Source organism: Oncorhynchus clarkii, chromosome 1 (genome assembly GCF_045791955.1).
Source record: "Oncorhynchus clarkii lewisi isolate Uvic-CL-2024 chromosome 1, UVic_Ocla_1.0, whole genome shotgun sequence".
NCBI classification, from domain to species: Eukaryota; Metazoa; Chordata; class Actinopteri; order Salmoniformes; family Salmonidae; genus Oncorhynchus; species Oncorhynchus clarkii.
The window spans coordinates 24398760-24655691 of NC_092147.1; the positions used below are offsets into that span (position 1 = coordinate 24398760).

Here is a 256932-nt window from a genome sequence, read left to right on the forward strand (position 1 = left end):
AAACGTGCCTTAGGCATGCTGCAAGGAGGTATGAGGACTGCAGATGTGGTCAGGGCAATAAATTGCAATGTCCGTACTGTGAGACGCCTAAGACAGCGCTACAGGGAGACAGGACGGACAGCTGATTGTCCTCGCAGCGGCAGACCATGTGTAACAACACCTGCATAGGATCAGTACATCCGAACATCACACCTGTGGGACAGGTACAGGATGGCAACAACAACTGCCCGAGTTACACCAGGAATGCACAATTCCTCAATCAGTGCTCTAACTGTCCGCAATAGGCTGAGAGAGGCTGGACTGAGGGCTTGTAGGCCTGCTGTAAGGCAGGTCCTCACCAGACATCACCGGCAACAACGTTGCCTATGGGCACAAACCCACCGGACCAGACAGGACTGGCAAAAAGTGCTCTTCACTGACGAGCAACGATTTTGTCTCACCAGGGGCGGCAGGGTAGCCTAGTGGTTAGAGCGTTGGACTACTGAAAGGTTGCAAGATCGAATCCCTGAGCTGACAAGGTATAAATCTGCTGTTCTGTCCCTGAACACATCAGTTAACCCACTGTTCCAAGGTTGTCATTGAAAATAACAATTAGTTCTCAACTGACTTGCCTAGTAAGATTAAAAAATTTACAAATTTAAAAGTTTGATGGTCGGATTCACGTTTATCGTCAAGTTAATTAGCATTACACCATACCCTGTACTCTGGAGCGGGATCGATTTGGAGGTGGAGGGTCCGTCATGGTCTAGGGCGGTGTGTCACAGCATCATCGGACTGAGCTTGTTGTCATTGCAGGCAACGCTGTGCATTACAGGGAAGACATCCTCCTCCCTCATGTGGTACCCTTCCTGCAGGCTCATCCTTACATGACCCTCCAGCATGACAATGCCACCAGCCATATTGCTCATTATGTGTGCCATGGCCAGTGAAGAGCCCGGATCTCAATCCCATTGAGCACGTCTGGGATCGGAGGGCTAGAGCCATTCCCCCCAGAAATGTCCGGGAACTTGCAGGTGCCTTGGTGGAAGAGTGGGGTAACATCTCACAGCAAGAACGGGCATGAGTAGTACTTAATGAGGCTGGTGCCCCCATCAGATACTGACTGTTACTTTTGATTTTGACCCCCCTTTGTTTAGGGACACATTATTCAACTTCTGTTAGTCACATGTCTGAGGAACTTGTTCAGTTTATGTCTCAGTTGTTGAATCTTATGTTCATACAAATCTTTACACATGTTAAGTTTGCTGAAAATAAACGCAGTTGACAGTGAGAGGATGTTTCTTTTTTTGCTGAGTTTATTCAGCAGATATTATTGTGGGTGTAGCAAAATGCTTGTTTTCCTAGCTCCAACAGTGCAGTAGCATCTAACAATTCACAACAATACACACACATCTAAAAGTAAAATAATGTAATTAAGAAACAATGCCACACTGAGCAATGTCGGTGTGGCATTGACTAAAATACAGTAGAACAGAATACAACATACAACATGAGATGAGGAAAGCAGTATGTAAACACTATTAAAGTGACAAGTGTTCCATTATTAAAGTGGCCAGTGATTCCAAGTCTATGTATATAGGGCAGCAGCCTCTATGGTGCAGGGTTGCGTAACTGGCTGGAAGTCGACTAGTGATGGCTATTTATCACTCTAATTGCCTTGAGATAAAAGCTGTTTTTCAGTCTCTCGGTTCCAGCTTTGATGCATCTGTACTGACCTCGTCTTCTGAATGATAGTGGGGTGAACAGGCCGCGGTGCAGGTGGTTGATGTCCTTGATGATCTTTTTGGCCTTCCTGTGGCATCAGGTACTGTATGTGTCCTGGAGGGCAGGTAGTTTGCCCCCAGTGATGCGTTGGGCCCTCTGGAGAGTCCTGCGGTTGCGGGCGGTGCAGTTGTCGTACCAGGTGGTGATATAGCCCGACAGGATGCTCTTAATTGTAAAAGTTTGAGAGGGCTTTAGGGGCAAAGCCAAATTTATTCAGTCTACTGAGGTTGAAGAGGCACTGTTGGCCTTCTTCACCACACTATCTGTGTGGGTGGACCATTTCAGATCGTCGGTGATATGTATGCCGAGGAGTTTGAAGCTTTCCACCTTCTCCACTGCGGTCCTGTCGATGTAGATAGGCGCATGCTCCCTTTGCTGTTTCCTGAAGTCCATGATCAGCTCCTTTGTTTTGTTGAGGTTATTTTCCTGGCACCACTCTCCCAAGGCCCTCACCTTGGGTAATCGGGCCTACTACTGTTGTGTCATCTGCAACTTGATGATTGAATTGGAGGCGTGCATGGCCACGCAGTCATGGGTGAACAGGGAGTACAGGAGGGGATGAGTATGCACCCATGTGGGACCCCTGGGTTGAGGATCATTGAAGTGGGGGTGTTGTTTCCTATTTTCACCACCTGGGGGTGGCCCATCAGGAAGTCCAGGACCCAGTTGCACACGGCGGGGTTCAGACCCAGGGCCTCAGAAAGTCTGTGATTGTCTGTAGACCCTGCCATATCCGTTGAATTGTGACTCTGTACTGACATTTTGCCTGTTTGATTGCCTTACGGATGGAATAACTACACTGTTTGTATTCTGCCGTATTCCCAGTCACCTTGCCATGGTTAAATGCGGTGGTTCGCGCTTTCAGTTCTGTGCGAATGCTGTCATCTATTCACAGTTTCTAGTTTGGGTAGGTTTTAATAGAAACATTGGGTACAACATTGCCTATACAATTCCTGATGAACTCAGTCACCGTATCCGTGTATTCGTGGATGTTATTCTCAGAGCTACCCGGAACATATCCCAGTCCGAATGATCAAAACAATCTTGTTGCATGCATTCCAATTGGTCAGACCAGCGTTGAATAGACCTTAGCACTGGTACTTCCTGTTTGAGTTTCTGCCTATAGGACAGAAGGAGAAATATGGAATCGTGATCAGATTTGCCAAAGAGGGCGGGGAGGGCCTTGCAGGCATTTTGAAATGTTGAGTGGCAGTGGTCCAATGTTTTTCCAGAGTGAGTACTACAGTCATTGTGGTGGTAGAACTTTGGTAGCTTTTTCCTCAAATTTGCTTTGTTAAAATCCCCAGCTACAATAAATGTCGCCTCGGGATATGTGGTTTTCAGTTTGCATAAAGTCCAGTGTAGTTTTTTGAGGGCCGTCGTGGTATAGGCTTGATGGTTAATATACACGGCTGTGACTATAACCGAAGAGAATTCACTTGGGAGGCAATACGATCAGCATTTGATTGAGGTATTCTAGGTTAGGTGAACAAAAGGACTTGAGTTTCTGTATGTTATCACAATCACACCATGAGTAGTTAATCATGAAACATACACCCTCGCCTTTCTTCTTCCCGGAGAGTTCTTTATTCCTGTCTAGGCGATGTACTAAGAAACCAGCTGACTGTATGGACGACGATAGTATATCCCGAGAGAGCCATGTTTTCGTGAAACAGAGTATGTTACAATCCATGATGTCTCTCTGGAAGGAGATCCTCGCCCTGAGCTCGTCTATTTTATTTATTATAGTACTCCGAATACCTCTTCTCCACCTGCTGTGTTTTGGAGCAGTCACTGGAATAAGTTTAAATTGCCCTGGGGGTACAAACAAAGGATCCAATTCGGAGAACTCGTATTCATGGTTGTAATGCTGGTAAGTTACCGCCGCTCTGATATATAAAAGTTAATTCCATCTGTATGTAAAAACACCCAAAAATTATTGGCTAATATTGTGAGAAATGACACACATAAAAATTAAATACTGCAAAGTTGCTTAGGAGCTAGAAGCAGAGCTTCTATATCTGTCAGCGCCACCTTACATGCAATTTAGGGCCTGTAGTACCGACCTTGGTAATAGTGTTGTTAAGAAGGCAGAGCAGTGGTTTATTATTGACAGACTTCTCCCCATCTTAGCTACTGTTGTATCAATATGTTTTGACTATGATTGTTTACAATCCAGGGTTACTCCAAGCAGTTTAGTCACCTCAATTAGCTTAATTTACACATCATTTATTACAAAATGTAGTTTAGGTTTAAGGTATGGTGAATAATTTACATAGACAGACTGGATTTACTCAAATCCAGTGGCCTGTCATTAGTAAAGATTGAAAAAAGTAAGGGGCCTAGACAGCTGCCCTGAACGTGAACCAAGTTTGTCTCGTGCTGCATTGAGTGTTAAATGAGGAAGGGCAGCAGAGAATGAGTAGCAGTTTGCTCCCTGCTTGGCCTGGCTGTATCATGGCAACACCATATGAATACTAATCAGCTTCACCAAAATACACAGTCTGCCAAGCTATTATTGACATGTCCAAAACGTGAACTTGAACTAATCATTTGGGCGTTTTTGTTGTTGTTTTGGGTACCTGTTTGTGATTGTTTTGTTTACTGTGTGTACATTTGTGTTGCTTGGGGTGATTATTAGGACCCATAATGATTGCTACCTTTCCTTAGCCAGAGGCCAAATTAAATCAGACACTGCTCACCAATTGAATTCCTACCCCCATTATCGATTTTAATTTGGGGTGCAACAAATTCCTCTTAACAGGTGAACATGTGCAGGGTATTAGATTGGCTTGTTCCATAATTATTACATTGGAATCTAATCTAATATTCTATTCAGAATATATTTTCTCTCTGCTAAATTGATCGAAACATTTTTAATTTCTTTCTCTACCCAACCATAATACTGCTGTTCACAATGAGGGAGCTGAGAGAGGAAACCAATAGGCATCTGTAGACCACCACACAACAGAAGACCACACAAACATAGCGACATGAGGCCCCTGACTGGAGCTACCTGGGGAAAGGAGTCAGTCAGTGAGCCAGGGCCTTGCAGCAGAGTCATGACCTCAAGAGCTATAGAATGAGCCTCAGACAGAGTGACAAAACTAAACATAGGCTTTTACTACTGAAGGTAAACTGCCTAAACAATAGTTGACAATTGCTTGAGAATTGACAATTGCTGTCTGTGCTGACCCTGGTTTTGTTACCTGAGATTCTCCAAGTTCAAGAATTCCTTTGCCTTGAGTTTTCTGATAGAATACCTGTGGGTAGAAGGAGTGCAGGTTTTTAACTGAGGTTATTCAGAGCAGGGATGATGGCGCACAGGGCACAATACTTTTGCTTGGTCCTTTGCCCAGGACTTAAGCTTATCCCAGAGAATCAAATCAGTTATCCATCTCCACCTTGCTCCGATAGACCAGCGGAATATAAAATGCTTCTGCTCATGAAAACTCACCACAGGCCATTGGTGCTGTAGAGTTTTAGCCTACTTTTTTAGGACTATATCCAAGTTTTAGGATTACCTCAGAATTGCAACCAGCTCCCTGCATTTGACCATTTTAGTATTTACTTAGTACTCAGGAGGACTCGATCAAAAATACGATGCTGCTTTGAACAAAAATGAAGTGGATAATGACTCAGAACACATCTCTAAAAGGGAGCATAATGATTGCTAATTTGTGCTTTGGTAAATGTCCGACCCCCTCTTGGTTCTTACTTGACGGCTTCAAGATGTCCACTGTCATCCCCGTGCCCAAGAAAGGGAAAGTAACTGAACTGAATGACTACCGACCCGTAGCACTGACTTCCGTCATCACGGATTGCTTCGAGAAGCTAGTCAAAGACCACATCACCTCCTCCCTCCCCGACACACTTGACCTTCTCCAATTCACCTACCGCCCTGACAGATTCATGGACGATGCAATCGCCTTTGCACTGCACACTGTCTTCACCCACCTGGACAAAAGGAATGCATATGTGAGGAAACTGTTTATCTACTACAGCTTGGCCTTCAATACCATAGTGCCCTCTAAGCTCACCACAAAGTTCACGACCCTAGGACTGAACTCTTCTCTATGCATCTGGGTCCTGGACTTCCTGACGGGCTGGCCCCAGGTGGTGAAGTAGGCAACATTACCTCCTCACACTGATCCTCAACAGGACGGCCCCACAAGAATGCATCATCAGTCCCCTCTTGCACTCTTTGTATACCCACCACTGCATTGCCTCACAAAGTTCCAACACCATCATCAAGTTTGCTGACGACACGACAGTAGTAGGCCTGATTTCCAACAACGACGAGAAGGCCTACAGAGGGGAGGTAGGTACACTGACTGCGAGGTGCCAGGTAAACAACCTCTCTCTCAACGTCAGCACAACAAAGGAGTTGATTGTGGACTTCAGGAAGAATCAGGTTGGGCTCCATCCTTATCAGCGGGGCCATCATGGAGAAGATTTTACAAAAAACATAAAGTTCCTTGGTGTACACATCTCCGATGAGCTGAAATGGTCAAACCACATGGACACCTTGGTGAAGAAAGCACGGCAGCAACCCTTCAATCTCAGGAGGCTACAGAAATGTGGCCTGTCCCTAAGGGCCCTCACATGATTACCATCAAAAGCATACTGTCGAGCTGTATCACGGCCTAGTACGGCAATTCCACTGCTGCTGACCGTAAGGCTGTACAGAAGGGTGGTACGTTCTGCCGAACATACTATTTGGTGCACACAGCCCGCCCTCCAGGATACATACAACACCAGGTGTAGCAGCAAGGCCAAGAAGATAATCAAGGACCTCATCCACCCAAACCACAGCCTGTTCTCCCCATTTCCATCACTCAGACGAAGGCAGTATAGGAGTATAATGGCAAAAACTGTCAGACTGGCCAATAGTTTATACCTCCAGACCATCAAGCTGGCTGCTGAATAGTCACTAGAAAACAACCTTCTCCCCACCTCCGCTACTCCCCCTATGAACATTTACCCTGCCCCCAAATCCCCCACTGGACATTTATCATTGTTACAGTTGTATGTGTATAATATTATTATATTTTGTATTATTGTCTCATTTCTCTTTTTTTGACCTGCTCTTTTGGACCTCGGAGCGCAAGTATTCACTGTACCCTGCGATTACATCTGCGACCCTGTGCATGTGACCAATAGCACCCCCACCCCAAAACTACATCCCGTGGCTATGCTTGGCTCCTCTATGTGAATGTGATTAGTTGTCCCTCCCAGTTTTGGAGTGACTGCCTGAGCAGTGGGAGGGTATGTGAGGTTTGGGGAGACTGTATGAGCAGTGGGAGGGGAGGTTAACAGATTAGAATGGGTAATGGGGATGTGGATGGTGAGGTGCCAGCGCTAAGTTTCCTCTGTATTGACCTTAATCAGGGGCAGGTCAGTCTGCCTATGGATTCTCCTTTAATCAGGGGCAGGTCAGTCTGCCTATGGATTCTCCTTTAATCAGGGGGCTGTGTCGAGCCGGGCGACGTGGGCCTCCCTCTTTCTTCTCCTCCTCTCCCTCCCTCCTCTCCTCCCCCTGCTCTGATTCCCTCCCCAGCTCCAGCCAAAATGATAATTATTTCCTATCCCAGAACACAGAGCAGAGAATGGGAGGAGCGAGGAGCTGCACATGGAATAATAAGGGATCTGAGTCAAGGGGAGAAGAAAAGAGAAGAAAAGTGGAGGAACACACATGAAACACAGCAGACTCTCCCCCTACAGTGGGTTTCCATGTTTCTCTGGCCCCACAGTGGGTCTTGTACGCTATGCTACTGTAGCTAGTGAGTCACCATGCGCAGCTCTGATCTCCTATTATACCCACGGCAACACACAGAACTATTAGCACCAAAAACATCCGTATCATCAACAATAGGTAAAATGAAAACTTGTATTTAAACAAATATTCATAAAGCAGACACTAAACTAAATATACAGTAGAGATAGGAAACACTTGATCTTGAACAGGATACACTTGGAGTCACTTAGAAATGTCTCTTTTTTTTAAAGAAAAGCACAACTGTCCTGTCGTGTCCCTTGTATATATCGTTTTACTTTTTCGTCGCATATCCTTTAAAATATTTTGCTAAACCTCAACATCTAAATACTCTCTTGCAACCCGCCTCACCCAATGTGGCGTGGATCTGCTTTTTTTCCTAAAGTATTTATATTTACTTCGGAATCCCTCAACTGAAGCTAGCCAGCTAACTACCAGCTATCAGTCAGCAAACCATTGCCAGCGGTCATCAGCTAACCTTCAGCTCGGAAAGCTCTCGTCAGTTCGAACAACGTGATTCTAACCAGAGCATAACAGACCTGTTATTTTTATCCCCGGATTCCTACCGCAAACTGAACATTTTCATCTGGATCTTCACAACTAGCTAACCGCAATCACGAATGACTACTCCTGGCTAGCGTTTCAATCCCAGAGCAAGCACCAATTAGCTTGAAGCTAGCCCGGCCAGGGCTCCTGTGCTACCACCGAAGTATACTCCTGGGCTACCACCGAAGTATACTCCTGGGCTACACTATCCGGACCCCTTCTACAGCCGGTACGGGGCATGGAACCCCGCAGATCCCCTACGACTGGAATACAGACATAATCTGCCCGAGGACTCCCAACAGGCCCCTCAGGCGCGACGCCCGCTGAAGGCCCATTATGCTAACCAGCTAGGACTGCTAGCTACCTAGAGCTACTTTGAACCCTACTAATTCCACGACTGGTCTATCGACGTCACCGCATGAAGAGGCAAAAGCAGACTTATCCCTATCGCGACGTCCCCCAAAGGCTAACTTTCTTGCCCCTGCTATCTGCTTGCTTGCTAACCCGGTCGGCTAACTGCTAGCTTGCCTGCCCGGTCTGCTAACTGCTAGCCCCTGCTAACTGCTTGCTAACCCGGCCTGCTAACTGCTAGCTTGCCCCGGTCTACTAACTGCTAGCTGCCGGACCCGGCCTGCTAACTGCTAGCTTACCTGCCCGGTCTGTAACTGCTAGCCCATGCTAACTACTTACTTGCTAACCCGGCCTGCTAACTGCTAGCTTGCCCCGGTCTACTAGCTGCTAGCTTGCTTAGCCCCAGCCTACTAACTGTTAGCTTGTTAGCATCGGCCTGCTAACTGTCTGAATCACCGTGTCCCCAGCCAGCCCAACCACTTACTGGACCCATATGTTCACTTGGCTACGCATGCCTCTCTATAATATCAATATGCCTTGTCAATTACTGTCCTGGTTAGTGATTACTGTCTTATTTCACTGTAGAGCCTCTAGCCCTGCTCAATATGCCTTAACCAACCATGTTGTTCCACCTCCTACATATGCAATGACATCACCTGTTTAAACATCTCTAGAGACTATATCTCTCTCTTTATTACTCAATGCCTAGGTTTACCTCCAATGTACTCACATCCTACCTTACCTTTGTCTGTACACTATGCCTTGAATCTATGCTATCGTGCCCAGAAACCTGCTCCTTTTACTCTCTGTTCTGAACGTGCTAGATGGCCAGTTCGTATAGTCTTTAGCCGTACCCTTATCCTACTTCTCCTCTGTTCCTCTGGTGATGTGGAGGTTAATCCAGGTCCTGCAGTGCCTAGCTCCACTCCCACCCCACAGGTGCTCTCATTTGTTGACTTCTGTAAACGTAAAAGCCTTGGTTTCATGCATGTTAACATTAGAAGCCTACTCCCTAAGTTTGTTTTACTCACTGCTTTAGCACATACTGCCAACCCAGATGTCTTAGCTGTGTCTGAATCCTGGCTTAGGAAAACCACCAAAAACCTTGAAATTTCCATTCCTAACTATAACGTTTTCTGCCAAGATAGAACTGCCAAAGGCGGCGGTGTTACAATCTACTGCAAAGATAGTAATACAGAACTCTGCAGGCTATCTAAGTCTGTACCCAAACAATTTGAGCTTCTACTTCTAAAAATTCACCTTTCCAGAAACAAGTCTCTCACTGTTGCCGCTTGTTATAGAGCTCCCTCTGCCCCCAGCTGTGCCCTCGATACCATATGTGAATTGATTGCCCCCCATCTATCTTCTGAGCTCGTGCTACTAGGTTACCTAAACTGGGACATGCTTAACACCCCGGCCATCCTACAAACTAAGCTTGATGCCCTCAATCTCACACAAATTATCAATGAACCTACCAGGTACAACCCCAAATCAGTAAACACGGGCACCCTCATAGATGTCATCCTAACTAATTCACCCTCCAAATACACCTCTGCTGTTTTCAATCAAGATCTCAGCGATCACTGCCTCATTACCTGCATCCGTAATGGGTCTGCGACCAAACGACCACCCCTCATCACTGTAAAACGCTCCCTGAAACATTTCTGCGAGCAGGCCTTTCTAATTGACCTGGTATCCTGGAATGACATTGACCTCATCATGTCAGTAGATGATTCCCTATTCTTTAAAAGTGCCTTCCTCACCATCTTAAATAAGCATGCCCCCCTGAAAAAATGTAGAACTAGGAATATACAGTGCCTTGCGAAAGTATTCGGCCCCCTTGAACTTTGAGACCTTTTGCCACATTTCAGGCTTCAAACATAAATATATAAAACTGTATTTTTTTGTGAAGAATCAACAACAAGTGGGACACAATCATGAAGTGGAACGACATTTATTGGATATTTCAAACTTTTTTAACAAATCAAAAACTGAAAAATTGGGCGTGCAAAATTATTCAGCCCCTTTACTTTCAGTGCAGCAAACTCTCTCCAGAAGTTCAGTGAGGATCTCTGAATGATCCAATGTTGACCTAAATGACTAATGATGATAAATACAATCCACCTGTGTGTAATCAAGTCTCCGTATAAATGCGCCTGCACTGTGATAGTCTCAGAGGTCCGTCAAAAGCGCAGAGAGCATCATGAAGAACAAGGAACACACCAGGCAGGTCCGAGATACTGTTGTGAAGAAGTTTAAAGCCGGATTTGGATACAAAAGATTTCCCAAGCTTTAAACATCCCAAGGAGCACTGTGCAAGCGATAATATTGAAATGGAAGGAGTATAAGACCACTGCAATTCTACCAAGACCTGGCCGTCCCTCTAAACTTTCAGCTCATACAAGGAGAAGACTGATCAGAGATGCAGCCAAGAGGCCCATGATCACTCTGGATGAACTGCAGAGATCTACAGCTGAGGTGGGAGACTCTGTCCATAGGACAACAATCAGTCGTATATTGCACAAATCTGGCCTTTATGGAAGAGTGGCAAGAAGAAAGCCATTTCTTAAAGATATCCATAAAAAGTGTTGTTTAAAGTTTGCCACAAGCCACCTGGGAGACACACCAAACATGTGGAAGAAGGTGCTCTGGTCAGATGAAACCAAAATTTAACTTTTTGGCAACAATGCAAGACGTTATGTTTGGCGTAAAAGCAACACAGCTCATCACCCTGAACACACCATCCCCACTGTCAAACATGGTGGTGGCAGCATCATGGTTTGGGCCTGCTTTTCTTCAGCAGGGACAGGGAAGATGGTTAAAATTGATGGGGAGATGGATGGAGCCAAATACAGGACCATTCTGAAAGAAAACCTGATGGAGTCTGCAAAAGACCTGAGACTGGGACGGAGATTTGTCTTCCAACAAGACAATGATCCAAAACATAAAGCAAAATCTACCTTGGAATGGTTCAAAAATAAACATATCCAGGTGTTAGAATGGCCAAGTCAAAGTCCAGACCTGAATCCAATCGAGAATCTGTGGAAAGAACTGAAAACTGCTGTTCACAAATGCTCTCCATCCAACCTCACTGAGCTCGAGCTGTTTTGCAAGGAGGAATGGGAAAAAATTTCAGTCTCTCGATGTGCAAAACTGATAGAGACATACCCCAAGCGACTTACAGCTGTAATCGCAGCAAAAGGTGGCGCTACAAAGTATTAACTTAAGGGGGCTGAATAATTTTGCACGCCCAATTTTTCAGTTTTTGATTTGTTAAAACAGTTTGAAATATCCAATAAATGTCGTTCCACTTCATGATTGTGTCCCACTTGTTGTTGATTCTTCACAAAAACATACAGTTTTATATCTTTATTTTTGAAGCCTGAAATGTGGCAAAAGGTCGCAAAGTTCAAGGGGGTCGAAAACTTTCGCAAGGCACTGTATATCTATCCTACCCTGTCTTTCTAAGATCTTCGAAAACCAAGTTAACAAACAGATTACTGACCATTTCGAATCCCACCATACCTTCTCCGCTATGCAATCAGGTTTTATACCAGAGCTGCGAGAAAGGTTCTATATATTATTGAAACGATATTGCGATTGTTTGTGAGAATGCCAACAGGTGTGGTTCCCGAACAAGGAGAGGAGCCGACTTCGGCGGAAGTCGTGACACTGACATACACTGTCAATTGTGGAACCTTATATAGACAGGTGTGTGCCATTCCCAATCATGTCCAAACAATTGAATTTACCACAAGTGGACTCCAATCAAGTTGTAGAAACATCTCAAGGATGATCAATGGATGATCAATGGAACCAAGATGCACCTGGGCTCAATTTCGAGTCTGAATAGTTACGTAAATAAGGTATTTCTGTTCTATTTTTTTTTTACACATTTGCTAACATTTCTAAAAACCTGTTTTTGCTTTGTCACTATGGGGTATTGTGTGTATTGTGTGTGTTTATTAAGTCCATCTTAGAACAAGGTTGTCACGTAACAAAATGGGGGAAAAGGGAAGGGGTCTGAGTACTTTCAGAATGCACTGGATGTACTGTTTCCTCCGCATGAGTAAGTGTAACAGTATTGCTTCAGTCCCTCTCCTTGCCCGACCTGGGCTCGAACCAGGGTCCCTCTGAACACATCGACGTTGCTTGTGAGTTAGTGGCTTTGTTCCAGGGCATCAGTGGGCTACGCACATACCAGTTGGTGCACTAGTTCTGATCCAGTGCATTATGTTAACCACTGTTGCTTGTACAGCTACCAAGTACACACTAGCTAGCTAGCACACACTTGCTAGCTAGCTTGTACACCAGCCACTACACACAAGATAGCTAGTACACACTTGCTACCGAGCTAGTACACACTAGCTACTAGTACCTAGCATCTAATTCTAAATGTAATTTCACCACCCATGCGGTTGGTGGCGGTACTGCACCATCTTCTCTGGCACCATTAAACCAGTCTGAGCTCATATCTCTCACAGCATCTGTGTTCTGAAAAGGTATCTGCTTGAGCCAGACCCTACAGAGTACCACAGTATGAGTCATAATTACCATAAAACCCTAGTGGTCATACAGGGAAATTGTTCCAATGGTTATTCCACCATTCATTTTTCCCTTAGGGGATTTTCGAAACACTTAAAATAAGGGCTGTGTTTCGTGAAGGCTTACCCTTTAGTGAATTTCTGATAACTGTGTATCTCTCTAGGACATGGTGACTTTTATCAATATTTTGCCTGTATTTACCCCCTTAAATGAAATGCTAATTTGCTGCTAATGTGGTTATCATAAAGAACTACAAATGTCATGATGATCTGGACGAGACTTCCGAATCCAGGCAAAGGTAAGGATTTCTGGTTGAAGCATCTAATGTTAGCTAAATGTAGTAATGAGTAAATTGGCAAAAGTGTATTTAAATTGACGATTCTGGGAACTGTCTTGTGCAAGTTTTAAATTGACACAATACCTGTTAGCAAAAGTGTCTGCTAGAGATGATGTGCAGAAGCTTGCGGGGATTTGTAGTTTTGCACGATATCTACAATGATGCTAATTAGCATTTTTGAATTCAAAAGTAAATAGAGTCGAATATATTGATAAGTCACCTTGTCCGAAAGATTGACATTGTTATCAAAACGTCACACCAGGGTAAGTCTACACGAAACACAGTCCTTATTTGAAGTGTTTCTAAAATCCCCTATTGGAAAAATGAATGGTGGAAAAATTATTGAAACCATTACCTTGTTTGACCGCTAGGTTTTATGGGTATTATGACACCTCCACTGTGAGGCTCTATAGAAACAACTACTTCAAGGTCTCAGAGCAAGTGACATCACCGATTAAAGCGTTACTAGCATGCACCAACAAGCTAGCCATTTCACACTGGTTACATAAGCAGGCATCGCCGATGTAATCCAGGACTTTCTAATACAGTACTGTACAGGCACTTACATAATAGAACAACAAGTCAGTGGTGATTTTTGTGTTATTCAGACAATGATTAGATCCAGTTTAATATTTCCAAGGACCTGTTTCACATTGGTTACTGTATAAATGCCCTTTTGTTATATACATTATGATTGTGTGTAATTACACATAGCACACAATCACTTAGTTAATAGAAGGGGACAATTGTCTTTTCTTTTTTAAGTGTATTCTTTTGACCCCAGGCATTTATAGCCACAGAGGAAATTATTTTCAAAGCGGAGCCCAGGCCAATGTGAATAGATGAGGCATGACTGAAATTCAGTACACAGGGACTCAGAGGGGAGGCTTGGAAGCCAGCCACACGTGCCTCTCTCTCTCTCTCTCTCTCTCTCTCTCTCTCTCTCTCTCTCTCTCTCTCTCTCTCTCTCTCTCTCTCTCTCTCTCTCTCTCTCTCTCTCTCTCTCTCTCTCTCTCTCTCTCTCTCTCTCTCTCTCTCTCTCTCTTGTTAGTAATTTCTATCTTGTCTCATCACTACAACTCCCTTTGTCTCGGGAGAAGCGCCCTGCCCAACTGGCCGCGACTGGGAGACCCATGGGGCGGCGCACAATTGGCCATGCGTCGTCCAGGTTAGGGGAGGGTTTGGCCGGCAGGGATGTCTTTGTCCCATCAAGTACTAGCGACTCCTGTGGCGAGCCGGGCGCAGTGAACGCTTCCACGGTTGCCAGGTTTACAGTTTTCTCTGACACATTGCTGCTGCTGGCTTCCGGGTTAAATGGGCATTGTGTCAAGAAGCAGTTCGGCTTGGTTGGGTTGTGTTTCGGAGGTGACACGGCTCTCGGCCTTCGCCTTTCCCGAGTCCGTACGGGAGTTGCAGCAATGAGACAAGACTGTAAAAAATTGAATACAACAAATTTGGGGAGAAAAAGGGATAAAAAAAATAAAATAATAAATACAAAAAAAAATACAATTGTTATTAAGATGTGCTGATATATGGAGAGTGACATTCCACATGCTTGACCCCAAAAACTGAATGTATTGCATCCCAAAGAAAAAACAATGATGAGCCTGCCTGGACACAAAAAAGCTCTCAAAACATGAAAACATGTTTTTAGAACTTTTGCAAATTGATTAAAAAATTAACCTGTTATGGATGATGCGAATTTTCGTAGCTTTTTGTAAAAAATCACGCAACATTTCAAAGTCCTGCTACTCATGCCAGGAATATAGTATATGCATATGATAAGTATGTGTGTATAGAAAACACTCTGAAGTCTCTAAAACTGGTTAAATCGGGTCTGTGGCTATAACAGAACGTGTTTAGGAGTAAAAATCCCTGGTAAAACTGTTTACCAAAAACACAAAAAAAAATTAGTCCGCCATTCAATGTATTGTTTAAGGCGACCTAAAATAAATCCCTTGTAAACGCCTACAGCTTCCACACAATGTCGCCATTGCTGTCAATTTCTGACTCATTTATCCTTGGTTACAACACGAATAGACCCCTCCTTTCTTGAGGCGCACCACAGTATGTTGTGAAACTGAAAAAATGGACGATGATTTCCAGACTTGCTGCTATCGAATAGAGATCGCCCCGTGATCAATTTGATACATCATTAACGTTTATTAATACCTAAAGTTGGTTTAGAAAAGTCGTTTGAAGTGATTTGTAAAAGTTTATAGGCGACTTTTGTAATTTTAAAAAGTGACGTTGCGTCTTGTAAATGGGCTTTTTGCAGCATCAGACTGGCCTTCAGCAAATGACATTTTGGGTATACAATGACGGATTTAATCGGGAAAAAGACCCAATTGTGATGTTTATGGGACATATAGAAGTGCCAACAAAGAAGCTCGTCCAAGGTAATGAATGTTTTATATTTTATTTCTGCGTTTTGGGTAGCGCCGGCTACCGCAAAATCTGTTGTGTCGTGCTGGTATTTTGGGGGGGTGCATGCTATCAGATAATAGCTTCTCATGCTTTCGCCGAAAAGCATTTTACAAATCTGACTTGGTGGCTAGATTCACAACGAGTGTAGCTTTAATTCAGTACCTTGCATGTGTATTTTTATAAAAGTTTGAGATTTATTGAGTACTATACTCGAGTACTATAGGTGGCGCTCTGAAATTTCCGCTGAGCTGTCCCTGTGCAGGGACCACCTCCGTAATATATGGAGAGTGACATTCCACATGCTTGACCCCAAAAACTGAAAGTATTGCATCCCAAAGAAAAAACAATGATGAGCCTGCCTGGACACAAAAAAGCTCTCAAAACATGAAAACATGTTTTTAGAACTTTTGCAAATTGATTAAAAAATTACATACAGAAAAATGTAATTTACAGTTGAGGTCGGACATTTACATACACCTTAGCCAACTACAATTAAACTCAATTCTTCACAATTCCTGACATTTAATCTTAGTAGCTTCCCACAATAAGTTGGGTGAATTTTGGCCCATTCCTCCTGACAGAGTCAGGTTTGTAGGCCACTTTGTCTCGCACACACTTTTTCAGGTCTGCCCAAATAATTTCTATAGGATTGAGGTCAGGGCTTTGTGATGGCCACTCCAATACCTTGACTTTGTTGTCCTTAAGCCAACTTTGAAAGTATGCTTCGGGTCATTGTACATTTGGAAGACCAATTTGCGACCAAGATTTAACTTCCTAACGGATGTCTTGAGATGTTGCTGCTTCAATAAATCCACATAATTTTCCTCCATCATGATGGCATCTATTTTGTGAAGTGCACCAGTCCCTCCTGCAGCAAAGCACCCTCACAACATGATGCTGCCACCCCCATGCTTCACGGTTAGCATGGTGTTCTTCGGCTTGCAATCCTCCCCCTTTTTCCTCCAAACATAACGATGGTCATTATGGCCAAACAGTTCTATATTTGTTTCATCAGACCAGAGGACATTTCTCCAAAAAGTACAATCTTTGTCCCCATGTGCAGCTGTTTTTTTTTATGGCAGTTTTGTAGTAGTGGCTTCTTCCTTGCTGAGCAGCCTTTCAGGTTACGTCGATATAGGACTCATTTTACTGGGGATATAGATATTTTTGTACCTGCTTCCTCCAGCATCTTCACAAGGTCCTATGCTGTTGTTGGATTCATTTGTACTTTTGCACCAAAGTATGTTCATCTCTAGGAGATAGAACACATCTCCTTACTGGGCAGTATGATGGCTGCGTGGTCCCATGGTGTTTATACTTGCGTACTATTGTTTGTACAGATGAACGTGGTACCTTCAGGCGTTTGGAAATTGCTCCCAAGGATGAACCAGATTTGTGGAGGTCTACAATTTTTTCTGAGGTCTTGGCTGATTTCTTTCGATTTTACCATGATGTCAAGCAAAGAGGCACTGAGTTTGAAGGTAGGCCTTGAATTATATCCACAGGTACACCTCCAATTGACTCAAATTATGTCAATTAGCCTATCAGAAGCTTCTAATGTCATAACATCATTTTCTGGAATTTTCCTAGCTGTTTAAAGGCACACACATCTTAGTGTATGTAAGCTTCTGACCCACTGGAATTGTGATACAGTGATTTATAAATGAAATAATATATCTGTAAACAATTGTTTGAAAAATTACTTGTGTCATGCACAAAGTAGATGTCCTAACCGACTTGCCAAAACTATAGTTTGTTAACAAGAAATTTGTGGAGTGGTTGAAAAATGAGTTTTACCACCTAAGTGTACAGTGCCTTGCGAAAGTATTCGGCCCCCTTGAACTTTGCCACCTTTTGCCACATTTCAGGCTTCAAACATAAAGATATAAAACTGTATTTTTTTGTGAAGAATCAACAACAAGTGGGACACAATCATGAAGTGGAACGACATTTATTGGATATTTCAAACTTTTTTAACAAATAAAAAACTGAAAAATTGGGCGTGCAAAATTATTCAGCCCCTTTACTTTCAGTGCAGCAAACTCTCTCCAGAAGTTCAGTGAGGATCTCTGAATGATCCAATGTTGACCTAAATGACTAATGATGATAAATACAATCCAGCTGTGTGTAATCAAGTCTCCGTATAAATGCACCTGCACTGTGATAGTCTCAGAGGTCCGTTAAAAGCGCAGAGAGCATCATGAAGAACAAGGAACACACCAGGCAGGTCTGAGATACTGTTGTGAAGAAGTTTAAAGCCGGATTTGGATACAAAAAGATTTCCCAAGCTTTAAACATCCCAAGGAGCACTGTGCAAGCGATAATATTGAAATGGAAGGAGTATCAGACCACTGCAAATCTACCGAGACCTGGCCGTCCCTCTAAAATTTCAGCTCATACAAGGAGAAGACTGATCAGAGATGCAGCCAAGAGGCCCATGATCACTCTGGATGAACTGCAGAGATCTACAGCTGAGGTGGGAGACTCTGTCCATAGGACAACAATCAGTCGTATATTGCACAAATCTGGTCTTTATGGAAGAGTGGCAAGAAGAAAGCCATTTCTTAAAGATATCCATAAAAAGTGTTGTTTAAAGTTTGCCACAAGCCACCTGGGAGACACACCAAACATGTGGAAGAAGGTGCTCTGGTCAGATGAAACAACAAAATTGAACTTTTTGGCAACAATGCAAAACGTTATGTTTGGCGTAAAAGCAACACAGCTGAACACACCATCCCCACTGTCAAACATGGTGGTGGCAGCATCATGGTTTGGGCCTGCTTTTCTTCAGCAGGGACAGGGAAGATGATTAAAATTGATGGGAAGATGGATGGAGCCAAATACAGGACCATTCTGGAAGAAAACCTGATGGAGTCTGCAAAAGACCTGAGACTGGGACGGAGATTTGTCTTCCAACAAGACAATGATCCAAAACATGAAGCTAAATCTACAATGGAATGGTTCAAAAATAAACATATCCAGGTGTTAGAATGGCCAAGTCAAAGTCCAGACCTGAATCCAATCGAGAATCTGTGGAAAGAACTGAAAACTGCTGTTCACAAATGCTCTCCATCCAACCTCACTGAGATCGAGCTGTTTTGCAAGGAGGAATGGGAAAAAAATTCAGTCTCTCGATGTGCAAAACTGATAGAGACATACCCCAAGCGACTTACAACTGTAATCGCAGCAAAAGGTGGCGCTACAAAGTATTAACTTAAGGGGGCTGAATAATTTTGCACGCCCAATTTTTCAGTTTTTGATTTGTTAAAAAAGTTTGAAATATCCAATAAATGTCGTTCCACTTCATGATTGTGTCCCACTTGTTGTTGATTCTTCACAAAAAAATACAGTTTTATATCTTTATGTTTGAAGCCTGAAATGTGGCAAAAGGTCGCAAAGTTCAAGGGGGCCGTATACTTTCGCAAGGCACTGTATGTAAACTTCTGACTTGTATGTCACTCCCTTTGGTTCCTTCCTGAGTTGTTATTGTTTCTGTTCCATGTCATGTCTATGCATTGTTCGTGTTTCTTATTTTCTATTATGCTGTGTTTATTTATTACAACACTCACTCCCTGAACTTGCTTTCTGACTCTCAGCGCACATCGTTACAGGTGTTGGCAGAATGTTATCTTTTGCAATGACATTTGCGGTGTCTGACCAAACAGATCGTTTGAATGCAATGTTTTATTTTCACTTTTTCCTGAACCTAAATATGCTGCACTGCCCGTGAATTCTGAAACATTGTCTACTTGGGAAAAAAAAGAGAACTGGAGTATTTTTAAATGTTTTAATTTCACCTTTATTTAACCAGGTAGGCCATTTGAGAACAAGTTCTCATTTACAACTGCAACCTGGCCAAGATAAAGCAAAGCAGTGCGACAAAAACAACAACCCATAGTTTCACAGACAAATGTACAGTTAATAACACAAAAGAAAAGAAAAATAGAAAAATCTATGTACTGTGTTCAAATGTAGAAGAGTAGGGAGGTATAAGGCAATAAATAGGCCCTAGAGGCGAAAATAATTACAATTTAGCATTAATACTGGAGTGATAGATGTGCAGATGATGATGTGCAAGTAGAGATACTGGGGTGCAAAAGAGCAAGAGGGTAAGTAATAATATGGGGATGAGCTGGTCGGTTGTACTATTTACAGATTGGCTGTGTACAGGTACAGTGATTGGTAAGCTGCTCTAACATCTGATGTTTAAAGCTAGAAAGGGAGATATAAGCTTCAGAGATTTTTGCAATTTGTTCCAGTCATTGGCAACAGAGAACTGGAAGGAAAGGCGGCCAAAGGAAGTGTTGGTTTTGGGGATGACCATTGCATTATACCTGCTGGAGCTCGTGCTGCGGGTGGGTGTTGCTATGGTGACCAGTGAGCTGAGATAAGGCGGGGTCAACTACAAATGGACAACTACAAATACCTAGGTGTCTGGTTAGCCTGTAAACTCTCCTTCCAGATTCACATTAAGCATCTCCAGTCCAAAATCTAGAATCGGCTCCCTATTTCGCAACAAAGCCTCCTTCACTCATGCTGCCAAACATACCCTCATAAAACGGACTATCCTACCGATGCTTGACTTCAGCGATGTCATTTACAAAATAGCCCCCAACATTCTACTCAGCAAACTGGATGTAGTCTATCACAGTGCCATCCGTTTTTGAAATGTTTGCAAATGTAAAAACACCCGGAAATATCACATTTACATAATGTGAATTCAGACTATTTACTCAGTATTTTTTTGAAGCACCTTTGGCAGCGATTACAGCCTCAAGTCTTCTTGGGTATGACACTAAACGCTTGGCACACTTGTATTTACGGAGTTTCTCCTATTCTTCTCTGCAGATCCTCTCAAGCTCTGTCAGGTTGGATGGGGAGCGTTGCTGCACAGCTATTTTCAGGTCTCTCCAGAGATGTTTGATTAGGTTCACGTCCGGGCTCTGGCTGAGACACTCAATGACATTCACAGACTTGTCCCGAAAGCCACTCCTGTGTTGTCTTGGCTATGTGCTTAGGGTTTTTGTCCTGATGGAAGATGAACCTTCGATGCAGTCTGAGGTCCTGAGCGCTCTGGAGCAGGTTTTCATCGAGGATCTCTCTGTACTTATTCCATCCACCTTTCCCTCGATCCTGAATAGTCGCCCAGTCCCTGCCACTGAAAAACATCCCCACAGCATGATGTTGCCACCACCATGCTTCACAGTAGGGATTGTGCCAAGTTTCCTCCAGACGTGACGCTTGACATTCAGGCAAAAGAGTCAGACTAGAGAATCTTGGTGCTCTCCACTTTCTGGAAAACCGAGTTTTGAAATCAGTGGAATGCCCAGTGGAAGCAGAGTATGATACCTAAGGCGATGGAGTAAATTCTGGTGTTTGATTGCAAATAATGCGGAGGGAGTTGGAAAGAGAACACACAGAAGAAAGATGTTGTGTAAAACACCTATCTCTGGATTACATCTTCAACCTAAGGGCAATCATGGCATCCATGACAGAGAAGGAGAAGCTTTCATCCATGTATACGGGTGAGAGAGTCTAGCTAGCTACATTTTCAGAAATTATACGTTTCTAATTTTGTCAGAAAGTAATTTTCATTGCAAGTTATAGTGTGACGTTAGATAGCTAGCTAACATTAGTTGGATGGCTCACTAGCTAATGTTACGTGGAGGATCTGTGTAGTAATATTATTAATATCTCAGATACATTTGCATCACTAGTTATAGCCTAATGTTAGCTAGCTAGCTAAAATTTTACCTAGCTAATTGGTTAGCTTTAGCTACCAGCAGATTCATGCAGGGTAGTAACGTTATGGGTTGGGATTTTGGTTTATTGTTTAGCTAGCTAGCTACATTTCTAAAACAAAAGACTCCACTATGCAAGTAACCATTTCACTGTACCGTTTACACCTTCTGTATCCTGTGCACGTGACAAATAAACTTAGATTTTATTTCATATAGTGTGTTTTTACCAGAGAAGGTCAAATTAAGAACAATATGACCTGCACCAAAGGCAAATTAGGATATAACGTTAGGCCAACGAGACAGTGTCCAAGTTCTAAAATTCTCTTTTAATTTGTGACACTCACAAACATAAAGTATTTTTTGTAATTATCTCGCCATTAACTTGTGAATAATGATCTTGTTGTGAGTTTATTTTCCTGTAATAACAAATACAAATTAGCTCAAGTTAAGACGTTGTCAGCTATACGAATGGTCATTATTTGAACTGGCTAGCCAGCTAACTTAACATTATCTAGCTAGCTAACAAGCTAGAAACAAACCAAAACATTGTTTAGAAAGTTGCTTTTAGTTGCGTGTTTTGCTATTTTGACATATACTAAATACATGTTTAAACAGATATGCTTATTGGTGTTAAAATATACCAGTTCTGCTATTTTAGACCACCAGGCTGCTGATGTCATGCAACCTGTCGTTTTTGTGTTTATACTTTTTCATAATGACAATGACAAGTTTGATGTCGGACGACAATAGAATGTTTATGATGTCACTGCGACAACTGTCTACAGACATTTCGATAGACTAGTATAAACCAGCCTTTAATCTTGAAATCTTTGGTTGTTTAGTACGCTACCGTGCTCACCCTGCATAGCACATGGTCTCACATGTGAATCCTTAATGAAATGGGTGGGGCTAAGGCTTAAGAGGATGTGAACAATGCTGAATGGGTGTAGACAAAGAAGAGCTCTCTACTATCAAAACATTCAAGGGACATTTTCTCAAAAGTGTGGTAACAAGTTTATAATCTTTCAAAGCACAATTACTTTCCCATTGTTCCTCAACAGTACTGTATGATATACAATTTTCTAGCTCTAAATCTCTACTTTTATCAAATGTAAAAAGACAATATTTCAAATTTTGCTACATAAAACCGAAACAAGCCGGTCGGTCACATATACAGTACATCAGTCAATCAACACAGACATTCCTAAGTTAACTAAATCTGTCCCGTGTTTATATCACCTGACCTACTTAACGCATGTACATGTACACATACATGACCTTTATGTCATCAACATTTTGACATAAGCATGCCCCTACTTAGTACTCACAATGCTGAGCAGGCGGCATGTGAAACAATGAGAGGAGAAGAAAAGAAAGGGGGAAAGGAGAAGAGAGAGATGGGAGTGCATTAATGAGATATTTAATTTCACCAGCTCTTTTCCGGTAGGTTTTTAATCCATTCATTCATATTCACAGAAATAACCAAATAAAACCAATTTGCCTTTTTTAGATCCAAATATACAGAATAAACAAAACCGAGGGGAACAAATAGGCCCGGAGAGAATGAGTTGACTGTCTCATTTGTAACCCTGTGACAGAGTTTAAGCTTAAAGCTTCTCAGTCTGAGAAACAATCAAAGGAGGGATACTTACGAACAGAACGTTTCCTCCAATAAACATCACGTTGCTCCATTTAATTCAATGCTAATTCTGAATCTTAGTTCTCTCTATAACCCTATAGGGTTAAATGGGAGTAGGGAGTTGAAAACCATCACAGATGGGAGACAGGACACATGAATGAATTTCAGTTAATAGAAAGCTTATTTAGCAGACAGTTCACCATCTTCTAACTGCCAATTTAATCCCTGCACATCCCTCATGACTTCCCCTATATTAGTATTTCCAGCTTTTCTTTCTCTAAGAAATGAAATCTGCTATCATAGTACAAATCAAAAATTTTGCTTTTCAAGCAACTACAAATGATACATGCATAGGAAACTGATCCATAATAATTGGATAATCAAATGATTTCCGCACACTGAATCAGATCCGCCTGCAGTGTAAATGTGACGCTTGCACTTTGTGACCTCAGTACAGACATGGAGACTCTGTGAAGCCATTACAAGGCCAATACCAGTCCTTCCTCTGGTCCCCTGAACACGCACCTAGGATCACTTTAATTTCACTCTTTCCTGGCATCAGGTTCCCTCCTATAGGACAGAAACAAACAAGAGCAATCCTTTTTCCAGTAAGTACCAGTAACGCAGAGAACAGAATACCTGCACTTAATCAACACTGTCTACATAAACCACAGTAACGTCAGAGGACCGTCATAGTCCTGCTGTACACCAACAGGGCTGCCTGTGAATCTTTTATGACTTCTCCTAAACAGAATGTGAAGACCAGGCCTAAAAGGCAAATACAGTGCCATCAGAAATTATTGACACTCGACGACGAAAATTCTTCAAACTCTGTCAAATTGGTTGCTGATCATTGCTAGGCAACCATTTTAAGGTCTTTTCAATTAGATTTAAGTCAAAACTGTAACTCAGAGACCAAGGAACATTCACTATCTTCTTGGTAAGAAACTCCAGTGCAGTGGCGCGTACTCATGGATGCTAGGCTTCCCCAAAAAATGTATGAAAAAAAGGCAGAATGTATCGCACCGGAGAAAGCATCCGTGTGAAACGGCACCTCTCTGTCTCAGTATGTGTAGCATATCTATCTGATGCTGTCTGATCAAAAAGAGTATGACATTTATTGCCGACGTAACATTAAATGCAATGGAAGCCAGCGAGTATTTGGCCTCCCTTGACATTTTTTTAAATAAAGTAACAGCCAATCAGCGTGGCGCTAAACTGAGTGTGAAACTGTGAATGGTCCTGGCACACAAAAAAAGTGTAAAGGGAAGCCAGTTTGGATTTGGCTTTACTCCAATCATATTACATCAAAAGCAGAATGTATTTTACAGAAAATACTTTAATTGTTGCATCTCGTGTCATTATCCTCCGGTACCTAGCTAGCTAACTAAAATAGTCCCTTTCCTAAATTAGCCATGGATGGAGATAGTGATTTGGACTGGTTTTATGTCATTCTCGGTACTGTCCAATGATTCTAATGGTGATTCTGATGCAACCATAAATGAATACATTGTGCCCCTGACCTGAGAGGATGGAAGTTCAATATGTAGCTAGATGTACACTGAACTGAAAAAATATTTACACAACATGCAACAATTTCAAAGATTTTACTAAGATACAGTTCATATAAGGAAATAAGGAAGTTTTAAAAAATAATTTAGGCCCTAATCTATGGATTTCACATGACTGGGAATGCAGATATGTTGGTCACAGATACCTTGAAAAAAGGTAGGGGCGTGGATCACAAACCCAGTCAGTATCTGGTGTGACCACCATTTGCCTCATGCAGCATGCAGCTCCTTCAAATCAGATAAAATGTTATTTGTCACATGCGCCGAATACAACAGGTAGACCTTACCGTGAAATGCTTACTTAAGAGCCCTTAACCAACAATGCAGTTCAAGAAATAGAGTTAAGAAAATAGTAAAAGTTCAAATTTAAAATAACAATAATGAGGATATATTCACGGGGGTTATGTGCGGGGGTACAGGTTAGTCGAGGTATTTTGTACATGTAGGTAGAGGTAAAGTGACTATGCATAGATAATAAACAGCAAGTAGCAGCAGTGCAAAAACCAAGGGGGGGAATCAATGTAAATAATCCTAGTGGCCATTTGATTAATTGTTTGGAATTAATGGCTTGGGGTAGAAACTGTTAAGGAGCCGTTTGGACCTAGACTTGGCACACCGGTAACGCTTGCAATGTGGTAGCAGAGAGAACAGTCTATGACCTGGGTGACTGGAGTCTTTGACCATTTTTTGGGCCTTCCTCTGACACCGCCCAGTAAATAGGTCCTGGATGGCAGGAAGTTTGGCCCCAGTGATGTACTGCGCCGTACGCACTACCCTCTGTAGCGCCTTACGGTCGGATGCCGAGTAGTTGCCATACCAGGAGGTGATGCAACCGGTCAGGATGCTCTCGATGGTGAAGCTGTATAATGGGCAGGTGGGACGGTAGCGTCCCAGGACATGTACTCAGTGCATGCACGGACCAACTGGCAAGTGTTTTCACTGACATTTTCAACCTCTCCCTGACCGAGTCTGTAATACCTACATGTTTCAAGCAGACCACCATAGTCCCTGTGCCCAAAAAAGCGAAGGTATCCTGCCTAAATGACTATCGCCCAGTAGCACTCACCAGGTCCTTGGTGTCTACATCACCAACAAACTACCATGGTCCAAACACACCAAGTCAGTCGTGAAGAGGGCTTGACAACACCTTATCCCCCTCAGGAGACCGAAAAGATTAGGCATTAGTCCCCAGATCCACAAAAAGTTATAACTATTTCAGGATTGGTGGGTCCTCTACAGGACGGTTGAGCTAAAGTAGGCTAATGCAACTAGCATGAGGTTGTAAGTAACAAGAACATTTCCCAGGACATTGACATATCTGATAATGGCAGAAAGGTTAATAAAATAACTTTTCATGTTCAAAACTGTGCACTCTCCTCAAACAATAGCATGGCATTATTTCACTGTAATAGCTACTGTAAATTGCACTGTGCAGTTAGATTAACAAGAATTTAAGTAAAGATTCCTATTTGACTCAGCCATGCCTCATTGCCCATACAACATTTCCTCATCTCCCACCCCTTCTAATGTGACTAGCCCCGATGCGCCTCCCTCTTTCCCCCTTTCCCACTACAGTTTCTCCCTGCAGGCAGTCACAGAGTCTGAGGAGCTAAATGAGCTCCTTAAAGTTGACCCCCAAAAAACATCTGGGTGAGATCCTGTCTTCTTTAATTTTGCAGCCACTAGCATCTGGAGGAGGTTCCCTTTGCTTGGAAGGCAGCCACGGAGTGTCCTTTATTTAAAAGAGGGAGATCAAGCTGATCCTAACTGTTATAGGTCCATTTTTATTTTGCCCTGTTTATCAAAAGTGTTTGAAAAACTTGTCAATAATCAACTGACTGTCTTTCTTGATGTCTATACAAGTACTTGGAAGTATGGCTAGCGACTGGAATGAGTGGCAAAAACACTCAAACTGGACATCTTTATCTCCATCTCTTCATTCAAAGACTCAATCATGGATATTCTTACTGACGGTTGTGGCTGTTTCATGTGATGTATTGCTGTCTCTACCTTCTTGCCTTTGTGCTGTTGATTGTCCCAATAATGTTTGTACCATGTTTTGTGCTGCTACCATGTTGCGCTGCTGCCATGTTGTGCTGCTAAGATGTTGTTGTCATGTGGTGTTGCTGTATTGCTATGATGTTGTCTTAGGTCTTTCTTTATGTAGTGTTGTGGTGTCTCTCTTGCCGTGATGTATGTTTTGTCCTATATTACATTTTTTAAATCTCAGCGCCCATCCTCGCAGGAGGCCTTTTGCCTTTTGGAAGGCCATCATTGTAAATAAGAATTTGTTCTTAACTGACTTGCCTAGTTAAATAAAGGTACAAAAAATACAAGTAGGATTCAATCTTAGTCCTGTATTGATGCTTCGCTTGTTTGATGGTTCATCTGAGGGTATAGCGGGATTTCTTATAAGCGTCCAGATTAGTGTCCCATTCCTTGAAAGCAGCAGGTCTAGCCTTTAGCACTGTGCGGATGTTGCCTGTAATCCATGGCTTCTGGTTGCGATATGTACGTACGGTCACTGTGGGGATGAAGTCTTCAATGCACTTATTGATAAAGCTGGTGACTGAGGTGCTATACTCCTCAATGCCATTGGATGAATCCTGGAACATATTCAAGTCTGTGCTAGCAAAACAGTCCTGTAGCGTAGCATCCGTGTCATCTGACCACTTCCGTATTGAGCGAGTCACTGGTACTTCCTGCTTGTATTTAGGAATCAGGAGGATAGAATTATGGTCAGATTTGCCAAATGGAGGGAGAGGGAGAGCTTTGTATACATCTCTGTGTGTGGAGTAAAGGTGGTTTAGAGGTATATTTCTCCTCTGATTGCACATGTGACATGCAGGTAGAAATGAAGTTTGCCTGCATTAAAGTCCCTGGCCACTAGGGGCACCACTTCTGGATGAGCATTTTCTTGTCTTCTTGTGGCCTTATACAGCTCGTTGAGTGTGGTAATAGTGCCTGCATTAGTTTGGTGGTAAATAGACAGCAACGAAAAATATAGATGAAAACTATCTTGGTACATAGTGTGGTCTACAGTTTATCATAAGGTACTCTACCTCAGGTGAGCAGTACCTCGAGACTTCCATAATATTAGACATCGCGCACCAGCTGTTATTGACAAATAGACACACACCCCCACCCCTCGTCTTACCAGACGCAGCTGTTCTGTCCTGCCGATGCAAGAAAAACCCAGCCAATTGTATATTATCCGTGTCGTCGTTCAGCCACGGCTCGGTGAAACATAAGATATTACAGCTTTTAATGTCACATTAGTACGATAGTCTCGAACGGAAGATCATCCAGTTTATTTTCCAGTCTTTGCATGTTGGCCAATAGAACAGATGGTAGAGGCGGGTTACCCACTCGCCGACTAATTCTAACAAGGCACCCCGCCCCCTGTATTTTGGTCATAAGAGATGGTAGCAGCAACATTATGTACAAAATAAGTTATAAACAATGCAAAAAAACACACAAAATTGTACAGTTGGTTTGGAGCCCGTAAAACGGTAGCCATCCCCTCCAGCGCCATTAGCCAGTTCACATAGGGTTGATCGGGCTGTTGATCAGGCGAATGTGGCCTGTGGAATATTGCCCCACTCTTCTTCAATGGCTGTTTGAAATTGCTGGATATTGGCGGGACCTGGAACACGCTGTCATACACGTCGAGCTAGAAAATCACAAACATGCTCAATGGGTGAAACGTCTCGTGAGTATGCAGGCCATGGAAGAACTGGGACATTTTCAGCATCTGGGAATTGTGTACAGATCCTTGCGACATGTGGTTGTGCCTTATCATGCAGAAACAAGAGGTGATGGAGGCAGATGAATGGCATGACAATGGGCCCTCAGGATCTTGTCAATGTATCTGTGTGCATTCAAATTGTCATTGATATAATGCAATTGTGTTAGGTGTCCATAGCTTATGCCTGCCCATACCATAACCTCACCACCACCATGCGGTGCCCAGTACAGTGCCCAACTGCCCAGTACAGTTGAAACCTTGATTAATCCGTGAAGAGCACACTTCTTCAGCAGGCCAGTGGTCATCGACAGTGAGCATTTTCCCATTGAAGTCGGTTATGATTCCAAACTGCAGTCAAGTCAAAACCCTTGTGAGGACGACAAGCACGCAGATGAGCTTGAACTGGTGCGGTTACACGCGGTTGTGAGGCCGGTTGGACGTACTGCCAAATTCTCTAACATGATGCTGGAGGTGGTTTATGGTAGAGAAATTAACACTCAATTCTCCCACACACACACAAATCAGTACCATTGACAGCCACATCATATCTATATTACATTGATTGGACTAAATTGTTTTTGGTATCTTTTAGTTGTCACTATTAAACTAAGCATAGGTGATTTGATCATGTTGAAATGTTAAAGTTGAAATGATGCTGGAATAGTTGAGGCAGTTCCTGCTTTCTTTTCGATTTGCAGTACCTCCGTGGTTCTAAAGCAATAGTTGTTTATTAGTCCGAAAATGTTGGAAACATAACTTGCTACATGAAAACTGTTTTGTGGGCTTCACCGGACACATGTTACTCTTTGGTTTTGTGATGAAACAAAGGTGAATTTATTCTGCCACTGTGTCTTCTTATTGTCTCGGGCTTAGGCCTATATATCATAGTGACAAGGCATATAAATAAACCGGTCATAAAACAAACAGTGCAGTTATCACAACACATAGGTTGTAATGTAATTTTTTTTCCTGGCTTGGCTTCCCCAGTGAATGTATCTGCTGCTCCATTGTATATTTGGAAAGGAAAGGGAAAGGGGCCTTGTGTTTTAGGTTATTGTCCTGCTGAAAGGTGAATTCATCTCCCAGTGTCTGGTGGAAAGGAGATTGAACCAGGTTTTCCTCTAAGATTTTGCTTGCGCTTAGCTCCATTCTGTTTATTTTTTATACTGAAAATCTCCCAGTCCTTAACAATTACAAGCCTACCCATAACATGATGCAGCCAACGCTATGCTAGAAAATGTGGACAGTGGTACTCAGTAATGTGTTGTATCTGATTTGCCCCTAACATAACACTTTGTATTCAGGACAAAAAGTGAATTGCCTTTCCACATTTTCTGCAGTATTACTTTAGTGACTTGTTGCAAACAGGATGCATGTTTTGAAATATTTGTGTTCCTTACAGGCTTACTTCTTTTGACTCTGTCAATTAGGTTAGTATTGTGGAATAACTACAATGTTGTTGATCCATCCTCAGTTTTCTCCTATCACAGCCATTAAACTCTGTAACTGTTTTAAAGTCATCATTGGCCTCTGAGGGAAATCCCTGAGCAGTTTCTTTCCTCTCTGGCAACTGAGTTAGGAAGGATGCCTGTGTCTTTGTAGTGCCTGGGAGTATTGATACACCATCCAAAGTGTAATTTATAACGTCACCATGTGTAAAGGGATATTCAATGTCTGCTTTTTTATTTTTTACCCATCTACCAATAGGTGCCCTTCTTTGCGAGGCATTGGAAAACCTCATTGGTCTTTGTGTTTGAATCTGTGTTTGAAATTCACTGCTCGACAGAGGGACCTCTAAGGTTACAGAGATGAGGTAGTCATTCAAAAATCATGTTGAGCACTCTTATTTCAGTCCATGAAAGTTATAATGTGACTTGCTAAGCACATTTTTACTCCTGAACTTATTTAGGCTTTCCATAACAAAGGGGTTGAAAACTTACTGACTCAAGACATTTCAGTTTTTCATGTTTAATTAATTAATTTTTTAAATCTAAAAACATAATTCAACGATGACATTATAGGGTATTGTGTGTAGGCCAATGACACAGAAATTCAATTGAATATATTTTTTTAATTCAGGCTGTAAAACAACAAAATGTGGAAAAAGTCAAGGGGTGTGAATACTTTCAGAAGGCACTGTAGGCCCAAAAAACGTAACCATCTACAAAATACATATATACAGTGCCTTGCGAAAGTATTCGGCCCCCTTGAACTTTGCGACCTTTTGCCACATTTCAGGCTTCAAACATAAAGATATAAAACTGTATTTTTTTGTGAAGAATCAACAACAAGTGGGACACAATCATGAAGTGGAACGACATTTATTGGATATTTCAAACTTTTTTAACAAATCAAAAACTGAAAAATTGGGCGTGCAAAATTATTCTGATTGTGTCCCACTTGTTGTTGTTGATTCTTCACAAAAAAAATACAGTTTTATATCTTTATGTTTGAAGCCTGAAATGTGGCAAAAGGTCGCAAAGTTCAAGGGGGCCGAATACTTTCGCAAGGCACTGTAGATGGACTTCTGTCACATTAAAACAACAAATAAAGTTTCCTCTAAAACTGAAGAGAGTTGCACCATTGGAGCAGCATTTATTCCCTCTTTCCTGTGTGTATCAGAGTGGTTAATAATTTACACTGGGGATGAAAGGTCCATAAAGGGTGAGTAATACTGGAGACAATATGTCTCTTTTTAGCAAAACCCAGGTGAGAGGAAGAAAATCTCCTCCCACCTTCTGTCTAGTGTGTGTGTGTGTGTGTGTGTTGTGTGTGTGTTGCAGTCATTCTAGCCTATCAAAAGAGGAGAAAAGTCACACTGTGGATGAGATAGTGGAAAAAGAGAGTCTGACCATTTAAAGAGAGAGTACTGCATAGATGGACATCAGGCATGTCTGATATCGTAGCTAGCGGGAGGTTAGTTGGGGTAGGCAGGGATGGGGAGGGGTGTAAAATCCCTGGGCTAAAGCCCCTGTCTGGCCCGCTGTGATCCGCAGGTGTTAGGGAGCAGGTGGCCACCGAGATGACAGGCGACCTGCTCCCTAAAGCAGGGCAGGGCCCTTCAGCGGCATCCTGCAAACAGAGGAGAATAAAACCCTACCCTACAATAGCAGACTATTTTATCCTACACGCCAGCTGTGCCTGTCAGTCCTACAGTGTTGTGGTTAGGATTCAATCTAAAATTGATGCATTGCAGTCCTACTGTATAGTTTGGGTTTAGGGTGAAGTGAGGTGAGGTGCTTTGTGACTACAGTCACCCCAAACATGATTAGTAAAATAATGCAGTGGTGGTAGAGGGACAACCTAGACATCCCTCCTCTCCTCACTGATTGGCTGTTATTGTGACTTTGAGCCACAGTGCGAAGACACTGGATGATTAAGTCTCTGGATGGAGAGAGTGTGTTCAGATGACAAAATTAGTGTCAGGGAAGACTTCTGAAACATTATCTTTTCTAAAGGAGAACAATTTTTTACATCAAAACACTATTTATATAAAACATAATTATTTATTGCGATAATGAAATGTTTTGAGGCTATTTTATTTTCTTTCACTTTGAAAAAGAGGAGTTGCGTAGATCTATAGGAAAATGTGAAGAAGTGTGAAGACTTTCACTAGCGACCCTATGTAGAGCATGCAATTGTAATCCCGCCCCCATGAAGGACATTTCCATATCATTTTTTATATAAATAATCCAATTATCAATATAAAAAATTTAGAATTGTTGTTATCGATAAATACTTTTTTTGAAATGTGAAAATATCTAGAATTTTTATTTCACTTTGGAAAAGAGGAGTAAGTTGTGTAGATCTACTGGAAAAAAATAAAATGTAATTCCTTTTTAGATTACATTTTAAGGCAGCAAAATGTGAAGACTGCAAGGGGTGTGTAGACTTTCACTAGCGACTGTATGTAGGAGCATGTAATCCCGCCCCCATGAAGGTATATTCATATATTTTTTTTATATAAAAAATTACATTTTTAAAATAAAAATACAATTATTGATGTAAAAAAAAATATACATATATAAATATATAAATATAATATAAATATGTTAAAATGGCTATTCATACATAGTCACAATATACTGTACACAAAGTCCAACACTGAACTGTCACAGACTTTTCATACTGTCACAGATGACACACTCAAATAGGATTTGATTGGAAGCCTGTCAGTAGTATTCAATTAATATTCTATTTCACTATACCATTAACTTGATTAAGTAAGTTAAGAGCACAGAAATTAAATTGCCTATCCATTGTTACTAACAAACATGCTTCCAATGCATTTAACTACAAAGGGCCTGCTCTAAAGAACCAAATCATATTAACTACATCTTAGTATGTTTCCTCTTGGGAGCAGAAACATCAGAGGGAAGAGTGAAGGGGGAACCGCCTTTTCAATACAAATGACACACAGTATGCCATAATTATTGACACGTCATTGTTACATAGGTTAAAGCAAGGCAGTGTGTGTGTGTGTGTGTGTGTGTGTGTGTGTGTGTGTGTGTGTGTGTGTGTGTGTGTGTGTGTGTGTGTGTGTTAGATAGGTAGCATGTGCAATGATTCTCCATTAGTGAGAGGTGCATAAGGTGGTAAAAAGATCACATTGGCATTGGGCACGTGGAGAGTTCAGGAGTTTTCCCAGCAACTCCTTGACACCGTCCCATCCCAGTTTATCAGGGCAGGGGAAGAGAGGACATCTCAAGAGCATCACCAACATTTGTGCATCACATCCTGGCACTGGCAGAAACCTACTGAGCAAACCCAAAATACACAGCGGTAAATTATCAGACAAAAATTCACAGCCAACCCTTCTGTTCCTTTCACAGTAAGAGTGTTCGGATCCTATTGACTGTGACAGCCATGACTCTCAGGAATTTCCCTGCTTCCCGTTTCTGTGAAATACTCACAGCCTGGTGATGGTTATGATCTATATCAGTCACATTGATATATACATCACCACCACGCTCAAATTCCTAAACGGCTCTTTTTTTATTACAGGGGGAGAATGGTGCTGCAGAGGGCAGCCTGTGCTGCATCATAAACTTATAAAGTGCATGAATGGGAGTTATAATTACCTGAGAGTAGAAATAGCTCCTGTACCAGATTAATAGTCCGCACATCACAATGGAGTCACAGTTGTATGTTTAACCGCCCGATTAGAGGTTGTTTAATTTGAATTTGAATTGATGAAAAATAATTGGAATCGGTGGGAGAGAAATTGGAATTGATTAAAATGTTACACAAAAATTTAAACACAATGGAATGGAGTCTACTGGGAATCACTGAAATTGACCTCAATCTAATTCAGGGCTAATTGCTTAGGGGATGCATTTATGAGGCGGTGACATGGCGTGTGAAGGACAAAAGCCTTGGTGGTCTCTCCTCTTCAGGGAAAAGCTCTACTGAGCAGATGAAGGAGTGGAACACCGTGTGAGGGTTTCAGCAAGAGCAACTTCCCTGTCTGCTAAGATTGCTGCTCTACTTTGTCTTTGCAGGGAGAAACAGCTGGTGTGCGTGGATCAACGCGTGACCTTTCATACCAATGAGGAAAAAAGAGCAGCGAAAGCTAAAGTAATAAGGAGGAAAATGCATGGCTTCCACCTCCCCTTGAATCCTGGAAACATATGGGAAACAAACCCAACGTTCCAGTCAGGTGAGCAGCTGCAGTCCAGTGACAGGGCAGATATTTCACCCTCTCTCTCCCAGCCTCTCGCATGGCCCTTCTCATTACACTAACATATTGAGTCATTTAGCCCGCGCCCAGAGAGAGGGGCACTTAGGAAGGTTTAAATGTATGACTCCTGTGCCTTTCTACCTCCCCACATCCACTGTGTCTGCCCACGTCATTCATTACCCAGGGCCAGGCAGTAATGTGTTATTAAAGGGTGGTTGGCCTGGTAAATAAATGGTAGATGGTGGGATCTTCAGGTTATTACAGAGTTGTTAACATGCCTGGAGGAGTGAACTTGAAATGGGGAACGGCGATGGAGAAGACAGCCTTGTTCGTCACATAACTTTTTTGATTTGGGTTGATGGCCTGGAGAAAGTCGCCTGCAGAATGTGTTGAATGACAAAATTCTTCTACATTATCCTGATGACTCAAACTAAATTGTTCCACTGCTCTGTTGTTCGCTACATACTTTAGTCTGAGACTGCCATCATTGAAGTAGTTTGTTATGATGAGGTGCACGAGGGTCATTGTACGAAACAAAGTAATCTCTAACCAATCAGAGTATCAAAGCCAATGACACATTGTCAAATCGCCACTTTACCAACATGTGTTCTGGCTCTGGCCCAACTCATCAGTTTCTGTACCAATCAGACGTCCCCGAATGTGTTTACATTCGGTGAAGGTTCGGGTAGGTACTCAAATCCAGACTTATTCTAGAGAGGAAACTAATGTTGTGGGCGTTGCGCAGCGTTTTGCCTGAGCAAGGAGTCTGGGTAGCCAGGCAACTACTACATTTCACTTCCCATATCTAGTAGAGGTCGACCGATTAATCGGAATGTCCAATTAATTAGGGCCGATTTCAAGTTTTCATAACAATCGGAAATCTGTAATTTTGGATGCCGATTTTTTTATACACCTTTATTTAATCTTTATTTAACTAGGCAAATCAGTTAACCTCTTGACGCACACATCCCGTTAGCGGGATCATTTTCGTCAACATCCGCTGAATTGCAGAGCGCCAAATTCAAATTAAATTACTAAGACTATTTAATTTTCATGAAATCACAAGTGCAACATAGCAAAACACAGTTCAGCTTGTTGTTAATCCACCTGGCGTGTCAGATTTCGAAAAAGCTTTTTTTGCGAAAGCATACCAAGCATTTATGTAAGGACATCTCTCTCAGCAGATAAAACATTACAAACAGCTAGCAGCAAAGTAGATTGGTCACGAAAGTCAGAAAAGCAATAAAATGAATCGCTTACCTTTGATGATCTTCGGATGTTTGCACTCACGAGACTCCCAGTTACAGAATAAATGTTCCATTTGTTCCATAAAGATTATTTTTATATCCAAAATACCTCCATTTGGTTGGCGCGTTATGTTCAGAAATCCACAGGCTCGAGCGGTCACGACTGGGCAGACGAAAATTCCAAATAGTATCCGTAAAGTTCGTAGAAACAAATGTCAAATGTTTTTTATAATCAATCCTCAGGTTGTTTTTACAATATATAATCAATAATATTTCAACCGCACTATAGCTTCTTCAATAAGAGAGAGAGAGAAAATGTATGCTCCACTCTGTTGGCGCATGCAAAACGCTGCTGGCACCCAGCCTTCCACTGACGCGATGTGATCTTTCTCGCTCATTTTTCAGAATAAAAGCCTGAAACTATGTCTAAAGACTGTTCACACCATGTGGAAGCCATAGGAAAATGAATCTGGTTGATATCCCTTTAAATGGAGGGAAGGCATCCAATGGAACAGAGAGCTTTCAGGAAAAACAGCACTTCCTGGTTGGATCTTACTCAGGTTTTCGCCTGTAATATCAGTTATGTTAAACTCACAGACAATATTTTGGTAGTTTTGGAAACTTTAGAGTGTTTTCTATCCTAATCTGACAATTAAATACATATTCTAGATTCTGGGCCTGAGAAATAGGTAGTTTCATTTGGGTACGTTTTACATCTTAAGATCAAAATACTGCCCCCTACACTCAACAAGTTAAGAACACATTCTTATTTTCAATGACGGCCTAGGAACGGTGGGTTAACTGCCTTGTTCAGGGGTAGAAAGACAGATTTTTATCTTGTCAGCTCAGAGATTCAATCTTGCAACATTACGGTTAACTATGGAATCCAAGATGGTGTAGCAGTCAGACGTCTTTGTCCTGTCATGTCCCTTGTATATACCGTTTTACATCTTTTTCGTCGCATATCCTTTAAAATATTTTGCTAAACCTCAACATCTAAATACTCTCCTGCAACCCGCCTCACCCAATGTGGCGTGGATCTGCTTTTTTTTCCTAAAGTATTTATATTTACTTTGGATCTGGAATCCCTCAACTGAACCTAGCCAGCTAACTACCAGCTATCAGTCAGCAAACCCTTGCCAGCGGTCACCGGCTAACCTTCAGCTCGGAAAGCTCTCATCAGTTCGAACAACGTGACTCTAACCAGAGCATAATGGACCTGTTATTTTTATCCCCGGATTCCTACCGCAAACGGAACATTTTCATCTGGATCTTCACAACTAGCTAACTTCAATCCGGGATGACTACTTCTGGCTAGCGTTTCCATCCCAGAGCCAGTACCAATTAGCTTGAAGAGGCAAAAACAGACTTACCCCCATCGCGACGTCCCCCAAAGGCAAACTTTCTAGCCCCTGCTAACTGCTAGCTTGCCTGACCGGTCTGCTAACTGCTAGCCTATGCTAACTGCTTGCTTGCTAACCCGGTCTGCTAACTGCTAGCCCCTGAAAACTACTTGCTAACCCGGCTTGCTAACTGCTAGTTTGCCCCGGTGTACTAACTGCTAGCTGCCGGCCCCGGCCTGCTAACTGCTAGCTTACCTGCCCGGTCTGTAACTGCTAGCCCATGCTAACTGCTTGCTTGCTAACCCGGCCTGCTAACTGCTAGCTTTCCCCGGTCTACTAGCTGCTAGCTTGTTTAGCCCCGGCCTACTATCTGTTAGCTTGTTAGCATTGGCCTGCTAACTGTCTGAATCACCGTGTCCCCAGCCAGCCCAACCACTCACTGGACCCATATGTTCACTTGGCTACGCATGCCTCTCTCTAATTTCAATATGCCTTGTCCATTACTGTCCTGGTTAGTGATTACTGTCTTATTTCACTGTAGAGCTTCTAGCCCTGCTCAATATGCCTTAACCAACCATGCTGTTCCACCTCCTACATATGCGGTGACATCACCTGGTTTAAACATCTCTAGAGACTATATCTCTCTCGTCATTACTCAATGCCTAGGTTTACCTCTAATGTACTCATTTCCTACCTTACCTTTGTCTGTACACTATGCCTTGAATCTATGCTATCGTGCCCAGAAACCTGCTCCTTTTACTCTCTGTTCTGAACGTGCTAGATGGCCAGTTCGTATAGTCTTTAGCCGTACCCTTATCATACTTCTCCTCTGTTCCTCTGGTGATGTGGAGGTTAATCCAGGTCCTACAGTGCCTAGCTCCACTCCCACCCCCCAGGTGCTCTCATTTGTTGACTTCTGTAAATGTAAAAGCTTGGTTTCATGCATGTTAACAATAGAAGCCTACTCCCTAAGTTTGTTTTATTCACTGCTTTAGCACACTCTACCAACCCAGATGTCTTAGCCGTGTCTGAATCCTGGCTTAGGAAAACCACCAAAAACCCTGAAATCTCCATTGCTAACTATAACGTTTTCCACCAAGATAGAACTGCAGAGTTCTGTATTACTATCTAAGTCTGTACCTAAACAATTTGAGCTTCCGTCCATGTATACCCAAAATGTCAATTTATAAAGCAGGTTTGATCCTGAAAAAAAAACAGCTTGCCAAAACACAACGTCACTACAAAACATTTCAAAAGTTGCCTATAAACTTTGCCAAAATATTTCAAACTACTTTTGTAATACAACTTTAGGTATTTTTAAACTTTAATAATCGATCAAATTGTAGACGGGGAAATCTGTATTCAATAGAGCAAGTAAACAAAACATGCACCATTTTCCCTCTTGCGTAACTCTCAACAGTGTAACGTTGTTCCAGGAAGTGCCTCTTCTTCGTTGCACCAATGATTAACTTCAACCCAATTCCAAAGACTGGTGACATCCTGTGGAAGTCGTAGGAACTGTAAAATGGTCGCTATCAAATTTCCCTTGGCAAAGACAACTGAGGGAACAGTCAGAGGCAAAAAAAATAAAAAATTCTGAAGTTTTTCCTCTGGGTTTTGCCTGCTACATAAGTTCTGTTATTGTCACAGACATGATTGAACCAGTTTTAGAAACTTCAGAGTGTTTTCTATCCACACATACTAATCATATGCATATAATATATTCCTGGCATGAGTAGCAGGAAGTTGAAATTTTGCACGCTATTTATCCAAAAGTGGAAATGCTGCCCCCTATCCTTAAAAGGTTATTAACCTACAAACTAAGCTTGATGCCCTCAATCTCACACAAATTATCAATGAACCTACCAGGTACAACCCCAAATCAGTAAACACGGGCACCCTCATAGATGTCATCCTAAGTAATTCGCCCTCCAAATACACCTCTGCTGTTTTCAATCAAGATCTCAGCGATCACTGCCTCATTGCCTGCATCCGTAATGGGTCTGCGACCAAACGACCACCCCTCATCACTGTCAAACACTCCCTGAAACACTTCTGCGAGCAGGCCTTTCTAATCGACCTGGCCAGGGTATCCTGGAATGACATTGACCTCATCCCGTCAGTAGATGATGCCTGGCTATTCTTTAAAAGTGCCTTCCTCACCATCTTAAATAAGCATGCCCCTCTCAAAAAATGTAGAACTAGGAATAGATATAGCTCTTGGTTCACTCCAGACCTGTCTGCCATTGACCAGCACAAAAACACCCTGTGGCGTTCTGCATTAGCATCGAATAGCCCCCGTGATATGCAACTTTTCAGGGAAGTTAGGAACATATATACACAGGCAGTTAGAAAAGCTAAGGCAAGTTTTTTCAAACAGAAATGTGCATCCTGTAGTACTAACTCAAAAAAGTTCTGGGACACTGTAAAGTCCATGGAGAATAAGAGCACCTCCTCCCAGCTGCCCACTGCTCTGAGGCTAGGAAACACTGTCACCACCGATAAATTCCACATAGCTACCCTTACCACGGTCAACTGCCCGGCACCCTCCACAGCAACCCGCCAAAGCTCCCACCATTTCTCCTTTACCCAAAACCAGATAGCTGATGTTCTGAAAGAGCTGCAAAATCTGGACCCATTCAAATCAGCCGGGCTAGACAATCTGGACCCTCTCTTTCTAAAATTATCTGCTGAATTTGTTGCAACCCCTATTGCTAGCCTGTTCAACCTCTCTTTCGTATCGTCTGAGATTCTAAAAGATTGGAATGCTGCCGCGGTCATCCCCCTCTTCAAACGGGGTGACACTCTGGACCCAAACTGCTACAGAAATATATCTATCCTACCCTGTCTTTCTAAGGTCTTCGAAAGCCAAGTTAACAAACAGATTACTGACCATTTCGAATCCCACCATACCTTCTCCGCTATGCAATCTGGTTTCAAAGCTGGTCATGGGTGCTCCTCAGCCACGCTCAAGGTTCTAAATGACATCATAACCGCCATCGATAAGAGACATCACTGTGCAGCCGTATTCATCGACCTGGCCAAGGCTTTCGACTCTGTCAATCACAACATTCTTATTGGCAGACTCGACAGCCTTGGTTTCTCAAATGATTGCCTCGCCTGGTTTACCAACTACTTCTCTGATAGAGTTCATATTGCACTTTTTTGTTTTTGCACTATTTAAACCAAATTGAACATGTTTCATTATTTATTTGAGGCTAAATTGATTTGATTGATGTATTATATTAAGTTAAAATAAGTGTTTGTTCAGTATTGTTGTAATTGTCATTATTACAAATATATTTAAAAAATCGTCCGGTTCATTTTTTTGTCCTCCAATAATCGGTATCGGTATTGAAAAATCATAATCGGTCGACCTCTAATATCTAGTGTTGAGGCAATCTCTAAGTCCTTGATTTCCTTTCAGAGTAGAAAGAGCAGTATCTTAGCCCCAAGCCCCATCTCTCCAATCAAAAAACACATCCACCCGTCACTAAGTCTTGTTGTTGCTTAGCTGTTTACTTCCATCTTGCTTACTGACTCGGACACAACAGCAATGTCCTCTTGAAATATGACACATCTAGCCTTTTCCTGTGATAAATACACACTGCACTCTGGGAGTCTACGTTTCCTGTGGGACATCACCTGTAACAGCCAGTTTATACAAACATAAATCTCTACACAGAATATTATTTTTCCACTCCAAACTTAATCTCAGATTGGAAAAATAGTAGTGACTGGGTGGCCAGAAATAATCTGGTCCTGAACATCTCTAAAACTAAAAGCATTGTATTTGGGACAAATCATTCCTTAAGATCTAGACCTCAGCTGAATCTGGTAATGAATGTTGTGGCTGTTGAACAAGTTGAGGAGACTAAAGTACTTGGCGTTACCTTAGAATGTAAACTGTCATGGTCAAAACGATTAGATTCAATGGTTGTAAAGATGGGGAGGCGGTCTGACCAGAATAAATAGATGCTCAGATTTTTTGACACCACACTCCAAAAAGTTCTGCAGGCTCTACTTTTGTCTATTCTTGATATTGTCCAGTCGTGTGGTCCAGTGCAGCAAGGAAAGACCTAGTTAAACTGCAGCTGGCCCAGAACAGAGCGGCACGTTTTGCTCTTAATGTCATCAGAGGGCTGATATAAATACTATGCATGCCAGTCTCCCTTGGCTAAGAGTTGAGGAGAGACTGACTTAATCACTTCTTCTTTTTACGAGAAACATTCATGTGTTGAAAATTCCAAATTGTTTGCATAATCAACATGCACACAGCTCTGACACACACACACTTATCCCACCAGACATGCCACCACGGGTGTTTTCACAGTCCCCAAATCCAGAACAAATTCAAGAAAGCATGCAGTATTATATAGAGCCCTTATGGCATGGAACTCATTTCCATCTCATATTGCTCAAATAAACAGCAAACCTGGTTTCAAAAAACAGATAAAGCAACACCTCCCGGCACAACGCCTCTCCCGTTTGACCTAAATAGTTGGTGTGTATGCACTCATATGTAGTCTACGTGTGCCTTTTAAAAATGTCTGTAGTTCTGTCCTTGAGCTGTTCTTGTCTAATGATGTTCTGTATTATGCCATTCTGTATTATGTTTCATGTTTTTTGTGGACCCTAGGAAGAGTAGCTGCTGCTTTTGCAACAGCTGATGGGGATCCTAATAAAATACCCCCCAAAAAGCTAAGGACAACAGTTTCATAAATCTTGCCACAGAAAACCAATTTGAGATGGGAGGGTTGCTCAGTCAGTTTGACTCCCAAAATACTGTGAAGTAGGTGAAATTACCAACCATAATGCCTTTAGGTTTCTTACTATTCCATTATATTTTTAGGTGAGCTCAGCTGTTTTCTTGGCCTAGGCTATATTTTGGTCAGAGTTACAGTATGTGCTTTAAGGTGAACAGCAACGTGCTCTGCCAAGCTCTCAGTCACAGGGCTGCCTGTTGAGGCCACAGTCAGAGCCAGATGAGGTCATACATCATGGGGAAGGGCTGTGTGGCTGCCTGGACTCGGCCTGTCCTGCTCCCAGCACGGGAACACCACTTCCTCATCTCTAAAACTAAGAGCATTGTATTTGGTACAAATCATTCCCTAAGTTATAGACTTCAGCTGAATCTGGTAATGAATGCTGTGGCTGTTGAACAACTTGAGGAGACTAAATTACTTGGTGTTACATTAGATTGTAAACTGTCATGGCCAAAACATATACTGTAGATTCAATGGTTGTAAAGATGGGGAGAGATCTTTCCGTAATAAAGAGATGCTCTGCTTTTTTGACATCACACTCCAAAAAGAAAGTCCTGCAGGATCTAGTTTGTCTAATCTTGATAATTGTTCAGTCGTTTAGTTGAGTGCTGCAAGGAAAGGCCTAGTTTAGATGCAGCTGGCCCAGAACAGAGAGCACGTGTCTTGCTCTTCATTGTAATCCGAGGGCTAATATAAATACTATGCATGCCAGTCTCTCTTGGTTAAAAGTTGAGGAGAGACTGACCGCATCACTTATTTTTATAAGAAACTGTAATGTGTTGAAAATCCCAAATTGTTTGCATAGTCAACGTACACACAGCTCTGACACACACACATCAAACATGCCACTAGGGGTTTTTTCACAATCCCCAAATCCAGAACAAATTCAATAATGCCTACAGTATTATATAGAGACATTATTGCATATTGCTCAAATGAGCAGCATACCTGGTTTAAAAAACAGATAAAGCAACACCCCCTATTTGACCTTCATAGTTTGTGTGTATGTATTGATATGTAGGCTACATGTGCCTTTTTAAAATGGATATAGTTCTGTTCTTGTCTATTAATGTTCTGTTTCATGTTTTATGTGGACCCCAGGAAGAGTAACTGCTGCTTTTGCAAAGCTAATGGGGATCCTAATAAAATATAAAATACCCCTATCCCACCCTGCACCCCTCGGCCCAGAGTCAAGGATGATTACCCAGAATTGACAATGTGACACAACATCACTAATGGCTGGGCCTGTCTAGAAGTGCGGAACATGTAGAATATTAGAGAGGAGAGACATATCTCATCTATAATCTAAAGACCCTCCCTCCCTCAGGTTTTAATATTTCATGTTCTACCAATCTCCTCCTGGACATACCGTCCCCCTGGACCTCCTCTACATAGACCTATAGGGAGCTATGGTAATACATTACCCAGGAGTGGAGAAGAAGCTTCTTAATGAATATTCATCTCCCAGTTCATCTGCACCATGACAGGGAGAAGGGGCTTGGAATATAGGATTTGAACAGTGTTTCCCAGGAAGGTATTCCTACTCTCATCACACCGACACAAATAAATACTTGGCCGTCGCCTCACTCTGTACACACATCACCTTACAGAAATCTGACAAATGACCAGGTGTTGCTATGAATGTTTTATAAGAATGAATGTTTGGGTAAATACAAGCATTTCCTAGATACAAACTTAAATTGTATTTCCTACAACAGACTTGATAGAATTTGACCACTTGGACAGTAACTGATCTTACAACAAAACACATTTATATATTATTACCTATGTAGTTTTAGCTTTGGCATAGCTCACAATTTTGAAAGTACATATTTTGATGTTAAAACTTAAAACAGTGTTTATCCATGCAGATATCTCATCTCTAAAACATTCTTTACAACCAAACTGTAATTACAGCACCGTTTGGTAAAAGTCTTGAGATGCGTCTTTTTTGGGAACATTTTGACAGTAGCTGACATCCACACGAAGCACATAGTTTATCTATGTGGACATATCCCAAACATATATCTAAAAACAATGAATATACTTTCAGTATGTTTGAAGTTTAAAGGCAAAAACATTTACTCTATAAAGAGTTGGTAATAAAGACTTGGTTGATAGATTGTCATTGGAAGGGTTATCCTAATTTCCTGGGGAATTCAAGGCTGGCTAGCCAGACCCAGTATATTAAACATAGGGAGGAACACATTAACACACAGACAATCTGAGTTTATGGGAAAACATCACAAGAAAGCAACTGATAGGATACAGACGCAATAAGAAAACAACACAAGAAGCCTTCTTGTACCAACTGACTATAATATGGCAATATAAGAATGACGATAAATAATGTCATTGTTTTTGCCAAGTATACTTATAAACAATAAAACCATGTGAACATACAGGTCATAAAAATGCAGAGTCAAATAATTTGGGGATTGGGGGTAGGTTTTGGTCGTGTTCCCCTGCTTAGATATTGCATGCATCAACCAGTGTTTTCATGCCATGTCATTGACTGTGTCATCGACTGACAGATTGTTATAATTATATGATGTGGTTAGCTGATACATATAATACCTTTCCAGGCGTTGTAAGATCTGGCGGCGTCAGCAACACCTTGGCAGAGGAACACACCCATTCGTTAGATTTGAGTATGGTCCTTTCAGCTACTAACTTAACACCTCTTGAAATGAATGGAATTCAAGCCAAGCTTACATTTATTTTTTTTATCTGGAGGATGGCATTGCACACTTTTTACAAGCAATCTACAGGTAACTGCCAAAATAATGGAAACACTTGAGTAAATGAAGGATACAGAGTATATTGAAAGCAGGTGCCTAAACACAGGTTTGGGTCATGTATAGAAATGCTGGGCAGGACATTATTTTGGCTACCATGGCTATTCTCCCTTAGGATGACAATGTGCACAAGTGGTCACTGAATGGTTTGATGAGCATGAAAACGATGTAAGCCATATGCCATGGACATCTTAGTCCCCAGATCTCAACCCAATTTAACACTTATGGAAGATTCTGGAGCAGTGCCTGAGACAGCATTTTCCACCACCATCAAAACACCAAATTACGGAATTTCTCGAGGAAGAATGGTGTCGCATCCCTCGAATAGAGTTCAAGACACTTGTCGAATCTATGCCAAGGTGCATTGAAGCTGTTCTGGCTCGTGGTGGCCCAACGCCCTATTAAGACACTTTTTTGAGGTGTTTCCTTTATTTTGGCAGTTACCTGTATCTGGCCTGGTTTTCAGCTTCACACTGCCAGGCAGAGGCAGGAAGGGCTGTCAGCTACGGATGGGAAACCTAACGGCGCGGGGGTCTTTCTGCATGCTGTGCAAACATTAGCCACGCAAATGATTGTCACAGTCTCAGCCCTGGGAGGCCACAGCCACTTATATACTGGCCATGCATAAAGGTCAGATCTGAGGAAGACAGGCAGGCCGGCACAGACGTTCATTCAGCTGATCATCCATCTCTCTCTTTTTTCATTCTAGCAGGGTCTCTATGACGTTAAACCATTTGGGAGGACTGTGATGGTCATGACTGGCGTCAAATGAGAGAAAACTAAATGTCCCTCTGATGACAATAAAGCTGTTCCCAACCAAAAGAAACAGCTCAGTCATCTCAGATAGCTCTCAGTAAAACTAAACAGCATGAAATTGACGACCGACACTGATGTGACCACAGACTAAATGACCCGGGAAGTCTCCATTATTTTCTCTCTAAATGACCAGACCCAGAACACCATAACAATTTATTCTACAATGTTCCCTCACAACTGACCATTGAAACGTATTCAGTATGGCAGGAGTACTCGTTAGCAAAGCTTAAAGGAAAAATCCAAGACTAACAGAATGTTTTAATGGATCCGTATATAATTGTGCTGTATGTGGGTGATAAGACGGAATGGAGAATTGTTGATTTAGATAGCTGTGTTACCAAGTATCCAATTTTGCAATACAGTTCATTCTCCTTTCCCTCTGAGTCAAAGACAGTTCTTCCTGGTGAGTAGAAACCTCCCGTCTGTGATGGTAAGACAAAGCATATATAAACTGTCCAGAAATAGCTGTTTTAGAGAGATGAATGTGGCCCATGCTTCCTGTAGATATACTGTAATGTGTACATTCTGTGGCGTTGCCCTGCTCCTAAGTGTCACGAATGCCCATGGCGACACACACGGACAAACACATACACATGTCTATATTTAATCTTAAAAACACAATGAAGGAGTCACCCACACACACAAAATGTCCCCACTTGTCCACATTTTTTCTTTGTTTTACTATCCTTGTTAGGACTTCTGGTCCCCACAAGGATAGTAAAAGCAAAAACACATATACACGCACACAAACACACAATGCCTGGCTGCTCTGCTACCGTTCAGTAACTACCACAAAAAATGACCCATGAAAACAAATAAATAGCCTCAAATAGAAGAACATACACTCTCTGGTATCCTCTATCTAATTAAAAAAATAGACATGGTAAGGCACAAGTTTTGATTAAGAGCATGGGTGTATGAGAAGGTTATGAGGGCTCAGCCCAGTTTGACTCCGATGTCCTGTCCATAGTAAAGCACCTGCAGCAGGATGGCTACGTCGATAAGGATCTGGACTGCCCCACACACACAGAACTGAAACGGGCTGTCGTTCATCACAAAGTATGCCGTCTTGAAGATGTCTCCAGCAGTCCACAGCAGCACCATCTTCACACTAATAAAAGAGAGATAAGGAGCGAGAAAGAGGTAAATCCATATGAATTCAATCACTTTTTGACAGCATCCTTTTGATTTAAAAACCCTGTATTCAAGAGCATGTTGTGTCTCAACCGATGGCGGGCACAACACACAAACTTCCGATTATATAAAATAGGGTTTAAGCTACAACATATGCAAATATTTAAAACATTTGATCATTGACGTTTAAGGTTAAAAACTTTATTTTTTCAATACAAAAGATAGTTAAACAACCCTGTTTGTAAGCTTTTTAATTAGATCAATGACAACCGTTCATCTTTTCCAGTGATGAAGACGGATGTCTCATGGTATGGTGAGTATGCAAAATAGGTCAACTTTGAGCACCTTCATCTCTTGTTTTGGCATTCAGGTCCAGAAAGTCACTCTCTGAGCCCTTCTACAATGGGCAAATATGTATGGAAGGTTTCATTCAAACCTATAAAGGGGTGCTGTCAAAAAGTGATTGAATTCAAATGGATTTACCCAAAGAGGAAATATGTAGCAAGGTCTGCAAAAGAGACATTTTATTTTCCAAGATCCACATTTGGGAAAACCAGATCTGTTGTATACCTGTACAGACAGGCACAGCAACAAGCTGATACCAGGACTCAACAGTATCACTGTTTCATAAGTACAGGCTGAAATCAGTATACAACAAAGTCTGAGAGTAGGAAAAGAGAACAGAAGATAAACAATCAATAACCAGAGTAAATCGGCCAGCATAACAATGATTGATCAGGCAGAGCGCTGCCTAGACATCTGCAGTGCAGGTTAATACCCTCAAGAGGAGCACAGTAGCCATCTCCATATGAGTTTAGAGCTCAGCCAGTAGTCTAACTTCCCTAAAGTTAGAGCAAAACTTTTTAAATAACGTTTTGAGTGAGAATGATTACCATCGTAACAGAGAATGTGACAGGGTTGAACTGAAGACAGACTGCTGAACAGCTTTCCCCCCTCCACCTTCTCCTCCTCTCTCTCTCTCTCTCCCTTTCCTCAGGCCATTTCTATCCCACCGGTATTCATGCAAAAGTTTGTTTATTAATTTCATTTGAGCCGGGCAGAGTAGAGAAGAGCAGAGCAGGAGAGGCCTGGGAATGTGTGAGGGACTATCAGTCAACTGTCAGTTCTGAGGAAAACACAGAGAACAACTCCAGCACGTCATTAAGGTCAGAGTGGCCAATGAGTCGATCACAGGACAGAACAACTCTAATGAACACAGGGAATGGCTGCCACGCTATCCTTGAGGTCTCCTTGAGCTCTCCCTACCCATGTCAACTCATCTCTCTTCATATCTCTCGAATTATCCATTATCACTGAACAATACTACGTTGGCAATTGGTACAGCCCGGTGACATGATACAAACACATTATTATGACTGGGGTACAGTAAGGACAAGGTGAGGCTGCAGCTTCTACTGGCCAATCACTGGGTTGTTATAGAGCTGTATAGGGTGAGAACATGTGTATGTTCACATGAGGTGTGTATGGGGTGAAATAAGGATGAGTGCATGTGTATGTGTACACATCTATAGCATACACATATGATGTGAGTTTTTATACAGACCAGGAAGAAAACTTTCACTGTGTAATAAGGTGTACAGTAGGTCAGCACACGTCAGTCTTCACTTTGGAGGTATGAGTGTGAGGAGAAACTCATATCTTGCTACATTAATGGACAAAGGATGACTCGAATGTCCTCCATAACCAATTCAAGTCACATTTTACTGACATACAGTATATGTGAATAAGCTACAGTCCATTCTTAGAAAAAAGGGTTCCAAAATGCGACTGCCCCCATTTTGGTTCCAGGTAAAACCTTTTTGTTTCCAGGTAGAACCCTTTGTGGAAAGGATTCTACATGGAACCCAAAACAATTATACTTGGAACTAACCCTTCAAAGGGTTCTCCTATGGGGACAGCCAAAAAAAACTTTTAGGTTCCAGATATAACCTTTTTTTAAAAAAAGAATGTACATCTGCTTTTGAACAAAGAAGGAATGGGAGCTATGCTCAATGATGGACATGATCTCTCTCTCTGAGCTGCTATTCCACAGGGAAATCCATTCCTTTTGACTGACCCAAACATTCCTGTTTGAAGCCATTTTCAGAATGTGTCCTCCACCGCACAAGAGAGAGCTCTCCAGCAGAACCCCTCCCACTAATCCCAAGCACTTTAATGTTTGCTTTTTACCATTTCCCCCTCTTTTTTTCTCCTGCCTGCCCCAAGTCCTCTGCTAATTTCATTGCTCCAGAGACTGCAAACATCATTAACGAGGATGAGTCATTAATGAGGTAATTAACAGGGGCAGGTCATCTGTACAAGAGCAGCCCCAACAGCAGCGCATCAGAATGGAGACAAAATGGCACTTTAAAGGTCGTTAATCTCATGCACAAAACACACCTCCATTTAAACTCATGCTGTCACACACTAGCACACTATTCAACTTCTGGGCTGCGTTCAGTGACGTTTTTAAATTCTGGAACATTTAATTAAAAAAAGGGAGGGGTTGGGTTGTGAGTTGGGGAATGCTGTCAGCATGGCCACTGCCCTTTAAATAAGTCACTCATTGCTTCAAGCCTCACCTATCCACAACCACCAAATGGGAGTAAACATACCTCAAAGTCTGTTCAAGAATGTAAAAGAAAGTTTGGGGGAAACTTGTCATTCAGTACAAAAAATTCCACAACATAGCAAACATTCAAGCGAACTGAACGCACTTCTGGTCTCCATCCCTCTCGCTCATGACTCTACCTTTCTCCCCCCTCTCTCTCACATGCACACACACACACTATTACACATGTAATTTGTTCGGTGAATCAACAGGAGATTAAGGAAATACTGAGTAAACAATTGAGCAGGGTCTTGGGTGGTCTTTGTAGGGAGGAGAAGTAATTATGGCATTGATTAGAAAAACTGACACGCTGTTTCTCGACCTGGGCCCCCCACTAACGCTGTCCAACGTGAGTCCTGACAATTCCCCTATTGATCCCATCTAACCTGACATCTTCATCTACCCTAAGTCGCAGAGCATAGCAGAGGGAACAGAGAGTGGAGGAAGGACGAACAGAGAGAAAATGTGTGTGAGAGTGAGATTATCTCTTATTAGATACCTCTTCTTTATCATCTCAAAAATATGTATTCATCTCATGCAAACACACAATTTACAAACACAGAGCATCAGCAAATCACCCTATACGCCACTTCACCAGCGGCAGAGGGAACAGGAGGATATACTGTAGTGGTGCAGATGCTGGGGAGGATAGTTGCAGAATAAAAAGTGACAGAGAGCCAGTTGGAGGGAGCGTGTGAATGAGGTGAGGATGGGTGTACTGATAGGTATCTGGCTCCGGCAGTGATTGTGCTCTGTATTGAGCGAGAGCTGTCAGGCCTCCATTTAGCTTTTCTTACAGAGGCTTGGAACACAGATGGAGCATCTGAAAGGTTGCTGACTGCAGCGGCACTAAGAGTGCAGAAAGTGATATTTACAGTGAACTCCTCCTGAACTTTCTCAGAACCATCAGAGGAGTTACACCACCTGAACATTAATCCCCTCAGCTCCCCCCCTTCATCACTACTCTCCTCCTTTGTTCTCTTCTTCTCTCCCGCACTGCATCAGGGCTCATCTGTTCCCTCCTTTCTGAGCTAATTACTGTACTGACAGGGGAAGAGGAGAGGTAAAGCAGATGAGAGAGGATGAGAGGTGGAGGAGAAGAGTGGAAGAAAGGAAAGGAAGGACAGGAGGGAAAGGGAAGAACAGGAGAGGAGAGGAGAGGAAAGGAAATGGGAAAGGATGAGACATCAACACTCCTCACCTAAGGGACCCCATGTGGAGGATTCTGGGTGGGATACTATTAAGGCATCTGCATACTAGTTTCGGTTTGCTCCTAGCAGAACTCGGCTAGGCGAAGCGAACTTCAGTGCCTCGCATAATCAAGAATTCTGTCATTAATGTTGACTTCTTAGTCTAAGATGTTTATATGCAGTATTTCTCAAGTGAAAAAATGTGCATGAAAACAAGTCGTCTGCCATTGAATGACGACAAACACTTCATTAAAGAATCCATGCTGTTGACAAATCACAGACGAAGGGGCATAGACTTCGGCTACTGAACTTTAGGCAGTGGGCCATAGCGAGTTATCTGATTTAGTTTAATTGATGTTTGCTTTTTTTTTTTTTTTTTTTCACGTTTTTTTAACCAGGTATGCCAGTTGAGATCAAGTTCTCATTTACAACTGCGACCTGGACAAGATAAAGCAAAGCAGTGCTACACAAACAACAACACAGAGTTACACAAGGAATAAACAAACATACAGCCAATAATACAAAATAATAGAAAATAATAGAAAAAGTCTATATACAGGGTGTGTGTAGGATAAGGGAGGTAAGGCACTAAATAGGCCTTAGTGGCAAAATAATTACAATATAGCAATTAAACACTGGAATGATAGATGCAGAAGATGAGTGCGCACGTATAGATACTGGGGTGCAGGTGCAGTGATCTGTGAGCTGCTCTGACAGCTGGTGCCTAAAGTTAATGAGGGAGATATGAGTCTCCAGCTTCAGTGATTGTTGCAGTTCATTCCAGTCATTGGCAGCAGAGAACTGGAAGGAAAGGCAGCCAAAGGAGGAATTGGCTTTGGGGGTGACCAGTGAAATATACCTGCTGGAGCGCGTGCTACGGGTGGGTGCTGCTATGGTGACCAGTGAGCTGAGATAAGGCGGGGCTTTACCAAGCAGAGACTTATAGATGACCTGGAGCCAGTGGGTTTGGCGATGAATATGAAGCAAGGGCCAGCCAACGAGAGCATACAGGTCGCAGTGGTGGGTAGTATATGTGATAGACTGCATCCAATTTGCTGAGTAGAGTGTTGGGGGCTATTTTGTAAATTACATCCCCGAAGTCAAGGATCGGTGGGAAAGTCAGTTTTACGAGGGTATGTTTGGCAGCATGAGTGAAGGATGCTTTGTTGTGAAATAGGAAGCCAATTCTCGATTTAGTTTTGGATTGGAGATGCTTAATGTGAGTCTGGAAGGAGAGTTTACAGTCTAACCAGACACCTAGGTATTTGTAGTTGTCCACATATTCTAAGTCAGAATCGTCCAGAGTAGTGATGCTGGACAGGTGGGCAGGTGTGGGCAGTGATCGGTTGAAGAGCATGCGCTTAGTTTTACTTGCATTTAAGAGCAGTTGGAGGCCATGGAAGGAGAGTTGTATGGCATTAAAGCTTGTCTGGAGCTTAGTTAACACAGTGTCCAAAGAAGGGCCAGAAGTATACAGAATGGTGTCGTCTGCGTAGAGGTGGATCAGAGAATCACCAGCAGCAAAAGCGACATCATTGATGTATACAGAGAAGAGAGTCGGCCCGAGAATTGAACCCTGTGGCACCCCCATAGAGACTGCCAGAGGTCCGGACAACAGGCCTTCCAATTTGACACACTGAACTCTATCTGAGAAGTAGTTGGTGAACCAGGCGAGGCAGTGATTTGAGTAACCAAGGCTGTTGAGTCTGCCGATAAGAATGTGGTGATTGACAGAGTCGAAAGCCTTGGCCAGGTTGATGAATATAGCAGCACAGTATTGTCTCTTATCTGTAGCAGTTTGGGTCTAGAGTGTCTCCCCCTTTGAAGACAGGATGACCGCGGCAGCTTTCCACTCTTTGGGGATCTCAAACGATTCGAAAGAGGCTAGAAATAGGGGTTGCAACAATTTTAGTACGAGAGGGTCCAGATTGTCTCGCCCGGTTGATTTGTAGGGGTCCAGATTTTGCAGCTCTTTCAGAACATCAGCGGTCTGGATTTGCGTGAAGAAGAAATGGGGGAGGCTTGGGCAAGTTGCTGTGGGGGGTGCAGGGCTGTTGACCAGGGTAGGGGTAGCCAGGTGGAAAGCATGGCCAGCTGTAGAAAAATGCTTATTGAAATTCTCAATGAGGCAGTGATCGCTGAGATCCTGGTTGAAGACAGCAGAGGTGTATTTGGAGGGCAGGTTGGTTAGAATGATATCTATGAGGGTGCCCGTGCTTACGGATTTAGGGTTGTACCTGGTAGGTTCATTGATCATTTGTGTGAGACTGAGGGCATCAAGCTTATATTGTAGGATGGCCGGGGTGATAAGCATGTCCCAGTTTAGGTCACCTAACAGCACAAGCTCTGAAGATAGATGGGGGCAATCAATTCACATATGGTGTCCAGGGCACAGCTGGGGGCAGAAGGTGGTCTATAGCAAGCAGCAACGGTGAGAGACTTGTTTCTGGATATAGCTATAACATTTTCCGACAAGATAGAATTGCCAAGGGGGGTGGAGTTGCAATCTACTGCAGACATAGCCTGCAGAGTTCTGTCTTACTATCCAGGTCTGTGCTCAAACAATTTGAGCTTCTACTTTTAAATATCTACTTATCCAGAAACAAGTCTCACTGCTGCCGCTTGCTATTGGGATGGATATTTCAGGGTTTTTGGTGTTCTTCCTAAGCCAGGATTCAGCCAGGATTTAGATTCAGTTGGCAGAGTGTGCTAAAGCAGTGAATAAAACAAACACTTTTAAGTTTGTTGGTAATGTCAACTATTGCTTTTTGGTTTGAACTGTTATGGACAGGCAAACACGGCTGAGTACTAAACTGTAAACCGATCAAAACTCATGTACAATCCATGTTACTATTTCTGTTGATCACGTCACGTTATCCATACCTAAGGTAGTAGATAGCTGGTGACAGCTTGACAGAGAGATCTCAGTCCGACAAGTATTTTTTATTTAGTAATAGAAAGCTGATACCATAAATGAAAGCTGTAAAATTACTCCCAACTTAGAACGCAGCAACCTTAGTAATGTACATGTTTGCTTACTAGCTTGCTAGTTAGTTAGCTAGTTTAAACATGTAGATCTGTTGCTAGCTAGCAGGAGAAGATAGCTTTATCACTAGCTAGCATGTCATTCCAGGACAAAAAAACATTTTAGCTATCAGTTTATTCCAAGTAATAATTTAAGACTACAAAATTCTATAGGACAAGTAGTGTAAATCTAATACAGTCATCAAGGCAGGGCCCACTAATTTCATTCATACTGACAAATAAGATATGCCACATTATCCCTGTCAATAGATGGAATAGGATGATTGCAGAGCACCTTGCCTCAGACTGTCAGGATGTTCATTTTCCAGCTCACAAACTACATTCCTTTGTTGTGATGATTTCTTTCATTCATTCTTGTCACTTTTGTCTCACATGATCTATTCAGGTCTCCTGTGTGCTGCACACATAGATCAACCTAATGCTATTCACCAAGCATGGTCTGATTTACTCACCTGAGAGGAGAAACATCCTACTGCACTTTGAACTAGCCCTGCCATCACTATTTAGACATTGGGAACACATATGCATTTTTTTTGTGGATTTTGTCTTACATAGTCTAGTGCATTTTAGAATTGATGAACCACTTACAATCGTCCCGGTATCCAAACATTCCTACCAAGACGGCAGCTGAACCCGTGTGTCTCATGCACTTTTGTTTGCAAGTGTCTAGGTTACTCCCATGGCGTGCTGCACTGGTTGGCCCTCACCTTTCAGTCTGTTGCCTCTGCTACTGACTACCAAGGCCTGCTCACCCCTGACTGGTACATGTACCGCTGCCAATTGCCTCCTTCATCCCGAGCTTCGTACAACACATTTACACACACACCATGGTCTCTGATGCAAATGTTATCTTGTTAAAAAAATATATTCATTAGGATCCCCATTAGCCAATGCTAATGGTAACAGCTAGTCTTACTGGCGTTCAACACATAACGAAAAATACTTTACAGACAAAAGACAACAATTGATATATATTTAAAAACAATAACATGGAGTGAGTGTGTGTGTGTATGTGTGTGTGTGTGCACCCATCAGTTACACATACATGTCAGTACATACACACATGAGGAAGAGGCATTGTGCAGTGAGGTGCTGCTTTATTTTTTTTTTCACCACTTGTGCTATATAAGATGGAAGGGAATTCCATGCACTCATGGCTCTGGATAATACTGTACATTTCTTTGAATAGCAGGATGGGCTGTTAGCTGAACAATAGACTATTCAACCCTAGCCGAGCTAGGTGTGAACCCCGCCTCCTTCCCCAACTTGCAACAAATCTTTCCACATCTACCTACACATGGTTAATTTTCAGATTTTTAAAAATGTATCTCTATATATATATATTTATATTGGTCATGGCTCCCGAGTGGCGCAGCGGTCTAAGGCACTGCATCTTGGTGCAAGAGGCAGTCCCTGGTTCGAATTCAGGCTGTATCACACCCGATTGTGATTGGGAGTGCCATGAAGTGCTTTGAGGGGCTGGTCATGGCTCAAATCAACGCCATTATCCCGGAAACCCTGGGCCTGCTCCGGTTTGCCTCCCTCCCCAGTGGATCCACAGATGATGCAATCTCTATTGCACTCCGCACTGCCTTTTCCCACCTGGACAAAAGGAACACCTACATGAGAATGCTATTCATTGACTACACCTCAGCGTTCAGCACCATAGTGCCCTCAAAGCTCATCACTAAGCTAAGGACCCTGGAACTAAACACCTCCCTCTGCAACTGGATCCTAGACTTCCTGATGGCTGCCCCCAGGTGGTAAGTGTAGGTAACAACACATTTGCCATGCTGATCCTCAACACGGGGGCCCCTCGGGGGTGCGTGCTCAGTCCCCTCCTGTACTCCCTGTTCAACCATGACTGCATGGCCAGCCACAACTCCAACACCATCATTAAGTTTGCAGACGACACAAGAGTGGTAGGCCTGATCACCGACAACGATGAGACAGCCTATAGGGAGGAGGTCAGAGACCTGGCCATGTGGTGCCAGGAAAACAACCTCTCCCTCAACGTGATCAAAACAAAGGAGAGGACCGAGCACTCCCCCATTCTCATCGACGGGGCTGTGGTGGAGCAGGTTGAGAGCTTCAAGTTCGTTCATGTCCACATCACCAACAAACTATCATGGTCCAAACATGCCAAGACAGCCGTGAAGAGGGCATGACAAAGCCTATTCCCCCTCAGGAGACTGAAAAGATTTGGCATGGGTCCTCAGATCTTCCAAACGTTCTACACCTGCACCATCGAGAGCATCCTGACCAGTTGCTTCACTGCCTGGTATGGAAACTGCTCGGCCTCCGACAGCAAGGCACTACAAAGGGTGGAGCATATGGCCCAGTACATCACAGAGGCCAAGCTTCCTGCCATCCAGGACCTCTATAGCAGGCAGTGTCAGTTGTCAAAAATGTCAAAAATTGTCAAAAATTGTCAAAGACTCCAGCCACCATAGTCACAGACTGTTCTCTCTGCTAGCGCACAGCAAGCTGTACTGGAGCGCCAAATCTATGTCCAAAAGGCTCCTACCCCCAAGCCACAAGACTCCTGAACAGCTAATCAAATGGCTACCCAGACTATTTGCATTGTCCCCACCCCCTCTTTTACGCTGCTGCTACTCTCTGTTTATTATCTATGCACAGTCACTTTTCCTTCATGTAAATATTACCTCAATTACCTCGACTAACCTGTGCCCCTGTACATTGACTCTGTACCAGTACACCTTGTATATAGCCTCGTTACTGTTATGTTACTGCTGCTCTTTAATTATTTCTTATTGATCTATTATTTACCTAACACCTATTTTCTTAAAACTGCATTGTTCGTTAAGAGCCTTTAAGTAAGCATTTCACTGTAAGGTCTACATCTGTTGTATTCGGCACGTGACAAATAACATGTGATTTTATTTTATTTGTAAGGGGTGGTACAATTCCTAAATTACCTCCACGTAATCACCGTGAAAAGATTCAGGGTTTTTTACATTATGTTTTTAACATTGCCCGGAATAGAGTTGAATTCATCCCTGATGTTGAATTTGCCTTTTCTCACTTCCAGAAAGCACTCCAGGATATATGCAACAAGCAGTCCCTTTCAAACAATACAGAATTAAGGGCAGAGACAACCCTTGGTTCTCAGATGAACTAGATAAAATCATGAGGAAACGGAACGATGTGTAGGCTAAAACAAGAAGGTCTAATTTGGCTGATGATTGGATGGCTTTTAAATGCCTTCGGAATCAGGGTGTGGCTATGTCCCGAAACCCGAAAGCAGACCACTACCTCAAATACACATCTGATAATCTGAGGTTTAGAGCGCAAAAAAACATGTACAGCTTCCTAAACAATTGCTGGTAGACTCACAGGTGGTAACTGAGAAAACCTCTATTCTGAACCCTTTTAATAAGCATTTTCTTGATGCAGGCTAATTATTTGATGGGGCTCATTTTGACCTTTAACCCTATGTGAAATCAAATCAAATGTTATTTGCCACATGCAAATTTTATTTCTCACAGGTATAGATAGACCTTACTGTGAAATGCTTACTACGAGCCCTTAACCAACAATGCAGAGTTATAAAATAGTAAGGAAAATGTGCTAAATAACCTAAAGGAAAAATAATAACATATTAAAATCACAATAACAAAGCTATATACAAGCGTTTCCAGCACCGAGTCAATGTGCAGGAGTACAGGTTAGCCGAGATAATGGAGGTATTATGTACATGTAGGTAGGGGTAAAGTGACTTGTATAGTGTCACACCCTGATCTGATTCACCTGTCTATGTGATTGTCTCCACCCCCCTCCAGGTGTCGCCCATCTTCCCCATTATCCCCTGTGTATTTATACCTGGTTTCTCTGTTTGTCTGTTGCCAGTTTGTTTTGTTTTGTCAAGCCTACCAGCGGTTTCTCCTCTGTTCCTGTCTCTCAATTGTTCCTGTTTTCTAGTTTTCCCAGTGTTGACCTTTTCTGCCTGCCCTAACCCTGCCTGTTGTCCTGTACCTTTGCCCCACCTATCTGGATTATTGAACACCGCCTGCTCTTGACCGGTCTTTTGCCTGTTGGATTAATAAACTGTTGTAACTTTGACGTTGTCTGCATCTGGGTCTTACCTTAAACGTGATAAATAACGACGAGACGGCCTACAGGGAGGATGTGAGGGCCCTCGGAGTGTGGTGTCAGGAAAATAACCTCGCACTCAACGTCAACAAAACTAAGGAGATGATTGTGGACTTCAGGAAACAGCATAGGGAACACCCCCATATCCACATCGATGGAACAGTAGTGGAGAGGGTAGGAAGTTTTAAGTTCCTCGGCGTACACATCACAGACAAACTGAATTGGTCCACCCACACAGACAGCATCGTCTCTTCAACCTCAGGAGGCTGAAGAAATTTGGCTTGTCACCAAAAGCACTCACAAACTTCTACAGATGCACAATCGAGAGCATCCTGTCGGGCTGTATCACCGCCTGGTACGGCAACTGCTTCGCCCACAACCGTAAGGCTCTCCAGAGGGTAGTGAGGTCTGCACAACGCAAACTACCTGCCCTCCAGGACACCTACACCACCCGATGTCACAGGAAGGCCATAAAGATCATCAAGGACAACAACCACCCGAGCCACTGCCTGTTCACCCCGCTATCATCCAGAAGGCGAGGTCAGTACAGGTGCATCAAAGCTGGGACCGAGAGACTGAAAAACAGCTTCTATCTCAAGGCCATCAGACTGTTAAACAACCACCACTAACATTGAGTGGCTGCTGCCAACACACTGACTCAACTCCAGCCACTTTAATAATGGGAATTGATGGGAAATTATGTAAAATATATCACTAGCCACTTTAAACAATGCTACCTAATATAATGTTTACATACCCTACATTATTCATCTCATATGTATATACTGTACTCTATATCATCTACTGCATCTTTATGTAATACATGTATCACTAGCCACTTTAACTATGCCACTTTGTTTACATACTCATCTCATATGTATATACTGCACTCAATACCATCTACTGTATCTTGCCTATGCCGCTCTGTACCATCACTCATTCATATATCTTTATGTACATATTCTTTATCCCCTTACACTTGTGGTGTAGTAGTAGTAGTTTTGGAATTGTTAGCTAGATTACTTGTTGATTATTACTGCATTGTCGGAACTAGAAGCACAAGCATTTCGCTACACTCGCATTAACATCTGCTAACCATGTGTATGTTTACAAATAAAATTTGATTTGATTTGATAATAAACACAGAGTAGCAGCACTGTGTGTGTGTGTGTGTGTTGGAGTATCAGTGTACTGTGTGAGGGTGTAGTTAGAGTCCACAGAGTGTAATCCGATACCCCAGTCCACTCCTTCTCACCATTCTCTGTCTCAGAGGTGTGCAGAGCCCTGTAAGCAATTGATTTAAACATCCTGATGGTCTAGACCCCAGCCTATTACAATTAGCTGCTCCTCCTTTAACATGCATTTTTAACCACACCCTAAAATGTAATAAAATCCCCAAGTTGTGAAAATCAACATTTGTCCTACCTCTTTTGAAAGGAGGTGAGCTCCCTCTACTAAAAAACTATTGGTGAAAATTGTCAAAAGTAGGAGTTGGAGTTCCTAGTCAATAAGCAGCCTACCTCCAGGCCTACTTCTATTAAAACAGTATTTTGAGTGGTATGCAGTCAGGTTTCAGGTCAAGCCACAGCACTGTTACAGCAACATTGAAGGTTTTGGATGATATTCACTGTGCTCTGGATCAGAAGTTGCATTGCGTATCTCTGTTCATACAGTTGAAATCGGAAGATTACATACACTTAAGTTGGAGTCATTATTTTCAACCACTCCACACATTTCTTGTTAACAAACTATAGCTTTGGCAAGTCGGTTAGGACATCTACTGTGTGCATGACACAAGTATTTTTTCCAACAATTGTTTACAGACATATTATTTCATTTATAATTCACTGCATCACAATTCCAGTGGGTCAGAAGTTTACATACACTGAGTTGACTGTGCCTTTAAACAGCTTGGAAAATTCCCGAAAATTATGTCATGGCTTTAGAAGCTTCTGATAAATTATGTCAATTAGCCTGAGTCAATTGGAGGTGTACCTGTGGATGTATTTCAAGGCCTACATTCAAACATTCACAAGTTTGGTTCATCCTTGGGAGCAATTTCCGAATGCCTGAAGGTACCACGTTCATCTGTACAAACAATAGTACGCAAGTATAAACACCATGGGACCACACTGCCGTCATACCGCTCAAGAAGGAGACACATTCTGTCTCCTAGAGATGAACGTACTTTGGTGCGAAAAGTGCAAATCAATCCCAGAACAGCAGCAAAGGACCTTGTGAAGATGCTTGAGGAAACAGGTACAAAAGTATCTATATCCACAGTAAAATGAGTGCTATGTCAACATAACTTGAAAGGCTGCTCAGAAAGGAAGAAGCCACTGCTCCAAAACTGCCATAAAAAAGACAGACTACAGTTTGCAACTGCACATGGGGACAAAGATCGTACTGGAGAAATGCCCTCTGGTCTGATGAAACAAAAATAGAACTGTTTGGCCATAATGACCATCGTTATGTTTGGAGGAAAAAAGAGGGAGGCTTGCAAGCTGAAGAACATCATCCCAACTGTGAAGCACGGGGGTGGCAGCATCATGTTGTGGGGGTGCTTTGCTGCTGGAGGGACTGGTGCACTTCACAAAATAGATGGCATCATGAGCCGGGAAATTATGTGGATATATTGAAGCTTGGTCGCAAATGGGTCTTCCAAATGGACAATGGCCCAATCATTCTTCCAAAGTTGTGGCCAAATAGCTTAAGGACAACAAAGGCAAGGTATTGGAGCAGCTATCACAAAGCCCTGACCTCAGTCCTATAGAAAATGTGTGGGCGAACTGAAAAAGCATGTGCGTGCAAGTAGGCCTACAAACCTGACTCAGTTACACCAGCTCTGTCAGGAGGAATGGGCCAAAATTCACCCAACTTATTGTGGGAAGCTTGTGGAAGGTTACCCAAAATATTTTACCCAAGTTAAACAATTTAAAGGCAATGCTACTAATTGAGTGTATGTAAACTTCTGACCACTGGGAATGTGATGAAAGAAATAAAAGCTGAAATAAATAATTATTTATATTATTATTCTGACATTTCACATCCTTAAAATAAAGTGGTGATTCTAACTTACCTAAAACAGGGAATTTTTACTAGGATTAAATGTCAGAAATGGTGAAAAACTGAGTTTAAATGTATTTGGCTTAGGTGTATATAAACTTCCGACTTCAACTGTAGATTTCTCAAAGGCATTTGACACTGTGGACCATACTGTATTGATGCAGAGACTGACATGTTTTGGGATTACTGGGTATGCTCTAGAGTGGTTTGTGAACTACCTGTCAAATAGTGTGTTAACGCAGATGATTGCACTGTAAGTCTGACATCATAGAGATGCACTCAGGTGTGCCTCAAGGATCCATTTGAGTTCCACTGCTGTTTATTATCTATGTCACCAACATTGAGAGACATATTGAGACAGCTAATGTCCATTTTTATGTGGATGACACTTTTCTAATCAAGTGGCAACAGTATGACCTTGGCTTTTGAATAATCTTAACCAGCATTTAACAACATTCAACAGAATCTGTACGATTTGAAGCTTGTTCGGAATTCCTCTAACACAAAATACATTGCATTTTAAAATAATAAGCACTCTGAAAACCATGTCATTGCTACTTTTGTAGGAAATTCCATAAAGCAAGTCAAAACATACAAATATCTGGGAGTTTGGGTGGATGAGAAGCTGAGCTTCACGAATCATGTTGACAACTTGGTAAAGAAGATTATGTTGAGAATAGGTTTTTATTACCGGCATAAGGCTTGTTTTTATTTGGAGACCATAAAAGAGCTGGTACGGTGTACATTCCTGTCTGTCTTGGACTACAGTAATTTAATTTATAGGCTTATACCAACCAAATGTGTCTGACACACCACTGTGATCTCTATAGTGCTGTTGGCAGGTCTTTGTTGACTACATAGGCTTAAACATAGGTATACTATCACCCCTTGACTTTTTCCACATTTTATTACGTTACAGCCTTATACGAAAATGGATATTAAAACATTTTATCAGCAATCTACACACAATACCCCATAATGACAAATTGAAAAAACAAAAATAACTATAAGTATTCAGACCCTTTGCTATGAGATTCGCAATTGAGCTCAGGTGCATCCTGCTTTCATTGATCATCCTTGAGATACTTCTACAACTTGATTGGAGTCCACCTGTGATAAATTCAATTGATTTGGCACACAGCTGTCTATATAAGGTCCCACAGTTGACAGTGCATGTGAGAGCAAAAACCAAGCTGTGAGGTTTAAGAAATTGTCCAACAGGATTGTGTTGAGGCAGAGATCTGGGGAAGTGTACCAAAACATTTCTGCATATTTGAAGGTCCCCAAGAACACAGTGGCCTCCATCATTCTTAAATGGAAGAAGTTTGGAACCTCCTAGAGCTGGACGCACGGCCAAACTGAGCAATTGGGGGAGAAGGAGCTTGGTCAGGGAAGTTACCAAGAACCCGATGGTCACTCTGACAGACCTCCAGAGTTCCTCTGTGGAGATGGAAGAGACTTCCAAAAGGACAACCATCTCTGCAGCACTCCACCAATCAGGCCTTTATGGCAGAGTGGCCAGACGGAAGCCATTTCTCAGTAAAAGTCACATGACAGCCAAAAAGGCACCTAAAGACTCTCAGACCATGAGAAACAAGATTCTCTGGTCTGATGAAACCAAGATTGAACTCTTTGGCCTGAATGCCAAGTGTCATGTCTGGAGGAAACCTGCCGCCATCCCTACGGTGAAGCATGGTGGTGGCAGCATCATGCTGTGGGGATTTTCTTCAGGGACTGGGAGACTAGTCAGGATTGAGGCAAAGATGAACTGAGCAAAGTACAGAGAGATCCTTGATGAAAACTTGCTCCAGAGCATTCTGGACCTCAGACTGGGGCGAAGGTTACGCCCCTAACCACACAGCCAAGACAACGCAGGAGTGGCTTTGGGACTGCTCTTTGAATAAGTCACACCCTGATCTGTTTCACCTGTCCTTGATTTTGTCTCCAACCCCCTCCAGGTGTCGCTTGTTTTCCCCAGTGTATTTATCCCTGTGTTTCCTGTCTCTCTGTGCCAGCTCGTCTTCTATGTCCAAGCCTACTAGCGTTTTTTTTTCCCGTTTTCCTGCTTTGCCTTTTCTCCTTTTTCTAGTCCTCCCGGTTTTGACCCTTACCTGTTCTGGACTCTGTACCCGCCTTCCTGACCATTCTGCCTGCCCTGACCTTGAGCCTGCCTGCCACTCTGTACCTCCTGGACTCTGATCTGTTAATGACCTTTTGCCTGTCCACGACCATTCTCTTGCCTACTCCTTTTGAAATTACTAAACATCTTAAACTCTAACCATCTGCCTCCCGTGTCTGCATTTGGGTCTCGCCTAGTGTCATGATAAAATATCCTTGACTGGCCCAGCCAGAACCCGGACTTGAACCCGATCGAACATCTCCGGAGAGACCTGAAAATAGCTGTGCAGCAACTCTCCCCATCTAACCTAAGGATCTGCAGAGAAGAATGGGAGAAACTCCCTAAATACAGGTGTGCCAAGCTTGTAGTGTCAATCCCAAAACGACTCAGTGCTGTAATCGCTGCCAAAGACCATTCAACAAAGTACTGAGTAAAGGGTCTGAATACTTATGTACATTTAATATTTCCATTTTATTTCTTTAATAAATTAGCAAAAAATTCTAAAAACCTGTTTTTGCTTTGTCATTATGGGCTATTGGGTGTAGATTGATGAGGGGGGAAAAATATGTAATCCATTTTAGAACAAGGCTGTAATGTTACAAAATGTGGAAAAAGTCAAGAGGTCTGAATACTTTCTGAAGGCACTATATAAGGCTATATTTGGAAAACTGCCACTTTATCTTTGTTTTTTTTTTATAAGGTAATTAAATAAATACCAGTTACGGTCTTACTCCTACTTAATTTTAATTGTTCCTAAAATTAGAACGGATCAGGGCAAAAAGTGTTTCAATTACTCAGCTCCGTGGTCTTGGAATTCTCTCCCAACCAGCCTGAAACTCCAGGATCTTGTTTCCTTGAAGGAGCTTAAACATTTGGTTGACTCACATGTTACTGAGTAATGTGATTGTCATTAGGTACATATGATAGATAAAATAAAAAAAACGAAGACACTAGCATGTTTCTGTAATTGAAATGTGTGTCTACGTCAAAACATATTTTTGATGGTATGTCTATGTCTAAGTTGTTACAGTATGTCTAATATTTGGCTCAAACATTGTTCCACCCTGCTGCTATCTTGATTGGACTAGGTCTCTCTTGAAAAATAGATTTGATCTAAATGAGACTAACCTGGATAAATAAAGTTTAAATGAAAATAAATAAACAGATACACGCGCTTGTTTGAACATCTTTATTCATTGTCTCTCACTTTTGTCTCCCATGATCTATTCACCAAGTCCTGCAGTTTGAACTAGCTCTGACGCATTTGCCTGTTGTTTTTTGTTTGTGGGTTTTGTCTTACACAGTCTAGTGCATTTTAGAGTTGAAGACCACCAACTACAGATACACGCACTTGTTTGAGCATCTCGAAGACTAAATTCAATGTACAATCAGTTTGACAGGTGACAAACAGATTACTTGACTATTGTAACATGCAGTGGTGAGAATTATATTGTCCCCATCAGGAGCCCAGGCTATTCCATACATGGTAGAGTTCTTGCCTCTAGACCACACAAGCTTTGGATTGTATTCTGCTTAAGCAAATGTCTCTCTCTACATTGGTCAGCTACATTGATGACCAGGGTGGGATCATTCTGATATGCCTATGGGGCCTGTGCACACAAATGCTTCTAGAGAGAAGGAGGGATACTGAAGCATACGCATATTTCTGGACTGCAACGTTGTAAGATTGTGCCCTCCACGGCACTTGACATACATTGATTGGTAGATTACACTATATTTAGACACTTCAAAACTGCCTGAGACACCTTTGCTATTTGTCTCTGTGCTCAATAAGTCAGTCACAGTCAGTCAAAGTTAGTATGTATTAGCAAGATTTTGGCACAGTCAACTTTTAGAAAGTTAGTATGAAAGTTAATAATTTAGACCACCAAAATATACTCACATTCACTGAACATTTAGTATTTGTAAGTCAAATTGAAAGTCAAATATGTAACGATTCTCATTGGTGGAAGGAGAGGAGGACCAAAATGCAGCGTGGTAAGTGTTCGGCATATTTTAATTGAAAAAACTGAAGACTACACAAAACAACAACAAAGAGAAAACAAAACAGTTCTGCCAGGTGAACAGACACTAAACAGAAATTAAACACCCACCACCAAAATGGGGAAAACGGGCTACCTAAGTATGATTCTCAATCAGAGACAACGAATGACACCTGCCTCTGATTGAGAACCATACTAGGCCAAACACATAGAAATATAACATAGAAAAAAGAACATAGACTACCCACCCCAACTCACGCCCTGACCAACCTAACACAAAGACATAAAAAAGGAACTAAGGCCAGAACGTGACAAAATATCCATTCCCAACAGATTTTCGATTTAAGTGATAATGCTTGAGAAGCTGGTGTTTGGAGGATATATTGGCACGGGTGTTGTTAGGCCCGAGACGAAGTTGAGTTACCAACAGATTCAAATAATGATTGACATATTTTAATTAAAAACATCATACTATTTCATCCTTCCACAAGATATAGTTACAACACAAATCTAGGGTTGCTACCCAAGCCGGCTTGTCGTTCATTCTATTGGTTCGGTTGCTAGAGATGTAACCCAGTCGTTCAGTCTTTTTGTTCTGTATCTATGGACACGACCCAGTCGTTCGCTCTAAATGTTCCATTGCCATACTGGCTGGCAACGTTCTTATCCCTTGCCTGCTTGCTAGCTAGCCAACTACGGCTAACTTACAGTCAAGCCAAAAAGTGCAGCTAGAATAACAGTAAAGTAGCTGCCTTTGCATTTGTTTAAGCTGTTTTCTAGTTACAATTATTTGGATACATCCATAACAATGAGGTAACGAGGCGCGATTCCGCCTGGCATAGAAAATGTGCCCTCTTGTCAGGACAATGTTGTGATAGAGAATCTAGCCAACACACAGCTAATACTATCACTTCAAACTGATGCTGGAAAGACTGAAAACTAGCTGGACTTCATATAGTTTTACCTTCTTTCAATTGACATTTCTTTGTACACAGTGCATTCGGAAAGTATTCAGACTTCTTGACTTTTTCCACATTTTGTTAAGGTACAGTCTTATTCTAAAATGTATTAAATATTTTTTTGCAATGAGACTCGCAATTGCGCTCAGGTGCATCCTGTTTCCATTGATCATCCTTGAGATGTTTCTACAACTTGATTGGAGTCCCAAGCCGGCTCATTAATTCAATTGATTGGACATGATATGGAAAGGAACACACCTGTCTATATAAGGTCCCACGGTAGACAGTGCATGTCAGAGCAAAAACTAAGCCATGAGGTTAAAGAAATTGTCCGTTGAGCTCTGAGACAAGATTGTGTCGAGGCAGAGATCTGGGGAAGTGTACCAAAACATTTCTGCAGCATTGAAGGTCTCGAAAAACACAGTGGCCTCCATCATTCTTAAATGGAAGAAGTTTGGAACCACCAAGACTCTTCCTAGAGCTGGCTGCCTGGCCAAACTGAGCAATCGGGGGAGAAAGGCCTTGGTCAGGGAGGTTACCAAAACCCGATGGTCACTCTGACAGTCCTCCAGAGTTCCTCTGTGGAGTTGGGGGAACCTTCCAGAAGGACAACCATCTCTGCAGCACTCCACCAACCAGGCCTTTATGGTAGAGTACACAGACGGAAGTCACTCCATAAAAATGATGCCATATCTTATCACAGCACTTGTAAGTTTGCCAGTGTTGAAATATACTTTTTTTCTGAGAAAATGTGCAAGAATTGAAGGTGCCAACCAATTTTACAGTAATCATAAGAATATACCAAAAACAGCTCCTCTCTCGATGTAGATCGATCAACTTCACTGTTTTCGGTGTTGGCCCACCACCTACCTCAAGAAAACATTTGGTGTGCTCGAACAGCTGAAAAAAACCCTGCCGAGCGCTGCCAAACACCAAAACGAACAAAAACATCACAAAATGTCATCATAATATGTGTGCGAACTGTTTCAACTGGGACGCATAAGATAAGCTTTAGAGTAGCTCTGTCCTACCCACTGAGGTCACATTGAGATGCTTACCTCATTCCCCTGCTCTCCCTCTCTCTCTCCTTCACCCTCTCTCTGTGCCCCTCTGACGGAGTGTGCTGCTCATGAAGACATGACTGACATACAGCAGTCTAATGTGGGCAGAGATATACAGTGCTGCCTCAGGGAGGTCAACCCAGTGAGACTCAGTCTGGACACTCATAACACTCCCACTCACACTGGTCACTCATAGGCAAAGGTCACTGGCAGTGCAGACAGTGGTTTACGTGTCACGTGTCCCTGACTCCATGCTCGTCTGCTCCCACTCACCTTGTCTAGCCCCACTGTAATCTGTGCTGTGGTAGATAATAGACAGCAAACAGTAGGCTGCTGCTTTAATGCTGTCTGTAGTGTTACCATTGATAATTCAGACACTTAAAAAGAAATATGAAATTCAATAACTAACACAACTGCTGCTTCTGTGGACACAAAGACTCCCCCTGAGTGAGTCTAGAATGTTTCTGTTAATTGGGTCATATTAATAATGCTAGCTAACTTACTACAGTGCTGTTTCTCGGAGTAAGACTTGGCTCAGCACTAGATTCTGGTGTGAAAACCCAGAGAGAGAGGCCTTCAGTTGAGACAGTGTTTACATCTCTACTTGGTGGGGTGATTTCACAATGGGACCGTACACATCCACACCGTTTTCCCAGTGGGGTGATAGGGGAGAAATAAAAAGGCTGCTCATAAACCAAAGGATGAAATATGTATAGCTATTGATCGTAAAGAAGCAAACACTTTATCTGGCAAACTGCCAGAGAAAGATGGATCTGCTTTCCCAAACAAAGGAGAGGGGAGAGTTTGCCTACAGACATTTCACATCGTTTACAAGAAAGTAAATAAGTCCTCATTCAAGTGAGACAGCCAAAAAGGGACCTTCAACTGTGCAAAGGTTAATCCATAAAAAGCCCAGATTTATATAAAACTGCAGTCATTTTTCTTCCCAGGCCAGACTAGGCGAAACACTTGCATATGCATGTAGGCTTTGACGCTTTCTAATTCCCAGCTTTAATGTAACTTCTGTTTTCAAAGGACCACGTGAGAACCATGGGTCAAACTGGAAGACGAGGACGAGGAGAATGAATACTGATACAGGAGATGTACAGATTACAGGTAACACGAGCGGAATAAAAAGTGTTCAAGTTGTTTCACATTAAACATATAACCATGAAAATAGAATTACCTTAATGATTAAATTCACAATGTAAAAAGCGAACAGCAGGGTTGTTCTTGAATTGCGGTGGCATTTGGGCATGGCATTATAGTTATATGATAATGGCATTATTTTTAAATGAAATGTATTTGGGTACATCTTCACCAATGGAGGCTCCTCAGAGGAGGAAGGAGAGGACAATCCTCCTCAGTGAAATTTCATAAAAATGGTGAAACATTCAAAAAGTTATCCTTTTTTGATAAAACTACATTTATTCACGCCATCAAATAATTGGTTAAAATACACTGTTGGTCTACAATGAAGGCAATGAAGGTCTACAGTAACTTCAACAGTACTGTCTGGGATAGCACCAAGGTTTAGCCGGAAGACAGCTAGCTTCCGTCCTCCTCTGGCTACATTGACCTCAATACAAAACCTAGGAGGCTGGTAGGCCTCACCCCCATCCATAGACATACATGATAATTATGACCACATCCGGAGGAAGTCCTCCAACCAATCATTGCTTTTGCAGTATGAACTGACATGTTGTCCCTCCAATCATTGATATAGGATCAGAGAATGAACCTAGTGTGTTGTATTGCCTCAGAGCATTATGGGTGTTCTGTGTGGTTGGATAGAGATTAAGAGTGAAGAGTAATAGTTGAGCATTTTTGGTACATTATTCAATTCAAATTAGTTTTTTTATTACAGGAGATGGAGGAGGTATATTATATTATAAATTGTTTTCTTGGGTTTAGAATTTTATTTTTGTGTCCAGTTAGTGCAATGTATTTACATTTGCCTTGCTAACTTCAGTAGCTAGCTAGCTAGCTAGCTAGCTACCAGCGCGAGTGTGCAGTTTTCTCCACCCAAATGGTAGAATGGCCAATGCTACAGAAAATGTTGTGGACTTTTTCTTGAAGAACCCCTTTCATTCTCTGGGTTACACGGAAAAGGTGCAAATTAAAAGCGAGGGTCGACCTCTGCTTGAGATCAGTTTCATGAAGAAGGATGAAAAGGTGAGGGCATTCAATACCAACTGGTATCAAATGTATAGCCTATCGTTAAGCTGCCTGTAATTGCACATTACGATGCTTTACATGCTGAACATCTTTTCTGCGATGTTGAAAGCAATTCCGAATGATTTGATAGCTTCCATCGCATCATCCATTAAAAGTTAGATTAGAGAGGTTGATGTAGCACATTTTTTAGCGTGCACTCAAGTAGGCTTTGCACTTTCCTCCTGTATTTATTTAGCAAAGATGATAACACATAATCACTCCGGACAGACACAAGCAAAAACTCATGAAATAAATGTTGCAGCAGCCTAGGCTACACCTAGACATTAAACCTCTGACATGCTGTATGGGGTGAAAACGAGACTATTTTTTCTGTCTGATCAACTGTAGGCTACTAATAAGAGCAGCTGCATACAGCCTACGCGCCCTGTCCATCTGGTCAGGGTAAACTATTTGGTTGTGTACAGTAATGTAAAGGCTCAATATAGTTCCATTAGACTTAGATAAACTTAAATAAGTGTAATTTAATTCCCGTTTTAATTTTGGTAGATGTTATTTACAATAATATTTAAGGGTGCCATTAATTATGAAACCTTGATTTTGGTGAAATGTATTTTGTATTAAATAATTGCATGATTTTGGTTGGTTCCATTGAAACATTAATAAACTACAATATTTCTCACATGTTGGTATTTTGAGTTGATCTCTATAATTATGTTGTTTGTGCATTGCCAGTCAGGGGTGCCACTAAATTAGTCTCCCATCCTCCTAAATGTTTCAAGTCACCAGCCTCCACTGATATTCACATTCTAAATCAACTAATATGTCAGCTTAATGACTTTAAATCATTTTTACCATTATGATAACTGTGGCAGACCAGAGGGTTTGATCAAGATGTTACACAGATCAGACACAAGTGTGATACCTCAGTTTCAAGGGTGTTTATTTAAAACAGTTTTTATGCGAGTAAAAACAAATGCAGACAGCGGTGATGGAAACAGGAAGTTTTGGTACAATTTTATAAATTCCGGCTGATAATTTGTTTGTTAAACACGGTGGGATCTTTTTGTGTCTGTAAAATTAATTATGTGAGAAATGGTAGTGGAAACACCTTTCATGAGCAAATATTGATATAATAACCATCATATGAAAGGAAACTTGGAGTCACGCGATGATATTGTATGTGGTTGTCCCACTACAACTCAGGAAACCATGCAGTTCAATAGGCTGCAAATTAAATATGTTATGAACTTCACAGGGTCATGAAAGTGCACAGTGATTAGCTTGATGATTTTTCAAATAAATATTGAGGTGACATGATGATAGATGCTTGTTTGACAAATACAAATATTCTCCCTCTTATCCATAAAAATCTCATCATGTAGACTATTCTACCCGCACTCTATCTGCGAGCTGTTGGCTAGAGCGCATGTGCCAAGACCATTGCTATTTAATGTAACCGTTTTTGTGACAAAACTATAGGTATAGTTGAAAATGCGATGGAAACATATTGAAGTTTAGATATTTACTTAAGAGGAAAAGTACATTGTGTGCACTACGTCATCATGCACCGATTTTATTCCCGCAAAAAGTCAGTTTGGTGGAAACACACCACTGGTGTGTATATTTTCTTCATGCAGATTTTTAGAATATTCACATGAAAATCTGTCGCCAATTGGATGAAAACTTAACTATGGACATACAACTGAGGGACAGACATTATACTATACAAAATAGGTATTTCAAAAGCCTTCTTTGTTTTTTTGATTTATACAATATATTATATACTTTTGTTCACTTTCTAGCTTTCAAAATAATAGATCTTAAACAAAGCATTAATATACTTTTTCAGTATAAAGGACTTGCATTATGTTTTATCTTTAATAAAAAGTTCAATATTAACAAAAACATGTAACTATTTTTCATTTTAAAGTGTTTTTCATGAAAATGCCACTATTCAAGAACGACCCACCAAGCAAAAAGTTTTTAAACGTGCATGGACAAACTGTGACAACATACAGGTGGAGATTGTAGCCATTTCGATACTTCACAAGCGGCTGTCAGTCAGGGAAATGGCTGGAGAAGACTCTCTTAACACTATGAGCAGGTTCTCTGCTAACCTGATCAGCTCTCCCCTGCTTTTTCATTCTCCCTCTCCCTCTCCTCCTCTCCTGTGCTGGCCTGGAGGGGATATGAATAATTTTGGCTGGTTCCCCGGTACAGGAGCTGAGCAACGGCAGGCAGGGCCTCTAATTCAATCATGAAGCTTGGTTTGATCAATGGATCTTCAGCAGCTGCAGCACCAGCCTCTCAGCCGCTCTCTCCTGCTAACTCACATTCTAGTATTCTCCCCTGGTTAACTCCCTCAAAACTCCCATCACCAGTTGGAAGCTGACCATGACACTTTGCAAGCAGTTCTCCAACAGGTGCAAATACACTAATTCACCTGGAACTGAAAACTCACAGAGGCAGGAGCAAGAATGTTCAAATTGCACACTCCAGTAAGACCTACACAATATAAAGACAACTTAGTTTGACCAGAACACTCACATCTTTAAATAAATTCAATGACCTTGCTAAGCTTCACTTTTATTTCATGAACAATAATTGAAAGGAAAGTAGAGGTGTGTGTATGTTAGAGAAAAATAAATGACCGCACACACATGCACGCGTGCAGTTTCTTCCTGTCATTATTCACTCAGTTTAAGGCAGTTGCTCTGGGCTAGGATTTTTCCCAGTAAACACCTGTTAGTAGATGAGAGTTTCATGATGTGTGTGTGATTCCTCTTTCAGGTCATACAGAGGGGATGAGAGGACTGGGAGCACCTATGGGACAGACAGGGTGGATTCACAGGTCACAGCTGGCGCGCACACACACACACACACACACACACAATGATAAAACAAAACAACCTAATAAGAAATCTATCTCTGGTGGTAGCCAGTCTCGTGTCTCGATGAGGTAGATTCCCCAGGTCCTCTACGGTGAGTAATCTCCACACGGCCACACAGCACTTGGTTATTTTTAAAAATCAGGAAACTTTTCTTTCTGTCTGGGCCTCCCTTGGGTAATCAGCTATGGTACGGGCTGGGTGTCTCTAGCGATGGCCCATGGAGAAGCAACCTCCCCAGGTGGCCCCATGGGAGGGAGGTGTCTACGTGTCCCTACTTGTTTCAAAGACAGATTTGTTTTCTCAGCTCCGCTGCACAGCAGGAACCAGCCACTAACTATCTAATTGACTTAACTCTATGGATCCCACGATATCACAGGCCCGTATTTAGTGATTCTTATATTAATAAATGTATGAAAAACTCACCAATTGCGCTGAAAATCTGTGATCTGATAGTCCCATCTATTCTCAACACTGCACTATACTACACTGCCCTTCATTCCTAACCCGTTTGGCTTGTTTACGGAAGGAGAGCACAGATTCTTGCTCCCGCCATGGAGGGTTGACCACTGACAAACGCGTGCGGTAGTCATCCCAGTGTCACTTCGGGAATAAACCAATAGCGTTTCTATCATTGTTTGATGGATTGACCAATTTCGTTGAAAGGTGAGCTGATAGTCCAGTCTTTCGTGACATAAACTTGTTTTTCGCCAGTGGCTTTCCTATTATTCATTCGCCGTTCCTCTTCAGAAGTCGGCGCCGGCGTCTCATCATTGAATAATGGACTGAGTATCTGCTGCAGGACAGAAGTATATTTATTGTGAAAACATGGCTCCAAAAAAAGCAAGAAAAGGCCTATGACAGATGAACAAGCGACTGCCAAGTTGTTTTCCTATGATTTCTCTTATGAGGATATAGGGTCAGGAGTGGAAAGTTCATTGTCAGGAGACAACCACCATTTTGTTTTGGAAGAGATCCTGTGGAAGACCTAAGCTGTGTTCGAATACCCATACTAGCATACTGTATACTATATACTTAATGAGTATATACTACATACTATTAGTTAATTTTAGTATAATGTAAACTAATGGTATTGTTTCAGTTGAGCGTACTAGAGCTTCGCCAGTCTACCGGATATTGATGCTGTTGCTATGCAACCTCTTGCTAGCTTGTTAGCATAACAAATTACTAGCTAAACATTTTACGATTTTGGGTGTGTTCGAAAATTCTAGAGTGTGCTCTGAGTGTGCTCTGGGCGTTTGTAAATCCAGCTCATTGTCGGATTGTTCGTTCTTAAATTCAGGAGCATTTAGAGCGCACACTGGACACTCTGGGCTCTGGCCGAGGAGTAGCCTGTAGGGTTGATCCGAGCGTTCAACGGCAGTCAAGAACCCAAGCTAACTGGCTAACGTTGGCTAGCTACTTCCAGACACAAATGAGAGAACACCTCACTGAACATTTTACTCTCCCTAGCAGAGCTGGTTAGGCTGTGTACATGTTATCCAGAGCTTTGGTGACTGACTAACGCTTTTTCTGCGCTTTTTTCATCAGTTATTCTGCACGAGAGTGCTCTGAAATCGGAGTAGATAGCCAGAATTAACAATGTCCATTGAAACACACAACGACAATACCACTTAGCTAAGAATGATGTGAATAATCAAGTCAATAAACTTTAGGTAGTTAGTTAGAAAGCAGATAGTTAATATACTGCCTGGCAAGTTCGATGTATTGGTAGCCAACTAATGTTAGGTAACTAGCTAAAATACCGGTACATCCTGCTGTAATGCTATGCGGTTCGTAAGGATAGTGCAGCTAGCAAATTGTCAGCCAACATAACGTGTAAAGTAACTTATTTGAAAAGTTATTACTTTATTACATTGCTCAACATTTTCTTAACATGAATTTGTGTCCGCTCTCGTCGGACTTTGGCTGCATATTTTCTGCCATTTTCTTCCAATCTGAAAAGTTGTGAAGCCACGCCCATTTTCTGAAGAATTAGATTATGAGCCCTAAATGCATGGAAAGAGTGTCCACTGCATGTATACTCCATATTTTGGCTAATTTACTACAACATCCAGGAACTTTGGAATACTAACTATATCCATATCATGACCAACAAGCCTAATTGTAAGGACTGACGCCGGAGATGAGAAGCAGGTACGGGGAGTCAACATTTAATAAGGAACAGACATGAAACAAGATATGAACAGCATCAGTACACGGGCAAAACAACGACATTCGACAATCAATGCAGCAGCGGGGAACAGAGATTGGGAACTGACAAATATAGGGTAGGTAATAAACATAACTGCCACACACAGCCTACGTCGTTGTCACCATATTAGCTAACGTCATAGTCAATATAGCTACTATAACCAATTTGTTAATAAACCCGCTACAATCACGCAGTATAGTGTACAGCAAGCAGTTTAGCAGTTACACCGGCAGGCCCCAGTGGCAATAAATTAATACAACTGAAAGCTTACCTTGACTTGGAAGAGTTCCAGTGTTGGATTGCCTTAGCAAGCAAACTAGCATATACTAAAAAAAACATAAATGCAAATTTCAACGATTTTACTGAGTTAAGGTTCATATAAGGAAATCAGTCAGTTTAAATATATCTAGGGATTTCACATGACTGAGTAAGGGTGCAGCCATGTGTGGGCCTGGGAGGGCATAGGCCCATCCACTTGGGAGCCAGGCCCACCCACTGGGGAACAAGGGCCAGCCAATCAGAATTAGTTTTACCCCACAAAAGGGCTTTATTACAGACAGCAATACTCCTCAGTTTCATCAGCTGTCTGATGGCTGGTATCAGATGCTCCTGCAGGGGAAGAAGCTGGATGTGGAGGTCCTGGGCAGGTGTGGTTACACGTGGTCTGCGGTTGTGAGGCTGGTTGGACGTACTGACAAATTCTCTAAAATGACGTTATGGCGGCTTATGGTAGAGAAAATAACATGAAATTCTCTGGCAACAGCTCTAGTGGACATTCCTGCAGTCAGCATTCCAATTGCACTGTGGCATTGTGTTGTGTGACAAAACTGCAATTTTAGAGTGGCCCTTTGTTGTCCCCCAGCATAAGATGCACCTGTGTAATGATCATGCTGTTTAATCAGCTTCTTGATATGCCGCACCTGCCAGGAGAAAGGTTCACTAACAGGGATGTAAACAAATTTGTGCACAACATTTGAGAGAAATAAGCTTCTTGAGTGAATGGAAAAATTCAGGGATATTTTATTTCAGCTCATTAAACACGGGACCGACACTTTACATGTTGCGTATATATTTCTATTCAGTATAAATAGCATTCCTTTGAGCCGGGTGTTTGAGTAGGCTAAATTAGCTAGCTGCATTAGCTAAGTGAAAGTTTAAAAAAAATACAATGAAATATAACTAGCTCTCTCTCTCTCTGCTGCTGCTCCATAATTTTTAAAGAAATGAATTTGTTCAAAACTGTTCAATTATTTTCTTTCTCTGATTCAACTACTCACCACATTTTATGCACGGCGATGATATTTGGCTGTAGCTTATGCTTTCGGTATTAGATTTATTTTCTGAACATTTGATAGGATGGGCAACATGTTAGTTCATGCTGCAAGAGCTCTGACAGGTTGGAGGATGTCCTCCAGAAGTTGTCATAATTACTGTCTATTTATGGGGGTGAGAACCATGAGCCTCCTCGGTTTTGTATTGAAGTTAATGTACACCAGAGGAGGGTGGAAAATAACTGTCCTCCAGCTACACCATGTTGCTTCCCCATTGAATGCTGCTGAGGCTACTGTAGACCTTCCTTGCAAAACAGTTTTTAAATCAGTTACTTAGTGACATGAATATATTTAGTATAGTTTTATCTAAAAAAATACAACCTTTTTATGTTTCACTATTTTTATGAAATTCACTGAGTAGATTGGTCCTCCCCTTCGTCCTCTGAGGAGCCTCCACTGCTGTATACTGCACCACATTACATGAGCTACAGTACCAATCAAAAGTTTGGACACACCGACACATTCAAGGGTTTTTCTTAATTTTTTTACTATTTTCTACATTGTAGGATAATAGTAAAGACATTAAAACTATGAAATAACACTTATGGAATGATGTAGCAACCAGAAAAGTGCTAAACAAACCAAATACACTGCTCAAAAAAATAAAGGGAACACTTAAACAAGACAATGTAACTCCAAGTCAATCACACTTCTGTGAAATCAAACGGTCCACTTAGAAAGCAACACTAATTGACAATACATTTCACATGCTGTTGTGCAAATGGAATAGACAACAGGTGGGAATTGTAGGCAATTAGCAAGACACCCCCAATAAAGGAGTAGTTCTGCAGGTGATAACCACAGACAACTTCTCAGTTCCTATGCTTCCTGCCTGATGTTTTGGTCACTTTTGAATGCTGGCTGTTCTTCCACTCTAGTGGTAGCATGAGACGGAGTCTACAACCCACACAAGTGGCTCAGGTAGTGCAGCTCATCCAGGATGGCACATCAATGCGAGCTGTGGCAAGAAGGTTTGCTGTGTCTGTCAGCGTAGTGTCCAGAGCATGGAGGCGCTACCAGGAGACAGGCCAGTACATCAGGAGACGTGGAGGAGGCCGTAGGAGGGCAACAACCCAGCAGCAGGACCACTACCTCCGCCTTTGTGCAAGCAGGAGCAGGAGGAGCACTGCCAGAGCCCTGCAAAATGACCTCTAGCAGGCCTCAAATGTGCATGTGTCTGCTCAAACGGTCAGAAACAGACTCCATGAGGGTGGTATGAGGGCCCGACGTCCACAGGTGGGGGTTGTGCTTACAGCCCAACACCGTGCAGGACGTTTGGCATTTGCCAGAGAACACCAAGATTGGCAAATTCGCCACTGGCGACCTGTGCTCTTCACAGATGAAAGCAGGTTCACACTGAGCACATGTGACAGACGTGACAGTCTGGAGACGCTGTGGAGAACGTTCTGCTAACTGCAACATCCTCCAGCATGACCGGTTTGGCGGTGGGTCAGTCATGGTGTGGGGTGGCATTTCTTTGGGGGGCCGCACAGCCCTCCATGTGCTCGCCAGAGGTAGCCTGACTGCCATTAGGTACTGAGATGAGATCCTCAACCCCTTGTGAGACAATATGCTGGTGCGGTTGGCCCCTGGGTTCCTCCTAATGCAAGACAATGCTAGACCTCATGTGGCTGGAGTGTGTCAGCAGTTCCTGCAAGAGGAAGGCATTGATGCTATGGACTGGCCCGCCCGTTCCCCAGACCTGAATCCAATTGAGCACATCTGAGACATCATGTCTCGCTCCATTCACCAACGCCACGTTGCACCACAGACTGTCCAGGAGTTGGCGGATGCTTTAGTCCAGGTCTGGGAGGAGATCCCTCAGGAGACCATCCGCCACCTCATCAGGAGCATGCCCAGGCGTTGTAGGGAGGTCATACAGGCACATGGAGGCCACACACACTACTGAGCCTCATTTTGACTTGTTTTAAGGACATTACATTAAGTTGGATCAGCCTGTAGTGTGGTTTTCCACTTTAATTTTGAGTGTGACTCCAAATCCAGACCTCCATGGGTTGATAAATTTGATTTCCATTGATCATTTTTGTGTCATTTTGTTGTCAGCACATTCAACTATGTAAAGAAAAAAGTATTTAATAAGAATATTTCATTCATTCAGATCTAGGATGTGTTATTTTAGTGTTCCCTTTATTTTTTTGAGCAGTGTATATTTTAGATGTGACTCACCACCTGGATTCCGTCTTATGTAGCAACATTTGAATTTTTATTTTTTTTACACTGGATAAAAGTAGAGACTCAGAGCTACAAAATGGTATATCATACACTGCATTTGAGGAAACAATGGGAAAGTAATTCTGCTTTGAAAGTTGATCAACTTGTAAACTTACTTTTGAGAAAACCGTATTGGTAGTATTGTGTTGGTAGTACTATTGAAGAGCCCTTCTTTATCTACACCCATTCAGCATTGTTCACACCTGTAATGCTCTGGGTGTCGTGGGTGTGGAGTCAAATGCAGGAGACAAAGAGTTCAATGCTGCGTGTCTTTTAATCGCACCAACGCACCACACGGTGCTCACAAAAACGTTACGTTCCCAAAACACAGGGAATCAAAATGTACAATGGGAAACAATCCCGACCGGACAATAACACGTGCCTATACCACAGAGCCGAAGGTTACATATAAATAATCCCGCACAACAACCAGGCGGGCCGGCTGTCTAATAAAGACAAACTAATTAAACATCCACATGTGCTACCACTCAACATACAAGGAGGGGAAGGAAAAACAATCAGTGGCAGCTAATAGGCCGGTGACGACGACCGCCGAGCGCCACCTGCCCGGGAAAGGGAAACACCCTCGGTCGGACTCGTGACAGTACCCCCCCCCCCCTGACGCGTGGCTCCCGCAGCGCGCCGACACCGGCCTCGAGGTCGCCCCGGAGGACGAGGCGCAGGGCGATCCGGATGGAGGCGATGGAAATCCCTCAACATGGAGGGATCCAAGATGTCCCCCACCGGTACCCAGCACCTCTCCTCCGGACCGTACCCCTCCCAGTCCACGAGGTACTGCAGGCCCCTCACCCGGCGTCTTGAGTCCAGAATGGCCCGGATCGTGTACGCCGGGGACCCCTCGATGTCCAGCGGGGGGGGGAGGGACCTCCGGTACCTCACTGTCCTGCAGGGGACCAGCTACCACCGGCCTGAGGAGAGACACATGAAACGAGGGGTTAATACGATAATAGGAAGGGAGTTGTAATCGATAACACACCTCGTTTATCCTCCTCAGGACTTTAAAGGGCCCTACACACTGCGGACCCAGCTTCCGGCAGGGCAAGCGGAGAGGTAGGTTTCGGGTCGAGAGCCAGACCCTGTCCCCCGGTACAAACACGGGGGCCTCACTGCGGTGGCGGTCAGCACTCCTCTTCTGCCGTCCACTCGCTTGTCGTAGAGATTCCTGGACGGCCCTCCAGGTCTCCTTGGAGCGCTGTACCCATTCCTCCACCGCAGGAGCCTCGGTCTGGCTCGGATGCCATGGTGCCAGGACCGGCTGGTACCCCAACACACACTGAAAAGGGGACACGTTAGTAGAGGAGTGGCGTAGTGAGTTCTGAGCCATTTCAGCCCAGGGAATGTATCGTGCCCACTCCCCTGGCCGATCCTGGCAATACGACCGCAGAAACCTACCCACCTCCTGGTTCACTCTCTCCACCTGCCCATTACTCTCGGGGTGATAACCGGAGGTCAGGCTGACAGAGACCCCCAAACGTTCCATGAACGCTCTCCATACCCGGGACGTGAATTGGGGGCCCCGATCAGAAACGATGTCCTCCGGCACCCCGTAGTGCCGGAAGACATGGGTGAATAACGCCTCCGCAGTCTGTAGGGCTGTAGGGATACCGGGCAACGGGAGGAGACGGCAGGACTTAGAGAACCGATCCACAATCACCAGAACCGTGGTGTTCCCCTGAGACGGCGGGAGATCGGTTAGGAAATCTATGGACAGATGTGACCATGGCCGCTGTGGAACAGGGAGGGGTTGTAGCTTCCCTCTAGGAAGGTGCCTAGGAGCCTTACTCTGAGCGCACACTGAACAGGAGGAGACATAACCCTTAACGTCCTTAGCCAACGTAGGCCACCAATACCTCCCCTGAAGGCTCCCCACTGTCCTCGTCACCCCAGGGTGACCCGAGGAGGGTAGGACGTGAGCCCACCGAATCAGTTTGTCCCGAACACCAAGCGGCACGTACCTTCGCCCCGCTGGACACTGAGGAGGCGCGGGTTCAGCCGTAACGCCCGCTCGATGTCCGAGTCCACCTCCCATACCACTGGGGCTACCAGCTTCGAGGCGGGAAGGATGGGAGTAGGTTCGGTGGACCCATCCTCCGTGTCATAAAGGCGGGACAGTGCGTCAGCCTTCACGTTCTGGGAGCCCGGTCTATAAGACAAAGTAAATCGGAACCGGGTGAAGAACATGGCCCACCTTGCCTGACGTGGGTTAAGTCTCCTAGCTGCCCGAATATACTCCAGATTCTGGTGGTCGGTCCAGATGAGAAAGGGGTGTTTAGCCCCCTCAAGCCAGTGTCTCCACACCTTCAGAGCTCTAACCACCGCTAGCAACTCCCGGTCCCCCACATCATAGTTACGCTCCGCTGGGCTGAGCTTCCTTGAGAAGAAAGCGCAGGGGCGGAGTTTTGGTGGCGTACCGGAGCGCTGTGATAGCACGGCACCCACCCCAGCCTCGGACGCGTCCACCTCCACTATGAATGCTAGAGAGGGGTCCGGATGCGCCAACACGGGCGCATCAGTAAACAGCGCCTTCAACTTGTTGAATGCTCCGTCCGCCTCTGCTGACCACTGCAAACGCACCGGGCCCCCCTTCAGCAGTGAGGTGATGGGAGCCGCTACCTGGCCAAAACCCCGGATAAACCTCCGGTAGTAGTTGGCAAAACCCAGAAACCGCTGCACCTCCTTTACCGTGGTCGGAGTCGGCCAATTACGCATGGCCCTAATGCGGTCACCCTCCATCACTACCCCCGAGGTGGAAATGCGATATCCCAGAAAAGAGACGGCTCGTTTAGAGAACACGCATTTCTCAGCCTTGACGTATAGGTTATGCTCCAGCAGTCTACCAAGCACCTTGCGCACCAGAGACACATGCGCGGTGTGAGTGGCCGAGTAGATCAGAATGTCATCGATATAAACCACCACTCCCTGCCCGCACAGGTCCCTGAGAATCTCGTCTACAAAGGATTGGAAAACGGCTGGAGCATTCTTTAACCCATACGGCATGACGAGGTACTCATAGTGGCCTGATGTAGTACTAAATGCGGTTTTCCACTCGTCTCCCTTCCGAATACGCACCAAACTATACGCGCTCCTGAGATCCAGTTTTGTGAAGAACTGCGCTCCGTGGAACGATTCCACCGCCGTAGCGATGAGAGGTAGAGGGTAACTATACCCCACTGTGATGGCGTTTAGACCTCTATAATCGATACACAAGCCTCCCTCCTTTTTCCTCACAAAAAAGAAACTTGAGGAGACGGGTGAAATGGAGGACCGAATGTACCCCTGTCCCAGCGCCTCCGTGACATATGTCTCCATTGCCAACGTCTCCTCCTGGGACAGCGGGTACACGTGACTCTTGGGAAGCGCAGCGTCTACCTGGAGATCTATCGTACAATCCCTTCCCGGTTGATAACTTGGTAATTTAGTCGCTTTCACTTTACTGAAAGCGATTGCCAAATCGGCATACTCGGGGGGAATGCACACCGTGGAACCCTGGTCTGGACTCTCCACCGACGTGGCACCGATGGAAACTCCCAAACACCTTCCAGAACACTCCTCTGACCACCCCTGGAGAACCCCCTGTCTCCACGAAATTTTAGGATTGTGCCGGGCCAGCCAGGGAGTCCCCAGCACCACTGGAAACGCAGGCGAATCAATAATAAAGAAACTGATAAGCTCCCTATGATTCCCCTGCATCACCATGTCCAGTGGGACCGTGGTCTCCCTGACCATCCCTGACCCTAATGGCCGGCTATCTAGGGAGTGCACGGGGAAAGGAGAATCTATCGGCACCAGCGGAACCCCTAACTTAAGGGCGAGTCCGCGATCCATAAAGTTCCCAGCTGCGCCTGAATCGACTAGCGCCCTATGCTGGGAAGAGGGAAAAAAGCGAAGGAAAAAAGTTAAGACAAACATGTGGCCAACAGGGGGTCTGGGTGAGTTTGATGCTGACTCACCTGGGGTGACCGAGAAGCGTTCCGCCTGCCATCTCTACTCCCAGACGGACCCCCCCAGCACCGATCAGACGTGTGTCCTCTCCGACCACAGTTGGTGCAGGGAAGGCCTCCTCCTCCGGTACCCCTCGGCGCAGCCCCTCCCAACTCCATCGGAATGGGAGCGGAGGGGCTGGGTGGTGGAACGCACAGGACCCTCTCTGAACACCCGCGGGCAGCCAGCAGATTATCCAGTCGAATGGACATGTCAATCAGCTGATCCAGTGACAGAGTGGTGTCCCGACAAGCTAACTCCCGGCGGACGTCCTCTCGGAGACTACACCTGTAGTGGTCCATGAGGGCCCTGTCGTTCCACCCAGATCCGGCTGCCAAGGTCCGGAACTCCAGCGCGTAATCCTGGGCGCTCCTCCTCTCCTGCCTGAGGTGAAATAGTAGTTCTCCCGCCGCTCGGCCGTCTAGAGGGTGATCAAACACGGCACGAAAGCGGCGGGAAAACTCTGGGTAGTGCTCCCGCGCTGAGTCTGGACCATTCCAGACCGCGTTCGCCCATTCCAGGGCACGATCCGTGAGGCAGGAGATGAGGACACTCACCCTCTCTGCTCCTGAGGGAGTGGGTCTGATGGTGGCCAGGTATAGCTCCAGCTGGAGCAGAAACCCCTGGCAACCCGCCGCCGCTCCATCATAAGCCCTCGGTAGCGTCAGACGGAGGGTGCTGGAGTCGGGAGATGGGGAGTCCGGAACCGTGGGTGCCGAAGGTGGAGAGAGGAGCCCACTCCTCTCCCATCTGTCCATTCTCTCCATCACTTGATCCATCGCGGATCCGATCCGATGAAGGACGGTGGTGTGGTGGAGAACCCGTTCCTCCATCGATGGGAGAGGGTTGGCTGCTGCTCCTGCTGACTCCATTCAATTTGATAGGTGCAGGATTCTGTAATGCTCCGGGTGTCGTGGGTGTGGAGTCAAATGCAGGAGACAGAGAGTTCAATGCTGCGCGTCTTTTAATCGCACCAACGCACCACACGGTGCTCACAAAAACGTTACGTTCCCAAAACACAGGGAATCAAAATGTACAATGGGAAACAATCCCGACCGGACACTAACACGTGCCTATACCACAGAGCCGAAGGTTACATAGAAATAATCCCGCACAACAACCAGGCGGGCCGGCTGTCTAATAAAGACAAACTAATTAAACATCCACAGGTGCTACCACTCAACATACAAGGAGGGTAAGGAAAAACAATCAGTGGCAGCTAATAGGCCGGTGACGACGACCGCCGAGCGCCACCTGCCCGGGAAAGGGAAACACCCTCGGTCGGACTCGTGACAACACCCTCTTAAACTTGTTATGACTGCAATCCCGGTAACGGGATCGATATGAGAACTACCAGTGAAAATAGAGGGCGCCAAATTCAAACCACATAAATCTCATAATTACAATTCCTAATACATACATGTGACTTATATCATTTTAAAAGCTATTTTCGTTGTTAATCCCACCAAAGTGTCCGATTTCAAATAGGCTTTTCAGCGAAAGCACTACAAACAATTATGTTAGGTCTCCACCAAACCACAATAAGCACAGCCATTTTCCAGCGAAATACAGCATTCACAAAAAACAGAAATAAAGGTAAAATTAATCACTAACCTTGAATTATCTTCATCAAATGACACTCATAGGAATTCATGTTACACAATACATGCATGTTTTGTTTGATAAAGTTCATATTTATATAAAGAAATCTGAGTTTACATTGGCTATTTAGATTCACTAGTTCCAAAAACATCAAGTGATTTTGCATAGCCACATCGTTTCAACAGAAATACTCATCATAAATGTAGATGATAATACAAGTTATACACATGGAATTATAGATATACATCTCCTAAACTTCTTAACGCTACCCATCCCTTAAGCAGGATAATTGTCATCAGCAACCGCTGAATAGCATAGCGCCTCAGTCAAATAGTATTACTAAAAATATTCATATTCATGAAATCACAAGTGCAATATTGCAAAACACAGTTTAGCCTTTTGTTAATCCACCTGTCTCAGATTTTGAAATTATGCTTTACAGCGAAAGCAATCCAAGCGTTTGTGTAAGTTTATCGATCGCATGACAAAACATTAAGTACACTTAGCATCAGGTAGCTTGGTCACGAAAATCAGAAAAGCAATCAAATTAATCGTTTACCTTTGATGATCTTTGGATGTTTTCACTCACGAGACTCCCAGTTACACAACAAATGTTCCTTTTGTTCCATAAAGATTATTTTTATATCCAAAATACCTCCGTTTGTTTGGCGCATTATGTTCAGAAATCCACAGGAAAGAGCGGTCACGACAACGCAGACAAATTCCAAATAATATCCGTAATGTCCACAGAAAGATGTCAAATGTTTTTATAATCAATCCTCAGGTTGTTTTTAAAATATATAATCGATAATATATCAACAGCAAATGTCTTTCACAGTAGGAGAGGGAAAAACAATAGCTGTCCAAATTCTGTTGCGCAAGCAAAACTCATGTGACCACTTGACGCGATGTTATCGTTCTGGCAAATTTTTCAAAATAAAAGCCTGAAACTATGTCTGAAGACTGTTGACACCTTGAGGAAGCGATAGAAAAAGGAATCTGGTTGATATCCCTTTAAATGGAGCAATGGGAGGCTATGGAACATGGAGTTTTCAAAATATAAGCCACCTCCTGGTTTGATTTTTCTCAGGGTTTCGCCTGCAATATCAGTTATGTTATACTCACAGACAATATTTTGACAGTTTTGGAAACTTTCGAGTGTTTTCTATCCTAATCTGTCAATTATATGCATATTCTAGCATCTGGTCCTGAGAAATAGGCCGTTTACTTTGGGAATGTTATTTTTCCAAACATAAAAATAGTGCCCCCTAGCTTCAAGAGGTTAATTAATGCAACCGCTGTGTCAGATTTGTAAAAAAGTTTACGGAAAAAGCAACACATGCAATAATCTGAGACGGCGCTCAGAACAGAAGCCAAATTAGCCGCCATGTTGGAGTCAACAGAAACCAGAAAATACATGATAAATGTTTCCTTACCTTTGATGAACTTCATCAGAATGCAGTCCTAGGAATCCCAGGTCCACAATAAATGCTTGATTTGTTCGAAAATGTCCGTTATTTATGTCCAATTAGCTATTTTGGTTAGCGCGTTTGGTAAACAATTCCAGTCACAAAGCGCATCCACCAGTCACAAAGCGCATCCACTATAACGTGACGAAATGTCCAAAAGTTCTGTAACAGTCAGTAGAAACATGTTAAACGATGTACTGAATCAATCTTTAGAATGTTGTTTACATATATCTTGAATAACGTTCCAACCGGAGAATTAGAATGACTTCAAATGAACGGTGGAACGCAGGTGCTTCCCCTGTGAACGCACATAGTGAATGCATGGTCAACTCGTGGCAGTGGTGACTATTTCCTGTATCATTCGACCCCCTTCACATTAGAGTCATCAGACAAAGTTCAATTGACTGTTGACATCTAGTGGAAGGCGTAGGAAGTGAAAACACATCCATATCTCGCTGTAATTTCAATGAGAGCTTGGGTGAAGATCTGCCACCCCCAGAAAAAAAAACCAGGAAGTGGAATTTCTCAGGTTTTTGCCTGCTATATGAGTTCTGTTATACTCACAGACATAATTCAAACAGTTTTAGAAACATCAGAGTGTTTTCTATCCAATACTAATAATAATATTAATATATTAGCAACTGAGAGTGAGGAGCTGGCCGTTTACAATGGGCACCTTTTCATCCAAGCTACTCAATACTGCCCCTGCAGCCATAAAAAGTTAAGCCTTAGCATTGGTGACTGCAACTGTGCTGTCAGATTGTCCGTCCGTGAATGCAGAGTGTTTCGCATTCAGATTGCAAACTGGGCGCTTTGGCCAATAAGTAGGGTTGATCCGAAAGCTCTGACCTCACAATGACAATCAAGGACCCAAGCTAACTGGCTATTCAATGGCTGTTGAGCGTAAGAAAAATTATCAATTATTCTGCGCTCTGGCACAATAAAATGAGTGTTTTGTTAAAAAACGAAGCTAGATAAACAACGGATTAGAAACACGTAATATCTGAAAATGTAGCTAGCTAGACTATCTTACCCGTGGTCTGAAATTGGAGTAGAGAGCCAGAGCGAATTTACCAGCTAATACGTCTTATCAACAGTTGCAGTGACATTCTATTGAAATGGATACTTACAGTATGGCAGACCAATCCAAACTCATCTCTCGGCATGTCCAGCCCACTCATTATCTCAGCCAATCATGACTAGCGGAAAGGTTGCGCACTTTTTCTGTGGCTAAACCAACTAGGCTCATAATTTAACAACTTTATTCGTATTTACAGATGGCATACACATTTTATATTAAGGCACATGAAAGTTTACATTTTTTACGGTCAAATGGCTCTCCTGTGAAGTTGTGACTTGTGACATACGCCTAAATTCCTGAATTGGGCCCCATTTGAGATTCTTCAAAGTAGCCACTCTTTGCCATGATGACAGCTTTGCACACTCTTGGCATTCTCTCAACCAGCTTAACCTGGAATGTTTTTCCAACAGCCTTGAAGGAGTTCCCACATATGCTGAGAACTTGTTGGCTACTTTTCCTTCAATTTGTACTCCAACTCATCCTAAACCATTTCATAATTCCAAGATGGCATAGCAGTTCAGACGTCTTTTGTCCTCGTCTTGTCGTGTCCCGTATATATATATTTACAACTTTTTTTCACATACCTTTTTATATATATTTTTTAATTTTCCATAAACTCATCTTCAAAACACTCTCCTGCGACCCGCCTCACCAATTTATATTTATAAAAAAGTATTATTTACCTCAAATCTGTAATCCTCCAAGAAGCTAGCCAGAAACTATCCAGAAGCTAGCCAGGAGCTAGCCAGAAGCTAGCCAGAAGCTAATCAGAAGCTAGTTAGCTTCTTTACTGGCTAATCGTTAGTATTCAGCTAACCACGGTTTGTGGTCATCAGCTATCCTTTAGCTCGAAAATCTATCGGCAGTTTTATACGGCGCAGCGCGGCTCGGAATGGAACATACCGGACCAATTTTTCTCTCCATGTCCCTGGATTTCAACCGCTAACTCTGGACATTCATACCTGGATCTCACAGCTAGCTAGCTGCTATCCGTGTGACTATCGGCTTTCGTCGATTCCGGAGCAAACATCAATTATTCCAGAGCTAGCCAGCTGAAGAGTTCCATCAATCACTCCTGGGCTACAATCACCTATCCGGACCCGTTTTACTGCCTACGCGGAGCCCCACCGGGCCTTCGCAACTGGACTGCCGACGTTATCTACCCGAAGGAGTTATTCGGCTGGCTCCTCCGTCGCGACATTACCTGAACGCCCGTCTGCAGCCCGCTAACCGTTAGCTCTCTTATCGGCTGCTATCTGAATAGACAATCGAACAATTGATTTATTTATTTTAATTATTATTTATTTTTATTTTATTTTTTCTTCTTCTTGGGCCTCTATAACTATATCTATTGTTTTTTTTTGTTGTTGTGTGATTTGGATGAATCCCCTTTACCACACGGAACCCCACTAATCTACTGACGGAACGCAAGAGGTGGCTAATAACAGACCTCCATCCTATGCTAGCTCTCTACCGATGGCCTGGCTAGCTGTCTAAATCGCCGTGACCCCCAACCTCTCTACTCACTGGACCCTTTTGATCACTCGACTAAGCATGCCTCTCCTTAATGTCAATATGCCTTGTCCATTGCTGTTCTGGTTAGTGTTTATTGGCTTATTTCACTGTAGTGCCTCTAGTCCTGCTCACTATACCTTATCCAACCTATTAGTTCCACCACCCACACATGCAATGACATCTCCTGGTTTCAATTATGTTTCTAGAGACAATATCTCTCTCTTCATCACTCAATACCTAGGTTTACCTCCACTGTATTCACATCCTACCAAACCTTTGTCTGTACATTATACCTTGATGCTATTTTATCGCCCAAAGAAACCTCCTTTTACTCTCTGTTCCAGACGTTCTAGATGACCAATTCTTATTGCTTTTAGCCGTACCCTTATTTTACTCCTCCTCTGTTCCTCTGGCGATGTAGAGGTGAATCCAGGCCCTGCAGTGCCTAGCTCCACTCCTATTCCCCAGGCGCTCTCTTTTGACAACTTCTGTAACCGTAATAGCCTTGGTTTCATGCATGTTAACATTAGAAGCCTCCTCCCTAAGTTTGTTCTATTCACTGCTTTAGCACACTCTGCCAACCCGGATGTTCTAGCTGTGTCTGAATCCTGGCTTAGGAAGAGAACCAACAATTCTGAAATTTTAATCCCAAACTACAACATTTTCAGACAAGATAGAACTGCCAAAGGGGGAGGTGTTGCAATCTACTGCAAATATAGCCTGCAGAGCTCTGTCCTACTATCCAGGTCTGTACCCAAACAATTTAAACTTCAACTTTTAAAAATCCACCTCTCTAAAAACAAGTCTCTCACCGTTGCCGCCTGCTATAGACCACCCTCTGCCCCCAGCTGTGCTCTGGACACCATATGTGAACTGATTGCCCCCCATCTATCTTCAGAGCTCGTGCTGCTAGGCGACCTAAACTGGAACATGCTTAACACCCCATTTTACAATCTAAACTTGATGCCCTCAATCTCACACAAATTATCAATGAACCTACCAGGTACCTCCCCAAAGCCATAAACACGGGCACCCTCATAGATATCATCCTAACCAACTTGCCCTCTAAATACACCTCTGCTGTCTTCAACCAAGATCTCAGCGATCACTGCCTCATTGCCTGCATCCGTTATGGGTCAGCGGTCAAACGACCTCCACTCATCACTGTCAAACGCTCCCTGAAACACTTCAGCGAGCAGGCCTTTCTAATCGACCTGGCTGGGGTATCCTGGAAGGATATTGATCTCATCCCGTCAGTAGAGGATGCCTGGATTTTTTTTTTTAAATGCCTTCCTAACCATCTTAAATAAACATGCCCCATTCAATAAATTTAGAACCAGGAACAGATATAGCCCTTGGTTCTCCCCAGACCTGACTGCCCTTAACCAACACAAAAACATCCTATGGTGTTCTGCATTAGCATCGAACAGCCCCCGTGATATGCAGCTGTTCAGGGAAGCTAGAAACCATTATACACAGGCAGTTAGAAAAGCTAAGGCTAGCTTTTTCAAGCAGAAATTTGCTTCCTGCAACACTAACTCAAAAAGGTTCTGGGACACTGTAAAGTCCATGGAGAATAAGAACACCTCCTCCCAGCTGCCCACTGCACTGAAGATAGGAAACACTGTCACCACTGATAAATCCACCATAATTGAGAATTTCAATAAGCATTTTTCTACGGCTTGCCATGCTTTCCACCTAGCTACTCCTATCCCGGTCAACAGCACTGCACCCCTCACAGCAACTCGCCCAAGCCTTCCCAATTTCTCCTTCTCCCAAATCCGTTCAGCTGATGTTCTGAAAGAGCTGCAAAATCTGGACCCCTACAAATCAGCCGGGCTAGACAATCTGGACCCATTCTTTCTAAAATTATCTGCAGAAATTGTTGCCACCCCTATTACTAGCCTGTTCAACCTCTCTTTCGTGTCGTCTGAGATTCCCAAAGATTGGAAAGCAGCTGCGGTCATCCCCCTCTTCAAACGGGGGGGAAACTCTTGACCCAAACTGCTACAGAGCTATATCTATCCTACCATGCCTTTCTAAGGTCTTCGAAAGCCAAGTCAACAAACAGATTACCGACCATTTCAAATCTCACCATACCTTCTCTGCTATGCAATTGGGTTTCAGAGCTGGTCATGGGTGCACCTCAGCCACGCTCAAGGTCCTAAACGATATCTTAACCGCCATCGATAAGAAACATTACTGTGCAGCCGTATTCATCGATCTGGCCAAGGCTTTCGACTCTGTCAATCACCACATCCTCATCGGCAGACTCGACAGCCTTGGTTTCTCAAATGATTGCCTCGCCTGGTTCACCAACTACTTATCTGATAGAGTTCAGTGTGTCCAATCGGAGGGTCTGCTGTCCGGACCTCTGGCAGTCTCTATGGGGGTGCCACAGGGTTCAATTCTTAGACCGACTCTCTTCTCTGTATACATCAATGAGGTCGCTCTTGCTGCTGGTGAGTCTCTGATCCACCTCTACGCAGACGACACCATTCTGTATACTTCTGGCCCTTCTTTGGACACTGTGTTAACAACCCTCCAGGCAAGCTTCAATGCCATACAACTCTCCTTCCGTGGCCTCCAATTGCTCTTAAATACAAGTAAAACTAAATGCATGCTCTTCAACCGATCGCTACCTGCACCTGCCCGCCTGTCCAACATCACTACTCTGGACGGCTCTGACTTAGATTACGTGGACAACTACAAATACTTATACTTTCTTTGGCCGCCTCTCCTTCCAGTTCTCTGCTGCCAATGACTGGAACGAACTAAAAAAATATCTGAAACTGGAAACACTTATCTCCCTCACTAGCTTTAAGCACCAACTGTCAGAGCAGCTCACAGATTACTGCACCTGTACATAGCCCACCTATAATTTAGCCCAAACAACTACCTCCTTCCCTACTGTATTGAAATGATTTATTTATTTTGCTCCTTTGCACCCCATTATTTTTATTTCTACTTTGCACATTCTTCCATTGCAAATATACCATTCCAGTGTTTCACTTGCTATATTGTATTTACTTTGCCACCATGGCCTTGTTTTGCCTTTACCTCCCTTATCTCACCTCATTTGCTCACATCGTATATAGACTTGTTTATACTGTATTATTGACTGTATGTTTGTTTTACTCCATGTGTAACTCTGTGTCGTTGTATGTGTCGAACTGCTTTGCTTTATCTTGGCCAGGTCGCAATTGTAAATGAGAACTTATTCTCAATTTGCCTACCTGGTTAAATAAAGGTGAAATAAAATAAAAAAAATACAAATTGGGTTGAGATCAGTGATTGTGGAGGCCAAGTCATCTGATGCATCACTCTCCTTTTGGGTCAAATAGCCCTTACACAGCTTGGAGGTGTGTTAGGTCATTGTCCTGTTGAAAAACAATTGATAGTCCCACTAAGCGCAAACCACATGGGATGGCGTATCGCTGCAGAATGTTGTGGTAGTGTGAATGCTGGTTAAGTGTGCCTTGAATTCTAAATAAATAACATGCACTGTCATCAGCAAAGCACCCCCACACATCACACCTCTTCCTCCATGCTTCACGGTAGGAACCACACAAGCAGAGATCATCCATTCACCTACTCTGCGTCTCACAAAGATACAGCAGTTGGAACCAAAAATCTAAAATTTGGACTCATCAGACCCAAGGACAGATTTCCACTAGTCTACTGTCCATTGCTTGTGTATCTTGGAACAAGCAAGTGTATTCTTCTTAAAGGCGTTTAGTAGTGGTTTCTTTGCAGCAATTCGACCATGAAGGCCTGATTCACGGAGTCTCCTCGGAACAGTTGATGTTGAGATGTGTCTGTTACTTGAACTCTGTAAAGCATTTATTTGGGCTACAATTTCTGAGGCTGGAACTCTATCTAACTTATCCTCTGCAGAAGAGGTAACCCCTGGTCTTCATGTCCTGTGGCGGTCCCCATGAGAGACAGTTTCATCATAGCACTTGATGTTTTTTGCAACTGCACTTGAAGAAACTTTAAAAGTTCTTGACATGTTCAGGATTGACTGACCTTCATGTCTTAAAGTAATGATGGACTGTCATTTCTCTTTGCTTATTTGAGCTGTTCTTGCCATAATATGGACTTGGTCTTTTACCAAATAGGGCTATCTTCTGTATACCTCCCCGACCTTGTCACAACACAACTGATGGGCTCAAACACATTAAGAAGGAAAGAAATTACACAAATTAACTTTTAACAAGGCACACCTGTTAGTTCAAATCACATTCCAGCTGACTATCTCATGAAGCTGGTTGAGAGAATGCCAAGAGTGTGTAAAACTGTCATCAAGGAAAAGGGTGGCTACTTTGAAGAATCTCAAATATAAAACATATTTTCATTAGTTTGACACTTTTTTGGTTACTACATGATTCCATATGTGCTATTTCAAAATGTTGAGGCCTTCACAATTATTCTACAATGTAGAAAATACTAAAAATAAAGACAAACCCTGGAATGAGTAGGTGTGTCCAAACCTTTGACCGGTACTGTATATAGTATGTAATCGATTTGATTTCCAGTATGATGGCCTGGAAATGTAGAAAAAAAAGGTTGTTGAAACACTGTAGCTTCATATGTCACCATCTAGAAACTGTAAAAGGAGAGGAATTGAATGTCTATCTCTCCGTAGATGGCGCAGTGTGTGAAGCCTGAATCCCTCTCTCTCTCCATCTCTGGAGGGTCACAATCCTCATTCACTCATCACATGAATGTGTTTATGTTCCACAGGAGCTCTGTGTTGGCCTACTCTCATTCTCATTCTTATCACCAGCACACAAACACTCCACCACCAGTCCCACCACCAACACACAAACACTCCACCACCATCCCCACCACCAGCACACAAACACTCCACCACCATCCCCAGCACCAGAACACAAACACTCCTCCACCAGCCCCACCACCAGCACACAAACACTCCACCACCAGCCCCACCACCAGCACACAAACACTCCACCACCAGCCCCACCACCAGCACACAAACACTCCACCACCAGCCACACCACCAGCACACAAACACTCCATCACCAGCACACAAAACACTCCATAACCAGCCCCAGCCCCACCACCAGCACACAAACACTCCATCACCAGCACACAAAACACTCCATCATGAGCCCCACCACCAGCACACAAACACTCCATCACCAGCCCCACCACTAGCACACAAACACTCCATCACCAGCCCCACCAGCAGCACACAAACATTCCACCACTAGACAACCACCAACACACAAACACCCCACAAACACCCCACCCCAGCAGCTCACAAACACCCCACCAGCAGTTCCAGCTGAGACCAGAGAGTATCTCTCTCCACTAGTCACCATCACCAGCACACAAAACACTCCATCATGAGCCCCACCACCAGCACACAAACACTCCATCACCAGCCCCACCACTAGCACACAAACACTCCATCACCAGCCCCACCAGCAGCACACAAACATTCCACCACTAGACAACCACCAACACACAAACACCCCACCAGCAGTTCCAGCTGAGACCAGAGAGTATCTCTCTCCACTAGTCACCTGCTGCAGTGGCAGAGACCCTGTCTGACAGACTGTATACACTATGTACCACTGACCACAGGAATACATTTCAGTCTAGTCGGATTTACACAAACTAAAGACAATCATATTAATTCAATGCAACGCAGATAATGCACTGTAGGATATTATGCAAGAACATAAATAGCTTTTTTAGTACATTTAGTACACAAAAATTATATAGAGAGTCCACTTTTGTGAATATAGACGGATTATCAGGAAATGGACATCAGCACACAAACACTCCACCACCAGCACACAAACACTACACCACCAGCACACAAACACTACACCACTAGCACACAAACACTACGCCACACAAACACTACACCACCTGCCCCACCACCAGCACACAAACACTACACCACCAGCACACAAACACTCCATCACCAGCCCCACCACCAGCGCACAAACACTCCACCACCGGCACACAAACACTCCACCACCAGCTCCACCACCACCACCAGCACACAGACACTCCACCACCAGCACACAAACACTCCACCACCAGCACACAAACACTCCATCACCAACCCCACCACACAAACACTCCACCACCAGCACACAAACACTCCACCACCAGCCCCACCACCCAAACACTCCACCACCAGCACACAAACATTCCACCACCAGCACACAAACACTCCACCACCAGCACACAAACACTCCATCACCAGCTCCACCATCAGCACACAAACACTCCATCACCAGCCCCACCACCAGCACACAAACACTCCATCACCAGCCCCACCACCAGCACATAAACACTCAAACAGCACACAAAAGCTTCACCACCAGCCCCACCACCAGCACACAAACACTCCACCACCAGCACACAAACACTCCATCACCAACCCCACCACACAAACACTCCACCACCAGCACACAAACACTCCACCACCAGCCCCACCACCCAAACACTCCACCACCAGCACACAAACACTCCACCACCAGCACACAAACACTCCACCACCAGCACACAACTGCTCCACCACCAGCCCCATCACCAACACACAAACACCACCACCAGCCCCATCAACGGCACACAAACACTCCATCACCAGCCCCATCATACAACACTCCACCACCATCCCCATCACCAGCACACAAACACTCCACCACCAGCATACAAACACTCCATCATGAGCCCCACCACCAGCACACAAACACTCCATCACCAGCACACAAACACTCCATCACCAGCACACAAACACTCCACCACCAGCACACAGCCTTTTTAGTACATGGCCTTAAGCAAAGGTAAAAAATTATATAGGGAGTCCACTTTTGTGAATATAGACGGATTATCAGGATATGGTAATTCTGATAATCAGTCTATATTCACAAATGTAATATATACTGTATTTTTATTAATAAATGTCAAATATATATATTAACAAATGCAAAATATATGTTTTTACTCTAGGATACTGTAAGATTACAGCTATGAGACTATATCTGTGCGAGAGGAAAATGCTATAATCACACTACAAAATCCCAGTGGTGGGATCTGCAAAGAGGGGAAACACTTCAAACACTTGCAAAAATCAATTTCAAGAGAAACGAAAAAGAGGGTTGGCCTCAAACTTAGCAGACCAGCTTGCCATAGAAAAGCAGTGGATCCTCCTGGGGTTGGAGTGATCGTACTGTGACTGTGAGGTGCTGGGAGCTCAGTGCATTGCTGCCTGTCACTGTCTCAGGGAATGGGACAAAATAGCCTGGTCTCATAGACTAGATGTAACATAGCAAATGAAAATCTGGGACACTCAAATTAGTATGATGTTACGTTTGGTATGGTTACATAAGACATAAGGCCAGACACCACACCCCAATAGGGTAATTGTTTTCTCTTAATCATATCACAATCAACGTTTACAAGTTGAATGTGGACACAGATAATACTTTTTTGAATAATTTCCCCATGAAATCTGGTAATAAAATGTGCAAATATACGTGCCAAAAATATTTGCATATTTGCATATCACACAAATACATTTATCTGGATGGAGTCAACCTAAATGTTTTGGTTTCATTTTGTTAAAAGACTCCAGGACTGGACGTATACATAGCATATTGTGGATACATATGTTTTGTTATCTTTCTATCTGTAAAATACTAAAGAAAGGTACGTAAAATTCATTTTTTGCAAATTTTTCAGAAGAAAATGTAATCTAAAATGGAAATTTCACAACAAATCAGCAATTACCTACGTTTTAAGTCTCGAGAATACATCTAGGGATAACCATACAAAATGTGTGGAATGCAGATGCTTCTTACCATGATATTTTTTTGGGGGGGTGTAGGAAGAGTCTGACTTTTGGGAAATGGCAGTTAAAAACACTACATTTAAACTACCAAACACCAATTTAGACCCAATCACCATCTCTTCATCGTAAGTTACTACATATAGTCCAGTTTGTAAAATTCTCAATGAAATGGGCTTTTAAATTGTGTGATTCAATGTAGTGAGCTTTGAAATTATGGACGTACAGAATGTCCATTTAAAAGTTGTTAAAATTCATGAAATTTTGATGACGGTAGTATGATTAACTAACACAAATATAATTGTTTTATCTAATTAGCAACTACTTTATCTAATTAGCAACTACTAGCAACTTTTTAATTACTTTGCAACTACTTAGCATGTTAGCTAACCCTTCCCCTAACCTTAACACTTTAACCTAAGGGAGGAGGTGAGGGCACTCTGAGTATGGTGTCAGGAAAACAACCTCTCACTCATCATCAACAAAACAAAGGAGGTGATCGTAGACTTCAGGAGGAAACAGCAGAGGGAGCAACCCCCTATCCACATTGACAGGACAGCAGTGGAGAAGGTGGAAAGTTTTAAGTTCCTCTGCGTACACATCACAGACAAACTGAAATGGGCCACCCACACAGACAATATGACGAAGAAGGCATAACAGCGCGTGTTCAACCTCAGAAGGCTGAAGAAATTTGGCTTGTCGCCAAAACCCTCACAAACTTTTACAGATGCACAATTGAGAGCATCTGGATCGCCCACAACCGCAGGGCTCTCCAGAAGGTGGTGCGGTCTGCACAACACATCACTGGAGGCAAACTACCTGTCCTCCAGGACACCTACAGCACCGGTTGTCACAGGAAGGCCAAAAACATAATCAAAGACAACAACCACCCGAGCCACTGCCTGTTCACCTCCGCTACCATCCAGAAGGCGAGGTCAGTACAGGTGCAGCAAAGCAGGGACCGAGAGACTGAAAAATAGCTTCTTCTATCTCAAGGCCATCAGACCATTAAACAGCCATTACAGACTTGAAATCATTGGCCACTTTAATAAATAGATCACTAGTCACTTTAATAATGCCACTTTCATAATGTTTACATATCTTGCATTACTCATCCCATATGTATATACTGTACTGTATTTTTATACCATCTATTGCTTCTTGCCTATGCTGCTCGGTCATCACTCATCCATATATTTATATGTATATATTCTTATTCCATCCCTTTACTTAGATGTGTGTGTATTAGGTAGTTGTTGTGGAATTGTTAGGTTACTTGTTAGATATTATTGCACTGCCAAAACTAGAAGCACAAGCATTTCGCTACACTCGCAATAACATCTACTAACCATGTGTATATGACCAATACAATTTGATAACTCAATCTCAACTCTAACCTTAACCCCTAGCCTAGATAATGTTAGCCACCAAGCTGAAGTTAGCCACAACATATTGCAAATTTAGAACAAATTGTAGGAATTGAAATTTGTAACTTATCATACAAAATGGATGATGGACATCCACAAATTAATACCATACCTAATGTAACATATCATACTAATTTGAGTATTCCAGATCTTAGTTGACTATGTTACGTCTACCCCTGAGTCCAGGTTGGACAGAATGGCACAGGAAAATACTACACATGACACACTGGTATATTTATACCTCTCTCCCTCTCTGGGAGTATTTTGTGTTTCCATTGTACCATTTGTTTTTATGCTTTGGGGATGTAGCCTAACACAGTGGATTGAATGAAATATTGGAGGACAAGACACAGTCTAATAGAAAACACTCAGACAGGATAATAAGATGAAGAGAGATGGAAGTAGAAGTAGTGAGCAAGCAGATACAGTATGTCCTAAAGGAACTGTGAATCTGAGTTATTGCCAGACTTCTGTCTCGCCTCACATTCTCTAATGGAACACAGCTGATCTGTCAATCAAATCTCTCTCTCTCTCTCTCTCTCTCTCTCTCTCTGCTGCTGCTGCAGACCTACACATATTCATACAACATACTTACTCTCACAAAGAACGAGAATGTACTCGAGTACGGAACATCCCTAGTTTTATAACCAGAGACCTGTATCTCTATAGGACAACTCTGGGGCCTGTGGGGATTGATGCGGAATGCTGATCCCCTAGGGAGTTCCTCAATGATGCTATGAGGTTATCACAGCATGGGAAGGTCAAACTCCTACCCAGCGCTGCAGTTTGGGCACTGACCACCCCAGGGACATGACAACTAATGAGGAAATTATCATAATTAGTATTAGCCTGAATATAATTACTTGGATAATTGATGTAACAGCCTCTATATTAAAAGGCCTTTTTACAATATCATGACCACAGAGACATTATTGAGCTCTGACTTGACCTTGGGTCTGAGTACAGCACAGTAGTCTGAATACAATCAGCGCCATTTGTCCTCGGGACAGAATAACCACACTATGAGACAGCTCAGTACAGTAACAGAAGCAATCCTTCTTGTTCTGTCCTCAGTTCCATGCAGATACAGTTGAAGTCAGATGTTTACATACACCCTTGCCAAACATTTAAACTCAGTTTTTCACAATTCCTGACATTTAATCCTAGTAAAAAAGTCCCTGTCTTAGGTCAGTTAGGATCACCACTTTATTTTAAGAATGTGAAATGTCAAAATAACAGTAGAAATAATTATTTATTTCAGATTTTATTTCTTTCATCACATTCTCAGTGGTCAGAAGTTTACATACACTCAATTAGTACTTGGTACCATTGCCTTTAAATTGTTTAACTTTAACTGCTTAATTGCACTAGCATCGAATAGTTCCCACGATATGCAACTTTTCAGGGAAGTCAGGAACCAATACACTCAGTCAGTCAGGAAAGCAAAGGCTAGCTTTTTCACAGAAATTTGCATCATATAGCACAAACTCCAAAAAGTTCTGGGACACCGTAAAGTCCATGGAGAATAAGAGCACCTCCTCGCAGCTGCCCACTGCACTGAGGCTAGGAAACACTGTCACCACCAATAAATCCACGATAATCGAGAATTTCAATAAACATTTCTTTACAGCTGGCCATGCTTTTCTCCTGGCTACCCCAACCCCAGCCAACTGCTCCGGCACCCCCCGCAGCTACTTGCCCAAGCCTCCCCAGCATCTCCTTCACCTAAATCCAGATAGCAGATGTTCTGAAAGAGCTGCAAAACCTGGACCCATACAAATCAGCTGGGCTAGACAATCTGGACCCTCTCTTTCAAAAATTATCCGCTGCCATTGTTGCAACCCCTATTACCAGTCTGTTCAACCTCTCTTTCGTATTGTCCGAGATCCCCAAAGACTGGAAAGCTGCCGCGGTCATCCCCCTCTTCAAAGGGGGTGACACTCTAGACCCAAACTGTTACAGACCTATAACCATGCTGCCATGCCTTTCTAAAGTCTTTGAAAGTCAATAAAGTCAAAAAACAGATCACTGACCATTTCGAATCACACCATACCTTCTCCGCTGTGCTTTCCGGTGTCCGATCTGGTCACGGGTGTGTTACGCCCCTGAAAACAGGGGAGAAATAATCACGAGAGTGATATGGTATTGTTTTCTCAATGCAACTTTTTAACCTTAGATGTTTTACGATCCTCACATACTATAAACTTACTAATACATTTAATGTATAACAGGCTATGAACATTTCCTTTAACCTGTCACACTCTCCCCGACAAAATAAATGTTGTCCCAACATTACCAACATTGTCTTCTTCAACAGTCCGTATGCACTGGACCTAGAAAATCCTCTTCTGTTAGGTAGTACTTGAGCAGAGGTCAAGGGTCACAGTTCAAATATAACTAACAAGTTATATTCACAGTCCATATCTGTTGACCAGCTATATAACATAAGCAGTATTTTCTCATACTATTGATCAACAGTCCATCAATTTTAATTATCTATATGCATAGTCTGCAAATTGTCTCTTTTGACAGTCTGTGAAATCAGACAGTAGTCCATGGTCAAACATCATGTTTGCTGAAGCCCATACATGTAAGGTGGCTGAAAGTAACATTGCTGTAGTGGTGGCAGCAATTGAACCAGTCCTGGTGCAGGGTAGACAGGGAACAACTGTGGCTGTGGCTGGATACTGTAGCAGGAAAGGATACCAAGCTGATCATAGGTGATACGTCTTGGAGGGTGTCTCTCTCTTTGTGGCAGCTGGTAGGCTGGTTCCTCAGGTTCAGCAGCATCAGTTAATGAAGGAAAGGCACTTGGTGGACGATCATCAGGCAAATTTTCAGCAGGCAAGTTCATCTCCTCAGCAGGCAGGTCTTTAACTGTTGTTGTCTCCTCCAGCCGCTTTTCAACAAGAGGCTGTGCTGGTAGCGTATCAGGGACTGGCACTGCAACTGTCTGTCTCACTGTTGGGGGCCTGTGTTCCCACTCTCTCGCTGGTTCAGCATTCCTCTCCTCAGGTACTGTAGGAGATGTGGGAACCTGTAGCGGCTCATGATGAAGGTCATATTCATCCCCGCTGTCTTCATCAGAAAATAGAGGCTGTGATGCAGGCTGGTGTCTCCTCGTTTTCTGACTTTTGTCCACTTTGGTCATTTCTGGTTGTGTCTCAAAAGGTAAGTGGTCACAGGACATGAGCAGGTTTCTGTGCAGGACCCTGGAGCGTCCCCTACCCCTTTCTGGTCTCAATTCATAAATCGGCAGGTCTGAATCCATTTGTCTCACCACTGTGTGAATTGTATCCTCCCAATAGTTACGGAGTTTTCCTGGTCCTCCTCTTGGTGTCAGGTTTTTAATCAGAACTCGCTCGCCAGGCTGTAGCACTGAACTCCTAACTTTAGTGTCATAGTACTTCTTACTTCTTTCAGCGGCTTTCTGAGCATTTTCATTTGCAATGGCATATGCTTCTTCCATCCCTCGTTTCCAGTTCTCCACGTAGTCTCGCTGGTTACTGGAACCTGCCTCTGTGCACAATCCAAAGAGCATATCAACTGGAAGCCTGGGTGATCTCCCAAACAGAAGATAAAATGGTGAATAGCCAGTCACTTCGCAACGGGTGCAGTTATAGGCATAAACCAGTTTGTTCAGAGACTCCTTCCAATTTGACTTTTGTGTCTCAGTTAGTGTCTTTAACATTTGCAACAATGTTCTGTTCATGCGTTCCGCTTGACTGACCGTTTCCCATCGGGTGATAGGGTGTTGTCTTGGACCCCGCCATGCCACTGAGTTTCTTTAACTGATGGAACAACTGATTTTCAAATTCTCCCCCTTGGTCATGGTGGATGTGGGACGGGAACACAAACTTCAGGGCAAAGTCATTGAGGTTGAGATTTGCAGCAGCTTTACCTGACTTTGATGTGGTGGCGTAGGCTTGAGTGAAACGTGTAAAATGATCAACAACCACGAGGATGTACTCATATTTGCATCTGTCGAGATGAAGGAAGTCTATACATACCAGTTCAAATGGCTGTGTTGTCACAATGTTTGTCAGAGGAGCTCTTGTTTCATGGGCTGGCTTTTTCTGCTTGACACAGCTACAAGTTTTAGTCACATAGTGCTCGATGTCAGATTGCATATATGGCCAGAAGAAGCGGTCACGTACTAGTGATACAGTGCGGTCAGTACCTTGGTGTCCCATGTTATTGTGCAACTCTTCCATCACTTTACCTTTGTACTGCTCTGGTAGAACTAACTGCTTGCGGGCTGTAGTGATTCTGTACAGAATGCCATCACTGTCTACTGTCAATTTGTCCCATTCTCTGAATAGGCATTTTGTCTTTGGACTGAATTTCTTTTGCTCTTTAACTGGCGGTTTGGAACCAGACAGTTTGAAATTGAGCACAGGACGGATGACCGGATCAGATTCTTGTGCTTCTCTTATCCCATCTTTTGGGTTCGAGCTGGTTGTTGCAGTGGTTGTCTCACCTTCAGCTAATACTGACATCGATGCAGCTGAAAATGACCAAGGTACAACAGCCTCTTTCTGTAACTCAACTGCTTGTATCGCGGCGGCAATGGTGTCTGGTGGAAGCTCCTCAGAACATTCTCTCATCAGTGACTCTACATCGAGTGGCATCCTTGACAAAGCATCTGCATCACCGTTCTCTCTGCCTGGCCTGTACTTTATTGTAAAGTGGAAATCAGCCAAGTCTGCAACCCACCTGGAAGTGGTTGCGTTCAGTTTTGCAGTAGACAGAATGTAGCAGAGCGGGTTGTTATCGGTGTATACAGTGAAGGTCGGAGCATAGTACAAATAATCATGGAACTTATCAGTGATTGCCCATTTTAGAGCTAGAAATTCTAGCTTGCTCGAGTGGTAGTGATAGTTCTTCTCCGCTGCTGTTAAGGTTCGAGAGCCATAAGCAAATGACCCTAAGCTTCCCCTCTTGCTTTTGATAAAGAACTCCTCCCAAGCCTTGGTGTGACGCATCAGTGTGTACAACAAATGGCTGAGTGAAATCAGGGAAACCTAAAACTGGTGGGTGAAGCAAACACTCAATCAGCTGTTCCAGTGCCTGTTGATGCTGGTCAGTCCACAGGATTGGCTTGTTTGAGGGCACCACATGGCTTACTTTCTTTGTTTTTGTTTTCCGTGGGTGGTCAGGTATTTTCTCTGAATCTGCTTTCAGGAGGTCATACAGGCAGCTGGCACTCCTAGAAAAGTATTTGATGTACTGTCTGTAGTAAGTGAGTAAACAAAGCATCTTTCTGAGCTGGCCCACAGTCTCTGGTCTGATTTCTTTCAATGCTCTTACTGCTTCGAAATCGGCTGGGTCAATTCGGCTGCCCTCTGCAGACACTATTCTGCCCAAATAACGGACCTGGGGTTTAAAGAGATCACACTTACTTGGTTTGAGTTTAATGCCATACTCTCTGAGACGCTGCAAAACTTTTCGCACATCATTCACATGGCTGTCGAATGTTTTACTGAAAACTAGCGTGTCGTCCAGATAAGGAATGCAGATGTTATCCCGGAGCCCTTCCAAACACTCCTCCATACACCGCTGAAAAGCTGCAGGAGCGTTCATGAGGCCGAATGGCATACGTATCCACTCAGAGTCCCCACGGTGTCACAAATGCTGTCAGTGGTCTGCTTTCTTCAGAGATGAACCCCTGGTGATACGCTTTTCCCTGATCTAAGAGGGAGAACCAGGAATTACCACCTAAACTGTCCATGATGTCTTGGACACGAGGGATGGGCTGGCGGTCAGGATGTAACTTTCTGTTCAGATCTCTGTAATCTATACACAACCGGAGGGTCCCGTCCTTCTTACGAATGCACACGACAGGTGAAGAATATGAAGAGTTTGACTTCCTAACCCAGCCCTGGACTATGAGGTCATAAAGGTAACCCTTCATCTCCTGATACAGTGGCCTGGGCACTGACATGTATGTGCGCTTTACTGGTTCAGAGTCCTTTAGAGAAATAGTCATTTTCAATCGTTCAATGCAGCCAATGTCATTGTCTGACCTAGAGAAGGAGTGACACTCTTCTCTAAGCATTTGCCTAACAACCTCTCTCTGCTCTTCGGTTAGGTGAGTTAAACCTACTGGTGGATCCCACTGTTCAGTAGCAGTACATGGGGTTCGAACGCTGGTGTGATTCACTGTGGCTGGGGTGACAGTTTTTTCAAAGACTTGGGCAGGTAACACAGTCATAATGGTTTGTACTGTACCGATTATTGTGCGTCCTAGCAGGGCAATGTCGTGGTCAGTGGGGTTAGAGACATCAAGCAGGATAACTGGAAAAACACCTTTCCTGACTCTGACTAGTGTGTCAAAGAACTCAAGGTCGTCTGGCCACTGCGGGTTCAAGTCTGGCTGGAAAAGCATTGTCATGTCATCTTTGAAAGGCTGGGAAGCTACACGGCACTCAATCTGAATGCTACTGTGTTTTGGTACAGCAACCTTCTCTTTCTTGGTTTTCACTGCATATTCATCTGTCTGTTCTGCGCTAACAGCCTGTATAAAAGCTCTCACCTTGTTTCTTTTGAGGCTTGGGAAAGCTGTTTTTACTGTACTGTATCGTTTAGTCTTTTCGGTCATTGTCAGGATGTGCTCGATAACATTGAAACTGAGATAGGTGACAGCCTTTCATTACCAGCACCGGGATGATCAGTTCCTTTGTTTGGTCAGTTTCAGAGGCTAGCCGAAAAGTTGTTTCAATCCATCCCAGGTACGGCATTTCAGTGCCATTTGCTGCCGTCAACCTTAGATCATCAGGTGAGTCCAGGATTTCTGAAACATCTCTCAGCCTTGCGTTTTTGAGGATTCCTCTTTCCATCGTTCATCAATGACCGATACCTGAGATCCTGTGTCCCATAGAGCTTGGAGGTGGTGGCGATTCAGGTGACACTCAATAAGGCACTGTCTGCCGACTAGCGAGGTGACCTTACGGGGGTGGCAACCTTGAGCTAGGGATGGTATGGAGTGGGCATTTTCCTCTGTGCAGGAAAACCTTTCACTGGTAGAGTCAATTTTCAGGTGAGTGCATTTTTCCTTATGTTTAGTCCAATGTTGGTTTTGACATACTTTGGAACAGTACAGTGTCTCTTTACATGATGAACATTGTTTCAGGTTCTCAAATGAATCTTCTCTGGCACAATTTGCACATTTCTGGGACTTTTTGGTAGCTACGGTTAACACTCGTCCCTCAGCGGTAACCCGTTTCCGTTTAAAGGGGCCTCCCTTGATGGTCTGGCTCCCCGGATTTTACATCCAGCTTGAAAATGTTCTCCACTCCCACATCGGAAGCAGTGTGTGCAGCGTGCATCTGTTCTGGCCTGCGGGCAGACAAAACACCTCCTTGGAGCTTGAGCAGAGTGGTTGGTATACCGGTTAGGTGTATATTGATGCTGCGCAGGGTCAGGTGCTTGGGACCGACTGTAGTTGCTGTAATACTGTTGCTGGGAAACAGGTGGCTGGGGGTCCCTATCTGGCCTCCTAACTGGGGGTGGGGCATAGGCACAAGGCGGTGACTGAAACATAGGCTGCTGTAATGTCTCCTTAATCTGAGCAATCTCTGCACTGAGACCTTGTAGAGAAGCTACACCTGTTTTAAGTTCAGCTAACTCTGTTAACAGTTCTGCGGGTATCTTAGCTTTGGCTTCCTTCACAGGACACTTTGCAGATGGCGCATCTTCTAACTGAACTACACTTACAGTTGTAGCAGGCTGTGGGGCATTAAACCGCTTTTTGTTTCGTCTTTCTATCTCATTAGCACAAGCAATGTTAAGCTTCTCTAACAAAACCTCATCTGATGTTTCGCTCTCTAGCAGGAGAGGCTGCATGTCTATCCTGATACTGTCACTCTGGAGACCCGTAAGGACTGTGTGTAAACACATGCTCTGGACTAGAGCAGGCTCATACTTAAGCCCTGATTCTGACTCCTGGGATGCAAACAGTACTTTTTGCCTCAAATCTAAAACGCGCATCAGGAAGCTTTGAGGGGTCTCCTTGCTATGCTGTGCTTCTGAAGCTAGCTGTTTGTAAAGCTCTGTTGCACTCTTCTCTTGGAAGTGGGAACGCAGGATACATCTAAGTGTGGGATGTTGGGGTTTACCTTCCAAGTAGCTGCGTAGCTGTGAGCCTGGAGAAATAGCCCTGACTACTGCGTCTACTATTTCTACCTCAGAATAGCCTCTGTTAAGTCCATTTTCGATCTGATGGGCAAGGCTGGAAAAAATCAGTTTTTCTTTCTGGCCCGGTTCACCTATCTGACCAGAAATTTTAAACTCTTTGCGCCAGTATGAGCTGGGCTGTGCATTTGGTGAGAGCGGCACGCTCCCCTGAAGATTGGCATGGGGTTGGGGCTGACGCAGAGATCTGATCACTGGCTTTGGCTGCAGTAATCTGCTCAGTTCCCACCCCTTGTTGTGGGGTTACAGTTCTCAGTTCCTCTATTCTGTGATGTGTTCCGGCTGGTTCAATATCATGGTCAGTTTGCCCTGTTTTGTTATCTATGCCACTGATCATCTCTGTCATTTCGTCTTTAAGTAGCAACAATTCCGACATGCCACCATCTTCTAACTCTGCAACTTCCTCTCTTTCAAGGAACATCATAATGTGAGTCATTAATGATTTGTTTTGAACATCTCTTCTCTGTTCGCCTGATATGTCAAGGAAATCACATATCTCTAGTAATTTGTCTTTAGTCAGGGTGTGCAATTCTCCTACTACCTCTTCCTGTAGTTCTTCCAAGGCGCTTGTCATGTTGACAGAACAGGAGGAACTTTTACTGTGCAGGAGATGACTCTGAATTAGATGGTCCTTACTGTCTCTGATGGTCGATCAATGGCCTCAGTTGACACGTACTTAACCACTAACTTCCAGCTTCCCTCGAACAGCAACACTTTCCTCACTGCAGCCTGCCTGAGTTGTTATGTGGAGATTTAGCTGGCTCGGAATTCAGCGACCAGGATGTGGAAACTGGACATCTGAGCAGCAATCTCAGCGGAGCCTCCAAAAATGTTACGCCCCTGAAAACAGGGGAGAAATAATCACGAGAGTGATATGGTATTGTTTTCTCAATGCAACTTTTTAACCTTAGATGTTTTACGATCCTCACATACTATAAACTTACTAATACTTTTTAATGTATAACAGGCTATGAATATTTCCTTTAACCTGTCACAGGTGCACCTCAGCCACGCTCAAGGTGCTAAACGATATCATAACCGCCATCGATAAAAGACAGAACTGTGCAGCCGTCTTCATCAACCTGGCCAAGGCCTTCAACTCTGTCAATCACCGTATTCTTATCGGCAGACTGAACAGTCTTGGTTTCTCAAATGACTGCCTCGCCTGGTTCACCAACTAGTTCTCAGTCAGAGTTCAGTGTGTCAAATTGGAGGGCCTGTTGTCCGGACCTCAGGCAGTCTCTATCGGGGTACCACAGGGTTCAATGATGTCGCTTTTGCTGCTGGTGATTCCCCGATCCACCTCTACGCAGAAGATACCATTCTGTATACACCTGGCCCTTCATTGGACACTGTGTTAACAAACCTCCAAACGAGCTTCAATGCCATACAACACTTCTTCCGTGGCCACCAACTGCTCTTAAATGCTAGTAAAACTAAATGCATGCTTTTCAACCGTTCGCTGCCCGCACCAGCCTGCCCGACTAGCATCACTACTCTGGAGAGTTCCGACTTAGAATATGTGGAACAACTACAAATACCTAGGTGTCTGGCTAGACTGTAAACTCTCCTTCCAGACTCATATTAGACATCTCCAATCAGAAATTAAATCGAGAATCGGCATCCTATTTCGCAACAAGGCCTCCTTCACTCATGCCGCCAAACATACCCTGTTACCAAAGCCCCATACACCACCCACCACTGCGACCTGTATGCTCTCGTCGGCAGGCCCTCGCTACATATTCGTTGCCAGACCCACTGGCTCCAGGTCATCTATAAGTCCATGCTAGGTAAAGCTCCACCTTATCTCAGCTCACTGGTCAAGATAACAAAATCCACCCGTAGCACGCGCTCCAGCAGGTATATCTCACTGGTCATCCCCAAAGCCAACACCTCATTTGGCTGCCTTTCCTTCCAGTTGTCCGCTGCCAATGACTGTAATGAATTGCAAAAATCGCTGAAGCAGGAGACTTACATTTCCCTCATTAACTTTAAACATCAGCTATCTGAGCAGCTGTACATAGCTCATCTGTAAATAGCTCATCCAATCTACCTACCTCAACCACATATTGTTTTTTTTATTTACTTTTCTGGTCTTTTGCACACCAGTATTTCTACTTGCACATCATCTGCACATCTATCACTCCAGTGTTAATTTATTAAATTGTAATTACTTCGCTACTATGGCCTATTTATTGCCTTACCTTCTCGTGCCATTTGCACACACTGTATATACTTTATTTTGTCTATTGTGTTATTGACTGTATGCTTGTTATTCCATGTGTAACTCTGTGTGTTGTTTAAAGGTGAAATAAAAAAACTAAAAAAAAAAACTTGGGTAAAACGTTTCGGGTAGCCTTCCACAAGAAGAGCAATCAACAACAAAAACATTTTCCGCCATGACAGTTTTTACACATTCACATCTGAAGGTAAAATTATGACTTACATTCTGATATCTTGCTCTTATTTCTCTTCTCTTTTTACGGGGCATTCGACGTAATTACACACAATCGTTTATCTAGTCATGGTTAGTTTCAATGCATTCCTCTGGATGTTTGCAACACAGCTAAACGTCATAGTTTTTTTGCGGGGAGTATTGACCGAAGTGAACTGATTTAAAGACAACGAGCAATGACTTCTTTGCGCACCAATAATTTTAGCGAAGCTTCGTTGATTGACTGTATTTCTGCCCAATGACCACTGATCTTCTTGAAATCTAGCTGGGTAGATAGCCAATGAGCTGAGGTAAACGCCAGTATGTAATGGTTTTGGGTTGGACCACCATTCCTTGTTTGTAAATGCACGCATAAGGAACTCCATTCTCGCCTTGACTATCAGAGCAGTTGCAGTGACGCTTGTTACGCACCGCAGTATTTTGGAAAGATGTATTTTCGACGATTTCATTGAAGACTTCATGGCGAATAAATCAGGAAAAGCGAAGTCCAAGTCTAAGTATACAGATTTGCACCACATTATAGAAGAGATTGATCGGGAAAGTGAGACAGATTTTTTGTTTGAGGAATCTTTGAGTGTTATGATTCAAACAGGAGCTGAGGAGCTGTTTCTGCAAGGACAGGACGTACAGGACGGACGTTCTGGACGGGTAAGTGATAATGCCATTTTTATGAAATATAAATATATATATATATATTTTGCAATGAAATGTGTGATGAAATGTGTGGTTTGTTTGGGTGTTTGTGTGTGTGCGTTTGTTGGTTTGTTTGGGTGTGTATGTATATATATATATATATATATATATATATATATATATATATATATACATACATACATACAGTGCCTTGCGAAAGTATTCGGCCCCCTTGAACTTTGCGACCTTTTGCCACATTTCAGGCTTCAAACATAAAGATATAAAACTGTATTTTTTTGTGAAGAATCAACAACAAGTGGGACACAATCATGAAGTGGAACGACATTTATTGGATATTTCAACCTTTTTTAACAAATCAAAAACTGAACAATTGGGCGTGCAAAATTATTCAGCCCCTTTACTTTCAGTGCAGCAAACTCTCTCCAGAAGTTCAGTGAGGATCTCTGAATGATCCAATGTTGACCTAAATGACTAATGATGATAAATACAATCCACCTGTGTGTAATCAAGTCTCCGTATAAATGCACCTGCACTGTGATAGTCTCAGAGGTCCGTTAAAAGCGCAGAGAGCATCATGAAGAACAAGGAACACACCAGGCAGGTCCGAGATACTGTTGTGAAGAAGTTTAAAGCCGGATTTGGATACAAAAAGATTTCCCAAGCTTTAAACATCCCAAGGAGCACTGTGCAAGCGATAATATTGAAATGGAAGGAGTATCAGACCACTGCAAATCTACCAAGACTTGGCCGTCCCTCTAAACTTTCAGCTCATACAAGGAGAAGACTGATCAGAGATGCAGCCAAGAGGCCCATGATCACTCTGGATGAACTGCAGAGATCTACAGCTGAGGTGGGAGACTCTGTCCATAGGACAACAATCAGTCGTATATTGCACAAATCTGGCCTTTATGGAAGAGTGGCAAGAAGAAAGCCATTTCTTAAAGATATCCATAAAAAGTGTCGTTTAAAGTTTGCCACAAGCCACCTGGGAGACACACCAAACATGTGGAAGAAGGTGTTCTGGTCAGATGAAACCAAAATTGAACTTTTTGGCAACAATGCAAGAAGTTATGTTTGGCGTAAAAGCAACACAGCTCATCACCCTGAACACACACCATCCCCACTGTCAAACATGATGGTGGCAGCATCATGGTTTGGGCCTGCTTTTCTTCAGCAGGGACAGGGAAGATGGTTAAAATTGATGGGAAGATGGATGGAGCCAAATACAGGACCATTCTGGAAGAAAACCTGATGGAGTCTGCAAAAGACCTGAGACTGGGACGGAGATTTGTCTTCCAACAAGACAATGATCCAAAACATAAAGCAAAATCTACAATGGAATGGTTCAAAAATAAACATATCCAGGTGTTAGAATGGCCAAGTCAAAGTCCAGACCTGAATCCAATCGAGAATCTGTGGAAAGAACTGAAAAGTGCTGTTCACAAATGCTCTCCATCCAACCTCACTGAGCTCGAGCTGTTTTGCAAGGAGGAATGGGAAAAAATTTCAGTCTCTCGATGTGCAAAACTGATAGAGACATACCCCAAGCGACTTACAGCTGTAATCGCAGCAAAAGGTGGCGCTACAAAGTATTAACTTAAGGGGGCTGAATAATTTTGCACGCCCAATTGTTCAGTTTTTGATTTGTTAAAAAAGTTTGAAATATCCAATAAATGTCGTTCCACTTCATGATTGTGTCCCACTTGTTGTTGATTCTTCACAAAAAAATACAGTTTTATATCTTTATGTTTGAAGCCTGAAATGTGGCAAAAGGTCGCAAAGTTCAAGGGGGCCGAATACTTTCGCAAGGCACTGTATATATATATATATATATTCCATGTCAGACATATATATTTTCCATTTTTTTATTCAAATGGGATGGAGTAGAACAGCAAACACACACATGGCCACTGCGCCTGCTACTCCTCTCCATTTCCATATGAAATAGCCATTGGGTGCTGTTCGGGGGAGGGCAGGCCCACAACAATGGCCGGAGTTGAATGGAACAGCACTTCACCTTAGTGACTGTTCCCTCTGTTCTATACAATACATATCTGTTTATTTTATGTGATGATAAAAGGCTCACAAATACAAATATTTTTTTAATGTTTTCTTTCACAGTGATAGCGACTGACTGGGAGCCCCCGGTGCCAAGCTGCCCACTCTACCTCTGCCCCCCTCTACTCCTGCCTCCAGTGGTGTTCATATGCCACAGTTAATTACTGCAGGCATGACTGTGCCTCAGGGCCAAAAGGGCAGAGCATGGAGGCGTCGTTGTGTTCTGTGTCGCATGACCTGCACCACTTGTTCAGTTTGCCTCTGCTTTACATCACAAAGAGACTGCTATGGGACATGGCACAGGCAGCAAAATATTGTGTAGAGGACTTCCAAAGGGTCTACTGGTTTTTTAAATATTTATTTTCTAATATATTTTTTAACATTTTTCTATATTTTTTTTGTGTGTTAGAATTGCTTTTTGATATGTTGTATGTAGTTATTTGCACTGTTGTATATAGTTATAGGTCATTTCACCAATTCGGCCACTTGGGTACATTTGGGCAACTTGTGTGGGACACCTGGGTGACTTCATGCTAAATGTCATGTGGCTCACCCATTCCTGAAGTTATCAGTCTGAAACTTTGCACACCTACTGTTGCCCTCTTGTGTTAACCATCAACATTATATCCAGCATCCTATCTGACTGTGTGGCTATTCTAGTACATGTGAAAGATGATGCTACAACAATAAAAAACTATTTTCTTCCACCAGATCTACTGTGTTATATTCTCCTACATTCAATTAACATTTCCACAAACTTCAGAATGTTTCCATTCAAATGATACGAAGAATATGCATATCCTTGCCTCTGGGGCTGAGCTACAGGCAGTTAGATTAGGGTACGTCTTCAGGCGGAAATTGAGAACAAGGGATGCAGCCATAAGAGGTTATAAGTGTCTGGGTTAGTTTCCCGCTCCTTGAAAGCGGAATCTCTAGCCTTTAGCTCGGTGCGGATGTTGCCTGTAATCCATGGCTTCTGGTTGGGGTATGTAAGTACGGTCACTGTGGGGACGACGTCGTCGATGCACTTATTGATGAAGCTGGTGACTGAGGTGGTATACTCCTTAATGCCATTGGATGAATCCCGGAACATATTACAGTATGTGCTAGCAAAACAGTCCTGTAGCATAGTGCCCGTGTCATCTGACCACTTCTGTATTATCTGTAGTATTTTACCAGACGTAGCTGCTCTGTCCTGCCGAAAAACGGAGAAGCCAGCCAGCTCTATATTATCCATGTCGTCGTTCAGCTAAGTCTCGGTGAAACGTAAGATATTACAGTTTGTAGGACTGTCTTAATCGAAGATCATCCAGTTTGTTTTCCAATAATTGCACATTGGCCAATAATGCGGAGGGCAGTGGTGGTCTACTCACTCGGCGAGGAATTCTCACAATGCACCCAGACCTCCGCCCCCTGTATTTCCGTATTTTATTCACGCGAATGGCGGGGATTTGGGCATTGTCTTCACAAAGCAGTGTATCCTTCGCGTCGGACTCATTAATCAAAAAATCTTTGTCCAGTTCGAGATGAGTATTTGCTGTTCTGATGTTCAGAAGCTCTTTTTGGTCATAAGAGATGGTAGCAGCAACTGTAGCAGCAATATTATGTACAACATTTGATACAAAAAATTCTAAAAAAAAACCAACTACATTTCAGAGCTGGTTAGGAGCCTGTAAAAAGGCAGCCATTCCCTCCGACAACCATCCCCTCAGCATTTCTGAGAGAGCAGTGTGGGTGTGTGTACCACATTGGGTTTAGTGAGTGTGTGAGTGTGAGCATGTACACTACCGTTCAAAAGTTTGGGGTCACTTAGAAATGTCCTTGTTTTTGAAAGAAAAGCACATTTTTTGTCCATTAAAATAACATCAAATTGATCAGAAATACAGTGTAGACATTGTTAATGTTGTAAATGACTATTGTAGCTGGAAATTGCAGATTTTTTATGGAATATCTACATAGGCGTACAGAGGCCCATTATCAGCAACCATCACTCCTGTGTTCCAATCGCACGTTGTGTTAGCTAATCCAAGTGTATCATTTTAAAAGGCTAACTGATCATTAGAAAAAACTTTAGCAATTAAGTCAGCACAGCTGAAAACTGTAAAAAAGCAAAAAAACTGGCCTTCTTTAGACCAGTTGAGTATCTGAAGCATCAGCATTTGTGGGTTCGATTACAGGCTCAAAATGGACAGAAACAAAGAACTTTCTTCTGAAACTCGTCAGTCTATTCTTGTTTTGAGAAATTGAGGCTATTCCATGCGAGAAATTGCCAAGAAACTGAAGATCTCGTACAACGCTGTGTACTAACTACTCCCTTCACAGAACAGCGCAAACTGGCTCTAATTAGAATATAAAGAGGAGTGGGAGGCCCTGGTGCACAACTGAGCAAGAGGAAAAGTACATTAGAATGTCTAGTTTGAGAAACAGATGCCTCACAAGTCCTCAAATGGCAGCTTCATTAAATAGTACCTGCAAAACACCAGTGTCAAGGTCAACAGTGAAGATGTGACTCCGGGATGCTGGCCGTGTACATGTATTTGCATCCTCAGCACCATGCATCCCACTGGATCTGGCATGTGAGCTACGTAAGAACCTCACAAAGAAATAAGCTACAAGATCAAGTTGGCAGGTACACACGAAACGAGGCCCATTGTCACGCCCTGACCTTAGAGAGACATTTTATTTATTTATTTGGTTAGGTCAGGGTGTGATTTGGTGTGGGAATTCTATGTTGTCTTTTTCTTTGTTTTTGGTCGAGTATGGTTCTCAATCAGAGGCAGCTGTCTATCGTTTTCTCCGATTGGGGATCATACTTAGGCAGCCCTTTTTCCCACTATCTGTTGTGGAATCTTGTCTTTTTGTGTTGCATGTGTTTGCACTACTAGCTTTACGTTCGTTGAGTTGTTTATTGTTTTTTGGTGGAACATTTAAAATTAAAGGAAAATGTACGCCTACCACGCTGCACCTTGGGCTCATTCCAACAACGGACGTGAGAGAAGATCCCACCACAACTAGACCATGCAGCGTGCTCGGGAGGAGATGGCATCCTGGTCTATAGAGGAGGTTGAGGAGAGAATAGCCTGGACTTGGGAGGAAGTATTGGAGAGGTATAAGAGCCTGCCATGGAGGCAGGCAGAAGCAGCGAAGGAGGGAGAGCAACGAAGTCGGGGAGGTAGGCCACAGAAACACCAAGACATTTTTTTGGAGGGGCACATGGAGCAGTCGGCAGTGCCGAGGAGTGAACCAAAGCCAGTCTGGGAGAAGGAGGAGGATTTGGAGGGGAGAGAAATGGGAGAGTTGTTGAGTTGGTGGAGGATACACAGATTTGGTATAAAGGAACGTGTTGTCAGTTTAGTGCCACCTGAGTCAGCTCCCCGTACTCATCCTGAGAAGTGTGTTAAAGTTCCGGAACTATTGATGCCGGCTATACACACCAGGTCTCCAGTGCATCTTCACAGCCCAGTGCGTCCTGTGCCAACTCCTCGCACTCTCCCTCAAGTGCGCTTTCCCAGTCAGGTGTGTCTTGTTCCTGCTCCTCTCACTCAAGTGCGTGTCCCCAGTAAGGTCCGTCCTGTTCCTCCTCCCCACACTCGTCCTGAGGTGAGTGTCATCAGCCCGGTGCCACCTGTACCGGTCCCACGCATCAGGCCTCCAGTGCGCATCCACAGTCCAGTACGTCCTGTGCCTCCTCCCCGCACTCGTCCTGAGGTGCGTGTCATCAGCCCGGTGCAACCTGTACTGGCACCACGCCCTGACCTTAGAGAGCCGTTTTATTTCTCTATTTGGTTAGGCCAGGGTGTGATTTGGGGTGGGCATTCTATATGGTATATTTATTTGTTTTTGGCTGATTATGGTTCCCAATCAGAGGCAGCTGTCTATCGTTGTCTCTGATTGGGGATCATACTTAGGCAGCCCTTTTCCCCACTCTCTGTTGTGGGATCTTGTCTTTTTGTGTTGCATGTGTTTGCACTACTAGCTTTACGTTCGTTGAGTTGTTTATTGTTTTTTGGTGGAACATTTTAAATTAAAGGAAAAGGTATGCCTACCACGCTGCACCTTGGTCTCATTCCAACAACGAACACATGAAAACTGTGCAGTGCAACCAATTTGTTTGTGGACCCGAAGCATAAAGAGAAGACGCGATTGATTAATGTGTAAAGGCACGGAAATAATAGCACAATACAGTGTTTGATAAAATCAACAAATCACTGTTTATTTTTATTTTATCAGCATTAATTTTTCCACAAATTTCTTTATGCAATTAATTGTTTAGAATTGTTCATGACTGGTGCTTTTGTTTAGGAATACAGCAAATCATTTCACCTGCACACCCGGCTGGTTATATTATTATTCTCATATTTTTTGTTTCTAATTTGTTAAAAGAAGCTGTAACTGGACTTTATTAATTACTATAACTCTATTACTAATCAAATCTACAAATAAAGTTGATCAAATGGATTACACTGTAATGTTTTTATTGTAAGGGAAATGAAAATAGGCTACAGGCCTACGTTTTTTCTAGGACTTTGTAGTATTATACAAAACATATCCTTGACTCTATCTATCTCTGTTGTTATTTTTGTTTGTTTGCGCGCCTTGCAGGTTGAGAGAGATATGAGAGACTGTGGTGAAGGCACTAGTGAAGTTCTTCTCTACGTTTGGACTCCCTAAAGTAATCCAAACTGATCAGGTAACCAACTTTAAGTCAAAACTGTTCTCAAATGTGTTAAAGACGCTGTGTATTTTCCATCAGGTCTCTCATATGCTAAAGGGGAAGCCCAGCAACTTTCTCTAGCTGGTACTTATATTCTAAAAGGCCAGACGGTTCTAGTTTTAATGCATTCAATATATTATTATTCCAGTCTTTTACCGTTCTGATTGTTGGAGTAGACACGTTGTTTGCAGAGCACACAACCTATGCTACACTTGTGAGAAACAACTTTTGGTTCATTTCATTCCATTTAAGCGCTTTGTCAATTTCGTCACTGTCTTTTGTTTGGAGCCCTCCTGTCAATGTTGAGTAAGGATGCGCAACTGATTACACATAGAAGTAGGCCTATAGGCTACCAGACCTGCGCAGAAATGTATGTATATATGTGTCCATTATTTGGATATGATCGTATTTCTGATTGGCTTAATGCACCACGACTAATGAGCTGTGGAGCTTCTCAAAGTAATGTTTTCTTCACCTCATACAGCAAGAAAATGAAGTCTGTTTCTACATCCATTAAGAATAACAATAGCTCCTCAATGTATTAGAAAAATCTTTCCAGCTCTCTCCCTTTCGATATCCACTCAGCGTGAAAGGAAAAAATGTCATACTCTGACCCAGTGGAAACATCATAAAATAGGCCTACCCAAATACTTCTTATCCCTTGAGCAAATAGTCTACAGCGGTGTCTGTCCCGAGCTCATTGGCGCAGGAAACTGAGGGCCCAGAATATTTTATACAATGTTGGAGCTTCTGTAAAGACCCAAGTTAATAGTTGATACAATGTTTCAAGTGTGTTGCAGACAGGCCAATGTGTCAGGATATTTTCTACCTGCAGATTGCAATGTTTTCATTTGTTGGCTTTATAGGCAATTTTTACATAGTTGGCAATGGCAATAGAAGTAACTTTTTAGGTTTGTACCATTTAGATTTGGATAGAATTTTGATTAACCACATGACAATGATTTTGAGATACGAAGACATTATTATAAATGAAATAAAACTGTTCCACAAAAATGGGCATTTGAAAACCCTATCTGGCACGCAGATTGGTAGAATTTGTAAGATAAATCGGCACTCATCGTGCAGCCTATTACCGGCAACTTCATGAGAGTAACTGCAAAATTTTCGAAAGCCAGTAGGCGTGGGAGGAGGATGGTCGGGACAGGTTAGGTTTTCTTTTCTTCTGGTTATCTTGATCTCTGGCTCCCTCTTGAGTAATTTGTGTCTTATTTCATCAACCATTGCGCTTAAAGCATCAGACAAGCTCAATGCATATTTGATTGATTGATTGATTTTTATTATAACACATAGGGTGTGTCTATATATGGAAAAATGCCAGTTTAAAAATTTCGACCAATCGATTGGTTGAAAGAACAGATTACTTTCAGTCGGCCAACGGACAGCCCTAAATCATATACAATATACAATGTACAATGTCTTAGAGTGATGGACTGTGCCATCCCAGCGGCCTCCGCAATGATTAGTCCACTGAGAAGGCGCGAATCAGACAGGTGTCTTGTATGTCATAAAAAAAATCTAAATAAATTTGCGACCGCTCAAGAAAAAAAACTCTGTCGACCAACAGCCTATTGACATACAGTATACACCACACAGGGTTCATGGAGTGTGTTACAGCCAGGCCACTCACTCACCTCATGCCGCGGGTGGAGTGGGTGTGGAAGTTCTGCAGCAGCTGTGGCACCCCCATGATGGCATCGAACAGCATAGCCAGGGAGCCTAGGCCCTCCACAAACAGCACAGAGTCCAGCAGGAGCAGGGGGAGGAAGGCACACAGCACCATGAAGGCAAAGCAGAACAGCAGGTAGTCCTCAAACGCATTCCAGCTCCAGAAGTAGCACAGGTCCAGATCTGAGAGGGGGGAGGGAGGGAGAGAGGAGGGAGAGAGAATGAGAAAGAGAAGGAGAGAGATGGGGAGGAAAGGTGAGGGGGTGGGGGTGGAGGAAGGAAAGACAGGAGAGAAAGAGGGAGATAGATGAGAGGGAAAGATGTGGAGAGAGATTCCTTCATTAGAAAATGCAGACATTCATTGAACACAGCACATAAATCAATAGAGTGCAGGTAAGTAAATTAAACATTGGAGAGACTTTTTTAAAAAGCTTTTCACATTTACATAATATCTGGCTCTGGATCCTGCAAGCGTCATTACTGAGCCCATTCCACCACATAGCGCCAATACAGAGCTACAGTACATAGAGCTATTCTAATAACTCAGTCAACCAGATTTAAAAAAAATAATAATAATTAGATTAAAAGTACAGAGTGAAGTAAAATTTAGCCCCAGAGACTAAGCCTACACTCTGACCAATGAGAAAGAGAGATGCAATGTGGCAGCTAAAATAAAATGTGGTCAGACAGAGCTCCTCTCTCACTAACAAATATTAATTATTCAGATATTTTAAGACTATTTCAACTTCCATCCATTATTTTCTATATTTGCACTGGCAGCCCAATAGGGTAGGCCTACTGTATATAGTAGCAGAACTCAGGAGAGGAGACAAACCGTTCACAGAGAGGCATGTAAATATACAGTTCCAGATCTGCTTCACTGGCTTTTATTGCCATTGTTCATCGCATTAGAGTCTAATGGATATGGATATAAAAACCTAAAAGGAGAGAGGAGGAAGGCAGAGTGACATCAAAGCTCAGAGAAATCAGAAATAGAAAGGGAAATACCCAGTCAGTTGTACAACTGAATGCATTCAACTGAAATGTGTCTTCCGCATTTAATGCATTTAACCCAACCCTGAGTACTAAAGAGAGCCCTGGGGGTCACAAGCTGAGATAAGGGTCTAGCTGAGTGTGATACCTAAAATCCAGACACAACCATGCATATTGAGCGCCAGAGGTTCTCAGTTTGGTAGTGGTAGGTATAGGACCAGTCAGCTCCTCACAAGACAGTAATCCCACATGATGAATGGCCTCGTATTCCTTTGAAATTACCAGAGAGGGGGAATTGAACGAGCAGACATCAGCTGAATGGAATTTATAGCTAAATAAGAGCCCATTTGTAAGTGAACCGACTGGACTGTGATGTTCCATGTAGGAAGTGGCCGTGTTCCGCGTATTGTCAATAGGTTCTGCATTCTGAGATTCTGCAAAGAACACTTGGCAACACCTGTCAGGGGAACCGTGATGAAGATGGTACACCCCCGTCAGGAACACAGCACCTTTACACACCACCGCTGGGCTCACGGAATTGTGGGAGAGGCAGAGTAAGACGTCTCATAGCGAGAAGAATGCATGATTAATGTCCTTATCATGGGACACCTCCTACAGATCCAATACAGAGATAGAACAGGAGATAGGATCTGAGGGGGACAGGACACAGGCACGAGCGTTGAAACACGCCCGCACACACACACACAGAGTCGCGTCCGTCCTTGTAGTGAGGGCCGGTGCGGTGCCCAGGCTGTCTCAGCACATGAATAATGTTTGTAGAGTCAGACGCTGACACTGATAGCTTCTGAACAGGGCCTGGCAGAGAGGCCTTATTCAAAGAATCCTCTGAGGACTTAATTTTTCACCTGTGAATAAAATCAGATTGATTTTACCCCCCCACCTCCCACAACCCCTTATTCTAGTGTGCTGGCAGCTGCAGGGGCAATCTCTGCCATTTGTCAGGAACATGAAAGCTCTTCTCTCCTTTAAATAAGGCAGGCAACGCTGCTGAGAGCAGCAGTACTACTGGCACTCCTAAAGCTTGACCTGTTTTCCAAACTGTGGACTGTTTTGTCCAAATACAGTATATTGTAGTTCCCTCTATCTATTCACCCCTCCTTCTCTCCATCCACTCACCCTCTCCTTTTAATAAAGCCTGGTAGTTTTATTTGCACAATCATAAAAACACCTACCTCAAATTGTTAAGTAAAACATAATGAAGAAACATAACCAATGGATCTGCATCACATCCAAAATAAACAAATCAGTAAATCTACCCCTCTCTCATCTCTGCCCCTCTCTCCCTCCCTTGTCATCCTTCTCTTTCACTCTCGCTGTCATCCAGGCTGCTGCACCATCTGAGGCAGGCTGGCCTTACCAGTGAGATCCCTTTCAGTGTTGTGCTTACCTTAGCCAGTCTGGAGAGCAGAGCAGTAAAGATGTGCAGGTCAGCTGTTTGTTCACCCACACCCACCCGCAATTGGTAGCAACCCATCCCCAACCACCTGGGGATGGGTAACTAGGATGGTGCCGTAGAAGAAGGGTGACGTTTTACATGTCCCCAACCAATTTTGGTTTTTTCTAACGTATTTTTTTATTTATTTTGAACATATTGTTGCTGCTACCGTCTCATATGACCAAAAATAACTACTGGACATCAGGACTGCGATTACTCACCACGGACTGATAGAATCCTTTTTTTTCTTTAACAAGTCTGACAACCCCGACGTGAACGATATACTGCTCTCCCGGAAACAGGCTCAGATACCCATGATTTGCGTGAAGAGAAGGCGAAGAAAAAGGGGCCAAAGGACAGGCTGCCTTCTGAGAATTCGTAGGCGATCGAATAAACCCCCACTTCCTTCCATTCTGCTAGCAAACGTGCAATCTTTGGAAAATAAAATAGATGACCTACGCGGAAGATTAAACTACCAACGGGACATTCAAAACTGTAATATCTTATGCTTCATGGAGTCCTGGCTGAACGATGACACTATTAACATACAGCTGGCTGGTTATACGCTGTACCGGCAGGATAGAACAGCGGCGTATGGTAAGACAAGGGGCGGCAGACTATGTATTTTTGTAAATAACAGCTGGTGCACGATATCTAAGGAAGTCTCGAGCTATTGCTCACCTGAGGTAGAGTATCTCATGATCAGGTAGACCACACTATCTACCTAGAGTTTTCATCTGTATTTTACGTAGCTGTTTACATACCACCACAGACTGAGGCTGGCACTAAGATCGCATTGAATGAGCTGTATTCCGCTATAAGCAAACAAGAAAACGCTCACCCAGAGGTGGCTCTCCGAGTAGCCGGGGACTTTAATGCAGGGAAAATTAAATCCGTTTTACCAAATTTCTATCAGTATGTTTAATGTGCAACCAGAGGGAAAAAACTCAGGACCACCTTTACTCCACACACAGAGATGCATACAAAGCTCACCCTCCATTTAGCAAATCTGACAATAATTCTATCCACTGGATTCCTGCTTACAAGCAAGATGGCATTGAGGAGTACACCACATCAGTCATTGGCTTCATCAATAAGTGCATTGATGACTTCGTCCCCAAAGTGAATGCATGTACACACCCCAACCAGAAGCCATGGATTACAGGCAACATCTGCACTGAGCTAATGGCTAGAGCTTCCGCTTTCAAGGAGCGTGACTCTAACCCGGAAGCTGACAAGAAATCCCGCTATGCCCTGCGACGAACCATCAAACAGGCAAAGCATCAATACAGGACAAAGATCAAATGGTACTACACCGGCTCTGACGCTCATTGGATATGGCAGGGCTTGCAAACCATTACACACTACAAAGGGAAGCACAGCCGAGAGCTGCCCAGTGACACGAGCCTACCAGACGAGCTAAACTCGCTTCGAGGCAAATAAAACTGAAACATGCATGAGAGCACCAGCTGTACCAGAAGACTGTGTGATCACGCTCTCCGCAGCTGATGTGAGCAAGACCTTTAAACAGGTCAACAGGTCAAGGCCGCAGGGCCAGAAGGATTACCAGGACAGGTACTGCGAGCATGCGCTGACCAACTGGCAAGTGTCTTCACTGACCTCTTCAACCTCTCCCTGTCTGAGTCTGTAATACCAACATGTTTCAAGCAGACGAACATAGTGTTCTTGAGCACAGGGACTAAGGTAACCTGCCTAAATGACTACCGACCTGTAGCACTCACGTCTGTAGCCATGAAGTTCTTTGAAAGGCTGGCCATGGCTCACATCAACACCATTATCCAAGAAACCCTAGACCCACTCCAATTTGCATACCGCCCCAACAGATCCACAGATGATGCAATCTCTATTGCACCACACCGCCCTTTCCCACCTGGACAAAAGGAACACCTACGTGAGAATGCTATTCATTGACTACAACTCAGCATTAAACACCATAGTGCCCTCAAAGCTCATCAATAAGCTGGGACTAAACACCTCCCTCTGCAACTGGATCCCGAACTTCCTGACGGGCCGTCCCCCAGGCGGTAAGGGTAGGTACAACACATCCGCCACACTGATCCTCAACACGGGGGCCCCTCAGGGCTGCATGCTCAGTCACCTCCTGTACTCCCTGTTCACTCATGACTGCACGGCCAGGCAAGACTCCAACACCATCATTAAGTTTGCGGATGACACAAGAGTGGTAGGCCTGATCACCGACAACAACTAGACAGCCTATAGGGAGGAGGTCAGAGACCTGGCCATGTGGTGCCACGACAACAACAAAGGAGATGATTGTGGACTACAGGAAAAAGAGCACGCCCCCATTTTCATAGACAGGGCTGCAGTGGAGCAGGTTGAGAGCTTCAAGTTCCTTGGTGTCCACATCACCAACAAACTAACATGGTCCAAGCACACCAAAACAGGAGACTCCCTCAGGAGACTGAAAAGATTTGGCATGGGTCCTCAGATCCTCAAAAGGTTCTACAGCTGCACCAGTGGTTGCATCACTGCCTGGTATGGCAACTGCTCGGCCTCCGACCGCAAGGCACTACAGAGGATAGAGCTTCCTGCCATCCAGAACCTCTATACCAGGAGGTGCAAGGCACTACAGAGGGTAGTGCGAACGGCCCAGTACATCACCGGAGCAAAGCTTCCTGCCACCCAGGGCCTCTATACCAGGCGGTGTCAGAGGAAGGCCTTAAAAATTGTCAAAGACTCCAGCCACCCTAGTCATAGGCTGTTCTCTCTGCTACCGCATGGCAAGCGGTACCGAAGTGCCAAGTCTAGGTCCAAGACGCTTCTAAACAGCTTCTACCCCCAAGCCATAAGACTCCTGAACACCTACCCAGACTATTTGCATTGCACCCCCCCTCTTTTACACCGCTTCTACTCTCTGTTGTTATCATCTATGCATAGTCACCTTAATAACTCTACCTACATGTACATATTACCTCAACTAACCGGTTTCCCTGCACATTGACTCTGTACAGGCACCCCTCTGTATATGGTCTCGCTATTGTTATTTTACTGCTGCTCTTTAATTACTTGTTACTTTTACTTCTTATTCTTATCCATATATATATTTTTACTGCATTTTTGGTTAGGGACTCGTAAGTAAACATTTCACTGTAAGATTTTAAGCATGTAAGATAATTTCACTGTGGGATCTACACCTGTTGTATTCGGCAATTGTGACTAATAACATGTTATTTTATTTGATAAAGACAGCACCTTTACAGACAGTCCTCCACTCCTGTTCCCAAGTCAAAATGTACATTTGGGGGATATAATTTTACTGCAAGAACTACTTAATTCTGTAGAAGTTAATATTATGTAAGGCTATGTGAGAGGTTATAGACCTACAGTCAGTGTTCTCACTTCAGTTACTATTCCATTTAACCCATCCGAACAGTACAGTTCCCTTCACATGCCATATTTGAAGTCTTGTGACTGTAGAATTTGTTCAGTGCCTCACAGTCATCACACATAACATATCTCCCAAACATTAGGCTACTGTTCTGGCCCTCCCTTCTCTTTATTTTAAACTTTAAACCCACTCCGACATTGTCCTTTTTGCCTCAGTGAATCGATGTTAAATTTTTCTGCCTAAGTTCCCAAAAGCATTTGGTAATTGCCGTGAATTTGGCACGCTTACAGCTAAAGCTTAGGCTTACACACTAACGTCAGATAACAATAATGAAAGAAAAACCTCAATGTAGCCTATAGATCTTTATTGCACAAGAATGATACATTTACCTATTTTAAAAAATCTTGATTTAACATGACCGCCACCCACCCAGCCTTCATCCACACAATATTGTACTACCTAAAACCCACGTGCCCGCCCGCCATGCGGATATAACTGCGGGGACTGTAGGTTATGAGTAATCCCGCGCATCACTACAGAGCAGACTTGTTGACGAGCTGCACTTCAAAAGACCCACACAAGAGGCACCACATCAAGGAGGAGGAGTGGGGTGGTGAGGTGCACTTATTTTTTCCCCCAGCTCTTCAGATCAAACATTTTAATTACTAAAATAGCACTCAATGGAAATTCTTCACACATCCATGTGACAGTGTTGGTAGCCCAGGGCCGGTAGGTCTACAGCTCAACCACATCTAGAATGCCAGAGGGTTTACATTCTGCTAGTCATCTGTAAGACATTCAGCTCAGCAGCACTAACAGCTGCTAGTGTTAGCAATAGAGGTCTTCACGGGTCCGTTCCGAAATGGGCCTTGGGATTTTCCATCCGGACCCGATATACATAAATACATTTTTTTAACATAGCGACCCGTTCCAAATTGACCCGAGGACAACTAGACCCATTGTCCCTTCACCTGCAGGGTCACCATGGCCAAACCAGCCATCCTGTCTCTGTCTGTCAGCTGAGCCAATAACTCTGGGACAGGTCAACCATGGGCACAGAGATGCAGCCCTTTCAGCTAACAGTACACCCATGAGTATTGATAGTTCAAAGGGAACATATAACACAAGCTAGGTTGAATCCAGAATAATAAACCATTAAATCAGACCTGCCTGACAAACTAATAGAAAAACAGGAAGTTGGCTAGGCCTACATACGTTCAGTGTGGTCTGCACATATTTTACTCAACATCACTCAGACTGACTGGTGAGGGGACTCCTACAGTAACTCACCACTAGCAGTCCTAACAACATGGCACCTATGCCCAGGTGGCATGGCCCATGGGTAGAGAGCTGGCTGTGTGAGAGGGCATCTGGCAGGGCAGGAGGAGGTTTGTGGGTTGTGTACACGTTTTAATGAAGGCAGCAGACACAGAGGGCCTGGTTTCTGTACTCCCTCAGTCAGCAGTGGGTCTCATTTGAATAATGCAAGAGCTTCAGAAAAAGTGTGCTGATTGGCCTCTCATTAAGAAACACTGGACCACTGTCCTTTCTCATATTGCACAAGTAGGCATGTAAGTGCACATACTCACATGGAGAGAAAACATACAAGTGTGCACATGCACACACATAAGCATGGACACATGTTAAACCTTCAAGCTTCACCTCTCTGTCATGTCACAGTTTACATAGGAACACAGCAGAGCAAAAGTGTCATTAAAATCTTGCCCCAGGTCAAGAAGTAGGATTTGTAATTTATCAAGTCAAATTTAAATGAACTTGATAATGGGTTTCGATTACAGCTGTATTACAGCATATGAGACTGACTGGGTACCAGACAGACTGACCTGGACATGACTGCTGATCAGGGAGCAATAATGTGGGTCTGAAAGTGGATCCATTCAAACTCTACACCAGAAAGAAAATGTACTGTACCCCTCAATATTTTGAACAAGGACAAAGACTGTGCCGATATTGCTATGTCATTAAGTTCATATTCAATGAGGCAGCTCTAAGTTCACAAATTAAATTGAAATAGAAAGTATATTTTAAGTCATTTAGCCATTCAGGCATGTCCATATTTGCATTTAGCTATATATAGTAGATGACTGCAGTAATATTCTATTGTTTTGCGGCTCTGCTGCAGTGTTCTTATAGGTTGACCTTTCATCAACCCCTACCTCTGTGTTTAATGAATATGCATTCAAATAAATGATAAGAGGACTGATTTGCATATACTGTACATACCATTATAATATTCCGATGCATAGTAGTATCACACTAGTTTATCCTGGAAGATTATTTCAAAGGCAGCACAAACCAAGGCAATCACATCCCTGAATGCTCACTAAAGCAGGTCATGTTGAGTAAGCCTTTTCATGGTACTTTCCATAATAATCTAAGACAGGGTTCCCCAACTAGCAGAATAATTTTATTTGTCATTGTTGGACATAAGACTGCAAAAACACCAAGGAAATCAGCTCCAAGTTATTGTAATTTTACAAATCTGTTACCAAGTATTCCCATGCATAATAAGAGAGACAGGTGATTGTATATACAAATGTAAGCAAGGAGCTGACAAGGTAAAAATCTGTCGTTCTGCCCCTGAACAAGGCAGTTAACCCACTGTTCCTAGGCCGTCATTGAAAATAAGAATTTGTTCTTAACTGACTTGCCTAGTAAAATAAAAGGTCAAATAAATAAATAAATAAATAAAATCCCTGATCGAAGAGAACAAACTAAATTTTGCAGTCAGGCAGAAGACTTGAGTTTAAGATGAGCGAGGGTATCTCAAACTTTAGCATGACATCAAGTCTGCCATTGATTTAACTTAGATTAATCTCTTATACAATGGTTTAAAGTTATGTATATTAACCCCAGGTGTAAAATAGTAAATAATAATTACTTCTCAGAAAGTATTGAGCTATTAAGAGGAGTTAAACATGGCTGTCCGTTGTCTCCATATCTATGTATTATGGCCATCTCGAAATGCTAGCTATTAAAATCAGATCCAACAAGAACATCAAAGGGTTAGAAATGCAGGGATGTCAATGTAAGCCGATTACTCAAGTGTTTTCTGAAATCTGCAATCCAGATCCCTTCACAGTCTCATTGAAGATCTTGATCACTTTTCTATCCTCTCTGGACTAAAACCCAATTATGTCAAGTATATCATATTACTTATTGGAAAAAACACAATGTTTAAACTACCTTGTAGTTCACCAATAAAATGGGCGGATGGTGAAGTAGAAAATATAAATTAACTTATCACAACCAATTTCAATTGAAAGTTTGCAAAAATAGATAAGATTCTGCAACAATAGAGAGGTAAGTACTTGTCTATAAATGGAAAAATCACATTGATTAACTCTTTGGTCCTATCACAGTCTACTTACTTCCTAATAGTGATGCCTACTCCAGACAACTCATTTTTTAAATCACATGAGCAAAATATATTTTACTTTATTTGGAACGCAAAAACAGACTAAGACAAAATTAAAAGTGCATGTTATATAATGAATATGGTTTAATGCTTTAAATATTAAACCAGTAGATTACTAAATTGATTACTAAGAAAGGCTCATCCTTTGTTAAAAAAATGGCCTTTTCCCTTTATACAGATTACAATTTAGAATTTCTGACTAATGGAAAATTCTACTTTGTTTAAAGTATGGCCCTTTCTTCAACAAGCCATACAAAGCTGGTTAAAAATAAAATGTTATCCTCCAGAAAAGATAGAACAAATATTACAACAAATAATATAGTTAATCTCAAATATATTGATTTATAAAAAAAAAAGAGTGGTATTATACAGTACCAGTCAAAGGTTTGGAAACACCTACTAATTCAAGAGTTTTTCTTTATTTGGACTATTCTCTACATTGTAGAATAATAGTGAAGACATCAAAACTATGAAAGAACACATTTGGAATCATGTAGTTATCAAAAAAGTGTTAACAAATCAAAATATATTTTATATTTGAGATTATTCAAAGTAGCCACCCTTTGCCTTGATGACAGCTTTGCACACTCTTGACATTCTCTCAACCAGCTTCATTATGTAGTCACCTGGAATGCATTTCAATTAACAGGTGTGCCTTGTTAAAAGCAAATTTGTTGAATTTCTTTCCTTAATGCATTTGAGCCAGTCAGTTGTGTTGTGACAAGGTAGGGGTGGTATACAGAAGATAGCCCTATTTGGTAAAATACCAAGTCCATATTATGGAAAGAACAGCTAAAATAATTGTATTTAAAAAATAAAAATAAACTTTATTTAACTAGGCAAGTCAGTTAAGAAAAAAATATTATTTATAATGACAGCCTACCCCGGCCAAACCATAACCCGGACAACTCTGGGCCAATTGTGCACCGCCCTATGGGACTTCCAATCACGGCCGGTTGTGATACAGCCTGGAATCTAACCAGGGTCTGTAGTGATTCATATAGCACTGAGATGCAGTGCCTTAGACTGCTGCGTCACTCGGGAGCACCGAGTGGGGACAAAGAGAAATGACAGTCCATCATTACTTTAAGACATGAAGGTCAGTCAATCTGGAAAATGTCAAGATCTTTGTAAGTTTCTTCAAGTGCAGTCTCAAAAACCATCAAGGGCTATGATTAAATTGGCTCTCATGAGGACTGCCACAGGAAAGGAAGAAGTTACCTCTGCTGCAGAGGATATGTTTATTAGAGTTAACTGCACTTCAGATTGCAGCCCAAATAAATGCTTCACAGAGTTCAAGTAACAGACACATCTCAACATCAACTGTTCAGAGACTGTGTGAATTGCTGCAAAGAAACCACTACTAAAGGACACCAATAAGAAGAACAGACTTGCTTGGACCAAGAAACACAAGCAATGGACATTAGACCGGTGGAGTCCAAATTGGGAGATTTTTGTCTTGGACCGCCATGTCTTTGTGAGATGCAGAGTAGGTGAATGGAAGATCTCAGAATGTGTGATTCCCACCGTGAAGCATGTAGGAGGAGGTGTGATGGTGCGGGGGTGCTTTTCTGGTGACACTGTCAGTGATTTATTTCGAATTCAAGGCACACTTAAACTGCATGGCTACCACAGCATTCTGCAGCGATACGCCATTCCATCTGGTTTGCGCTTAGTGGGACTATAATTTGTTTTTCAACAGGACAATGACCTAACACACATCCAGGCTGTGTAAGGGCTATTTGACCAAGATGGAGAGTGATGGAGTAATGCATTAGATGAACTGGCCTCCACAATCACCCAACCTCAACCCAATTAATATGGTTTGGGATGAGTTGGACTGCAGAATGATGAAAAAGCAGCCAACAAGTACTCAGCATATGTGGGAACTCCTTCAAGACTGTTGGAAAAGCATTCCAGGTGAAGCTGGTTGAGAGAATGCAAAGAGTGTGCAAAACTGTCATCAAAGCAAAGGGTGGCTACTTTGAAGAATCTCAAATATTAAATATATTTAGATTTGTTTAACACGTTTTGGTTACACCATTATTACATATGTGTTATTTCATGGTTTTGATGTCTTCACTATTATTGTATAATGTAGAATAGTCCAAATAAAGAAAGACCCTTGAATGAGTAGGTGTGTCCAAACTTTTGACTGGTACTGTATGTATTAATTATATTATGAATAGAGAATGTAGTTATGTCACATATGTAGCTATTGAAAACATATGGGAATGTCTGCTCAATTCAATGTTACAACCAACTGATTTCAGCATTACCGCAGAAAATGCAGGAGGCAAGTGGAAGAGGAGGAAGGGAGGCAACTTGTTTGTTGCCATATATTAAAGATACAAATTGTCTGAAAAGGATTGGCATAAATAGAAAATTATACCAGTTTAATTTGAGGACAAAAATGTGGACAGCTGCACCATACAGGTTGCTAAATAAATTGAAAGAGATTTTCTAGATTTTCTTCATACAGTGCCTTTCGAAAGTATTCAGACCCTTTGACTTTTTCCACATTTTGTTACGTTACAGCCTTATTCTAAAATGAATTAAAGAAAACGATTTCCTCAGCAATCTACACACAATACCCCATAATGACAAAGTGAAAACAGGCTTTAATCAATTTTAGCTCATAAAAAATAAAAATAATAAAAATAATACCTTATTTATGTAAGTATTCAGACCCTATGCTATGAGACTCAAAATTGAGCTCAGGTGCATCCCGTTTCCATTGATCATCCTTGAGATGTTTCTGGGGAAGGATGCCAAAACATTTCTGCAGCATTGAAGGTTCCCTAGAACACGGGGGCCTCAATCATTATTAAATGGAAGAAGTCTGGAACCACCAAGACTCTTCCTAGAGCTGGCTGCACGGTCAAACTGAGCAATCCAGGGAGAAGGGCTTTGGTCAGGTAGGGGACCAAGAACCCGAAGGTCACTCTGAGAAAGCTCTAGAGTTCCTGTGTGGAGATGTGAGAACCTTCCAGAAGGACAACCATATCTGCAGCACTCCACCAATTAGGCCTTTATGGTAGAGTGGCCAGATGGAAGCCACTCCTCAGTAAAAGGCACATGATAGCCCGCATGGAGTTTGCCAAACATCACCTAAAGGACTCTCAGACCATGAGAAACAAGATTCTCTGGTCTGATGAAACCAAGATTGAACTCTTTGGCCTGAATGCCAAGCGTCACGTCTGGAGGTAACCTGGCACCATCCCTACCGTGAAGCATGGTGGTGGCAGCATCATGTTGTGGGGATGTTTTTCAGTGGCAGGGACTGGGACACTATTCAGGATAGAGGGAAAGATGAACTGAGCAAAGTACAGAGACATCCTTGATGAAAACCTGCTCCAGAGCACTCAGGACCTCAGACTGGGGTGAAGGTTCACCTTCCAACAGGACAACAACCCTAAGCACACAGCCAAGACAACGCAGGAGTGGCTTCGGGACAAGTCTCTGAATGTCCTTGAGTGGACCTGCCATATCCCAGACCTGAACCTGATCGATTATCTCTGGAGAGACCAAAGAATCCCAAGAAGACTCAAGGCTCTAATCGCTGCCAAAGGTGCTTCAACAAAGTACTAAGTAAAGGGTCTGAATACTTATGTAAATGTGATACTTCAGTTAGATTGATGAGGGGGAAAAAAAATATTTAATCAATTTTAGAATTAGGCTGTAACGTAACAAAATATGGAAAAGGTCAAGGGGTCTGAATACTTTCCGAATGCACTGTATATCTAAAAAACTTGATTGTTGACATGCAAAATATTGTGAGACTATATCAACAATAGACTAATGAAACAATACCGAAAGATAGTTTTGCCGTGGAATATTCCTTTAATATTAGGTAGAATCGGGACAAGACAAGGACAGAGCCAATAAAGGGCTGCGTTTTATCTCTAGTTCTCTGAGCTAAATGCAAGTCACACAGCAGGATTAAGACTGCAGGACAGGATAATGATAGTGTGTGAAAGAGAGAGAAAGAGAGAGACACAGGGAGATTGAATAAATAAAACAAAGCAGCTCTGATAAAAGTTACATAAGAACCAACCATGCAAGCCAGAGAGAGGGAGAGAGAAAGAGTGGCATGGGGTCAAGGGCAGAGTAACAGTAACACATGCACTACAGCAGGGTTTCAGCAGGGTTCCCCCCACAGCAGCATGCTGATGATGCCAGTCTCCAGGCTCTACTCTACACAATGCCAAGCGGCACACCTGACTGGGATCCATTTAGGACCAACTAACTAACTGACTAACTCATTTATGTCTCAAATATACTGCAGTAGCAATTCTAAATGGCTAGTTGATTTGGGAGAGAGGGATAGAGAGGGATAGAATGAGTGAAAAATGAAAGATTAAAGGAGAGAACAATGACAGGATAGGACAGAAATGAAGTTTAATATACATTACATTAGACAAGGAGAGGGACAACAGTATATGCCAACTACTTTGAACCTACTTCAAAGTCAGTCTAAAATGAACAATAAAATAAATAAAGAGGAAATAAAGATGCCCAGTGCATCTATCTTCCAATCAGAGATCCCGGTGTGGGACAGTGGGGGTCACAGTGGTTAGGCCTCCCTCCCAGGGCTACCATGGAGCAATGCGACAGCAAGGACAAGCTGGATGACAAAGAAGGGGAGCATTTTCTGACAATGACTTGGGAAGATCACATCACCAAGACAACTCGTTTTTTTTTTTTTTTGTCCAGTCGGATAAACACTCCAAACAGCCTACCCGACCGCTCGGAGGTGTCCGCATGGACCTAAAGCACACCGTTGCTTGTGTATCACATTCGAATGATAAAACTGGGGGACAAAAACACAATTTCAGAATGTGGGGAGGACATGTCTTTCCTGTCCCCAGTGAAAGTTGCGTCCCTGCATATTGAGGACAGTGGCATCAGTGTATTCTGGTGAATGTGGACAATATCATGGCCATGTCCTTTTTACTATTCCCCTTTGTAGCAAGAGAAATCCTAAGTAACTTCCTCAACCTTGTCAGCCTTGCTGTCTGAATCTCTCTTTAAGCCCATCGAAATGGAGCCTCCCGAGAGGCGCAGCGGTACAAGGCACTGCATCGCAGTGTGAGATGCGTCACTACAGACCCGGGTTAGATCCCAGGCTGTGTCACAACTGGCCGTGACCGTGAGTCCCATAGGGCGATGCACAACTGGCCCAGCATCGTCTGGGTTAGGGGAGGGTTTGGCCGGGGGGGCTTTACTTGGCTCCCCTGGCAACACAGGGGTCAGAGTTCAGCCAATTGATGCATTGAGAGAGAGAAAGAGAGACTGTATGCGTTGGATCATTATTGCCAATGTAGCTAATTAATAAAATCTTGTCAGAGTCAAAGGGCTGGAGGCACCAGACTACTCTGTCTAATCACACCCTTACTGGATAGCACAGCATGCAGCCACACAATCAATGAGGGGTATCAGCGCCAACGGGGAATCAGCCCCAAGGTTAGAGCAACAGCACACTTTTTAATGGAAGACTGGCTTTACACTAAACCAGAGCTGGTTTCCCTTGGTGTGACATAAACTGGTGCTGTGTTTGGAAGGCAGGGTTTGGGGCTATGAGAACAGTGTGAGACAAGGTAGAGGAGACTGGAGCCTGCCTCTGGGAGAGCCCTGGGAACAAACAGGGCCGGAAAATCTGCAGCCCATGTTTGCGTCACAACCAACTCTGGAGGCTAAGAGTACACTCAACAACAAACACACAAAAACAGTCACCAGACATTTTACATGCACACACACAAATGTGTGCACACACACCTCTTCACTGTGTCACAGCTTTTTTGTCGGACATATCACAGCTGTGCAACAGCACAGAATAACACTGCACAGGTTTTTATGTGCAATCTAATGAAATAGGGGAGATATTTTAATTTGCTTTTGATGGGTGCTGGTGTTGTCTTTAATGGGTCCATAGGGTGAGAGAAGCAGTTCATAGTGCAAGGAGCCTGACACTGTGTGTTTGTGTTTTGTGTGTGTGTGTGTGTGTGTGTGTGTGTGTATTTCTCTCTGTCCAAGATGGAGATGTGTCTATTTCCAGTTTCAGATCTGTGGAAAATGGGAGTGCGAGGAAGGGAGGAGAGGAGGAAGGGAGCAGAAGAGTGGAGAGCAGGGGAATGGAGAGGAGAGAGCAATGTGGTGCTGCAGGATAGGTCTCGGCAGGTGTCCAGGGGCTCCCTGTGTGTGATGTGTGATGAGATTACTTTAATGAGGCAGCCAGAGAGGTGAGGGTTCAGCCTGTAGACATACACTAGGATCAGAACAGACCAGGGAAGCACTAGAAAATACTTCCAAGAACCGATCAGAACCTGTGGTTTGGCAGTCTTGGCCTCTGAACACCACATTATATTCTACATTCTTTGATAGACCGTGAAGTTTGGCTGAACACTGACCCTGGGTAAACTAATGTCAGCCATGCGTTGCCTCGTTCACTGTTTCAGATGGTGGAGGAATATGCCTTTCGGGAGCCATCATCAGCAACCGTCTGTCTGCCACACCATTAACTTGTCATCCTCTCACTCACAGGATGGAGAGAGAGGGAATGACAGAGGGGGAGACAAAAGACTGGAGACAAGAGGGAAGGCAGGGGGAAATTAATGGGACAGTGGTGGAAAGACAAACATGGCTGCTAAGAGAGGATTGAGATATACTGTTGTTAACAGGGAGATGATCTCTAGCCGTGTAGCCTATCAATAGTCTGGGAGAAAGCACAACACATATAGACCCTCTGTCTGTCTGCTCTGGATTGACACTACTGTTGGAGTGATGAGAAAACTAGTGATCAATGGTGTTGGTGGAATAGGTCATCTTTTCTCATCTTACACTGATGTGACCAGGGGGAAAGATGGATAGAACCAGAGCACTTAGGTCAAAGATGAACTCATGAATATATAAATCTATCTACAAATAACCAATGGTATTCATACAGGCCCACAGTGCAGCAACTGTCAATGTGTAGTGGGGATAGGAGCCACCATAATTTGGAATTCTACTCTGCACAATGTCAATTTGACATTTTTAAGGGTGCCACAATAATGTCCATTAAAAACATCCCCGCAAATTCATACAATATAATGCAAACAAAGCAGACACAGGCACACTTTTTCCACTCTCTAACTCACAGGTCAGTCTACCGGGTATCTGCTGTATTTCTTGGAATTTTAATAATTCATATGACCCCGTGGGAGTAGCCACTGTCAGTAGTCTGACTCAACCTTTCCTAGAAAAGGACTGAGCACTCTTCTTGTTTAAGAGGGCCAACACTTAACCAGAGACAGAGCTTATGCAAACTTTCCCATGGGGATAATTCTAAAACAAGCACAAAATCAGAGACATGGACAAACACAAAACATATCAATTTAGTTAACTTCAGCAAAACTAACTTCAGCAAAACTAAGGAAAACTGAAGTGTTGGCTACTGTGTAAATTTTGCTTATGTCACCAACTGTACTCTACTCACTCATTTCCACCTGTCTAGCTTCATTTGACTTGTTAATTGGATGTCTGTTATCTAGGCTTCAATTAAAGTGTACACATCTATATGTAAATGCAGGGGAGTAATAAACTCTGTCTGTGCTGAGAGCGGTCACACCTGATTCGCCTCGCTGCAATGCTGTACGCTGCAGATAACGCTGCCTGAGCGGCAGACAGACTGGCAGTCACATCCCACATTGCAGTAGAGACCCTACACTGACTCAGCACAATGAAACCCACCCAGAAAACACACACACAGACCACTCTACTAAGGCACCTGGCATAGGTACTCTCTGTACACTGTCACATCACTAAACAAGGAAGTCTACCTCTGGGTCAACAACACATCAGTCCATTCCCTTCACTTTCAACACAGGTAGTGTATGATAAAGAGATATGAACAGACAGGGTCCAGTTATGACCAGTAGAGGGCTCTGTTGTTTCATTAGAACAACATACTATACATGAGACTCAATTATTAAACAATTATACATGACCTTCACCCACATTTGTGTGTTGCAGAAGTATTTGTAATGAGGTGTGATATGTGCTGTTGAACTACTCTAGCAGATACAAGGCACCATCATTTGTGCACATTGATTTCTCTATTCTTGAGGTTGGAAGGGAGGCTCTTATTTAATGCTACACCAGGACAGAAACACAACTTATGCACTAACAATTAAGCAAATAAAAAGCTTAGGAGGGGTGAGGTTAACATACAACACATTGTTCAAAAGAGTTGTCACTGTAGCTTAGCCAAGGCCAACACTGGCTTTAACAGCAGTATAGAGCAGTACAGTATCCAACCTCTGCTAAGCCTTACAGGAACTCTGAGCCACAAGGTCTTCACGTAAGGAACATACCTGGGGCCTCATCTACAAACGCTGTGTATGCACAAAAGATGCGCCAAATTATGAGTGCACCAGTTTTCACGGAACAGTTGGCCTTTATAAAAACTTGACATGAGAATGTGCTTATCATCCACCAAACTTTAGACCATGCGTAAGCACAGCTTCTAGACAAAATTAGAAAAAAAATCCAGAAAATCACATTGTAGGATTTTTAATGAATTTATTTGCAAATTATGGTGGAAAATAAGTATTTGGTCAATAACAAAAGTTTCTCAATACTTTGTTATATACCCTTTGTTGGCAATGACAGAGGTCAAACGTTTTCTGTAGGTCTTCACAAGGTTTTCACACACTGTTGCTGGTATTTTGTCCCATTTCTCCATGCAGATCTCCTCTAGAGCAGTGATGTTTTGGGGCTGTTGCTGGGCAACACGGACTTTCAACTCCCTCCAAAGATTTTCTATGGGGTTGAGATCTGGAGACTGGCTAGGCCACTCCAGGACCTTGAAATGCTTCTTACGAAGCCACTCCTTTGTTGCCCGGGCGGTGTGTTTGGGATCATTGACGTGCTGAAAGACCCAGCCACGTTTCATCTTCAATGCCCTTGCTGGTGGAAGGAGGTTTTCACTCAAAATCTCATGATACATGGCCCCATTCATTCTTTCCTTTACACGGATCAGTCGTCCTGGTCCCTTTGCAGAAAAACAGCCCCAAAGCATGATGTTTCCACCCCCATGCGTCACAGTAGGAATTGTGTTCTTTGGATGCAACTCAGCATTCTTTGTCCTCCAAACACGACGAGTTGAGTTTTTACCAAAAAGTTATCTTATTGGTTTCATCTGACCATATGACATTCTCCCAATCTTCTTCTAGATCATCCAAATGCTCTCTAGCAAACTTCAGACGGGCCTGGACATGTACTGGCTTAAGCAGGGAGACACGTCTGGCACTGCAGGATTTGAGTCCCTGGCGGCGTAGTGTGTTACTGATGGTAGGCTTTGTTACTTTGGTCCCAGCTCTCTGTGGAGCCCCAGATCGAGGGAGATTATCAGTGGTCTTGTATGTCTTCCATTTCCTAATAATTGCTCCCACAGTTGATTTCTTCAAACCAAGCTGCTTACCTATTGCAGATTCAGTCTTCCCAGCCTGGTGCAGGTCTACAATTTTGTTTATGGTGTCCATTGACAGCTCTTTGGTCTTGGCCATAGTGGAGTTTGGAGTGTGACTGAGGTTGTGGACAGGTGTCTTTTATACTGATAACAAGTTCAAACAGGTGCCATTAATACAGATAATGAGTGGAGGACAGAGGAGCCTCTTCAAGAAGAAGTTACAGGTCTGTGAGAGCCAGAAATCTTGCTTGTTTGTAGGTGACCAAATACTTATTTTCCACCATAATTTGCAAATAAATTCATAAAAAATCCTACAATGTGATTTTCTGGATTTGTTTCCCTCATTTTGTCTGTCATAGTTGAAGTGTACCTATGATGAAAATTACAGGCCTCTCATCTTTTTAAGTGGGAGAACTTGCACAATTGGTGGCTGACTAAATACTTTTTTTGACCCACTGTATCTATGTATTTTAATCCCTCCCCATATACTACCTACTGACCCCAGACAACCTCTACTAAAGGAAGCTAAATGTTATCCGAAAGCTGGTACTTGTCAGCATGTGTGTTTATGGTTGTGAATGTTAATTATTGTTTGTGCATGTATGTGTGGTTGTGAACGTTTATTGTTGTTTGTTCATGTGTGTGTTGTTCATGTGTGTGTGGTTGTGAATGTTTATTGTTGTTTGTGCATGTGTGTGGGCGGTTGTGAACGTTTATTGTTGTTTGTGCATGTGTGTGTGGTTGTGAACGTTTATTGCTGTGTGTGCATGTGTGTGTGGTTGTGTTGTGTAAGTATGTGGTAGGGTTAGATGGGGACAGGTGCTGCTGTGCTTGTTGTCATAGAGCAGGATGTTCCGGAGGTAAGGACAATAATGTAATGATTGGGGAGGAAGTTAGGGCTATTCTGAGTCTGGACCACCACACCCCTCCATTCCCTCTGAAATCAGACAGCTGACCTGCCCTTCAGCTGAAAGAAGTGGCCTGGAGTGACGATCTGTTGTCCTGTAGTGTCTGTGGCAGGGTGATTAAAACCTCTCTGGGATATCCTCGCCACAGCCAGTGAAATTACAGGGCGCCAAATTCAAACAACAGAAATCTCATTTTAAAGATAAACTTCTTGTTAATCCAGTCAGTGGCTGATTTCAAAAAGGCTTTATGGCAAAAGCACACCTTGCGATTATGTTAGGACAGCACCTAGTCAGAGAAAACCATACAGCCATTTTCCAAAGAAGGAGTGGTGTCACAAAAGACAGAAATAGCGTTAAAATGAATCACTACCTTGAATGATCTTCACCGGATGGCACTCCCAGGACTCCACGTTAGACACTAAATGTGTGTTTCGTTTGCTAAAGTTCATCTTTATGTCCAAAAACCTAATTTGAAATTGGTGCGTTATGTTCAGAAATGTATAGTCTCAAACAAACATCCGGTGAAAGTGCAGAGAGCCACATCAAATTACAGAAATACTCATCATAAACATCGATCTAAGATACAAGTGTTATACATACGATTATAGATAAACTCCTTAATGCAACCGCTGTGTCAGATAAAAAAAAAAAACCCACAGAAAAACATACAGCCATTTTCCAACCGAGGAGAGGTGTCACAAAACTCAGAAATAACGTTATAAATATTCCTTTACCTTTGATGATCTTCATCGGAATGCACTCCCAGGAATCCCAGTTCCACAATCAATTTTTGTTTTGTTCGATAAAGTCCATCATTTATGTCCAAATACCTCCTTTTTGTCCGCGCGTTTAGTCCAGTAATCCAAATGCGCGAGCGCTAAATCCAAACGAAAAGTCCAAAAAGTTACATTACAGTTCGTAGAAACATGTCAAACGATGTATAGAATCAATCTTTAGGATGTTTTTATCATAAATCTTCAATAATGTTTCAACTGGACAATTGCTTTGTCTTTAGAAATGAAAGGGAACGCAGCTCTCTCTCACGGCCACGCACATGATTTAGCTCATGGCATTCTGCCAGACACCTGGTTCAAACAGCTCTTCTTTGCTCCCCCTTCACAGTAGAAGCCTGAAACAAGGTTCTAAAGAATGTTGACATCTAGTGGAAGCCGTAGGAAGTGCAATATGACCCCATAGACACTGTATATTGGATAGGCAAACACTTGAAAACCTACAAACCTCAGATTTCCCACTTCCTGGTTGGATTTTTTCTCAGCTTGCCATATGAGTTCTGTTATACTCACAGACATAATTCAAACAGTTTTAGAAACTTCAGAGTGTTTTCTATCCAAATCTACTAATTGTATGCATATTCTAGCTTTTGGGCCTGAATAGCAGGCAGTTTACTCTGGGCACCTTATTCATCCAAGCTACTCAATACTGTCCCCCAGTCCCAAATAAGTTTTAAGGGCACTCAAAACAGTTCAGTTCTCTAATGGTTTGGTTGCTGAGCTCCTATGATACAGTACTGACAATCGATGTGAGTAAAGATGGACTGAGGACTCTGCAGCTCCCACCAGGGGACAACAGAATCAGTCTGGAACTCAGTGTCTCAGCAGACTACAAGACCACAGTCTCTCTCATACATATCCTATGCCCAAACAAGGATTATCTACAGTATAACACAAACTCAGACTCGTGCATGGATACACAGCACACACACACACACATACCCACAGTAACTCACCGATATCTACAGCATGAATAACTTAGCATCTATTCACTAATCAATCAACATGACAGATACATTATTAGGGCCGAGGAATTAGAGATCTAATAACACACACAACACACTCTTTGCATTAGCGTAATATTGCAAGATTTCATTTTGTTCCCAGTCAGACTAATAAAAAGCTGACCTAAGATTGGCTCTGTAAATGTAATGAAAGAGATTTAATCAACCTGTAGTTCTGTGAAAACACAATTATCCATAAACTCACTCACTCACTCACTCATAGAGCAGACCCCCTGTCACTGGCCACACACTCTCACCCTCAGAGCTGAAATAATCTCTTCTATGTGAAAGCCTAGTAACTATATCCATCCACCATTTCCCCGTTATTCTCACACACACCAATCCCCATAATTACATCCACAAGATCATCACTCAACTCAAAGGACCTCAGGCGTGAACATAGTTTACCATCTGGCCTATAAAATCTACCAATCAAAACTACAAATGACATAAGACCGATAGAGAGCGAGAGAGTGAGTAAGATAAAAAGACGGACAGAGAGAGGGAGAGGGAGCAAGATTCTAGAGTGATTATTCCTTCTCCTATGGCCCCCTCTTTTGGCAAGAGCTTAGAGTTGAAACTGAACGCCACTACATAGGCTTATGTGTACAGTAGAGGCCAAAAGTTTTGAGGATGACACAAATATTCATTTTCACAAAGTCTGCTGCCTCAGTTTGTATGATGGCAATTTGCATATACTCCAGAATGTTATGAAGAGTGATCAGATGAATTGCAATTAATTGCAAAGTCCGTCTTTGCCATGCAAATGACCTGAATCCCAAAAAATATTTCCACTGCATTTCAGCCCTGCCACAAAAGGACCAGCTGACATCATGTCAGTGATTCTCTCGTTAACACAGGTGTGAGTGTTGACGAGGAGAAGGCTGGAGATCACTCTGTCATGCTGACTGAGTTCAAATAACAGACTGGAAGCTTCAAAAGGAGGGTGGTGCTTGGAATCATTGTTCTTCCTCTGTCAACCATGGTTACCTGCAAGGAAACACGTGCCGTCATCATTGCTTTGACTATTTGCAAAAGGGCTACACAAGCAAGAGTACTGCTGCCAGTAAGATTGCACCTAAAATCAACCATTTATCAGATCATCAAGAACTTCAAGGAGTGCGGTTCAATTGTTGTGAAGAAGGATTCAGGGCGCCCAGGACAGTCCAGCAAGCACCAGGACCATCTCCTAAAGTTGATTCAGCTGCGGGATCGGGGCACCACCAGTACAGAGCTTGCTCAGGAATGGCAGCAGGCAGGTGTGAGTGCATATGCACGCACAGTGAGGTGAAGTCTATTGGAGGATGGCCTGGTGTCAAGAAGGGCAGCAAAGAAGCCAGTAAAAACATCAGGGACAGACTGATATTCTGCAAAGGGTACAGGGATTGGACTGCTGAGGACTGGGGTAAAGACATTTTCTCTGATGAATCCCCTTTCCAATTGCTTGAGGCATTCGGAAAAAAGCTTGTCCGGAGAAGACAAGGTGAGCGAGCGCTACCATCAGTCCCATGTCATGCCAACAGTAAAGCATCATGAGACCATTCATGTGTGGGGTTGCTTCTCAGCCAAGGGAGTGGGCTCACTCACAATTTTGCCTAAGAACACAGCCATGAGTAAAGACTGGTACCAACACATCCTCCGAGAGCAACTTCTCCCAACCATCCAGGAACAGTTTGGTGACGAACAATGCCTTTTCCAGCATGATGGAGCACCTTGCCATAAGGCAAAAGTGATAACTAAGTAGCTCGGGGAACAAAACATCGATATTTTGGGTCCAAGGCCAGGAAACTCCCCAGACCTTAATCCCATTGAGAGCTTGTAGTCAATCCTCAAGAGGCGGGTGGACAAACAAAAACCCACAGATTCTGACAAACTCCAAGCATTGATTATGCAGGAAAGACCTGCCATCAGTCAGGATGTGGCCCAGAAGTTAATTGACAGCATGCCAGGGCAGATTGCAGAGGTCTTGAAAAAGAAGGGTCAACACTGCAACTATTGACTCTTTGCATCAACGTCATGTAATTGTCAATAAAAGCCTTTGACACTTATGAAATGCTTGTAATTATACTTCAGTATTCCATAGTAACATCTGACAAAAATATCTAGACACTGAAGCAGCAAACTTTGTGAAAATTCTCAAAACTTTTGGCCACGACTGTACTATAATTGTGTGTTCATTTTTCAAATTTGATGAGTGGTCAAGTTAAGTACATGCATTAAATTGATTTACCTAGCAATAGAATATATTTTTCCCAGCAATAGACCAATTTGCCTGTGAGGTGTTTTTTTGGTGTTGGGACCTAATTTAGTGTTGTTTAGCACTAGCTGTAATAATAATACATACATAATACAATTCAAATAGGGCTATTTGCCTGACGTGTTTATGGTTTGGTTGGCTTACCTGTGAAGTGGCGCTGTTTGGTGCTGACGCGGTTGGTGTGCTGGATGTTGCAGCAGAGATGGAGCATAGCCAGCATGGTAATGATCATCACTACACTCTGGAGGAGCAGAGTCAGTTCAAACTGCTTCCCCATCCTGTAGGTAGACAACATTACAGTGGTTAATCAAATGACAATGTCAGCGCAGACAATGCTTCTCACTTCCTCTAACCACTGCTCTATCCGTGTTTCAAGGAAACAAAACAACCCTGCACTGGTGTATGCTCACAAGTGAATTGCTTCATTAGGTCACCATGTGAGCATACTGTACAATCATTTATAGGTTTCTTCTGTTTACTTTGAACTGTTTTCTCTACACAGCACCTGGCAGTTTCACTGGATGTGTACACTGTGCATATACCCACTGTAATCTGGCCCAAGTGAACCCTCTCTATCCTGGCCTCACCAGAAGATGCGTAGGATGTTGGCGATGAGCAGAAGCAGACAGACGCGGGTGGAGAATCCCTCAGTGATGCTGCTCCTCTGGATCTCCTGGTACTGAGGAAGGTAGGGCAGGGTCCCTCCAAACACCATTACACAGGAGGCCAGCCACGATAGCAGGGTCCACGAGCCCTCCATGTCCTCCTCCAGGATGCCCACCTCAATGTCCATCTCTAGCTAGGGCCTCGCAGATGGCAGCCTGGTCTCACAGTCACGCCCAGGACCGTGGAGTGGACAAACAGACACTTCTGATCATGACTGGAAGCATAGAAAACAAATAACGAACTCTAACTGCCGCTCCCTCTCTCATGCTTTGTTAGAGAACTCACCGTCATACTTACAAAACTAAAGATATCAACACATGCAATACTAAAACTAACTATCAGTTATCACTGTAACGCAACAACAATTCGTAAAGCATGAGTCACCTTGCCACCCACGCCCATTTTATCACACCCCTATCTGAATTAAGGATATCCAAAATAGCCCTCCAGTAATATGCCAATGCTTCAAACCTGCAAGAGACCCCAAGGTTTTCTTCTTAGTAACTTAGCTCTACCATAACCCATAAGACAGACCCTCTCACACACTTACAAAATATGGTCTCTGTCTCTCTTTACTGTAATTCAAAATTGATGCAAAAGATTCTAGAGCTTTGAGAATGCAAATCGTTTTGGAACTGTCTGTGAGCTGTTACCAGACATGCATTTAGAGTGGGCCAACTTTTAGAATTGTGAATATTGTTCCAATTCTTTCTGTTACAGAGCATTATTTAAATATTCCCCCTGCAATGTTAATGGGGGGGCTGCAACTGCTGCCATAAAATGTTGTAGTGTCATGTAAGTGCACCATAATGCTCATTCTAGACTTTATATACCCATTGTAATGTTAATGATGGCTAACAAGGCTGCCATAAAATGTTGTAGTTTCAAACAAATGCATCAGAATGCAGAAACTGCAATGGCCCAACTTTCTGAATACATTGCTCTGGCGTATTTTATTCTAGCCTATGTGAACATTACTACTATACATACCACTACACTAAAGTTCTTGCCTTTTTCCATGGAGGGTAGGAAAATTCAGGAAGGAATGCTCTTTCTCTTACTAGTCTCCACTCTACTCCGTTACATAAAATGCAACACGTGGGATTAATATTTGCAGAAGCTTTGCCAAATATTGAGTGCTTCTAAATATAGTCCATACAGAACTGCCAGTATTTACATTGGGGGAAACATTCTTATTTTTCCAGTTTTCCCTCTCTTTGGCCCGATCTCAAAAATGACTCTTTAGCGGTACAGTAAAACAGAGGCCCACTTTTCCCCCCTAGACAGCCAGGGTAAGAATATTGAAACAACAACATGTAACACTGCTCCTTCTGTAAAAAGAGCTCTTTAGGGTGTGCTGAATAAAATATGTCCTTCGTGCTTTACCAGTGAGGCACTTCAACACTGTACACACCCATAGGAGTTACTTCAGGGCATTGTTTCCTGTGTGGAAACTGGAAGGTTGGTATGCAAGACACTATGAACAGAGTGTGTGTGTGTGTGTGTGTTTTGAAGGAATTTGTGTAGTCAGCTGAAGGCTGTCAATTCAAAATTGTTTTACAAGTAAAATAACTTGACCAAGAAGTATTTTCAAAACAATGTTGCTGTGACTGCTAATATATAAAAGTGTTGGGTAAACTTAAGGCTGTTGAAATTTTCAAGCACTACAGACCACAGGCTCATATTGGAGGAATGTTCACAGTTGGCGTAGTAACACTTCATCAATAAACAGAGATACTTAATTACCTTGACATATTTTTTACTCTGCATAACTCAGCTCTAATTGTCATTCAGGATGACACAGTGTCTACCACCACGGGATTCCTCTCAATTAAACTTTTAGTAGGAGGACAGTAGGCAGTAAAGAAAGACAAAACTGGGAATGCAGAAAGAGTGGGTGACATTTCACAGGAAATAGACACTTTGGTGACATTCAAAGTCTGCAAGTGAACATACACGTGTTGTCATTTCTAGTATATAATAGTTCATTAGACTGCATAGAGCAGCATGTGAAATGTGACAGTTAAAGAACCCTGGCCTAGAGTGTCCTTTGAAAAACATTCCATCACATTAAAACTAAAGGTCACTAGAAGTTAAACGTTTTTTTTTAAAACTTTTTCAGCTGAACATTAAGCTACAGTGAATAACTTGGATATCCTATCCAATAATACCCAACAGAAAATGTTCTCTTGTTTTCTTCACAATATGCTTTTTGGCTAAAGAGTTTAGGTGGGCTGTCATTCAATATCTGTATTATACTAGGCTAACTGTATTTGGATGATGTGGGGAAAACAGAAGAAAAAAAACACTTATGTAAACAAAGCATGAAAGGGTTGGGCTACAACATGCCCCAACATAGAATAGGTTATTTTAACTATGTCTAGTTGCGTGAAAAAGTTGAACTACTCCAAAATCAAAATCGGTACTTTTTGTTGGTTGTATATAAAGTAAAGAACCCAGATTGTGTATTGAGAAGTAAAGAACTTCTCCCAGCAATGGATCCCCCCATCTAAGAATAGTATCTCAATTTAAATCCCTTTGGTAACCAAACGAGGCTACAAAGAAAACTAATGGGACTGTAGCGACTGTGTTGACTTCAAAATCAGGGGTGTGAACTACGTTTCTAATCAAGCGTTGATCGACATGGTAATGGCTCTATAGTATTGGAGATAAGTTGAAAAAAATGGACCCTCCGTTACATCGTGACGTGTCATAGCGTACAGCACGCATAAAGCAACTTTCTGTCTTACAATCTCTCTCCACCAGGTGTAGCACTTCTCTCATCGTTTAAAAACAAGAACTGGACAGTGACGGTGTAAGGGGGGATACCTAGTCATTTTTTGCGTCATCATTGCATGCGATCATCATTCTCAAAGCCGCTGTTTACTTCTAAGATCACTTTAGCACCGCCCTAAAAACCAGATTCAAATTCGACACAAAGCTTCAAATAGGTATGTAATGACACATTATATAAACTCTTTATAGTGTTTTATTTACATTTTAGAGGCGATAAGGTGATAAGTTGGACAGATCGAGTGAAAAAAAGCAATTTTCCCACACAACATCTCACCTTCTCACTATCACGCATTAGTTTCGCTTCCCCACCCGCCACTTTTAAAAAGACCCGACGGGTTCATTGCCTGCTTGAATTATGCAGAAACGGGCAGCGTTTAGGTCACTGTCTTTTTTTGCACACTTTGTACAAAATAATAAAATGCAGTACTACAGGATATTTCTTAACGTAGCTCTTTATTAGCTAGCTATAACTGGCATGTTCACGTATCGCCAACCAGGATCAAACATGACCTAACCATTTGGATGGTCTTAACCAATCATAGCACAGTATATGGCGGTAAAATGCACCCAATTACAATTCAGTATGTTTACACATATGAATATTACATCCCCCTTCTTTTAAAACAAAAGAAAAATGTTTACATATTCTAAGAGTTTCTTTTGAATACATGCTCTGTAGTTTGAACTCAAGGTAGGTAACCATTTATATTGCATACTACACCAACTGAATCAACATAGACTCTGATACTGTTACTTTTCGAACAAGGGATTCTCAGCAACTCAGCTTTCACAGTAGAAATACATCTTAACATTTCAAACAAATACAACACCAAAGCATTTCAAGTTAACTTTCAATAACAAGTTTACAGTCTGGAACTCTTTTAGGGCAGCGATCCGCCTACACCCTTTGACATTTCACAGGTCTAGGACAGCTCTGGGCTTGACCTCTCTTCCTGACCTTGTGCGATATGATGCTGAGCATGCTTCTGTGTCAGTCAATAGTTTGTGTGGTTTTGCAGGTAAGTATGGTGTATGTTGTGCTGTGTGTGGGTTTAGGTCATCATGTTCTCTTTCAGGGGAACAGTTCATCTCATCAGTGTGTTGTTCTTTTGTGTTCAGTAGGTGACGACTATTGCGGAGGTACACCGCTACTTCTGCGGTGCGGACGTGATATGAACGTTCAGTGTCAGCCTATGTCAGATTGCTCCATGCTCTCCAACTCTTTCTTCAGGCGGGCACAGAGAGCAAGAGGAATCTTTCTCGGTGGGTAGACCACAGGGGTTGCGTCTCGGTCAAGGTGAATGGTACATTCTCCTGGGAATAATCCTATTCCTGTAAAAACCACAAACTCCTCCAGTACATTGTCTGTCTCTACTGGTCCTGTCAATGATAAAACTAGCTTGATGAGGTCCATGTCTAAACATGCATTAAGACCTAGCACTGCAGGTGCTCTAGTGTCAACAACATAAAAGTCCAACATCATGTCACTTTCCTTGTATTTGCATTTGAAAGTGCATGTGCCTTTTACTGGGAGCTGTTCGCCACCATAACCAGTCTGCCTGCGTGTGGTGGGCTGTAGCTCGCATTCAGATGTCCAGCTGCAGTACTTATTCAGAGGAATAATGTTTACTTGTGCACCAGTGTCTAGTTTGAACTTTAGCTTCGTGACTTGTGTTACTATCTCAATGTCAGCAAAGGCTTGCTCCGTCTCTGATATTTGACTTTTCTGTGTCACTGAATCAATAAACAGTTAATCAGCGTTTGACTCTTTGATTGACATTTCATCTTCACTCATTGTGTGCAATGTTTTTCCACGGTAAGCTCTGCACACTTTTGCAAAGTGATTCCATTTTCCACATTTAGTACACGGTTTGCCTTTAGCTGGGCAATTTCCTTGTTCGCCATGCACTTTGTATCCACATGTTTTGGGGCGTTTTGATTCTGTTTCGCTCTGTTTTGGAGTTATGTCTCTCTCCGTTCTAAAACGCGCTCCGTGAACCAGAAGTGTGCTTTGATGTCTGCCTGACAGCGTGAACTGCTTGTTCACGTGATGCGCTCGTGCTGCAGCACGAAATGGTTTTCGTCTGAGCTAGCTCGTGAGATCTGGCTATGTCGATAGCTTTGTCCAGCGTTACCTCAGACCCAACATTCAAAAGTTTCTCTCTCACTCGCGGTGAGTGTATTCCAAATACAATACGGTCCCTGGCCATCTTATCCTTGTTTGCATAATCACAGTCTTTCACAAGCAGACGCAGCTCTGTCACAAACTGTTCAAAAGACTCGCTAGCTCAATGTACTTTCCCATGGAATTTGTACCTAGCGAAAATCGTATTGGTCTTCTGCGCAACATATGCTTCAAAACGATCGTGGTATATTTTCAGTACCTTTGATTCAGCCTTGGTAAGTGTCCATGTCTTGTAAATTTCTCTCCCATTTTCACCGATCCAGAGGAGCAGGTAGCTGCATTTTTCCTCTTCTCCTGTCCTTCAGAGGACCCGTGAACATTAGCTCCACATGCTGTTTGTACTTACGCCATGCATCGGGTAAATTTGTAGACTCCCCGTCCATTCGAGGTGAAGGAACTCCCGAAAAATCCATCTTGTAACACCTTTTACTCTGACAAAATGTCTTGTTTTGCACACTTTGTACAAAATAATCAAACGCAGTACTATAGGATATTTATTAACGTAGCTCTTTATTAGCTAGCTATAACTGGCATGTTCACCTATCGCAAACCAGGATCAAACTGACCATGACCTAACCATTTGGGTGGTCTTAACCAATCATAGCATAGTATGATATGGCGGTAAAATGCATCCAATTACAATTCAGTATGTTTAAACATATGAATAGGCAGTAATGTAATTGATAATGTTGGAAAGGGGATGAATTGTGCTTTACAATGGTATTGACATTACAGTTGATCTGGAAGTAGTACGTTTTGGGGGCGCTAAAATAAGGGCAATTGTAAGTAGGGATGGCCATGGATGTTCTCTTGGTAAGTGTGTGAATTAGACTATTTTCTTGTCCTTTTAAACATTCAAAATGTAACGAGTACTTTTGGGTGGCAGGGGAAATGTATGGAGTTGTAAGTACTTTACACCACTGTCTAGGGAGACTATGACTTCCAGGAGTGTCCAAATTAAAACTATTAGGGGGAAAAAAACTCTGATTTGTTAATAACTACACCGTAATGTGACAATAACAACGACACCATATTTGAGAAACTAATCATCATGCATGTCATGCGGTGATTCCCATATATTTTTCCCCCATAGCCAATGGTAGTTGCACTGGTCGAAGAGTAGATAGATCTCGTCTATGAATAAATTGGAGCGCGTTCTTGGGGAGTAGCCAATGGATTTGCGCGTAAATGGAAGAGGTAAATTCAAACCACCAGTGGGAACACCGCAACCGCAATATATGTACTTTTTTTTCTCACTTTCCAGGATACTGTTATTCAGGATATTCGAAGACCAGGGTAGTGTATATAGATCCCTCTGCTTCATCGCTTCTCGGCCTTTTGGCTAAGATCACGTGCATTGTCCTTGACAGTGCTTGATCAGAGAAGCGATCGCAGGCCGGAGGGCGCGAGATTGTGCTATTTACTTTGGTTTAAAATCATTATTGTATTGTTTCACTATTATTTTTGTCCTGGGTTAGGTGGTGGGTCTGGTGGTGGACTACAGGTGCACCAGCACCTGTAGGGTGAGTTTAAAGGCCCTCTGGTCCTTTTCTTTCTTATTTAATTTAAATTTCAGTTTCCCCTTGTTTGTCCTGTTTTGTACCTCTCCTCCCCCTTGTATCCTACCCTCCCCCCCTTCAATTATTTCCTACTGTTTTGAGTTTTGTGTTGCCTGCTAGCCGGAGGGGCTTTCTGGCTTGTTGGAACGCTAGCCTCCTGGCCCTTTAGGCGTGGCAGGCATTGCATTGTTGTGTGTTTGTCTGACCGTATTTTCCCATCCACCTTGTATTTGCTAGTTCACCCCCTAAATTGCCTTTTGTCTCTGTTTCTTGTCTTGTGTTGTCAACTGGGGGACCTTTGGCCTGCCGGCTTGCTGGCTGGTTGGCTTGACCTGGTCTGCTGGTGAGGCTTGCTAGCTGGTTGGCTTGGCCTGGCCTACTGGTGAGGCTTGCTAGCTGGTTGGCTTGGCCTGGCCTACTGGTGAGGCTTGCTTGCTAGCTGGTTGGCTTGGCCTGGCCTACTGGTGAGGCTTGCTAGCTGGTTGGCTTGGCCTGGCCTACTGGTGAGGCTTGCTTGCTAGCTGGTTGGCTTGGCCTGGCCTGCTGGTGAGGCCTGCTAGCTCTCTCGGCCCTCAAGTTTGGCAGGTGTTGTGTTGGTCAGTGTTCCTTTTTGTTATCCCCTTAATTCCCCTTACCTAAATTTGTTTGTTTGTTAGTTCGCCCCACCCCCCCCTCCCCCCGTTTTTGTTTGTTTTGTTCATTATTGTCCTTCCCCTTCGTGCCTTTCCCCTCTGGGGAAAATTTATTTAAAAAAATTACACACACAAAAAAAAAAAAAAATCCCTCCTTGTGTCCCTTCCCATTGTTGATAAGATTAGTTTGGTGCTGTGCTAGATAGTTTGTTGTGTGTCCCGTGGTACTGGTAGGCCCTGTTCAGCACAGTCTGGCTGAGCCTGCTAGTTCCTTGGCTGTTTTACACCCCTTCCTCTCCCTTTCCCCTTCCCTTCCCCCTCCCCTCCCCTCTCACTGGTGTTGGGCTGTAAAGGGAGTGGGCCTCCATCATGTCAGCAGCACAGGCTGGCATGAGGAGGCACCATGCAGTGCGCCTCCTTCTAAAGGAGAGGGGAGGAAAAATAATGGAGCTATCCCGATTGGATTTCTCCAGAAAATTCCTCCAGAAAGAGCTTGGCTTTCATCCCGCGCAGGTAAACTGCATCTTAGCCCTCCCCTATAGGAAGGGCTTCGATGTCAGTTTTGCCAACGCCAGCTTCCTGAGGGAGTTCTGGGGGAAACTCCAGAACGCCCTGAACACCCAGGGGTCCCTCACAGCGATGTTTGAGGTGACCAAGCTGACGGATAATAGCATTAAAACCGTTATTGTCCGTATGTACAATGAAACCGTACAGCCGGAGGACGTTGCAGTATGGCTGGGCAGGTACTGCAACGTGAAGGGTCCCCTGATCCAGGTAAAAGACCTTGATGGGATCTGGACAGGGGCCTGGAGGGTCACTGTCCAGCAAAGGGAGGACCCTGGGGGCTATGGTGGGTTGAAAGCCATCCCATCCACCATAGTCCTCGGAGAGAACAGGGGCCATGTTCACTACCAGGACCAGCCCAAGCTGTGCCGTAAGTGTGGTGAACATGGCCACCTTGCAGACGCCTGTCAGAAGGTCGTCTGCATGAAGTGCCGGGAGGTGGGCCACCGCTACGAGGAGTGCACGAACGGAAGGTCGTGCAACCTCTGTGGCGAGCGGTCCCACCTCATCCGCGACTGCCCCTCCTCCTGGGCCAACAGGGCCAAGGCTGGAAGGAGGGAGTGGGCGGCCGCGGACCGGGCTTTCGAGCGCCAGAGGGCTGGAACGGCAGTTGCCGAGGTGGTAGTGGAGGAGCCGGTGGTGGAGGAGGAGGCAGTAGTGGAGCCGGTAGTGGTGGTAGAGGAGACAGTGGTGGAGCCGGTGGTGGTGGCTGTAGTGGAGGGCGCGGAAGGTGCAGTGGTGGAAGAAGTGGGAGGAGAGGACAAAACCCTCCCCACCCCAATCCCCCTGCCCCAGACTAATGTGACCCCTGAAGGAGAAAGGGCCGAGAAAGACGGCTCCGGAGAGATGTTCAGCGAAAGCTCCCCAAGTGGGTCAGACATCATAGGGTCGGTGTCGGAAAGCACCATGGAGACTGTGTCAGAAGGTACGGGAGAGGAGGGGGAGATTCTGAAGGAACACCTCCCCCTACGTAAAAGAAACGCTGAGGAGCTCTCTGACCCCGAACAGGGTGAGGAGAAAAAGGGAAAGGTGGAGTGGGAGAGCTCCCAGGGGGAGGAAGAACCCAGAACCTTCCCCTCCAACTCCCCCAATCAAGTCTCCTTTTTAAGTCCTGTTTTAACCTCCTCTCCCTTCCAAACCCCCTTACCCCGGAGGGAGAGAGAGAAAGTCCCTGAAGACTAACCCCCTTTTAACTTTTCAATGGCTTTTCTTCTAGCACTGTTTTTACTCACCCCTTTTATGGCTTTTAAAATCACCACTATAAACGTGAGGAGCGTAAAGACAGCAACAAGAGCACAGTCGGTTTTATCCTTTTTAGAAAGGTTTAACTCTGATGTGTTTTTACTACAGGAGTGTGGTCTACCCTTTTTATCCTCTTACAGGAAATGGGAGGATAAGTGGCGGCACGGGCCCTCCATTTGGAGTGGTTCCAATTTTAACAAGAACGACGGTGTTGCCATTTTAATCAAGACCCCACAGGTGGTGGTGAAGGGGAGCACAGTGGTGGTAGGTGGGCGTGCTCTTTTAGCCAACTGTACTTTTATGGGGAGGGATTTTAACGTGCTAAACGTGTATGGTTTTAACGATAAACATGACCGGTGTGCACTTTTAGAGGACCTGCAGTCCCACATGCTAGGGAGGGATCCTCTAGTGGTGGGTGGGGATTTTAATTGCGTTTTAAGCAGAGCAGACAGGAGAGGGGCAGGAGGGGATTTTAAGGTAGACAGGTCAAGTGTTTTATTGCAAGGGCTGTGCAGGGATTTTAAACTGACTGACTGTTTTAAAACCCTGCATCCAAGAGAGGAGGGCTTCACCTGGACCAGTGGTGATGGCACCAGAGCCTCTCGCATTGATTATCTGTTTACCCGGGACTGTCCCCCAACTGATGCTAGAATAACCCCTGCTTTCTTCTCAGACCACGTAATGCTGACGTGCACCCTTTCACTATCTTCGGGTGTGACTGTGGGAAGAGGGCCCTGGAAACTGAACTGCTCCCTTCTAGAAGATGATAGAGTAGTTAGTCAGTACAGAGAGCAGTTCAGCCAGTGGCAGACGCTACAGGACTTCTTTGACACGCGAGCACAGTGGTGGGAAATGGTGAAGGGAAGGACAAGGACCTTCTTTAGAGAGATAGGAAAGGAAAAAAGCAGAGAAAAAGATAGACGCATGGTGGGACTGCAAAAGCGACTGGAAAGGTATTTTAACCTATGCCAACAGGGCCTTGATTTTAACCAAGAAATTAAAGAAGTAAAGAAGGAAATGGCACTTTTAGCAGAACAGAGAAGCAAGGGGGTTATTTTAAGAAGCAAGGAAAGGGAATTAGAAGAAGGGGAGAAGTGCACTAGGTACTTTTTTAAGAAAATAGTTAGTAAGGGTAGGATTATGACAGGATTGAGAAACAAGGACGGGGTTTTAAAAACAGATACAGAGGGAATAAAGGAAGTGGTCGAGGACTTTTATGGGGAACTGTTTGGGGTAAAAGATGTGTGCGAGGGAACAATGGGGGACCTTTTAACATACATCGACAAGACCTTACCCAATACAGACGACCTGAAAAAAGACCTGACGAGGACAGAAATCGACCAAGGACTGAAACGTTTTAAGAGGGGTAAATCACCGGGGGAGGACGGCCTCCCTTTGGAGTTTTATCTGACCTTTTGGGATGTTTTAGCCGACGAACTTCTGACTGTTTTTACTGACTTCGAACACCTCGACAGACTACCCGACAGTTTTAGAGTGGGGATCGTGACTCTTTTACACAAGAAAAACGACAGGACGGACCTGAAAAACTGGAGACCGATTACCCTTTTAAACTTTGATTGTAAACTTTTTACCAAGGTTTTAACACTCAGAATGTCTTCTGTTTTAGGGGAGGTGATCCACCCGGACCAAACCTGTGCCGTGCCCGGAAGGAAGATCACGGACAGCCTGATACTGATCCGAGATGCCATCTGTTATGCGAGAGACAGAAACATGCGGCTTGTAGTCCTAAATTTAGATTTTGAAAAAGCCTTTGATCGGGTCTCGCACCAGTACCTCTTTAAGGTACTGCAAAAAATGGGTTTCCCGGACAGGTTCTTAGCTTGGGTGGGACTGCTGTACGGGGACATCACCAGCAAAATCCTTGTAAATGGGCATCTGTCAAAAGCAGTGGGAGTACACTGCGGCGTCCGTCAGGGCTGTCCGTTATCTCCCCTTCTGTTCGTGGCCTGTATTGAACCACTGGCACAGGTCTTGAGAAGGGACCAAGGGATCAGTGGGGTGGGTATCCCGGGGAGTGGGGGGATGACCGCCAAGTGCGTCTTTTACATGGACGACGTCAACATTTTATGTACCGACCTTTTATCCGTCGACAGGACTCTGGACAGGACTGACTGGTACGGACGAGCCTCTGGGGCGAGACTGAACAGAGACAAGACAGAGGCCCAATTCTTCGGACCGTGGGCAGACCCAGACTTGACCAGACTACCTCTGACAGTTAAACCGACGGACATAAGGGTACTGGGGGTAAAGTTTGACCGGGGGGGAGGAGGGAGCGGTAACTGGAGCGGAATCCTGGGGACGGTAAGACAGAGACTGGGTTTTTGGGGACTACGACAGCTGACTTTTGAGGGCAAGGTTTTAATCATTAAAGCTGTGATTTTACCTGTGCTTTTATTAATCAGTTCTGTTTTTATCCCCCCTCGAAGGAGCATTTTAGACCTGGAGCGGACGCTCTTTTACTTCCTGTGGGGAGGCAAGTGGGAGAGGCTGAGGAGGGAGGTGGTCAAGAGGCCCAGGTCCAAGGGGGGGAAAGGCTTGCCTGACCTCTACTTGTTCCTGGGCAGCCGCTACACAGCGTTACATCTGACTCTTGCCACCTCCCCGGTCAACAACAAGACCCAGGCCCTCGCACGGTTCTGGCTGGGATCTTACCTCAGGACTCTGAGGCTGATCCCAGTCGACCTGCGAGCCCCAGTCTCTTTCCTGCTACCCCTGCACTACGTCCAGCTCCAGAAGTTTTTAAGACATTTTAAACTGGAAAAAGAAACAGTCACGGTTTTAACAAAACACCGCTCTCTTCTCTCTCTTGTGCAGGATCGGGAACCAGTGTGTCCAGTGCGCGGGCTCGCTATAGGTGAGCCCACAACGGTTTGGCGCAACGTGGCCCATCCTGCTCTCCTGAATCGGCATCGGGACCTGTCCTGGATGGTCGCCCACGAGATCCTCCCGGTCAGGGCCGTTATGCACTCACGGGGCATGGCGAGGACATCCGCGTGCCCCCGACCAGGCTGCGGCCAAGAAGAGTCGGTGAGGCACATGCTCTGGGAGTGCAGAGCCGCCAGGGACCTGTGGAAGGAAGCAGGCCCCCTGATCACCTCGTGTCTGCCAGCAGGGGAGGACCTAACACCTCAGCTCGTGCTGTATGGGGTGGGCCGAAGGCCCATTCCATCGAAGGCCTTCACCAAGCTCTGGCCCACCCTCACGTGCCTGAAGGAAGCACTGTGGTCCTCCCGTAACCTGCTGGTAGCGAAAAACGTAGAGACCACCCCCCAGGCAGTGGCCATGGTAGCCACGGAAGCCCTGGGGTGGTACGGAAGGAAGGGGGCCTCGACCCCAGGCGAAGGGTCCCCCACAACACCCTAGGTCCCGGCGGCCACGGCCTGACAGCGCTGCGGCGCCTAGGGCGATGCGCCTAGGGGAGGGATCTCCTCTGGGCCCCGAAGGACGGGACGATGATCTATTCAGAAGAGCAGGATGAGGTGAGCTTGATAAAGACTCACCCCCCTCCTGTACAAGGGACTGAAGACAGCCTTTTAACAAAGTGACTTTCTAACATTTTTTCATGTCTTAAAAATGTTTTACCTTTGTTAGATCATTAGTACACATTTTAAATGGCTTTTACAGATTTGATGTTTTTTACAAGGAAAGTACTTTTATCCATGGTTGTTTTCATTGGTTTTAACAACATGTGCTTTTTAACAAATTTAAATGTAACTTTCAAATGCTGTGTTTTATGCTTTGTTGCCGTTTTTATGTGTATCAATGATGTAAAAAATGTATGAGCTGTTTTTAAAGGAAATGTGTCAATAAAACTTTTCCACAAAAAAAAAAAAAAAATAGATCCCTCTGCCTGTCCCAGGGTTTACCAAACTCGGTGCACGTTTTGGTTTTTGCCCTAGAGCTACACAGCTGATTCAAATAATCAACTAATCAATCATCAAACAACGTTTGGGCAAAAAAACAAAAAGTGCACCCCTTGGGCTCCTGAGGCTGTCGGTGCACGCTGCATTTTTTTTTGTTTTGTTTCCAATCCTCTAGTATTCTTTGTTCTATTTTTATTTCACCGTTTTACACGTTTATTACCCTGTCTATTTACAGTTTAGCCTACTCTATCGCCCCGGGAATATGATCGCAATGACAGTTTCTGACAGGTGGTTAGTCCATGTAACGTAAACTCGCACATCGCACATCGCCTTAGTCCTTCTGCTTCTGATCTGGCAGACACACTAATTTGTAAATTGTCTGAGTGTGCCCTTGACTAGCCGTAATCGAAATCGTTTTTACATTTACTTTTATAAAATCTAATTGTTTTAGAATTTTACTCAAGTAGTATTTCACTGTTTGACTTTCACTTTTTATATTTAATGTATCTTTACTTTTACTCAAGTATGACAATTGGGTACCTTTTCCACCACTGTCCATGGGCAGATTTGTTGCCTCCCACAATGTATCAATGCTAGTCACTTTGCATAGGGTCGGGTTTACGAGACTATGAAAACCGCGGGATTAAAATAATCGAATTTCGCCAAATCGAGGCTTTGCATACCAAAAACTAAACGTTCCACATTCCGTTGGGTTCCTGCTTCAGTGTTCTCGCGATACGTGTTTTGCAAAAACAGCTGACTGACATATCTGGATTTACGTGGTAGAGCTAGGGATCCTGTATTTATTTTTGCCCAAGGTAGCTAATTTAGCTAGAGTTCATTTTACACCACTTAATAACACGCGTGTCGTGCATAGGGAAAATATGGCAGACACTGATCCAAAGTCAGTTCAGGACCTTACCAATGTGGTGAGTATATAACATTGAAGCTAGCTAAATTAGCTAGCCAGCCACGATTCACCCAGGCCTGGTGAATGGATATGTTTCGATTTACATTAGCCGATCATTTCAATAGCCTATGTAACTAGCTAGCTAAGAAATAGGATCCTACGAAATGACTGTAAAAGTAGAGTATCAAACTCTAGAACGGTAAGAAAATATCATGGCTCCAATTGCTGTAGTGCCAAAGATGTTGTTTATAACTAACCCAGATAGACCACAGTCTTTAGGCAGAACACGCAAAGAGGTGGGCAGACCCAAGCACGATTTAGCGAGATCCTATTGGCGCGTTCTAGCACATATTTGCATACGTTATTACGGAACGAATACCCTGTGAAGTGCGCGTTGGCAATAATTACATTCGCTCTTGCACTCTTACTAACACCGCAATTGTTATATTTTTTTTTTGGCGAAGGGTAAAGTCTACAAAACATAATCTACTCTATTCTTAACATATTGTAGTTGGTAACAAATCTGTATTGAGATCAAATGTTTAATTGATGATACAATTTGCAGAATTTCGGCCAAAATCCATCTCGCGCCATCTTCTCCCATTGCTGGCCACTGGGCTCCCTCTCATCACCATATTTGGTGGGGTGGAAATGCCAACCGGATGTTTCAGATGTATACATCCAGGGAAACATCTGGCTCATTGTTCTCTCTGTGGTAGTGCTGTAGCTACATCTCCCATAATTTAGGCATCACTGATTGAAAAAGGAACACCTTCTCTTTTTATCCATGATCATGCTCTGTATAGCTTGCTTATATAAATAAACAAACATGATATAAAAACGGCCAATACGTTTTGATGTGGTTTGAATCCTGCTCAATTAAAATTTACCAAATTATTCTGAATTGACCACAAACCATCTTTGCTGTATTTTTTTTTCTCTACTTTCTCCCACCCACCCATTTCTTTATTTATATCCTCCAGTTTGCCCTATTGGATTTTCATAAATTTCTTGCAAGATGGTCATTGAACACAATAGATCATATCAGCCTGTGTAATGATACACCTGTTACTGCTCTCTAAAAGGTCCAGACGCTGCTGCAACAGATGCAGGATAAGTTCCAGACCATGTCAGACCAGATCATCGGAAGAAATATCCTCAACATTGTTAGGTAACTTGGTATGGGCTTGGTATCTTGGTATCTTTCAAGTCATTATGCTTATTTTATAAATGGGGTGTCATACGGTCACACCCCCATTAGTTCATTTCCAAACATAATGGACTTTGGTCCATTTTTATGTTTATTTTACATGAGCTAATTTGTCAAAGATTTCTAGTAGCCCTTTATATTACAGTTCAGAAAGAAGCAGTAATAACATTTTTAAAGTATAATAGTGCATAGGAATACATTAGATATGTCTTACCAGTTGGAATCTTGGCTGGGGAGTGTCTGTTAGTGATCATCATTAATGTTATAATGGAGAGGTATTCCTGCCAGCACATCCCATCCGTCAGCTTAATCCACAAGTCCATTTTGGGCTAGCCCATTGTCTTCCTTAACCATGTTCACTTGATGAGATGAGCACCCGCATCGATGACCTGGAGAAGAACATTGCTGACCTCATGACCCAGGCAGGCGTGGAGGAGATCGAGGGGGTCAAGGAACCGCAAGTCAAAGAAGGACAAGGGTCATGAAGGTAATCTAACGGCACTTTACTAAATGTTTTCTATTTCTGTATGATACTCATCGGTCCCCGGTTCAAATGTTTAAGATACGAGTGAGTCGGTCTGCGGACCCCAAAAAGATCAAAATGAGGCATGCATTGGTCAGGAAATCTATTCAAATTTTACGAATCGCTGGTTCACTAAAAACATTCTCATATTACTTTCTACCCTATCTTTTGTGACAAATTATGTGTCCTCTCCTTCACTGTCAAACTAAGCATGTAACTGTGTTGACAGTCATTGATCTACAAGTAATTTTGCATGCCGAACAACCCCAGGCAATATCAGTAGCAGTGTGCGCAGCTTCACGTGTTGACCAACGAGGTAGGCCCCTTATCTTGTACATCTGTGCCTTCTGAGTAAAAACATTTTTTTTAAAGCTTGTGCAATATTTGGCTTTATTAGTTTAGTGACAACCAATGTAATTGCTAGGTTATTGTTATCAAATGTACTGTTGAAAATAGTGTTTTACCAGATTAGAAGTAAACTACCGGAGACACAACTAATCTGGCAATAGCCTACCTGCTGATTGGGGCATAGCCTACATTAGATTTTATTTTGATTGTTCAGGTTCACCATCAGCAATAGTTTTGGTAGTTTTACTTTAAGCAATCAGTGTATATGGTCAAGTTTAGATATGCAGGGTTGGTTGATTAATTTCATAACGAGGACAGCAATCACTTTTGTAAACCGCACTGCATGGTCGAAGCAAAGAAAAGAAAAATGACTAGTTAATTAGTGGGTGATGGTGATTTCAGATCAAAAATTGGGCAAAAAAGTAGCTTACTATACCATTGCTTCCCCTAATCTGAGCGCCATACAGCTTCCGTTTTGTAAGCTCTGACCCAAATGTACTATTTTGTCATTTAAACATTTAAACTCAGCAAAAAAAGACTCACTGTCAACTGTGTTTATTTTCAGCAAACTTAACATGTGTAAATATTTGTATGAACATAACAAGAGTCAATAACTGAGACATAAACTGAACAAGTTACACAGACGTGACTAACAGAAATTGAATAATGTGTCCCTGAACAAAGGGGGGGGGGGGTCAAAATCAAAAGTAACAGTCAGTATCTGGTGTGGCCACCAGCTGCATTAAGTATTGCAGTGCATCTCCTCCTCATGGACTGCACCAGACTTGCCAGTTCTTGCTGTGAGATGTTATCCCACTCTTCCACCAAGGCACCTGCAAGTTCCCGGACATTTCTGGGGGGAATGGCCCTAGCCCTCACCCTCCGATTCAACAGGTCCCAGACGTGCTCAATGGGATTAAGATCTGGGCTCTTCGTTGGCCATGGCAGAACATGCACAAAACGAGCAGTATGGCTGGTGGCATTGTCATGCTGGAGGGTCATGTCAGGATGAGCCTGCAGGAAGGGTACCACATGAGGGAGGAGGATGTCTTCCCTCTCAACGTACAGCGTTGAGATTGCCTGTAATGACAACAAGCTCAGTCCGTTGATGCTGTGACACACCGCCCCAGACCATGACGGACCCTCCGCCTCCAAATCGATCCCGCTCCAGAGTACAGGCCTCAGTGTAACGCTCATTCCTTCCACGAAAAACATGAATCCGACCATCACCTCTGGTGAGACAAAACCGGTGATGTCTGGTGAGGACCTGCCTTACAACAGGCCTACAAGCCCTCAGTCCAGCCTCTCTCAGCCTATTGCGGACAGTCTGAGCACTGATGGAGGGATTGCGCGTTCCTGGTGTAACTCTGGCAGTTGTTGTTGCCATCTGTACCTGTCCCGCAGGTGTTATGTTCGGATGTACCGATCCTGTGCAGGTGTCTTTACACATGGTCTGCCACTGCGAGGACGATCAGCTGTCCGTCATGTCTCCCTGTAGCGCTGTCTTAGGTGTCTCACAGTACGGACATTGTAATTTATTGCCCTGGCCACATTTGCAGTCCTCATGCCTCCTTGCAGCATGCCTAAGGCACGTTTACGCAGATGAGCAGGGACACTGGGCATCTTTCTATTGGTGTTTTTCAGAGACAGCCTCTTTAGTGTCCTCAGTTTTCATAACTGTGACCTTAATTGCCTACTGTCTGTAAAATGTTAGTGTCTGTTAGTGTACCGTTTCACAGGTACATGTTTATGGTTCATTGAAAAAGCATGGGAAACAGTGTTTAAAGTTTTTGGGATTTTTCCGAATTATCTTTGAAAGGCAGGGTCCTGAAAAAGGGACGTATCTTATTTTTGTGAGTCTATTTTTACTTTTATTTTTTCAATGTAGCTGATATCAATTACTTTCAACCGGCAAGAACTTTTGACCATCAGATCGGAAGTTACTTACCTCAATTCCGGCTTCGACTTTGACTCATCTGCCCTTGGCTCTTTCTTTAATTCCGACCCAATTCCTACCCAAGAGGAAATGCAGACGTTAGAGGCAAGAGAGGGGGATCCTAGTGAGATTAAAGTAAAGGGAGAACCGGCCACCTCTTCCCTCCATTCTACTGGCCAATGTGGATGAGGGAGAGGTTGTTGTTCCTGTCCCACACTGCCACGTCTACCTTTTCTACCAAAAGGACTCTCGAGATTGCAATATTTTCTGCTTTTCTGAAACATGGCTCTCGGACAAGATACCTGCCATTGCTATCCAACTTGATGGATTCTCCATTCACCCAGTGGAGTTGGGGAAATCAAGGGGGGAGGGGTTTGCCTCTTCATCAACAACAACTGGTGTGCTGACTCAAAGCCTATGGAAGTATCAACCCCATTGTTTACCAGTCTTGGAATACCTCATGGTCAAATGCCGACCCTTTTACTTCCCGAAGGAGTTTTCAGCTGTTATTGTGACTGTTGTATACATTTCACCTCAGAACAAGAAAAATAACAAGCTGGCACTTATCTTCTTGGCACACCCATCCCGTTAGTGGGATCATTTCAGCAACCGCTGAATAGCATAGCTCCACAGTCAAATAATATTACAAAAAAATATTAATATTCATGAAATCACAAGTGCAATATTGCAAAACACAGCTTAGCCTTTTGTTAATCCACCTGTCGTCTCAGATTTTGAAATTATGCTTTACAGCGAAAGCAATCCAAGCGTTTAAGTTTATCGATAGCATAGCAAAACATTATGTACACTAAGCATTAAGTAGCTAGGTCACGAAAATCAGAAAAGCAATCAAATTAATCGTTTACCTTTGATCTTTGGATGTTTTCACTCACGAGACTCCCAGTCAGACAACAAATGTTCCTTTTGTTCCATAAAGATTATTTTTATACTCAAAATACCTCCGTTATGTTCAGAAATCCCAGGAAAGAGTGGTCACGACCACGCAAACGTATATTCCAAATAATGTCCATAATGTCCACAGAAACATGTCAAACGTTTTTTATAATCAATCTTCAGGTTGTTTTTTAAATATTTATTCGATAATATATCAACCGGGTGTGTAGGTTTTTCAATAACACCGGGAGAAACATTGGCCGCTTTACTCTGTAGCGCAAAACTCACTCAGAGCCCCGACCTATCCACTTACGCAATGTGATCTTTCACGCTCATTTTTCAAAATAAAAGCCTGAAACTATGTCTAAAGACTGACACCTTAGAGAAGCCATAGAAAAGGAATCTGGTTGATATCCCTTTAAATGGAGGATAGGCATGCATAGGAACAGAGGTTTCAAAATAAGAGTCACTTCCTGATTGGATTTTCCTCAGGTTTTTGCCTGCAATATCAGTTCTGTTATACTCACAGACAATATTTTTACCGTTTTGGAAACTTTAGAAACTTTAGAGGGTTTTCTAATTATATGCATATTCTAGTTTCTGGGGCTGAGAAATAGGCAGTTTCAAATGGGTATGTTTTTTTTTAGCCAAAAACGAAAATACTGCCCCCTACATGCAAAAGGTTAAACTGTACAAGGCTATAACCAAGCAGAAAAACGTACATCCAGAGGCTGCTTTTCTGGTTGCCAGCTATTTTAATTCCATGTCATTAGGACACGTGATGCCTAACTTCCATCAACACGTCTCCCTCGCCAATATGGGTGATAAATCCTAGACCACTGTTATTCTAGTCACAAGCAAATATACAAGGCCCTACCTCTTCCTCCATTGAGCAAATCAGATCATGACTCCGTACTCCTGCTTCCTGTTTACAAGCAGAAGCTTAAACAGGAATTACCTGTGACTCGCTCTGTTGAGAAATGGTATCCATAATCAGAGTTTATGCTACAGGACTGCTTTGCTAGTGTTGATTGGAATATGTTTCGTGACTCCGCTGATAACATCGAGTTAACCACCTCAGTCATCGGCTTCATTAGGAAATGCATTGGTGACATTGTCCCCACAGTCATCAAACAAGCAAAAGGACAATATAGGAATGAAGTGGAATCATGTTACATGCCGCATGTGGCAGGAGCTACAATCCATTACGGATTACAAAGGAAGACCCGTCCGGGATCTCCCCAACAATGTGAGGGTAACCACCGACCCAGAAAATTGGGTGATCTAGCTCTCTGATGCCGATGTGAGTAAAGTCTAAATCAGGTCAAGGCCACAGGGTCCGATTAGTATTCCAGGGCGCGTTCTCACAGCATATGCAGAACAGCTGGCAGGTACACTACATGACCAAAAGTATGCTGACACCTGCTTGTCGAACATCTCATTCCAAAATCATGGGCATTAATATGGAGTCGCCCCCCCTCTTGCTGCTAGAACAGCCTCCACCCCTCTGGGGCGGCTTTCCACTAGATGCTGGAACATGTTTTGGGGACTTCCTTCCATTCAGCCATGAGCATTAGTGAGGTCAGGAACTGATGTTGGGTGATTAGGTCTGGCTTGCAGTTGGAGTTCCAATTCATCCCAAAGGTGTTGGATGGCGTTGAGGTCAGGGCTCTGTGCAGGCCAGTAAAGTTCTTCCACACCCATCTCGAGAAACCATTTATGTATGGACCTCGCTTTGTGCACTAGGGCATTGTTATGCTGAAGCAAGAAAGGGCCTTCCCCAATCTGTTGCCACAGTCAGAAACACAGATAGTCTAGAATGTCATTGGAACTAGGGGGCCTAGCCCGAACCATGAAAAACAGCCCCAGACCATTCCTCCTCCACCAAACCTAATAGTTGGCACTATGCGTTGGGGCAGGTAGCGTTAACCTGGCATTCACCAAAACTAGATTTGTCCGTCAGACTGACAAATGGTGAAGCGTGATTCATCATCATTCCGTCTTTTGGATGGGATGTTAAACGGTAGTCCTGACTCTCTGAGGTCATTAAAGATCCCATGGCACTTATCGTAAGAGTATGGGTGTTAACCCCGGTGTCCTGGCTAAATTCCCAATCTGGCCCTCAAACCATCACGGTCACCTAATAATCCCCAGTTTACAATTGGCTCATTCATCCCTCTCCTCTCCCCTGTAACTATTCCTCAGGTCGTTGCTGCAAATGAGAACGTGTTCTCAGTCAACTTACCTGGTAAAATAACGTATATATATATATATATATATATATATATATATAAAAAAATTATCACTCCAGAGAACGCATTTCCACTGCTCCAGAGTCCAATAGCAACAAGCTTTACGCCACTCCAGCTGACGCTTGACATTGCGCATGGTGATTATTAAGGTTTATTTGCGGCTGCTCGGCAATGGAAACCCATTTCATGAAGCTCCCGACTAACCGTTATTGTGCTGACGTTGCTTCCAGAGGCAGTTTGGAACTCTGTTGTGAGTGTTACAACCAAGGACAGATGAGCCACTATCACTTTATTGATCCACTATCCCTGCACATTGTAAATATGGTACTGGAACTGACCCTGTGTATATAACGTAAACTCACCCCATTCCGTACAAATGTGCGCAACCGCGACATTAAAACGAGGCTGCAAAAAAAACTAATGGGACTGTAGCGACTGTGTTGACTTAAAAATCAGGGGTGTGAACTACGTTTCTATTCAAGCGTTGATCGACATGGTAATGGCTCTATAGTATTGGAGATAAGTTGAAAAAACGGACCCTCCGTTACATTGTGACGTGTCATAGCGTACAGCACGCATAAAGCAACTTTCTGTTTTACAATCTCTCTCCACCAGGTGTAGCACTTCTCTCATTGTTTAAAAACAAGAAATGGACAGTAAGGGGGGGGATACCTAGTCATTTTTTGCATCATCACTAAGTGATCGTCACTCTCAAAGCCGCTGTCTACTTCTAAAGATCACTTTAGCACCGCACTAAAAACCTAATTCAAATTCGACACAAACCTCCAAATAAGTATGTAATGACACATTATATAAACTCTTTATAGTGTTTTATTTACATTTTTAGAGGCGATAAGGTGATAAATTGGACAGATCGAGTGAAAGAGGCGTTTTCCCACACATCTCCTCTCACTTCCCCACCCGCCATTTTTAAAAAGACCAGAAGGAGCTCATTGCCTTCTTCAATCATGCAGAACCGGGCAGCGTGGAGGTCTTGGCATGAATTCTGTTGGAAAGGGGAGAAAAAGTGCTTTACAATGGTATTGACCATACAGTTGACCTGGAAATATTACGTTTTTTGGGTGCTAAAATAAGGTCAATTGTACAGACCAAGGCGATGTACAAAAGTGAGTTAGTTTACGTTACTATGCTTACTTTATCATGTTCTTCTTATTTTTATATATTGTGTATTTTTGTTCTACCCTCTTATTGATTAATACATTGTTGGGGTTAGAACTTGCAAGAAAGGCATTTCACTGCATTTGTGGATGTGATATTATCTTGAATCTAGATGCCCCATCTCCCTTATTGCTCAGCTCAGGTGCTTACATACGGTACACCATATATATACAGTACCAGTCAAAGGTTTGGACACACCTACTCATTCCAGGGTTTCTTTATTTTTACTATTTTCTAGAATGTAGAATAATGGTGAAAACATCAACACTATGAAATAACACATGGAATCATGTAGTAACCAAAAAAGTGTTAAACAAATCAAAATATATTTTAGATTGTTCAAAGTAGCCACCCTTTGCCTTAATGACAGCATGTCACACTCTTGGCATTCTCTCAACCAGCTTCACCTGGAATGCTTTTCAAACAGTATTGAAGGAGTTCTCACATATGCTGAGCACTTGTTGGCTGCTTTTACTTCACTCTGCAGTCCAACTCATCCCAAATCATCTCAATTTGGTTAAGGTCAGGTGATTGTGAAGGCCAGGTGATCTGATGCAGCACTCCATCACTCTCCTTCTTGGTCAAATAACCCTTACACAGTCTGGAGGTATGTTGGGTCATTGTCCTGTTGAAAAACAAATAGAGCAATAGTGGCTGCCAATGACTGGAACAAATGGCAAAAATCACTGAAGCTGGAGACATATCTCCCTCTAACTTTAAGCATCAGCTGTCAGAGCAGCTTACCTATCACTGTACACAGCCAATCTGTAAATAGCACACCCAACTACCTCATCCCCATATTGTTATTTATCTTCTTGCTCTTTTACACCCCAGTATCTCTACTTGCACATCATCATCTGCACATCCTATCACTCCAGTGTTAATGCTAAATTGTAATTATTTAGCCTCTGGCATATTTATTGCCTTGCCTCCCTACTCTTCTACATTTGCACACACTGTACATTCTATTGTGTTATTGACTGTACGTTTATTTATGTGTAACTCTGTTGTCGTGTCTGGCTATGCCGGATTATGTGATATGATATGCTATTCTGTAATTAATATTACCTGATTAAGCTAATCAGGTCAATGTAATTGACTAGAAAGTTGGCGCCCCACAAAATAATGTTTATAGAGCTGTTATCTTCCGAATACACTCTTAAAGACCTGGTAATCTTTTACATCAATAGCAGTCAATATTTAATCGTCACTTTATTCAGTCTCATCTGTAAGTTGTAAATTCTTGGTTATCTTCACGAACCCTGGCTAACAAGTTGAATCAGCAATACAACATTTGGTTTAATTATTTATTTACTAAATACCTAAATAATCATAAGATTCTGTATTTACACAGAATGGATCATACATTGTTTACAAATTATGTCATAAAGAAGACCCCCCTGGTGGTGTAACCAGCTACGACAGCTGGTTACACCACCAGGGACATTGGGTTTTTATGACATAATTTGTAATCAATGTACAAGCTATTCTATGTAAATACAGTAATCTTGTGCATTTAAATAACCACCCATTTAAAAAGGAAAATGCAATAAATATTTACTCTGAGCTGCGCTTGTTAGCCAGGGTCGTAGATGGTAGGCCGGGTTGTCCTTTGAAGAATGTCTGGTGGTAGAACGATACTTTGTAGTATCGTTGTGTTTGTTAGACTGGATACATCGTCCTTCCTTTCCTAGCCCACGTTTACAGTGACTGCTGCTAACGTAACGGCTAGGAGGTATCACTTCTGGAGTGAATAAGAGTTCAAAGTTCATATATAAGTTGCTATACTTTTAAGCTCATGCTATATTCTGGCTGGTATAGTTGAAATTCATCCTTTCTGCATGTAGGTCGTCACCTTCACATTGAAATTTGATGCCAATTGGGTTAGGTTCTTGCTGATGTTGGCTTAGTTCTGTAGGTGGTTTTTGTCCTTTCAACGTGGGGACTGCCAGTCCGCACGTACTTGGAACAGGAAGTTACATTTTCGGCAATGGGCTTATATAGGTTTGGGAGAGAGGGTCGTGTTTCATAGTTTACAACCACTGTCTGTTCACATGGGTGGGGCCACTGAGTTGGCAGAGTTTACTCTATGACAAACCGTTCTCTCATTAAGAAGCGAAATTACATTTCATCTTTTCACAAATAGTTTCATATTAAAACATTTAAATTGCACAACAATTCCATGTGAATCTGATAACTACACTGCTCAAAAAAATTAAGGAAACACTAAAATAACACATCCTAGATCTGAATGAATGAAATATTCTTATTAAATACTTTTTTCTTTACATAGTGTGCTGAATGTGCTGACAACAAAATCACACAAAAATGATCAATGGAAATCAAATTTATCAACCCATGGAGGTCTGGATTTGGATTCACACTCAAAATTAAAGTGGAAAACCACACTACAGGCTGATCCAACTTTGATGTAATGTCCTTAAAACAAGTCAAAATGAGGCTCAGTAGTGTGTGTGGCCTCCACGTGCATGTATGACCTCCCTACAATGCCTGGGCATGCTCCTGATGAGGTGGCGGATGGTCTCCTGAGGGATCTCCTCCCAGACCTGGACTAAAGCATCCGCCAACTCCTGGACAGTCTGTGGTGCAACGTGGCGTTGGTGGATGGAGCGAGACATGATGTCCCAGATGTGCTCAATTGGATTCAGGTCTGGGGAACGGGCGGGCCAGTCCATAGCATCAATGCCTTCTTCTTGCAGGAACTGCTGACACACTCCAGCCACATGAGGTCTAGCATTGTCTTGCATTAGGAGGAACCCAGGGCCAACCGCACCAGCATATGGGCTCACAAGGGGTCTGAGGATCTCATCTTGGTACCTAATGGCAGTCAGGCTACCTCTGGCGAGCACATGGAGGGCTGTGCGGCCCCCCAAAGAAATGCCACCCCACACCATGACTGACCCACCGCCAAACCGGTCATGCTGGAGGATGTTGCAGGCAGCAGAACGTTCTCCACGGCGTCTCCAGACTCTGTCACATCTGTCACATGTGCTCAGTGTGAACCTGCTTTAATCTGCGAAGAGCACAGGGCGCCAGTGGCGAATTTGCCAATCTGGGTGTTCTCTGGCAAATGCCAAACGTCCTGCACGGTGTTGGGCTGTAAGCACGGAATTTTAGATCCACTTCTCCTTAATGTAACCACTGTGTCAGATTTCAAAAAAGCTTTACCGAAAAAGCATACTATGCAATAATCTGAGTACAGCGCTCAGACAACAAAACAAGCCGTACAGATATCCGCCATGTTGTGGAGTCAACAAAGTCAGAAATAGCATTATAAATGTTCACTTGCCTTTGATGATCTTCATCAGAATGCACTCCCAGGAATCCCAGTTCCGCAATAAATGTTTGATTTGTTCGATAAAGTCCATAATTTGTCCAAATACCTCCTTTTTGTTTGCGCATTTAGTACACAATCCAAACTCACGACACGCGGGCAAGTCCAAGCAAAAGTTCAGAAGAATGGTCATATTACAGTTCGTAGAAACATGTCAAACAAAGTATAGAATCAATCTTTAGGATATTTTTATCATAAATCTTCAATAATGTTCCAACCGGAGAATTCCTTTGTCTGTAGAAATGCAATGGAACAGTGCTTACTTTCACGTGAGCGTGCATGATCAGCTCATGCCACTCTGGCAGACCTCTGACTCATTCAGCTCCCATTCCCCCCTCCTTCACAGTAGAAGCATCAAACAAGGTTCTAAAGACTGTTGACATGTAGTGGAAGCCATAGGAAGTGCAATATGACCCCATAGGCAATGAGTTGAAAAATGACCAACCTCAGATTTCCCACTTCCTGGTTGGATTTTTTCTCAGGTTTTTGCCTGCCATATGAGTTCTGTTATACTCACAGACATCATTCAAACAGTTTTAGAAACTTCAGAGTGTTTTCTATCCAAATCTACTAATAATATGCATATATTAGCAACTGGGCCTGAGTAGCAGGCAGTTTACTCTGGGCACCTTATTCGTCAAAGCTACTCAATACTGCCCCCCAGTCCCAAAGAAGTTAAAGAACACACTTTGAGTTCTATTAGATTACAATATCGTGGATTCAGAGCTGAGGTTAAAGCCATAACACGTTTTTTTTTTCAACAACCGGTTCTGGTCAATAATATCAAAGGCTGCACTGAAATCAAGCAGTACAGCTCCCACAATCTTCCTATTATAAATGTATTTCAAACAATCATCAGTCATTTGTGTCAGTGCTGTACATGTTGAGTGCCCTTCACTATAAGCATGCTGAAAGTCTGTTAATTTGTTTACAGAGAAATAGCATTGTATTTGGTCAAACACCATTTTTTCTAACAGTTTGCTAAGAGCTGGCAGCAAGCTGATAGGTCTGCTGTTAGAACCAGTGAATGCCGCTTTACCACTCTTGGGTAGCGGAATTACTTTGGCTTCCCTCCAGGTCTGAAGACAAACACTTTCCTCTAGGCTCAGATTAAAGATATGACAGATGGGAGTGGCTATAGAGTCAGCTACCATCCTCAGTAGCTTTCCATCTAAGTTGTCAATGCCAGGAGGTTTGTCATTATTGATCGATTACAATTTTCCCAACTTTACATAATTCAAACTTGCAATACTTTTCTTTCATTTAGTTTTTTTATGCATGAATACGATGGATTACTGTTTGTTGTTGGCATTTCCTGCCTAAGTTTGCCCATTTTGCCAATTAAGTAATCAGAAAAATAATTGACAACATGAAATGGTTTTGTGATAATAAGATGGCGTTGAATACCTTTCTGCCCATAATTTCATTTAAAGTACAAGTTTTTTCCATCATTCTTTATATAATTGATTTTGGTTTCATAATACAGTTTCTTATTTTTTTTTTTTAGTTTAGTCAAAATTTCAGCCAGTCAAATGTGCAGCCAGACTTAGTAGCCACTCCTTTTGCCCAATCTCTTTCAACCATACAGTTTTTCAATTCCTCATCAATCCATGGAGCCTTAACAGTTCTAAAGGTCAGTTTCTTAACAGGTGAACGTTTATCAATAATTGGAAGAAGCAATTTTATAAATTAAGTGCAATGTCTGGATGCTCCTCATTAATTACATCAGACCAACAAATATTTTTAACATCATCCACATAAGTCGCAGCAAATTATTTTGTATGAGCTCTTATGCCCAGCTGTTGGAACTTTGGCTTTCCTGGAAATTGTGGTCACTGCATCAATGGGTATGGATACAGCTTTAGAACAAACTTCTACAGTATTAGTAAAAATGTGATCGATACATGTGGATGATCTTGTTCCTGTAGTGTTTGTAAATATTTTTTATTTAACCTTTAGTTAACTAGGCTTGTCAGTTAAGAACAAATTGTTATTAACAATGACGGCCTACCCCGGCCAAACCCTTAACTGGACGACACTGGGCCAATTGTGCGCCGCCCTATGGGACTCCCAATCACAGCCAGTTGTGATACAGCATGGAATCGAACCAGGGTCTGTAGTAACACCTCTAGCACTCGATGCAGTGCTTTAGACATAAGATCTTCTCTAAACATTACAGGGGTATGGCTCTGTGTATACATACAGCAACACCTCCCCCAAAAGCATTCCTGTGTTCTATAGATGTTATATCCTTGTATTGCTACTGCTGAAGTCTCAGAAATTGATAATATATGAATGTTAGCAAGTTATTGACTTCATGAACCTTATTTCTAATATGAGCTATTTTCAGTCCTTTCCTGTGTATCTTATCAGAGATAGACATAATGTGGAAAAGAGCAAACTAAGCAAGAGAAAAATATATATACATTTTATCAGTCCATTTAATCAATTGGTGTGTGTGTTTGAGGTGGGGTTGACGCTATTAACCCATAGGCTTGGCTGTCATCCCCTCCAGGCTTCTGGGAGGGATGGTGGACAATGAGCCTGTAAGCAATGTCCCCACGTGCTCTGCCAGCTTTCATGGCTGGGATCAGTTCTTTCCTCTTCTGGCGCACAGCTTCAGGATAGTCCTCGTTGAGGAAGATATTATTTCCTCAAGTTCTTGGCTTTTTCCAGAACAGCTACCTTGTCCTTGAACCTCAGGAACTTTACCACTGGCCTGGTGGTGAGATTTCCAGTCCTGTGGGTGCGCTTCACCTCAATCTTCCTGTGGTCCATTTTAGTAGTTGAATCCACCAGTATTTGGACAAAACACCTGAAGCTATTTTCTTGTTGTAACAACTGCTTGTAGAACTCTTTGTTCATTTAAAAGATCCTTCATGTGTGATAGACACCACTGTCCTCAGTCTATGTCAATGTAGGTCACGCTGTTACTCCTCGTAGTTCCAGGAAGAGTATTTGTCCTCGGCAGCAGAGGTAACTCTGGGTCTTCCTTTCCTGTGGCAGTCCTCATGAGAGCCAGCTTCATCATAGCGCTTGATAGTTTTTGCGACTGCACTTGAAGAAACTTTCAAAGTTATTGTAATTTTCCATATTGACTGACCTTCATTTCTTAAAATAATGATGGACTGTCGTTTCTCTTTTCTTATTTGAGCTGTTCTTGCCATTATATGGACTTTTACCAAATAGGGCTATCTTCTGTATACCACCCCTACCTTGTCACAACACAACTGATTGGCTCAAATGCATTAAGGAAAGTTTTATCAAGGCACACCTGTTAATTGAAATGCATTCCAGGTGACTACCTCATGAAGCTGGTTGAGAGAATGCCAAGAATGTGCAAAGCTGTCATCAAGGTAAAGGGTGGCTACTTTGAAGAATCTCAACTATATTTTGATTTGTTTAACACTTTTTGGGGGTTACTACATGATTCCATATGTGTTATTTCATAGTTTTGATGTCTTCACTATTATTCTACAATGTAGGAAATATTTAAAATAAAGAAACCCTTGCACGAGTAGGTGTGTCCAAACTTTTGACTGGTACTGTCTCAGCTCAGACAGATCCAGCTCAGATTTTTAGTTTAGAATGGAAAATTAGTTTATGCAACAAATGTTAGTGCATTGACCCAGATCACATCGATTCATTCCTCTAATCAAACCAAATTGTTTCAAACTGGGAAAAAATATATTTAAAAAAATAAACACAACATTCAACATTTTCTAAGATTTTACTGAGTTACAGTTCATATAAGGAAGTCAGTCAATTTAAATAAATAAATTAGGCCCTAATCTATGGATTTCACATGAATGGGAATACAGATACAGTGTTCGGAAAGTATTCAGACCCCTTGACTTTTTCTACATTTTATTATATTACAGCCTTATTCTAAAATGGATGAAACTTTTTTTCCCCCTCATCAATCTACACACAATACCCGATAATGGCGAAGCAAAATCAGGTTTTTAGAAATGTTATCAAATGTATTAAAAATAAAAAGCATACCATATTTGCATAATATTCAGACCCTTTGCTATGAGACTCTGAAGTTGAGCTCCAAGTGCACCCTGTTTCCATTGATCATCCTTGATGTTTCTACAACTTAATTGGAGTCCACCTGTGGTAAATTCAATTGATTGGACATGATTTGGAAAGGCACATACCTGTTTTATTATATAGTCCCACAGTTTTACAGTGCATGTCAGAGCAAAAATCAAGCCGTGAGGTCAAAGGAATTGCCTGTAGAGCTCTGAGACAGGATTGTATCGTGGCACAGATCTGGGGAAGGGTACCAAAACATGTCTGCACCATTGAAGGTCCCCAAGAACACAGTGGCCTCCATCATTCTTAAATGGAAGAAGTTTGGAACCACCAAGACTCTTCCTAGAGCTGGCCGCACGGCCAAACTGAGCCATCTTGGGAGAAGGGCATTGGTCAGGGAGGTGACCAAGAACCTGAGTTCCTCTGTGGAGATGGTTGTCCTTCTGGAAGGTTCTATCATCTCTGCAGCACTCCACCAGTCAGGCCTTTATGGCAGAATGGCCAGACGGAAGCCACTCCTCAGTTAAAGGCACATGACAGCCTGCTTGGAGTTGGCCAAAAGGCTCCTAAAGGACTCTCAGACGATGAGAAACAAGATTCTCTGGTCTGATGAAACCAAGCTTGAACTATTTGTCCTGAATACCAAGCGTCACATCTGGAGGAAACCTGGCATCATCCCTACGGTGAAGCATGGTAGTGGCAGCATCATGCTGTGGGGATGTTTTTCAGCAGCAGGGACTGGGATGCTAGTCAGGATCGAGGGGAAAAATTAAAGGAGCAAAGTACAGAGATCCTTGTTAAAAAACCTGCTCAGGACCTCAGACTGGGGCCAAGGTTCACCTTCCAATAGGACAATAACCCTAAGCGCACACAGCCAAGACAATGCAGGAGTGGCTTTGGGACAAGTCTCTGAATGTCCTTGATTGGCCCAGCTAGAGCCCACACTTGAACCCGATCGAACAACTCTGGAGAGACCTGAAAATCTCTGTGTAGTAACGCTCCACATCCGGGTGGACTCCCCAAATACAGGTGTGCCAAGCTTGTAGCGTCATACCCAAGAAGACTCAAGGCTGTAATCCCTGCCAAAGGTGCTTCAACAAGGTACTGAGTTTTAAAAAATGGGGTGTGTAGATTGTTTAAAAAATAATAATAAAAAGGCTGTAACAAAATGTGGAACATCAATGGGTCTGAATACTTAACGAATGCACTGTATGCATCTTTGTCACACATACCTTTAAAAAAAAAAAAAGTAGGGGCGTGGATCAGAAAATCAGTCCGTATATGGTGTGACCACCATTTGCTTCATGCAGCGCGACACATCTCCTTTGCATTTAATTGATCAGGCGGTTTATTGTGGGCTGTGAAATGTTGTCCCACTCCTTCAATTACTGGGCGAAGTTGCTGGACTTTGGCGGGAACTGGAACACGCTGTCAATCCAGAGCATCCCAAACATGCTCAATGCATGTTGTTATGTCTGAGTATGCAGGCCATGGAAGAACTGGGACATTTTCAGCTTCTAGGAATTGTGAACTGATCCTTGCAACATGGGCTATGCATTATCATGCTGACACATGAGGTGATGGCATTGGATGAATGGCACAACATTGGGCTTCAGGATCTTGTCACGGTATCTCTGAGCATTCAAACTCCCATCGATAAAATGCAATTGTGTTCATTGCCCGTAGTTTATGCCTGCCCATATCATAACTACACCGCCACCATGGGGAACTCTGTTCACAACATTGACATCAGCAAACCTCTTGCCCGCATGAAACCGGGATTCATGTGTGAAGAGCACATTTCTCCAGCATTCCAGTGGCTAACGAGGTGAGCATTTGGCCACTGAAATAAGTTACAACACTAAACTGCAGTCAGGTCAAGACCTGGTGAGGACGACGAGCACGCAGATGAGCTTCCCTGAAATGGTTTCTGACAGTTTGTGCAGATATTCTTCGCTTGTGCATACCCAGTTTCATCAGCTGTCCAGGTGGCTGGTCTCAGACGACCCCACAGGTGAAGACGACAGATGTTGAGGTCCTGGGCTCGCATGGTTACACGTGGTCTGCGGTTGTGAGGCTGGTTGAATGTACTGCCAAATTCTCTAATGACATTGGAGGTGGCTTATGGTAGAGAAATAAACATTCAATTATCTGGTGGCATTTCCAGCAGCCAGCATGCCAATTGTACTTTCCCTCAAAACTTGAGTTATCTGCGGCATTGTGTTGTGAAAACTGCACATTTTAAAGTGGCCTTTTATTGTCCCCAGCACAAGGTGCACCTGTGTAATGATCAGCTTCTTGATATGCCACACCTGTCAGGTGGATGGATCATCTTGGCAAAGGAGAAATGCTCACTAACAGGGATGTAAACATATTTCTGTACAACATTATTTAGAAATAAGCTTTTTGTGCACATGGAACATTTCTGGGATCATTTCTTTTTTTATTTCAGCTCATGAAACATGGGACCAACACTTTACATGTTGCATTTATATTTTTGTTCAGTGTAGAGACTTATTGTATCGTCTTGAAGGTGAAAGATTCACATTCCTAGTACTCACCTTCTGGCACTCATCCCTGTATCCATGTTGGCAGTAGTCCTGCATATACAAACATTTCAGGTGAAAGAAAAGTTATAATTTAAGCTGCATAAATAACCTCACTGGTGAACGAACATCTCTGACAAATCCCATTCAGAAAGTGTCACATGGCTAGCATTCACATCCTTTCTCAAATGATAGTTTGTGGCCTACCTTTTTGATGCTACATACCAATTTGAAGTTGAAATAACTTTAGATGTCCATCAATGACACATTTGATCAAAATTAATAATTCAGAATTTTTTTTACTTGAATTGATGGAAAATTCTCTGTAGGTCAATAGGTAGATTATGATTGCAGTTGGAAACCGTAAACAATTCCATCAGGAAAAGTTAATGTCTTCCTAAGTGCATGCTAAACCAACTATAAAACACATTTCAATTACAGGTTGCCAGACGACAAGCTGTCAAGGACTTTCTTCAGGAGCAGCATACTCTTCCACTATAACCATGAACTATTTTGATTTAGTGTGTTGTGAAATGCTTTTTTATATTGACTATTGTAATAAAAGTAACAGTTCTAATGTAGTGACTTGAAGATGTGTTATTTGTAAATGAGTATTTCCCTCAGAACTTTTCAGCCCTGTTAGTAATGGTTGATTGAAGTATACAGTAGAAGCCAGTGATATTAGCAGCACTGTGCCAAGTGGAATGCATTCAAAATTCAACAGATTTTCTTCTATTAAAGTTATTTAATACAAACAAATCTTAGTCTCATTCTTAGACAAACGTCAATCAACATATTGGTTTTACTTGGAAGTTGCTTTGTTTTAAAATCAGCCTGAATGCCATGAACCTATCCTATGGGGCTCTTGTAGATCTGCCTCCTTTAGTGTGTGTATCAGGATAGTGTGGCCATAGAGCCCTCAAACTCAACTCTGGACCTCGAAGCCATTTCCACTGCGGTTTTTCATTATTCCCCTCTAATCTGGGACTAATTTAGACCTGGGACACCAGGTGTGTGCAAATAATGATCAGATAGAAGGGAAAAGCAACAGGCTCCAGACCTCGTAGGAGATGAATAACCCTGCACTTGAGGAGCTCTTGACTGAAGAACTCAGCTACAACAGAGGCGGCCAGCATAATCAGACCCTAACACCATGTCCCACCTGATATCTCACTACATCCACATGGGGATGATGGCCTACTCTATAATTGGGATGCTAATAATTTTCCTAGGACTCCTTATTCAAATGCTTATAAAAGGACGCATAAAAGGACATGTTTACCATACTTTCTATAAGATCATCATGGTTTACCATATAACAATGGTAAAAAAAAAAATAATAATTTAAGTGCCAACAGCATTATAACAATTTAACTTGAAAAACGTTATGTGAAGAAAGAGTTCTGTAGTTCAATATACGGTCAGGTAAATAAAGCCTGATAGAGCAGAGGATTAAACCTGCCTCCTAGTCTTTACATTTAGGTAGAACTAGAGGGTAGAGGCTGACTTAGAATGTAAAGTCATGTCAATAGCGCAGCCAAACTTCCCTCTGAGATTTGTTATATTTTGTCCAGAAGCACCTCCATGTTCTTACACCTATGAGGAGGGCAAAACAATGTGAGAAATAATGTACAATATTAATAACAGGATAATAATATATGAATTTCAATTGCATGTGAAGACATTGAGGTGTCAGTGTTTGATGTACATACAGTGTCATATTTCAGACCTGTGTGCGCCCTCACCAGGCAATGCTGATTCATGGGTCCAGGTAAGTTGAGTTTGGAGGTGCCCAGGGGAATCTGCTTGTTCTCCTGTCTGGGGCCTGAACCTCCATCTTCATAAGCTTCTACTCACAACGCTGCACAGCCTTCTTACGCTCCACCACCCTAAACACACACACAGAAAGGAGTGTTCAGTCAGGATATCGTCTTCCCTTTATGAGCAATAGTATTCAGTCTGTCTGCTACCAGTAAGGGCCACTCATGCCTGCAGCTTGCCGTCTGAGCTGTGAGCTTTGACCTCCTTGGACAGCTTCAGCTTACTCTTGGCCAGTGCCGACTGCTCACTCCTGCCGACAATCTGGAAGTGTTAAATGAAGAGAGAAGACAGACTGAAGTAAATGTTGAGCTAAAATAGGACATGACAACGTATCACCACTTTTTGTCTCTATCAAATATCTGTTGGTCCCTTCACCTTGGACTGGAGGTTGGCCTTAGACTGACCAAAGGTGTTTGGCGGCGCCCGCTGGTGGTTACACAGAACTGCAACCGCTCGGTTGGCTCTGTTGTAGGAGAGCAGCTTCTCTGCCAGGTTCTGTCACTGTGGAGCAACATGGGAATAAAGGAATATGAATGGTGTTAATACAGATATGTAAACAATAACTGACTAAGATCAAATCAAATTGTATTAGCCATGCACTGAATACAACCGGTGTAGATCTTTCAGTGAAATGCTTACTTACGAGCCCCTAACCAACAATGCAGTTAAGAAAATATATGGATAAGAATAATAAATAAAAGTAACAAGTAATTAAAGAGCAGCAGTAAAATAACAATAGCGAGACTATAAAGGGGGGTACCGGTACAGAGTCAATGTGCGGGGGCACTGGTTAGTTGAGGTAATATGTACATACAGTGCCTTGCGAAAGTATTCGCCCCCCTTGAACTTTGCGACCTTTTGCCACATTTCAGGCTTCAAACATAAAGATATAAAACTGTATTTTTTTGTGAAGAATCAACAACAAGTGGGACACAATCATGAAGTGGAACGACATTTATTGGATATTTCAAACGTTTTTAACAAATCAAAAACTGAAAATTGGGCGTGCAAAATTATTCAGCCCCCTTAAGTTAATACTTTGTAGCGCCACCTTTTGCTGCGATTACAGCTGTAAGTCGCTTGGGGTATGTCTCTATCAGTTTTGCACATCGAGAGACTGAAATTTTTTCCCATTCCTCCTTGCAAAACAGCTCGAGCTCAGTGAGGTTGGATGGAGAGCATTTGTGAACAGCAGTTTTCAGTTCTTTCCACAGATTCTCGATTGGATTCAGGTCTGGACTTTGACTTGGCCATTCTAACACCTGGATATGTTTATTTTTGAACCATTCCATTGTAGATTTTGCTTTATGTTTTGGATCATTGTCTTGTTGGAAGACAAATCTCCGTCCCAGTCTCAGGTCTTTTGCAGACTCCATCAGGTTTTCTTCCAGAATGGTCCTGTATTTGGCTCCATCCATCTTCCCATCAATTTTAATCATCTTCCCTGTCCCTGCTGAAGAAAAGCAGGCCCAAACCATGATGCTGCCACCACCATGTTTGACAGTGGGGATGGTGTGTTCAGCTGTGTTGCTTTTACGCCAAACATAACGTTTTGCATTGTTGCCAAAAAGTTCAATTTTGGTTTCATCTGACCAGAGCACCTTCTTCCACATGTTTGGTGTGTCTCCCAGGTGGCTTGTGGCAAACTTTAAACAACACTTTTTATGGATATCTTTAAGAAATGGCTTTCTTCTTGCCACTCTTCCATAAAGGCCAGATTTGTGCAATATACGACTGATTGTTGTCCTATGGACAGAGTCTCCCACCTCAGCTGTAGATCTCTGCAGTTCATCCAGAGTGATCATGGGCCTCTTGGCTGCATCTCTGATCAGTCTTCTCCTTGTATGAGCTGAAAGTTTAGAGGGACGGCCAGGTCTTGGTAGATTTGCAGTGGTCTGATACTCCTTCCATTTCAATATTATCGCTTGCACAGTGCTCCTTGGGATGTTTAAAGCTTGGGAAATATTTTTGTATCCAAATCCGGCTTTAAACTTCTTCACAACAGTATCTCGGACCTGCCTGGTGTGTTCCTTGTTCTTCATGATGCTCTCTGCGCTGGGCGGGGCGGGGGCAATGCAAATAATCTTGGTAGCCATTTGATTAGGTGTTCAGGAGTTTTATGGCTTTGGGGTAGAAGCTGTTTAGAAGCCTCTTGGACCTAGACTTGGCGCTCCGGTACCGCTTGCCGTGCGGTAGCAGAGAGAACAGTCTATGACTAGGGTTTCTAGTCTTTCACAATTTGACCTTGCCCGGTAATACATGAGCTCACTGGTCATTACAAGATCGAGTGGATGGTTTTAATTCAGGCCATATATACAGAGCAGGAGGCAGGAAGCCCTCTTGTCCTTGGTTGTGACCTCAAATATGTAAGGGGGTGGGCTAATGTTTGACCAGACCACCAGGGAGAACTCTTCTGTACCTCCACCGACCCATCTCCTCCCCCATCCAGATCATCTGCACGTGCACCTGCTTGCCTTTTGAGCACATGCACACATATGATTTAATTGCAGGTTGCTATCCACACTGTAAACAGATTTAATATCAGTGGCAATCCAGCGAGTGCCACCTCTATCAACAGAAACATCCCACTATGAGGATGGAGGGAGAGGGATACTGGGCCCCAGCAACACAGAGGGACTAACACGCTGAGAAGAAATCGGCGAGCATACTGACTGAACACAGCACATTTGGGACTGAGAATCACAAGTGTTCTATAGCAATGAATGACTGCTAACATTAAGAGACAGGACATCAGACACAGATCCATAGTGGGATCTTCCAGGAGTTCTAAACAAAGCATTTTCATTCACAGACGTTTGAATAGGTTGAGGGACGTGTGGTAAAATAATGGTATAAAACAGGTGCACCTGTAAGGATGGCATGTAAATGTATATGTGGTGTTTGGGGGACAGACTGTTGGACAGCTGTTGGAGCTGCTCCTGCACGGTGATGGATACCTTAGCAGTCAGGCCGGGCAGCAGGGAGGGACGACAGCCACGTATTCAACAAGCCCGCCTGGAGGGAGGAGAGGCAAATACACGTACGTGTGACACGAGGACTGGAACGAGACAGGTGTGAAAAGGTATGTCCTGAAACACTAGATGGCAGTATAATCCTGAGGTTTTTGAACTGCAGTCAACAAAAAATGAAAATAGAAAATACTGCCATCATCATTAAAAGTAAGGAGCAGATTAAAAAAGGCCATCTTATTACTTTCCGCTGACTTAAATGCAATTCTAAAAGTATCAGTGTAGGTCTAATCTGCCAAAGACAAGAATTACATTTCCATTAACTGCACCACCACACAGCAAGGACTCTCCTCTCCAATAACAAGCTATGCTTGGAGGTTAAGAGCAGGGGTCTACAGCTGTAATGACACATACCCCAACATAATTGCATGGGCGTCACATAGGCGTGTATAGATAATGAATTAACCAAAGCAATCCCAGTGAGATCCTACACTACAGTGTTGTGGAGGAAGAGTAAAGGTGGTATAATGAAAATCTAAAATCTCATCAGACAGACCTGGGACAATCAGGACACACCCTCCCTCCCCCTCATACAGAGAGGCTGCTGGGTGGTGAGAAAGACCTTCCTTCCCTTCAACTCCTTACCCCCTCCGTTCCACACCCACTAGGGGAGCCCATTAATCCCAGGATATATCTGCATGCTTTATGAATCTCTGGCCATGTCCCCATACTTGCATTCTAAATAGGCATTTTATGTATGCGGAAATTTAAAGTTTTATAGTATGTGATATTTCGAGAATGCTGTAAATGCCAGGATGTTATATTCATTTCAGCTTGTCATCTAGTAGAATTCGGCTGCACCCTTCTTAGGAAGAGAATAGTCTTTCCAGACTCACGTTTGTTTGACAACAGAAGATAATCAGCTGTAGCCAAATGAACGAATGGCGTGAATCAACGCAATTGTGCATTAGATGGCGCATTCTCAGGATGGGTGAGCCCATATTTTTAGAGTAGGCCAACTTTTAGAATTTACAATGTTGTTCTAGACATTCAGTTAGCCTACATAGCATTGTTTAAATATTCCCCATGTAATGTTAATGGGGAGCTAAGATGGCTGCCATAGAATGTTGTAGTGTCATGTAAATTAATCATAACTCTGGTGTGGGTAGCCAAAGACCTGAATTTTCGTGTCATATGACCATAGCACCGGTTCCAATCCAAGGGCCAATGCCCTTTTAGCAAACTCCAGGCGGTGCTATGGTCAGATGACATGAAAACAGAGCTCTTTGGCCATGCACACCAATGGTGGGTTTGGCCATTGAAAGAATAATGCATATGCAAAAAATACCTCATCCCTACTGTAAAATATGATGTTGGATCTTTGATGTTATGGGGCTAATTTTTCTTCCAGTGGTCCTGGGGCCCCTTGTTAAGGTCAACGGCATCATGAATTTTACCAAGTATCAGAACATTTTAGCCAAAACTTTGTTGCCTCTGACAGGAGGCTGAAACTTGGCCGCAAGTGAATCATCCGGCAAGACAATAACCCCAAGCACACATGCAATTCCACAAAGGTTAACCACAAATGGTTAATTGACCACAAAATCAACATTTTGCAATGGCCAGCTCAGTCTCTCTGGACTTCAATAGGGCTGGAAAGCTTCTGTATGGAGGAATGGTCTAAGATCCCTCCCAATGTGTTTTCCAATCTCTTTTTTTTAAGGCTTAGTGTCCTTATCCTGACAAGGGGAGGGTGCTGGAGCTACGAAAACAAGGGATCCAATCATTTTGACCCCTTTTTTTTCCAGGTTTGTTTTGTTAAAGGCCCAGTGCAGTCAACTTGATTTTCCTGTGTTTTACACATAGTTCCACAAGATGAGGGCAGAATAATACTGTGAAATTGTGAAAATTATTTATGATGCCCTTTTAGTGGAAGAGCTGTTTGAAAAGACCGCCTGAAATTTCAGCCGTTTTGGTGGGATGGAGTTTTGGCCTGCCTTGTGACATCCCCAGGTGGTAAATTAGTTAAAAGACCAATAAAAAAGAGAGTTGCAGACCTCTCTGCCAATTTACAGCTAATTTTCAGTTTTCCCCGCTCCACTCAGACCATTTGTTGCTTGAGATAATGCTCTTTTACTAAGAAGCTATTGTTCCTTTTTACCATTTTAATTAAAATAATCACAGTAAGGTACTTAATTGTTACCAATAAATAATTTTATATTGACATAAAAAACACCTGCATTGGACCTTTGTATTAGTATCAAATATTACAATTGTAAAAAATGTAGATAAAATATAGCTCAGTATTTGTATTATTTATTTTATAAAGTATTTTTTTCTCATCTTTATCAAAGGATCCAATAATTCCGGACCCCTCTGTACCTCAGCCTGGCCTGATGGTCAGCTACTGTCACAAGGGTTTGAGAAGTTGGTGGTGGGATGCTAAGAGAATCTCCACATTACACACTGAATAAATAATGTTTGAACAAACCATGTTTGAACAAACCATTCTGATCGTACTCACTCAAGTAGCAACGGTGAGTCAGACATGTACTGTACTGCTGTTACTTTATATAGGCTACTGTATATGCACACTGACAGTCACTGACACACTCACACAGACCCTTGTACTGTCCACAACAGATAGATAAATAAGGTCTCAAGCCCGGCCCAGCTAAACATGGCAGAGGGAAAGCATTCATTAGAGCTTGCACCAATTTCCTCCTGTGGCTGGTGCTTAGACCCTCTCCCAACTTCTGACCTGGCCTTTCAAAGTGTTAATCAGCCTGACTCGGAGCAGCGATTAACATTCCCCCCTCCAACATGCCCCTCCATTTCCTGATGTGCCATAGGTCACGAAAGAGACATCCCCTTCTCTGTCCGTCAACTCCTCCGCCTCTCGCCTCTCAGGAGTGGATCACAAGCATGTAATTTCGCACCAATCATAGCAATAACCTGCCTCACTGCCTGGCGACACCGCCTGCCTGAGGGAGGGGTGAAAGGACAGAGGATTTATGTATAATCCACCCACCCCTAGATCCGCCTCTTAACCTTCCCTCTCTCCATATCAGGCACAGGATAGGCTGGGAACATCAGGCTACAGTAGACTGAGGCTACAGGCAAAAACATAGATGGATGGAGATTGTTCTCTGAGGCTAGATTCACACCTGTGGCTGTTATGGTCACTCACTGGGCTTTACTGTATCTTTAGGCTACAGACATCTACAGCGCAGCAACACAGACAACATGCTGTGAGGGATGTTTGTTTACATGTTGAGATAAACAAGCCAGACTGGTTCCCGTGTGACTCACGTTGAGGCGATCAAACAGGTCATCTCCAGGCTCCTTATTCTCCATGAACACCTGAATAAACCAAATAAGGTCAAGAGAGAGAGACAGGTTTTAAATCCTACCCTGTCCTAGACCTCCAGACCTCCAGCCCAGACACACAGATGCTCACATCTAGTCTACACACTGATCATGACAGGAGAGCCCAGGGCTGTCTAACCTGCTCCTTCAGCTCACAGGGGAGACAGAGAGTGATGGAGGAAAAAAGATCTGCATCAATTATATTTTCCAAGAAGTCCTGTTTTCTTCCTGCTCTAAATAAACCAGCTAAAATATGCAAGGAACTAATTAAATGGTAACAGATGTGTTGCTTTTTAAAACAGACCGATTTGAATGACAATTTATCCTTGAGCCAATACTAAATAACTAAATAGGGAAATAAGAGACTTTGATGAATGTGTGAGGATTTAGAAAGATTTATTCCAGACTCAGTGTCTGGAGTGGCGCAACAGAGAGCTGACAGCTGATTGATCAACCAATGTGTTGGGAGTCATCAGGAAGGACCTGAAAATATGGCAACAATCTGCACTCATCACAGGCTGTTTATGCATGAACAGATGTCTAAGACACAGCAGTATGCTGGTTCAACATTCAAAATGCTGTTTAGATGATACGCAAAGTGACCGGACACAGACATACACTTCACAATGCAGATGCTGGCAAGTGTAGATTGGTAGATAGGTAATCATGTAATCTGGCTATCCAACACTTTGCATTGCAATTCATCACTCTCTCCCATGGAGCTGGAATGAGAAATCATTCTATTCAATCTGACATTTACCAGCTATCCCTTTCCCTCAGAATAAACAAACAAAAATATTCAGGACACTAATACTAATTCATTGTAACTAATGTGTTGCTTTTAAATACTCATTTCAATAATTACACCTTCTGCCAGAAAACAAAAAATGTTGGCTGTCAGAGGCATTGTTTCCTATTCCTCTTGGAGATAGCATAGCTGAATCCTGACACCCCCCAGCTAATGTTGTTTAGCCTCATTTTCACACTGACAGACAGCTGCTTGGCAGAACAGAATGAAATCAGGCGAAAATCGCCCTTCATTTTGTTTTTGTGTCAGAATTACTTTGACTGACAGATTCAATATTGGGCCTGATGGGATAATCAATTAAAGTGTGAATAGACATTTGTTTGGATGCATTTCTCCTTCCTCAGTAGTTTATCTTGAACATGTAAAGCAGTCATTTGGGTTTGAGTGTTGGCATATTCCTCAATTGAAAAGTATTGGAGGAATTACTGCAACATTTTGTTATGAAGAGCAACCCTAGAAGTGAAACTCCTTTTGCATAATCCCCATCAAATTGATCTGTCAATTATTTCTCTAAAAATGATTATTAAACTACTAACTTTCATTTGAACTCTTGACTTTAGAAGTTTGAAGTGAGCCTGTTCCAACAGAAGCAAACACTAGTGGTTAAATCAGAGAAATGTAAATGCTGGCAGCGACACAAATTAAATCTAAAATGATACCCTCCAGGCATGTCTCTCTCCCTGGGGCTCTCTCCCTGTCCTCCACCCCAGGGCACCTACTCTGAGCAGACAGCTCAGTCTGAGGGTGCTGCTGGCCTTGGCTGATTCTGAAATGGCAGTGCCTGGCCAAAACTAGTTGTATATAAGGAAAGGTAATAGAGTGCCATTTCAGACGCATCCCTTGTAACAGCTAGTGGTGCGGAGGCTGTTGGCTACTTACCCTCGGTGACGGGAACCTTATTGTAGTAGCAGATAAAGTCTTTACCCAGAAAGTCAAACTCCACCACACTGTCCTTGTCCTCTAGCGTGTCGTGGATGGTGATGTGCTACACCCTCAGGGAGAAGCAGCCCACCGTGTCAGCCGTCTCGTCCTTCTTCTTCTCGTTACCTGCTCTCAGCTGGAGGAAACAGCAGCAGGGGGAGGACATAGGATATGGTCTGGCAGAATGGGGTGATTTTCTCTTCGATGTGGTCTAATACCCATCAACCTGTGTATGGCAGAGGAGTGTCCCTGGCGGGTCCCCATCTGTATGAACTTGAAGGTTCTGCTGGCTGATCGCATCCACACAGCTCTTCAACACAGAGCCTAAGGAACACTATCGTCACATCATTGTCTTTACATGGTCTCTCCACACCCATGTTTCATTACATTACATGAGCTTCCAGGCAGTGCTTTCTTATTCCATTCAGAAGCCTTGCATTTGCTACAACCGAGGGCCAATATTCAATCATAACCCTTTCAGTATTTCATGAGATTGTGGTTAAAACAATGTATTCATAGTTATGTGTTTAGTAGTTCACTTCTTCCACAAGTGTCTAGCCTGAAGGCTGAAGAAATTTGGCTTGGCCACTAAGATCCTCACAAACGTTTACAGATTCACAATTGAGAGCATCCTGTTAGGCTGTATCACCTCTGGTACGGCAACTGCATTGCCCGCAACCGCAGGGTGTGGTCTGTCCAACGCATGGGGCGGCAGGGTAGCCTAGTGGTTAGAGCGTCGGACTAGTAACCGGAAGGTTGTGAGTTCAAACCCCCGAGCTGACAAGGTACAAATCTGTCGTTCTGCCCCTGAACAGGCAGTTAACCCACTGTTCCCAGGCCGTCATTGAAAATAAGAATTTGTTCTTAACTGACTTGCCTGGTTAAATAAAGGTAAAATAAAAAAAAATAAAATAAATAACCGGGGGCACACTACCTTCCCTCCAGGACACCTACAGCACCCGATGTCACAGGAAGGCCAACATATCATCAAGGACATCAACCACCCGAGCCACGGCCTGTTCATTCCGCTACCATACAGGTGCATCAAAGCTGGGACCGAGAAACTGAAAAATAGCTTCTATCTCAAGGCCATTGTTAAATAGCCACCAGTAGCTGGCTACCACCCGGTTATTCAACCCTGCACCTTAGAGGCTGCTGCCCCATATACATAGACATGGAATCACTGTTGACTTTAATAATGGAACACTACTCACTTTAATAATGTTTACATACTGTTTTACTCATTTTATATGTATATACTGTATTCTATTTTACTGTATTTTAGTCAATGCCACTCTGACATGGCTCACCCTAATATTTATATATTCCATTATTTTAGACTTTTAGATTTGTGTGTATTGTTATGAACTGTTAGATACTACTCTACTGTTAGAGCTAAGAACACAAGCATTTCGCTACACCCGCAATAACATCTACTAAATATGTGTTTGTGACCAATAACATTTGATTTGATTTGTTAAATGTCTAGTGGAGAGAGGCAGTCAGAAAGGGTGACATTATGTTTGCATAGTAGAGTAGCGCTAGCCAGCGGCTGCTTAATTAGCTATCCCCTCACAATCTCACTGTTGCCAAGGCCACATCGTCATGGCGACAAACTGTGGAATAACTTAACCTTCAAAATAAAGAACTGGGTGATAAGAGGATGGAGGAAGGGAAGAGAGAAGGAGATGTGAGAGTACCAGGAGGCTGGGAGTTCAGGAACTAGCTATGTTGATTTTAATGGCCACAAACACACAATGGAGAGAGAGAAGGATGAGGAAGCTGGGCGATGAAGAACCAGAGAATCACAGAAACTAGTACTGGTTAATTTCCTTCTCTGTCTGTCCAATGGCAGAATGCTGTAACACCACAGAATTTCTAAACACAGAGACCCAACATCACAAGACTAGCGGGAACATTTTTTCGATTCAGACTCGGCAGACCAGAACGGAGTTTGAGTCAAGGAGAGAAGTGAAAGATTCTTCCTTAGTTGTTAATTTTCTCGAAAGGTATAAAGGTACAACCTAGATTTGAGCCAATGTCTTAAGTATCTGAACATGTTATAACTCCAACCTCATGAAAGTGACAAACTGACACTTTTTCGTTTTCAGCAGTGCCTTTGATTTGACGGCCTGCACAGGCGCAATTATGCACGAGACAACTGTTAGACCCGATGACACTTTTCTGCGCATGAGCTTAGCTAGCCAACGTCCCCATGACATCGCCTACAAGCGTGATCGGGGATTTCTATTGGTGAAGCAGTTTCTAAACATCTTCATACTAAAACCATCTTTGCTAACACCCGGTGTCAGGAATCCTTCAGAAATGTTTAAGTAAAGTAGAGGAAAATACTATGAAAATAGGAGTTGAATGGGTAGGATAGCGATGGAGGAGAGTGGGCTGTGTATTCTAGTGTAAGCCTATGTTTAACCTTGTTGTTAATCTCTATAAGACTCCAGGGAGATGGAGCAGAGCAGACTATCGCCACAGTGGAGATAGAAGGCCGGATACAGAGTGGCTTTACATGTTCTGTACACACCATGGTCAAAGCCCAGTTCATCTACCTCTGATCTCTCAGTAGCAGCAGCAGCAGTACCAGCAGCACTATGTTTACCCAACCAGTCATAGTGCACGCTTCTCTCACTAAGCAGTGGCGGGGAGATGGCAACATGAATCACAGGCACACCATACATGCCCATATGCATGCAAAACACCTCTGATTCATTACGCCATACAAACCACGTAACACGACAAAGGTGACAAATTGCACCAAATCACACGTTCCTCTCACGCAACACAAAATAAAATAGCTTCTAAACTCGCCGATACTGACGTGCTCCCCACAGACCTCTGCTTAAAAATCAAAACAACTGTTCAGAATATTCAAAGCTTCAGAAGTTCACAGTGCGACTTCTAGGCCAATTCAAACAACTATTCAGAAGCTCAGATCACACCCGCAACATAAACTCACATGGTTTCCTCTATTCAAAATGTTGTGGTAAAATAGAATACAACTCCTACGACAAAATAAAATAAACACCTACAGATGCAGAACCCAACCATAATGGCCACGCAATGTTCAAAACAGAACCAACTTAAATAACTGAAGCAATTTTGAGATTGAATGTAATCATTTTCCTCACTGTATGAATGAATGTGTTTGAATGAATGGAGGGTCATGGGTCATGTCATGTTCAGGACAATGGGAGACTAACAACTACAGTAGCCTTGAGTTTCTGATTCAGCTTTTTTACCCATGAAAATGCCACAAGGCTGGGAACATTATGAAATGTAGGCTACTGCGTGGGAGGGGCTGGTCCAACTCAAGGTGTCACAAAAAATTGCACCCCCCTCCCCAACGTAAACATTTTTTCACATGACCCTCCCCTTGTACTGTAAAATAATTGCACCCCCTCATAGACTTAACTGCAAATAATGTTTACGACCACAAATAACAATTACTTTAGCCACCCTGTGTTTATAAACGTGGATATCGACTTTGCCACGTCAGCATGCTTTTATGGCAGAGTCGCTGCCACACAGGGCAACGGGACAGAAGGCTGAGGGTTCCCCGACCATCATGGACTAGCTCACTCTCCCTGCCCACTTCATTAGGGGCGGCAGGTAGCCTCGAGGTTAGAGCGTTGGGCCTGTAACCAATACTTCACTGGTTTGAATTCCAGAGCTGACAAGGTGAAAAAATCTGTGCCATTGAGCAAGTCACTTAAGCCCAATTGCTCCAGGGATGCTGGAAAATGGTGACCCTGGCCATGACCCCACTCCCTATGGATGTTTCAGGGGGGTTGGGATATGCTAGACAACTATAGGACTAAGCACCCCCCAAATCGTCAGTAGGCCTACACCACAATCAGAGCTGGCTGCAGACAACAATCAGTTTTTCAACATTTTGATGCAATATTTATAATTATATAAAATATCTTAATTTAAAGATTCAATCATGGTCATTCTTACTGACAGTTGTGGCAGCTTTGTGTGATGTATTGCTGTCTCTACCTTCTTGCCCTTTGTGCTGTTTTCTGTGCCCAATAATGTTTGTACCACATTTTGTGCTGCTACCATGTTCTGCTGCTGCTATGTTGTGTTGCTACCTTGTTGTTGTCATGTTGTGTTGCTACCATGCTCTGTTGTCATGTGCTGCTGCCATGCTATGTTGTTGTCTTTATGTACTGTAGTGTTGTCTCTCTTGTCGGGATGTGTGTTTTGTCCTATATATATTTTTATCTATATTTATTAATCCCAGCCCCCGCAGGATGCCTTTGCCTTTTGGTAGGCCGTCATTGTAAATAAGAACTTGTTCTTAACTGACTTGCCTAGTTAAATAAAAGTTAAATACAAATACAAATAAACATGAAATTAATTTTCCACCAACAAGTTTCTGTGCCAATGCACCACACAACCAATAAACAAAGCATACTGACTTTGGGTGCTTCAATATCATGGTTTGAGTTTTCAGCACCAGAATAAATAGACCGTCAATCTCGACAAACAGAAAATACATTCCCTCCCTAACTTGAAGCCCTACCCAGTATCAAAGCATTGGCTTGACAATCTCCGAATGTCATTGAACTTTTTATTTTTTTGCAGAGGTCTCTTTCCATTCATCAAATGGCCGCTGATTACTTTATTTATCAATAGAAGAAAAATACATACACTACCGTACACAAAAAGTACACAACAATTTGGGGTCACTTAGAAATGTCCTTGCTTTTGAAAGAAAAGCACATTTTTTGTCCATTAAAATAATTGATCAGAAATACAGTGTAGACATTGTTAATGTTGTAAATGACTATTGGTGTTTGGAAACTACAGATTTTTAATGGAATATCTACATAGGCGTACAGAAGCCCATTGTCCGCAACCATCACTCCTGTGTTCCAATGGCACGTTGTGTTAGCAAATCCAAGTGTGTTTAAATGGCCAATTGATCATTAGAAAACACTTTGGCAAATAGAATGAAACATTCAAATCACAGCGCTTTTGCGTGGTTATTCAAATGACATTTTCACCGTAGCCTAGAGTAGAATGTTGTACTCACTTGAGAACGATAATGCAATTATTAATTGCATTGTGGTGTTGTAGGCTAGTCTAGGTAGGATAGGGGTAATGTCCCTAAACAAGATCAATAGGGGAGGTTTTTGAGCTACGTGTCTCATGTCTTCAAATATCAAATCAAATTGTATTTGTCACATGCGCCAAATACAGCAGGTGTAGACCTTACTGTGAAATGCTTACTTACAAGCCCTAACCAACAATGCAGTAACCAAATGTAAAGAAAACAAGAACAATAAATAAAAGTTACAAATAATTAAAGAGCAGCAGTAAAATAACAGTAGTGAGGCTATATACAGGGGGTACCGGTACAGAGTCAATGTGCAGAGTCGATGTGCGGGCGTTAGTCGAGGTAATTGAGGTAATATGTACATTAAAGTGTTATTAAAATTATTAAAGTGACTATGCATAGATAATAACAGAGAGAAGCAGTGAGGGGGGGGGGGGGGGGCAATGCAAATAGTCTGGGTAGCCATTTGATTAGATGTTCAGGAGTCTTATGGCTTGGAGGTAGAAGCTGTTTAGAAGCATCTTGGACCTAGACTTGGCGCTCCGGTACCTATTACCATACGGTAGCAGAGAGAACAGTCTATGACTAGGGTGGCTGGAGACTTTTTACAATTTTTAGGACCCATGCCAAATCTTTTTAGTCTCCTAAGGGGGAATAAGTTTTGTTGTGCCCACTTCACGACTGTCTTGGTATGCTTGGACCATGTTAATTTGTTGGTGATGTGGACACCAAGGAACTTGAAGCTCTCAACCTGCAGCCCGTCGATGAGAATGGGGGCGTGCTCGGTCCTCCTTTTCCTGTAGTCCACAATCATCTCCTTTGTCTTGATCACGTTGAGGGAGAGGTTGTTGTACTGGCACCACATGGCCAGGTCTCTGACCTCCCTATAGGCTGTCTCGTCGTTGTTGGTGATCAGGCCTTCACTGTTCTTTCATGATCAATAATGCAATTGGCCTCTCTGCTGCCTATCAGCGATTCCTATTGATTCTTGTGGATCCCTATTGAAAATTGATGCAGCTTTGAATGCTTTTATGTGTGGTATGATTGGTAGTGATTGCTAGTTAGCCTATTGCAGATCTAGACAAACGATCCACCTAACACTATTGTCACTATGAATGGTAGATAGAGGGCAGGATGTACAGTTAGGATGGCGGACTATATTGACCTGTAGTATAATTAAACAATAAGGCATGAGGGGGTGTGGTATATGGCCAATATACCACAGCTATTGGCTGTTCTTATGCACAACGCAACGTAATTAGAGCAGTAAAAATAAATGTTGTGTTATACCCATGGTATACGGTCTCTTATAAACTTGGTGGTTCGAGCCCTGAATGCTGATTGGCTGACAGCCATGGTACATCAGACCGTATACCACAGGTATGACAAAATATTTATTTTTACTGCTCTAATTACGTTGGTAACCAGTTTATAATAGCAATAAGGCACCTCTGGGGGTTGTGATATTTGGTCAATATACCACGGCTAAGGGCTGTGTCCAAGCACTTTGCGATGCATCGTGGCCATATAGCACACCCCCCCAGGCCTTATTGCTTAAATATACCATGGCTGTCAGCCAATCAGCTTTCAGGGCTTGAACCACCCAGTTAAAAATGAAAGTTAGGGAACGGAAAAACATTGAGCACCAAAACACCTTGGGGAGGCACATGCAAGCAGATTAGGAAATGTGGCTAGGATGGAAGAAATGATATAGTAAAACCCATAGCCACGGGGAGCAGGGGTGTTGAGGGTGCTGCAGCACCCCCTGATAAATCACAATTAAGTACAAAAATGTCAATAGAAAATACACCAATTTATTGTGCCATCATATGACAAGACACACAGACAAGATGTCTTAGAGTAGTGGAGTAGTTTGGAAAACTAACTAATCAGCATCCTCTCCTCCATGGTCATCTCCTGCCCAGACAAACACAGGGACAATAGATGAGAAACAGATTCACTACTGAATTGTCCTTGACACAGTCAAACAGGTATCTGCGGAATAGGCCTACCTAATAAATCAAATGTAGAATATTCTTCCATTCCGCACATCAACTTCATAACCTAACTCAATTACTAACAGATCTAAGATATGTCCTTATCAGAATAACTAAAACCTGTAGCCTTCGCTTTAATCACTTGATCAAGACAAGACAGACCATCTCAGTCCTCACATCTCACACCTGATACCTAGTGACAACCATAAAGCAGGCCAGCTTGGGTTCCAGCAGCAGAGCCCTTTGTGTTCCGGTAATACTGCTCTGCTCTAGGGAGCCCATGAAGGTGTCAGCCTGTAGTGGGCGCATAAGACTATGCAATTAATATGTTAAAAGTATTTTAAATGAATTATAAAACTGCATAAAAATGATTTACTCTAGTTGAGTCACAGGAAATGTAAGGTAAAGAAATGTTTAGGTTTTATTTATTTGCACCAAAGGAAATAAGTGAAAGACAAAACAGTACAGATTTAAAAAAAAAAACTGGTAAAAACAGTGTGCAGGTGAGGTTGGAAGCACAAAAGGGCTTTTCTGAAAGCCACACCACAAATATAAGTACCAAAACAAACATTTGTTCAATCAGTTAAACAAAGCATATTCATTATATACTCAGTATACAAGAAAAAAAACATGTTTGACTACATGTTTGTGTGTTAGGCTAGAGTTAGGCTACATGGAGGGGATTATTGTGTAGTTTGATTCAGGCTGACCCAAGCCACGGGTCCTGAATGGACGGGAGACTCTGACAGCGCTTGACAGGCAGGAGCACCTGTAGGAAGGAGACGGAGAGACAGCCTGGTGTAGGGGGCTGCCACCGGAGGGCTGGTGCATGGAGGTGGCACCAGATAGACTGGACCTTGAAGGCGCACTGGAGGTCTCGAGCACCGAGCCTGCCCAACCCTACCTGGCTGAATGCTCCCTGTAGCCAGGCCAGTGCGGCGAGGTGGAATAGCCCGCACAGGGCTGTGTTGGCGAACCGGGGACACCATGCGTAGGGCTGGTGCCATATACCCCGGCCCGAGGAGACGCACTGGAGACCAGATGCGCTGAGCCGGCTTCATGGCACCTGGCTCGATGCCCACTCTAGCCCGGCCGATACGAGGCGCTGCTATGTACCACACCGGGCTATGCCTGCGTACCGGGGACACCGTGCGCCTTACAGCATAACATGTGCCTGCCTGGTCCCTCTCTCTCCACGGTAAGCACAGGGAGTTAGCCCAATACATTTTTGGGGCTGCCTCTCGGGCTTCCAGCCGCGCTGCCTCCTCATAACGCCGCCTCTCGGCTTTCACTGCCTCCAGCTCTGCCTTGGGGAGCGATATTCTCCCGGCTGTACTCAGGGTCCCTTGCCATCCAAGAGCTCCTCCCAAGTCCAGGAGTCTTAAACCTGCTGCTCCTGGGTACCACGCTGCTTGGTCCAGTTGTGGTGGGTGATTCTGAAACCGTCGTCTTCGTCCGCCTCTGACGAGGAGTAAGAAATGTCAGACCAATGCGCAGCGTGGTAAGTGTTCATCCTTTTAATAAACTGAGCACTAAATACAACGTAACAATAGCGAACAACCGAAATAGCTCCGTCAGGTGCAACACACACTAAACAGAAAATAATCACCCACAACACAAAAGTGAAACCAGACTACCTAAATATGGTTCTCAATCAAGGACAATGATAAACAGCTGCCTCTGATTGAGAACCATACCAGGCCAAACACAGAAATCCCAAAACATAGAAAAAGGAACATAGACAACCCACCCAACTCACGCCCTGACCATACTAAAACAAAGACATAATAAAAGAACTAAGGTCAGAACGTGACACTGACCTTAGTTATCTATGTTTTATGTATTATTTTGGTCAGGTCGGGGTGTGACGAGGGTGGGTATGTGTGTTTTTGTCCTGTCTAGGGTTTTTGTATATCTATGGGTTTTTTGTATGTCTAGGTAATGTAGGTCTATGGTGGCCTGAATTGCCAATCAGAGGCAGCTGTTTATCGTTGTCTCTGATTGACTGTGTACAGCAATTGGTTTATATAGTGGCATGGTCATGTTAGTTTGTTTAGTGGTTTTGATGGATGGATGGATGGATATCACGCTGTGCCTTGGTCTCATCAATATGAAGAACGTGACACCGTGTGAGGTGCGGAGGTAGGGAGGATGAAGGTTATCGCAGTGTCTTGTGTTATATACAGTTGAAGCTGGAAGCTCCTGACAGAGCTGGTGTTACTAAATCAGGTATGTAAACCTCTGACTTCAACTGTAGATGGATTTCAGAATTAACCTGGAAACATCCAATGACAGCCAAATTTATTTTGTATGATGAGTAAGTGGTAGTTATACTGCCAGTAAATGAGATGTGTAAATTAAGCTATAAAGTTAGGAAGTAAGCCTGATGAACCAAATCACTAATATTTCTGATGATACCAACAGATTTCATCACTTTGGTAAAGACAAATTGAGTATGATCTTTCCAGGATAACTTTTCATCAGCTACGAGCTATATAGTGGATGTGACTTGTTCCATTTCATTCCCACTTATTGATATTCTCTCTTTTTGTTACATTTTTTCTTATTCTTACAAGTGAATACAATAACGTTGGATTTTAACATTTAAAGATAATCAAATTACCTGGAACCCTTTTGAAAATTTGGCCTGGCATTCATTTGCAACAAAATTATTGTGAGAATCTAATTTGTATAATCAGCTAGAAAACACAGCAGCAAGGTCTGAATAACAAAGGTCAGCCGGTGGCATACTGAGTTCCTTCAAATTAAGACTTTATCCATGACAGATCTAACGTTATTTTTCAAGATTACGAATTGAAACAGTATTGCTTCACTCAATTTTTTTTTTTTTACTTGTGTTTGGTGCAGACTTTAAACTACACACTGATGCTGTATAAAACACGTAGCACTCCAATAGATCCCGACGCACTTCCAAAGATGACACACAGCTGTACATTTCAATGAAACATAGTGAAGCCCCAAAATTGCCCTCGCTAGAAGCCTGTGTTTCAGACATAAAGAAGTGGATGGTTGCAAACTTTCTACTTTTAAACTCGGACAAAACAGAGATGCTTGTTCTAGGTCCCAAGAAACAAAGAGATCTTCTGTTGAATCTGACAATTAATCTTGATGGTTGTACAGTAGTCTCAAATAAAACTATGAAGGACCTCGGCGTTACTCTGGACCCTGATCTCTCTTTTGACGAACATATCAAGACCATTTCAAGGACTGCTTTTTCCCCATCTACGTAACATTGCAAAAATCAGAAACTTTCTGTCCAAAAATGATGCAGAAAAATGAATCCATGCTTTTGTTACTTCTAGGTTAGACTAATGCAATGCTCTACTTTCCGGCTACCCGGATAAAGCACTAAATAAACTTCAGTTAGTGCTAGAATCCTGACTAGAACCCAAAAATTTGACCATATTACTCCAGTGCTAGCCTCCCTAAACTGGCTTCCTGTTAAGGCAAGGGCTGATTTCAAGGTTTTACTGCTAACCTACAAAGCATTACATGGGCTTGCTCCTACCTATCTTTCTGATTTGATCCTGCCGTACATACCTACACGTATGCTATGGTCACAAGACGCAGGCCTCCTAATTGTCCCTAAAATTTCTAAGCAAACAGCTGGAGGCAGGCTTACTCCTATTGAGCTCCATTTTTATGGAATGGTCTGCCTACCCATGAGACGCAGACTCGGTCTCAACCTTTAAGTCTTTACTGAAGACTCATCTCTTCAGTGGGTCATATGATTGAGTGTAGTCTGGCCCAGGAGTGTGAAGGTGAACGGAAAGGCTCTGAAGCAACGAACCACCCTTGCTGTCTCTGCCTAGTCGGTTCCCCTCTCTCCACTGGGATTCTCTGCCTCTAACCCTATTACAGGGGCTGAGTCACTGGCTTACTGGTGCTCTTTCATGCCGTCCCTAGGAGGGGTGCTTCACTTGAGTGGGTTGAGTCACTGACGTGATCTTCCTGTCTGGGTTGGCGCCCCCCCTTAGATTGTGCCGTGGCGGATATCTTTGTGGGCTATACTCGGTCTTGTCTCAGGATGGTAAGTTGGTGGTTGAGGATATCCCTCTAGTGGTGTGGGGGCTGGGCTTTGGCAAAGTGGGTGCGGTTATATCCTTCCTGTTTGGCCCTGTCTGGGTGTTTCATCGTATGGGGCCACAGTGTCTCCTGACCCCTCCTCCAGTATTTATGCTGCAGTAGTTTGTGTCGGGGGGCTAGGGTCAGTTTGTTATATCTGGAGTACTTCTCCTGTCTTATCCGGTGTCCTGTGTGAATTTAAGTATGCTCTCTCTAATCCTCTCTTTCTCTCGGAGGACCTGAGCCCTAGGAACATGCCTCAGGACTACCTGGCATGATGACTCCTTGCTGTCCCCAGTCCACCTGGCCATGCTGTTGCTCCAGTCTCAACTGTTCTGCCTGCGGCTATGGAATCCTGACCTGTTCACCGGACGGGCTACCTGTCCCAGACCTGCTGTTGTCAACTCTCTAGAGACAGTAGGAGCGGTAGAGATACTCTTAATGATCGGCTATGAACATTTGAACATCTTGGCCATGTTCTGTTATAATCTCCACCCAGCACAGCCGGAAGATGACTGGCCACCCCTCATAGCCTGGTTCCTCTCTATGTTTCTTCCTAGGTTTTGGTATTACTAAGGAGTTTTTCCTAGCCACCGTGCTTCTACACCTGCATTGCTTGCTGTTTGGGGTTTTAGGCTGGGTTTCTGTACAGCACTTTGAGATATCAGCTGATGTACGAAGGGCTATATAAATTTGATTGATCAGAGTTATTGTCCGCAAGGAAATATCCATCTCTTGACACCAAATTGAGTCCAATCCATGACACTTCAAACCACGGTAACTAACTGTGTCTCAAAAGAAAATTATCTTGAGGTTTCAGCTACTGCATTACACTCTCGGCTGTAAACGGTGGAGAAGAACTATGATAAATTGCTAATGGCAAATAAGTTGTTGGAGGAAAATATACAGGTGTTAGAAAACCACAGCAAAAAATTCAATTTGAGAATAATTTGACTCGATCATAGTGAAATGTGAAATGTTTAATAAAAAAATTCTATTAACTTTTTGGTCAAGAGAAGCTTGGTCCCCCCCCCCCCCCTCCTTTTGTGAACATTGCTCATCACACTGACCTATGACAAATGGCAACCGGTGTATGATAACACGGCTACATAGCTTCAAAGCAAGTACAAATGATTCTTAGCGTGGAAGGAGAGATGGGGAGACTGAAGTACCAGGTACCGACGATCAGCATCTACCTGCAGAGCTACGGAAACAGTAAGCTACCTACAATGAGTTGAGAAGACTACTGTGCAAAAACAACTTGAGTACGGCGTGGTTCACACGGCAAAGCTGCTGATCACCTTCAACAACAAGAACTTCACAGAAGCCTCGGAAGCAATGGACTTCTTTCTACGAGAGGCAAGTCAAGCCAGTGCTTGATTCAACTCCCCCGACCACGGTCCTGTAGGCGCATGTTGATTTTTGTCCACCCACACCAGACGCGATCTGGACATGCAGGTTGAAATATAAAAACAAACTCTGAACCAACTATTAATTTGGGGACAGGTCGAAAAGCATTAACCATTTATGGCAATTAAGCTTAATAGCTTCCTGTTGGTTGCTAATTTGACAAAAGGGTAAACTGAGTTAATTTCTACTAATCTCTCCTCCTTCAGGCTTCTTCTTCTTTGGACTTTATACGGTGGTTGGCAACCAACTTTAAGGTGCCTTACCACCACCAACTGGTCTGGAGTGTGGAACTCAGTTGAGGCGGCAGGTAGCCTAGCGTTGGGCCAGTAACCGAAAGGTTGCTAGATCAAATTCCCGAGCTGACAAGGTAAAGATCTTTCATTCTGCCCCTGAAAAAGGCAGTTAACCCACTGTTCCAAGGCTGTCATTGTAAATAAGAATTTGTTCTTAACTGACTTGCCTAGTTAAATAAAGGTAATAAAAAATACAAATAAAGAAGTTAATCTTTCAATCAACTACGTGGGTATATGCTCCTAAAAACCAATGAGGAGATAAGGAAGGTGGGACTTGCTACGCACCAAGTTCTATTTTAGCGCCTGGCTACGCAGATGCTCGTTGACGTGCGCGAGCAGTGTGGGTGCAATGATTAAATAACATGTATATATTTATTTTGCAACACTCGCGCATGCAATGCGGGCCGGTGTGGTCAGCATGTAACACCCACAAATATCCCAGGTATGACAGAATAAAATTAGTACAATCTGCCACAGACTTTGCCATTCATAATTGATTTCCTTCTATCAAAACTAACTCGTTGTCACGTTCTGACCTTTATTTCCTTGTGTCAGGGCGTGAGTTGGGTGGGCAGTCGATGTTTGATTTTCTATGATTTGGGGATTTCTATGTTTCGGCCTGTATGTTCAATCAGAGGCAGGTGTCATTAGTTGTCTCAGACAGCCTGGGTTTCACTGTTTTTGTGTTTTGCACCAGACAGGGCTGTTTTTGGTTTTCCACATTTATTGTTTTGTAGTGTTCGTGTTTATCTTTTTTTATTAAACATGAATCAATATAACCACGCTGCGTTTTGGTCCGCATCTCCTTCACCACAAGAAAACCGTTACACTCGTTGGACATAATCGCATCTTTCTGATTGAGCATTGTCAATCCTGATATAGACAAGTCAATACAGATATAAACAGAACAAAGTGAGACCTTATTTCACTCCAAAATATGATTTACTCTTATGTTTGATTTACATAGATTTATCCCTCTCAAAAAAAGAGTCTGTGAATAACAATAGAATCTTATTGGATGCCATTAAATGGTTATTTAGAAACAATACAATAGCATTTGCTTCTGGTTTGAACAAATCTCAACTAAAAAATATAACCGAACTTGAGTCCACTTTATATTTACTAACTTGTCAACAGAAGAACAGTTTCTTCGCTGAGAAGGAGAGAGAATTATTAATCATCAAATGTGACCGACTGGATCGATTCGCTTAAGGTAGCAAAATTTGAAAGTGTTTTTTATATAGGGTAAAAGTAGAGACTCAGAGCTAGAAATGGTATATCATACACTACAGTTGAGGAACAACGGGAAATGAATTCTGCTTTGAAAGTTGATAAACTTGTAACCCCACTTTTGAGATATGGCCCTTGAATATTTTTGGTAAACCTACTGGAGAGCTCTTTGTCTACACACATTCAGCATCGTTCACACCCTCTTAAGCCTTAGCCCCACCCATCACTTTAAAAAAAGCTGTGTTAGACAGCATTACCTACACATACTGACTGACCAGCTCATGTTATCGACAGAAGCGTGCTACATGGCAGAACAATCTGAAATAATCTCTCGGCATGTCCAGCCCATCCATTATCTCAGCCAATCATGGTTAGCGTTAAGGTTCCTATATTTTTCTGTGACTAAACCAACTAGTCTCGTAATTTGGCAATTTTATTTGTTCTTGTTCACCTCCCTGACTAAGGCCCTTCTCCCCCAATTGCTCAGTGTGGCCAGCTCTAGGAAGTGTTCCAAACTTGGTTCCAAACTTCTTCAATTTAAGAATGATGGAGGCCACTGTGTTCTTGGGGACCTTCCATGCTGCAGAAATGTTTTGGTACACTTCCCCAGATCTGTGCCTCGACACAATCATGTCTCAGGGCTCTACTGACAATTCCGTCGACACCATGGCTTGGTTTTTGCTGTGACATGCACTGTCAACTGTGGGACCGTATACAGACAGGTGGGTGCCTTTCCAAATAATCTCCAATCAATTTAATTTACCACAGCTGGACTCCAATCAAGTTGTAGAAACATCTCAAGGATGATCAATGTAAACAGAATGCACCTGATCTCAATTTCAAGTCTCATAGCAAAGGGTCTAAATACTTATGCAAATAAGTTTCATTTTTTTTATTTTTTTATAAATGTGCAAAAATGTCTAAACCTATTTTTTCTTTGTCATGATGGTGTATTGTGTGTAGATTGCTGAGAAAATTGTTTAATTTAACCAATTTTAGATTAATACTGTAACGTAACAACACTGAAAAAGTCAAGGGGTCTGAATACATTCGGAAGGAACTGTATACCATCCTCCTGTGCAGTCCTATCAATTGATGAAGAGAAGGCCTTTGACCGTCTCAAATGGCCCTACCTCTGGTATACTATGGAATGCATGGGATTAGTCATAAACATTTAGCCAATGTTAAAAACATTGTATGGTAACCCCTTTGTAATGGTCTTGATGGGTAAACAATGCTCTTCAGTTTGCTGTCCAGTGTTCAGCCTCCTATATGCCCTATCACTGGTTCCTTTAGATAAATAAAATACATAAATCCCAAGGAATGTCTAGCCTAGACAACAAAAAAAATGTTAGCATGCTTCCTTTGTCCATGCCATTAGGGTACGTGGAAAATATTAAAAGTTAAATCTCAAATATTAAATGGAAAGGGAAACGTCCCAGAATTAAGATGACTATACTCCAGCAACCCAAAGGTTTTGGGGGTCTAGGTTTACCCAACTTCAAGTTACATGCTTTGTCTTTAGTGATCCGCCCACTTAAGAAATTATTTGATCAAAATAAATGTCTTCCTTGGTTGGAAATAGAGGAAAATATAGTGTCACCATTTACATTGAAAGATGCTATTTTCTGCCTTGTCTCCTAAGTTCTAAGTACTCAGTTTGGACCAATCTTTGCTCACTCAATACAGACCTGGCATCACATTTAAAATAACTCCTTATTTCTTACCATTGAGAGGGAATTATAATTAGTTTTTTTCAAGAATGGTCCAAACAAGGAATTCAGAGACTTTCAGACATAATGAATGATGAAGATTTATTATCCTTTCATGACCTAAAAAACATGTGTAATTTACCTGGTTCGTCTTTTTTCTTCTTCTTCAGTTAAGAACTGCTATGTGCACTTCTGGAGTTCATGGAGTCAACCACTCTCACTCCATCCACTTGCTGAGTTGTTAGGTAGTCAGAACAGGTTTTGTATCCAATCTATATTTAAAAAATAACTACTAGAAGCCCTCCATAAACCAATGGGAATATTAACTGTATACAGATTGGAAAAGAATCTGGCCTCCCAAAATTTGAATCAACAATTAATACACTACAAGTTAATTCACAGATCGTATTTGACTACGTGGAAATGCTGTCAATTTAAATGAGCTCCTCATCCAAATAGTCTGTTCTGTTCTGAAATAAATATTGGGACATATTTTACATACACATGATGTGGGACTGCCCCAGTTTGAAGACCTTCTGGTCACAGGTTGCCAGGTCTGTGTCGATGATAGTTGGTGCTGTCATTCCTTAACTTCCTAATATACTATTGTTGAATGATGACTCTTCACAGACTCTCACAGTTCCCGAGTATGGTTGTCTGGACTGACCAAGGCAAAAATAATGTTGGTGACCAGATGGAAACAGCCACATAAGCTCAGCATAACTCAATGGCTACAAAACTTCTGTGGTGTCCTTTCACTAGAGCTCTCTATAGCTCATGTGAATGGCGCCATTAGATACATTTAAAAGAGCAGTTGAAAAGGTCAAAAGCTTATTATGAGTTAATGCAATGTAATTATGTTTGAATTCATTAATTGTATTTTGCATATCTGTATCTAATATTGATGTTTGCAGGCTGATTCTATCCGTGTGTGACTTGTTCCCACACAAGTTTTACAAATACAAGATGAGTTATCCATGATGTTTTGTTTTTTGCACAGCTACAGTGTATCCACAACAAGAGCCCATGGGGGGAAGGAGGGGGTGGTGAGGGCGGGAGGGAGGGGGAATAGGGATGGGTCGCACTTACGAAGAAGGGGGAGGGAGATGAGACAGACAGGATAAATAATGCTTATTACAGTTTTTCTCTATTGTTTTTTGTTGCTTTACATACAGTATGTAATTTTTGAACATTATTGCCTGTCTGTGATTTGAACCCTTCACACCATTTTTTAAAATTAAGTTATAAACAACAAAAAATTATCAAACCTTATGCCATACCGCAGGACATCTTGGCTTTGGTAGATGCACAGTTGTTTGAGAATGATATTCTAAATGCAAGTATTATTTAATAACTTTGTAAAATGAATGAATTCACATATAAAAGGAATACACTTAAGTTACAAGGCATTAACACGCATTGCAAGGCGTTATTCTAAGCATGATCAGAGAGGGAGAGGGAGAGAGCAAAGTCATAGCCTGAAAGGCCATGCCCCAAGAGTCCCTGGGGTGGAGAGAGAAAGAAGTATTTCACCATCCAGACTAGACTAGACATAAAGACCATATACACACTCACACACACTACATTGATAGTCCCATACAAAACCCACACACATTCACATCAGTGGAGGCTCCTCAGAGGATGAAGGGGAGGACCATTGTCACGTTCTGACCTCTATTTCCGTTGTTTTGTATTTATTTAGTATTGGTCAGGGCGTGAGTTGGGTGGGCAGTCTATGTTTGTTTTTCTATGTTTTGGGGCAGTTCTATGTTTTCGGCCTAGTATGGTTCTCAATCAGAGGCAGGTGTCATTAGTTGTCTCTGATTGAGAATCATACTTAGGTAGCCTGGGTTTCACTGTGTGTTTGTGGGTGATTGTTCCTGTCTTTGTGTTTGCACCAGACAGGGCTGTTTTGAGTTCTCACGGTTCTTGTTTTTTCGTTAATTTGTTCATGTATAGTGTCTTCATTAAAATACAATGAACAACCACCACGCTGCGCTTTGGTCCGCCTCTACTTCACAAGAAGAGAATCGTTACAGAATCACCCACCACAACAGGACCAAGCGGTGTGGTAATGGGCAACGGAAAAAGCAGCAGCAGCAGGAGCAGCGCGAGGAGGTATGGACATGGGAGGACGAATTAGACGGAAGAGGACCCTGGGCTCAGCCAGGAGAATATCGCCGTCCCAAAGAAGAACTGGAGGCGGCGAAAGCGGAGAGGCGCTGGTATGAGGAGGCAGCGCGGCGTCGTGGATGGAAGCCCGGGAGTCAGCCCCAAAAATTTATTGGGGGGGGGCTAACAGGGAGTATGGCTACGCCAGGTAGGAGACCTGAGCCAACTTCCTGTGGTTACCGGGGGGCTAGAGAGACCGGGCAGGCACCGTGTTATGCTGTGGAGCGCACGGTGTCCCCAGTGCGGGTGCACAGCCCGGTGCGGTACATTCCAGCTCCGCGTATCGGCCGGGCTAGAGTGGGCATCGAGCCAAGTGCCATGAAGCCGGCTCTACGCATCTGGTCTCCAGTGCGTCTCCTTGGGCCGGCTTACATGGCACCAGCCTTGCGCACGGTGTTCCCGGTTCGCCTGCATAGCCCAGTGCAGGCTATTCCACCTCGCCGCACTGGCAGGGCGACCGGGACCATTCAACCGGGTAAGGTTGGGCAGGCTCGGTGCTCAAGAGCTCCAGTGCGCCTGCACGGCCCGGTCTATCCGTCACCACCTCCACACCCCAGCCCTCCGGTGGCAGCTCCCCGTACCAGGCTGTCTCTCCGGCCCATCCGTCCAGAGCCTTCCTCCTCTCCACCGCTGCCGGAGCCTCCCGCCTGTCCGGCGCCTCTGCCGGAGCCTCCCGCCTGTCCGGCGCCTCTGCCGGAGCCTCCCGCCTGTCCGGCGCCTCTGCCGGAGCCTCCCGCCTGTCCGGCGCCGCTGCCGGAGCCTCCCGCCTGTCCGGCGCCGCTGCCGGAGCCTCCCGCCTGTCCGGCGCCTCTGCCGGAGCCTCCCGCCTGTCCGGCGCCTCTGCCGGAGCCTCCCGCCTGTCCGGCGCCTCTGCCGGAGCTTCCCGTCTGCCCAGCGCCATCGGAGCTTCCCGTCTGCCCAGCGCCGCCCGTCTGCCCAGCGCCGCCAGTGCCGCCCGTCTGCCCAGCGCCGCCAGTGCCGCCCGTCTGCCCAGTGCCGCCCGTCTGCCCAGCGCCGCCAGTGCCGCCCGTCTGCCCAGCGCCGCCAGTGCCGCCCGTCTGCCAGGAGCCGCCAGTGCCGCCCGTCTGCCAGGAGCCGCCAGTGCCGCCCGTCAGCCAGGAGCCGCCAGTGCCGCCCGTCAGCCAGGGGCCGCCAGTGCCGCCAGTCAGCCAGGGGCCGCCAGTGCCGCCAGTCAGCCAGGGGCCGCCAGTGCCGCCAGTCAACCAGGGGCCGCCAGTGCCGCCAGTCAACCAGGGGCCGCCAGTGCCGCCAGTCAGCCAGGGGCCGCCAGTCAGCCAGGGGCCGCCAGTGCCGCCAGTCAGCCAGGGGCCGCTAGAGCCCCTCCGCCCAGAGCAGCTGTCCCTCTGTCCCGAGCAGCTGTCCCTCTGTCCCGAGCAGCTGTCCCTCTGTCCCGAGCAGCTGTCCCTCTGTCCTGAGCAGTTGTCCCTCTGTCCCGAGCAGCTGCTTCACCTCTGTCCCGAGCTGCCCCTCTGTCCCAAGCAGCCCCTCTGTCCAGTGGGGTCATTGAGAGGGGTGGGCATGGTGAGTAAGCCACGGAGGCGGACAATAAGGCGGACTAAGACAATGGCGAAGTGGGGTCCGCGTCCCGCGCCAGAGCCGCCACCGCGGACAGACGCCCACCCAGACCCTCCCCTATAGGTCAAGGTTTTGCGGCTGGAGTCCGCACCTTTGGGGGGGGTACTGTCACGTTCTGACCTCTATTTCCGTTGTTTTGTATTTATTTAGTATTGGTCAGGGCGTGAGTTGGGTGGGCGGTCTATGTTTGTTTTTCTATGTTTTGGGGCAGTTCTATGTTTTCGGCCTAGTATGGTTCTCAATCAGAGGCAGGTGTCATTAGTTGTCTCTGATTGAGAATCATACTTAGGTAGCCTGGGTTTCACTGTGTGTTTGTGGGTGATTGTTCCTGTCTTTGTGTTTGCACCAGACAGGGCTGTTTTGAGTTCTCACGTTTCTTGTTTTTTCGTTAATTTGTTCATGTATAGTGTCTTCATTAAAATACAATGAACAACCACCACGCTGCGCTTTGGTCCGCCTCTACTTCACAAGAAGAGAATCGTTACAACCATCCTCCTCCAGAGTGAAGAAAAAGCAGCCAACAACTGCTCAACATACATTGGAACTCCTTCAAGACTGTTGGAAAAGCATTCCAGGTGAAGCTGTTTGAGAGAATGCCAAGAGTGTGCAAAGCTGCCATCAGGGCAACAGGTGGCTACTTTGAATAATTTAAAATATATTTTGATTTGTTTAACACTTTTTTGGCTACTACATGATTCCATATGTGTTATTTCATAGCTTCACTACTATATTCTAAAATGTAGAAAATAGTACAAATAAATAAAAATCCTTGAATGAGTAGGTGTGTCCAAACTTTTGACCTTACCAGTCAAACGTTTGGGCACACCTACTCAGTCAAAAGTTTGGACACACCTACTCATTCAAGGGTTTTCATTTTTTTAAACTATTTTCTACATATACATAAATAAATATATACACACACATAAATACACACACACACACGCACACACACACATGACCAAAAGTATGTGGACACCTGCTCGTTGAACATATCATTCCAAAATCATGGGCATTAATATGGAGTTGCCCACCCCCCCAGAACATATTGTTCTGTCACACGATTCCCGAGGATGACACAGCACAGGGGATGTTCAGTGTGCTGCGTGGCTATTTTGATGAACAAAAACGATTCCATGGGATTGAATGGTGGGCTTTTGCACAGAATGGGCTCCATCGATCACGGGATATTGGGCAGGCCTCTCCACTAGATCTTCTTCAGGATAGGGTCTATTTTTCTCCATTTCCGCCTGACTGACAGGCCCAAAGTAAACTGCCTGTTGCTAAGGTCCTGAAGCCAGGATATGCATATACTTGGTACCAATGGAAAGATGACACTTTGAAGTTTGTAGAAATGTTAAAATAAGCCGATAGGAGAAAATCCAAAGAAAAAGCAAAGGACGTTTTTTTTGAGAGCCCATGCGCTTACAATGGAAAGTATATGGGCATTCTGAAATCTAGCTCTCAGGATGCAATTCCTTTGGCTTCCACTGTGTGTAAGCACTCAATGTTCAAGGTTTCAGGCTTATTTCTTCCAAAATGAGGAAGAATAATATGTTTTACCACAGGGATACATACTTGGAAATAAGTGCAGGCGTGCTTGAGGAAGAGGACACGCACCTGCTAATATCGTTTTCCTATTGAACATACTTTTTTCCATATGAAATATTATAGTTTAATTATATTTTATGGTATCTAAGGATTCAATAGAAACGTATTTTGACTTGTTGAAACAAAGTTTAGGGGACGATTTTCGGATTCCTATCTTGGCAAGTTGAACGAGTGGATTACTCAAATCGATGGTGCCAACGAAACAGACTTTTTGGGATATAAAGAAGGATTTTATCTAACAAAATGACACTACATGTTATAGCTGGGACCCTTTGGATGACAAACAGGGGAAGATATTCAAAAAGTAAGTGAATATTTAATCGCTATTTGTGAATTTATGAAACCTGTGCCGGTGGAAAAATATTTAGATGTGGGGCGCCATCCTCAAACAATCGCATTGCATGCTTTCACTGTAAAGCCTATTGTAAATCGGCCAGTGCAGTTAGATTAACAAGAACTTAAGCTTTTAACCGATATAAGACACTTGTTCCTAAATGTTTAATATCCATAATTTTTATGATTATTTATTTGAATTGCGCACCAGTTGCGCACCAGTTCCCCCTAGCGTGACGCCTAATCTTAAGAAGATTTATGAATGTGTCTCCCTCTGTCATATGGACTCATTGTATGATACAACCACTGAGCTATAGTGGATAAACCGAGAGAAACTGGTGGCAAAAGAGCTGAGCGCAGATCTCGGAGATATGCAGCAGGTAACTTTGATTGTAAACTACATTGCGTACACCTGTTCGCAAAACTATGTGGAGATATGGTATCAGAGCATGACAATGTTCTGATTCACACTGAGCCTTGGTGGTTATCGAGGGGTGTGTTAAAAATATTGTTTTAATTAAGAGAGCGAGAGAGGAACTGTTGTCATTCGCAATGAATGTATAAAACAGTATTTGTATACTTTCTGAGTAATTAAAATAAAATGTGTCTCCTTGTCTATGTAACAGACATATTTGGGAAACTGAACGAACTGAACACAAACATGCAGGGGAAATACAAAAAAATGACACAGATGAGTGACCAAATCACCTAAATCTGTTTGACCGTGATCCTGGCTCATTTGACATTGTTTTTAATGCAGACGACATCTCGTCAGCATTAAAAGCAAATATTGATCCAGGTTGGACGTGACAGGAGAGATGAGGTGTGCAGGGTCAACCATTCTCAACTGCGAGAATCTCCGACGCGACATGCATCAAGCACACCCATCTCATTAGTGGTGGTGAGAAATTTTGTCAAACTAATTTGCAATTGACTGTCATAGCCCCACATTAAAAGTATATGATGGTGAGTTGATAATACAATCAGAAATACTATTAGAATGTTTTGCAATTCCATTTTTCTTTCACATGGATGGGGACTTGAGAATTTTGAGATATCAAAATTGGATCGTAGGCCAAAAGAGTTTGGGAACACCCAATTTAGAACCATGGAGATTTACAGCAAGTCACAAAGAAAACAGGAGCTTCCTCCACTATTCTAACACCATTTCAACTTCAAGACATCATCAAATCACCTATTTATTTTACCTGCATTTAACTAGGCAAGTCAGTTAAGAACTAATTCTTATTTTCAATGATGGCCTAGGAACAGTGGGTTAACTGCCTGTTCAAGGGCAGAATGACAGATTTTGTACCTTGTCAGCTCGGGGATTTGAACTTGCAACCTTTCGGTGACTAGTCCAATGTTCTAAACACTTGGCTACCCTGCCACCCCTTGGCTACCCTGCCGCCCTATGCTTAGTACAGTGACAACTAAGATACCAAAAATGATTTAGTCCAATCTACGTAAACTAAATATGATATGGCTGCCCATGGTACTGATTTCTGTGTGTGCGTGCCCAAGTATAATACAATATGTTGACTCACCCAGTAACATCAATGTCATCCTCCTCTCTTTCATGACTGTCATACAGTACTCGCCTTTAGATCTAGTTGTCCTAGGCTACCTGGCTAAAATGCTTGGTCGCCAGCCTAACTTCCTTTCATGGGCAACGATGGCACAGGCCAGCTAGGTAACATTAGCCTACTACATCTAGCTACACGTAGGCCGTCCTCTCAGGCTAGGGGCACAATGTATTAATTTGGTTAGATCAGAATATCTGTTATAATCATTGGCTAGTATGGAGCATTAAGCAAAACCACAAATCCAAATCCCTATCTCCATCCATGGCGAATTTAGGAAAGGGATGATTTTAGCTAGCTAGCTAGCTAGCCACCAGAGGACAACGACACAACGAGATGTAAAAATTAAAAATAAAAAACAATGTAAATTATATTTGGCTTGTGATTGGTGTGAAGCCAAATCCAAACTGGCTTCCCTTAACAATGTTTTTTGGTGCACCAGGACCCTTCACAGTTGAGCTCATTCAGTTTTGGCTGATTGGCTATTATTTCATTTTTATCAAGGGAAACCAAATGCTCACTTGTTTTCCTTGCATTCGATGCTACGGGTGGTAACAATGTCATACTCTTTTTGACCAGACAGCAACAGATAGAATGCCTACACATACAGAGACAGAGGGGCACTGTTTTGCTCGCTCTGACACTTTCTCTGGTGAGATACATTCAGTATCTTGCAAATTGAAGGACAATTCTGAAACACAGAGAGACGACAAATAAATGATTCAAAATATATATATACAGTACCAGTCAAAAGTTTGGACACACCTACTCATTCGAGGATTCTTTTTATTTTTTCTATTTTGTAATTGTAGAATAATAGTGATGACATCAACACTGAAATAACACCTATCATGTAGTAACCAAACAAGTGTTAAACAAATCAAAATATATTTTAGATTCTTCAAAGTAGCCACCCTTTGCCTTGATGACAATTTTGTGCACTCTTGGCATTCTCTCAACCAGCTTCGTGAGGTAGTCACCTGGAATACATTTCAATTAACAGGTGTGCCTTGTTAAGAGTTAAATTGTGTAATTTCTTTCCTTAATGCATTTGAGCCAATCAGTTGTGTTGTGACAAGGTAGGGGTGGTATACAGAAGATAGCTCTATTTGATCAAATATAAAGTCCATATTATGGCAAGAACAGCTCAAATAAGGAAAGAGAAACAACAGTCAAAAGACATAAGATGTGAAGGTCAGCCAATTTGGAAAATTTCAACAATTTTTTAAGTTTCTTCAAGTGCAGTCGCAAAAACCATCCAGCGCTATGATGAAACTGAATCTCATGAGGACCGCCACACGAAAGGAAAACGCAGAGTTAAATCTGCTGGAGAGGATATGTTCATTAGAGTTACCAGCCTCAGAAATTGCAGCCCAAATAAATACTTCACAGAGTTCAAGTAACAGACACATCTTAACATCAACTGTTCAGAGGAGACTGTGTGGCCTTCAAATCAAATCAAATCAAACATGATTTGTTATATGCGCCGAATACAACAAGTGTAGACCTTACTGTGAAATGCTTACTTACAAGCCCTTAACCAACAGTGCAGTTCAAGAAGAGTTAACAAAATATTTACCAAATAAAGTAAAGTAAAAAATAATAAAAAGCAACACGATAAATGAACAATACAGAGGGTACCGGTACCCAGTCAATGTGCAGGCGTACAGGTTAGTCGAGGTAATTTGTACATGTATTTAGGGGTAAAGTGACTATGCATAGAAAATAAACAGCGAGTAGCAGCAGTGTACAAAACAATTGGAGGGGGGGGGGGGGGGGGGTAAATGTAAATAGTCCAGTGGACATTTGATTATTTATTCAACAGTCTTATGGCTTGGAAGTAGAAGCTGTTAAGAACCCTTTTGGTCCTATACTTGGTGCTCCGGTACCGCTTGCCGTGCGGTAGCAGAGAAAACAGTCTATGACTTGGGTGACTGGAGTCTCTGACAATTTTGTGGGCCTTCCTCTGAGACTGCTTGGTATAGAGGTCCTGGATGGCAGGAAGCTTGGCCCCAGGGATGTACTGGGCCATACGCACTGCCCTCTGTAGCGCCTTGCGGTCAGATACTGAGCGGTTGCCATACCAGGCGGTGATGCTCTCGATGGTGCAGCTGTAGAACTTTTTGAGGATCTGGGGAGACATGCTAAATGTTCGAATTGCTTAAAAAAAACACTACTAAAGGACAACAAAAATAAGAAGAAACTTGCTTTGGCCAAGAAACATGAGCAATGGACATCAGACGAGTGGAAATCTGTCCTTAGGTCTAACGAGTCCAAATTTGAGATTTTTGGTTCCAACCGCTGTGTCTTTGTGAGACGCAGAGTAGGTGAACGGATGATCTCCGCATGTTGGTTCCCACAGTGAAGCATGGAGAAGGAGGTGTGATAGTGTGGGAGTGCTTTGCTGGTGACACTGTCTGTGATTTATTTAGAATTCAAGGCACACTTAACCAGCATGGCTACCACAGAATTCTGCAGCGATACGCCATCCCATCTTGTTTGCGCTTAGCGGGACTATAAATAGTTTTTCAACAGGACAACACCTTCAGGCTGTGTTAGGACTATTTGACCAATTTGTAGAGTGATGGAGTGCTGCATCAGATGACCTGGCCTCCACAATCACACAACCTCAACCCAATTGAGATGGTTTGGGATAAGTTGGACCGCAGAGTGAAGGAAAAGCAGCCAACAAGTGCTCAGCATGCATGGGAACTCCTTCAAGACTGTTGGAAAAGCATTCCAGGTAAAACTGGTTGAGAGAATGCCAAGAGTGTGCAAAGCTGTCATTAAGGCAAAGGGTAGCTCCAGTGAAGAATCTAAAATCGAAAATATATTTTTATTTGTTTAACACTTTTTTGTTTACTACATGATTCCATATGTTATTTCATAGATTTGATGGCTTCACTATTATTCTACAATGTAGAAAATAGTAAAAAATAAAATAAAGAAAAACCCTTGAATAAGTAGGTGTGTCCAAACTTTTGACTGGTACTCTATGTCAAATCAAATCAAATCAAATCAAATGTTATTTGTCACATACACATGGTTAGCAGATGTTAATGCGAGTGTAGCGAAATGCTTGTGCTTCTAGTTCCGACAATGCAGTAATAACCAACGAGTAATCTAGCTAACAATTCCAAAACTACTACCTTATACACACAAGTGTAAAGGGATAAAGAATATGTACATAACGATATATGAATGAGTGATGGTACAGAGCGGCATAGGCAAGATGCAGTAGATGATATAGAGTACAGTATATACGTATACATATGAGATAAATAATGTATGGTATGTAAACAGTATATTAAGTAGCATTGTTTAAAGTGGCTAGTGATATATTTTACATCAATTCCCATCAATTCCCATTATTAAAGAGGCTGAAGTTGAGTCAGTGTGTTGGCAGCAGCCACTCAATGTTAGTGGTGGCTGTTTAACAGTCTGATGGCCTTGAGATAGAAGCTGTTTTTCAGTCTCTCGGTCCCAGCTTTGATGCACCTGTACTGACCTCGCCTTCTGGATTTAGCGGGGTGAACAGGCAGTGGCTCGGGTGGTTGTTGTCCTTGATGATCTTTATGGCCTTCCTGTGACATCGGGTGGTGTAGGTGTCCTGGAGGGCAGGTAGTTTGCCCCCGGTGATGCGTTGTGCAGACCTCACTACCCTCTGGAGAGCCTTACGGTTGTGGGCGGAGCAGTTGCCGTACCAGGCGGTGATACAGCCCGATTGTGCATCTGTAGAAGTTTGTGAGTGCGTTTGGTGACAAGCCAAATTTCTTCAGCCTCCTGAGGTTGAAGAGGCGCTGCTGCGCCTTCTTCACGATGCTGTCTGTGTGGGTGGACCAATTCAGTTTGTCTGTGATGTGTACGCCGAGGAACTTAAAACTTACTACCCTCTCCACTACTGTTCCATCGATGTGGATAGGGGGGTGTTCCCTCTGCTGTTTCCTGAAGTCCACAATCATCTCCTTAGTTTTGTTGACGTTGAGTGTAAGGTTATTTTCCTGACACCACACTCCGAGGGCCCTCACCTCCTCCCTGTAGGCCGTCTCGTCGTTGTTGGTAATCAAGCCTACCACTGTTGTGTCGTCCGCAAACTTGATGATTGAGTTGGAGGCGTGCGTGGCCACACAGTCGTGGGTGAAAAGGGAGTACAGGAGAGGGCTCAGAACGCACCCTTGTGGGGCCCCAGTGTTGAGCGTCAGCGGGGTGGAGATGTTGTTACCTACCCTCACCACCTGGGGGCGGCCCGTCAGGAAGTCCAGTACCCAGTTGCACAGGGTGGGGTCGAGACCCAGGGTCTCGAGCTTGATGACGAGTTTGGAGGGTACTATGGTGGTAAATGCTGAGCTGTAGTCGATGAACAGCATTCTCACATAGGTATTCCTCTTGTCCAGATGGGTTAGGGCAGTGTGCAGTGTGGTTGAGATTGCATCGTCTGTGGACCTATTTGGGCGGTAAGCAAATTGGAGTGTGTCTAGGGTGTCAGGTAGGGTGGAGGTGATATGGTCCTAGACTAGTCTCTCAAAGCACTTCATGATGATGGAAGTGAGTGCTACGGGGCGGTAGTTGTTTAGCTCAGTTACCTTAGCTTTCTTGGGAACAGGAACAATGGTGGCCCTCTTGAAGCATGTGGGAACAGCAGACTGGGATAAGGATTGATTGAATATGTCCGTAAACACACCACCAAGCTGGTCTGCGCATGCTCTGAGGGCGCGGCTGGGGATGCCGTCTGGGCCTGCAGCCTTGCGAGGGTTAACACGTTTAAATGTTTTACTCACCTCGGCTGCAGTGAAGGAGAGTCCGCATGTTTTGGTTGCGGACCGTGTCAGTGGCACTGTATTGTCCTCAAAGCGGGCAAAAAAGTTATTTAGTCTGCCTGGAGAACATGTTAGTAAAACGTTTTGGGAAACCTGGCTTCCCTTGGCATCCATAACTACACGCCACTGCAAATCAGTCTAAAGAATAAAAAAACCAAAGAAACAGGAACACACACACCTGACATTTCAGGACTTGAATAGCTTGAACAACACTACATTGTATTAGCACTCCAAATTCACATTGCCAATGGCACTAGTGGACTGGTGATTGTTTCCCTAATACAGATTCAGTGCAGACAGTGTGTGTGATGGGACCATAGCAGACACTCTAGCGACAGTATGGACACTTGGAGTCACTGACTTTACCTCTAAGCACGATTGACAGGCGGTGGGGGCGGGGGGGCGGAGACTGAAGGCAGTCAGGCGAGCAGAGTTTTCCTGTTATAATAAAACAGTTTAATTGGATTTGTTCATATGCAGGGAGCGACTTGTCTGGATTAGCATATCAATGCCTTTACACAAATCAAATTTTCAAGAGCATTGAGCACTAAGCAGCACGAAATTAATTCTGCATGATACGCCTTTGGGCCTGGTGGAGTGTGTACAGAGGACACCCCTCCATACACCCTTCTCCACACCCCTGTCTGTCACACTACATCTTGTTACATTTAACATCTCTTTCTAGTTTAAGAGTAGTTTCCTGATGACCACCTTCACTCTCTCCACCAGTACTCCTACTTGTTTGGTTCCCTGTAAGACTTCAAATCCAAAATAGTGTTTATTTTTGGCTTAAAATCTGCACCAATAAGTTTTCCAATTGAAAACAACATTTCAAGGGCTAGTCTCTCTAGGCTATCTCTCCCTCCTTCCCTTCTCATCTTCCTCCAGTCCTTGTTGTTTCGGAACACGTCTTTGGCGGCATATTCATGGTCAAGCATTTGAGCAAAGAACAGGGTCACTTCCATTGCAGAAAGGCTCAGCTTCACAGCTTTACCTGGAGAACAAGCACACACAGTTCAATAAGATGAATAAAATGTTGATCTTAGTTGGGCTATATTTTCTATAAGCACCTCGCATGTGCTAAAGGGAAAAACGATATGCAGTGCCTTTAGAAAGTATTCATACCCCCAACTTAATCCACATTTTGTTGTGCTACATCCAGAATTCAAAATGGATGAAATATATTTTTTCTCACCCATCTACACACAATACCCTACAATGACAAAGTGAAAACATGTTTTTAGAAATGTTTTCAAACGCTTTGAAAATGAAATACAGAAATATCTCTTTTACGTAGTATTCCCACCCCTGAGTCAATACATGTTAGAATCACCTTTGATAGGGATGATCGCTGTGAGTCTTTCTGGGAAAGTCTCTAAGAGGTTTGCACACCTGGATTGTACAATATTTGCCCATTCTTAAAAAACATCTTCAAGCTTTGTTAAGTTGGTTCTTGATCAGTGCTAGACAGCAATTTTCAAGTCTTGCCATAGATTTTCAAGATGATTTAAGTGATGATTTAAGTGATGATGAATTGTATGATTTGTATGCAACCTCAGTGTATATTTGGCCTTGTGTTTTAGATGATTGTCCTGCTGAAAGATGAATTTGTCTCTGTGTCTGTTGGAAAGCAAACAACCTGTTGGAAAGCAGGCAACCTTTTCCTCTAGGATTTTGCCTGTGCTTAGCTCTATTATGTTCCTTTTTATCCCCCCCAAAACTCCAAAGTCCTTGCCGATGACAAGCATACCCATAACAGGATGCAGCCATCACCATGCTTGACAATATGAACAGTGGTACTCAGTGATTTGTTTGGGGCAAATCCAACTGAACACAACACTGTATTCAGGACATTTTTTATTATTCAATTTGCCAAATTTCTTTGCAGTTTTAGTTTAGTGCCTTATTGCAAACAGGGTGCATGTTTCAAAATATTTTTTTATTTTTTACTGCCATTTAGGTTAGTATTGTGGAGTAACTACGATGTTGTTGATCCATCCTCAGTTTCTTCCATCACAGTCATTAAACTCTGTTTTAAATCCCCATTAGCCTCATTGTGAAATGCCTGAGCGACTTCCTTCCTCTCCGGCAACTTAGTTAGGAAGGACGCTTGTATCTTTGTAGTGACTGGGTACACCATCCAAAGTGTAATTAACAACTTCACCATGCTCAAAGGGATATTTAATGTCTGCTTTTAACTTTTTCTTTACCCATCTACCAATAGGTACCCTTCTTTCAGAGGCATTGGAAAACCTCCCTCGTCTTTGTGGTTGAATCTGTTTGAAATTCACTGCTCAACTGAGGGACCTGGGGTACAGAGATGAGGTACTCGTGAAAAAATAATGTTTATTATTGCACACAAAGCGAGTCCATACAACTTATTACGTGACTTGTAGAGCACATTTTTACTCTTGAACTTATTTAGGCTTGCCATAACAAAAGGGTTGAATACTTTTTGACTCAAGACATTTCAGCTTTTCATTTGTAATTAATTTGTAAACATGTCTAAAAACATCATTCCCCTTTGACATTGACACAAAATCTCAATTTAATAAATATTTTAATTCAGGCTGGAACAACAAAATGTGGAAAGGGTGTTAATACTTTCTTAAGGCACTGTAGAATCATTTTGTACTCAGCTTTACTTCTTTGTCTTTTATTACAGTCTGAAACAAAAATGTGAAAACACAATAAATCTTGACCTTGTCATTTTCTTATAGTTGGAGGGCGGAGCGGCGCCACTTTATGTGTAGCTGAAGGGACAAAGAGGTCGCTGTGACCTCTGATATCATCAAAGTCACTCATTAAAACAATGTCAACTGAGCCAGGATCACAGTCAACTGAGCCAGGATCACAGTCAAACAGATTTAGCTGATTTGGTCACTCATCTGTATAACCAAATGTGCCATATCATCCCCATAGGTCCCCTAGGAGCAGGCTCAGCTGGCCAATCGATGCCTAGAGAGAGAGGCTGAGGCCTGCAGTGAGCGGCTGTGGATTTACATTTTAGACCAATCCGATGGTGTCAGCTATGGAGGCCTGGACCCAGGGAGGGATTTCACTACACACACATGGATTAAACATATTATTTTATATGGGAGCTGTCGGGGCTGCACTATGGGGAGAAAATGTAAAAACTATGGTTCTCAATCAAAATGTTTGATCCAGCCAGCCAGATACATCCCCGGGCTGTATGTCCTAAATAAAGAGGCTGATCCTTTCTGGGCCGCTGTTGATCCATGCAAATCAATACAGAGTTCAGGAACAACCTTCTGGTGTGAATGATGAGAGGGAGGGTCCTCCCCAGTGTCGTAGATAGAAGAGAAAGTGTCAACAACATTCAACTTTTAATCTGACCCAGACAGAATGTGTGGAGAGTCTAAAGGGGGCTTCATAACTCAACTCTCATGCAGTAGGAAAGCTACTTAGATCTTTCGAGTGCATGGCCTGTCTTTGATACGTGCTGTGTGTTTACTTCTAAATTGTTGATGATCTGAGGGGGTGAGTATAAGGCCTTCAAACCACCAGGGCTGTACTGACCATGGTAGTAGAAGGGGATGTCATCTGGGAGAGGCTGGCACTCCGGGGTGAAAAAGGCATCCTTGTGCTCCAGAAACCTCCACTTGACTCCATCCTCATAATGTACTTCTCCTCTTCACACCTGAGGGACAAGAGTGTGTTTCAGAATGAGACCTATTTTAATATACTGTGCATACATCCACCTCCCACATATTCAGCATATAATGTAGAAAAACAAACCCCAATCTCCAGCACTGCTGCTCCTCTTCTTCTCTTTTTTTGATCTTCAGTGCTTTTGCCGCCTCAATCTCTTCCTTTGACTTATTCTTCTTTGTAGTGACTGGATGCTCCCCCTCCTCTTTCTTTGGCTTCTGGGTGACTAAGACAGCACCACAGAAACAAGACAACTTACACAGTAGACGATTTAGACAATCAGTAAGCCCATTGTAAACTTTCCCAAAATGTTCACAGCATTTCATACAAAAGGAAGCTTGTTTGTAATTTCAGCTGTACCAATCTGAGTCATATGCTCCAAGCCCTAACATCTTTGTGGATACAATGAAATACAATACTTAGCTCAAATTCTTGTTGATGTGGGAAAAATGATGCAACTACACAACCAGCTGAGGACTAGAACATCTGCCTGCTCAGGGAGGATGTCTAGATTCTCTTTCTTTATCCCCATCTTCTCTGTCCCCCGGCCACCCTCATCCTCCTCTGTCAATTTCTTCTTTAACCTGAGGAATGCAAATATAGTCTCTGTACAACAACAAAAAGAACAACACTATTTGCTCACCTCCAACAGGTAAATGGTGTGGTAGTCAGAACTTAGGGTTATTGAATGAGCGAGTGAGGGCTAACATATAATGAGACCCACTCACATTGGGGTTGTAGTGGAACATGAGGGACTCTCCATGGGCTCACCCTCCTCCTGTCTTTTCCTCTTGTCCCCCCTCCTCTCTGGCATAAAGTCTCCATCTGCTTTCATAGCCAAATGAAACCTGATGAGCGAGCAGAGACACTGTGAACAATGACAGCCCTTAATCTGTCACTTTCACTCACATAGCAAGCTGTTTGGAAAGCAGACCCACAACCTGCTGAGGTCCCCTTTTATTTTCCATTAAGACCTGGCTATCCTTAGAGTTATAACTCTATCCAAAAGTACACAATGATGATTCAGTGACCACACATAATGACATAATTACAGTGATTAAACAACATTATAGAGAAGGGCATGATGATGATGGTATAATTATGGCAATTAGAAATAATAATCATTACAGGATGGCAAGCTTGAATTTCCCAGCAGTGTGGCTTCGAAGTGTTAAGGAAATGCACCAAATGAATAGATAAAAACATTACAAGCACCACTGCCACCAAATTACAGTAGTACTTAATTTCACATGGTTGGATGGAAGGGAATGAGGATTAGGAAAATGTCACATGATGCCGATAGGTTTGTCTTTACGGCAGAACCAGCCTGAGTAAGTCAAAAACAGTGGATTAACATATTATGTCATTCACTTTGTCAGTGTGACTGTAAGTCAGAAAAACACATAGCAAAATCGACACAATCTGCCACCCCTGTTATCTGTAGTAGATTGTATGCTACAGGCCCAGGACCAAACCGCACCTTTCAAACCCAGCCTGGACCCCCACCGTTCATCCACTCAGAAAATGACGGATTCTCATTTATTGCTTTTCTGACAAGTCACAGATATTTTTCTTCAATACAGCAATAAATCAATTTCCTGAGAGACAGCCAGCGCTCCCTGAAAAATGGGAATGAATCCTGCAGGCTCTTGGACATCCAAATCACAATAATTAATTTCCATCACCTGCGGAAGAAAGGGGAAAAAAAGTGATTCAATTTGAAACGTTAATGGATTAAAACTAATTTCAAATGGCAGCAGTAAGGTGCTGATATGACACGTTCTGAGCGATATCAAGCCATTCAACTGCAACAGAAATGCTACGTGAGTAGGTCCATGACAATTAGCTGCCCTCTCATCACTAATATTGTTAATAAGACGCAGTCTCAGAGGAAAATGCCAACCTCACATACTGTAGTCATCAAAATATAAATAACTAAAATATATAGAGGGAAAACAAACAAAAAACATGTTAGATCTCAGCATATTATTATACTCTCACTGAACAGAAACTGCAAAGTGGTACTCAGTGGTATTTTTATCTACTACATTATTAGGCTACATGATGAAGAACTCAATAATTTACTAAGTAAATTGCCACACATCAACTAACAAAGGCCTGCCAAGGACTGTGAATAATGTAACATTTCAATCAAAAACACCAAAATAAATCGTAGGATGGAGGTGAAAACCCCTTTCCCTATATTTATAAATGCAGTATGAGGGTAATGGACCTTGGGCACCAGTCCAAGTACAGCATCAGGAAATCCATTCCAATCTAGTTGGTTTGGGGAGCTTCTGAAATAAACCAACATGGGGTTCACACAGGGACAAGCTGGCAGCACAGACTGAGAAGATGCAACTGGGGGTCACATTTTTCAGGAAAAACTATCCAGCATTACAAATGTCAAATATAAATTACATAAACTGTAGCAGTGGTGATTTAGGCCAAAATGCTGCTGCTACTGTAGCTGCTCCTGCTGATAGCACTACTTACATCACTTTTAGGCTAATACAAACGCAAACAAACTGTTACAATATGTAGTGTATGCCTTAAGACAAAGTGATAGACCTTTTTCTGCCCACTGAGACTCCTCTGTGGCTTTAGTTCCGTCTTTCTTGTGTTTTGTACTGTCATACAAAGCAGAGGGATAGGGAGAAATATATAGGTTATTTAACTCCCCAGCTGTGTCATATTTCTCTCCCCCTGAGTTGGTAACCTCCAACTTAACTCCAGTCTGCTATGAAATGTTATCATGGCCTGTCACAGAAGGCTGCTGCCAGTCATGCTTACAGGTGTTTTTCTTTTCTTTCGTCCTATTAATTACACTCGCCAGTGACGGATGACTCTGGATTCATTTGTCTGCTCATATAATGCATCAGATATCAAGGTGAATTAATTTATTCATATAAAGATGGAGTACCCTACTCTGGGTAATGAATGCAGGCGCCCACCCACTCACTCACTCTAGCACGTTGCTAGATTTACAATTGCTGGTGAGTCTCGTTTGGTTAGAGGCTTAATTTGTCTAAAGAATTTTGCAGCATGAAAGGCGTGTCTACACTGCAGAGTTGGGATGTGTATAACAATAGCCAGATGTTGATTGTGATGTTGAAGTTAACTGTAATACAGAAGGATAGAAGCCATGAAGAAAGGTTGGATGCAGTGGGTAGAAAAGATAGTGAGACTGACTACCTGCATGCAAAGACCATCTACACATAATGAGATTTAAAAAGAATAGTGAATATTAAGTGAACATGTTTCAGATTAGACCTAGCTAGTGCAATATACAGTATGTGTACTATTAACTTGGGTCTTGGAGATAGTGAGGAAGTCAAATTTATGGATGCCTTTGGCTGATGTGTTACTAAGATTGACATTGCACATATTAGCCTATAAAACAGGGATCATCGACTAGAATCAGCCGCGGGCAGATTATTTTCTTGAGCGGATGGTCGCAGGGCCAGAACACAATTACAAATCATTTGTAGACTGCAAATTGACCGCAAAAAGCCCAATCAGATTTATTATCCAACTAAAACATTATTTCAAACCTTGCTTACATTTGTATTCGTATCATGCTGGAAAATGATAGGAGACAAGCACTGGAATATGTAATAGGTTTTTTATTTTCTCCAAACAAAGGAGCGAGGTGTAAACCTCAAAATAATACATGGGACGAGACCCGTAAAACAAGTGCACAATAACACGTAGCATGGAAGCCGATACAACAGCACAGGTGCTCACAAGACCAACGGACATGGTAACAAAAACCGACAAGGACAATGGGGAACAAAGGGCACATATATTCACATACTAATCAGGGGGAATGGGAACCAGGTGTGCGTAACGAGACAAGACAGTCCGGGGTTGGTGGTAATGAATCCAGTTCCGTGACGTAGACCTCTGGAGCTGTTGAACGGCATAAGCAGCAGTACAGGGGGAATCCGTGACAGTACTCCACTGACGCGCTGCAGGGGGACGACACCGGCCTTGGGGACAACCACAGGGATGCGGTGCGGGTCGGTCAGGGCACCGACAGTGAAAATCCCTGGTCAGCGATGCGTCCAGGATATCCACCGCAGGAACCCAGCACTGCTCCTCTGGGCCGTAACCCTCCCAAACGATGAGGAACTGGAGACGTGCCACTCGACGCCTTGGACCAGGGCTTAATTTCACGGACCAAGTACGCCGGACCTCCCTAGATGTCCAGAGGAGGAGGCGGGGTGTCACAGGGTACAACCTCAGCGAGGGGACCAGGCACCACTGGCCTGAGGAGAGAAACATGAAAAGTAGGGTTAATGCGGTAATCAGCAGGGAGTTGCAAACAGTACGTAACCTCATTAACCCTCCTCAGGACATTAAACAGCCCCAAAAACCACGGAGTTCAGCTTCCGGCAGGGCAGGCAGAGAGGTAGGTTCCAGGTGGAGAGCCAGACCTGGTTGCCTGGAGAGAAGACAGGCGCTTCAATGCGGTGGCGGACTTCCTGTTCCTTGTGCCGAAGCATGGCCCGCTGGAGACGAGTGTGCTCAGCTTTCCAGGTCTCCTCAGCGAGCCAAAACCACTCGTCAACAGCAGGGGTGTCTGTTTGGCTCGGATGCCAAGGTGCCAGTGCCGGCTGATACAGTTGAAGTCAGAGGTTTACATACACTTAGGTTGTAGTCATTAAAACTAATTTTCAACCACTCCACAAATTTCTTGTTAACAAACTATAGGTTTTGGCAAGTCGGTTAAGATATTTACTCTCTGCACGAAGAGTAATGTTTCCAACAATTGTTTACATACAGATTATTTCACTGTATCACAATTCCAGTGGGTCAGAAGTTAACAAACACTAAGTTAACTGTGCCTTTAAACAGCTTGGAAAATTCCAGAAAATGTCATCATGGCTTTAGAAGATTCTGAAATGCTCATTGTCATCATTTGAGTCAATTGGAGGTATACCTGTGGATGTATTTCAAGGCCTAACTTCAAACTCAGTGCCTCTTTGCTTGACATCATGGGAAAATCAAAAGAAATCAGCCAAAACCCCAGAAAAAATGTGCAGACCTCCACATGTCTGGTTCATCCTTGGGAGCAATTTCCAAATGCTTGAAGGTACCACGTTCATCTGTACAAACAATAGTATGCAAGTATAAACACAATGGGACCATGCAGCCGTCATACTGCTCAGGAAGGAGACGTGTTCTGTCTCCTAGAGATAAACGTACTTTCGTACAAAAAGTGTAGATCAATCCCAGAACAACAGCAAAGGACCTTGTGAAGATACTGGAGGAAACAGGTACAAAAGTATCTATATCCAACGTAAAACGAGTCCTATATCGACATAACCTGAAAGGCTGCTCAGCAAGGAAGAAGCTACTGCTCCAAAACAGCCATAAAAAAGCCAGACTACGGTTTGGAACTGCATATGGGGACAAAGATCGTACTTTTTGAAAAAATTTCCTCCGAAGAACACCATCCCAACCGTGAAGCATTGGGGTGGCAGTATCATGTTGTGGGGGTAGCAGTATCATGTTGTGGGAGTGCTTTGCTGCAGGTCACAAATGGGGACAATGACCCGAAGCATACTTCCAAAGTTGTGGCAAAATGGCTGGTGCACTTCACAAAATAGATGGCTTCATGTGGAAGGAAAATTATGTGGATATATTGAAGCAACATCAAGACATCAGTCAGGAAGTTAAAGCTTTGTTTAAGGAGAAGTAACATGCAGTGAAAACAAATATTAAATTTTAACTTTTAAACTTGAACTGAGTAAAAACTCTAAATATGGATTGCACAGTAATGTTCACTTGTTTGAGGTTGAGGGTGATACTTGGTGGTGTCCCATCTTTTCCACAAGTTCATCAATGTTCGGGGTAAATGGTAAGTCGACTTCTGTGTGATGTTTTGTTCAGGTTCATCAAAGAAAACAGTTGTTCACACAGGTATGTGCTGCCAAACATAGACAACGTTTGAGCAGCCTGGATGCGCAGCTGGGGCTCCGCAGCACCCACTGCCGCATATTTTGCCCTCAGTGCACATTGCATTGGAGGTCAATCAACTCCATTTGGAGGTTTGGTGGTGAGGTCAACAGCAAATGGGTTACCGAGCAGTTCCAACCTGCTTTTTTGTGCTTCAAAGTCAGCAAACGAAAAGCGGCAAGCATACCTATTTTATGACTGTGTGCTCGGGAACGCACTGGTAGAGAGCTTCCTTTCATGGTCTGGCAGCTGGGAAAGTGGCTCAAATTTTCTTTCCGCATCTGCGTCTCCCACAGAGTCAGTTTGGTTTTAAAGCCTTCACTGTACACGATCCCGACCCTGCAGCTGCAAGTTTATTGCATTCAGATGACTCGTAATGTCACACAGAAAAGCCTCACACAGAAACATTTCGTCTCGGAGTTGTGTTGTGTCTTTCCCTTTGCTGTCCAAGAACAGACAAATCTCCTCACGAAGCTCGAAACATCTTTGAAGCACCTTTCCCTGGCTTAGCCATCGCACCTCTGTGTGATAAGGCAAATCACCATGCTCCGTTTCTAACTCCGTCAGAAATGCCTTGAACTGGCGGTGATTCAAACCTTTGGCTCTGATAAAGTTAACTGTGCGCGTGATGATGCTCATTACATGCTCCATTTTCAAGGCTTTACCGCACAACGCTTCCTGGTGTATGATACAATGATAAGCTGTCAGCTCAGCATCTTTTCCCGTATCTTCGCCACCAGTCCGCTCCTGTGTCCACACATCGCAGGTGCTCCGTCGGTTGTCAAACCCACGAGTTTTTCCCAAGGCAGCTCCATCTCATTTACACATCTTGACACCTCTTCATACAAATCATGTCCACTCCGCGGATGAAAATTGACAACTGGGCAATGGAATATGCAATAAAATCTTTTCCCTTTTTCACAAGCTGCTCATTTAGCGATCTCTTCTGCCAAAATAAAACTGGCCTTGACAGCAGCCTGGCCTTGTGAAGCCTGTCGAGATTTGAGGCCTCGTTTTAATTCCTCTGCCTTTTGTAGCCTTTGTTCCATGTCCATATTCTTGTTTTTGTCCGCGTGTTTCGTTTCATAATGTCGTCTCAGATTATACTCTTTCAGTACCGCCACACTTTCTCCACACAGAAGGCTTAAGGTATCCACCTTCCGTTTTGCCGTACTGAAAGTTAATTTTACTGTGTGCTGACGACTGCTGGCCAATAAATATTTGAAGCAGCCTACTGCTCGGTGCGTCACCTTTGCATTGGTGCAAAGCCCTGACCTCATGTGGCCCGCGGGCCTTGACTCTGACCTATAGAAGGTTTGTGGGCAGAACTGAAAAAGTGTGTGCGAGCAAGGAGGCCTACAAACCTGACTCAGTTACACCAGCTCTATCAGGAGGAATGGGCCAGAATTCACCCAACTTATTGTGGGAAGCTTGTGGAAGGCTTCCCGAAATGTTTGACGCAAGTTAAACAATTTAAAGGCAGTGCTACCAAATACTAATTGAGTGTATGTAAACTTCTGACCCACTGGGAATGTGATGAAAGAAATAAAGGCTGAAATAAATATATTATTCTGACATTTCACATTCTTAAAATAATAGTGGTGAACCTAACGCCTCCAACACCATCATTAAGTTTGCCGATGACACAACAGTGGTAGGCCTGATCACAGACAATGACAAAACAGTCTATAGGAAGGAGATCAGAGACCTGGCCGTGTGGTGCCAGGACAACAACCTCCCCCTCAATGTGATTAAGACAAAGGAGTTGATTGTGGACTACAGGAAAAAGAGGACCGAGCACGCCCCCATTCTCATCGTCGGGGCTGTAGTGGAACAGGTTGAGAGCTTCAAGTTCCTTGGTGTCCACATCACCAACAAACTAATATGGTCCAAGCACACCAAGACAGTCATGAAGAGGGCACTACAATGCCTATTCCCCCTCAGGAGACTGAAAAGATTTGGCATGGGTCCAACAATCCTCAAAAGGTTCTACAGCTGCACCATCGAGAGCACCACTGGTTGCATCACTGCCTGGTATGCCAACTGCTCGGCCTCCGACCGCGAGGCAGTACAGAGGGTAGTGCGAATGGCTCAGTATATCACTAGGGCCTAGCTTCCTGCCATCCAGGACCTCTATACCAGGCGGTGTCAGAGGAAGGCCCTAAAATTATTGTCAAAGACTCCAGCCACCCTAGTCATAGACTGTTCCCTCTGCTACCACACGGCAAGTGGTACCGGAGCACCAAGTCCAAGAGGCTTCTAAACAGCTTCTACCCTCAAGCCATAAGACTCCTGAACATCTAATCAAATGGCTAACCAGACTTTTTCATTGCCCCCACCCTCCCCCTCTTTTACACCGCTGCTTCTCTCTGTTGTTATCATCTTTGCATAGTATAATAACTCTACCTACATGTACATATTAACTCAACTAACCTGTGCCCCCCTTATATTGTCTCGCTATTGTTTTATTACTGCTTCTCTTTAATTACTTGTTACTTTTATTTCTTATTCTCATCTGCATTTAAAAAAAAACTGCATTGTTGGTTAGGGGCTCGTAAGTAAGCATTTCACTGTAAGGTCTGTTGTATTTGACGCATGTGACTAATAACATTTGATTTGATTTGAAATGTAGTTACAAGGTGGGTCAATTCTGGCTGTGTTATGGCTGCCGCATCTGGGCCACTGCAGGGCCCTAATTCCAAACCACATGTGGGCGACACAAGTGGCCGATGTGGGCCAGGTCCAGCCCAGATAAATATTGCTACCTGGGATGAGCCTCCTAGGTTTTGTATTGAAGTCAGTGTACCAGAGGAGGACAGAAGCTATCTTTCCTCTGGCTACAACATGGTGCTACCCTACAGAGTGCTGCTGAGGCTAATGTGGACCTTCATTGCAAAACTGTGTGTTTTAATAAACTATTTGGCAATGTGAATATATTTAGTATAGTTTTATCTAAAAAGTCTAACTTTTAAAATGTTTCAGTATTTTTTATTTTGGGGGGGAACCATTGAATTAAATATGTATTTAATAAAGTAATTTTTTAGGTTCATAGACATCGTTTTAATTTTAGAGTCTGGGTGGAATTTAGTAGTCTGGGTGGAACCTGTCCACTCTTTTCCAAATCAATATGTTTATTTTTGTTACATAATTGCTCTCTCATACACAAGAGGCAAAGATCGACCACGCGGGATAAAAATATTCCACAATTTAACCTAGCATTTTAAGGTGGGGAGAGTGTCATTGGAGGAACAGGTTTGAAAAGGGCGGTTGTGAAAGTACTGTCTCTTTAATAAGACACCGGAACGGATTGTGTTGTGTTCCGTGTGTTACGATTTATAACTGTAAAGAGAGAACGTCCAGACTGCGATGATACCCCAGCACATAATTTGTACATTGCGTAGTGGTGTGAGGTGCTGGCAACATCGAAGTGTTTTGGGAACGGTTTTACAGGTAGAGGCCTTGGAATTTCGAAGCGTGCGCTCTCGGTCCACCTCGGCTGGCCCTGTCAGATCCATGGAGGAAATACTGACGAGGGTTGTGGTACCATTACCTACATACGAGACGAGAGAGAAGTCCCCGCCTCCCCCAGAATCGAACAGTGTGGAATTTATGCATTTCTACAGAAGCCTTGAAAAGGAAGAGAAGTCACAATTACTAGCAAAGTTGTCACACGATTTTGGTGTTGACCACAAAGGAGTTTCAGAGCTAGCAGGGAAGCTGCTCGACACTCAACAAAGGGACTTGGCTACAATACTGCAAGTAGAGGACAGGTTACGATACAGTCTGACTCCTCGCTATAAACAATTGCTTAATCACATAAGTAGGGTGGAATCGGGAGTGAAGTTTCTGGTTGACCTACGTGCCGATCTGCTTGAAATAATATCATCTAAAGCAAGTGACAGTCCTCATATTCGGGTAAAGGCATTGTTTACAACTTGGCCAGTTAATGTCAATTCCGTTCGCGTTTTGGAAATATTTGACAGGTACAGCCTGTTCCTATAGGGTGCAGTCAGGAATTATATATAAAAGCACAGGTGTTTCTCTCCTTGGAATCGACTGTCATTCCTGAGCATTTAGCATTTGGGGAATTGCTAAGCAAAAGAGAATAACATAATTGTCTGACTGCACCTGCCAAAATAGTAACTTTCACTATAACCAGACAGGTGTGATTGAAAATGTTAGCCATATTTCCATTGGAAACACTAACATAATACACTTGATTTGCTTACAAACAAGCTAATATATGACAGATTGCCAAGAAACAAAATAGACGAAATAGGTTCCAAATATAATGTACCCAATGAATTGAAAATGTGTGTGTCAAAGTTAAATCAGATACAGGCCTATGTTATGTACGGACTAAATAAAGTGTTGGCATTTTGAAAAGGCCTATTGACGCGGTATGACGTGGAAGCCCCCCTTTACATTAATATTGGTGTCCCATTTCAACCCGACTGCTAGAACAGTTCAGCTCAGATGACTTTTGCCCTAGTGAAGAAACGTACGTTAGTTTTATTTTTAAAATGTCATGACCATCTGACAATCTAACCTATTATATTTACTGTTAGCATAGCATATCTCCTGGGTGATTATCATTAAACCAGTTTTAAAATGTTTATAGTAAAAGGAGTTGTAAAACCATGATGCATCTGCAAAAAATGTACCATTCTAAGGACTAAGATATTGAGTTTTTGGGGAAGTGTCTTATTTTAAATACATTGTACATTTTTGCTTGAATTTTGCAAATTTTCGTATTGATTTATTTATAACTTTTTTGGACTTTGAAAACTTGCGGTAATGAGAATTTTAATGTTTGTAAAATGCATAATCTGATAAACAGAAACATAATAATAATAATAATAATGATGAAATAGATTATGTACAGATCCTAATCTTCATGAAAAATTACACTTGAGAATTTTTTGTTTGTTTGGTCAGATTTGTAAGAATAACCCCATTACAGCATTGGCCCAGGGTAGGCAACCCTGTTCCTGGAGTGCCACAGGTACTGCAAGATTTTGTTCCAACTAGGCACCTGGCATTTAGGGAAAATGCTAGATGGGATGGTCCACTTTTAGCCTACTGGGCCTGTCTTAACTTGTTTTTGTTTCTTCACAAAATTATCATTATCTGGCTAATAATGGGCCTGTGTGCCTTGAGGGATAAAACAAATGGTCCATGTTGGGGTCTCAAGTAAAAAAAACATTGTCCGGTTTGTCAAATGCCAGACCTGATTTCTGGACCCAGTCCGCCACTGATCAGTCCAATCAGACATTATACTCTTACACCCATCACTCCCTCCAACCCTTTCTGAGGCAATTTACCATCTTGTACCCACATCAGTGTGTCTGACAAAGACCTTATTTAATAGATACAAGTATTGTTCCTCTTGCTTCCCCTTGGGTGCTGTGGGACATGGAGGTGAAAAAGCAGAGATGAAATTGCTTAACTGGAACATCTAATTGGTCATCAATTAGGACATGCTTTGTTTAGTTTTCCAGCATCTTCCCTCCAGTTATTATTTGGCCTCTTTATAGATTAGTTAAGTCTCACAGGGATTTGGTTATGTTCTGCTGGACCAGCTCTTTTCCCCTTTACCTGTGTTTGAGAAATCTGCCATGATAACGAGAGGAGTTACTTTAACAAAGGTGGCACTGGCAATGCAGTAGGTGAAAATAGCTGTACTGTATACAATGTCCCCCTTACTTTTGGGAAAGAAATGTGGCCTCCATACACTGCAACATTAGAATAAGTTTAAATTTAACCTTGACCTCTGTCTCAATGTGCATCAGACAATTAAAATCGTGGACTTAGTTGCATGCGATATAACGCTACTTAATAGTCAAGGATGTATCATGCAATATTGGGACTCTACACTTTACAGACCTAGTGGAACAAAAGTAAACCTTGAATTTGGAGGTTTAAAATATCCCTCTGGTGGCCAGGTTGATCTATTTTATGAAATGGCTTTGGTTGGTGGATATAAAGTCTAAGTTTTTTGATAGGCTGACGCATAATTCGTTAATAAAAACAATAATTGTAAAAAGCTGGTGAGGTTAGCATAGGGCTATTGTGTGCCAGGCTACCTAATGGTACCAGCTGCAATATAGTGTTCTATCTAACTACATCGACGATCATAATTGGCTGATGCGCATTTTGAGACTGAGGTCCAGGTTCAACTTTGCAAGTATGGCCCCTCTTGAATGTAAATGAGAGCCTCTCACCTACATTAGAATGTGTTTGCGGGAAGAGAGGTTTTCATAATCGTTATAGTGATTAAAACATCAGAAAGACGAGCAGGACATTTATTTTTAAAAACTCTGAACTATCAAATAGGCCTAGCCTAATAAGATTGAAATGGTCAAGACCAATGTTCCCTCAAAAAAATGTTTTGTCGCTGAGCAAATTTCATGTCAGCTGAGCGCAAACAAGCGCATCTACTCACGACCGCTCATGCTGTAAATGCGGTCCAGTTCAAAGTAAATGGCACAGATCCATATATGGCAATGGTCTATTTGCGTATAGGCCTACTGCAGCTCTGATTGTTTATGCCTCACCGGTCTGTGTAGAGTACGGGCTGAGTAGTGTGTTCTGCCTACAACAAAATCTCTTGCATAGTTTGTTTTGTTTCGGTATTTTGAATTGAAAGTGACTAATATTGCATTGATTTGATCACAATTGCCACAGTAAAGGGAGACGTTGATAGTGTTAACAGGGAAAATCCTGAACGATGGTCACCAAACTTTTCTGAATCAAGATCACTTTTGAGTCGAAATGCAAGATGACTTAGTTAACCTATACAACATTGACCTATTATAAACAGTACTATAGCAATGAGGTTTGTGCAGTAAGCTATAGGCCCAATACATTATCACCGCATATTGTCTGTTGTTGTATTACTTGTTAAGCACAGCTGAGTTAGCATACATTTGAAATAATTAGCTTTACATTTTTTCATTTTACTGGGCTGATGTTGCCTGAATCTGATGGTCAGTCTCAGCTGAGGAAGAGTGCAGTAGACTGGGCCCGCCAGGAAGGCAGAGTTTGTACATGAAATGGTTGAAAATGGCAACAGTTTGTCTACCCATTAACAGAAATGTTTGGAGATAGACCAGTCGGTGACCACTGCTCTAGAAAGTTGAGTGAAGTTCAATCTCGTGCTTCTCTCTGTGGGCTGATATTTCTGCACCACACGCGTAGCTTAGAGGGAACATTGGTCAAGACTGCAATTACTAAGGTTCTTTAGAAGTGTCACTTTGAATTCCACAGTAGATTTGTTTCCTGCTGTCAGTCTATCGATTTTATTTTCCCACCGTTTTTATTCATCTTCACCTGTGCACAAAATTACCTTGGAGATGAGGAAAATAACTGGGATTCATAAAATACTTTTACTGTGAATTTAGTGTAGTGGTCCCTCACATTTGACAAGTACGTTAGTTGTGGTTTGTCACAGAAGCAATTTTAGCCTAAGTCTCACGTCATCTAGGCCTACTGGAGCAAAAGGCACGTAGTGAAGTGGGGGCTGAGGGGCTGTCCTGTTGCACCATGGAAACTTTGGCTGCACAGCTGAATAACTTTGGCTTTGGTTCCTGTTTTATATGCATCACAGTTTCCTTCTTGTTCTCTTTGTGCATGTAATCTAGCAACGGTGTAGCTGCTGTGTAGCTGCTGTGTAGCTGCTGTGTAGCTACTGTGTAGCTACTGTGTAGCAACTGTGGCATGCAACACAAGTTCCTAATTTTACTGGTATGAAAGACTTAAGTCATTTTCTCTTAAGGCTTTGAATCTCAAGCTTTTTTCAAAAGCTCACATTATTGTCACAGCCATTAAGTCTAGAGAAGGGGGGTTAAACAAGTGTATTTGTTTGATTCCTCTTCTCTCGCTCTCTCCTACTTCCATGTCACTAAACTTGACGAATGCAAATGAAATACAGATTTTCCCCAGAGTTTCTTTTCTTTTGCGTGACTAAGAATTGTGAGCTCCTTCCACCCAGAGACAAGGCGGCAGCTGCGGTTTTATTTTCACACAGCATATCAATGCTTCTTCAGGGTTTTATCAATCTCAGATTTATGTATTTGTGCCTGTTATCAGATTCTAAGTTTGGCTTTTTTGGTGTGAGCGAGCAGACACACACACAAACGCACACATTTTTTTTAAATGTGCGGTTTTTCAGTTTTTGGCCCTGTGGGTTATGTGGATGTGGTACCTCTAAAGTAGTGTCTTTCCAGGGAGGAATTCATCTAGATAAGTAAATATGTAAATAATGAGTGTTTCGTGAAGAATAACCAATTCCTTTGGCTACTTTGGAAGGGGTAGGCCTAAATTTTCATATTGAGGCCTGAAAATGATCCATGTTTTTTGTTGGGTGAGCAATTTTAGTGCATATAATTCATAGTGAACGTAGGCATGTTTGGCTGTCGACTTGCCCAGGGGCTTCTGTAAATTTGATTTATTTATATGTGTGTATGTGTATATATATGTATGTATATGTGTGTGTGTGTGTGTGTGTAATATATATATATATATATATATATATGCAAATGAATATATATATATAAAAATATATATTTTTTAATTTAACCTTTATTAGGTAAGTCAGATGGAGTACATTTGAGTTCATGCAGCCAGGTGTAATGGTGTGGATTTGGGTATCCCTCAATGTGTGTACTGTTTGTTTTTTGAGAGAGCCTCTCTCTGCCATAATGAAGTCAGATATTTGGAAGAGGACTATACCCTGCTCATATGGGGATGCGTTTATTGAAGTTCAAGGCCTGGGTCTATGTCTCCCCAGCATACCTCACCTCAATTTTGAGGTATTAAAACATGAGTGAGAGCTGTAATTGTTTTGATTGAGTATTTAAAAAGTGTATTGTTGAGAAAATGGTGCATAAATTGTAGTTTTATTTGTGTGTTTTTATTGGAAAATATTTTATGGAATTGTTGCGCTCAGGGTACCATTGGAAATGAGGCAATGGTCTCAATGGGTTCCCCTAAATAAATAAAAGGTAAAAAATGTAAATACAATACTGTAGGCTTCAGAACAACCTGTTCCATATTCACTACCACTAATGAAAACATACATAAAAGCAAGCAAACAACAATTACTGTCAGTCATGCCTTTGATACCAGCCTGTAAGGGAAGCTAGGCTGAATATTATTAATGCTGCCGTCAGTCACTAGATAACGCAGTGAACAGCTCATCACGCTTTTATAAGGGTTACACTAGAACAGATTGAGGGGAAAAAAAGAGCAAAAACACTAGTAAGCACTATGGCAGCTCATTGTGAGTGTCATCCTATTTGGATGACATTAGTCAGGTGCTGGGACTGGTAGTGTGGGGCTCTGAGGTTACGTGTTTAATTATCACTTTAATCAGTAAGCAGATGTTTTTGTTCAGAGTTAAATATAACAAGCTATGTTTTTTAGTGTCAGCAACACAATAGCATCTACAGTATACATCCTGTGTGGTTTTGATTAGTCTCCCACCTGTCAGACTAACAAGAGTAGCTGGCCAGAGCGCACAGGTATTTTACCTCTGGATTCTGATGTTTTTACCCAATCTCCACCCCCCCCCCCCCCCCTTTACCTGCAGGACCTGAATGGCACTCTGAAGAGTCTGCTGTCTGAGTGGTTCTCTGTGGGTCTGCTGCGTCTGGAGAGGATCACCTGGCAGTCCCCCTGTGAGATACTGCAAAAGATCAGCCAGTAAGAAGCCCCTGTAGTAAACACAGAAACCTCTACAGTATGCACACACACACACCCTAAACTAGAGGTCGACCGATTAATCGGAATGGCCGATTAGTTAGGGCCGATTTCAAGTTTTCATAACAATCGGAAATCGGTATTTTTGGGTGCCGATTAAAAAAAATATATATATATTTTTTTACACCTTTTATTTAATCTTTATTTAACTAGGCAAGTCAGTTAAGAACACATTCTTATTTTCAATGACGGCCTAGGAACGGTGGGTTAACTGCTTTGTTCAGGGGCAGAAAGACAGATTTTCACCTTGTCAGCTCGGGGGATCCAATCTTACAACCTTACACTTTACTAGTCCAACGCAATAACGACCTGCCTCTCTCTCGTTGCACTCTACAAGGAGACTGCCTGTTACGCAAATGCAGTAAGCCAAGGTAAGTTGCTAGCTAGCATTAAACTTATCTTATAAATAACAATCAATCATAATCACTAGTTAACTACACATGGTTGATGATATTACTAGATATTATCTAGCGTGTCCTGTGTTGCATATAATCTGACTGAGCATACAAGTATCTAAGTATCTGACTGAGCGGTGGTAGGCAGTAAACATTCATTCAAACAGAACTTTTGTGCGTTTTGCCAGCAGCTCTTCGTTGTGCGTCAAGCATTGCGCTGTTTATGACTTCAAACCTATCAATTCCGGAGATGAGGCTGGTGTGACCAAAGTGAAATGGCTGGCTAGTTAGCGCGCGCTAATAGCGATTCAAACTTCACTCGCTCTGAGCCTTGGGGTGGTTGTTTCCCTTGCTTTGCACGCTATTAGCGCTGCTTCGATGTGGTGGCTGTTGTCGTTGTGTTGCTGGTTTGAGCCCAGGGAGGAGCGAGGAGAGGGACGGAAGCTATACTGTTACACTGGCAATACTAAAGTGCCTATAAGAACATCCAAAGGTTAATGAAATACAAATGGTATAGAGGGAAATAGTCCTATAATAACTACAACCTAAAACTTCTTACCTGGGAATATTGAAGACTCGTGTTAAACGGAACCACCAGCTTTCATATGTTCTCATGTTCTGAGCAAGTAACTGAAACGTTAGCTTTCTTACATGGCACATATTGCACTTTTACGTTCTTCTCCAACACTTTGTTTTTGCATTATTTAAAACAAATTGAACACGTTTCATTATCTACTTGAGGCTAAATTGATTTTATTGATGTATTATATTAAGTTAAAGTAAGTGTTAACTCAGTATTGTTGTAATTGCCTCCTGCTGCCTCCTGTGAATCAACACTCCACAAATACAGTTTTTTTTTAAAAATCGGCTGATTAATCGGTATCGACTTTTTTGGTCCTCCAATAATCGGTATCGGCGTTGAAAAATCATAATCGGTCAACCTCTACCCTAAACCCATATCTAACCATCACTATGATCTGCCAGGTACGAAGCTGTGCACCCTGTGAGGAACTGGACAGATATAAAGCGTAGAGTTGGGCCGTACCGTCGCTGCTATGCCTTCACCCACGCTGCCATGCCAGGGGAGCCACTGGTTGTCCTGCATGTGGCACTCACAGAGGACATATCTGATAACATACAGGTCAGAGGTTTATATGGAATATGAAAGAATGCATAAATTGATAAGTTTGTTTGGCTGTCATGTGGATTCATATTACTTTTCCTCTTTTCAGGTCATGAACCACATTTTGATAATTGACTGTGTCTGACTCCAACAATGTTGTTTCTCTTGTCGAATAGAGTATCGTGAGAGAATTTGCTACCCTGGACTCGGAGGAGGATGTGAGCAAAGTCAATACAGCAGTGTTCTACTCCATCTCCTCCACCCAGGCTGGCCTGCAGGGGGTGGAGCTAGGGAACGTCCTCATCAAGAGAGTTGTGCGGGAGCTACAGGTGGGTGGAGAATGACATCACCACTGTCTAAATGAGCAGGCAGACAGAAAGACTCTGACTGCCCTTCGCCTGTGACTAGCTGAACACTGTGGAACGTCTCTTAGGAAAACCAGCTGCTCCGCTGTATCGTAGTTTGTTGATTTATTAGCCAGCTCCAGGGTCCTTTACTCTCTGTTTGTCACTTGCTTCAATGTCACCTGATAATTTCCATTCACTCTTCCAGAGAAGTTCCAGAGAACCACTCACGTCACCAAGCATTTCTGGCCACGGCCAGTAAACAGATGGCAGTCAATCACAGCAATAGTTCAACATAAGCTGGAGGTCATTTCCGCGTGAAAGGAGTGGTTATTATGATTAGATAGCTTGTCTAGGTTATATAACATGCTTTGGCTATTTTTTTGATTGCTCTTAGTCATTTGAGTTTCTCAATTAAGCCAAATACTCTCTCACAATATTGCAGTTCTACCTGCATCTGAGATATGTTTTTCAGGGTAAAGAGCGGATATCAGCATGATTGAATAACCATCTCCACACATCAATCAAGACCGAGAGCGAAATAATGACATTTCAGATGGTTTTGATGTGAGGGTAGTTGATAGTCTGATAGAGTATAGGCTTGTATGCTTAGAGTAAGTGGTCTGTGCAGTTGTGTGTCTTGTTGATTTGTACAGTAGCCCTATATACATTCAGCAGCATCGACATGGTAAAGGAGTTAATGTTATGTTGGCTGTTCTATTGACCAGATTGGCGCACGTTCAACAAATCTAATCTAACAAGGTGGATATTCATCAAATCCGTCATGATTCATGTATTGTAACTGGCCCACAATGTGTTTACTTAAGTCCGATTTGGATATATTTGGGTTTATAAGAAGTGACTGCTAAATGCTAACTCCTGTTCATATAAGATGGTTAGCATAGCTAGCATACATAAATTGTTGGTGGTAGTCAAGTCGTTTTTAACTGTAATGCAGTTGATTGGTGATGATGACATGAACGTGTTTGGGTTGGCATCCATACAAGTATTGTACTCAGATTTTTACCTCAACAGTGTGAAAGACAATGTAGGCTAAATCTAGGCTGATTTTGCTGGGGGCCAATGAGGAGACTCGGGATCTTTCCCCCACGGCCCTTTCCCCCATGCGTTTCCATGGCAATTCCATTGTTTTGGTCGAGTTCGATTGACCTCTTTACCGCAACTATTAGTCCTGGCCTAAGTGTTCTAGCCTTTCCATTGTTCTGTAAGCACTCCTAACATTGGTTAAAATTATTGAGGGATGTACATTGTTCTGTAGGGCTTGAACATCTAATCTGTAGTCCCGTCTGAACTCTGAGGATTTCGAATTGAAGCAGAAACTTGATTTTGTTTTACAAAGCCTTTTCTTGTGGCCTATGAGTTCTGGATTTATCCCATGGCCATCCTAATAGCCCTCATATCAGTTGGGGGGGAAAAAACTAAGAACGTTGAGCTTCTGGGCTGGCTCAGGACTGTGACTGTGTGCAGTGCCATGGCAGTGTTACGCCCCACATCAAGGGGAATAGAAAAGCTCCACAGCCGCTGGGAGACCACTATAATAATGGATGGATGAGAGGAAGGAAAAGAAAAGATCTTTCTGTGATTTAGGAAGAAGGGAGGAGGATCCCGTTGTCTTTCAGCGTTACACCACACCTTTACTGTCTCCCTCATTCTGGCTGTCCTCATCTCTCAGGTCTGTGGATTGCACGCCTGCTCTAAGCCCGCTGTCCAAGGTTTTACAGTAAATTAAACTGATGAAATGATTGGAAAGTGACCTCTTGACATGGTTTTCCTCAGATCCACTAACTCGTGTGATTGAAGTACAGGGGAATGAATGAGAAAGAGGCTGAGAGGGAGAGAGAGTGGGAGAAGGAAAGGCACACTCCAACATCTGCTTCCAGGAGTTATCTGACACACGTTGCCTCCTTCCTGTGAATCAACACTCCACACAGCTCTGTACCTTAACAGCCTTGACAAGCAAGAGTCAACAGAACAGAGAGGGAGAGAAATGCCAGGGATTAGAAGAGAGAGGGCAAGGAAGAGAGCTTGTAAAGAAGGGCAAGATAGAAGAGTGTGGAACGTTGGCGGCAGGCAGGCAGCATGTGATGATGGCAGAGAGGCACTAGGGAATAGGGACCAGAGTCAAGAGCTTGGATGGAAGGTATTAAAAGTGAGAGAGAGGGAGGGCAGGGTACACGGAAAGCTTGGATGGAAGGTATTAAAAGTGAGAGAGAGGGAGGGCAGGGCACTGCAGAAAGTGAGCCTAAATATCTTAGTGATAATTCACTTCATGTATTTTTCTTCTTACCAAGCTAAATTATCTAATGTCACTGACAGATAATTTAGCTTATTTTAACCAAAAAGTTTAATACAATTAATGTATCTTAATAATAAGTATTTCTAATCTCTCTATAATACCACATTGGTATTGTTTATTAACTGGTGTAGACAGAGTTGTTTCATACTAAGGAGGTTTACCTCAGGAGAGTTAGTCTATCTTTCTGTCTTTGCAGAGTGAGTTTCCCCACATGTCCCAGTTCTCCAGCCTGTCTCCCATCCCGGGCTTCTCCTCCTGGCTACAGGGCCTGCTTAGCCAGCACCGGAAGGAGGGCCGCGTGGAGCTGCTAACTGACTGCGAGTGGGGGAAGGTGGCAGATGTCACAAACACAACCCCTGATACCAACGCCCTGGATGCCCTGCGTAAGCTGATCAGCACCGGTGACTGGACCCGTTCTGAACACCTGGTCCACATCCTGGAGCCTGCCCTGATGCGCCTCTGTGCCTGGTACCTCTATGGAGAGAAGAGGCGCGGCTACGCCCTAAACCCTGTGGCCAATTTCCACCTGCAGAACGGCGCCACCATGTGGAGACTGAACTGGCATGCAGACACCAGCCCGCGTGGAGTGGCCAACTCCTGTGGCATCATGGTGAACTACAGATACTTCCTGCAGGAGACCACATCCAACAGCGCTGCCTACATGCACAATAAAATCATCACAGCCACAGAGCAGGTGCTGGGCTTGGTCTCACAGTTTCAGAAGAACAGCAAACTCTGAGCTCCATGGACACATATGTACACCCACACTTGGTATTAAAGATGTCTCTAGGTCCAGGACTTCCTGGCTTCATGGTGGCTCTGATCTAATTTGCCAAAACAAAACGCTTTGAAAAGCGTCGGGACAATTTGGCATGATATCAGTTGTTGTTCTATTCTTTTTTAAATCTTTTACTCTCCCTTCCTTCCCGAGGTGGGTATGTAGTGTTATCATCGCCGATAGAGACTCCCAGTGTTTTATGGTGTGAGAGACTGCAGCTAATGAAGCGAGACACATTTATCAGGTCGTGCCATGTTTCTGCTTGACAATGTGTGATGCTGTAGCACAGCAAATAAGCTGCAAAGCTATTGGAATAAATTATGTCTTTGATTCTTTCATTTGGCTGATCTGTGTGGGCGTGTGTGCATGTGCAAAGCCGTGCGGGTGAAAAATACATAACACTGACACCCACATTGTATAGAATTATGTAGAACAAAACAGTACCATATTATCATCTCATTATCTCTTGGCCCCGATTGTCACACGACAATCTCTACAAATCAGTTATTTACTGAAGCTCAATCAAGCTATTATTTAATGAGCTGTGCTCTCAAGAGATTAACATTTTTAATTTATCTCTGTATGTAAAATGTGTAATTTTCTGCAAAAGTCATTCACACCAAAATGTGTAGGGTCTCTGTAGTTGAGACCATAGTCCTTGCTATGTTTGCCACCTGCCAACACTCAAGCCTCCCTAGAGACCAATCTCTGATGTACTGCTACATCAAAATACTGAAACTAAGTGGGATTCCTATCTGCCCCACTCCATTGTTGCGAAATAATATATCACAGCAAGTTGACTGTGAAATTACATTTTCTCTCTCAACGGAGCCTAACTTTTTTTCAGAGCCAGCCACACTGTCCCTGAAACTAATGAAGTGAGAAATAAAGTTTAAATAAATGGATAGATTTATGGAATTCACTTTAAAGCAGGGGAGGGAATCAGTGAGCATAAAAGGACAGTTTTAAAGGATGCCCTTGAGAAAGTGTTCCTCTTGTGAAACAGACAGGAAGAGTGAACACTTGTGAGGAATGCAAAGTCCAAGGAGATCACACCGTTCCACCACCATGGACAGGAGTTTCCATGGAAATGGTAACATTAAAATAAAATGTAGTTTGTCATATGCGCCGAATACAACAGGTACCACCTGCAACGTAGACCTTACTGTGAAATGCTTACTTACAAGCTCTTAACATACAGTGTAGTTCAAGAAGTAGAAAATATTTACTTAATCAAAATAAAGTAAAAATAAAAAGTAACCGTAGAATTACATAACAATATGAGGCTATGGGGCTCCTGAGTGGCTCTCAGTGCTAGAGGTGTCACTACATACTCTGGTTTGATTCCAGGCTGTATCACAACCTGTCAGACAAGAGAAAAGAACTATAGAACATGTACATAATGCTTTAATTGATTTGATGTGTGAATGAATATGTCAATGGTGTAAATGTATAATTAGTGTGAGGGATGCGAGAGAGCGTGGTCATGTTATTGCCATCCATTATAGGCTGATACATTTAATTTGAGGAGAGTACTGCATGATAGGGGATAATCTTAGAAGCACTTGAGAATCCCATAGAAAAGCTGATTTATTCTAGGTACCTCTCAAAGGATTACTAGATCTGTCAGTCACAGCATTACATTAGTATTGAAGTCCTGTAGACCCATCTCACTCTCTATTCAGAATCCATCTCATGTGGCACTTGATGCTGCCACATGCACACACACACACACCCACACACACAGCTTTCTTCAACAGTACTCAAAGGGTGATTACTGACAATGACAGCTATGGTAAAACTGTATGGAATGGAAACATACAGCTTGTGTTTTTGTCAATATTAGGGTGTAAGGCTTTCATTTTGCTACTTTGAAAGTTTCCAAAGAAAATGCAAACTGAGTTGTACAAGATGAATGTGTTGGCATGAAGATGCAGATGTGTTGTGAAATATGAGGCACTGCTGGCCACACTGACGACCTGGAGATATGTCACAACATTCTAATCAACACGACTCCAGCTGCCTGCCAAATCCACATTATCATATAAGGGGCCATTTGTTAATAAGCAATTACAGTCCGAATGGATTAGTTGCCACTTTACACCCTTTTTAATGGCTTCGATCTGCCACTACACTTAGGCAAGGCACATACACTACAAAGTTATTTTCCCATATCACAGCACATACATCAACCCTCATGTTCCTGCTCTTGATATGAATATTGTGTGTCTAACATGAAATATAGTGAATATGAGAATGAGCTGACCATAGTCATACTACCTGGTCCAGTCTAATGTCGAGTGGACAGCCTGTCTAATCCAAAGCACCTGTAAGTAATGTCATCTTTCTAAACCTGATGCATGCTGAGGACCTGATGAATATGAATATCAAAAGTTAATATTCCTTTTACATCTAAGTAAATAGCATAGCATAAAAACATAAAGTAAATTCTTAGGTTACAGGTATCATTCTCCTAAATCTTTGATCATGACATTATCTTCTATTAATTATATGCTAACAGACCAGACCATTTCAATTATGTTCTCTTTACAAATGAATCAGAGCCATAATATTCCATGCAGATAATAGGAGTTTAATCCATATTTTGACTGCAGGCCTGTCCCACTAGGCAAAGATGTCAATTCAACATATATTCCACGTTGGTTTAACATAATTTCATTGAACTGACGTGGACTAGGTGAAAAATCTGTCAATGTGCCCTTGAGCAAGGCACTTAACCTTCATTTCTCATGTAAGTCGCTCTGGATAAGAGCGTCTACAAACTAAACTGTAAATGTGAAACAACGTTGATTCAACCAGTGCGTGCGCAGTGGGGTGTGTGTGTGTGTGTGTGTGTGTGTGTGTGTGTGTACAGTCTAATTACTGACTACCATTGAAATGGACTGCAAAGGGGTGCCAGTACTGAGTGCTTAATGTTTTTTTTTTGCATTTTCACAATGCAGTAGCGAGGTGCATTTAGAAAAGGCCAAATAAGCCAAATAGTCAATTAACACAACACTCCTGATTACAATATGTTATGTTTACATACTGATGATGTTGCCATCTTTCATCTGGGAAAGGAAACAAGATATTGAAATGAGCATAGTGATTTGTAAAAAGGAAATACTGTAGACGTTAAATAAATTGTGGTTTTTCAGAAAGATATTGTTTAATTAAAATGCTAAACATTAGCATTTTATTCTCCCCCTAACTGCACATTGAAGTTGGTGTTTTCATTTGGTTAGGTTCTATGTGCCGCCGTTCTGTCTCTAATCACAAACCTAAATCCACAGGGTCTCCTGAGGGTTAGGCCATGCTACGGAAGTAATTAAGTCAAAGAATTCAACAAGGGAAAAAGGCCTCGTTGTTTGCCTTTCTTTTCCTCTTTTTATTCAAACGGAAAATAGTAAGAGAGATACTGTGTGGAAATTGTAAGCTTTGAAAATAGTCAGCCCAACAATTAGCATAATTATTGGGAGATTTTGGACATGATCAAACTGCTGTCTTGAAGTTCTGTTAATCCTGTTAATGGAAAATAGAAATGTGCAGCTATGAGCATAAACACTGACTTTACGAATAAAAGCTACTGTATGGAATGTTTGCACTGGGTTCTGCACCATGTTTAATGTTGTAAGTACAGTAATGCATGAAATGGTGGTCAGAATGCATGAGTACAACTTGAACTAACATTGAGCTGAATTCATTGATGCTGCTGCCTGCTTGTGGCTACATTAGTCCTCACTGTAATCAGGGGTTAATTTAGGTTATTTCCCTAACTGAGCTTCAACGTGAACTCAGAAATCATCAATAGTTTCAAAGGTGAAAGGGTAAGAGCTAGGGTTTGACTGTGCGTCTCTGTGGTCTACTAGCCCAGAGCAGTGGGAGAGGGTGGGAGTGAGTGGCGGCAGGCCACCTGGGGTATTTTGGATCTAAACAAGCCTGGATTGTTCCCATCTCCAACAGCTGCTTCACAAGTGTGGGCCAGGTGTCAACACTCACTCTAATCTGCATAAGGGAATGTAGGAAAATGCTTTGTTAATTTATTCATTCCAGAGGCGGATTAAGGTGACTGTGCACCAGCAATTAGGGCCAGTTGAAAAGAGCTGCCATCTTCCAGATTGAATATGCTTTGGTAACTTTAAGACTCAAGCAATGCGCCTACCTAGCCTACAGTCGATCCTACATGAACTTCCAACCCAACCTAACCCCAGTGCATGTCATTATGTTCCACATCACATGAAATCTATACATACTGTATCAGATGCATGCAGCCTTATGAATGTGCCTGTATGTATGAGGTGAGACATTTACTGCTTAACAAAATATTTTCTAACCACAACACTTTTCTCAGTGCCTCAAACCATTCCTCCACAAGAGTGACATGTAAACACTGACAAGGTCAAAGATCAATATTCCATCTCTCAATGTTGAATAATAAAAAAAGCAATGTTTACAGCCTTGATCTCACCTTAGGCATTGAACTCTATTTCTTGTGGACAAACCCATCACAAAACCCCGTCATTCACTGGCTCTGTAAGCGTGTCTTTCTGGCAGCATGTGAATGTGTAACTAGCTTCTAAGTGTGTAATTCAGTGTGATTGTCTGCGTCAGTGTTTTTGCAATTGTGTTGGTGTAGGAACATGACTGACTGCAGGGCACGGTTGATGTTTACATGCAGTAATTATGGATCTCAGGACAGATTGATCTGAAATATCCAGTACAATCACGATAAGACCTAAACAATGTCAGCAAGAAGCGCATCCGTCACTGCATTTGATTGTCAGCTATAAATAGGACATGTTGCGCCAGCCCACCAGGGGAGAAAGGGATAAATTAAAAGGTACATGCCTGCCTGCCCAGAGCTCACTCTAATATCCAGGCAGTTTGAATTACTGGCAAATAATGCCATGGATGACTCAAATCAAGGAAAGAAAGAGGAATAAATGAAAGCAAAGAAGGGATTATGGGAGTAAAAGAGCGCTAGCTATCATTACATTCATATTCAGGGTGGCATTACAGCAGTGCTAAGGGGATTCATTACTCAGCGTATCAGTCCTGGCCAGGATTTTGGGAGTAGAGGGACATAGGGGGTAGATGGGGGAGTGAGGGGTACGGGAAGGTTGCAGGGAGTGGGGAAGTTTGTTTTGACAGAGGAGTGGAGTTTAGACGACTGCAACATGTAGCTGGGTGTCAGAGATCTTTCTTAATTACAGCCATTCAGAGCAGAGGGCCCTGTTTGTTTCTCTGCCTAATGACTTAGATGGGGATTAAGCTCTCTGCTCACTGCTAATTAGCTAGCATTCCCTGGGTACGTACGTCAGACAGACCTCCGACAAGCACCATGGTCCACGTTCTGAGAGACATACGTCTCCATCGCTGCCTCAGCTCCTCATTACTGTCGGATAGAATGACTTCCGGAGGAGGTGTACTATCTCCAGGAGACGTAACAGCAGCAGAACATAATGCGGAAGCTGAAAGGATGAGATAGAACCCATAGCATCACATATTCTGTCATATCCCAGCTGAACCATAACATTCTGAGAACCATAATGTTTCTTGGTGAGATCGTGGTTGTGCTATGGTTATTTTGCATACAATCTTCCCGCAACATTCTGGGAATGGTGCCTCTTAAATGCTTGGTTTTGGAACATTCTCAGCACATTTAAGGAACTTGACAAATTAACTTTATTTTCTTGGCATTTCATTACTTAACAAAACGTTTCCTTAAAAGTTCAAACATGGTTACATTTAATTACATTTTTGGTCATCTTCTAGGAATGTTCTCCAACTGGTTTGACATTGGATATGTTCTCAAATAGTTCAGAGAATGATAAGAAACAACATTCTTCTGTGGGAATTTCAATACTGAAGCAAAAGTTTCCAACAGGTTTCCTTATGTTTTTTTTCTCAGAACTTTAAGAAAACCTTCCATAAAGAACATTCTAAGAATGTTCTAAGAATGCTTTTTAAAAACATATACATTCTGTTCTCAGCGTCAACAAAACAGCTTCTTCGGTATAATGGCGTTCGCAACAATTATATTTGCATTCCGCCACTTACTGTACAGGTGGATAATAAAGATCCCCAAAAATTGAGAAGAAAATGCAGGGTAAAAAAATAATACATATACAGTACCAGTCAAAAGTTTGGACACACCTACTTTTTCTTTATTTTTACTATTTTCTACATTGTATAATGTTAGTGAAGACAACAAAACTATGAAATAACACACATGAAATCATGTAGTAATGAAAAAAATGTGTTATATCATACAAAATATACAAAGTGTTATACAAAATATATTTTATATTTGAGATTCTTCCAAGTAGCCAGCCTTTGCCTTGATGACATTTTTGCACACTCTTGACATTGTGGAAAATAGTAAAAATAAAGAAAAAACATTGAATGAGCAGGTGTGCCCAAACTTTTGACCGGTACTGTATATAAAAACTTCCATACAAACTAAATGTAAATTCAACTAAATCAGCCTGCTTTTCTGTTCTAATCAGGTCCCTACACAGGCTCATCCTGTGAGGGCGGGACATTTTCCTGCGACAGTAGTCCGTCTGCCATTAAGTCTTAGAGGCATAAAAATGTATTGGCTGCAGATATAACGATGTCCAGCTTCTTGGACACTTGTGAAGTGCAATTAATAACTGTGGCTATAAATGCTACAAAATCCACCTTCTTCACAATAAGTGTATCCAGATCACTTGATTGATGTATAACATTAACAACAATATCTTCTTCAGAACTGTGGCCTCTTGCCCCTTCAAATGCTTTTCACCACCTCCACCTAGGAGATCTGCTGTACAGCCCTGATCCTTGACACCTCAGCCTCTTTCACCCTGACAGGGCACTCAGGGAATTCAATAATATGATCCCCACCACAGTTGTAACATTTTGCATTCACAGTCTCTTAGATAACATATTCCTTCCGTCTGCAAACTTTTTACACTTCTTAATTTGCATTGGGTTTTGCACGAACGCTCTTAGGGCATATATTATATATCCCAGCTTTACAGGCTGGTAGATACACTTCATCAAACATCAATTATACAAATAAACTTTTCTTCTTTTTCCCATTCTCCATACAGGTCAAGCGATGTTCATTAACTACTCCTTGTCACGTATACTCTCTAGGTCATCAGGCTGCTGATTATCCCGCACACCTGTCACCAGTCTCATGCACCTGCGCCTCATGACCCTCACCTGGACTCCATCACCTCCTTGATTATCTTCCCTATATCTGTCACTCCCCTTGGTTCTTTCCTCAGGTGTTATTGACTCTGTTTTCATGGTGGTGCATTGTTTTATTTATTAAAACGCACTCCCTGAACTTGCTTCCCGACTCTCAGCGCACTCATGACACTCCTGAACATTTTAGCCTAAGATATTGACTATCAGTGTCCAACGGGATGTCAGATATTACTTTTTACCGGTGCCCTGTTCTGAAAATCAAAGCTGTCCATGAGTTGATCATTTCAAAAGCCACAATGCATGCTCCTTTTGCTCTTTGGATACTAACGATATCAACACCATACCACTCCTGGTTACTTTGACTGCATCCACTTCCCTACGCCTTCACCATCTTCCTGACTTCAAAAGGGTTTCCCAAATCAACATCCTTATTCAAAAAACATACTCCAATTAGAAAATATTCATCAGACTTATTTTCCACAATTTTTTTGGCCCTTTTTGTTCCATTCTTAGACTTCAGTAGCTCCATCCTGGTGGTTCCCTAATTCCATGGACACAGAACAGGTTCAATTCTCACTAATACCTTACCTCACAAAATACATGTGTTTATGCCTAAACAAATGAATTTCCATGTCTTCAAAACAGATAACCTAAGCAAACAGTCTTAATGAAACATTCAGTGACAGTTTTTAGGAAGTTATTCAAAAACCTCCAAATAACCTATTTCTGTTCTCAGAATGACAAAACTTCCAGGAAACCATAGTTAAATGTTATTAGTACCTGCCTTCAACCTAAAAAACATTCCCAGAACATGCAACATTTTCACCTCCGCTCTCAGAACATTTAAATAACTTTGTTTTATCGGTCAGGAAACATATGGCTTCATTCCCAGAACAAATGAGAAACCAAAAACGTACATTCCCACCACTTCCAAGGAACCAAATGTGCTAGCTGGGATGAAAGTGATTTGATAGTGTTCTGTTTCTGGAAGACACGTATCTATGTGATCTAAACACTTAATTTTCACCCCGAAGTTTTAAAGTCACTGCTCTGCCAGCTTCTCCTGGGAGAGCTATAACTTCAAAACTGTTTTGCTCCTCCTCTTCAATTATGTTTAGTTTGATAGACTTCAATGGTGGTCACTCTAAGCCATGGTTCAAAGGGAATTTAAGGCACACACATTTAACACTCTGTTATACCGTCAAATTCAAGTGATAATGTACAGCAAGAGCCAGCCTAGGGAAAAATTACAGGTAAATGAATGAACAAGCTAATTGACAAATAAATAAAGTCTACCAGTCTCATGCGAGTCCATAATAAATGGGGTGTCATGACCAGAGTGGGAAACGGATTGCTAGATTCCAATCCAATGCTTCCAGATTGCCGTACATCAAGGGCCTTGGGGTAGGGGCTGCTGGGCTGGGATTCGATTTGGAATTATACATCAACTGATTGAGCCTACCTATCCACTAGACCGAGAAACCTGGCCGGAACCAGCTACTGTAAACACCCTGTGATGTACTTCTACCGGTGAGTTCTGGTACATGCATCTCTATGTGGGAACTCCACTCTCTGTGCTATAATTGGTTGCTGTGATTGCTGCTCTCTGCTACACAAAAGGCTGATCTCTGCAATTACACCATGCAGTGTCAAAGAGCACTGTTCTCCGTGTCAGCGCTGAATTTCATCAGCCGCCCGTGAAAGGAGCCGGCCTGTAAAGCCTTGTTTACTTTGGCCGTTTGAAGTGACTCAAATCCAATTTTTTCGCATATCTCATTCAAATCTGTTATTTTTCCTGCAGTCCGAACAGCCAAAAAGCACATGGAATAAGATGCACTATATGAAGAAAAGTATGTGTACACCCCTTCAGATTAGTCGATTCGGCTATTTCAGCCACACCCGTTGCTGACAGGTGTTTAAAATTGAGCACACAGGGCTCTGTGCAGCCCAGTCAATTTATTCCACATTGATCTCGTCAAAACTTTTCTGTATGACTTTCAACATGGCCCCAATTTCATGGTATCCAATTATTGTAGTCGCTACTATCTTGTCTCATCGCTACAACTCCCGTACAGGCTCGGGAGAGACGAAGGTTGAATGTCATGCGTCGTCCGATACACAACCCAACCAGCCACACTACTTCTTAACACAGCTCGCATCCAACCCGGAAGCCAGCCGCACCAATGTGTCGGAGGCTACACCGTGCACCTGGCAACCTTGGTTAGCGTACACTGCGCCCGGCCCGCCACAGGAGTCGCTGGTGCACGATGAGACAAGGACATCCCTACCGACCAAGCCCTCCCTAACCAAGACGACGCTAGGCCAATTGTCCGTCGCCCCACGGACCTCCCGGTCGCGGCCGGTTACGACAGAGCCTGGGCGCGAACCCAGGGACTCTGATGGCACAGCTGGCGCTGCAGTACAGCGCCTTTAACCACTGCACCACCCGGGAGGCTGCCCTGCTAGAGCTGCCCCGGTCAACTGTAAGTGCTGCTTTTGTGAAATGGAAACATCTAGGAGCAACAATAGCTCAGCCGCAAAGTGGTAGGCCACACAAGCTCACAGAACGGGACTGCCAAGTCCTGAAGCACGTAAGCCGTAAAGCACGTAGGCCGTCTGTCCTTGGTTGCAACACTCACTACCGAGTTCCAAACTGCCTCTGGAAGCAACATCAGCACAATAACTGTTAGTCGGGATCTTCATGAAATGGGTTTCCATGGCCGAGCAGCCACACACAAGCCTAAGATCGCCAAGTGTCAGCTGGAGTGGTGTAAAGTTCGCCACCATTGGACTCTGGAGCAGTGGAAATGCATTCTCTGGAGTGATGAATCACACTTCACCGTCTGGCAAATCGACGTACGAATCTGGGTTTGGTGGATGCCAGAAAAATGCTACCTGACCCAATGTATAGTGCCAAATGTAACGTTTGGTGGAGGAGCAGTAATGGTCTGAGTCTGTTTTTCATGGTTCCAGCTAGTTCCAGTTCCTTAGTTCCAGTGAAGAGAAATCTTAGTAATACAGCATACAATTACATTCTTGACGATTCTGTGCTTCCAACTCTTTGGCAAAAGTTTGGGGAAGGCCCTTTCCCGTTTCAGAATGGCAATGACCCTGTGCACAAAGCGAGGTCCATACAGAAAAGTTTTGACGAGATCAATGTGGATTAAATTGACTGGGCTGCACAGAGCCCTGACCTCAACCCCATAGAACACCTTTGGGATTAATTGGAATGCCGACTGCAAACCAGGCCCAGTTGTCCAACATCAGAGCTCAACCTCACTAATGCTCTTGTGGCTGAATGGATGCAAGTCCCCTCAGCAATGCTCCAACATCTAGTGGAAAGCCTTCCCAGAAGAGTGGACACTGTTATTGCAGCAAAGGGGGGACCAACTCCGTATTAATCCCCAGAATTTTGTAATGAGATCTTTGACGAGCAGGTGTCCACATACATTTAGTTATGGAGTGTATTTCAAGCCACATTTCAAATCACGTTCATAGGTGGTTTGAAATTGGATACATATCTCATTCACTCATTGTTAAACTCTTTTTTATTTTATTTTTATTTCACCTTTATTTAACCAGGTAGGCTAGTTGAGAACAAGTTCTCATTTGCAGCTACGACCTGGCCAAGATAAAGCAAAGCAGTGTGACACAGACAACAACACAACACATGGAGTAAACAATAAACAAGCCAATAACACAAACAAGTCAATGACATAGTAGAGAAAAGAAAGTATATATAGTGTGTGTGCAAAAGGCATGAGGAGGTAGGCAATAAATAGGCCATGGGAATGAATAATTACAATTTAGCAGATTAACACTGGAGTGATAAATGAGCAGATGATGATGTGCAAATAGAGATACTGGTGTGCAAAAGAGCAGAAAAGTAAATATAATAAAAACAGTATGGGGATGAGGTAGGTAGATTGGGTGGGCTATTTATAGATGGACTATGTACAGCTGCAGTGATTGGTTAGCTGCTCAGATAGTTGATGTTTAAAGTTGGTGAGGGAAATAAAAGTCTCCAACTTCAGCGATTCGTTCCAGTCATTGGCAGCAAAGAACTGGAAGGAAATGCGGGCAAATTAGGTGTTGGCTTTGGGGATGATCAGTGAGATATACCTGCTGGAACGTGTGCTACGTTTGGGTGTTGTTATCGTGACCAATGAACTGAGATTTTTTATATTTTTTTATGTTTTATTTTTTTTACCTTTATTTAACTAGGCAAGTCAGTTAAGAACAAATTCTTATTTTCAATGACGGCCTAGGAACAGTGGGTTAACTGCCTGTTCAGGGGTAGAACGACAGATTTGTACCATGTCAGCTTCCGGTTGCTAGTCCAATGCTCTAACCACTAGGCTACCCTGCTGCCCCAGGTGGAGCTTTACCTAGCATAGACTTATAGATGACTTGGAACCAGTGGGTCTGGCGACGAACATGTAGCGAGGGCCAGCCGACTAGAGCATACAGGTCGCAGTGGTGTGTGGTATAAGGTGATTTGGTAACAAAACGGATGGCACTGTGATAAACTGCATCCAGTTTGCTGAGTAGAGTGTTGGAAGCTATTTTGTAGATGACATCGCCGAAGTCGAGGATCGGTACGATAGTCAGTTTTACAAGGTAAGTTTGGCGGCGTGAGTGAAGGAGGCTTTGTCGCAAAATAGAAAGCTGATTCTAGATTTGATTTTGGATTGGAGATGTTTAATATGAGTCTGGAAGGAGAGTTTACAGTCTAGCCATACACCTAGGTATTTATAGTTGTCCACATATTCTAGGTCAGAACCGTCCAGGGTGGTGATGCTAGTAGGGCAGGCGGGTGCGGGCAGCGAACGGTTGAAAAGCATGCATTTGGTTTTACTAGCGTTTAAGAGCAGTTGGAGGTTAGTTAGCACAGTGTCCAAGGAAGGGCCAGAAGTATACAGAATTTTGTCGTCTGCGTAGAGGTGGATCAGGAAATCGCCCGCAGCAAGAGCGACATCATTGATAAATAAGTGGGCTCAGAGCATTTTATATTATTCTCAAAGTAAATTCAAGACACTCCATTATGTATGATATGTTACGTTTTATATTGTATGTATTAATTTGTAGATGTCAATCATCCATTTCATGTGATATTTTACGTTTTGTATGGTATGTATTCATTTGTAGATGTCAATCATCCATTTCATGTGATATGTTACGTTTTGTATGGTATGTATTCATTTGTAGAGGAGATCTGCATGGAGGAATGGACCAAAATACCAGCAACAGTGTGTGAAAACCTTGTGAAGACTACAGAAAACGTTTGACCTCTGTCATTGCCAACAAAGGGTATATAACAAAGTATTGAGATAAACTTTTGTTATTGACCAAATACTTATTTTCCACCATAATTTGCAAATAAATTCATTAAAAATCCTACAATGTGATTTTCTGTATTTTTTTTGTCTCATTTTGTCTGTCATAGTTGAAGTGTACCTATGATGAAAATTACAGGCCTCTCTCATCTTTTTAAGTGGGAGAACTTGCACAATTGGTGGCTGAATAAATACTTTTTTGCCCCACTGTATGTATATATATATATATATATATAAAAATACATTTTTGCAAGTTATAAATGACCAAAGTCAACTCAACCTTGCATTATGTTTGTTGAATGCAAGGAAGTGTCCCCCCTCACATTCTGAAATTGTACTTTTGTCCCCCCCAGTTTTATCATTGAAATGTGATTAAAAAAAAGGTAACGGTGTGCTTTAGGACCATGCGGACGCTTCAGAGCGGTCGGAAAGGCTGTTTCGTGTTTTCAGCTGGCTGGATATAGCACCGCGTGGACACCACATAGCGGGCGGACAGGCTGTGTGAAAAGTAAAGCTTCTGGAAGACTGGCTGGACCAGCACGGGAGAGTTGACCAAAGGCAGCTGCTGTCAGTGTGTTGCGCTCTTTCTCTGAGTTGTAAAAGCAAGCAGAGCAGAAACTGGCTACTGTTTAGTTGACTGATGTAGGCGACAAGGTAACTGCTGTTTAACTTCAAATAAAAAAAACTAAACAAGTGTATATTTCCCAGTGCTGAGCTATTTGCTATTTAGCTAATGTTTCATCCCCTTTCAAATGAGGAGAATGAATTAGCTAGCTAGTAGCTAACTTACCACAGCCAGTTGAGCTCTAGCTGTTAGATAGCGATATGATGTGGCTATTATCGCAAAAAGAAAGTATATATTTTTTTATTTAACTAGGAGAGTCAGTTAAGAACAAATTCTTATCTACAGTGACGGCCTACACCGGCCAAACCATCCCCTAACCCGGACAACGCCGGGCCAATTGGGTGCTGCCTTATGGGACTCCCGATCACAGCCGGTTGTGATACAGCCTGGCTCGAATCAGGGTCTGTAGTGACACCTCTAGCACTGCGATGCAATGCATTAGACCGCTGCACCACTTGGGAGTGGCTAACAGCTGTTGTTTGTATGGAAATGTTTTGTAGCCTTTGTTTTGTCCCGTTTCAACAGAAGTGAATTAATGTACCGTTAGAGAAAGAGCTGGCCAGAAGTTGGCTAACGTTAGTTATTATTTTTGCCTCAATCACACTAGACCTGAATTAAACGATGAAACCAGCGGCCAAACGGTTGTAGACCAAAATTCGGACATTTCTTCAGTACAATGTGAGTTTTTATTAGGAAGTGTAGCAATGTAACAGTATTGATCTTTCAGTTTCCCTAGGTAATTCCCTACTTTTCACACACATACATTAATAAACGGCTCTACAGGCTTCACTTAATGGCGCACAATCAGTACACACCACTATGCTCATCATGTCTTAGCAGGATCAGATAGTGACAGGTGTCCCAGCAGGGTCAGACAGCCAGGGAAGACCAGTCTACGGAGCTCAGGTGAATTCTGCAGTATATCAGTGAATGATGCAAAGTTCCATCTTAAGTTGATAGGTAGACCTACAGTAGCTACATGACAGCAGCTTAAGGTCTGGGATCTGGGAATAATGGTCATTTCAATTTTTGAACCATTGATTCTATTCTTGGATAACATAATATATAAATGTAACCAAGGTAATTATTTGTCATGCCTCATCTTAGGAGGATCAGATGGTGACAGGGGTCTCATCAGGGTCAGGCAGCCAGGGAAGACCAGTCTGTGACGGAGCTGAGGATAATTTTTGCAGCTACAACACTTTATTCTCTCTGTGCAGCAAACACTGGACAAACCAGTTGTAATCTCAGACATACATTACTGCAGTTTAAGACCATCCATAGAACGTACTATATGCCAGTGAATCTGAATATCATGCACTCAGAAATGTAATTCCTCTGCTACAGGTGTAAAACACAGAAGGGGACACATTTGCATATGTTATGGTCTTGTGAAGGCTGGTTGAATTCTGGCAAAGAGTATGTTATTTTATCTCAGTATGTCTACAGATTCTACCTTCTCCCTGTTTTTTTTTTGCTTGGAAATTTTGATTTTGTGTTACGCCCTGACCTTAGTTATCTTTGTTTTCTTTATTATTTTGGTTAGGTCAGGGTGTGACAAGGGTGGTATGTGTGTTTTCGTCTTGTCTAGTGTTTTTTGTAATTCTATGGGGTTTTGGTATGTCTAGGTATATGTAGGTCTATGGTGGCCTGAATTGGTTCACAATCAGACAGCTGTTTATCGTTGTCTCTGATTGGGGATCCTATTTAAGTTGCCATTTACCAATTAGGATTTTGTGGGTTATTGTCTATGTGTAGTTGCATGTCAGCACTAGTTGTTTATAGCTTCACGTCCGTTTTGTTAGTTTGTTTAGTGTTTATTCGTTAATTAAAAGAAGAATGTATGCTTATCACGCTGCGCCTTGGTCTCATCAATATGACGAACGTGACATTTTGGAGACTGTTATCGGAAGAAACTGTGTAACAAAGCATTTATAGCAGCTAAGAAATGCATTGCCATTAATTGGAAGGTTGGTTATCCTCCCACAAAGTCACAATGGATGGTAGAAATGTCAAGTTATGTATCACTAGATATAATTTATTACCAGATTAAAAGTATACGGGGCACCCTTCAAAAGGTCTGGATGCCTTACATGGAATACAGTATGACAAAAGGAGTCTGCATTGAAAACATGCCCACGTCAGGGAAGAAATCTATTTAGGCAATCCCTAGCTGCTGGGCTGCTCAGTCCTGGCCCTGGGGGTCTGCCCTGGGGGCTCCCGAGTGGTGCAGCGGTCTAAGGCACTGTTTCTCAGTGCTAGAGGTGTCACTACAGACCCTTGTTCGATTCCAGGCTGTATCACAACCGGCCCTGATTGGGAATCTCATAGGGCGGCTCACAATTGGCCCAGCGTCGTCCGGGTTTGACCGGGGTAGGCAGTCATTGTAAAAAAAAAATGTTCTTAAATTACTTGCCTAGTTAAATAAAACAACACGATCATGTGGATTGTCACTTTGGCCTTGGCCTAACACACCCAAAACCAATAATGAATGTTTCACTGAAAATGTTTGTACTGAACAAAACTGGACTATACTGAACAAAACTGTAAACGAATATGCAAAAATTTCAAAGATGTTGCTGAGTTTCAGTTCATAAAAGGATATATGTCAATTTAAATAAATTCACTAGGGCCTAATCTATGGATTTCACATGACTGGGCAGGGGTGGGCCTGGGATTTGGGCCCGGTATTTCCCTTGAGAAGGTGGGAAGGACATTGTGTTGTGAGAGAGTTGAGTTATGTACTAGATTGGTGGGGGTTGGGAGTGCAGGCGGCTCGGGCTGTCTGAAATGTGATATAGAGGATGACTTAATAAATAAAATCCAAATCTTTGTATTTTTTTAAGAGTTGTTAATTTGTTAGGCTATTAGTTAAAGGTGCAACACAATATTGAACGCAATATTGCTGTAGCTATACTGTTCCCTCTGACAAGCAGAAACAGAGAATGTTCCATTATAGGCACTTTCACAGTGTCCTCTTTAGACATATGACCGCAACCCACCCACAAGATGGCAATCTTGGCAATTAAACGGCTTTTAAAATATGGCTAATGTGCTCATCTGGGGCTTCACCTTATATGCCTGAAGACAGAGAAGATGCTCCACAAAGCGTGACCGCTTACTGCTCTTTCAAATTGCACACCGTCCTCACACACGTTGGCCGGTGGAATTAGCCAATTTAATTAGACCTTTCCCCAATGCCCAAGGTTACTGTGGGTGAGCCGCAGCCCCTAAGATATCAGTAATTAGTTACACAGAGGAGACCCCCCCAGCCCATACTGCCTTAAAGTTAACACAAAGTGGGGAGTGATAGAAAGAGAGAGAGCAACCAGTGAAGAACAAACACCATTGTAAACACAACCCATATTTATGTTTATTTATTTTCCCTTTTGTACTTGAACTATTTTAACATAATATGACATTTGAAATGTCTTTATTAATTTGGGACTTTTGTGAGTGTAATGTTTAATCTACATTTTTATTGTTTATTTCACCTTTTGTTTATTATCTACTTCACTTGCTTTGGCAATGTTAACACGTTTCCCGTGCCAATAAAGCCCTTAAATTGAAATGAAATTGATTAGAGAGAGAGAGAATGAGAGAGAATGAGATAGAGAGAGACACATAGAGAGACACAGAGAGAGACACAGAGAGAGAGAGAGAGAGAGAGAGAGAGAGAGAGAGAGAGAGAGAGAGAGAGAGAGAGAGAGAGAGAGAGAGAGAATGAGACAGGGAGAGAGGTTTCGGAAAGAGGGGAGGAGAACATTCAAAGAAAACTAGTAGAGGATGGAAGGATGAAGTGCAGGGGAGAGAGAGGGCAGATGAAACTATCGGAGGAGAATGTAAAGAAACAGTATGGTAGTGGTAAACATACCAATGAAGAGGTAGATGAATAGAACAGCTAGAATCCTCTCCATCTGTTGAGCATCACCTCTCACACAGCCTTTCATGTCTGCTTCCACGTCACCATAGAAACCAGCGAGCACAGTCATTTTCACCAACTCTGTAAGAGGTCTATCTCAATGACATGTGGAGGCTGTGGCTGGGTCCAACCCACGTGAGAGACTCAACTTTTCCAAAATGTAAAACCCCTCATGCAAAAGAATACATTTGCATCACCTTTGATTCCGTGTTCACGATCCCCTGATAGGGTTGTCAGCACCGCAGGAGGTCTGTGCTACAGCTTTGCCAAAGCCATGAGGACTGTTGAGGGATCTAAAACACACAGCGATACATCTGTATGCAGTGGAGTACGAGATCTGATAACATTCTACCAGGCAGGAGAGAGATAGCACCACAGGTAGCCTCATGTAGCCAATCCACACAGCCATTGAAAGCTATTCCAGTCAGAGGCTGGGCTCAAATCATGATGTATCGCAGGACAATGAATGCCCATTAGGATACAAAAATCAACACCCATCATTGTCCTCCAAGAGAAGTGCATAATTTTCACTTTGATGAATTTCCCATGCCACCCCCAATCAGTGAACTTGATTGCACTCAGTCTAACCTACCAATTCCTCTCTCCAGTAGCCTGCACAATCCCCTGAGTGCGGCTGGAGGAATGCTGCAGCCGTATACTAACCCCACAGTCTCACGAGGCTATACGATTGATAGAATATCAAAGGCAAACCGTGTTAAAAAGAGGTTTCTCTCATATGCTGCACTGCTGCAGTAAAATAATTAACGTGTATGTATTCACTCTCTGAGGAATTTTCAGGACAATCTTTTTTCACATGAATTTCCGTTCTGTTACAAAGATACATCAATAGTCTACACAATGTGAACTATTTTCAATCTTTTCATTCCCGGGTTTACACAACCTTAAAAGCTGAATGTTTTTTGCTTTTCTACAGTCAGCTGTTATCAGTCCGTGTGTGTTTTATGATGAGTTCATAGCTTCATACTGCCTCAATTGCCTCCTCTAGTGGTACAATACAGTCAGTGGCCGGTTTATTCGGTACCCCACACCATTCCGAAAATGGTTTGTGCCTACATACCGTCAGTCGTGTGGCTGTGGCTTGCTTCATTTAGCAGGCAGACATGCATCGAGGCATTCAGTGACTGTTCAATTGAACGTTAGAATGGGCAAAGCAAGTGACCTAAGCGACTTTGAGTGTGGTATGATCGTCTGTGACAGGAGCGCCGGTTCCAGAATCTCATAAATGGCCGGCCTCCTGGGCTTTTCAAGCACGACAGTGTCTAGCGTATACCAAGAATGGTAAAAAAAATCCAGTCAGGAGAAGTCCTGTGAGCGAAAACAGCTTGTTGATGAGAGAAGTTGAAGGAGAACGGCAAGAATCGTGCAAGCTAAAAAGCGGGCCACATACAGGCAAATAATGGAGCAGTACAACAGTGGTGTGCAGAATTGTATCTCAGAAGGCACAACTTGTCGATTCTTGTCAAGGATGGGCTATTGCAGCAGAGGACCACACTGGGTTCCACTCCAATCAACTGAAAACAAGAAGAAGCAGCTCCAGTGGGTACGCATTAACCAACTCTGGACAATTGAGGAATAGAAAAACATTTCCTGGTCCGATGAATCCCAGTTCCTGTTGCGTCATGCTGGATTTTAAATGTGTGTGTGTGTGTGTGTGTTTGTGTGTGTGTGTCACAGATCATTAAATACCCCATGTGTTTTTGTTTATATAGAACAATTCTAAGCAAATGTTAGCTGCCTTACTTGTATATTTCACACCTACCTAGCGAGCTAGCAAGCTCTATTTAATCATTAAACATAAGTAGCTAAGAGGTTGCTAAATACAGTTGAAGTCAGAAGTTTACATACACTTAGGTTGGAGACATTAATACAAAAATGTATTGTTAACAAATGATAGTTTTGGCAAGTCGGTTAGGACATTTACTTTAAACATGACACAAGTCATTTTTCCAACAATTGTTTACAGACAGATTATGTCACTTATAATTCACTGTATCACAATTCCAGTGAGTAAGAAGTTTACATTCACCAAGTTGATTGTGCCTTTAAACAGCTTGGAAAATTCCAGAAAATGATGTCATGGCTTTAGAAGCTTCTGATAGGCTAATTTACATCTTTTGAGTCAATTGGAGGTGTACCTGTGGATGTATTTCAAGGCCTACCTTCAAACTCAGTGCCTCTTTGCTTGACATCATGGGATAATCAAAAGAAATCAGCCAAGACCTCAGAAAAAAATTGTAGACCTCCACATGTCTAGTTCATCCTTGGGAGCAATTTCCAAACGCCTGAAGGTACCACGTTCAACTGTACAAACAATAGTACGCAAGTATAAACACCATGGGACCACGCAGCCGTCATACCGCTCAGGAAGGAGACGCGTTCTGTCTCCTAGAGATGAACATACTTTGGTGCGAGAAGTGCAAATCAATCCCAGAACAACAGCAAAGAACCTTGTGAAGGTTCTGGAGGAAACAGGTACACAAGTATCTATATCCACAGTAAAATCTGTCCTATATCGAAATAACCTGAAAGGCTGCTCTGCAAGGAAGAAGCCACTGCTCCAAAACCGCCATAAAAAAGCCAGACTACGGTTTGGAACTGCACATGGGGACAAAGATCGTACTTTTTGGAGAAATGTCCTATGGTCTGATGAAACAAAAATAAAACTGTTTGGCTATAATGACCATCGTTATGTTTGGAGGAAAAAGGGGGAGGCTTGCAAGCCGAAGAACACCATCCCAACCGTGAAGCATGGGGGTGGCAGCATCATGTTGTGGGGGTGCTTTGCTGCAGGAGAGGCTGGTGCACTTCACAAAATAGATGGCTTCATGAGGCAATAAATTATGTGGATATGTTGAAGCAACATCTTAAGACATCAGTCAGGAAGTTAAAGCTTGGTCGCAAATGGGTCTTCCAAATGGACAATGATGCTTCCTTAGGTGCATCCAAAGTTGTGGCAAAATGGCTTAAGGACAACAAAGTCAAGGTATTTGAATGGCCATCACAAAACCTCAATCCCATAGAAAATGAGTGGGCAGAACTGAAAAAGCATGTACGAGCAAGAGGCCTACAAACCTGACTCAGTTACACAAGCTCTGTCAGGAGGAATGGGCCTAAATTCACCCAACTTATTGTGGAAAGCTTGTGGAAGGCTACCTGAAAAAGTTTGACCCAAGTTAAACTATTTATAGGCAATGCTACCAAATACCAATTGAGTGTATGTAGTAAACTTCTGACCCACTGGGAATGTGATGAAAGAAATAAAAGCTGAAATAAATAATTCTCTCTACTATTATTCTGACACTTCACATTCTTAAAATAAAGTGGTGATCCTAACTTACCTAAGACAGGGTATTTTTTACTAGGATTAAATGTCAGGAATTGGGAAAAACTGAGTTTAAATGTATTTGGCTAAGGTGTATGTAAACTTCCGACTTCAACTGTACAGTCGTGGCCACAAATTTTGAGAATGACACAAATATTAATTTCCACAAAGTTTGCCAAATCAGTGTCTTTAGATATTTCTGTCAGATGTTACTATGGAACACTAAAGTACAATTAGAAGCATTTCATAAGTGTCAAATGCCTTTATTGACAATTACATGAAGTTGATGCAAAGAGTCAATATTTGCAGTGTTGAACCTTCTTTTTCAAGACCTCTGCAATCCGTCCTGGCATGCTGTCAATTAACTTCTGGGCCACATCCTGACAGATAGAAGCCCATTCTTGCATAATCAATGGTTGGAATTTGCCAGAATTTGTGGGTTTTTGTTTGTCCACCCGCCTCTTGAGGATTGACCACAAGTTCTCAATGGGATTAAGGTCTGGGGAGTTTCCTGGCCATGGGCCCAAATTATCGATGTTTTGTTCCCCGAGCCACTTTTGCCTCATGGCAAGGTGCTCCATCATGCTGGAAAAGGCATTGTTTGTCACCAAACTGTTCCTGGATGGTTGGGAGAAGTTGCTCTCGGAGGATGTGTTGGTACCATTCTTTATTCATGGCTGTGTTCTTAGAAAAAATTGTAAGTGAGCCCACTCTCTTGGCTGAGAAGCAACCCCACACATGAATGGTCTCAGGATGCTTTACTCTTGGCATGACGCAGGACTGATGGTAGCGCTCACCTTGTCTTCTCAGGACAAACTTTTTTCTGGATGTCCCAAACAATTGGAAAGGGGATTCATCAGAGAAAATGACTTTACCCCAGTCCTCAGCAGTCCAATCCCTGTACATTTAGCAGAATATCAGTCTGTCCCTGATGTTTTTCTTGGAGAGAAGTGGCTTCTTTGCTGCCCTTCTTGACACCAGGCCATCCTCCAAAAGTCTTCACCTCACTGTGTGTGCAGATGCACTCACACCTGCCTGCTGCCATTCCTGTGCAAGCTGTGTACTGGTGGTGCCCCGATCCCGGAGCTGAACTGCGAAAATCTCTGAAGCTGGAGACTTACTTCCCTCACTAGCTTTAAGCTCCAGCTGTCAGAGCAGCTCACAGACCACTGCACCTGTACATAGCTCATCTGTAATTAGCCCATCCAATCTACCTCATCCCCATACTGTATTTATTTATTTATCTTGCTCCTTTGCACCCCAATATCTCTACTTGCACATTCATCTTTTGTACATCCTACCATTCCAGTGTTTAATTGCTATATTGTAATTAATTCGCCACCATGGCCTATTTATTGCCTTACCTCTCTTATCCTACCTCATTTTCACATGCTGTATATAGATTTTTCTACTGTATTCTTGGATGTATGTTTGTTTATTCCATGTGTAACTCTGTGTTGTTGTATGTGTCGACCTGCTTTGCTTTATCTTGGCCAGGTCGCAGTTGCAAATGAGAACTTGTTCTCAAGTAGCCTACCTGGTTACATAAAGGTGAAATAAAAATTTTAAAAAATTAAAACAATGTTAGAAGACGGTCCTGGCGCTTGCTGGACTTTCTTGGGCGCCCTGAAGCCTTCTTCACAACAATTGAGCCGCTCTCCTTGAAATTCTTGATGATCCGATAAATGGTTGATTTAGGTGCAATCTTACTGGCAGAAATATCCTTGCCTGTGAAGTCCTTTTTGTGCAAAGCAATGATGATGGCACGTGTTTCCTTGCAGGTAACCATGGTTGACAGAGGAAGAACAATGATTCCAAACACCACCCTCCTTTTGAAGCTTCCTGTCTGTTATTCGAACTCAGTCAGCATGACAGAGTGATCTCCAGCCTTGTCCTCATCGACACTCACACCTGTGTTAACGAGAGAATCACTGACATGATGTCATCTGGTCCTTTTGTGGCAGGGCTGAAATGCAGTGGAAATGTTTCTTTTGGGGATTCAGTTCATTTGCATGGCAAAGAGGG

General features: G+C 42.9%; 4 protein-coding genes and 1 pseudogene across 5 annotated transcripts; 3 read left to right on the forward strand and 2 right to left on the reverse strand.

Moving 5' to 3' along the window:
* Positions 1–43113: 43113 nt before the first annotated feature.
* LOC139392705 (solute carrier family 66 member 2-like) lies at positions 43114–140633 on the reverse strand. Its single transcript, XM_071140929.1, has 5 exons — positions 140187–140633; positions 139744–139877; positions 115897–116113; positions 98224–98275; positions 43114–46206 (listed from the first exon to the last, which is right to left on the reverse strand). Exons 1-4 carry the CDS (start codon positions 140390–140392, stop codon positions 98257–98259), a joined length of 576 nt encoding a protein of 191 aa, XP_070997030.1. The 5' UTR covers positions 140393–140633; the 3' UTR covers positions 43114–46206; positions 98224–98256.
* Positions 140634–147806: 7173 nt separating this feature from the next.
* Positions 147807–150130, forward strand: LOC139368254 (uncharacterized). Its single transcript, XM_071107394.1, has 2 exons — positions 147807–149010; positions 149384–150130. The coding sequence occupies exons 1-2, from the start codon at positions 147807–147809 to the stop codon at positions 149464–149466; spliced, it is 1287 nt and encodes a 428-aa protein (XP_070963495.1). The 3' UTR covers positions 149467–150130.
* Positions 150131–153842: 3712 nt separating this feature from the next.
* Positions 153843–173080, forward strand: LOC139392768 (heat shock factor-binding protein 1-like). Of its 2 annotated transcripts, none has more exons than XM_071141135.1 (4): positions 153843–154056; positions 155123–155189; positions 155608–155734; positions 169032–169740. In XM_071141135.1, exons 1-3 carry the CDS (start codon positions 154012–154014, stop codon positions 155730–155732), a joined length of 237 nt encoding a protein of 78 aa, XP_070997236.1. In that variant the 5' UTR covers positions 153843–154011; the 3' UTR covers positions 155733–155734; positions 169032–169740. The 2 variants fall into 2 exon arrangements, with proteins under 2 accessions (XP_070997236.1, XP_070997153.1); XM_071141052.1 differs by lacking the exon at positions 169032–169740 and adding an exon at positions 172763–173080 and having other exon boundaries at positions 153857–154056.
* A 766-nt stretch (positions 173081–173846) lies between these two features.
* On the reverse strand, positions 173847–218306 carry LOC139368855 (DNA topoisomerase 1-like; annotated as a pseudogene).
* Positions 218307–222996: 4690 nt separating this feature from the next.
* LOC139392891 (malonyl-CoA decarboxylase, mitochondrial-like) lies at positions 222997–234819 on the forward strand. Its single transcript, XM_071141248.1, has 5 exons — positions 222997–223677; positions 229355–229467; positions 230904–231060; positions 231219–231371; positions 233900–234819. The coding sequence occupies exons 1-5, from the start codon at positions 223129–223131 to the stop codon at positions 234440–234442; spliced, it is 1515 nt and encodes a 504-aa protein (XP_070997349.1). The 5' UTR covers positions 222997–223128; the 3' UTR covers positions 234443–234819.
* The last annotated feature ends 22113 nt before the right edge of the window (positions 234820–256932 follow it).

What these genes read in the sequence shown, in the direction of transcription:
- LOC139392705 (XM_071140929.1), bottom strand. Translation starts at nt 140,392, where the DNA reads ATGGACATTGAGGTGGGCATCCTGGAGGAGGACATGGAGGGCTCGTGG. An exon ending in AACATCCTACGCATCTTCTG is followed by an intron (nt 139,878 to 140,186) that starts GTGAGGCCAGGA and finishes GTCTACCTACAG; the next exon opens with GATGGGGAAGCAGTTTGAAC. An exon ending in CAAACAGCGCCACTTCACAG is followed by an intron (nt 116,114 to 139,743) that starts GTAAGCCAACCA and finishes CCCCCCTCTCAG; the next exon opens with ATCTGGACCTGTGCTACTTC.
- LOC139368254 (XM_071107394.1), top strand. Translation starts at nt 147,807, where the DNA reads ATGTCAGCAGCACAGGCTGGCATGAGGAGGCACCATGCAGTGCGCCTC. An exon ending in GCTCTCTGACCCCGAACAGG is followed by an intron (nt 149,011 to 149,383) that starts GTGAGGAGAAAA and finishes ATCCTCTTACAG; the next exon opens with GAAATGGGAGGATAAGTGGC.
- LOC139392768 (XM_071141135.1), top strand. Translation starts at nt 154,012, where the DNA reads ATGGCAGACACTGATCCAAAGTCAGTTCAGGACCTTACCAATGTG. An exon ending in TTCAGGACCTTACCAATGTG is followed by an intron (nt 154,057 to 155,122) that starts GTGAGTATATAA and finishes GCTCTCTAAAAG; the next exon opens with GTCCAGACGCTGCTGCAACA. An exon ending in AGACCAGATCATCGGAAGAA is followed by an intron (nt 155,190 to 155,607) that starts ATATCCTCAACA and finishes AACCATGTTCAC; the next exon opens with TTGATGAGATGAGCACCCGC.
- LOC139392891 (XM_071141248.1), top strand. Translation starts at nt 223,129, where the DNA reads ATGATACCCCAGCACATAATTTGTACATTGCGTAGTGGTGTGAGGTGC. An exon ending in GTGACAGTCCTCATATTCGG is followed by an intron (nt 223,678 to 229,354) that starts GTAAAGGCATTG and finishes CTTTACCTGCAG; the next exon opens with GACCTGAATGGCACTCTGAA. An exon ending in GAGTTGTGCGGGAGCTACAG is followed by an intron (nt 231,372 to 233,899) that starts GTGGGTGGAGAA and finishes CTGTCTTTGCAG; the next exon opens with AGTGAGTTTCCCCACATGTC.